Raw genomic sequence first — 288,358 nt, 5'->3', positions numbered from 1 at the left:
TGTCCAACACGGATCTGTGTTCGAACCTCATTCGAGAGGTCAGGGTTCGGCCTCCGCTCTGGAACGAGAAAGACGAGAACTGGAAAAACAGAGATCTCCTTTGCAAACTGTGGAACGAAGTCGGGACCGTCGTCGGCATTCCAGGTTCGAAAAGTTATTTTTAATGATATTTTAAAAAAATGGAACACATGTATTATAGAAATGAGAAAACAGCCTTCCCCATTCAATGCCTGATAAATTTTAAACTAACTAGATTGTTAATTAATTTTATTATTTTTTTGGAACATGGATTTTGTTGGCAATGTTTGAGACACAAATTCTTCCTATTTATGATAATACTACATGTAACAAGTTTTAGTCGTTACCAAACCAATGGATTGATCAAAAATATCGAAAAAAGACTTAGGTCGTTTAAAACTACTACTGCGTTTCATTACTGCAGAGATTTTTTCCTAGATTATACAGTAAGAAACGCGTCTTGAAGGAAATAGATCATTTCTCTCACAGGAAATAACTAGTAATGAAGTTTCCTCTAGCTCTTAAGCCCAAAATCCTACCAAAACTAACATAGAGGGTTCATTTACTATTCTCGTTGTCGGTGTTCATTATAATAATAACCTCATGTCGATTAACGTGTGTGGTATACCGAAAAAGGCTGATTTATCCAAATATCATTAAATGAGAAACCACACCTTTCCGGATTTTTTCCACCAAACGTTGAAATTATCCTCAACCATTTTCATCTCGGGGAATGGAAGTTCCCTTTTATTAGATTATAGTAGCAGTTAGCATATAAAATCATCTTTAAAATGCATGGCTATCAAACATATTTTAAACAAATTAAATATGTTTTATTTTATTCCATCCAAGGTAAAAATTCACTACACAATGCTGGTGTATGTTTTCAAGGATAAATGGGTCCTTCAGAAGTTAAATAACACCAATGACATAAAACAAAAAACATAAGTAACAAAAATGACGTCCAATTATCAAGTGCAGAATGATCTGACATTCTATAATATTCGGAATATTATTCCGAACTATAAATTTAAAAAAATTAACTAAAGAAAACATTGATAAGAAAAATAAACTAACTTAAGTGTTAATCCCAGAGTAGGTTTTATTATTTCTACATTGCAAAAAATCGAAAATTGAACTACTGTTCCGAATTCGCATAGCATAAATTGAAGTAACAGACATAACTAGAATAAAATTTTTATCAGTCCAGCTTTAAATTAAAGATGTTGAAATATAGCGTTAAATTTATTATAATTTTGCATACTTAAGAAAATTATTTATTGCATATTACATTATTACAAGGGGGTTTTGGTATAAAAAAAGACTAAACAAAATGATGATTCTTAAATTATATTTGAAGTGGGGGTTGCAATTTGCAACATCAGAATGATAGAGATGTTGAGAGATAAAAATAAGGAAATGAGAGAAAAGCGAGATAGTAGAGATGTATAGAAATAGGCTAAGGGACAGAGTGCAAAAGAGATAATAAAAAGATGTGGAAACAAACGAAGAAAAAGAGAGAGAGAGGAGAAAGAATGAGGTAGATGGTGAGTGATAAGAAGATATAAAAATAAGAAAATAAGAGAGAAAAGAAATAATAAAGATATATGGAGATATAATAAGAAAAGAGAGAGAGAGAGAAAGAGAGAGAGAAAGAGAGAGAGAGAGACAGAGAGAGAGACAGAGAGAGAGAGAGACAGACAGAGAGACAGACAGAGACAGAGACATAGACATAGACATAGACATAGACAGAGACAGAGACTGAGAGAGAGAGAGAGAGAGAGAGAGAGAGAGAGAGGGAGAGGGAGAGGGAGAGGGAGAGGCAGAGGCAGAGGCAGAGGCAGAGGCAGAGGCAGAGGCAGAGACAGAGACAGAGACAGAGACAGAGACAGAGACAGAGACAGAGACAGAGACAGAGACAGAGACAGAGAGAGAGAGAGAGAGAGAGAGAGAGTGAGAGAGAGAGAAGGGAAAGAGAATGAGAGAGAGAGAGAGAGAGAGGAGGTGAATGTGTTAGTGCGAATGTAAAACTTTAAATATTTCCTCAATTCGGTTTTGTTTATGTACAACACATATATAATTAAATAAAGAACTTCAAATTTAACAATATATTAAAGCTTATCGTAATTGATTAAGAAATATAAAACAGAACACATTTTAGGTCCGGTGGCTTGTACAAAATGGAGCAACCTGAGGGAGAGATATAATAGCGAAATCAGTAAACAAATTGCTGCCATAGACAGCAACTGCGATTTCAAGTCAAAGTGGGCGTTTTTCGAATCGATGAAGTTCCTTGATTCGTCCATGAACTCGAATAGAGAGCCCTCTTCAGGTATGAAATTCGCGAATACAGATAAAAACGGTTACGATCCCCGGATGAATAAGCGATTCTTCAATCCAAACGCAGCGAACCTGGGACAGCTCAATGGAATTGTAGACCTCTGTGAAATTTGTAAGCATAGTATGCAGCAGCATGGATATCAGAACATGAACGGAAACTGTAACGAGCAGGGAAAGATCCACAACATAGATATGAAACGGCAAAAGCAGCACGTGTGTAAAGAGATGCGAGATTTGGAAGAGGAAAACAATGATAACCAAGACATTAAGATCTACGTTCAGAAAAAGATTAATAAAAACGCGTCATCCAGTTCGTCGGTTTGCCGACATCCGGACCTTGTTGTCGCATTGAGCCAGCCTACCAAGAGCGAATGTTTCAACGACGAACAGGCAATTGGCACCGACTCGTTGGATAACTGCAATGACCTACCATGTTCTGATAGCCGTCCTATAAAAGTCTCACATGGAAAAACGGACAAGTCGCACAATAAACAAAATGTTCAAAAAGCGGTAAAGAAGAATGAAAAGACTGATAAGTTTGGTAAAAAGGATAAGCGTGATGCTGAATGCCAAAACAACATTGCAATTGAAGCAAGCGATAAAAATGTTGGTCCCGTTTTTAAAGATATAATGAATGAATGCGATCGTAAGGAAAACCCAAATTGCCAGTTCCTGTTGAGCCTCGTACCGTACCTTGATCAGCTAAATCACGTAGATTGTTTAGAGGTAAGATCGCAAATTCAATGTCTCATTAATGATGCGTTTAGGCGTCGACAACACGGGTGTTCACATATGCGGAGGATGCGAGAATAGAGAATAAAAAAAGTTTCACTCTTTCTACCTTATTTATTTTATTATATAATACTAGTATATCTAAAGAAATGCAGTAAAAGGGAATATTCGGTTCATACTTGAATATATTTTGAGATAAATAATCAACAAAACACCAGAGGATGAAAACGAAAGAATTAAAAAACAGTGTAGGTTTTCTAAATAATTTTAATGTACGTTGTATTAATTTTACAATTAATGCTTTTAAATAATTATTTTATAATTAATGCTTATAAATAAACTAGGGTGATTGTGTGATTTCCTCCAGTGATTGGCGGGGTGATGAACGCATACGTTAATAGTTGCATATCAACTTGGTCTGAATTTTCAGTGACGCCAAAAAATGCTGAATCGGTCGGCCATTTTGTCTGACAGACATTACCAAGGAAAATCAGACAGAGATGCCAAGTAAATCAAATTATAATCTAGGCAAAGAGAAAATTATGTAAATTAAATTGTTCAAGCATTAATTTTACAGTACAGTATGTTATCACTGTTATAGATGAACATTTTAGCAGTACCAAAAGAAACCTTATTATCCACATCACTACCTCCAGACAAAGGTGGCCACCATCAAGGCACTAAAGACGGTGAAATGTCGAAACGCTGGCAGACTAATACTGCTAGAATAGGCATACCAGGATTAGCGACCAAATTATAGTTTCATCATCCTGCAAACCAACAAACAGACCCAAATTTATTTGAACATTTTTTAAAACTACTATAACCAAGTAATTTTGTTGTTACGCAAATCACTCTAAATCGCTATTAGTTATAATGATAACTTGTCCTGCTATCCATAGAAAATCTTTTCTACCTGGGATACTGTTAGAAGAAAAACGCAGATATTGCACTGAAAAATTTTTCGTTATTACGACTGTTGTTGACTTTTTCTGTAAAAGTTAAATAACATAACAGTATCGATCATCGGCGATCATGTTAGCCAATCTTTGGTTCTTTGCATTGTTGGTTCATTGTATGGTACGATTCTATAACCATATGGCATATCCATTACTCACATTCACTCTCACGCAAACGAACATATTATTTTTAAGATTACTTTTAAGAAGATTCTTGGTGTTTTGAAATGTAAATGGCTGAAAAAAGAGAAGCTGTCTCGAATTCCTGTCAACTTGCATCATTTATCTGTAGCATGAGTGTATTGCAACGGTGAAATGAAGACATAATTGCTTGGAACGGCAAACATAACTACGATTTTATCGAGCATTGATGTTTTCTAGTTTTAATCCTTAACCTTTGCGCTATTCCACTAGCATTTATTTTTACAACTGTAAAGGAAACTCGCAGGCATAAGTTATAAGATTAATATACCCGAAATTATCCTGACGAGCTGGACGAAAATCATTATATATACATTCACTCATGAAAAACCTGTGGAATCATGTTTGCATGAAATTCCAATAAATGAAAATAAAAGAATAGTCAACCGCAACTGCCAAGGATGTGCCAAACTGCCAAGTAAATGATACAATAAGTCTTTTCAGAGGATCTTCGGAAGAGGTCAAAACAGAAAAAACTTCCTTACGGTTTTCGCCGAGCTTTCGACAGTTTTATACTGTCATCTTCAGGGCCTGTTTTATTATCATATAAACAAACAATTAAAACATGAAAAAATTTAGATGCTGAGCCGAAAAAAACATAATGTACTTCTGTGCCCAAAACACCATGTTGTTTAATTTCCTATTAAGGTTTTAAAGTAAGATATCCAATTATTGTTGTAATTATTGTTTTTTCATGTTTTAATTGTTTGTTTATATGATAATAAAACAGGCCCTGAAGATGACAGTATAAAACTGTCGAAAGCTCGGCGAAAACCGTAAGGAAGTTTTCTCTGTTTTGACGTCTTCCGAAGATCCTCTGAAAAGACTTCTTGTATCCAGCAGGTCGATAATCTAGTTCATCGTTAAATGATACAATGATCAGTAATCAATGCAGTCAACAAGGTCTAAATATTGCTTTGTGTTATTTTGGACATACCGAAGCGCTACTACACTTTATTGGCACAAACTGTAGCATTGAATATTTTACCCAGAGGGTACAATAAAATCGAAGATCTCGAAGCTCCCTTTCTTGAGAAACTATGGTGTAGCCACTAATTGGGTAACCATTACGTACATTTGAAAATATAATCGCTTTCATGATTTGCAATGATTCTTCTTCATCCATCGACAAACAATTTCTCGGGTTTTGAACAACGATTCAGCAGACTTCGATAGTTTGGCATAACAAATCATTAAGATTGAATCTTGGCCGTCTATTCCAGACACCAGATTTTCTATGAGTATTTGTCAAATTTATAGCCGCAATTGTGGCGGATAAACCGCTATTGGTAACAGACAAATCCTTGAACGAATTGAACGTCAAACAGCCAAAACGCTGCCGTTATTGCAATGTTTTACCTTTCACCTTCCATTGCACAGATTCGTTCAGCTGCCGTCATCACTCTTATTCCATTTTTTCACATGTAGAGTCTACCAAGACCGCGAAGCACGATTTTATCTTAGGAAATATTCATGTAATGTTATAATTGCCAATGGGCTGTTGGGTGCGTTGTTTAAAGGATAAGTTAATGTAAACGAAATAACGTTAGTTATCCACATACACAAAAGTTTCTAAAGTTGTATGCACAAGGACTTTTGTAAAGTCTAATATTTATTAATCCGTATATGTTTAGCAATCTGACCTATTCAACTATTTCACTTAATTATACTTTTTATCTAATGTCTTGGTTGGGTTGAAAAAATTAGTGTCACGAACGATATTCGAAGCCACGAGCTTCGTCTTATAGGCTCGTGACACTAATTTTTTCATCTCAACCAAGACTTTAGATAAAAAGTGCAATTAATTGATCTAATAATTATGTTAAAAAATCTTGCATCGTTTCACATACAAAACTAATACTTTGTGATCTATTTTCCTCAACAATTTTTTTCTATTAGGGATAAAAAGGCTTAAAGATAAGTAGGTCTGAGAAAAATAACAATTGGAGAATGTATCCGTAGAGCTTTCTCCTGCATGTCGCCCCTGAATCACGTTCTTGCAGAAAAAGAAGAGGCGGACGATTAAGTACCGAATTATTTAAAACTTTTGTTCAAAATAAAAATTTTAATTATTACAAAATTAATTTATTGTTTATAAATTTCATGAAACACCTTATTCGGGCTTATATTGATAAGTATCGTAATAGGTGAAGGTCCCGGGTTCGAATCCAGCGACCCTGCTTCCAACCGGACATACTTACAAATGGGCTTTTTTTTCAAAAACACCTCCATAACTACAAACATGTAACATGTAGGTTGAATGAAGGCCATAAAAATTATTATTGTAATATGAAATTTAAATTTTGATCACTTCAATTGTTTCTTGAGGAAAAAAATATTTCTTTGATTTTTAGCTATATTTCTTCTTGAAATATTTGTTTTTATTTTGTCAATTTTTCGTTTTATATTCATTTTATTTATAAACTAGTAGGTTATTTGTTGTTTGTTTTTTAAATTATGTTTTTAGATTGATTTGGATTTTATAATAAATATTTACATATTACAATTTATGGTTTATTTAAGAGAACGAATTAAGTAAGTTTACAATGTTCCTTGTAAATACGAGAAAAACTAGAAGATTCTTCATGGCATTTGACGTTTTCATTTTTCTAGATGCGAACCGCGGAATGCGGCTCGCCCACTCTTCAGGTATTTGACCCGTGCACCAAGGTTTGCCATCTGCATCGCGTATTCTTTTTGCTATTCATCTAGGAAGGAAACTCTTTCCGTTTGTAGACCAAGGCCAATCGTAAAACTGGAAAAATGTTAGAAATGCAAGATGAGTGCGCCTTGTCAACTGTAGACGCGTTTAGCCGATATTTCTAATAATTGTGTTTAAAAAAAAGAAAAAATCAAGGATTTAAAAGTCAGTTTGGAATTTCGCTTTTGAAAGAGGTGGGAAAGGGAATTTTTGATTTAAACATAGCTGATGGCTTTCACCGCATCCTCGCTCTTGTTTACACTTTGGAAACGAAAGTTATTTGTTATAAACGAATTCTCCCGTTTTGGGCCACTGGAAAAACACCTCGAAAGTATATTTGTGGAAAAGAAAAAACAAAAAATCTCGCGTTCATATTGTCTCGACAATTGACATTGTAATCAGAAATAATTCTAATATAATAATCTCCCATAGATAACGCAGACAATCTTCAGTAAATAAATCATTAACAATAACAATAATTAGAAAATCGTCAATAATATTAATAACGTAATAACTCGGAATATTTTTTATCTAGTAGCACAAAAAAGTTTCGTTAAAATTGGTTATCCACTTTCTTTGTAAAAGAGAATCAAATTATTCTATTACTTATTAGTTTCCTAATAATTATTTTAAGTGATCTCTCCTTTCTCTTCAAAATTGGCTCTTATTGCTTTAATACAGGGCATTTTATAAATTATACGAAAGTTAAATTTTATCTTAATCCATATATGAATGTAGTAGTCATAATTGGCCGTATTAATTATAATAATTAATTATACTTTAACTAAGTCTTTAGAAGAAAAGTATAATTAATTAAAATTGAACTTTTGTTTAATCAGTCAACTTGAGATGTTAGCCTGAAATTTATCCAACAACATTTTCTTCTCATAAAAAAACATAATATTCAACATTGTAGTATTGTAATTTTGTAATGTGTATGTAATTTTTTATTCTATTTTTGCAATTTGATTGAAATCCAATTTTTCTATTATTTTTTTAAGGCAGTTAACCACCAAGGTTATATCTGTGTTGAAACAACATGATTACTTATTTATCTTTGATTTCTTTCATTGCCAGCCGTTTTGTATGCTACAATATATTGATCTAAAAATTGCATATAATAATATTTTAATAACAATTGAAATTTAACAGTTCTCTCCAAAATTGAGTTATTATTTCCCATGATGTCTCTACAATCGTGGAAAAGACCACACACTCTTGACTGAACATCCACAGCCTACAAAAATTGTCAAAATGGTTAAAAATCTAGGGTGGGTCACGAGCCATTAGATGTGTCATTCATCAGCGCAGTTTTATCTAGTCTGCATTCAGGAATTGAAGATTTACAACCTCGTCTATTTTTTTTTTCAGCATAACCACACGTTGTGATTAATTTCTGTCTCAAACTCTTCATAAACTTTATTATATTAATTTCCTTATAAGATGAGCTTTTGCTCGTTCTCTTTGTCAGGTATTTAATAATGACCTGGATAATGATGACACTGTGTTTCGCTGTGCATGACTTCTGAGGACATAGAAAAATCCTACATTAGTGAGTGAAGAAAGAAATTATATTGTTTAAATCAAATGTCAATTTTTAAATGAAATTCATTTAAACGTTTTGCTTGTACACGCAATGCTTTCACCATAAAATATGAATATTTATTACAAATATAGTCATATTTCAGGTATTAAAATTTTAGAAATGATAAAAAGTGGAAATTCAGTTAATTCAATAACAATTTAGAAAATAATAAGGCATCCAACTCGAAAGAACAGATTTTGGATTGACTGATACACTTCCCAATATTTCTTTGTTGTGAGTGTTTTTGTAATTTTATTAGGAATTAATTTTAAACCATCACTTTAGCAAAAACCCTGACGAAAGTATCAGTCCTTGAAAATGTAATAAATTTATAGATGAAGATTTCTTTTGTTTTAAGACCTAATATTTGTAGGGTTTTTTAAAATAAAAGTCACAATGTAACGACATTTGACAAAATTAAATCAATATTTTTAAAAATATTTTTGTAGTGTTAAAAATAAAATAAGATATAAAATATACGCTGGTGGTCATACTAGTTAAACACATGGAAACAATAACAACCTTTTAGACAAGGACTGTATGTACAAAAAAAACCTAAATAGACTAGCCACCAATTGAATGATTAACAGCTTAAGAAATACAGTAGAGATACAACTACAATCCAGTAAAAAAATATGTACTGGAAAATGGCACAGAATCGCCGAATCGTCGTTAAATGGCGAATTTTATTTTTTTAAACACCTTGATGATAAATAATAATAAAAAAATTCATTTATAAAAACCAATAAGAAGAACAACAATAACTAAGAAGATATGTAGGTAATAATAAATTTATTAAGCATAGTCTTATTTAAGGTATTATGGTCTAAAAATAAATGCTAAAAAAAGACGAGAATTCTGTTTAATTTAAAGAAAATTTAGAAAATAAGGTATCCGATGGGAAAGCATAAAATATCCAAAAATGGACTGATACATTTTTAATGATTTTTCTGTTATCTATTTTAAACTCATCATTAAAGGAAAGCCCCTGGATAAACGTATCGTTGCTTCAAAATGTAATAAATGTATTAAACATATAAGTTTGTTTCAGGTTTTACGGCTTTAGAAAGGTATAAAAAGGCAGAAATTCAATTTAGTTCAATAAAAATTGAGAAAATAATATATTTCACTGAACATAAACAAAACATATTTTTGTGAGATGTTATGTTAATATTTACCTGATTTGTTGGCTTTCGTTTTTAATCAATTTTATGAGAAAATGTTAAATGGTGGGGAGACGAAAGATCAAAAATTGTCATAACTTTTCAATTAATTAAGGTTTTGGTTGAGATAAAAAAGTCAGTGTCACAAGCGGGATTCGAACCCACGACCTTCGGCTAAATACGCAGCTGCTCTACGTAATAAAAAAATATAAAAAAATTGTCATAACAACAAATTTCAACTTACATAAATTTATGTTTGTCTTCATACAATAAATGGCATCTTTGAAATAAATTGGAATTTGCGCGTTTCTTGAAAAATCGAAAAAGTGGAAGATTTCAACTGCCTTAGTCAAAGGCCGCATCGACGCTTTTCAGATCCAAAAAGGTGTTAAAAAGATTTTTTCAAAGATTCCATCGTAATTTGTCGAAGCCGACCTTTGGGAGTTGGATGTCCCAAGACGGGGCAATGTCGTAATCCGCGGATGGATAAATTCATAAAGGTGTTTCCTCCGATTAGCATAGAGATCTTTGTTGGGCAACTTGTTACTTTGAGGAGAAAGCGAGAGTGACACAATCCGGCGAGATTTTGTGATAGCGGCTGGGGAAAGCACGGCGCCAAGTTCAATGCTAACAGATTGAAAGGATGAGATATACAAGGCGAATATTAATAAATTCCAGCCATTCGATTCTTGATCTCACTATAGTTTTATTTATAATGGGGTGAAATGAAAAATGAAAGTAAGTGTAGGTCTTGAAGGCATTTAACGAACAAGGGACGCTTTCTTCATCATTTATCATCCTTCACAACGTTCCAGCCTGCAGGATCATACCCTTCATAAAACTTTCTTTAATTTAAAAACGGAAACTTGAAATGTTCATATGAAGATCCCATATCACGATTACTTGTTATTAACTATAAAGAAAAAAAGATAAAGATAACCATGAATTCCATGTGGGAACAACTCTCACTAAATTTTTATAAGGTAAAAAAATAAAAATAAAAATTCTTTAGGAATGTGTAGAGATTAGTGACCGTTAATCGATAGTTATTCAGATATCGTGAGATGCGGTCGATGAGTGAGTAGAAATACTTTGTTTGAATATAAAATATATTTTGCATTGTATAAATTCACTTATCCACATCCTAAATGTATTTGTTAAATGTAAACATTGTTTGTAAATCCCAGGCCCTGAAGATGATCTCAATAAAAGATCGAAACGTTGGCACGATAAAGAAAATGTTTTTCTGAAACCTACATCACACCCGACCGCATCTCACGATATCTGAATAACTATTCTTTAGGAAAACGCTTTTAATTTAGAAGGATAAATTCCATCATTCGACACCCAGTTTAAGCCATATTCTTAAATCTATCTATAAAATGTAACTCTAATCATAACAATCCAAACATTTAGCTCTACTGATAGTTTTACAGATAAATTAAGAATAATTAAGTCGCTGCTTAAATGAATATTCATCAATTTCTGTAAATAGAAAAAAGAACAAAACTAAATTGATTGTATTTTTAACAAATTAAATCTTTTAATTTCCATTTTTATTACAATCTGCAATTTTTGTTACAATATGTAATCTGATAATACATCGATATATTTACAACTATTTACATACTTACATCGAGGAAAGTAATAAAAATAATAATCAATATTATTCCTCCACATTAGTTCACTGCCTACTCCTCAGAAAGGAGGTCGCGGGACCATTTCCTCTTGAGACGCCTAGGTCTTGGGTGGACTGTTAGGGTATTGGGAGAGATATTGTGGAACTCCGTAAATTTCTGGGGAATTCATTTTTGAATAAATGCGATTTTAAGGTTGCTGTGGAGTGTAGTATTGGAGACATAATAATGAGCATTTATAATTGATCTGTGGATTTTAGACTGAAAGGATTGTAGACGTTGATGGTAGGAGGATCCCCAGAGTTCTGTACATTGTATGTCCAAATCGGTTTTAGTAGCGTTTTGTAGGCTAAAAATTTGTTTTCGTCGATACCCTAAATTTTCGTCCTGTAAGTTTGTTGACATATAATGCCGATTATTTTAAAACCATCAGGAAGCTGAATGTATTCTCTAATTTTATCCATCATGGCCACCAAAACGCTTTGGGATACCACCAGGAATTTGACGCAAGTCATACATCAGTGTTCCCAGATCACATATATATATACCGATGGATGCAAAAGTGAAACTGGAGAAGGAGCGGCCTATCTTGAAACAACGAGCAAACAATATGCCCAATTCCATCTCAGCGAGATAGCCTCCGTATACAAGGCAGAGCTACTGGCAATAAAAGAGGCATGGCTATATGCCAAGCGTAAATGATGCCCAGGATAGTAGCCATCTCAGAGTGCAGTGCTAAGCATTAACGCACCTAGCTCCAAAAGCCCAAAAATGATATTCACTATCAGATCACTGATGTTTGAGTTGCAAGAACACGGCGCATATGTACTAAAGGGCACGCCGGAGTACACGGAAACGAAAAGGTGGACCGATTAGCCAAGGAGGCGACTTCAACGGGTGAAAACAGAGATCACGTGATTACGACTTTAGACATAGTAGCCCAAATAAAACAAATGTCTTCTCTTCGTGTATCGAAGATTATGGCGCATCCCACAGGAGAAAGGAAAGTATTATGGAACCCTAGTCCCTCGTGTCCCTGTAAGAGCATGGTACCATCCATTCAAAGCGAAAACGAAATTCTACATCACATTGATCCGTCTGCGACTCAACCATCATCGACCGGCGTCACACCTACACCCCATAGGAGTAAAAGAGTCACCTCACTGTGGGCGGTGTCAGAGAGCAGCAATCGAAGATTCAAGCCATGTCTTCCTGGAATGCCCCCTGCTAGATCATGCACGTCAGGACATCTGGAAGAAGGTCGAGGAGGAAAAAATCCCCTTACCTACCAATCTACATGGGATCCTCAAAAACACGAAGATTTACAAATGTATATATAGATTTATAGTGTCCAATAAAATTGACATATTATAGTGTGCGAATGAGTGAAATATACTTAATCAAAACGTGTAATTGGCTAATGCAAAGTAATATAAAAATATATTATACGATAAATACAGCTCAAAACAAAAAGTTTGTTGAGTAGACCTTGTCGTTTCAGTGGTGTATGCTGATTCCATGTTGAGCATGAGTCTAGATGGAATCAAAAGTAACGAATTCAGTCGGATTTGGGGGTAGGAACTTAGTTGAAGAATATTGTGGGAGGAGATTTGCTACGGATTAAATGTGACATGGACACGCTTGCTTTCATTTATCTTCATTTTCCAGTCTCTACACCAATCTGCTATACATGTGATGTTCTAACCCAACCGCAGGATCGGAGTGAGAGGATAATACAGCTGTATAATCGGCAAAAAATGCATGTAGGGTGTGAGTATAAGCGCAGTATAAGCGATTTAGAGGGTTGTTTCGAGTTCACTACCCTGCTGCACTTCCGTTTTGATTAGGCTGAAAAACGTTTAAAAAACTACAATATCAAAATATAAGATTGTGACTTCGAAATTAAATATTCTAAATTACTAATACAATCTTTAATGGCTCTTAAGATAAATTGTTATTAACGAAAATAAAAACAAAATTATTTCAATTACAATCAAATTTTATGTTTGGTAAAATGGCAATCCTTGAAAGGTCGTCAGTAGAGTATCTGTACCCATCCTAGCATGTTTGTTTTTACTTCATATTCATAGCTATATAAGCTGAAGAGAGTTTATATCTACAAAAAAATATTTTTCGATTGTAAATTCCATCATTTGAAATACATGTTATAGTTTAGATAGCTAAGTTTAACATATAATTAATTTAAATGATTAAATTATGACTTCAAAATTTAATTTAAAGCATTTTTAACTAGATGTTACCCAAAATATATTTCATACGAGAGCGGTCCAGGATCGTTAAAGAATAGACAATCCAAATTTTTTATTTTTAAATTGATTCCTACGTGTAATTTGCACTTTTACTCCACAAATATTTTGACATGCTACGATTTGCTACAGATATCAAATCACGTAGCCACATCCGGAAAGATTTTTCTTAAGCAACACTCTAGCCCCAGGGGCAGCAATTAGACTTTCACTCGTGTTTTATTTCCATGTAAACACGGAAATTATCGTAATCCAACATGAATAATCTGAAAACACTTAAATAAAAAAGTCACAGAAAGTCTTTCTTCCTGAGGAACTGTTGCCCAACACTCGGGTTAAAATAGTTGCAAGAGTTCACCATTAACCCGGTTATGGTAGGCTAAGAAAGAAGCATAATAAGCTCGTGGGAATCGAAAAAGTTCATTCACACGTTTTGAACGATAGCGCCCTTACGTGCCGCACCAAAATGTTACGCTGAAATCGGCCGGTCACGATATTGCGGAAAGATGTCTTTTTACGCAATTGTGCGGGTCAAGGACTTCTTGAATTAATGTTACACACTAATATATTGACGAACCAAACTGATTTACGCCCCATTATGAAAATCATCATTGCGTATTTTCATGTGTCAACCTGATAGTGAATTACCAACATACGACACAACCATACAGGAGTTAATGTTCGTCAGCGATTTCACGTATAAACGTGAAGAAATATTCAACTGACATTGTTGCAGCCGTTTAACACCCCAGAAACCACTCTGACACACTCATTCCTATTACAAAACGATGCTTTCTAACTTGGAAAAACATTTTGACCGTGTTCCAAATAGAAACGTTTATATAAAATTGCTATAAACTCAAAAACTTTTTAAAAAAATATAATCCAAATCAGTTTCCTATGTTGAAATATTAATAAACCTATGCAGTAGAACCACAATTGTAACACTCACATCGAATTCCTTGAAGTTATTTATGCCTACACAATACATGCTAAAATGTATTCACATTTCAGACAATGTACTTCCCTTTGATTGTACATTTATCACCAATGAACTGTACTTATTACCATGAAAATCTATCTTTTTCGTTATGTTTATATAAGTAGCATTCATATAATCAGCAATTTGTAATAACCAAAAATGAATGAAAGTTCAAAATTTTTTCACAATGTAAATCATGTAATAAATGAATGGTCAAACTTGTACATTTTAGCTATCACTGCAATGTTTTAAGTAGAATGCTTTTAATATCTTGCTGTAACAGTTTTTTTAAATTAACCTGACCTAAAAAAGAGTTAAGTTTAAGCATTACACAAAATGAGGCTATCTGTCATAAAAATATCGGAAATGCCGAGACAAATCATTACTGATAGTTACTTTATATGGATATTTGTAAAGAATTAAGCCGAAAAAATATTCAAATGTACGAAAAACAATTTTATTCATCAACAACGAATTGACTCCCTTGGTCAATTTTTCTGTCTCTGTTTAAATGAAGGTACAAAACACAACTAAAGTCACTAGTTTTTATTAAAAAGGTACACAAGTTAAAAAGCAACAAAGCTGAGTTGTAATGTATGAATTAGTAAATACACGTTTCAAATTTTATTCGTTGGTCCTTTGTAATTTATAATAACGTATATTTAAACAATATTTCTTGATTGTGTGTATTTTTAATACTGTTTATCACCATGAAACCAACAACATACACACTGTGCATACAAATTACACATTTATTTCTGAGTGTACCTTCGTGTTGCAGACTTACAAGGGGAATCAACGGACGCGGGATCGCCATTTTTAATTAGTAGGTCGAAACATATTAAACACATATCCAAGCATTTTTGTTGTATGTTGATTTGCTGTTTTATGTACGATAAAAAATAATGCTTTTTATATAGATAGATTTTATTTATTTTTCCAAAATTTATAGACATATATAACACTAATTTTTCTATCTGCAGGGGAATAAAGCTTAGTTAGATCTCAAGGATTTCACAGAAATTTATGAATAATAGAATGTGGAAAATTATACTTAAAGAAACCACAAAGAAAATAATGAACAAAATTGACTTCAGGTGCACACAATACAGTACTTTCTTAGAGTGATTCCCAGTTTGTAACTAATTATAATAAATAATATAGGAATGTTGACAACCTTATACAAATCTAGTAACAACGACATAAGCCAAATTTAGAGTAACAAGTTGAATTAATGAATTAATTAATTGAATCAATGAATTAAATAAACTATTGTATATAAACATAACTGTTTAAATTTATAGCATTTGTTTAATTCTCTTATGTTTCCATAATGTATTCATAGAGTAAATTCCAATTTCACAGCATGTAGGATTACTTTTATCCATCAGCGTATTAAAGAACTTCACAAAGATTCGCATAACTTCATCTTTTATATAAGCCCAATCCCGTGCTATTTCCCCGGAGTAGGCAAAAATAATATGTAATTATATATTATTGGCTGGAATATGCTGGCAAGGGGAAATTTTATTACCGCCGATGTCCGGTGCTCCGCTTTAAAATTGGTAACACGACTGGATTGTATCCATATTCATCGTTATGAGAATTGTTAGAAAGATTGATAGCTCTTCTTTTGACTAATGTATTGATCTTATGACAATTAAAGTGTAAAACAATAAGAATGATATTAACAGAAATTTCTCCAACTTTTATTGTTTACTTTATATCGACTTTTTCATCTTTGAAGTAGATGTGTAATGTAGCCATATAGTTCTTTTTTTGTTTTTATTTGTCTTTCCACGATTTGATTTTTAAAAAATAAAAAGGATTACTTTATACATACCTAAATTGCTGTGCCCATAAATACAATTGCGAGCCTCGTCGAATGGAAGAAAACTACTTTGAAGGTCCAGTATTTATTTTCTTTGCGAATTTAATGTTTCTTTGATTATTTTTAACATTGCAGTCTGATGTTTTTAAGATCCTCAATTAGTGTTATCAAGTCAATATTGAAACAATTAGTGTTGTAAAATTTTAAAATAAATGTCAGCACTTAATTTAGAAATTATGAGATTATAATGCACATAGTCTTATGTCATAAATGTCTACAAAATTTTCTACTTTCAACACCTTATTTCAAGAAATCGAGTAATTAATAATAAAAATATAAACAAAACATTGGGCCGTTTTTAAATAAGATGTTTTTAAAGAAAATTTAGTAGAAACCAGTTGTTCCATTATTCAAAAAAGGGTTTCTCAAGCTCCAATGGTCATCGAATTTATGCTGGACGTCGACGACGATTGACCCAATCGAATTTTTGACTGGTCCCAAAGACGATCATCACCATCGTTAAAGGCAATGGTTCATTCTCGACCGGTTTTTAATATTTAAATACAAAATGCTCCCGCTGGAAAAATTTGTGAGCCGGACTCGCTCCCGATGAGATCTTTTCACCTTCACTCTCTCCGGTGAGACCTTGAGAAAGCCTTGGTCTTCACTTTCTTCGCGTCTTTCTCCGGTTCCATGGGCGTTGTGGGCAGAAAGGGAGGCACGTGGGTGAGCGTCGGTAGCACGTGTCAATCCAACATAAATCAATGAGGAAGAGTGAAAACAGGAAAAAAAATAAAAAAGTTTTACGAAAACCCTGATTTTCACGACAATCCAGCATCATCTAATAATATAATAACAGTAAAAATCATTGGTTTAGAGCTACAAAATCAATATTAAATTTACATGTTAAATTTTTTTACGAGGGTTCGCAACAGCAGAGGTCATCTACCTAGGAGTGCCAGATTTTTTGCCTATGCCCATTTGTAAGTATGTCGGGTCCGAATGCAGGATCGATGGATTCGAACCCGGGGCCTTTACCTTACAGTGATGAGCGCCGTGTGCACGCCTAAACGTGCGACCACCGACGTGCCTTGTTACATTTATACGTATTGTACTTTCATAAAATTTAAAGAATAAGCTACTACACACTAAAGTTAAATTTAAAAAATAATAATAATTAAGAAGCCGACAAGACAGAAGAAAATTAGGCGCCCAATGCGTTAGCTAAGCCTGATGAAGGACGGGAAAAAATCAGGACCCAAAAGTGCACTTAACAATAAAAATAAAAATTAAAGCATTAACTAGTTGAAAGTTCTCTTAAAACCCCCAAAAACATGAAAGAAATTAGAAAATATTTAAAGAAGAGGAAAAGAAAAACAAAGAGGGAAATACGCGTAGGAATTAACAGTAGATAACAATAATGTAAATGAACACAGAACCTGATGAGGGAATCAGAAGAAAATTAGGACTCAGAAATGCATTCGCAAATAAAAGTTAATATAGTAATTGGTTGAATGTTCTCTAAAAAAAAAAGTCTAAAAACCAAAAGGACATTAGAAAATAACCAAAGAAAGGGAAAGAGAAAAGAAAAAGGCTGTACATAATAGACTCAAGCAGAAGAAATAAACAAGATAAAATTATCAAAGCGTGATGAGGAGACCGGAAGAAAATTAGAACCCGAAATGGCACTACTTAATGAAAATTAGATTAAAAGCATAGACTGGTTGAGAATTCTTTTTAAAACGCAAAAAAACATGAAGGAAATTAGAATACAACCAAAAAATGAAAGGGAGGGAGAGAGAAAGTCTGTAAAAAAAAGAGATGTAAGTAGGGATCACTAAAAAGTAGATAAGAAAGCGTATCTCTCTCTCTCTCTCTCTCTCTCTCTCTCTCTCTCTCTCTCTCTCTATATATATATATATATATATATACATATACATATATACTTATCTATCTATTTATCTCTCTATCTATCTCTATCTCTTCTTCTTTTTCTCTGGTAGATAGAGAGAGAGCGTCTGTTACAAAAAGAGGAACACGGCACAACACAAGACGATCATCATCATGTAAGACAAAATGCAATAAATATCAATTAGGTCCTCTAAAACGTTACACATAAAGCCATGTGTACACATTTACACACACCACACACACTCTCCCCAACATATACACACACACACACACACACACACACACACACACACACACACACATAATAGAGGCACGTAACACAGAGCAGCGTAAGTGAGATAGAAAAAGAGAGAGATTGTAATAAAAATATACTAAATTCAATAAAACATTCTTCTTCTTACCGATTATTATTTGGAAGTCGTGAGATGCCTCTCAACACGACAGACAAGAATGACACATCTACACAGAAAATAAACACTTTGAGCCCTGAAGATGATCTTAATAAAGATCGAAACATTGGCACGATAAAGAATATGTTTTTATAAAACCTACGTCACACCAGACCGCATCTCACGATCTAAAAATAATCATCAAGTAACGGTCACTAAACACCACACACTTCTTCTTACCGTTTTTTATTTGCTTACACAAATAACTACACTTTCTTTAGTGGATATATTTACTTATACATTTTTACATACACACCTATTTTAACACACCTAAATTTTGATTAGAAAAGAAAAGAAAATAACACAAATCTTCTACTTTTCCTTCTTAATACTATGGGGGGGTTCTTTCTTTATACTGTGGGTATAATTTATTAATTAATTATAACGTATTAATTTCTTATACAATAAGCTATGTAATGCAAATATCTCAGTTAAATACACAAAGAATGATAAGATAAGGTAAATTTAAAAAAATAGCAAAGGTATGAAATTTTAACGAAGCCAAAACAATTTTACAAAAAGGTATTTTTCATTATCAGGTAATTTAGTATATTTTAATCATTGAAATCATATACAAAAAATCTATTTTTTTATTCTTATTATGTTTGTTATAGCAAAAGCTCCATGATGATTATTAGTTTTACCTTTCAAAGACCTGGCACCACATATTTAAAACATTCAATTTTTATATTTTTAATAATGTTAATCCATTTATGTTTAGTGATTATTTACTTAAGTGGATTGATCAAATTACTTATTTCAATTAATTATTCTTTGTATGTAAGGTCTTGGTTGAGATGAAAAAGTGTCACGAACGGGATCCAAAGGTTGTGGGTTCGAATCCCGCTCGTAATACTAACTTTTCATCTCAACCAAGACTTTATATAAAAAGAATAATTAATTGAAATTTTTGGTAATGTTTTGTAGAACGAAGCTCAAATCTTATAAGCTATATAACGCAAATATCATAGTTCAATCTAAAGGTAATGTATAATTTGCTGTTATTTCTTTAGTTTTCTCATAGGTTTTTTGATATCTAAACCTTGATTACCAGTACGTAAATAACATTTTGTAATGTGTTAATATGTTGTAATTATTCTATGTTATACAGCTGAACGCTTTGTATAAATATGTATGAATTATACTATCTACCTTCCAGATTAGCTGAATTAAAAGAAAACATGATAACATCTTTAACAACCCGGCTCGGTGCTTTATAATGTAGATATTTATTTTTTTATATAGAACATTGTTCAATGCACATTGAAAGTTGAAAGCTTGCGATGATAATTTTATAAATATCAGATGGCCTAGTATAACACGTTAAGTCAGCAATGCGTAGGGGCTTGTTATGCACAATCCGCAGGATATTATCTCCTCCATTAATTTTGCAGACTCATATTGTTTATCATTTTATTAAGGATTAATAGCAAAATCGTACAGCTGACTAAGAATAATAATAGTATGAAACTAAATACAGTGAAATTTGTTCGATGTCTGCATTGTGAAGTTTACTTTTTTTGCCTAAATTTAACAACCGTATGATTAGTATTTGTAGTTTCTAAGAATTTGTGCAAACTTTTATAATTAGTTTTTTGTTGAAAAGAAACTACAATGAATATATAAATTTAAGAGTCCAAATAGTCGGTAGAATCTTACTTCGAACCCGTGCTTGCGTTTCACTACTTTCTAAGCCCTACTGGACGGACACGACTTGATCTTCCTATACTTTCTACGACGATGGTGAACTGAAGGCCGGATGGTGATAAAACCTACCTGAGATGATTAACACGGATGAATCCAGTCTTTCATCTGGTCAGCCCCATTGTACCAAATGAAAAGATGTGTCCTTCGGCCGTCCGGAAATCTTCAAGGAAACGTATTGAGATGTCAGATTGCCCAGCCGGAGGGGTTGATTAAACTAACGAGTAGAGCTTTGTCCACCTACGAACATTGATTCCAAGGCTTTGAATCTTGTCTTTTTGCCACATCACTCGCTGTGGCTGAGTTCAAAAAACTCGGGCGATTCTGTACCATTGAAAACGTACTTGGATGTTTTGGAAATATGCTGAAGATTTTTCTATATATCGGAAAATAAAACGAAAAATCTATTTAAAGAATATTTTCTGCTATGTTGATGCAGCAATAGCATTGTCTGAACGGAAAAAACACACATTTTTATAAACATGTTATGTATATGTGCTTCAATGAATACTTTTAAAAGAAGGTATTTTTTTAATGGTTTTAACAAATAATTTTTAGGTGATGTTATTTGAATTACATATAAAATTACATTGCTTTATTGTTGAACTGTTATGCATGTAGCTTCATCATATTGCATCATCCTTTAGCGATAAAATTACTAAATTACAGGTTTCAACACCCCCCACACCATACAGAGAACTTTTACAATCTGTCTTTTTTATGAATATTTCCTCGTACTCGCAGATTATATATACAGTGGGTTCGGTGAACACAGTCAATACTTAATGAGGTTAATCTACTAATCAAATTGGACCAAAACGTTTTTATTGTCCAATGTCTGATTCTCCAATGCAGTCGAGACATTCGCATTTCAGGTTACTTCAACATTTTACAACTTTTTTCCCTCAAGCCCCTGGAATGTCATAAAAAGTTAATACGAAAGTAAATCCGACTAGACAATAGAAAGAGCATTGAAAGACCTGACAGAATTTGTCTATTTTAAATTATTTCTGGCTCGCAGTGATAGCATTCTCATAGGGATTAATCCGTTTTTTATGTTTCTTAATATGTCATTTATCTTCAGCTTTCAGGAATTTAAAAGGTCATGAAAGATTGAGAGTTCTGTTCTTTTCTGGTAGTGTAAACATTTGTCAAACAATAGAATAAATTTTAACACAAACGAAGAATACGCTTACATGAATTTTATGTATGAGTTCACTAATTTCGTGGTACGCTTGACCAATTAATAACATTCAATTAATTAAGGTTATTAAGTTGAGATAAAAAAGTCAGTGGCACTAGCGGGATTCGAACCCACGACCTTCGACTTGATACGCCGCTACTCTACCACTTGAGCTACCGTGACTTCGATTCCCTCGGGCACTAACTTCCCATCTCAACCCCACCTTATGAGTTTTCCCTCCTTTTTGCCATTTTTCAATCCGATTACACGACATTTGAAAAATGGCAAAAAGGAGGGAATACTCATAAGGTGGGGTTGAGATGGGAAGTTGATGTCCGAGTGGATCGAGGTCACGATAGCCCAAGTGGTAGATCAGCGGCGTATCTAGCCGAAGATCGTGGGTTCGAATCCCGCTCGTGCCATTAACTTTTTTTCATCTCAACTAAAAACCGTAATTAATTGTAATTTATGTATGAGTTTCCTGAAAAAATGTCAAATTCTAATAACGAAATCTTCTTTCTCAGTCTCTCTTTCTCTCTCTCTCTCTTTCTCTCTCTCTCTCTCTCTCTCTCTCTCTCTCTCTCTCTCTCTGGTGCTCATTCTTTATCTATCAATAGAATGGGATATTTTATTTCACTATTGTAAAAGTTTCTCAGCTATTTGTCTGACACCCATTTCTGTAGAATCGCATTGATGAACAAACTGACTAATCCCAAAAGGCAAATTTTAACTATAAAATGAGGATGTTTTCACTGCGAGCCAAAAGTAATTTCAGTTCTACAACCGAATCTCAGTCCATTGAAATTGAATTTACTGTAGGATTAACATTTTTGAGATACGAGCGATTAAATAAAACACATCAAGAATGGTTGAAGTACCTATTTTGATGTGTTTGATATTACAATTAGTTATTAGACTTAATACAATGTGGGTAAACAATCCCCCTATCTTTAATATAAAGTTTGACGTAATCAGAAAAGTGAAATATCTCCAATATAATTGAGAATCAGACAGTATAATTTAAACTGTAGGATGACCTGAAGTATTGACATCTGGAAACTTAAAACACTGAATATTCGGTTATTTAGTTTACAGGAGTAGTCTTGCCAGTGTAACTCTTAAGGTCATCTTGTTGTTATTACAATATTTTAAAAGGAATTCTTTTTATAAATAGACTTACCGTGTCGCCTCGAAGAAATGTTCTTTTATGGCCATCCCAATCCAAATATGACGAAGGAGGTCAATACATCCCAAAAGGAGTGAACACGATACGTGGGCTTAGATTGTCCCAGGATAAATTTAAGCTTGAAGGCTCTTCTGGAATAACACGAAATCGATCCTCATTAGTAAAACGACAACGGTCACAATTTGGAGTGGTGACAGAACGCCCATCGGGATGCGTTCCACAGCCTATTGGCCGTTGACATCTTACAGAATGATCCTCCACAGGACATTAGAATCATATATTCCCAAAAGTTTCTGAGGTAAGAGTAAATTTGTTTTCTTGAAGATATTACAAATATTTTTTAATTTATTTACACACAAAAAAGCCGGTTTAAATCTTCTGATTTGACCCTTAACACCCTTTAAGATAAAATTCCCTATTCGGGATTGCTATTTTCTGATCCTCGATGAAATTTACTGTGTGTTGTCAAACGAAGAATAAATTTAGAACCGACTCTTTTCACTTTCAAAACACACTTTGGAAATTTCGATGAGAACGTTCAAAAATTTATAGCGGCAACATGTTGCCAAATAATAATTTTAACATTGACGCGTATTTAGGGTCTCCTATTATTTTCGATTCTAGTTAAAATGTATTTACAGACGCTTTGGGAAGCACAAGAAAAGGTAAATATGTTAAAAATATATTTTAACTAAAAGATTTTGACATACCTTCATTGTAACTAGGTACAAGGAGAAACCTCTAGATAGTACGATAAAAGTATAATAGATAATAGTAATACTTAAACATAAAAACTTACTATTATCAAATGGTAAGGACGAGCCATTTCATCGGAACTTTCTGTGCAACTTATACAAAAATGCACGTTTATTAAACCTGTCTTTTCCATAAATCTGACAATTTTTATATAATTTTAATAAGAAACATGGTCAACCATCATCCTTGAGATTTTTTTATTGTAATGGGATTCTGACAAACAATGGGGACGTTATTGACGTAAACAATCATTGTGATAGTTATATTGAAATGTTCATTGGTTTTTAACCTTCAATGACGATTATAGCAGGATTCGTAAGCTGTATGAGTAATCGCTGTAAATTTACACTGTTTCCTGTCTTGTTAGAAAGTGTTAGTTCTATATTACAATGTGTTCTTTTTGCGTCTTTTGCGTTTGTTTATTTATTGGGGGTCTTATCAGCAATTGTTTTCACTTTTATCTTTAGATTATCATAGAAATAAGTACAACTTTGCCTTTTGTACAGGCACACTGCATAAATCCATTTCTATAAATGTCTTGTAAGTTTTACCACTGAACTGGCCAAAAATCCATTAAAAACTTGCAAAAACTGCTAATTAATATACAGAGAAGTATGCTGCAAAAATGTAGAAAATGAAAATCACCAAGGTTTCAAAAGATAGAATTAGAGAGTTGCGCCTTGACCAACGTGAATCAATTTTATGACTTACACAAATGGGGAAAAAATTAAAACTACGAGTTGAGGAAATTCCTTTCTAGTCTCTCCTTGGATGGGGCGAAAAATTTTTCGTCGTCTAACAGGTTTTGTGCACCGGGCGACCTTTCCTTTGGTCGCGCTTAGCCGGAGTGATTCACGAGAATCGACCATGTTCCATCAAAATTCTAATTTATCGGCAATACTGGGCAAAAGACCTCATGAAGTGGACTTCCAGTTTTTAGCCTCTTTCATCTAGGGATTTATTTTGCCCAAAAACAATAAAAATTCCATATTGATGAAGTTATGGAATTTCGAGCAAGAAGAACTGTCGTCGAGTGGACTTCACATTGCAGCATGCTTTTTTTCTTTAATATTTGACTTTCATAAGTACGTGATATTTGACTAATTTTCAGTGAGATACAGTAAGCATAAATAGCGTGATTGGTCATTAAACTTTTCAGTTACAACAGAAAAATATGTACGTTGAAAAATACAAAGTTTTTTACTTGCTTTGCGACAACTTTAATGATTCCAGCTATATTTTGTCCTCAATCGACCGATATTTACGGTTTACATAAAATTCTTAAATGGTGCCGTTTTAGAAATCATCCATTTTACTGACACGAGTCGTAGATATGCAAACCGGTCGTGAAGTCGCTCGTTTTACATCCGTTGCATTTACAGGGTGTCGCAATCTGTCTCTCACGAACCTAAGAACCGTGCGGAAACTGGAAATCTCGCTAACCCCTTTGTAAAATGTGCCTCGGCCCCGTTTGCAACTCACACCGACTAATAGTGAGAACCGTCGGTTTGGCAGACCAGTGAAAAAGGATTTTCTGGGTCCCACAAGAATGCGAAATTTCCTGCCCAACCCGACACCTTTTTCCGTTTGTTACGATGAGTTGGACAATTTTCTACCACTTTTACTTTCGTTTTTAAGCAAGGGTCCGGATTAATTTAGTGAGAGATACTACGTCAGTACGTGTAGGAAGGCAGAGCTCAAGGGAAACCGGGGTCCCGTTCAAGCGTCCTCCAGAGACCACGACACGGAAACCATTCGTTAATAGGAAGTCTGTATTACGAATCAAATTAAAGCTATTACACCCGGTTCCAAAATCAAAAAAGTAAATTCTCGCATAAATTTTGTATTTTAAAACATGACTTTCATTTCCTTCTAGAGACTTATTCATACGACTTCATCGAAGCTCATTGATAATCCAATTGTCATAAGTCATTTACGGTCTAATGTTTTCGAGACAGCATTTAATAATGTTTGTAGCTCATGTACAATAATAGTTATATATATACAGGGTGTTTGGCTAGTCGTGTTACAAACTTTGCCAGTACATTCTACATTCAAAATGAGACCAAAAAGTCCTAATGAACTATGGTCCGAATCTCAACAGTTGCGGAGTTATTTCACTTTTTGTCATTTTTTAAGATTTCACGACCTTGCTTCAAATAAACAATGATAATTCCAAAACTAAGTTAAATAAGCGTTTTAGTAGCGAGAACTTTGAAAAAAAAAATTTTTTCAAACTTTAAAAACATACTATAGTGATTCTCAACTAGTATTTCCAATCCTCAAGATATCACAGTAATGATAATTCTTTACTTTTTATTAAGAGACGTAAAAATTACGTATCTCTATTGTCTTTGGCAAGAATAAAACACTTTTTTTATTAATTGTAGCATTATCATGTTGATATTACACGTTTTATGTTTTCCTATCTTTTAAAGTCAATAGATAATATATGCATATCTAATCAGTCATTTCAATAGATATAGTCCATCAATTAAAATAATAAATAAATAAATAATTCGTAGGTTGAAAAAGTAGGAGATTTCCTTTCGGAAAAACAATATTTGGAACAGGTTTTTCGAATAACTTGAGAAAGTTGCTTCAAATTAACAAAACAGTTTAAATGTTGAATTCAGGGTCAACAATGAGTGAGTATATAGAGTTTGCCTTTCCAAATCAAAGAATTTATTTATTCTTCACAACAAACAAACCAACTTTGCTCCAATCACAGAAACAAACATTTTTTTAATTGGCTCAAAATCTTACGCCTATACATTGTTGAAGTAATAAGGCTTAGATGAAATGAAATGCTTTTATTAAACTTTTATGTTACCAAAATGTTCATTTATTTCTTTGTTCAGAAGTCATTTGTTTTTGTTTTTTATCATGTCGGTAAATAGCGAGAAAAGGGTTGGTTTAATAAATAAAAGTTTTTGGTAGAAATTAAATACCAATACCGGGTAAAGTGTGAGTGGTTTAAAAGCGTACAAACAACCACCTTATTATTGCTGTCTGAGTGAGACGATTTGAAGGCTATGTGATTTCCCAAGTCGCCCGTGACAAAGGTTGAATAATATTTCTGTAAACCTGAGAATTTAAGAGAATGGAATTAATAACCACTATTATGTCCCTGAATTAGTTTAACCGAGTGGTTATCGGTTGATATTAAAATGACATGGGATCTCTAGTTGTTTAACTAACCGTGAACAGATTGTTGCATTAGATAGTTATAGATCTCAAGTAATAAAAGTTTCCTTTGGTGTTCCCCAAGGTGATCATCTCTCTCCACTCTTATTTAATATTTTGACGACCTTCCTTCCATTCTAAAATACTCATCTCCTCTTCCCTGCTGATGACTTAAAATTGTTACAGCCTATTGCATTACTGTTTTCTTCTTCAATTCGACTTGTATTGTTTGTACGACTAGTCTTTCGACAATCACTTATTTCTTAAAATAAAAAATGTTATGAGTTGACACTAGACTAAAACCTCTTATAACTTCACTTACTTTATTAATAATTTTCAATTAATTAATCTTAAAATTAAGGTTTTGGTTGAGATAAAAAAGTCAGTGTCACAAGCGGGATTCGAACCCACGACCTTCGGATAAATTACGCCGCTGCTCTACCACTTGAGCTATCGTGACTTCGATTCACTCGGACACTAACTTCACATTTCAACCCCACCTTTTGAATTTTACCTCCTTTTGCCTCAAAGGGTGGGGCTGAGATGGGAAGTTAGTGTCCGAGTGGATCGAAGTCACGATAGCTCAAGTGGTAGGGCAGCGGCGTATTTAGCCGAAGGTCGTGGGTTCGAATCCCGCTTGTGACACTGACTTTTTTATCTCAACCGAAACCTTAATTAAAAGATTAAATAATTGAAAAGAATTTATTTGGTCAAGCGGACCACGAAATCTAATAAATTTATTAATAATACTGATTTTGCATCGAAATTCACTTACTTTATTAATAGTACTGATTTTTCTTTGAAAACCTTTACTAATCAACCTAGGTTTTATTTCCAATCACAAATTAAACTTTACTGCCAACATTGGTCATAATAAATCGTCCAACCTAAAAATAGAAGGTTTTGTTACTCATCTGATAACGACCCTAAAGCCTTGAATACTCCTTACATATCGCTAATAAGATCAATGCTTGAACACTCGCCAGTTTGAAATCCCTACACTGCTAAATGTATTCAAAAATTCCAATCTGTACAATTTGGATGTCTCATAATCCTTGCTTAAAAAATAGGAGTAACGATTATTCGGAGATCGTGAGATCGGTCTGGTGTGACGTAGGTTTTAGATAAACATTTTCTTTATCGCGTCAACGTTTCGATCTTTATTGAGATCATCTTCAGGGCCTGGGATTTACAAACATTGTTTAAATTTAGCAAATACGTGTAGGATGTGGAAATAAAATGAATTTATACAATGCAAACAAAAAAATTTTTATTCAATCAAATTATTTGTACTCACTCAAAGTGAAGACGGGATAGAAAGAGACTTTTATATGAGGAGTCGGCTTCTTTGAGGTGAAAAGAGCCAAAACTGGGGAAAAACGTGGGTAATGGTTCGGCCTGATTATCCTTTCAGGATTATATAAACGGGGATAATTAGGGAAAGGAAGCAAATTGTTGAAGAATTAGACTATGTCGAAATGTTTGATGTTTGGAATGGGATGATTGTTTTATATGTTATATTATATGTTTTGTGTGATGGGATGATGTTATATGTATGCTATCGATATTGAATTTGATAAATGATATTAACGTAGCCGCGACTGAGTTTACATGGTCTGTTCTGTAATTGATGCTGTGTTTATCTCTGTTGAAGTAAATCATTTCTAAAAAGTTACGTTTATGTTTGTTTTGTTCTGTGTGTAATATTTTTGGATTGTTGAAGTCGAAATTGTGTTTGTGTTCAAAATGGTGGGTAGCGAGTGCTGTAGGATTTTGCTTGGTTTTTTGCAATCATAGATATGTTGCTTTACTGTCTTATCCAGATATTGGGATGTAAGAAGTAATGGATGCTGAGAGATAAACACAGCATCAATTACAGAACAGACACATGTAAACTCAGTCGCAGCTACGTTAATACCATTTATCAAATTCAATATCGATAGCATACACCATTACGCATTTTTTCCTATTGTCGGCTCGTTCCATCTCAAAAAGCCGACTCCTCATATAAAAATGTCTTTCTATCCCGACCCCTTTCCCACCCCTTCAAAATGCAACGTATATAAACATAAAACAGCTATATCTCACTGGCACTCTCAACACGACACACAAGAATGACACAATTACGCAGAAAAATACTTTGAGTGAGTACAAATACTTTGATTGAATAAAAAAATTTTGTTTCCATTGTATAAATTCATTTTTTTACACATCCTACATGTATTTGTTAAATGTAAACAATGTTTGTAAATCCCAGGCCCTGAAGATGATCTCAATAAAGATCGAAACGTTGGCACGATAAAGAAAATGTTTTTCTAAAACCTACGTCACACCAGACCGCATCTCACGATCTCCGAATAATCATTGACTAACGTTTACTAAACATCACACATTTCTACACGAAATAGGAGTAACATTACTCAATGTAGGCAATTTGAACAATTTCATCAAATTTACTTCATCAAGACACGTCTAGACTTCACTTTGAGTTTCTTTCGACAGTTCTGTACCGAGTTACTTGGCCATGCATAATACGCTATTTTATATTTCTTACCATTCTACTAACTTTAGTAAATATATTCCTCTGGACAGAATTATGCGTTTCGTCAATAATTTTCGTCATGTTCCTATACATAACTCTTCTCTTTCTACATTCCATTGATAGGTTCACAGGGTAAGTTATGTCTTGTATTATTGTGCTTATTTTAAGTTACATTTTTCATATGATTTCAAAACTATAAAATATAAATTACTTAATTTCACTTCGTTTACATTAGAGTTGTTGTTTTGGAATCTATATCTATATGAAATATAATGATTCAATCTGTGTACTATAAAAAGTTTAATTAATAAATAAAACATGCCACTTATATCAAAACGCATCCTCATCGGATGTGCCGTCAGGAGTGACACAAATCGCGTGAAAACAAAATACCGTTGATCTACCTTGAACTTCTCTAGACTGCCCAGAAATAATTATTAAAAAGGCAAGATGAAGATGTCTGCTCGAACAGCCCTGACCTTTCGAAAAAGAATGTATTCTAAAATACATAATCAATGGTATTCGGTACGAATAAAATTTCATCCTTAGGCAAGCAATGTTTTATCTGATAGTGGTACTGCATATCTAAGTATATGTATCTGACGTAATAATAAGTTACCATTATGGAAGTTATATATCAAGCTGACTTTTTCACCTGATTTATTTTTATCAGTCGTGGCTAAACGTATTGGTCGGCAATTAAAAGTATTTGTAACAAAATTTTTCGAAATGAGCATATGTTTTATTTGCCATATCATCTTATAAATAGCGCGCGCATACATTGGTTTTTCTTTTTATTAGAATCAAAAAAACCACCCCAATGGACAAAACGTCTTACTTCAGGTTTGTTGGGGACGCTGTGTTTCTACTGGTGGCGATTTTGCTGAGTATCACAGTGAGTTATTTAGTAAAGTTTCAACCAAGGGGGATAAATTGTGCTGACATGTCGATTCAGAAGAAATACAAGCCCCCAGTTATATCCGAATTGTATTTGAACTTAGCTTTTTGTTTATTTCCCTTCATTTTTCTTATTGTATGCGAATTCGCCGTGTTCCCATGGAGGGGTAAAAAAGATACAAAGTGGAAAGCCTTAATGAAAATATACACTACTATAACAGTTTTTACTTTCGGCATGTTTGCCCTATCAGCGTTTGTGACCTTTCTGCAGGTGTTTACGGGAGAACCTCGGCCTCATTTTTTAGAAGTGTGCAAACCAAATTTTAACTGTTCCTATACAGATTTTAATTACATCGCAAAATTCGAATGCACTGGGGATGCCAGTCTCGTTAAAACTGCAAGGCAGTCTTTTCCATCTTCGGTTGCTGCAAGATCCTCGTTGTCGATGGTATTTCTCAGCATTTATGTCAATTCAAAGTTCAACTGCGAAAGAACACCATATGGTAAATGGCTTCTACAAGCAATATTCTCAATGTCGTCGCTGGTAACGTCCATACAATGTGTTAGTGACAACATGAACCACTGGAGAGACGTTTATTCTGGATTAGCTATGGGAGCAGGTACTGCCACTTTCTTATCTTACTCCCTCAAATGGTTCAGGACTGAAAAATTAGAACCGTAGCGATTTTCTTCTATCGCATTATCAGTGATAAATTCAGCAGCATTCAAATTAAAACTGTGTTATTAAAATAAAAATTTAAATATCAAACTATGCATCACACGATTTTCAGTGGAAGAAATCTCAATATTTAAACTATTATGTAGAGTAACTTCAATACCTTTGTGTTAATTTTTATGTAATTTATAGTTTTAGTTTTTAATTAACCTGATGTATGAAAAATTGAGCACCTATGAAAAAATACATGAGTTAACGTATGTTGTTTTAAAATCAAACGTTGTCTAAACGAGGCAGGATAAAATGGAGATGACATTCAAAATGTTTGAATTTTTTCTTTAAAAACAGGTCTATTTGTATACACATGCAGTACAGTTGTGCTACCGGAGCAAAAATATTTATCTATCTAAAAAAATTGTCCAATGTTTGTAAAGTTGTCTCATATTCAATTAATTAATGTTTTTAAGTTGATATAAGAAAGTCAGTGTCACGACGGAATTCGAATTTTATCTCGACTTAAAAACCTTAATTAATTGAATGTTATTAATTAGTCAAGCGGACCACGAAAAATAGTGAATTTAATTGATTAAAATGAAGTACACTTTTCTAAAGCTGTCCGTGGCCATTTCATTTGTCGCCGAGAATCCAATCCGATTACACGACATTTGAAAAATGGCAAAAAGGAGGGAAAATTCAAAAGGTAGGGTTGAGATGGGAAGTTAGGGCCCGAGGGAATCAACAACAAGCCGAAGGTCGTGGGTTCGAATCCCGCTCATGCCACTGACTTTTTTATCTCAACTTAATAAACTTAATTAATTGAATACTATTAATTGGTCAAGCGGACCTCGAAAAATAGTGAATTGAGTTGTCTTTAGTTATATATATATANTATTTATATATACATTATATATAGTTTTTAAAAATGACATTTATTAAATATAAACTTACAAACTATATTATACATCAATACAACAATTCTATTAAAAAGTTCTTAGTACGGAGTCCCGAGTGGATCTGGATTTATTACTTTGACTCCAGGGATAACGACGATTTTTGTCCTACCACTAATTTAACAAAAATAAACGTTTATCAACAAACTAAACATTAGTCAAGATAAAGAATTGTAGTTGGTAATAAGGCTTTTCCAAGCATAATTTATTCTTCTACATGGAGAAATGGAGTGTTTTAAATTTTAAAAAGTAGTTTTGCGAAAACACGAGTGTTAACTTTTATTGCATATCTTTTACTTCGTCACTTGAGTTAATTTTTCATTCTATTTGTCCTAGCCACGATACAACAACAAAAAGTCAGTGAGAATAATTTAGTGGGGAAATGCCTACAATTCTTTCTTAGTTAAACACCGACCGGTGATGAATCAGTCGCTCGCAAATCCTACAACGAGACAGCACTCTGCTCAAATTTCAGCACCGATTTTCTATGATGACATAGCCCTTGAACGGACACTTCTGACTCAGCCTCGCAATTTAAACAAGTTGCTCTCCGTAAAAGAACATTTTAAGAAAACAACCAGAATCAATCACTAACACCCAAAAATAAAATGATTAAAAAGGACATCACGAAGATAGATAACGATCTGAACGTCGAATGCTCAATCCCTGAAACTACCTCCAATAATTTTAAAGAATATAAACAACTTTACTGATTTTTGCAGTAACATCGCTAGAATCATTGGATCTAATACATTCCATCGCCGCAATCGTGCCAACGACTAACTCACGACAGCTACAGTTACAGGAAGACAATACAATACCTAAACGAGAAACAATACGATTTTCATTGTTTCTAGTTCAAAGAAGACAAATGTTTCAGAATCGTCATACGAAGACTACAACCCATAACGCCAATCGACGAAATAAAGTCTGAAATAACAAAACTAAGATTTGGTGTCAAAAGGGTACACGTAGTACTGCACCCATCACCCGGACCTCCTTACCTCTGTTCTTCGTCGATTTTGTACAGAATAGAAAGAACTCGGAAATTTTTATACTACAAAATCTCATCTACACCAAAATAACTATAGAAGAAAAGAAACATCTCGCAGTGCACAAAATGCCAAAAATATGGCCATACCAGGGCATATTGATACCACCAGCCTAAATGAGACAAGTGTGCAGGACTTCACCTTTCTTCCGACTGCTTCAAACCACCGACCACTTGCGCTTTATGTGGCGGTGCACACACCGCCAACTACCAAGGATGTGCTACCCATAAAGAATTGCAGTGCATATAATGTATAGGCAGAACAACAAAGATCCCTTAGCCGTTCCTGCTCCACTAACCAGGACACCGCCAGCAGCATCCAGGAAAATAACAACCGAACCAAAACCATGAACCAAAAGCGGATACCACTAGACCTCATCTACAGCCCTCGACAGGAAGACCACCAATTATCAGCGAACCGCACTGGGTATTCAATCAGCAGTTCAGCTACGCCAAACTGGCCGGTAGATCTGTCAAACCACACTACCTACCCCCACTCCTGCTACAACTTCCACTGACAATATCATGACCCACCTCAGTTCCTTCTTAAACGACTTTAAATCCTTAATTACCCCACTCATATCCCTTCTTACAACCCTTGTCTCCGAATTACTTCCTAAACTTGCCCGATGATCCCTCCGAGGACCCTCACAGTTCTTGTCTGGAATTCAAATGGTTTACTAAAACACAATACTTTCACATAAACGGATACCCAACTTACAAAATGTCTCTGACAGGACAAAGAGTCCAAGTTGGCACGGCAATCCTAGTCAGAAACACTAATTCCAATCACCCTCACCTCTCTGATAGCACCGACTCCTAACAACACACCTCAATTTCTGTTCCTCTTCCTCAGTTCCCGATCATTTTGGTCAGCAGTTGTTCTGTACTCCCTCAGTCCCCATACATTATCCCCAATTTGATTTGATTTTCCGACAATTAGGTTCTCAATTAATCGCTGGGGCCGACTTCAACGCCAAACATCCTTCATGAGGCAGCAGAACCACAAATTTCCATGGCCGACTCCTAAACAACGTTCTCGCCCCTCTCAATTACACTTACTTATTTCCGGGCCAACCAACCTACTGGCCCACTGATCAAAACCGCAGGCATGACTTGTTGGATTTGTTCGTGTCATCTCGTACAGGTTCCTTCTTTCCCTCCATCCAATCTTTAATCGACCTGTCCTCAGACCACTCTCCTGTGCTCCTCACTCTCAACACAACTCCCATTCATATACCTTCCAGACCTTCTTTAACCAACAACCCAGTAAACTGGAAACTATTTCAACATATCCTTAATAATACCTTAAATCTAAACATTCCGTTTAAAACTAATAACCAAATAGAAAAAGCTGTCAGTCTTCTCACAAGTAAAATCCAACACACCTCTCAGCTCTCGTCGTCTCCTCCATGCCATCAAAAGTTCTCGCCGAATTCCCACCTTCCCAAATATATCCGTACAGTTATAACCTCCAAACGAACAGCAAGTTTGCGATGGCAACGCCATCGTTACCCTTCCGATAAAGTAACATTTAACCGTCTCATTTATGTTTTGAAACTCGAATTATCCAAATACTGTTCATCCCAGTTCCAGTCAAGCCTTGAATCCTATCCCAAGACAAGTCCCTTTGGCTAGCTACTAGGAAGGTTACCAAACACTACCAAGTGCCTTCTCCAATTAGAAGTCCCAACGGTACCTAGGCCAGGTCAAACGCAGAAAATTGTCAGCTACTTTCCGATCACTTTTCCAGTTTTTCCTCCCCATCCCGATATGAAAGTCACTTCACAATCAGATTATATTAATGAATCCTTGACTGTCCTCTCCATCTCGCTCTACCTTCTAAGCCCATCCACCCCGCAGACGTCATGTATCAGATTCTCCGCCTTTCCGAAAGAAAATCCTCCGAAATCTATCCAAAAAAGCAATAGTGTACATTACGTCTACTTACAATGCAATATTTCGCACAACCTATTTCCCCATCCAGTGGAAACTTGCTTTCATAACCCCAATAACAAAACCACACAAATCCCTCAGTGCCCCATCCTCTTATATAAGCCTCCTTCCTAATTTATCCAAAATCTTTCAACGTCTCCTAGTTAAAATACTAATTTTCATATTCGACTCGGAAATCTTAATTCCTTACCTTCTATTTGGGTTTCGACCTCCCCAATCCACTGTTCAGTAGTGCTTTAGAGTAGTCGACACGATATCCTCGGCTCTCGAAAATAAACAATACTGCTCAGCCATATTTCTGGACTTCATGGAAGCATTTGACGGAGTAGGACACCCCGGCCTCTTCTATAAGTTAAAACGTATCCTCCCTCATTCCTACTGTCTTATCGTGAAATCCTTTCTCTCGGATCGATGGCTTAAAGTAAGAATCAGCACCGATCTTTCACCTATCACGCCAATCAAAGCTGGGTTCCACAAGGAAGCATCCTGGGCCCAATCCTCTACGCCATCTGCACTGCTGACATACCCACACATCCAAACACACAACTTACAACCTACGAGGACGATACCTCAATCTTATCAACACACTCCGATCCTATCCTAGCAACAGAAGTATTCCAACAACACCTAAATCTCATTACCGACTTGTGCAATCTTTGGCGAGTCAGGTTTAACGAACAAAAAAGCCAACAAGTTACGTTTCCGCACAAACGTCAAACCTGTCCACCAATACACATTTACAACAAGATAATACCACCATCGAACCAAGTCGGCTACCTTGGGCTTTACTTAGATAGTAGACTTACATGGAACCCATAGACAAGATTAAAACTGTAAGAACAACAAAAGATATGGACTACTTAGACACCTACTTGGATCAAAATCAACACTAAGCATACATAACAAACTAACCGCTTACGCTCATCAGACCTATATAGACCTACGGAGTCGAGCTGTGGGGCTCGGACAAATCATCTAATATCCAACGAGTTCAATCTTTTCAATCTAAAGTTCTCCGCCTCAATGCTCCCTTCTATATCACCAATCAAACGATTCATAAAGATCTTAAAATCCCTTTCGTGAAAGAACACGCTTCTTCACTTTCCACTCTAAACTATCCCTCCACCCTAACCCACTAGCCCTAACTATTTTGTCAACGTTTCACCTTTACAACCCTCCGCGCCGTTTAAAACGACGATAGCCTCGTGACCTTCTATCTAACCACCCAATTAAATAAAAGAGAGTTCCAGCACTCGTTGGTTTCTCTCCGCACTGCCTCCTGGTCTGACAGGTCTGTCAGATTTGTTTATAACTAAACTATTTGCTCAATGTATATTTTGTACAGATAGCAATAAATAAAATAAAATACTTTTTTTAAAAATCTTTATGGAAGTTATACATCAAGCTGACTTTTTTACCTGATTTATTTTTATCAGTCGCGAATAAACGTATTGGTCAGGAATTATTTAATTTAATAACAATTTTTTTCGAAATAAGCATATGATTTATTTGTCATGTTATCTTATAATTAACGCGAGCGATACATTGGTTTTTATTTGTATTAGAATCAAAAAACCACCCCAATGGAAAAAGCGCTTTACTTAAGGTTTGCTGGAGACGCTGCGCTTCTACTGTTGACGATTATTCTGAGTTTCACAGTGAGTTATTTATTAAAGTGTCAACCAAAGGGGATAAATTGTGCTGACATTTCGATTCAAAAGAGGTACAAACCCCCGTTTATATCCGAATTTTATTTAAACTTAGCTTTTGGTTTATTTTCGTTTATTTTTCTGATGGCATGCGAATTATCCACGTTCCCATGGAAGGATACAATAGAACCAAAGAAGATAGCCATAATGAAAACATACACTATTGTGTCAGTTTTTACTTTCGGCATGTTTGCCCAATCAGCGTTTGTGACCTTTCTGCAGATATTTACGGGAGAACCTCGGCCTCATTTTTTATTCGTGTGTAAACCAAATGAATACTGCGCCTTGGTAGATTTTAATTACATCCCAAAATTCACATGCACTGGGGATGCCAGTCTCGTTAAAACTGCAAGGCAGTCTTTTCCATCTTCTGTTGCTGCAAGATCCTCGTTGTCGATGGTATTTCTAAGCATTTACGTCCATTCAAAGTTCAGCTGCGAAAGAACACCCTATGGTAAATGCCTTCTGCAAGCAATATTCACAACGTCCTCGCTGTTAGCGTCCATACAACTTGTTAGTGACAACATGAACCACTGGAGAGACATTTATTCTGGAATAGCAATGGGAACATGTTCTGCCACTTACTTAGCTTACTCCCTCAAATGGTTCAAGACTGAAAAATTAGATGTTAGCGATCTTCTTGTCGAGAGTGATCAGTGATAAATTCAGCAGCATTCACAATAAACTGTATTTACCAAGAAAAAAATTAAATAACAAATTATTTTGTTTAAAAATAGAATACTTTCCAAATTAACACAGCAAACATTTTTTTCAATTGCGGCAATCTAACAAATCTTCGACATCTTAATATGTGGTCGAGTGAAAGTAAATACAATTAATAAACAAAAACAAATACCAACAATATTGTGCATCACATGATTTTCAGAGGAAGAAATCTCAATATTTAAACTATTATGTAAACTTCAAACATTTGTGTTACTTTTTATATAATTTATAGTTTTAGCTTTTAATTCATCAGATGTATGAAAAATTGAGCACCTGTGAAAAAACACGAGTTATGTTATTTTAAAGCAAAACATTGTCTAAACTTGGCAGGGTGAAATGAATATGAAATTCAACATGTTTCTGTTTTTTCTCTAATAAGTAAGCTCTATTTGTATACACATACAGTACAGTTGTGCTATCGGCGCAAAAAAATGTATCTAAAAAAATTGTCTACTGTCTGTCAATTTGTCAACTACCTTTTTTTTTATTTCACTTTATAGAGAAAGGAAATGTGTTTTAGTTTAGTATATATAAGTTATAGTTTCGATGCAAGAAACCGAGTTTTTAAAAATAACATTTATTTAATATAAACTTACAAACTATATTATACATTCAATACAAGAATTCTATTAAAATGTTCATTCTTCGGGGTCCCGAGTGATTTGAAGTAAGAAGAGGGTCTTGATGCTTAGCTTGATTGTTTACATCAGCATTTATTAATTTGACTCCAGGAACAATGACGATGTATTTGTCCTGTGTGATGATAATGATAATGTTTAAGAGATTTAAATTTGAAAAAGTAGTTTTGTGAAAACACGAGTGTTAACTTTTATTACATATCTTTTACTTCGTTTCTTGTGTTAATTTTCATTCTACTTGTATTGTTGAACAATTTTTGCTACAGCACATTCCAACTGGATTTCTGACGGATGGGCATATCTAGGAAGTGAAGGAGGTGGTGCAAGAAGACAATGGCTCGCCCCCGAAATGCCAAGGATCCTTACAAGCGAGGAAAGGTCTGCATTGTGTGACCTATCCGGCGGATTACACCACGCTCAGAAAGTCAGAGATACAAAGTTCAGAAGAGATTAGCGCCGTCACCGCCTGGTGCACATCACTCAATACCTATTTAAAGATATCAATTTGGTTATAGTTCGTTTCCTTTCTTTGAGTTAGGGTTAAAATAAGAAAATATCATATTTCCATTTACCTTAGGCCTTAAAATACTTACTACTATCAGAACTGTCTAGTTTTGTAATATATTCAATGGAAACAATTTAATTCACAAAATATTCATAGTATTTGCTTTTTTGCGATACTATTGCACTTATTTGTATTAAATTTATAGAAAAGCACAACATGGTTTTTTAACCTAATAAATTACTTATTTTGTTTTAAATTTTCTGCAGTTTGATGATTGAAAACTAAATGCTTTGTTCAGTTTATTGTGTCTATTTTAATTTTCTTTTGTCACAATCAAATGTTCTACGCTTCCTTAGCGTGGTCGTGGTTTAGTAATCTTTGGTATGGAATAAAGTAAAATTAATTAATTATTTGTGTTAAGCAATGCCTGATCTGGGCGACCGGCTAATGAAATGTTACTACTTATAATTCGGCATACTCAACACTAAAAAAAATTGTCTACTAAAAATGTATTCTCCTTAATGTGGAGTTATTTTTAATATCTAATGTACATAAATAATACATATTATTGCTTTAGGAATCATGGTTTTGTAATTAGGTTTATTAATTGTGATATAATTACATATTTACAACAGTGCTGGGAGTCATATAGAAGGACGTGTACCGAAATAACATGAAATTTTATTACAAGTAGAGTTCAACAATTGTTCTAAGAGGATAGGATAGGATTACAATTATCACTTATTATCAATAATAACAACAAAAGTCTAGCAAAACAGCATAAAAATAGCACTCGATAGATCTGGTGACCTCTTCCTTTTCATGTGACAAGGGTGGAGGGTTTTGAGTAATCTGTCTCAATATCTGATTTGGGTGACATTCCATGCTACTTTTTATTTGTATGTAAGACCCTTTTATGACACTTATGATACCAAGATAACTATTTCGGAATGAACGTTTCTGAGTGATTTAGATGCATAGCATAGCAAGCTCCGATACGCTACGTCTGTATAGCATACTGCAGTTGACTTAGTTTATTCTCCGTCCACATCGTTCAGAAATCGGTGAAGATTGTCTTAAGCTATTTTTGGGTTCAGGTTTACGACGCATAAACATCGTCTGCGATTAGCGCCACACTGCCGCGACCAGGAAATCGCCTGTGTATGTCAAGTATAGAAGGGTCGCAGTATACCCCCCTGAAGTACCGCGGACGAGTTCACTATGGATATTGGGCTTGCATGAGAACACCTCACTTAAATGTGCAGGGTACTAGGTACAAACGCACCAATCTCACCAATAAGATAGCTTCATCTAAAGTAATCCACATTGGATTTTTCAAAAGCGTAGCTTAATATAAACCTTCGCTTTTGGAATTATTTACAAAAATAAAAAGTACAAATAAAATGAAATAGTAGTCAAAGTCGAATAGTACATATCGGGTTTTTTACACATATATTAAAATTACATTTTATCCTACTGCACAGAAATTTGTAAATATTACGCATTTTTTATATAAATCACAAATTTAAGATTAAAAAATAAAGATTGAAAGAAGATTATTTTATAACATCCGGAATCTCTTCAACCCATCTGGATATTTCAAATTCATTTGATTTTTCTTCTGATCATAGCCCAGTTCAATTAATTCTAAATTCTGCCCCTTCCATTGTACCAAATCATCCTTGCCTAATAACTGGACCTACAGATTGGAAAAATTTCCAAACAATAATAAACAAAAATGTTAACCTACACACATCTCTAAAAACTGCAGAAGAAATTGACAAAGCTGTAAACGATTTTACAAAATTAATACAGCATGCAGCATGGGTGTCAACCTCCATACCACCACCTCGAAATAATCAGCAGTTATTATTACCTTCACACACTCGGCTACTTCTAACTGAAAAGCGAAGGGCCAGGGCAATCTGGCAGCGTAACAGATATCCGAGTGATCATCGACGGATGAACCAACTCGCGAGAAAGCTGAAACAAGAACTGGCCAAACTTAGGGCTGAAATGTACAAACAATATACTACTTCGCTTTCCAAAACAGACATGTCTTTGTGGTACTGTACCCGTAAGATCCTGCGATATATGGACCACACGCCTCCTATACGTAGTAACAACGCTTGGGAAAAATCCAATTCCGACATTGCTAAATTGTTTTCAGAGCATCTTTCCACAGTTTTTACTGCACCATGACATACTTGATCATGACCATCAGCTTGACATTGAACACGACTTGAATGTCCCCTTGCAACTCTCTTATCCTCTTAAAGCATTTACTCCATCAGACATACGACACACTATTAAACAACTTCACGAAAAGCTCCAGGTTATGATCTAATTACAAAACAAATATTACAAAATTTGCCCCACAGAGGCTTACTATACTTAACATACTTATACAACGCTGTACTCAGGACCACATATTTTCCATTGCAATGGAAGTTCTCTATAATTAAAATGATTCATAAGCCAAATAAACCTTCTGTTCTTCCAAATTCCTATCGACCCATTAGTCTCCTTTCTATCCTTGTCAAAATACTAGAAAAACTACTTCTCCGACGATTACTGCCAATAATTGAAAATTCTAATATTATTCCAGATAATCAGTTTGGGTTCCGCACATTTCACTCGACAACTCATCAATTACATCGTGTTGCTGACAATATAGCCTCTTCCCTCGAACAAAAACAGCATTGCTTGGGTGTCTTTCTTGATTTGGAACAGGCCTTCGATCGAGTCTGGCACTCGGGCTTGCTTTGGAAACTGAGGAACATCCTCCGTCATACGTACTATCTTATACTGAGATCTTATCTGACGGATCGATTTTGTCGAGTCCGTCAGGGAACTGAATTCTCACCTTATATACGCATGAGGGCGGGTGTTCCTCAGGGAAGCATACTTGACCCTTTTCTATTTTCCATATACACACACATTCTCTGATGATACAGCGATTCTTACACGCAATTCGGACCCCTCAATTAACACTCAACACTTACAACAACACCTGAATGAATTAACAATAGGTTCACAAAGTGGAGAATAAAGGTAAACCTAACAAAAAGCACACAGATCAATTTTACCTTACGTAAAAATGTCTTTCCTGCGGTGAATATAAATGGAATTCCATTGCCTACAACTGACCTTGTGCGTTATCTTGGACTTTTCATGGATAAACGACTGACTTGGAATCCCCATACAAGACTGAAAAGACAGCAAACAAACCGACGTTATAAATTGTTAAAAAGACTACTCGACTCACGATCAAAATTAGACCTTGAAAATAAACTTTTAATTTACAAGACAATGATTAGACCTCTCTGGGCGTACGGTTGTGAAGTGTGGGGCTCAACCAAGGATTCCAATTCCCAGCGTCTCCAATCAATCCAATCTAAAATTCTCCGTCAAATTATAAATGCTCCTTTTTACGTTTCAAATTACACTATCCATAAAGACCTACACATCCCGTTTGTACACGAACTCATCAAACCTCGATATAAAAAATTTCATCAATCACTGAACACACACAGTCTATTCGTACGAAATTTATCACTTCCAACCCTACCTGAAAATCCTCCAAGACGATTGAAGCGAAAGTGGCCCCAAGACCTTCTCATTGTGTGAAGACTGAACAAGATATCAGTGTGAAGGAGTGTTACCACTGGGGAACTTCTCCTACAAGAACCTCAAATGATAATTCAACATATTTACTTAATACATCACTTGTAGTTGTAAATACCAAATAAATTTAATTAAAAAAAAGAAAGAAGAAATATTGTATACAATAGCCTAGCCTATAGTATTGCAAAATTGTTAGATTTCTATCATAAATGGACTATAATATCAAAATTAGTTGCTATCAATAGGAAATATTTTCAGAAAACTAGAACAAAAACGTTTAATTTTTAATTTTACATGTTTGGAAGCAAGAATCATTAAAGTCAAAACTTCCAGGATAACAAAGTAAATTTAATTTATTTCATATACTTTCTTTAGTATTTAAATTACCAATTTAATCATTTTCAATGGAGACTTGAGAACAAGAAATGAGAAAAAGACCTGCAAGTGAATTTTGTTGGTTTGGAATTTCTCACGGGCGTTGAAGTCCCTGACCGAGTGAGAGGATCCTTTGATAAATTGGCCATACTGCTACTCGTCTTGCGTTCCAGGAGCGGAGTGATCATCTTTCTGTCTGACTACCTAATTGCACAGTTTTCAATCAATTCCTAAAAGAAATGTTAACTACTTTCTTTGAGCAGATCCTTTGATTAGAAAGTCACTGTTTCGAAGATTCACACCTGCCGGTGAAAGGGTTATGAGGATGATGTTGAAAATCATTAACTCCAGTAAATGTATTTCACTATATAATGTCTGAAAAGGTAATAACAAACGAGATTTAAATGCTTATTTTTATTTCATTTTCATATTTTACTATAAAAAATAACCCATTTAAAACTAAAACCAAGTATTTTCTTCCAGGGCATGATTTCACTAACTGCTTTTACCCTTAACACCCCATAAAAATAAAAAAATTTCACTCTGAAATCAGCGCCTATTAAGCTCTTAAAAATAATAATAAAGAAGAATAACAAGCTTATCGAAGTTTTGGCTCGCCGGTTTTTTTATTGGCCTATTCTAGAAAGCGCAAGGAACAGATAAGCAATGTGCTTTCGACTTTCTCGTAACCCTGTTTGTTCTTTCCAACTCCTTGGAAATAGTAAATTTACAAATTGGAATTGCAAGGATTAATTGTATGAATTGAATTGTAAAAATTACATAGGCGGTATTTTTAAACAATGAATTTGAGAATTTATTTTAAAATATAAATGCACTTATTTTGAAAAATAAAAAAATATTTGTTAGAAAAGTTGTATTATTTCTCAATTAAAGCATATCAACATTCCCAAAAAGCTTTTTTAATATTTAATTATACACTCATATACGCATATAATAACGCAATGCCGAATCGCGACTGAAAAACTACTAACAAACAGGCAAACTAAACTAGCAAGAACAGACGGACCAGAATGATCAGAGGCAATCAGTTTACATAAAAAGAAATGTAACCTCTTTATAATCAACCATATTTCTTATCGTCATAAACCGTAATCTAAATGGTTATGCGTAGTGTTGTAAACTTCGTATATTGTGATCATACTTCCGTCCAATGATTGATTATCTTTTTACCTAATTTATTGATTTAATAGCGTTGTTCACAAGGATATATTCTTTAGCTTTCAATAATTATGAATTTATTTTGCATTTATAAATAAAAATGTTTGTTGTTGGGAAACGGAGAAGTAAACGGAAAAATAAAAAATCAACGTTGTTCATGTTGTATACTATCACGATTTTCAAAACTGCTGATTATAGTCATGTTGATAGTGATTGTAAGTTAAGTTTATAACTGAAGCAATATGCCTAGAAAGTAGGGATGTTTCGAAAGATTCAAACTTTTATAACGGGTGATGTGAATGACGCGGGTTTCCCAGCAGGCATGACGCACTGCAGCCTCGAAAATAGAAGAACGCGCTTAACTTTCTAGGTCATTTACCACCGTCTCATGGAAAATTAGCGAAAAGATCAGAACCGTCTGAACTTCCTAGTTTAAAACACCAGAGGGGAAAAGAGAAAAACGATAATTCCATTAGACGTTAGAGAGGCCCCAACAGCGGATTCCAGGTACGATCTCCCTCCTAATGTCAAGGGTGGGCGCTGTCGAGATTTCTCGGCAATTTCACGGCGGAACTCTCCGGGCCGGTCAACTCCTCCAATCCAAAGTCAACGTGACATAAAGTGGAATCGGGCTAAAGTAACACGGACATCGCATATTCCCCGGCGTTCAAATCACCTTGAACCGAGATGAAATCAGAAGGGAACATTGTTAATCATCAAGTCCCATGTCATGCGCCAAGATATAACTGTATTGTGTAATTCTTGCGACATTAACGAAATCGCCTATTTGAAATCATGGTTTATAATTTTTAAAGGTCTATTTTGCTTGCATAGGTGAAAACAAAATTGAGGTGCAGTTAGATTCTCCGCCTGCTAAAGGTTATGTCCCCAATAGTGAAAGTTTATCTATAAAAGTAAAAGGATTTGATGACACTTTATATGAGAAAGCTTCCATTTCTTTACCATGGAAAATCATGTAAAAACATTCATTTTTAAAATGAGATGATCTGACTTTTCAATCTGACTTTCGCTCTGTATTTTTTTAATTTCCATTGAATTATTTCATTGGAAAGATTTTTAAGGAGGCGTCGGTGGCGGCGGCGCTTTAGGCGTTGACCCTGCGCTCATCAAGGTTAAGTAAAGGAACCCGACGTACTTACAAAAGGGTTTTCAAATCACCAGCACCCCGAGGGTTACTATAATCTCGTATTTGATCGATACCCTCAAAAACAGCAAAAAAAAACAAAAGATTTTTAAAAATTAAAGTCTAAAATATCCCATTACCTTTCTCTCTACTAAATGTGTAATACATAATATGACGAAACACGCAAATAAATAATTTTTATTAATTTTGCATTTGTGAAAATCTATTTTTGAGGGCACAAGGGCCAGCCTTTCTTGTTGTTTTGTATTTAAGTTACAATCTGAATGTTATCACAGCTATTTTCTTTATACCAGTTTGACTGGTTTTGTCGAAAACCCTAAACGAAAAAAATACGTATTTGGGGGGCAGATAGGCAGGCAAGTGCCCAAAATTCGATTTTTCCCAATTAAAGGATAAAAAAACGTATTAATGTTCCTGAAAAGATTTAACAGCTATAAAGTTTATAAGGATAAAATATAGTACAAATTGATAAGTTTTAGCAGTAAAGTTTATTTCTTGTGAAATTTTCTGCAAGAGAAGTTGTCAGTATTTACCCCTTTATTCATCAATTCTAATCCTAAACTGTTTTCAACGTTAAAGCGATTAACAAAATTATTGAATATTACGTATTTCATAGATAGTTAGATAGACTTTTTTAAATATACATTGGAACCAGTGGTAAATCGATGTCAGAAGGTTGTTCACTTCTGTTTATCCCAGCCTTTTTGTCGTTGACACAATCTCAACTGAAAATGTCAATTCTAGTTAAGGACGAATAGTGAAAGTACACGGACGAAAGATATAAAAAAAATTAATAAAATGTACATGATATTGGTGTAATTTTTCAAAAACATTGATTAATATTAGTTTTATAACATTGGAAATAACATACCCAACTGGTTCAATTAACCGGGACGTCATCGAGTGACAGTCAAAACAAGTGTAACATTTGAATATGCTTCTAGTTGCTAGAATCTTAGAAGAAGAATCATAGAATCAAGAAAGATCAAGCTAGTTGATAGAAGTATTTATATAAATTATGATCATTTTTGTATTATTTCTTTTAAAATATGCACTTCTTTGCGATGGAATCTCATCATATTGTTTATGAAAATTCAAAATCTGCTTAAACTAAAACCATTTATATTTTTGGATAGTACGTTTGTATAGTAATTGGTATTTGCATAGCTTTTTATTTATTTATAATGCTTAATTGTTATTGTAATACACAAGGCTGATCTTGGCGATTTAATGTTTTTATAAGTTCAACACTTTCACACCAGGACTAGATTGTTTGAATATCGTATTTGTTTAATTAAATTTTTATTTGAGCACAATTTACACAAAGCACTGATGAAGGCGTGATATCCCTTGACGATAGAACATTTTGTTTCTAACTGAAAAGAAGAAAATACAATTTTACAAATTAATGCTGTTTTTACCCTTCAAAAACTACTAAAAGTACTGATAGCATATATGTAGTGTTTTTACAATTGATTTTAAATATACAATTATGAAAAAAGTCGTCATTTTTGATTATTGAAGTTTTTGTTTTCGTCTGTGAAAGTTCTTTATGATGATCACTTTAAAAAATTTGATAGTGGGAGGTGTGCTGTAGACTGAATAATGAGTCTTATTTTTCTACAATATATTTACTAATTACACGACGTCCGCTGTAAATAAATATAAACTATCAACGACTGCAATTTGAGGGCTAAAAATCATTTCTTGCATGCTTCATTGCATTCTGCATTAATTATTCTTAAAATTTATCTGAAGACTTACAAGTGACAATCTACGCATAATAAATAGAAAGGCATTATAAAACAAGGTCCTATTTAATATAATATTTAAAAGAAGAGTTGAAACGTCCACTTTCACCCTAACAAATAGGAGACTGATGGCATTTATCTCCACGGCTCTGCGTGACTGGCGCTGGCCGAGTACGAAATTGAAAGTCGAAGACGGATTAAAAGTCCCTTTAAAGCCGAAGGTTGGAGAAGCCGTTGATTATGGACTGTTAAATTGTCGGAGCAAGAGAAAGAGAAGGAGAAAGAGAGAGAGACGAGAAAGAAGGCGTGAGGGGCCTTGGGCCGGCGACCTTCGATCGGTTTCCAGGTAGTTTCTAGGGATCTGACATCATTCAGCCTCCTCGCTCTGTCCACGAGAAAGGAATTGTTTAATGGCCCTTTAAGTTAACGGAAATTAAATCCATCACTTAGCCGAAGGGGGTTTCTGTTACAAATCGTGTGCAACAACTTAAGATAATAACGCTTGGCCCATGTGGGTCTGATGTGTATGTGTGAGTGTGAGTGCCAATGCGTGTGCCTGTTACACATTCAGATAAATGTATTCTCGTTAATTAGATTCTCGCATAAATCCTGTTACATATTATGCTAGTTGATGGTTCCAAGGGTTTTTATAACTTTTAAGAACGTAAAATGCCTTATACAGATGTTGCCCTTTTCTTCAAGAAACTACAATATGAGAAGACATAAATACTCAAACACAGGTTGTATTTATTTAAATTTATTTAATTATCTGCCTCAATCCAACAATATATTCTACCACACTATATTTAAATGTTTAGTTTTTTGTTAACTACCAACCTACCTATTTATAAGCTATTAACTACCAAACTAACTCTTTATTAACTACCACTTTTCCACATAGCTAGGTGAATAGTGCCCATCTTTCCAGGTGGATAGAAAGATAGATAGATAGATGATAGAGAGAGAGAGAGAGAGAGAGAGAGAAGTAGCGAGAGAGAGAGTGAGATTTCTTTGAGCGATAGTACTTTTGTTTTTAAATTTAGAGAGAGAGAGAGAGAGAGAGAGAGAGAGAGAGAGAGAGAGAGTGAGAGAGAGAGAGAGATAAGAAAGCGATATTAAGAAAGATTAAAAGAGATAGAGAGATAAGTATAGAAAGTTGAGAGAGCGAGACAAACTGAGAGAAAAGAGAGAGCGAGAGAGAGAAAGAGATATGTAGAAAAAGATATATATAGAAAGAGTGAAAAAATAGAAATAAATAAGGATAGGGAGTGGAGTGAGAAAGAGAGAGAGAGAGAGAGAGAGAGAGAGAGAGAGAGAGAGAGACACACACACACACACACACACACAGAAAGAGTGATTGATTGATTAATCTGATTAATCGTTTTATTCAATCACGCATAGTTAGGTTTCTTCTTACACAAAGAGAAGGAGAGAGAGAAGAAAAAGAGAGAGAGTTAAAAAGAAAGATAGGAAAGAATAAATACATAGGTACAATGATATGTAGAGAGAGAGAGCAAGTTTGTAGGAAATAGGGAGAAATATAGCAATTCTGATATAGTGATAGAGCGATAAGAAGAAGGCAAAAATATAAATACAAACATCAAATTAAATTATATGTAAATTGGATGTGGGGTGATAGAAGAAGGAGAGCGAGAAAGAGAGTGAGCGTTTTTATTTATTGTTTTAAAAAATACCAAAAAACATTAAACGAAAACAAATTTTAAAATAACGATTTTTTTTACAGATTGTACAAGAACAATAGCTGATTCATACTTGCCAGCTCAAGGGAGGAGTTCCGGATATTTTCCTGAAAGGAGAACATGCTCTGGCCGTGTTCTTTGACCTCGAGAGAGCGTATGACACCACCTAAAGATTTGCGATATTGCGGAAATATCATGAAATCAGCCGCAAAAGCGAAATGCCACGGTTTAGTCGTTGGTTTCTGGAAAACCAGAAGATTCCGAGTCAGGCTTGGATCCGTGCTATCCAAGGATTACGTCCAGGTGAACGGAATTCCTTGGTAGGATGAGTGTCACGCTCTTTCCGGTCGCGGTGATCGTGATCGCTGAATCGGTCCCCTCGCAGATACGCAAAATCCTCTATGTACACGATCTCTTTTTCTACCATTCTGAAACCATTCCACCAATATCGAGCTGCATTCCTAGTACTCAAAACGGAATTCGCCTGTTTCCGGCGGGTATAATAGAGGATCGTCCGCTTCATGGTCGCTCCCTCAACACTACAACGATACTCGGCGGTACTCTATGCGATCTGGCACACGCTTGAGGTGATTTGAGATGTTCGAAGCTTTGCCTACCTCTTCTGTACCGACTCCCTAAGCGAGGTATCGATAATCTTGTACAGATTCTCGGTGGGCCCCTCTTGTGGTTGGAAAGATATGCTGAGTTGGGGCGTCTCGGAAAAACCATAGTCTGGGTACCCGGACCCGTCGGGCTGGAGGCCAACAAACGTGTAGACGATGCAGCGAAAGCTGGGAGGTGTTGCCGATCAGACTGGACTACCGCGATCAGGCTCCCTGACACTGTGCGAGCAGTAAAGCATGTGGTAAAAGATCGTTGGTCACTTCGCTCGAAAAGCTCTGGCGAATCAAGAGCGCGACTTAATGGTGGCCTCTGAGAACCTGGACCGAAAGGAAAGCATCATGCTAACCCGGTTGAGGATACGACACAGACACACGCTTACCTGCTTTGGGTTCAAAACGCGTGCAGGTGCCCTGTTTGTAAAAAAAGGTCGCTCTGTGAGACACATAGGATCGAAGGGTGCCATGACTTGGCCCCTTACAGGGAGCAAGCAGGCAGACCCTGACATAAAGATAGTACTCGGGCGGGGGGGGGAGGGTCAATTGTTGGGTCCCCTGTTCTATTTCTTAAGGGGTCTTATTTCCTCACATACTGAATTGTACATACTTTGTGCTGTATATAATAAATATATTTATATTAATTGTAATTGTGTAATTAATGAAAGAGCCGAAGGCAAAATATCGATAATCCCATCCGTATTACGGTAGTACGAGTGGGGGGCTGAAATGACTACAATTTAGTACCCAGGAGGTACAAAACAATAGATGATTAAAAATCATACTATTACATATATGATAAGAAGTTACCTAGAGTTGGAGGTAGATAGATAGATCGATATATAAATAATATGAGAAGAGAGAGTGTGTGTGTGTGTGTGAGAGAGAGAGAGAGAGAGAGAGAGAGAGAGAGTGAGAGAGAGAGAGCGAGAAAGAAAGAGAAAGTGAGAAAGAATAATTAATATAAATATAGTATGCGTATTTTTGAATTTATGTATTACATTTTTATAAATGTCCCCGCATGCAGACATACAAACGCACCCATTAATGCCACGTTAAAATATATGTTTAATAAATGTTGTAGATTGATTCATATGTTACATTATCTGAAGTATTTATTTCCCACGCTTTTAGGGCATAATTTATCATGTTTTATTATACACTTTATCATCTTGAACATTCGCAATATTTAAAACAAACGTTTATGGAAGATATTGGTGTATTTCATTTTTCATAACAAAGGACAAGACCTTTAGGGTCTCACAGGTCATGATCAGACAACGGTAAATTTTAAGTAGTAAGATTTTTCCGTTGAACTGAGAGTCGTCGAAAAAGTTGTCATACATGATCAAAGTAATTAATTTTAAATAAAAAATTCAAAGATATATTTTCAAACGAATTAGGCTGTCTTGCCATGTTTTATAGGCTTGTTTTATTAATGAAGAGTTGAGTGGGTAAAATCAATGTTAGTTTTTTTTTAGTTAATTCGCATTCTGGGATTTAACTCTTTAAAAAAATTAAAACAGTCAAAAATTTAACATTTCATTAAGTTGTTCGTAAGTAAGTAGAAAGTGTAAGCGTATTATATCACACAAACTATCATACTAAAATTTTTTAACAATTATCATCTCTCTGTATAGAATTATGATTTACGAACAATGTTCCATGTGGCTTTCCAGATAGTGTGGTTTAATTTGATTGATCATAATAACGTTAACTTTAATAACACTGATGTTGTAATAAATATAGTAGGACAATAACAGTCTGCAATATTAAGAAGGCTAATGTGTTACAAATCTGTTTTGCGGCTATGACTCCAGGGATCTGTTCAAGGTTCTATTAATTTTCTTGTCCTTGCATGAGTAAATAAAATTGAACCGAACAATATATAGAATATAAATCGAGCCGAGAATCGAGATTTTTCAAACAGCCCTGAAGTATTTATACACTTTTAGAAGACAACATGTTCTGATTCTACATCATGAGCCAAATTTCGACATCAAGACTGAACAAGAATGTTTAGAATCACGTGTTTTCCTCGGAGTCCGACCCAAACCTGTATTTTCTTCGCATCATCCACCGCCATTTGCTTTTAATTGAATAAAATTGCTCAGAATCTTTTTTAAAACTAGTCGTTTTTTGCCTTGGCACCCTGCTAATCATCATCCGAGATTGTTTAATAATGCTCAAACTAGTTTAAAAGTTATACATATAATTGTGCAAATGGCTGCTAAAAAAATTAATTCACATTCAAAAACCCAAACGCCATCCACGTCACACATTCCTGACTGGTTTTTGATTGAATAAAAAATCGTTTTTGTTTTTAATTTTATTATCTTCAACACAATTGCCTACAATTCAATAACTTACAAATTCATTTTAAAATACATCATAAATATACTGCTCGACATTTACTATCAATCAAGTTTAAAGCTTAGTTAATCCATATTGACCATATTAATTATTCCAATTAATTGTTCTTTTTATCCAAGGTTTTTGATTAAGACGAAAAAGAATACTTAATTTTAAAGCCTAGCTTAAATTATGCCATAACTTGTCAATGTTAGAATATACTTTGCCTGCAATGTCAGTCGTTTCATTGTTGCCATATGATACAAAATAAAGTATATTTTTGTTCGACGATATGCTATTAGTTGGTGAACGGTTGTGCGATAGGTTATTGTCCACATATAGAGGCAAAAAAAATTTCATATAAAAAAAAAATATCCAAGAAGGTCAACGTAGTCCAATTTTGGTTGTAATGAATAACAATCAACATTGCGTGAAGTTATCATCAATGGCACGTGGTTTTTCATGTGGAGAATTTTCCTTCTCTATCACTCCTCACTTGTAAAGCGGAATTTGAAAGATCAGATTTTCAAAATATTATATTTCTTACAGAATAACAGTTGGATTCAGTAATAAAAATTCGATTCAATTCAAAGCTAAACTAAAAGAAAACTAAAACAATTACCAATTCTCTGAGTGATCATCTAAGAAGAGACGTAATAATATATCATTTAAAATGTTGTTAAACTCAACCGATGTCACTGGGTTGTTAGTTTCGAATTTGAAAAATTTCGAGAACAGCATTGAAACACACACTTTAACCTGCCGTATATGCTTTGATTTAATATTCACGGGTTAGTTCTTCCCAAATAATTAAAAAACAATCAAATAACATTACTGAGTTTTCTCGTTTTTCCTTTCTTGTTGACATAAAGTTTACAAAAATATCTTTTGACAAAATTTCCTTAAAAACGGTATATGAATACAAACACATATAAAAAATATAAAAGAGATGAAAATTATATCGAGAAATATAAAAAAATTAATATTTTTTATAATGCGCTTCTTTGCGATAGAACCTAATCATTATTGTTTAGGTAGATTCAAAAAATCTTTTAGTTCTAGCAGATTTCTGAAGGGCAAGTAGAAATTTGCTGAAATTAAAAAATAAATTAAAAGAAAATTAAACACAGTTCCATTTGGTCCCTAATGAGATCATATTTGATGTAAATCCTGAAAGTCAAGTTTCTTTCTCAAGGCTTTTGAGTATTGGTTCAACCTAACTTAACTTTGTCCATCCTAATCCGTGCGCACTTCTTAAAATGATCACGCCAAAAATTTGTGAATCCATCTCATAAACAAATCCATGGTAAAATAATTGTTAGCTTCATTGAAAGTAAATGCAGAAGTCGGAATTCTGCACAAGTTCTACTTTGTTTTCTTCAAAAATTATCATTTTTTTATATTAAATTTATGTACTTGTGCAGAATACAAACATGCTGGATCTGACATGAGTTTTTTCTTTGTTCAAAACGAACGTCTGCATATTTAGATTGCATAGATACGTGTGTTCATGGGTCTAGTACGACTGAATGTAACTTATCATCTTATATTTTCTAGTAAGAGAAATAGAAAAACATTAAAAATTTTTATGTACCCCAATCAATGCAAAATATAAAAAAGCAAGAAATTCAATCGGCAATGTTAAATAAATAAACAAGCGATATTTTGAAAAAAAAAAAAAAAGGAAAATTATTGTAACATAATTAAATATTTAGACAAATTTAATGTTTTATACCACCAATACTGGTCGTTTTTAAAATTTAAAACGTTTAAATTTATTTTTAATGTAGCATTGTTTTCCCTTTGTACCAGTATTTATTGTATATTTGTATTTATATATTGTTTTCATTTCATAGGTTTCTTGATTTTTCTAAAACTTTTATAAATAACGATAAAAATCAATGAATGCAATTGTTCTTATTATTTCATAATTTGATTGCAAGACTAGCGTTATCATTCGCTGATGATTCAGTTGTCATTTTCTGTTCACCTTGTGACGTTAGATGACTGCAGGTTGTAAAGGAGACAATTGAAAAAGTGAATGTGTATCACCTGACGAATCGGCTAAACCGGATCTTGTTTCAATGGTCATATTAAAATGGCCGAATACAAGGCTCCGTAATCGCGTACTGTCAACCACGCCTTTTTTTGTAATTTTGTTTCTCCTGTGTATGTGTGCTTTGGCCTTAAGCTATGTCAACCCGGCTTGGCCTCCTTGAGACAATAATCCGCCGATCAAACATTAATGTTAAAACGCAAGGCTGGACAGTTGAATTAGTTCCGGAATTGTGTTTTATTACTTCTCTGTTTGGGTTTATTGAAAAATAATTTTTTCAATTATTGCCAAGTTGGAAAATATTTTTTTATGATATTCTCGTTGGGACGTCACATTCTCCAGTTATAAATTAAATAATAAAAATTTGTCTCAAAATTCTGGTTATAAAGCGGACTAAACTTCAAAAGTTCTCAAAATTTCGATATAATTTAACCAAATAAACAATGTAGTAATTGTACCAGAGATTTCTGTGGAATAAATCAAAGCCCGTCCTTGTTATCAAATAAAGAAGAAGAAACTTCATACTTTATTACAAGAATAACAGAAGAATACGTAAAATCATACTAATCGCCTTACAATAAAAAATAACTTTGTTTTCGTTAAAATGAAGCTGATTATAAATAAGAGGGTCGGCCATTCTTTAATTCAAAGTAATATAATTTTGTAAGTTAATGAATAAGTAAAAAGGCAACGTTTTTATTATATTGGATTTCCACGTATATCTGAACCTTTCCCAAGCCAAGTTAACCTTTTACAAATCAAATGTCGCACTTTCCAAGTCGCAAGCAACCCTTTCCAAGTCAAATGTAACTCTTTACAACTCAATTCTTACCCATTTTAAATAAATTTTAACCGTTTCCAATGCAATTTCTGTCATTGAAAATTTTACAGTACTGTGAAATGGGTAAAGAACGAAAACAACAGTTTCTAGATATAATAAAGGTGAGGGGGGATGTCGATTCAATTTTTTGTAAATTATGGTTCTACTCACGATATAAGATGAATAAAACTATTCAGATAATGATCACATGGAAATAGTGAACAGAACTATCAAAAAAGTGAACAAAAGTTCTTGTTAGTTCTTTACTAGGCGTTTTGCCTTTTAATTTTTTCCTTCATTTTTGTAAAAATGACAGTAATGTTTAATAATAAAATACATTGAGAGAAAATTTATTTAGTTTGTTTACTGTACATCTATGTAAATAAAAGTTTTTAAAAAAATATTGCAATAATTTCTTCCAGTGAATTCTGCGGCACCAATTTATCCATTACACAATACGTTAAATTTATGAACTTTATTTTTTCAAGGGTAACAATTGAAATGGAAAAGGAAATTGAATAAAACAGGTAAGGATTAAGTTGCAAAGAGTTACCTATGCTTTGGAAAGGATTTCAGATCAGATAGGGTGGAAAGGGTGAAATTTCATTTGTGTAAGGTAACACATTATTTGGGAAAAATTCAGACTTGGAAATGCTGTACATTTATGAACATTTTTTTATTTTAATTAGATTAAGTGTATTAAAGGAAATCATCAACACCCTCTCAGGAAACGATGAGTTTCATTACATTCTGCATATATACTAAAATTATTATGTTCATAACATAGAAAGGAAAATGGTAATTAAGTTGCCCAGCAAAACATTGCACAACGATCTTGTATAACGTAGATCATTAGATCGACAAACGGAATTGGGTCGGGACATTCGATATTGTATTAATGATTTCCGAAAAAAAATCCAGTTTTACTCCAATAATCCTTCGATTATAGTGTCGTAACGGATTTTGCAGTCAAGGTGGAAAATAGTAGCGTTTCAGACGGTATCAAGAATGATATTGGCACATGGGAAAGTCGACCTTTGCATCCTCACGACTCCAATCACAACTGGCTAAATGTTAAACAGGTGTCATCACATGATCCTTAAAGTCATTCTACCCTTTCTCGCCGCGTCTGGAATTTAAAAAATTGCCTCTTATTTTTTTTTCTTTATTTTTGTTTTGGTGCTTTTTAATATTTGGCAGGAGAAATCTAAGGGGTTTTCACTAGCATTCAATTTCTAATATAAGCAACTGGGTCGGGACTAGGACAGGCGAATCACGTAAACAGGGCTCTGTTCTGTACGCGAGCAATGTTCACCTTTCTTACATATTCTAATAACATGTTTGATGCTATTGATGTATTACTTTGGTCGGCCTCGTTTCGCATATCAATTCTTTTGTTTTTAATTAGAAAACAGAAAAACAGTTTGCCCATTTCAAAGATGATTTTCTTGAGATTGATGCTTCAGACATGCTTCAGTACTACCTCATCATAGTTATTCAAGATCATAAACCTCTTAAAATGACGAATTTTTAAAAAACTAACCTGATTTTTTGGCCAAAAGTAGATCATCAAAGTAGTTTTGATTTCTGAACAAATTTGACCCCAATATGCAAACGATTACAAAGATCAATCATGTAAAACTGAAGTTTTTTAAAAAATTCAAGTAATCATAAGTAGAAGGCACTCTAAGTCCTCAAAAAGTGATTTGCTAAAAGGAGGTGTTTCAGAATGTTTTTCACTATTTATTCCATTTACCTACTTTCATCTTCCAACCAGTTCTAACTTATTTTTCAACAAGCCTAGAAATAGAGTTTTATTAATAAAAAAATTCCGCTAAAAAATTAAATAAATAAAAAATAATAATAAAAAATAATAATAAAAAAAATAATAAAAAATAAAAATAATAAAAATAAAACAACGGTTCAAAACAAACCCTGCAGAACTTCGTTTGCTCTTAACACAGTCCATGTTTCCAGAATTTAATCTTGCCAAGCCCTACTTATATCCCGACATTCATTGTCCTTATTTTCGCCATGACTTATTTTCCAGACAAAAGCATTTTGTTCCAAAAGGCTATGTAACCAGGACGACTTATTTACTTAAAAACCGAAAGAATGAGAACAATTGTTGTCAATAGATTTGTGTAGTAAAATTTATATGAGTGTTTAATAATAAAATTGTATTGTTGCTATTTTTCATAACCAAATTGTTATCCCCAGTTTAAACAGATAAGCATAAATGTTATATATTTCTCTTGACTTGGCCCAATTTTATTGTTTACTTAACAGCCCAGTTATCATTATGAATTTCGGTTTGCCTAGTGTGAAAGGCAAACATCAAAATTTTAAGAAATTTTAAGAAATGTCTTAACAAAACGACTTGGGACTACCGTCTCAAACATCACTATATTATTGAAATTTTATAACTATCTTCTAGTGTGTTATCTTTTTCATTTACGTTTATCTTTTAAAGAATTGTCGTGCTATGCATAAGCTGTTAGTTAATAAAAAAAAATACATGTATATACTTTCAACGATATTTTATTATACAATAAGCTAAATCATAAAACCAAAATTATCTAATTTACTAAGTTTTGTAATATAACATATTTTTTTAAAATGCTGGGTTGTTTTTCATTATAATTGACGCGCTTCGTGAGACAACACGAGTCATCCATTAGCGTGCTTCTTCTTAAATTTTTTTTATTACACTATTACACCGCCCTTTTCGCCGGGTCACAGGATCATAAGATTCTCAGACAGCCAACAGCATTCTGCCAGCATTGCGGCACATCACCTGAATAAAGATCATCCATCAGATCTCGATGTGATGGGAATTACAAGATCGCAACAACAAGTGAAAGGTTCATGACTTCAGAAAGAAAAACACAAGTATTACTCAGCGCAAAACTATTCGCTATGTGCCAAGATGAGTCTGAGAAGTGATTTCAAATGTTAATTTTGTAATGATTTTTTCTGCTGTATATATTTAAAAAAATTTGATTTTGTTCTTGCCACCTTCATGTTGAGATCCTTGCTCTGGGCACAAGAAATATTCAAAAACATACTAAAAGTGGCACAAATATTATATTCTCTGACAGCCAAGCAGCACTGACACTCAATACTATGTCCTTCAACTCAAAATTGATCTGGGAATGCCTAACCTTAACGTCTGGGCCAGCTCTGATGTGATTGACAGTAGTATTGTCGGCAATGAACAGAGAAACTGGAGGAACCGCAAATTAGCACACGACAATGCATGCTAAAAGCGGAACTGAAAAAATGAATGGAGAAAGAAATGACCACACACTGGAGGAATCCATCAGGTTCTAAGCAACCAAAAAATTTTCTCAATATATCAACCTGGAAAACAAAAATGTTCCTCACACTCAGGAGATAGAAATTAAGGACAATAATAGGCTTTTATATTGGCCATTGCTCAGTTAATTACCAACGTAAAAAAATGAAAAAGAAAGTAACAAAACCTGCCAGCTGTACAAAAAAAACAGCAGAGACATTGGAACATGTCTGACAGAAAAACTTTAGCCCGAAAACGGAACCTCGGGAAGATGACACTAATGCCTAGAAAAATAAGCTAATTGTAAGAGGGGTATGGTTATAAAGAAAGGTCAATTCCGCAATAATTATTTTAGATTATTTTAGGTAGCATGAAAGGAAAGGGAGACTACCATCACTCGTGGCTGCAGAGGAAAATAAGCCTTAGTGCAGAGTTATCATATCAAATCTCATCAAACAAAAAAAAAATTTACCACATAATGAAATATGGTTGCAACCAACGGAAAATTAATATGAATAAGCATAATGAATTCAGGCATGAGAAAGTTGGAATATATTGAAATTTTTTGTATAATAAAAGTGATAATGAACTAAAGATCATATTAGTAACACATATTTGTTCACAAAAAAGCGCAATATTGTATATTACTGAAACACATTGTAATGATTCAGTGTTCAAAGTTAACTCTTTATATTTTAGAAATAAGCACCACAAATTTAAAACTTACAGAGTAAATTGAAAATTTGCAAATTTAAACTAATTTTGGGTTTATACTTTAACATATCCTGATTATTATATAATCAAGAAAAGGTTCATTCAAAAAAATGAATTAAATTATAAAAGGCTGCTCGAAGGAAAAGCCTTCTGGCTTACAATTGTTCATGAAATGAACGATCCGATCTCTTTGCGAAGAATGATCAAAGAATCGATAAATTATGATCAATTTGCTTAAAATGATGATATAAATCTTTCTCTTGGGCGATGTGCCGATTTGATATTGAAAGAATTTTAGTTACAAATAAATTTAAAAAAAAACAATCATTTCGATTTTGCATAACTGGTTCTTTATTTTTGTTAGTACACATCTAAAGATTTCGAAACGACTCTAGATCAAAAGAAAAAATACTTCTCTCGTACACAAACAAAAAATTGATTGTGATATACAAGTAAACAATCTTCCTTCTGTAATTTGGTCGTTAGCGATCATTTTCTGCTTATCCTAACTCGTTTGGCCTGTCAGAAAATGGCGAAACGCCCAAGCCCGTCAAGAAACCAGCGAGGATAGACAAATAAAAATGATCGGTAACGACCAAATTACAGGTTCATCACGATTTCATGGACAAATTTCACGGTTGTCTTTATTGAATAACTATTATGTTTTTTGTCTTGATCCACTCTATTACACAGAGTAGACAACCAATAACGCACTTTCATCACTCGTCTACGTCAGTGGAATAGAGTGGGTCAAGATAAAAAATCAATTTTAATAACAACCTACACAATAAAATAACACCAATAATATTATCAATATAGGATAACATAGTTTTTTATTATCTATGTTGATTTTTTTTTTTGGCAAAAGAAAATGCATTAAAAGATGTTTCTTGATCCCTGCCTGATTTTCTATAATAAGGGTGATATTACTAGTTTTGTGAGTTTTTTGGTAAAACTAGAGCTTCTCCATAAAAACAAGCATAACTTTTGAACCTACAGCCTTATAACAATCTAACACACCGCAAAACACTGATTAAATTTTCATAAACAAAAATACCCTACAACATTCTTGTAATTAAACAAAACTAATGCAAATATTAAGACATTTTAAAATTGCAAAATATAGACAAATTGAAATGCATGGCACGCTTTTTGTGTTTGGATAAAAGGAAGCAAATTTCGAAAAAAATTCACTACTAATACACTTCCAAACGGATTATTCAAGTATGCAATTGCGATTTAAATTGTGCGAGAAAATTGAGCAAGAATGGGAAAAAACAGCGGGGTATCAGGAAAAGGACGTGGACGGTTTGGATAAACCAGCAATCTGATAATCCACCATTCCCTCAAATCAGTTATTTATGATCTTTTAAAATTTGGATCCTTTGGACTAGTGTCAAATTTTAGCATTCGTTCAGACATTATGATTCATTCATGAAATTAGAAGAGAAACGAAACATCTACTCAGTTTCTGGAACATTGTCCCCAAGAATCACATATAATATCTATGTTCTCTCTAGACGCGCTGAAGATAGCGAAATACAAAACACATCTGACAGCGAGGGTAGGAAGACCAAAATGAGCGGTAATAGCCAAATTACAAAACCGAGAATATCAATCTTATTATTGGGAATCAGGCGGGGGGGGGGGTCAAGAGAAAGCTTTTTGGTTACATTTTGGATATAGAAACACCCCTTTAATTTTGATTTATTATTGTGAATCTCCTTGTTTACACATTTTTTCATACTTATTTTTAATTACAAATAGTCTTAGTTTTTAAGTCAAAAATTTCAGTTTTGCACAAAAACATTAATTTTATTTACAAGGCAACACCAGTTCTGACAATTTTGTACTAAAAACAAAAAGGCAAAAGAAAAATAAATAAAAAAATCTTTCCATTTAACGCTCTTATGATTTTATATTACAAGAATTTGAGTAGTAATGTATAAATATCGTTTTTACACAATTCATTCTTTTTATTGCATTATTCAAGGAGATATTATTAAAAATGCGTAATTATACCAATAATAAAGAATAAAACTTCTTTCTTTTCCCTTTTGAAAAAGAAAGAATTCACTATAGATACCATATGGACGAATCATGTATTGTTTTAATGTTTGAAATAATTTTTTTTTTTGTTCAAAAACAATGAAATCTAAATACAACTAATATTCTTTTTTCTTGAGGTTCTTATGAAAGTTCCCTCCTACACGTTTCACACGGCAAAAACGCGAACTGTCCAAACTAGAGCTTTATAAACTACACTTCAACATAAACTTTAGTATGTCAGGAGGATGTGGGAAGTGTATGCAGGAGGCAATGAACCTTGGGATACGGACACCCGGGGGTTGTTAAACCTTTCGCTCCTGCCTGCTTATTAAAATACAAAAGGCTTCTTCGTTTTCTTATTGTATTAAGAGCCCTAGAGAGCCGGCCTTAATGTTGAGAAGGATTTATTAGTTATTCATTCCAGGACCGTTCGTACAAAACTTGGATTTTCATGTCTCTCCTGTCCAAAATGAAATGATACCGTGTGATTTTAGAAAGTCGACATAGCGATAATCTTGTTTATGACAAAGTCTTATTTTAACGCCTTGAGAGGGTAATTAAAAAAAATGTAAACTTAAAATTTCCGCGTTTGTAATTTCTTTGGCAATGGCAAATATCGAGGAAATGCAAAATGGTCCAAGAGCCGCTATGTAATTATCCCTATTTTAAAATATATGCAAATTTCCTTGACTTTTCTTTGTATTTTAATAATTTATTTAAACAGTATTTTTTATTTTACTTTTTCTTTGAGTAGGTACGTTTAATGCATTCTCATTAGAATGCATACTAAAAGAGTTAGAGAAAGAAATTTTACGAGGTCACGTTAGCCATCTTGATTTAGTCTTCACAGAATTTTTTTTCTTTGCGGAACAAAGCGTTATAAAAGAGAACTTTAGCAAGCGAATAATTTACAACCAAAAACTAACCTCTATTCCAATTTTCACTGTTGTCAATAGCTTAAAACATTTTCATTCGTGTTAGAAGAAGAATGTTGAAATAAATCTGTGCAACTTCCTCTAAACGGGCAACCAGCAACACCCAACAAGGTTATATTATTAAGTTATATAAAACAGGACGCAGACCCAGAAAAGTGATGTACAGATCAGTCATAATCCATTCACTTGCAACCAACAACACTTTACAATCATTTTTTCGTACTTCATTTTTGTTTAAAATAGTGCAATTCATATCGTAGTTCAGTTTTGTATTGTTACACTGTTTGATTATACGAACATTGAATTATTCTGATTATTCCAAGTGGAACAGGGATACTTTCGTTTTCATTAAATATTTACCTCTGCTGGATATTATTTTCTTACTTAACATTTTAATAAATCAGTTAATAATTGATCAACTAGTATGAACTGAGAAAGTGAAATATGTAATTATCAACGATCATTTCTTGTTTAGTGCTGGTTGGACCAAATATAACCGCAAATCTGCTGACGAAATTACAAGGAAGAATGGGGGAATAGTGGAAAACCATCTGCAAGAGCCAGTCGCTACTTTGATTATATAACTAGTTCTAACGTACCTAATTTTAACAATAAACTGAAGAATCTGGCTATAAAAAGAAAAGAAAAGAATGCTACGATTTTGAGGAGATTAAAACTAATATCGATTTCACCTTTTCCCTGATGATTTGACTTTATTTCGAAATCGTTTACTACTATTAAAAATAGAAAATAATGTTGAAAAGTAGGTAACACCTTTCATCTAGAAACAATTCCGGCAAAGTGCTTGGCAATATACATGGTGAACGGAACGGCAAAAGAGCCCGGAAGACTCCAATCTCCTTGGTTCTTCTGGTTTCTGGAATCGGATGAAGACATCGTCTCGCACTCTTGTGGCAGAGGTGAAAGTGAGGATCAGCAGAAGAAGGGATAGTGCCACTCGACTGTCCCCACCCCCGGTATAAGTAGAGTTGAAAGTCGAGGCGACGAAGGCTAAGAAAGTCAGACTTAGTCGACCCACTGAACAGTCGACAGCATGACGAGGGGAGACTTCCTAGCAGCAGCTGGGCTACTCCTCATCCTACTATCAGGTAAGACATCCACATTCAAACCGCTATTCAGCCGTGTAATTAAATATTTTTTAAAAATTCGTCAATTAACATCATCGAGAGGGGGTGGCCTAATTCCCCCTCCCGAATTGCATAATGACACCACCACCCTCGGTACTGAATGTCCTGGTCTTTCACCACTTTCTCTCGGCCCAGGATCTCGCCGAGGGTGTACCGGTATCGGTTTCTCGTGGTGGGGAATGGATCGGAAGTGAAAAGATGAAATTCCCTAAGAACGGGTCGAAAAGAGAAATTATAAACCAGCTTCCCCACCCCCCTTGTCAAAATCAGAAGGTATATTTTTTCTCATTATTTTTCACCACGGCGTTTTAGCGATTGACCGGTTTCGAAAAGGTCTCTGTGCCGGTCTGGCTGAGTGTACTTACGCAACAATCTTTGGAAACTCGCGTGTCCTTTTTCTTAAGCACATTGCAAATTGTGCAAATCTTCCTCCTTGTCTCTTAAAAAAAATCGTTTTGAACATCGAAATCTCCCTCGTTTCAAAAATTCATTTTGCCACTGACTAAAACAGTTTTCTAACTATTTAAGACCTCGAGATTATGAACGTTAGATAAATCTTCAATTTTTTCCCCCAAATTTACCGTCCTTGGTCCAAAAACTCCCCACCACCCCGTGATCACACCGTGATCACACCGTTCTTCCCATATCCGTCCTACAAAAATATATAAAAAACATTACTAAAACCGGCTCGACAACTTCTTCGACATGAGCAGTCATCCTCAGCACAAAAATCAAAAAGTCTTTTTGTCCTTTTTATTTATGCCTAATGGTTTTACCGGTTACACAACCAGTTGGTCAAAGTCATTACTTATTCGACCAGGATGCAGAGAGAAGGACGTCTACTACGAATACCGTTTTAATGACCGATGTAGAAAGGGAATTTATTCCCACGTCCAATTTTTTTATGTAATTATAATTTTTAACATTTTTCTTCTATAACCGTTACAGTTTAATGTATTTTCTTCTTCAAAACCTATTATTATAAATATCCAATTCCTGAAAAGTACGGCTAATAAAAAAACAATCCTAATTCTCATAAACGATCAATATTGTATATGCATTTAGTAATAAATGGTATATTATTTAGTGTAATAAATAGTTGCAATAATTATTTACAATTATTTTCTTTTTTCTACAGTAACATTAATAACTATTTATCACTGTTTGTACTGTAAATTCTAGTGAAACGCTATGAAATTTTAATTAAAACTTAAAAAAATATAAGATTAGAGATGAACCCGAAATATCAGTCATAAGTAATAATAATATTAATACCGTTGATTTAAAAAGGTCACAAGTTTGGGGATTAGTTAGAAATTCCCAAAGAAGAAAATCCAATTTATTTGATCCGGTACAATTGACCTAAAGAAATTTTAAAGATTCTGATAGATGATATGATAATAAGAGGCTTCAGATTTAGATAATTTAAGATTTAAAAGTTAGCCTCTGAGGGAGAAAGTGAGTGAAAGACTTGTCAGAAAAAGAGTGGGGAATGAGAGTTTCAGCGCAGCATTAATTTATACTAGATAAAGACATTTTAAGCTAATTTAAAACCTTGAACCAACAAGAAAATCATTAATTTTAATGTGTTTAAGATATTTTTTATTGTTATGTCATAACGTTCTTACTTTTCCTTAACGTCAAAGCCAATTAATATTACTTTCACTAAAAAACATTTAAACTATATTTATAATATCTATACGGCCAGTGTCAGTTCTTAAGAAATCTTAACATTCTGGAGTAATTCAAGTTGTTACATGCGCCTGGTTTAATTTAATTCCCGTTGAAAATGATCAAAACCGGTAACTCTTTTATAATCTTTCATTTGAATTATGACATCGAAAATATTTAGCACAAACTGTTGGTTAATTGTATGTAATAAATTTGCTTATATAATCTCAATCAAGCTTTATTTTGCACAAACACAAAATTCATGTAACCCTTAGTGTTTTTTTGTTGTTTAAGACTATATAAATCTTTGATAATAATAGTCTTATAATATTCTTGATATTTGAAAACAATACAACTGGCACTACGTTTTTACTCTTCTTATTGCCAAATTGATGGTGTCATTCATCTGTAAAAAAAGGGTCGTCAAGCTTTCACGATGTTAGAAAGTACTTCCAACCGATATAAAACTGCTTCTTTGGAAAAAGCAATTTTCCCTGTCATTCAACTAAATCCACCAAATAATCTCTTGAAGAAAAAACCTTTAGTATAATCAAATCGTTACCAGTCGGATAGTTTTACTTTCTTTTTTTGAGCTTTGTTCTAAAACATGGTACCGTTTAGGCAAAAAGCTGTTTAAAGAATGTTAAGATTGGCGATATATTTCTGTTTTCCTATTCATTCGTTATACTAATTATTCAGAAGGTGAAGCCAAGATATTATCCGTGTACATTTTTATTTAAAAGTAATACTCTTTCAACAACAAAACAAAGTACATAAAGCAGTTTGTAATTAAAATTAATTTGTCTTTATAAGACTGTTTCTCTGACAAGAGCTTTCAGTTCTTATCAATATTGAAAACTTTTAAAAGATGCCTTTATAACTCTGCATGTAATGCCCTGACGCAACCCAATTTGTCACAAACTGACGCCCAGTCTCAATGGGCTTTCACCCTGTTATCTAACTTAGATGTTAAATATTTCGTCAAAAAGGAAACACTAGACAATGGCGTAGCCCACACTTGCCCACACTGACTGTAGCGTAAACAGCTTTCACTTGTAAACAATGGGTTAAAAATATTTACCCCACCCCGTAAATATTTTATTTGTTATTTGTTGTACCGATAAAAAATCTCTAATATGTGACTCTGCTCGCAGCCGGAGTGGAATGTGGAGCCAGAGTGAAACGGCAGGACGACGGCGATGGAGAAGACGAAGGACAGTCCATCGACGAACTCTGCAGGGACAGACCGCCGGACGAGTACTTCAGGCTCACCACGAGCGGAGACTGTAGGGATGTCGTAAGGTAAAAAACAAATGAAAAATTAAATAAAACCAATGAAAAATATCGACGAGAAATATATAAGAATTTCGTAGCTGGTTTTATAAAAACAAGAATGTCGCCATATCTGGTCTGGGTGTGGTTTTTTTTAGCGTTTCAGGGCAATAGGCCAGGTCACACCTTTATTTGAAAGGAATAATTTGTAATTCACTGAAACAATAACGTAAAATGGTCAATCTGGTTGAACTCAGACACAATACATTATAATAAATTTTATTTCTATGATCTGTGGAATTGTCTATTTATAAATAATTTAATAAATGACTTTTATAACTTAAAAACAAGTAGGTTTCTAAGTATAAATTTTCTTTAAATTCAAGGAAACATGTTTACACAACAGCAATACTAATTTAAATAAACATATTGAACATTGAAAATAAGATAAAGTTTCACCACCTTATTTTTTCTTTATAATAAATAACATGATTTAACAGACTAGGCAAAATATTTGTATTTATAATAATAGTAGAACCATTGATGTTATTTATAAAACAATAGAAATATGTATACATATAATATTACATTATATTTTACTTATATCTATCAATTCATTTATTTTACTTTCAGCAAATCTAAAAAGTGTTTCAAAAAAACTATTCAAACTCTTTCATAATTTATTTATTTAAAATATATACAAATTGAGTTGTTTGAAAAACAAATTGTAACTGTAAATAACTTTATGTAGCATTGCTTGTTAGCCTAGCGCTTGATAACATCAGGTATCAAATATTTGATCAAATCTTTTGATACCAACGTCGAAAAGTGTCTGAATTGTGCCGGAATTTCCCAAAACCAACCCGGCAAGAAGTGAGAATTGTTATTGTAAAAAAAAAGAACCGCAAGGTCCAGTTTGGAACCTAACAGGGATGAAAAGAAGCTCTTGCCTTTAGGTGTGACAAAGGGGCCGAGAACGGGAAGACGAGGTTGGCCGGGGTCAGGTGCCCCAACTCGCTCGCCTTCGACATCGATCGGCAGACGTGTGACTGGAAAACTAATGTTAAGAATTGTAACGATCTAGAAAGTAAGTAAAATTTAAGAGGAACGGTCAGTGAGAACAAATCTAACTAATATGCGTGTACAACTAACTCAAAACTACAAATATCCCCGTCTGAAAATTGTTTAATCGCGATAGACTTGAGTCAGCTGCGCCTTTCTCGGCCTAAATCTGATGCTTTTAGTGTGGTCTTTTTTTTCTTTTTTCATTTGAACATCATCGTTCAATCAATTCTTAGAGTCAAAGCCACTTACGCAACACGACTCGATTAATTTATGATCTTTATGTTCAAAAAATTAAAAAAAAAAACAGTACTTTATACCCAAAGTCAAGATTTATCATCTTTCTTCAGAGGTCACATTTATAAAACTGTATGCGATGTTTCTACAAAAATCTCAATATTTGACATTTTTCAAATTTTCAAATAAAGAATATGACTATCATTAGTTTTGTTCTATTTGAAGTTTGAACTTCTCAAAATTAAACTGTGTGAAATTATTATAAATTTTCCCTTTACACGTTTATAAGGGTTAAACCTGATTTTTGTTTGTTACGAAGTAACAAAATATCAAATTATTTGGATATTTTTACATCATCCACGTTTGATAATTCATTAAATTAACCTAAATTGTGTTGCTTAGTATTTGTCTTTTATTAATATGATCATGATGCCAAAAAAATTCAGTTTTGGCCTGATCGTCAGCATCAAGCATCAGGTGGCTTTAAAAAATGAAATGCTAAAAGGAAATTTCTGAACGAGAATCGCACAGTTGAACGAAATAGGCATTCTTCGACCACTTGGAGTATGCTAAACCGGCACGACGGCTCCGCCTGGCAGGTTTAGCATAAACAAAAGCGCCAGAAGGCGGAAACGGCTTGTTCTCGCACACCGCCCTCGCCTTTTCCTTTTTTATGCTTTTTATATTTAAGGATCAATTTTTTGTCCGATCAGGTGCACCAAGGCTGGTATGAAACAGATAAGTTGCCCCTCTGGCCTTGCCTTCGATATTGACAAACAGACATGCGACTGGCGCGGGAAGGTATCCAACTGTGACCGCCTCGATAGTAAGTCCTTGGGCACCGGAGAACAAAAAAATCACTCAAAATCCAGCCGTAAAATGGGAAAAATTGTAGTTGTTTGATCCGCGGTAGACTGCTTGTTGAAAACCCCTTATTACTATAGAATGACTGCGTAATGGTATTTTTTGAAGCCGAACAGTAGAATTGACGCACTACATGTCAATTCCTTTGTACACTTTATCCCCTTCCTTCCTCCTTACGCTTATTTGTGTGCTTTAACAGTATGAATTTTTTTATAACTAATATCTCTGGTCATGGGGTTATTAACAGTTGATTGATTTTTACTAATAACATTGCAACCGTAGTACCCACATATTTAGAATGCATGAAATAAATTATATAATTCACTTGAATTCTCTCTGGAACTCTTTTCCATTTAAAAAAAATACCCAAAGAAACAATTTGAACCTTTTCACCTTTTTAAATCAAATAAAAGAAGTTGATGAATGAGTTTCCTTTCTGTATTGGCATGAAGAATGATCTGGTAACGGTTAGTACGTAAGTCTATTTTTATTGTGATGTTTTTAACAAAGCATGTTTTGCAATACATGTTTTGTTCCCTTAACAATATGTGTTTCCATTTACGACTTAAAAGTTTCAACTATCTCAATGGCATGGGACTGTGAAGCCCTGTCTTCTTCTCTTCTTTTTCAATCTGTGTTTTAATGATATTAACTTCTATTTTTAACTCTGCACATTTTCCTCTTCTGTTTCGTTTGTACACGTTAACGAGTCTGTTAACAATGAACCCATTTCCTTGACTGGACTCGACATTATTCAGACGAGAAGTGTTCAATTTTAAAAGCTTAGAATATTAGTTTTTACGATTCTTTGTATTTTGTTATTCCCCTATTGTCTCGCTTATTAGAATTTTGTTATCAGAACCAAGGAAAGTCATGCCGATCCTTAAGACCGACGAGCCCGTCTGTCCCGAAGGCAAACTGTCGTGCGGAAACGGCGAATGTATTGAGAAAGAGCTTTTCTGCAATGACAAGCCTGACTGTAAAGACGAATCAGATGAAAACGCCTGCAGTAAGTACAAATCACGATTTAATATAAATTTAAAAAAGTAGAATCAAATTTTCTAATATTTCACTTTTCTCTTAATATGTAGTAACTAAATCCCAAATTTTCCGGATCCTATTTAATCATTCTCTTAACTATTTATATAATTCGATGGTTAGGTAATGTTTTATTTGTCTTGCAGCTGTTGAACTTGATCCTAACAGAGCACCCGATTGCGACCCTACCCAGTGCGCTCTTCCCGATTGCTTCTGTTCCGCAGACGGTACTCGTATTCCTGGAGCTATTGAGCCCAATCAAGTACCTCAAATGATCACGATCACATTCAACGGCGCCGTCAACGTAGACAACATCGATCTGTACGATGAAATCTTTAACGGTCAGAGGCAAAACCCCAACGGTTGCCAAGTCAGGGGAACGTTCTTCGTCTCCCACAAATACACCAACTACGCCGCCGTCCAGGAATTGCACAGAAAAGGACACGAGATTTCAGTATTTTCTCTCACCCACAAGGACGACCCGAAATACTGGACCGGTGGTTCCTACGACGATTGGCTAGCTGAAATGGCAGGCTCTAGGCTTATTGTTGAAAGGTTTGCCAATATCACCGACGGTTCCATCATCGGTGTGAGAGCACCTTACTTGAGAGTCGGAGGAAACAAACAATTCGAAATGATGGCTGACCAATACTTTGTCTATGATGCATCCATCACTGCTCCTCTTGGACGTGTGCCAATCTGGCCGTACACTCTCTACTTCAGAATGCCTCACAAGTGTAATGGTAATGCTCAGAACTGCCCTTCAAGGAGTCATCCCATCTGGGAAATGGTCATGAACGAACTCGACAGGAGAGACGACCCGACTTTTGATGAATCTCTACCCGGTTGTCACATGGTTGATTCTTGCTCAAACATTCAGACCGGAGAACAATTCGCAAGACTTCTGAGGCATAACTTCAACCGCCACTACTCTACCAACAGGGCTCCCCTCGGTCTTCACTTCCACGCATCTTGGCTAAAATCGAAGAAAGAATTCAAGGAAGAACTTATCAAATTCATTGAAGAAATGTTGGACAAGAATGATGTATATTTCGTCACTATGCTTCAGGTAATAATCCACTACAAATAATTCGATTTTTGAATTAAAATCAACATTTCATAAAAAGAATTTTTAACCGATAATTATCTTGTGTTATCAGGTAATCCAATGGATGCAGAATCCAACTGAACTGTCCTCCCTCCGAGATTTCCAAGAGTGGAAGGAAAAGTGTGATGTCAAAGGGCAACCCTACTGCTCGTTGCCCAACCCATGTCCTCTTACAACCAGAGAACTGCCAGGGCAGACCATCAGACTGTTCACATGCCTTGAATGTCCCAACAACTATCCATGGATTCTGGACCCTACAGGAGATGGATTCTCTTCCAAATAAATGCCCAAACCACCCTTTCCTTCTACCCCTTATTACTTGTTTTGGGGTTCCTAAAGCATCATAACCTAGAAATAGATATCTCCTGCATTGTAGTACCTTTAGAATTGTACACTCATTGAAATTTTCTGTTATCTACAAAGGGGTTTAAGACCTCATGACCTAATGGTGTGATTTGTTTAGTATATCGTTAAGGTGCTAAGTTAACAGTGCAGGTCGTTGCACTCAATTCGCCCTACCAATCAAAATTTTACAGGGCGTTCAACTCAATGAGTTCTCAAAGGCTGTATAAAGGATATATTTATAATATATTTAATGTAAATTTTTTATTTTTATGTTTTCTTCGGTCTAGCCAATTTGTAATGTGAAGTTGCATAATGAATTGTCAATAAAATCGATTTTTAAAAAACTTCTATTGTACTATTTAACGCCTTTTTTTTCCAACAAATTCAAAGTTGAACCATATGCACACAAATAAATATTAATTCAGATCAATTCATTCACTATACATCTAATTTGTAAATAAGAAATAAATAATTAATAATCACACATACACATAAATATACACTGCCCATCAAAAAAACCACCACCTTGTTTTTGCACGAAAAAAATGGCTAACTTTGGAAAAGCATATATTCAAAGACGTTTAAGTCACAGACCTGCACAACGTCTCATTTTTCAGAAAATTTTACTCTGAACAAGATGGCTTTTTTAAATGTTTTCCAAGCCCCATGACTAAATTCAAAAATTCTGGAATATGTCAATTTGTACACTTTTTACGAAAATTTCAAATTGAGCTGTGGAACCAGGAAATCATCCTGGAGCGATGCCCTTTAGCAATCAATAGGAAATTCACCTTCCATTTTGCCCGATTTCACAACCGTTTTCGAGTTATTTGCTAAAAGCAATGGTTGAGTCATGACTGTTTTTTAAATGGATGACTTGTCTTAATATCAAGGTGTTGGAATTATGTAAGGATTAATTCCAATTTCATCCAGATGGTTGATCACCAAATCTTGCCAAAAATGGAACATTACATTTAATTTTTTTAAGAGTGGAATTCTGATATTGATCAGTTTTACTATGCCTAATATACCTAAGGAATTTTCCTTCACCCTTTCTTCATTTGTAAAATTATTTCATTTAAAAATTATTTAGAAAGCTTACTCATTAAATACCAAATAAAAAAAATAAATTAAAAAAAAAACACCCTCAATGAAAAATTGATTTCATTTGGTGTCATTAGTCAAAATCATATTTTTCTCGGACACACAGTTCATCATCATCCTTCACCATCATTAATGTCGTACGAATCAACCTTTTTTTTATTTTGGATCTGCAAGTAATTGAAACAATGTATCACAATTTATTATAATTTTGTATCTCTCTTTTACCAGTTTGACCTAGCCTAGTATGCCACAGGTTCTTATATTCCCATCTTTCAAGATAGTTGGTTATCAATTACCACCTTCAAATACATCATTAGATATACACAATTCAATTTATTATTTTAATATTATTTACTTAATATCCTTGCTCTAACTAACCTTTCAATGATATACTACATTGATTGCTAGATCGATCCTTTTTCTTGCCTCCCACTTTGTAAACAGGTCAGTGGTATTCAGGTTTCTCCATACTTACTCTTACCCCGTACAGCCTCCCTAACTCTGACAGCTGCTTATGCCACAATATGCCTTTATTTCGGCTATACATTCGGCTATACATCAGTCAAAAACTGTATAAGTCTGTCACATGTGTGGTTCAGTACTTTTTTAATATATTTCAGATACAGGCTCAGAGTGTAGCTGGAGAGCAGTGTGACCGAGCTCTCAATATATAAGATGTAGTCTGGAGTGCTAATTGGCAGAGAAGTTTCTTAATAAATTATTTCTGAACTTTTTCTAATTCCTCCATAACCCCAGACCTGCACACTGTAACATACTGCAGGCCACAGGGTGCGGTTAAATATCACTGTCTTTTTCTCTGGTGTTTTTCTTCCTGTTTGTCATTATTTTGCATCACAGAATATTAACAGTGTACTTAGCGATGCTGGACTTCTCTCCGCACTGATGCTTCATCGTCAAGGAAGTAGTGAAGTTGATAACAAGGTTTTTGTAGTAATTCACGCAGTCCACTATTTTACCTTTTAAGAACATTTTCTTAAGTCTTCCACCACCCCACCAACAGACCATAGTTTTGGATTTTAGTAGAATTTTATCTGACAAACTATATTGGTATATAAAAACAAGGAATAATCATGTAATTGGAGTTTTTTTATAGAAATACTTTTGAAATAAATAGCAACATTGTAGTATGTGCAATTTGTAAGAAAACGAAAAGTTATTGCATATGTTTCTAAATGTCCAATATATATTGGAGTAAAGGATCATTACCTAAGCCGGCATCTCTCGAATTTAGTAGTATCCTTAAAAGATCAGCTATGCCTCTTACTAATTTTCTCATTCTCCAGAAACAAATCAGTAAAGGCTGTAATTTTTTTAAGGAAGCATTAAAATTAAGATCATGAGGATTAAGAGCATGTAAGTAGAAGGTATGTGGTAGTATGAATATAACATATGTGATGCATATACATTAGCATAGAAATGTAAAGAAACAGCTTAATCTTTCTTTTCTTTTTAGCAAAGGAATTGTTGATTTAATTTTTTAGTTACAGAGGCAATATACTAAAGTATAATGAACATAAGAACATAATAATTGCACTGATAGTTATTAAAAAAAGAAACACTGAATTGATAGCTGAACTTTAGTTTATTATGTTCTTTTACTTTTGATACTTGCTATATATATATAGAAGCAAAAGTTGGTATGTAAAGACAAAAGCTATTTAAGGCTAGACCTCCTGTAAATTGTACCAAAAATTACAATAAATAATAATAAAATAATAATTTGAATTTCATATGTACATCATTTCGATATCATACTGTATACCATATAAATATTTTGTATTAAATGTAATATATAACATCATGGTTATGTTGTATTTTTTCACAATATTAACATTATAATGAACAACATCTAATGACTAGATACAAGATAAAGACTCCCCATGATGAAAAAAAGAAAATAAAAGTAACATCACAACGTACATTATTATACATGAATCGAAAATATAACAAAACTTGTTATAAATGAAAAGATTTTAAGCATCTCCTAAGCCCTCCCCTCTACTAAGCAACTTATTATCTGAAACCTTCCCCACGTGGGCCACAGCAGAAAGAAAACAAAGTTGCAAATATGTCAAAAAACCATAAATATTGTCAAATCACTAAGACAAATTTATAAAATTTCAATAACCGAACAAGCTGATTATATAAAATGGAATCATTGGTAAGCAAATTGATTTAATGTTATAAATCAAATTTCATATTATATTTAGGTTCAAGGTACAAATGATTCGAGTATCGTCTCAAAACTTTCGATGGTGCAAAGGGGCTATTTTGAGGATGAATTCCTTCAATATTTTGTCATGAAACCGACAAGGAGAGCACCGTTGATCAACATTGGCTACTTTGTACGATCGCTTGTCGTCCAAACGGCTGTCAAGTATTACCTCGATTCAAATTACAAACAGGTTGTTAAAATCAATTTAAATATTACTCTCCTTCAATTCGTGAAATTTTCGATCTAGGTACTCTCCCTCGGAGCTGGTTTTGATACGACTTATTTCCGAATTGTTCATAACTACGAAGGCGTTACACATTTCGAGATTGATTTCGTCGATGTGGTAAAGAACAAAATATCCTGCGTTCAAGCATGTGATAAGTTGAAGCAAATGTTGACAAATATACAAGGTCAGTTGTCAATTTATGTAATTTAAATGATATTTCTTACATGTTGGTTATTTTTAAAAATTGTTACAGAAATCGCAGATCCTGTAGGTGTTACAAGTGATCGGTATAACATTTTTGCCCAGGATCTTAGTGATGTTCAAATGGTTGAGAGACATTTGATGAAATGCGGTTTTGATTTTGAAAAGCCGACTATAATATTTTCAGAATGTGCTATTACTTACATGGAAGAAAACAGGTTTTTTAAATTTAATTTATACTAGTAAAATAATTAATATTATGAAGTAAATCAATTTTGTTTCAGGTCGACAGAACTGATCAGATGGTCAGCACATAAATTTAAAAACGTTGTCTTTCTAAACTATGAGCAGATAAATCCTGATGATGGCTTTGGGCAGGTGATGAAGAGGCATTTCATAAAAATTCAAAACCCTCTTAAATCCCTAGACACTTATAAAACTCCTGAAAGCCAAGAAGAACGTTATTTGAAATGTGTTGGTAATTATGTTTTACTTTTCATTTTTTCAGTTAACTGTATAATGTAAATTTAAAGGGTTGGGAGCACTCTAGAAGCGTCACTGCAATGGTCATTTTCAACAGACTACTACATCATGAAAAACAAAGGCAAATTTTTAACTTGGAGCCTTTTGATGAATGGGAAGAATGGCACCTGAAGTGTTCTCACTATACGTTATCAATTGCGATCAACGGATGCTGTAATTATCCTCAATTTTTAACAAAATCGCAGACAAAAAGTGAGTTAATAAATACCAAAAAATACCAAATTTAATGGTGTGACTCATTGTTATAGAAGGAGCAGAGAAACATTTAAATGTAGAAACTTCGACAAAAATACAAATTAACAGATTTGCACATTGTTCTTTTGTAAACAAAAAAAAACTTTTTGTACTGGGAGGATTCGGCTGTCAAGAAACTCGTCATGGGAGAATAAAAGAACTGCTAATTATAAACTTAGAAACAGAAACATATCAAAATGTTACACTTGAGTGCACAGCAGTAACGGATTCATTATTTTCAACATGTACTGTAATTAATAATGACTGTGTAGTGTTTTATGGAGGAAGAACTTCACCATTGAAGTAAACTGGGCATAAACTAACTCATCTAAAAATAATCCTAATGCATGACTAATTTCTAGGGCCATTAATGAAAAACCACATTTAATATTTTTCCAAGGCGATGAAGTAAAAATAAAGGAATTAAATGTTAAGCATAATTCACCAAGAGCAAGATGGAGGCATTCTGGCTCCAGCCTTAATGGCTCATTAATTGTATTCGGGGGAAGAACGTCAGATCTTCAGGTACTTAAAATAATTGAAATTTTCAAAGCATGCATGGTTGAGACATTTTTGTTTATTAATCCATTCGCCATGTCTGGGCAGAATTTACTACCTTTCTAACTTCATTAAGGGCCGGGTACAGGCAAAAAATGTGGTGTGTCTTCCTCAGCATCCGTGCTGCATCTCGAGCACTTTGCCTGCATGTCTATCTTCATCATAGGGTTTGATGTTAAGATTTAGGGATAGGCTGTTCTCAAACCAATGATCCACCTGGCCACATTGAGATCCTCTCCTACATCATTTTCTAGGTTTGTACACCTAATAGTCATCCTCCATTACAGCTTAAATTTGTTCGTCTGTTGGGCTCATATCTTGAAATTTGTTAGTTTTTCATTGGCAAATTTTTTAAATAATTGTTACATCTTTTTCAAGTACCGAGGAAGGTGAACCAGGATATCATACTATAAGAAACTGCCTTCCCAAAACTCATCTTCTTTTATGCATTCTACTGCCAACATTTTTTAGAAGGCATTTGCCAGGCCACATTTACTAGGTAAGGTAGAGTCCAACATGTAGGTTGATATGGCACTCTAATGTGGCATGTAACTTGGCAAAAAAAAAATTTCTAACAAACATATACAACACACGTTCCACTGGCACAGACTCCTCATAATCTCACACCTAAGCTACATGAGGTAAAATAGCTCGAATGACTGCCTTTAATATGATCATCTTGGTACTTCAAGGTACAACTCCCAAATGCCAATTCTGCTCGTTTTTTTGTGTTCTTAGCAAAACTGTCCCTCAGAGTGAGCAATTCATTGATAATTTCTATTTCCTCATTATTTTTGATTTAGCAAGGTCCCCATTTTTGCATTAACAAAATAAATGCAGCTTCACATATTTGATACAGAGATGATAGTCATTGAGCAGGTGGATAACCTTGGTTTGTTGAGCATCTATTTGATTTTTTCCTTATCGAGATATATGTGGAGAGTATTTGACTATGTTCCAATTTTCGGTCTGTTGTGAAACTTGATCCTAAATCCTAAGTGTAAATTATGTATTTCATTAGTGTAATTAATTCGGGGTTCGAATCCCGCTCGTGACACTGACTTTTTTATCTCAACTAAAAACCTTAATTAATTGAAAGATATTAATTGGTCAAGTGGACCACGAAACTAGTGAATTTAATGAGTGTAATTAAAGTTTACAGAACATAAATTGTTTAAGGTTCTTGGAGACTGCTGGAAATTAAATATTGTAGGCACAGATGAAGGTTTATGGGAGGAATTGCTTCCGATTGACATCCAACCAGCCGATCGGTTTTCACATGCAACAGCATCAAACAACAATTGCATGTACTTAAGCGGTGGTTTAAGCAATGAATTCAAACCTCTTGGAGATGTCTGGAAAATGGAATTAAAGGTTATTTTGTTTTTTTATAATATATTTAAAGGTTATTTTGTTTATTATATAAAGCACTTTTTTTTTCCAATTAATAAACTTTTAGGCATTGCAAGAGGGAACATTTGCTCATTGGTCTAAGCTCACAGTGGAAATCAAACCAAGATACGGTCACACTATGCATTTGGTTTCAAATACCCTGCTCTTTTTCGGAGGTGTTAGTACAACTGTTGCACAACCGGTTTGCACATTGCTCCATTTGGAAACTTTAATCTTTCAGGAAATATCGCTATGTGTATGTAAGCCCAAATAATTTTAGTTTTGAAGTGACGATTAATTTTCTTTTGTAACAGGTCGATTTTGACAAACCTTACATGTTTCATAATCACACAAGTGAGCTACATGAGGACAACACAATTTATATATTGGGCGGTGGAGGAAATTGCTTTTCATTTGGCACATTCTTCAACTTGGTTACATTAAAAATAAATCTAGTAAATCTATTGCCAGGCCTGGAAATGTGATGTAGATTGTTGATTTGTTAACGTTTAATAAATGTACATTTATCTTTTTTACCCCAATCACAAATAATTTTTTGCTTCTTTTTCAACCTAAAAAGTGAGGCACCCTTAGGGGGCAAATATCATCCCCATTGATCTCAAGGACCAGCAGCTCACCAAAAGCAATTCTGATACATGGAATCAGATTCAAGAGATTATCTATGTAGAATATGATAGACCGATGTATTGATTCTCGGCTGGAAGGCAAAAATGTTATTCGTGTATATACTGATAGAAGTAAGCGGGATGAAAATCCAGTAAACATTTCTTTTTTTCTCGAATGACAAGGCTGAGGAAATTGCAATTTCAAGGGCATCTTGGATATACATGGTCAGCTGGAATTTGGCTGGCATCCAAAAAAGTTATTTATATGAACAGCAAGGTAGCGATTAAGACAATTAAAAATCATGGACAATCGACTTTGTGTAGGATGAAGGGCTTGTCGGCATCCAAAATAATGATGAAAATCAACTGACTAAAGAGGCTGCAAAAGTAATCCAGCTACTTGTGGATTACTACAAATATCCCTCATCTCTAATTAAGAAATGCCTTGCAGCCACCGATGCCCCATCAGCTGTATTCCAGATCAGGATCCTCTGGCTTTCACCTCATCTATACAGATGGGTCCAGAACTGATGTGGTTGTGTATAGCAAAGTTCAGAGGACCATACTGATCTGGCACGTGCAAAAAAGATTGCTACATAAATTATTTTATTTATTTTAACTAACCGAGTTAATACTTACAATAATTAATCTTTCTGTCTGTACGTGTTCAAATTCTTACTACTGTATTTGCATATAAGATGATTGGTGTGAAAAGAAACAGAAGTGTGTGTTTGTATTATGTAAAATCTAACACTACTATAATACTGTAGCAGATGCAGGAATCTAGTTTCTATTATCTTAAACAAGAATATTTGCATTTTCCCCTTCACAAACAAGGCCTTGAGAGTTTATAATAACAGCATACATACCTAATCAAAGTCCATTTTGAAAAAGAATCATTTTAAAACGTTTTTCACTATCTTACTAAATGATGTTAAGGTCTGTATTTTGTGGTTTAGATTGAAATCAATTTCCAATCAAGTTAAAATATTCATAGAAAATTCAATTTATTATATGTATATCATCAAAATGAAAACTGTGTCATAGGCAGAATTCAAACATGGTTCATTTTGCAAAACCAAGTATAATAAATTGAAGATGTTTAATAAAAATAATCATAAAATGCAAGTTGGTAAAATATTGCAAACTTTTAAAAAATCATTTTTTATGATTTAATGTATTAAGAATATTTTGTGACAGATCACTGTATTGACAATTTGTCTGAATCCCCGCTTTGAACGGGGAGGAACTTGAGATTTTCTGATTCTTCAAAAACCACTGAACTTTACCTAATGAGGAAAGTACAAAGCTAATAAAGATAAAATGCAAATAAATTTGGTAGAATGATTACGGTGAAATGTACTGATGCAGAGAAAAAAACAATATATGCTGTGATTATTAAAAAAAAACAGTTAATCAGTTGAATCACATACATTTCAAAGTAGTTGATTTCACGGTAGAAAAACGCCAATTCTATCCAAACAAAAAGTGCAAAAGACTAATTAATTTCGTCTATTTCATTTCGATCTGATTAAATTATTAAACAGGTCAGGAACTGAAAAATCGGAAGAGAGGGGAGCCAGGAACTGCCTGTGGCGTGTTCATACTTCATTGTTCGGCCGACCGTCTTCCAGGAAACAGGCCAGCCATGTCGCGGGTCCTCTTCGTCCTGCTCTCCTTTGCGGTCATCACAGTACCTGCAACATCTTCCCAAATTCCGTGAGTTAAAAGCCTGTAAAAAAAATTAGATTGGAAAAATATTTTGTCTTATCCTTCGTAAAGGGATGAAAAAGTTTATAAGGGTGGCAAATACCCCCTTAAGATCTTAAGGAATGAGATCATCAGGAGAAGATATTTTGCTTCTCTTGAAATTGTTCTTTAATTTGTTGTTTCATGACCAAACTCATCTTCTCTGGTTGATCATATTTCATCAGTTTTGTATTTAATCTTAATTTTATGGCTTTATAAACTTTCATTCAGATTCTAAAAAACAATATAGCCAAAAAAAGTCTTAAGATGAGAGAGTCAATTGCCAAATACGTGATGGAAATTAAAGCTCAAAAGGTTTGCCTTTTAAAACGATTTTTGGGCATTTCTGCAACCCGCAATCGAAGGCAAAAAAGTATTCATTCAATAACTACTACTATAACGATCACGTAAATTAATTACTTCGTTAATTACTTTTACGTAAATGCAGGTATAAAAAATTAAATATTGCTGAAATAATAGAATTAAACTGAAATGTACCGACCAATCTGACGAAAAAACCTATTTTTGTCTAAATTCATGACAGATATCAAGGTAATCGCTCTGAATAAAATTTTTGAGGTAGGACGATTGACTACCAAGGGATAAATTGTTTCATACATTTATATTGCAGAGTGCAGAATTATTAGCTTAATATTATTGTACAGAGTATATCACGAAATATGTCCACTCTATAACATCCTTAATTTTGGTCCGATTTTGATTTATTTCTTTTCGTTGTGAAGTCGTTTTTAGATATTCCATTGGTTCCAAAAATAAGTTTTTGGTTCATTCTTTTTGACATAAAATATGTCCTGCTTAACTATTTTCAAATGAGACCCCTTGTTTTATTTCGGATTTCAAAAGAACCATTTTTAAAAATTTCCGTTGCCCGGGGTCGATATCTTAATTTTTGTAGAAGTTAATTGAAATGAGATTTTTACTAGGTATTAACACACACACACATCGGCCAATTACAATAAAAACCACTACAGGAAACTTGAGTTACCTATTTAGTGAAGAATGACAATTTTCTGCCTAGCAAATCATGGATGTGGATAAAAGCAAGAAAAAAAATGTACTGTCATTGTTGAGTTTACTCCTTTATTTTATCCACATCCAGGATTTTTCATTCCACTCTTTCTTTTGGGGTCATTTAAAAACTGTAGTGTACAAAACTCCTTTAGGTGCCATCGATCATCTTAAGGAGAGACTTATCATTACAATGGAAGTTTAAATCAATCAATTGGTTCCTTCATCAAGCTTTCGAGAAAAAAACTGTATTTTCTTTCAATTTGGCTTTATCCTTGAGTTTCAGTATAAAATTATAATATTGAAAGCTGATATTATCATTCCCAATTTAGTTTTCTATTTTTCACATGGCCATTTTGTTGCATATTATTTTACTTTTTTTTATACTCGATCAATCATAGAAATGATGAATGATGGAGTGAGTGCGGTGTTCAATCCTTTTTTAAAAAAGGATCGATCAATCATGCAAATGTTTGTGAGTCCAATTTTGAAAGTAGAGGTATAATCACTTACTTTCGCATATAAATTCAAATCTAAATTTTCAATAACGGAACCGTTACACAAATAGCTTATAATTGGGAAAGCTCAGTTCCATAAACGGGTATGGAAAACCCCCAATAAATGAGACGTTGTTGGACATTTGAATATTAAACAGAACGGGTGCCTTTGTCCTGTACATAAAGGCGTCCTCCTCAAAGTTCAAACTTAATTTGGAAAAAGTACTAGGTACGCTAAAATGAATACGGACATGAAACATATTCCGAAAGAGACATTAGTTACGTAAGTTTATCACAATAGAAATATTACTTGGTACCATTTGGAAGAATAAATTAAACATCTGGTATATTTATTCAATTAGCAAAAATAGTAACGATTTCTTTCAATTTTAAATTGCAATCTGGTCGTTCAAAATTTCTTAATTAGTCAAATTCTAATGGTACATATATACCCCACAATTTCTGACTAGACATTTTTATAATACTTATTATAGTAGAGCGTGTATGTTTAAAAAAATAATATTGACTAAAAACGTTAGTTTGCTTACAATGTTTCACAGTACTGAGTATTCGGTATACAAGGCATACCAATGTATGGAAAATGCTAAAACTAAACCCCTTTTTAATATAATTTGCAATAAATCGTAACGAGAATCAATAATTTTACAAAAATAACAGTCGCAACATAGTAATCAATCTTGTATAGATTTTTTCCTTCAGATCCAAGACTGCTTAGCATAACATAATCAAGCTTACTATAGTTCATTTTTTATTTCCTCGGATTTGTGTTTTCCATTTTTGTTACTTTTTCTTCGAGAGTCAGCCATGGATGGCTAGGTCGTTTGCTAGAACGTTCCATTCAAATATGCCTTTTTTTTTTCTTTTGTGCTAAAACTACATTTTCATTTTTTTATTTAATTTATTTATTAAAACTGGTCTTAGAATTAACGAGCAATTAGAATTAATTACAAAATATAAAAATATAGCTGTAAAAAAAATTTAAAATACAATGAGCGCAGGTTTAAATTTATAGTTAAGTAATTATTCAGAAATCGTGAGATGCGGTCTGGTGTGATTTAGGTTTCAGAAAACCATTTTCTTTATCGTGCCAACGTTTCGATCTTTATTGAAATCATCTTCAGGGCCTGGGATTTACAAACATTGTTTACATTTAACAAATACATGTAGGATTTGGAAAAAAGTGAATTTATACAATGCAAAATATATTTTTTTTATATTCAAAGTATTTCTACTCACTCAAAGTGTTTGTCTTCTGGGTAATTGTGCCATTCTTGCGTGTCGTGTTGAGAGTGCCAGCGAGATATTGCTGTTTTATATTTATATAAGTTGGATTTTGATTTTTATTCTATACCGACTTCCTTCCCCACCCCTTCAAAATCCAACATATATAAACATAAAACCGCAAAATCCCACTGGCACTCTCAACACGACACGCAAGAATGGCACAATTACACAGAAGACAAACACTTTGAGTGAGTAGAAATACTTTGATTGAATATTAAAAAATATATATATTTTGCAATGTATAAATTCACTTTTTTCCTCATCCTACATGTATTTGTTAAATGTAAACACTGTTTGTAAATCCCAGGCCCTGAAGATGATTTCAATAAAGATCGAAACGTTGGCACGATAAAGAAAATGGTTTCTTGAAAAATCGACTAACGCTCACTAATCACCACAAATTTCTTAGATAACAATACAAACAAGTCACCAATTTCTATAATACCCTTAAAAAAAGTTATTTGTTTCACCAAAGGGTTGTTCGATATGGGATACAAATAAATTGTGCGATATTAGACTGTGAACCAGACCGCATCTCACGATTTCTGAATAATTATCGATTAACGGTCACTAATCACCACACATTTTTACAGTTAAGTCTAATAGTACTTTTAATTAAAGTCTAATTAAATATAATTAAAGTCTAATGTCACACCTCGCCTTAGAAATGTTTGGGTTTTTACTGGCCATTTACCATAAATCGCTCAAAACGGCAATTTGTCCGTTTTGAGGCGAGCACGCTGTACTGGTGTAATCGAGAGGTCATCACAATTGTCAGACCACCTGTCAAGAATTAGTGGAACAAAGGCTGACAGGCTTCACTTTAAACTGTCAGCCTTTGAATTGGGCCAACCGATTCGCGGTTTTTTAAGTTTTGCGTTAAAAAATCCGCCGTAGATTAATTTTTATTCCATCATCTAAGCACGCCAAGTTAAAGTACCTATTGTGCTTCTAAAAAGATATTTCCTCGCTTTCTCATTGTAATGTAAAGCATTTGTGATTTATTGGGATTAAACACGCATTTGTTTTGCTAAGACCACGTCTTTATCCTCTCATTGCTTCGTTTTGAAGTTGCAGTTTACAGGAGGTCGAGACGATAACCGGTAAATCATCTGTACAAGCTACGAATTTTATTTCACTATTTAGCGAAAATTAGCTCGATTAATGAGTCGTATAGCACATTTTCGAAACTAGGGTCACAGAGTGACCCTTGGGCACACCCTTTTTTGACTTGCCGTGAATACTTTAGGTGAACTAAGCAGCTTTACGGCCATTGAAGTAGTTTTCGGTTAAATTATAAAGATTCATTTATTTATTTATTTACGGATCAAAATCCACTATAAAAAAAGACATTTTACAATAACAAAAAATATAAATAATGTGTAGAGATTAGTGACCGTTAATCGATAGTTATTCAGATATCGTGAGATGCGGTCGGGAGTGATGTAGGTTTCAGAAAAACATTTTCTTTNGGTACATATTTAATGAAAATAATGCTCTTTGTAAATATATAATAAGACTAGAGTGCGAGAATTAGTTGAACCAGTAAATGAAATAAATTGTAATAATTTTGTACAGTATGAAATATAAAAGCATTCAACTAAGGTTGTAGGATAAGGTTTTTCATAGATTGCACAGAACTATTGAGATTCATTGAATATTTTTTGTTTTTAAGCTAGTAAAGTATTGCTGGACACGAAGCTGTGTCAAGCGCACCTTGTACATCTAGGGAAATTAGGAACACTTTTCTTTTCTTTTAAATCAGATTCTACTTTGGTACCTAATAAGAGCGTCGACAGCCTTTTGTCACCCAAAGCGAAAAGCAATTTGTTATTATTTGGAAAGTAGCTATCTTGAGATAATATTTTTCAAGGACCATCATTTCCATCATAGTGTACATACAAAGCAGGATTGCTGCTTGACAATGATCATCGGCATATCGTTAAGGAATGACTCTCATTCTTTATTTGATGAGCACGTGCTCCTTGAAACTCTTTTACCCATACCAAAATATTCCCCTTTAACTTTTTTCTGTCGTTACGGCGAAGTGGTAGGGGATCGAAAAGTAATTTAGGATGGATGGAAAGCTTGGTATGGCACTTTTAGATAGGATCAATTCATGTACAAAAGGAATGTTAAGGACGTTGTGGATAGTGAGGTAACATGGTAAGGATTTTCGGATGACTTTTGATTGGAGGATGCGCTGGATTTTGGATGACTTGTCGGAACCACACAGTTCAATTCCTTAAGTCCAAAGTGAACGCAGTAAAGTCTTGAATAAAGTTAGTTTAGTGTAGGCGGTACTGGACATCTTTGTAGATGTCCAAGTATTCTGTTGTTTTCTCTTGTGTTTCATGTCAGTATGTTGTGTAGGTATAGTCCTGAGTATTTGTCTGAAGGCTTTTGATTGGAAAGAATGAATTGAATTTTTGAAAACAGTCCAACCCTAAAGTATACCATAAAACGCAGTTTTCCAATATACGTGTAAAAAACGAAAAACGTTTACACAATACCCATTATGTTTATAAATCGCAAGTCCGTCTTAAATAAAACAAACTTCACTCGGCAGTAATTCAGTTCAATTCCCTGCCATTAACAAATAAGCACTTGGCTTTTTTAAAAATAGCATCTGCTAAATTGAGCATGTGTGAGTTGCATCCGTAATTAAAATCGTTTCCCCCTTCCTCTAGTATGGACACTTCCCTTTTCGTAACGGCTTAATGAGGACATCACGATTCGTAACTGAAGCCGGGCCCGATTAATACAAGGACGGGCCACATGGAAAGAATCTATTAGCATGATAGGTCCATCTGTAATACGCTAGAGTCGGCCGATGTCAAAACTTCAAACCGAAGGATAAATTACCTAATCGGCCTTTCAAGAAAAACCCAAACTGTACAGGAAGCAAGAATGGAATAAGCAACCTTGCAGACGGATTGACCAAATTTAACATTGTCAAATGTACAAACTTGTTAAACCTAAAACAATAGATTTAAGGGTTGTAAATGAAAAACACATTTCGATTGTATGGGTGAGTCTCTCTCTAGAAATGGCAGACAAAAGCGATATTTTTGTCAACACGCTTAATTAAAATTAAAACTTTACAGAACTCGAAATGTCACTGTCCTATTATTAGTGACAATACATCGATCGATTATTTACAATGATTCATCCTGGAGGACTTCTCCATATTTAAGAGTTGGTGGTTAAATAAAATGGTTAATTTCACCGAGACCAATATTTTGATTGTGAATAAAGGTGAAATAATAATAAATTTTTAAATCAAAGTCAGTGGTATAAGTAAACAATATGTAGGGATTTTTTTTTTAATTTCAAAAATCAGATATATCTTGAAGAATGTCAAAGAAATATGGCCGATTTTCAGTAAAAACTTATACTTTCCTACTGTTTGTTTATAAATCTTTTTTTGATTTCTTTGTTTATAATTTCGTTGTTCACATGTATATGTTGTTTTATCTTGATTTTAAGAATATATTTAATCTTAAAACTCTCTTATTTTCTCGTGGTAAACTTATTTTTTTAAGAAACCTTCTAGGATTAAATAAAAAGTCTCATTCTTTCAAAGTACATTAGTAATAGTTTAAAACAATTAAATAACCGTTTATGTACCATTTTGCAAACGCAGACGGTGAACTCATTACCTCTGCTATTCATTGTTATTCAATTCAACTGTGTTTTTCCTATTAAAACGTTGAATAAGCGATACTTTTTGTTGTTTGATAATTATCATCTAATTGGTTGGGGTTTAATTGTCGGTTTTCACGCTTTTCCGATACGTCTATGATCAAAGAGAACTGCAGTAACTTTGCCCTCCTGAATTTTCAACAATTTATGTTAATTATTAATTTGATAGCACGTTCAAATATCCGTGATTAAGGCCCGGTGCCAGCAGAGTACAATTCTTCACCACGCAGTATTAATTAGTTACTACTGACAAAAAAATTGCTTTAGAAATAATTAAAAGCCCACTCACTTGATTTACATATTGGGAAAAGTATGAATTACCATTCAATATTATCATTATTCAATATGCAAAATTAGTCTCTTTTGATTATTTAGTTAACTATTGTTTCACTCTTGCAAATTAGAGTTAAGTTAATTGCAGCAACCAACAAAACTATTTCACTAATAATAATAATGATTAGATGTAATTCTGATGAAGGCTTTGTCAGTTTTTGATAATTTCATAAAATACCTTTCTAAAACTGTTGACAATTAAATTCCAGAGTTTGAAGTTTGATCATCTTCATACTGATCAGCATATTCTTCATACATTCTTTCGTGTCTGACAAACTGGAATGATCGAAGATGGTCAAGCTTCATAACTATTCATCACCTCGAAGACCTCAACACATCTGATTACACATCACACTGTTACTTTTTTTTTCCAGGTGTCATATAATAACAGCCAGCAGGACCATACGGCCAGACCAGATATACACAATCGGAGTACACATTTGCTCAGAAGAAGACGTGACTGTATCGTGTAGCATTCATAAAGAGACAGAATTAATTGCATCGGCTAAAATTACAATATATCCTGGCGGTGTGCAAACAATACCACTGAAGGTATGTCCAATTGTCATAATAATAAATGTGTTCATTTGAAAAAGGAAGTCACACAAAGAAAAATTCTTAATAGTTTACAGCTTGAGTTGTTCTATTGAAATTTGAACTATGAAGGCTCATGAACTTTCACAGATGGACTTTCATCTACTTAAATCCAAGAAATAAAAGTAGAAACTGCCATGTGAATTTAATTTTGTAATGTTGTAATTGGAATTTAAGTTTGAAAAAGATTATAAAATATTGGTAGATAAAATAACAAAGTTAAACAAAATCAAGTTTAACCAAATTAAAGCCATTAGTTAACATAAGGAAGAACAATAGAGAAAATAACTCGGTTGACACATGGGCACCTGCTTTTGGGCCAAAGCCCGCGCAGGTGCCCTTTATGCAGAGAAAGGTTGCTCGATGTGTCCCACATAATAGAGGCGTGTCATGCCTTGGCTCCATACAGAGAGCGTGTAGGCATGCCGCCAGATTTAAGAAGAGTCCTCGAGCACGGTAGCGAGTTTCAGAGTCCCCTGTTCCGCTTTTTAGGGGAAATTGGAGTTTTTCTATTGTATATAGTATGTCTTATGTGTTATGTGTCTATATGTTTTGTCTGTGTGCATCTATTTATTAGCGTGAATGGCGAGGGGTGTGGGTGAATATAACGTCATCATCACCCCTCGAACGATGAAAGCGAGTGAGTGTGTGTTCGGGGTCGATGGCGGAATATTTATAAAAGTACCCCATCGACCCCAATTTAGTTTTGTTTATGTGTAGGTCGGTGGAGGAATATCAAGTACTCCACCGACCAAACGGAATGAGTGTGCTGTATGGATGTATTTAAGTGTATGAATGTATTTATTTGTATGAATGTTGTGTTTGAACAGGTATAGAATATAGAATATAGACTTAGTGGGGGGCTGAAATGACCTAGATGTCGGTAGCCCCCCCCCCAAAAAAAAAAATAGTGAAAATATGGCCCACCCTCCCGACCTTATAAATGCAATCCAACTCATTGATGCTAAATGAGCAATAAAGAACATGGCAAAGAAAATGTGGCAGCATCAGTGGACTGGGTGGACCAAGAAAAAATTAGGTAAATATGGCCCCAAGAGAGACTAAACCACAGAAGAAGAATTATCCTAACTCAACTCAGCATCACGGTTGACACTTGGACACTTTTTTGGGCCAAAGCCTGCATATGTGTCTGGCATACAGAGAAAGGTTGCTCAATGTATCTCTAAATGGAGCGTGTCACTCCTTTGCTCTATACAGCAGTACTCTCGAAGGTTTATGCTCAAATACAGAAGTAAAAATTTAAGTCCTCTAAGGTGATATTTTTGTAAATGTAGATTTTTTCTACTGTGCTTATTGTATATGTTGCAGGCAGATAGTCAAGTTTAGTTATTTGATGAAATGACTAGGCAGATAGTTAAAATACAATAATTTGTCTATATAACTAAACACTTGCTCAAACGCCTTTGATTAAATATCAGACCCTGTTTAGTCAGTTGGTCAAACAACACAACATAGCTGTTTTCTTTTGACTCCCCCCAATGTCGAAACAACCAACACTTCAAATTCCCAGGTTTCTGTTGCACACGTTCTGTCTGATAGAGGTTGGTGGGAAATTGAGTGTGATTATAAGCCGGAACTTGAATCTGATGATATTACTTAAATGGTGCTGTATAAAATGTTGTTTGATAAATTGGCCGAAGTACACAGTGCCATTGGCCATAAAGTCAGGCAGGGACAATTTCATTTTTATTTTTTCATTTTGACTAACTGCCAAATGCCAAATTGAAACTTAGTGAAGTGCCTAGACTCTTGATGAAAACTTAATAAAGGGTCTACTCATACCAGTAATTTAAAATTTAAATAAATTACCAGGCATTTGACTGATTGACTGCAACATATATATAAAAAGTTGGGTGATAGATGTGTTAACACATATGATTATGTGTTAAATATTTTGTGATAATGTATTTATAAGCATGAATATGGATATAGCACAACAGCATCGATGGTAGAATATTAACTACTTCATCGACCCCCAATTAGTTTATATGTGTAATATCGGAGGAATATGGAATCATCTTACTTGAAAGAAAGTATGTAAATAAGAATAAATGAAAGAGTGTGTTTAGGTTAAAACTACATGTTAGGGACTGAAATGATCTTGTTGTCAGCCCCTACAGACTAAATTTCATGGTGGTACAGATAAGATCAAGTTGTCTCTGGACCAAAAACTGAAGTGGGTGATTGATGTGAAATAGCTTGCTCTAAGAAGGCAAAGGTTTGATTCCTCATGTATGCTACATGTATACACATATGTGCAATTGAATTTATATAATCAAACAATCAATAGTGACAATAAAATTAATGTGTTGATGTTGTTGTTTTTTGTCTATAGATTCCAGCTAGTATATCAAAAGGCAATTACAAGTTGGTGATATCTGGAATGGTTCATCATTCACACCGAGTTTTCCATAATATAACAGAACTTGACTTTAGCCCTGATCACGTTTCTTTGGTGATCCAGACAAGTCGTCCAATATATACTTGTTTACAAACAGGTATGTATCCATGTAACAATTGTATTGCCTGTTTCATTGTAATCTGACTCAATACTTTTAATTCAATAGTCCGTTTTCGTGTAATTGCTCTTGACACTGAATTGTCAGCATTTGACGATGCTTTGGAAATTACAATTCTTGTGAGTAATTTAACATGCTTTTATATATTGTATTCCTTTATTATATATGTTTTCAATGGTTAAAACATAGGACCCTGATGGTTTTGTGATGAAAAGATGGCTATCTGTGTTCACAAATAATGGTATTAGATATGCAAATATTCAAAAGTTGTTGAAATAGAGATAATTTTATTTTTATTTTTATTTTTAGGCATTGCAAGTTTAGAATTTGACCTACCAGTTTTGGCCAAGGAAGGATTTTGGAAAATTAGAACTAAAGTACATGAACAAATAGAAGATCAATTGATTAAAGTAATCAATTACTTTCCTCCCTTCTTTGAGGTAAGATGATAATTTTAAATAAACAATTAAAGAACATTCTGTGTTGATTCAGCTGGCTTGATTTACATCATAAAATAAATCTACTTAAAGATTGTTTGTAGGTATTTGTTGATACACCTAAATATATTTCCCTAAACGATGGAGAGTTCAGTGCTGATATTTACGGGATGTTTCCGACTCAAGAGTATATAAAGGGGAATGCGACATTGCGTCTTTCTCGAAGGATGCATAACTCAAAACATGAAGAACTCGTCTGGTCGCAGAAAATATTTATTGTATGATTTCAAATGATTATTTCTTTTTCTTCAAATATAAATGTAAAAATACATTAAATTGTAGAAACATAAAACTTTCAAACTCAATTTGCCAATAAAAGATTACATTAATCATTGGGCTAAAGATGGAGGAGAATTGAAATTAGATGTAGAAATGACTGATTTCCTCTACGGCTCAACCTCATCAGGATATTCTGTTTCGAAAATCGTACCTTTAGATGTTAAAATGAGATTTTTGTCAAAAGGAGCAGTGTTATTCAAAGCCCCTTTTCCTTTTATGCTTTATGTAAGTACAAGGAAGACATAAAATAAAAAGTCATACTTTTTATCAATTATTTTTTTTAGCTTTCTATCGAATACAGTGACGGAAGTTTGATCGAGCCTGAAACATTAAATGAATCAGAGATCAAAATAACCATCCAGTTTCAAAATGAGGAAAGGCCACTTAGTAACATCAAATTGCAATTATATCCTTTTGATTTTATCAGCACTTCCGATTACCTCATCCCAGATATTGATTCTTTGGAAACTTTCACCCAAAAGGGAGTCTTGGGCATGAAAGTGATACCAGAACCTGAAACTGAAACAATAAAAATCCAAGCTAGTTTTTCCAGGAATGAAAGTTCCATAGCAGAAGCAGTAGTTTTTTGTAAATCCAACAGAGAAAAACACGGAAATATAAAGGTGTCAACAACTACTACCACACCCGTGGTAGGCGAATATTCAGTTTTCCATGTCAGTACAGATGTCGTTATTCACAGTTTCCAGTACTTAGTGAGTGAGTTCAGACTTTTTTTATTGCTTATCTGTTAACATTTGTTTCCTAACTGTTTGAGTGGTGGTTTCATAATTGGTGGAACGTTGTCAAAATCTTGTTTATTCTAATTTTAATTTGTAGACACTTTAGAAATTAATTCTTTTTCTGCTGAACATAAAGCATAGATAAACAGACAGAATTTGATATGCCAACAATTGTTCATTGTGAAAAATCTAAAAATAAATCTTTGTGCAGCAATAATAAATAAAATATCTGATGATCAGGTTAAAAATTACCTGTTTTTCTTTTTACAAATATTTAAAGGAGATATGAGTGACAAAATAACACATACTCCAACCACTGAATCTGCACATTTGTTTGGCAGATGAAATCATAGAAAATCAGCATGTGAAAATCTAAGAATAGATCTTCGTGGCTCAACAATAAACAAACTATCTGATGATCGGGTTAAAAATTTACCGGTTTTTCTTTTTACAAATATTTAAAAGAGACATGAGTGACAAAATAGCACATATACTAGCCACTGGATATGCACATGTTTGGCAGATGAAATCATAAAACATAGGGAGTCAGGATGTTCTTGACACAATATTACACTAAGAGACACAGAATGTGTAACTTCATTGTTTTTTTGCTTTTGATGGTTTATTATTATATCGGGTTGTCCGGAAAATAATGCAGGATTTTAAGTTTTCATTAAAAAAAATCTATATAAAATATTCTGTTTACGTTTACAGGATTACTTATTTGTATGAATGTCAACACTTATTAATCCTCTTCCAAATGATATTGTTTGTTTACCTCTGTAGCATTCCGCTACTTGGAAATAATTCAGTCATCCTTATAATGTCAAAGCGAGAATTTCGTACGATTTTCTTTTACGAGTTTAAACTCGGCCGAAGCGGAGCCCAAACGGCTAGAAACATTAACCAAGTCTGGGGCGAGGGTTGTGTTAGTGAGTGCACTGTGCAAAGGTGGTTTAAAAAATTTCGGGAGGGAGATTTCAGCCTTGAAGATGAAGAAGGTCGTGGAAGGCCTTCCTCTCTTAATGATGATGTTCTGCGATCAGTGGTGGAAGAAAACCCCAAAACAACTGTTCGAGAACTTGCAGAGCAACTCAAAGTCAGTAAAACGACCGTCGCTGACCACCTCAAGGCGATTGGAAAAGTGAAAAAACTCGAAAATTGGGTTCCACACTCATTAAACGATCGCCAAAAAATCAGCGCTTTGATGTTTGTGCATCACTTCTTTGTCGAAACAAAAATGACCCATTTCTGGCCAGAATTGTTACATGTGACGAAAAGTGGATTCTCTACGATAACACTAGACGTTCTGGACAGTGGCTCGACAAAGGAGAAGCTCCAAAGCCCCCAACTCATCAAAAAAAGGTAATGGTTACGGTATGGTGGGCTTCATTTGGTTTAATACACTACAGCTTCTTAAATCCTGGCGAAACCATCAATGCTGAATCATACTGTAACCAAATTAATACCATGCATCAGAAATTGGCAGTAATGAAGCCCTCTTTGGTCAATCGGAAAGGGCCCATTTTGTTGCATGACAACGCTCGACCACATGTGTCACGTGTAACGTCACAAAAATTATTGGAGCTTGGCTATGAAACTTTGCCTCACCCACCCTACTCTCCGGACCTCTCGCCTACTGACTACCATTTTTTTAGACACCTGGACCACTACTTACAACACATAATATTCAAAAATCAAACGGAACTGGAAAATGCATTTATTGACTTTATCAATTCTAAAAATTCTGAATTCTACTCAGACGGAATTAATAAGTTACCAACACGTTGGGAGAAATGTATTGAGAGTATGGGAAATTATTTTGATTAAAGAACATTGCTTTAAAGTAACTAGTTTCTTTTTTTTTGTTTAATACCAAAATCCTGCATTATTTTCCGGACAACCCAATAGTATTTCATAATTCAATTTGAGTTGTGCTCATTTTTCTTAATAAACTCAGCCCTATTGTCACTTCAGCATGTTTAGTGACTTAGTTAATTATTATTATGATTATTTAAGATTGTGAGATGCGGTCTAGTGTGACGTAGGTTTAAGAAAAACATTTTATTTATCGTGCCAACGTTTTGATCTTTATTGAGATCATCTTCAGGGCCTGGGATTTATAAACATTGTTTAAATTTTACAAATACACGGAGGATGTGAAAAAAATGAATTTATACAATGCTAGAAATTTTAGACTCATTCAAAGAACGCAGAAAACAAACTTTGAGTGAGTACAAATACTTTGACTGAATCTAAAATTTCTAGCATTGTATAAATTCTTTTTTTTTTCCTCATCCTCCTTGTATTTGTAAAATTTAAACAATGTTTATAAATCCCAGGCTCTGAAGATGATCTCAATAAAGATCAAAATGTTGACAAGATAAAGAAAATGTTTTTCTAAAACCGACATCACGCCAGACTGCATCTCACGATCTTCAAATAATCAAAAACAACATTATTGGTTCTCTTTTTTGAATTAGCAATTGGCTTGCTACAGACAATCAGTAACACCCTCTGTAGTACTTTATAATATAAGTTATTGTACTTGGCACACAGATTCACTCACCCTTATTAAAAAACAAAATTATTACTTTATAGTGTATCAGAGCAGTTGTTTCTCAAGGAAGCATCCTCCGCCCATTTCTTTGCACAATATACCCATTTAATTTATCAAATCAGTATGATAGCTACTTTTGCAGCTTGTATTCCTTCCCATTTATTCATGGTTTCAAGCCTTTCTCTTCAAAATTCTTCATATATTATATACACCTGGAGAAACAGTTTTTTATATCTGCATTTTAATGTTTTATTTCAAGGGAAAAATTAAGTTGAATATTTATTTTTTATAGATTGTATCCAAAAACAGCATATTATTAGCTGGTGAAAAAATTGTTAATGATGTATTGCCCACAATCACATCATTCAGCATACCAATGAGTGCTAATATGGCACCGGGTTTCAGAATTATTGTATTTTCAAGGCTTGGCCAGATTTTAATTTCTGACAGCCTTTACCTACCTATGAATGGATTCAATCGTTATCAGGTACCAATTTTATAAAAGGTTTTATAATTATCAAAAATGCCAAAAAATTTTGTTTTACTTATATAAAAGATGGACCTCGTCCTCAACCAAGGCAAAGACCATAAAGGAGACATTGTGGAGATAATTGTAAGCGGAGATGAAGGTGCTTACATATCAGTGAATTCAGTGAGGGCTATTGCCTACAAACTACAAGCAGGAAATGAGCTTTCTATGTCAAGAATGACAGAAAGCCTGATGGCTTTTGAAAGATTCAAAAGGTAGTATAAGCTACAATATTCAATATTGTTTTTATGTCTTGTTTTAATTTTCAGTCATTTGAACAAGGTTGAGAGAAATTCAAGAAATGGTGAAAGCCCAAAAGAGATCACTTATTATCAAACTTGGGACTACGGAATAAACACCACACACACTTTCACTTTAGCGGGACTCGTTTTATTTTCAAATTTAGTACAAAATGATAAAGGTCGTGAAATAGAATGTATTGGTATTTTCCAATGCTATAGAGGAGGATGCTTCAATGAGACTCAACTTTGTGATGGGAAAAAGGATTGTCGTGATGGATCTGATGAGCTAAACTGTAAGTTTTTAAATTAGTTCATTAAGCCATGCTAATAAATATTTCTATAGGCAATCCAAAATTGGTGTATGATGACTATTTATTTTCTATAACAAGGCTAAGCCCATCACAAGTAAGTGGTGCTAACATTTTGAAAACAAGTTGGAAATTTATATTGTGCTTTGTACAGTTTCTATTCGATTCTGACTACGGAGACTGGGGTTGGAGAGAGATAAAAAAAAACGACCATGAAGGTGATGAATACGAACTTGTAAATGCACCTGTAGTTGCAGACGATTGGTACATCAACGCATTCAGCATCAGTTCCCGACTAGGGTTTAGTATTATAGAAAGCCCAGTCAAAGTATGCCACAGAATCGTAAATATTGTGAATTGTAATGTAAAAACATGTTCCTGCTTCTAGTATTCCTCAACTCGAAAATTCTCAGCTCATCTAACTGGGCCGAGTGAGTGCAGGAGGGGTGAGCAAGTTGGACTCAGGCTTCTTCTTTACAATCATGAAAACTTAAGAACTCTTGCATTTGTTAGATTAATTCATTCCTCAAGCTATAAGTTTGTATATGTACCTAATGGAGGAATTGTAACAAGTTATAACGCCCAGCTACTTGGTGGCGATCACCATATTCTCATTTATGTAAGAACATGTTTTATTACCTCCTATCGTCATGCTTTGCCTATTCTCGCTGTTTTGTCTATCAGGCATAAATAAAATGTAGAATTATTCTACAATAAATTAAAGGCATTGATAACAAATCACTGAAAATAGCCCAATTGTATATGACTGAAAAAAACCAGAAAGAACAGGCAGATCTGATGATCAAAGAGATCATCTCACAGACCAGAAAACCAAATCGTATGATGATTATGTTATTTATTTTTTTCAAGATTCCTGCATCAGAGCAAGTGAGAATTGATGTTCCGATATCACCGACAATCGAAATTGGTGAAATTGAAGTGCAAATAACTGCAACTGCCCATGCCACTCTAAGTTCAGTTTCACATACAATAAAAGTACTCGTAAGTTTAAAAAAATTATTTGTTTAAAATGATTTTAATGTCATTTGTTTTTATGATCAAAGTACTAAAGTATCAAACTTGGAAATAAAACAGTGAAATGTACTCCTCTAATAGAAATGATGAATGATGAGTGAGTGCAGTTCATTCCTTTTTAAAATGAAAGTTCCTACTCACAGTAAGTTGTTTTGCAAAGATCCAGATTTTGAGCCCTTAGCTCATCAGGTTGAAGGATTTCTATTAGGAAATTAAAAAACATAGGAAATCCTTCAACCTGATGATGAACTAAGGGCTTGAAATCCGGATCGTTGCAAAACAACTTACTGTGAGTAGGAACTATCTTTTTAAAAAGGAAGCTCCTCTAATTTTTTGTTCTAATTTATTTTATTAAAATCATTATATGAACTTGTGTCTGCATTCCCAACTATATTTCTTAACTTGCTTACTATTTTAATACAAAAACATCTTTATGCATAATTCTTGTTTTATTGATGATGGTTGTTCTGTAAAATAAATATAATTGAAAATTGTTTTTTGCAGCCTGAAGGAGCTCGTATTAGAAGGCATACTTCCAATGTAATTGATCTAAAAAACAGAGCTCTTGTTAAAACATACTTCGACATTCCTGTAGAAGAGACTCCAATCATTCCTTATTCTGAGTGGAGAAGATTTATTTATGGGAGTCCCCAGGGCCATGTTTCTGTTACTGGCAAGTATATTGTTTGATTAAAGCATAATGATTGTTATAAAATGCCGTTTTTAGGAGATATCATAGGCCCTATGAAAGAAGTGGAAAGTCTGAATACATTTTCATTACTGGGACATCACGGGAAAGGAACAGAAGCACTTGCGTTTGAGTTTGCATTCAGCATCCTCACTGTCCACTATTTCAGATTGACCAACCTACAACTTGAGCTAGACGAATTTAAAAAGCGGTTAAATCATGCAACCGTGCTTTATGCCGGAATAATGAAAAGATTCCATCCGGATGGCTACTTTACAAATTGGGATTCTGGGCAGTCGAACGTATGGTAAACATTAATTTTATCCCTTTAAATTTCTATACACAAACATCGGAAAGGGTTCAGGGTTCAGACTCAGACAAACCACTTATATTTTCTCCCATCAGAAAATTTATTTTATTTTAGCGTGGCCCGTGTTAAAGGTTAACAGCTTGGGTCGTGAGGATACTTCAGAGCGCTATATACGCAGATTGGGAAAATATCCTATACATCGACAGGAACATATTTATGCTCTCCTTACAATGGCTTGCCCGTATGCAGTCCCCAAATGGAAGCTATTCTGATATTGCTTACTACAACCAATTGCACAATAAGAAAACAGTCAGTTAAATCACACCTATAATAATTCTAACATTTTTTGTTTGTTTTCTGTTTTTTTTTAATTTTAGCAAAGTGATGTAGCTTTAACAGCTCATGTATTAATTTCCTTGAACAAATGTTCACAATTCGTTGATGGACCTGTAAGAAGGGATGTAATCAAGGCGATAAACAATGCTGTTACTTATCTTGATATCGCAGTGTTGGAAGAAAATGATCCTTATAGTTTAACTATTGCTTGCTATGCATTAACATTAGCCCAAAGCGATACATCACTTCTTTTTATAAGAATATTAAATCTAACACTTTACGATAATGGTAAAATTTAATATTTTTCAATAAATAATTAATGTCTGTCAAAATTATTTATTATTTTAAGACAACAACCCATACTGGGCACGTCAGCCAGTTATGGGGAATCCAGTAAAAATAGAAAACCAGAGGCCGTTCATCCAGCCAAGGCTGTATTCAGAAGGTGACTCCATTGCTGTAGAAACTACAGCGTATTTTTTGCTGATACTCATCAGCTTGGAAGGTATAACGCCTATGGTAGACAAAACTGTGTTATGGTTGAACACGATGAGGATGTCGGACAATAGTTTCATTTCCAAAACAGTAAGTTTAAAACAGACAAATGTATTTTTTTAAATAATTTATATCTCCTTTCAGGATACGATAATCGCTTTAGAAGCACTGACTGAGTATGCGAACAGAGCAAGGCTCATGGATATAACTAAAATGGCCATTTCAATTGACAGCTCTGCCGATTCAGAGTTGACACATATTCTACACATTGGAAATAAATCTCTAATGAATAAAGAAATAGAAGTATGTATACTTTTCTAAATCTAAATTATATATGTATATTACAACAGTTTGTAATTTTTACAGCTTAGAAGTATCTGGGGTCATTTAAACATCCTGGGCCAAGGTGCTGGATTGGCTCTTGTACAAATGGATCTGTCGTACGGTGTTGACGTTGACACTTTTCTTGACAAACCTACCATAGACAGCTTCAGTCTTAGCATAAATGAATATTATATGGAAGAAAGGAACAAGTCTGCAATAATAATTGAAGCCTGCACTAGGTAAATACATTTCTTTAATATACAATATATTACAATTTAAAAAATGTACAATAAAAATTATTAATGTAGATGGCTCCGCGCATGGCCTAACTCTTCTGGAGCAGCTGTTTTAGAGATTGACATCCCATCGGGCTATCAATTAGTCGAGTCTGAAGCAGAACGGCTAGCCCTGTACAGTTCTCATCCTACACTGAAGGATGCTCGGATTCTTCCCTCAAAAACAATATGGTTTTTTGATTATGTTAGTACCTAAAAAAATCAGGATACGATAAAGTATAATTAACTGTTTGTTTATTTAGAAATCGTGAGATGTGGTCTGGTGTGATGTAGGTTTCAGAACATTTTCTTTATCGTGCCAACGTTTCGATCTTTATTGAGATCATCTTCAGGGCTCAAAGTGTTTGTCTTCTGTGTAATTGTGCCATTCTTGCGTGTCGTGTCGGGAGTGCCACACTGCATCAGACCAGACCGCATCTCACGATTTCTAAATAAATATCGATTAACGGTCACTAATCACCACACATTTTTACACGAGATTAACTGTTTGTGTTGACCTTCCTTTAAAAACTTATTTTGAAACATCTCAAATATTATTGATCCTTTTTAGATACCAAAAGAGAAATATTGTTTTAACCACACGGTAAGGCGGTGGTTCCCAGTTGCCAATATGACACTTCACAGACAAGCCTTATTATTTGAAGAGAATAAAAGAGGTATTGTCCACTTTGCTTAGTTTAAAATTTGAAAAATAATAATTTGTTATTTAATTACAGAAAATTTCGTCCAAGTTTTGTTTAACTCGACACCCCTTTACACGCTGAGCATCTGTGAAGTCTGCGGCTCTTATCAATGCCCATATTGCCCATACTATAATTCAGTAAGCATTCTAGCACCAAGGCCAGTAGATTTTGCAATTTTAATTCTGATTATTTTCACATACGAAAACTTGCTATAAATCAAGCCAATTTTGATTGGTTGAATAATTAGGTTATTATTCTAGCTCAAAGTTACATTTATTATTTAAGGGTGAACAAGCTATGATGTTTTATGACCTCACTTGTTAATAATACACCTCACAAATTACCCTCCAAAAAACTAAATTAAATATGTATTTGAATAAATGTTTATATTATAAATAAATACTTAAGTTATTTTTATAATAAACCTCCCTAATTATTTATAAATTATGAACAAGCATAAATAAAAATATTGAACTAAAAGAAATTTTTACATTACCTCCGTGCAAAGTTCTTATCCATGGCAAAACCTGATCTTTGTATGTTGTTGATGTTGGCTTTAATCCTTTGCTCCACTGATGCGTCAGAAGTAGCCAGACTCATTTGTTTCCTAAATTAAAAATATATTAAAAATATCTTCTTTTATACCTTAAATTATTTGTTATAATCGATTTACTTGTGGCAAAGACAGATTTCTTCCTGATCTAAACTTACTTCATAAATTCTGTGTCATATTCTTTATCATTCTTCTTGCTCTCTCGTTTTTCCACTTCTTTGTAAATCTGAACATTCTTCTTTCTTGCTTCTTCTCTCCACTTGGCGTTGATCATCATTTCTCTTAGCTTGTCTTCTTTTTCCTTCTCGCTCAACTTGACGGGTTTGTGGATCGGTTTTTGCGGAAGTTTGGCTTGAGGTTTTTTCCCATGGTCACCTGCATGTTTTTGTTCTTGTTTTTTTACAGGAACTGACTTGCCTCCTGGCATCTATAAAAAAAATTTCCTTTCAATAAAAAAATTAAATGGGGCAGAAACAAAATCACTTACGACTAAACCGTAGCTTTTCTTTAATCTTGGTCTATCATCATCTGAAGAGTCATATCTTTCTTTTCTTTGTTCAGGAGATTTCGATTTGGCCCTCTTATTTTTTTCAGGTGTCCTGCCTCTATATGATTTTTCCCTTTTAACTTCGTTTGGAGAGGTCTTTCTATGCCTGCTATATCGTTCTGGTGTACTTCGTTTTTCTTTTTTCTTATACCTATCTCTATCTTGGGATAGTTCTCTTCTTCTGCTAGAATAACGGTCGTTACTATGTTTATGTCTATCAGGTGATCTTTCATAGGAAGAACGCTTTTTCCTTCTCACCGTTTCCTTTTTATCTTTAGGGTCGTCATCATCAGAACTGTCAGAATCTGAACTGGAGACTTGTTTTTTCTTCTTTTTCAGTGTGGTATCATCAGAACTATCTGAATCGCTTTTTCTTTTGTTTTTACGTTTACCTTTATCATCACTGTCTTCACCATCATCGTCCAATTTCTCAACAAGCTCTTCCAATGTTTTGACGCCATATTTCTTCAACATTTTTGAATATTTCTCTGTGATCAGATCGTCGATGTTTTCTCTCTTGTGCTTTTTCTTCTTCTTTTTCTGCTTTCTCATAGTAGCTTCTTGACGAGCTTTTAACTGCAAATTTCAAACAATCAATGATATAAAAAAAAAAATTGCTTCGTTAAATAATAACCTACCAAATTTTGCAACTTCTTCAACTTGACGGGATTCTTCAAAAGCTGCCTCCTCATCTCAAGTTCTTTTTGCTTTATTTGCTCAAGTGGATCTTCTTTCACCTTTCTTATAACATCCACTTGAATATTGCTATTAGCATTGGCAAAAATTGATACTGGGAGAATATCTGAAAAACAAAAACCTCACATATTAAACTGAAACACTACCAATTGTGAAAGCTACAAATTTGAATAAAAAAGAACAATGATTGTGACTGACAGGTAAAGGCACAAATGAAATAAGTAGAATAATATCGAATAGCTCACAAAAGACTCAGCTAAAGGCATATTTGTAAATGGTAAGTGAAGGGGCCAAAATCAAAACCTTGAAGTTAAGGAAATACAAATGGTCTACAAAATCAAATGCCAGAGATGGTTGCAAGCTTAATGTGGTCGTAATGGCTGAAATAACTGTCAGATATATATTTAAGTTAGAAATTCCATAGTTTGTATTCCCGAACATACAAGTTGAATTGGACAAAGGCAACAATGGGATAATAACTAAAAGAAAATGATATGTTCATTGAAATATACCCCATTGCTTTCAACATCTTTCTAAAGAGAACCAAAGTCAAAAATATATCTTTTTGAAAAATCAAGCTATGTCAACAGCTCTGAAAATGCCAATTGGTGACATGTCGGTAGAGTATGGAGAATGAGGCAAAGTCTGTCATCCAAGATCCATTAATTTTGCTCCTTTATTTTTTTTAGGTTGTGCAGGCAAGCATTGCCTGAAGTTGTAATAGGCCTATTTGATTAATTAAACATTAATCAAAGTTTCTACTTTTTCAATAGCACTGGTCCCGTAATCATAGTACATCTCTCTCTAGTGATGGTTTGGCAAAGCAGCTCTTAGTGCATAATACCTTTGGCAGTGCAAAAAACATTGAACGAAGCTTTTTTCAGATGAAGGTAAGGTTTAGGAAATATTCTAGATTATTCATCTTGGGAAAACATTGATTCGACCACATAAAATTTTCCCCCCTTGGGGCCCATTTTCCATCATGAGTGACATTTCCTATTGAAAAAAATCGATCTGTTTTTAGGGGCTACATGTAAAGCTTGATGGCATCAGTTAAACTTGCAGTAGAAAATTGTCTAGCTTTATTTTTCCCATTGCTGCAGATAATACTGGACGGTTAATTAAGAGAATTTGAGGTGGAAAGCTATCTCAGCATGTTTCATAGGAATTCCGAATTATGTTTTATTTTGATGTTTAGTGTTTTTAATATAATGTTGTGTGTATATCATTTACTTTTGGGTTGTCAAAAGGCATTCGATAAACCCCCCTAGAGATAGGCAGACCAAAATGATCAGAAACTACAGATTCATCATCCTGCAGACCTCAAAAGGAAATCTCACAGCTAACTAATTAGAGTTTAATACAACAAAGTGTAAAAAAACATTGGTGTTTACCTTAGAAAAGATTGCATTACAATCACACCTATATTAAAAATCCTGATCGTCAATCACACAGGATTTTTTAAATTATTTTATTTGTACCCTATACATATTCATACATATTACAAATGTGATTAGAATTTTTTTCACACGGTCACAACACTAATACTAATGCAAGCACTGCACCAGGAGGATACATGCCCTGAGAAACCAGCCAATAATGGCACTTAGTGTGACGGATTAAGGGGCAAGGAGGTCGCGAGGCCACTGTCGATTAAGGTGACATGGAGGGTTCTCGGGATGGAAATTTGAAGAGATAGTTTGGGCAGTAAGGTTAGGATGAATCATGAGGTTGATACTGCGCCATTTAAGAGCTATTGTAGCCCCCATTCTATGTCTATAGCACATCGAAGTCCTACTTCATCAAGGAACTTGATTAGTATGCCTGGTTTTTAGTGGTTGAATCTCTTCTATGGTCACATTGTACATCCCAAAGCACTTCCTCCTGCACCACAGTTTGTAGTAGGTATGTCTCCTCTGCCTCTTTGCAGAATCTGCATGTGCCATCTTGTATTATTCCAATTTTCTTTAAGTGTCCATTTAGCAGTGTCCTGGATTTGCGGTTTAATCCAGCTTCCTTTGGCACATTCTGTAACTGCTATCCTTCCGAAATTTGTTAAGAGATTCTTGGATTGTCTGTGTCCAATGAGTGAATTCCTTCATTTTCTTTTGGCCCTTCTGTCTGAGGTACTCATTGATAGTGTGGGTTCCTATCAGCAGTATAGCAGCCCCTCTCCTTGCGAGGGTGTCTGCTTTCTCGTTGCCTTCTACTCCCATGTGCCCTGGGACTCAACAGAAGCTGGCTTTGTTCTTCGTAACTAATAAGTTTAATTTGGTTTTGTAGTTCAACACCATCTTTGAACTAATGATATTAGAACTTAGTGCTTTGATGGCTGTTTAGCTATCAGACATTGTAGCTATGTTCTTGTTTTTGTAGTCAAGTTGAATTGAGTACATCTCTCGATTGCATGAACCTCAGCTTGGAAGATATTGGTGTATTTACTCATGGGTTCTGAGGTTGGTTATCACATGATAATGGGATTATTTTAATTGCACTTTACCCTAACACTGCCCACTTACTTCAACCCTTGGCCTTTTTCGTCCATTTATTTTGCTTATTTAACTCATTGCCTGTCATCCCTAGGAACATTCGCGAACTTACAGTGTCAGCTTTTGGAGCAATGGAATTAATGTCGAAATTTCCAATTATTTTTACTTTACGTAGAGGTTTCTTAGATTTTAAGGCTAGCTGGCAAGAAGGAAATTTGGGCTATAAAATGAACACAAGCAAATTGCAATAATACCACTACTAAAGTTTATACACCTCAAAATTCAGTGAATTTTTTTTTTCAGTATGTCAGTTACTGGTTCGTTTACCCTATACAGTTAGGTACACTAGGTATACAAATCACTTCGTAGGGACATCAGTAATTTTATTAATGATAGTAAAGCTTTGTATCTATATTCAAAAAGACTCGTGGTATCAAATAATAGCTAAAAGATGAGTTCACCTTTATCCACATCGTTAAATCCGTTTTGGTTTTCGAAAGCTTTGTCGATCTTCTTTCCCAGAAGGTACTCCTCGGTGTCGACGTTATTGGCGTTGTTTTTATACATCCATTCCAGTTTTGGAGTTTCTTCGTCCATCTCGTAAGTCGTAAGGGAAGAAAAGACAAGAAAACACTCAAGTCGTAAATTTACGAGCGTGTAATATTTACAAGAGGTTTCTTGACAGTTACCATCGTTGACCGTATCGATTTGACACGGCAACTTTCAAATACGATTTTTTTCCTTTCAAAAAATCAAACAGTTGAAAATTCGCATAAAGTAAAAATGTAATGTGCAGAAACGGAAAATTTTCCGAATAGTGATTTGTTGAATTGAAGAACATCAATCGATTACTTTCTACGGAACGGATAGGGTTACTTGACCCTGGTCAGTTGCGTGAATTGTAACCGGGCCGTAAACAGCGTAGTAAACGATTTGATCTACGCCGGCATCCGCGTCGAGGAAATTGTATTTTAAAATATTGTAACTTTTATTATCTGTCAGGAGATGGTCGTCGTCACGAATTGCACGCCGCCGACCGAGGGCGTTCGACACGAGCAGCCGGCGACGGTTGCCGTCATGAACAAAAAAGATCTCGGAAAAGGGACGATCTACATTGCAGAAAGGTGATCAATTTATCCAATAGGCCCGACATCCGTAAATTCTACGGATGTCGTCTTAGCTAGCTGTCAGTGCGTCAAACACGCAAAAATGGCCAAAAATGCCGGCTATTATTTACACACAAAATTATATAATTTTTATTTAAAATTAACATCACATATCAAACATTTATAAACCCTTTATTATACTAATTAGCGTAAACCGTTATTTGTTTTCCATCCTGTTGTTTAGATCAAATACATAATACTACACTATCCAGCATTAAACATTTTTCAGATTTTTTTGTAGGAATCCTTAGTCCTTAACAACCTTGTCCCTAACCAGATATGTGTAATTTATCGTGAAATTTCCTGTTGAGGTCTGTGAGTGATCAAGTACACTGATGGACAAATTACCACACCACTCATTTATTTCATTTAAAACTAAAATCATCTTTCCACATAAATTACAGTAATTAGGAGCTATCGTAGTATTCCCATTTGCACAAAAAGTAGCATTATGCCCTACCATTCTTTTCTGCCTAATGATGGCTTTCAGTTAATATTTTTCCTTCATTGATTTCATTTGACAGTAGGGCAGTGACAAGGTCTTAACATTATTAGAGAATGAACACAGCCAGCACGAAGTCACCAGAAGACAGTGTAAATCACTATACAAGGAAGAGTTCTTCAGCGTTTCAGAGAATCAGGGCTTCACACTAGAAGGCCAAGATAGGGTCAGTGTAAGTCTACGATGAGAGAGACGATAGATTCATCCGTCATCAGGCTTTACGAAACTGCAGCATTATGAGAAATTAGATAAGACAAGTCCGAAATGTTTCAATTTCCTCCAGGGCTTTAAGTAGAAGACTCAATGAAAAGCAGCAAATGGCCTGACATCATTTCGCAAGGGAACATGCGAATTGGACATTGGAAAATTAGGAACGTATTATCTTTACTGATGAGGTGAGAGTTGACCTCAAATCTTCAGATGTGCATAATTTTGTATCAAGAAAGGTATTCCCCATGCTGTATGGCTCCTCAGGTGGCCACAGTGGGGATGTTCTGGGGTGCCATTTCCTTGGACGCCCACACAGACTTAGCTGTTATGCGAGGAAGATTTCTAACTTTACAGGGGTACTTACAAGACCTAATATATATAGAAGAGTATAGTAAGTAGTACCATTTAGAAGTACAGATTTGAGCTCAATCACGCACATTTGGAACCAACTTAAGTGATGGGTACGACAACAAATCCTAGGTCCTAACCCCTAGAAGAGTTAGATCAGAACATCAGGATTTTATCAGAAATCTTTTCCATGGAATGCAAAGATGTTGAGAACGGACATGATTGGTGCCAGAGATGGAAATGCTCAATATTAAAGGGGACAAAAAAGGTGGTGTGTAAATTTTGTCTATCAGCGTATTTTTTCTTTGGTACTAGGGCCCATTGGCAAGAATGCTCGGACATGTGCCTAATGCTTTTCTACCTAGTATCACCAAAAAAGTTTCGTTAAAATCTGTGATCCCAAGTCCATAATTTCTTCTTCTCAGTTGTAATATGGCTATTTTGGTTGTATAAGCTAGCGAGTTGATCATTGTTGTTGACAACAATCACTGTCCTTCTTACAGTCATCATTTATTCTGGCTCTACAAAATGCAGTGTTACAAGAAGTTATATAAGAAATCTAATGATAAGACAAGTCCAAAATGTTTTGATTTCCTCCAGAACTGTTGTAAGAAGAAGGCTGAATGAAAATAACCTCAGCACCCAGCTCGTGGACCTCTTCTTACCACTGCTCAGAAAATGGCCAGGCTTCAGCAGGATAGCACCTTGGTAATAAGGATGCCTCTTATGAAAGGCGATAATCGGCCAAACAAACCTGCATGTCACTAAACACACTAGTCATCAACCTCGTAGTTTTCATGCCAAATTTCATAAGATTTGTACCCAATGACATGTGTACAAAAGACTTATAATGAAGTCTGCAATGTGCTCAATGTAAAAATCAAATATGTACATAAATAATGAGTTTTAAAGAGATGTACTTCTTAATTTTAATAGTTTTTATGTCTGTACTTTTATGAAGATTCTCCCTGCCATGTACTTTATAATAATAATAACAAGTAACAGCAGTGCCAAAACGCGTTTGTATAATTCAAGAAATCTGTGACTGGAGACAGACCCAGTATGACCCTGTACCAGTTCAGCATAATAATAAATAAGTCCAACCACTGAAGATGATGAAGTACTGGAAGGAGTATGACGGTGAAAGTCAGGAGGCTAGATCAAAGTTCATTACTTTATTAAATCTCATCGGCCTAGATACACACTGTTCCCTCACTGGTTGTGCCTGTCAGACACCATTCAGCATTTTTTTTTTAAATACACACAAACACTAGGTAAAGCCAAAAATAATAATTCACACAAACACTAGGTAAACCCAAAATTAATAATTCACACAAACACTAAGTAAACCCAAAAATAATAATGCACACAAACACTATGTAAAGCCAAAAATAATAATTCACACAAACACTGTGGAAAGCCAAAAGTAACAATACACACAAACACTATGTAAAGCCAAAAATAATAATTCTCACAAACACTGTGTAAAGCCAAAAGTAACAATACACACAAACACTATGTAAAACCACAATGAACAATACACACAAACACTAGGTAAAGCCAAAATGAACAATACACACAAACACAGGTAAAGCCAAAAATAATAATTCACACACACACTAGGTAAAGCCAAAAATAATAATACCCACAAACACTAGGTAAGGCAAAAAATAATAATACCCACAAACACTAGGTAAGGCCAAAAATAATAATACCCACAAACACTAGGTAAGGCCAAAAATAATAATTCACACAGAGACTAGGTAAACACAAAATTAATAATTCACACAAACATTAGGTAAAGCCAAAAATAATAATACCCAAACACTAGGTAAATGCAAAATTAATAATTCACACAGACACTAGGTAAACGCAAAAATAATAATTCACACAAACATTGTGAAGCCAAAAATAATAATACCCACAAACACTAGGTAAAGCCAAAAATAATAATTCACACAAACACTAGGTAAACCCAAAAATAATAATTCACACAAACATTGTGAAGCCAAAAATAATAATTCGCACAGACACTAGGTAAACACAAAATTAATAATTCACACAAACATTAGGTAAAGCCAAAAATACCCACAAACACTAGGTAAACGCAAAATTAATAATTCACATAGATACTAGGTAAACGCAAAATTAATAATTCACACAAACACTAGGTAAACCCAAAAATAAAATTCACACAAACACTAGGTAAACCCAAAAATAATAATTCATACAAACACTGTGTAAAGCCAAAATTAACAATACACACAAACTCTATGTAAAGCCAAAAGTAACAATACACACAAACACTATGTAAAGCCAAAAGTAACAATACACACAAACACTATGTAAAGCCAAAAATAATAATTCTCACAAACACTGTGTAAAGCCAAAAGTAACAGTACACACAAACACAATGTAAAGCCAAAAATAACAATACACACAAACACTAGGTAAAGCCAAAAATATAATTCACACAAACGCTAGCTAAAGTCAAAAGAAATATTGTCAAAACACTTCAACAATATTTTAATAATTCAACTTTTTCTGACATATTGACAAAGCATGCAAGGGTTAGCAAGTGGTTTCGTGTCCTGTATAATTTAATCAATATGTATAATACTTCACAATGCAATATTACCAACAAAAACAATGTAAATTTTTAGACTTGTTGTTTTCATAGTGCTCCCAAATCTTTAGTTTTAAAAACATCCAGTAGTGCATAAATTGATAGTCGTTTTTCCTCTTTCTAACATAATCTGCAGATAATTTCATTCTTGCATATCCCTACTGTTGCTGCAGTGCTCTGTAAACAGGCCTGTCAGTCTGGCAGTAGAGCTCCTCTTCTGATGTTTTCTAGTATTTAGATGTTTAGTAGTATTATATTAATTAACACGTCTGCTGATTTCAACCCTGATAGTAATTTTATTTAAAATGTATGGCTCAAATAAAAGTAGAAATGTGGGTATGTTTTCCTACATCTGCTTGCATTTGTATTAATTCTGTGATGGCTGTAAAATCTTGTCTTGATTTTTAAAACAGTCAGTTCATGCTGTTATTAAATAAAGTTGACTTGTTTTAATTTTCCCAAAAGAATTAGTATTGTTATCCGAACGAAACAAGTTGATTGTTGTGGAAAAAAGAAAGGCTTGTACAGAGATTATATAATTTATATACTTTAACTTTGCTTTTAATAAGCCCTTTTCTGTGATTTGTTTCTTTTTAATAGCCTTTAGCAAAAACACACGAAACATAAGTATTTTGTAGGTATTGTTATTAATCCACCATGGGTATTGTCAGGAGCAGGCTGCCCAAACTGGATTCTGTACATGACATCCCAATCAATGTCCTGTTACATGATAATACCCTTTTAAAAAACTAGAAACATGAATGTTTTTTTATAATCTATTGGTCAATTTTGATTGAAAAAATGTCTTAGATGTCGATATGTTGTTCATAGAAATGATGAATGGTGGAGAGAGTATGGTTGTCAATTCTTTTAAAAAGATAGTTCCTACTCACAGCAAGTTGTTTTCAACGACCGGATTTCGAGCTTAAAGTTCATTATCAGATTGTAGAACTCTTTCAACCTGATGATGAGCTATAAGCTTGAAATCCGGTCATTGAAAACAATTTATGGTGAATAGGAACTGTCTTTTTACAAGGATATGTTGTTCAACCTGATTTTGGTGGGAAGAGTTAATCTAAATATATTGTTTAATTCTTATATAATTTTTATGTTGTTTTAACTACCATCTGAAATAAGGGTAGAAGTTTTATTTGTAATAATCAAATTATAGTTTGATCATCTGTGATCATCCTGGTCTGCTTGCTGCTGGTTTTGTCTGGCAGGAACAGTTCACCTTCTTTAGAAGCTGGTCTATTAATTTTTTGTTCAGAATACAGGCTTCACATTTATATATGATTGAGAATATTTCATTTATTTTGGTCTATGTCAAACTCGTTAAACTGGAAATTTTGTTGATTGCAGTTGTTTATCTTGGGTGAATGAAGCAACTGGAAGAGGTTTTAGCCTCCAGTATCCGCACATATGCGTCCATGCTGTGTCCAGAGACACCAGCACTTATCCAAAAGAATGCCTTTACCTCATGATCGATGCAAACATTGACTTTTCTGGTGAGTTGTTCAGTTTAAAAAAATAATATTAATTTTTGATATTTGCCCATTCAGGTTAATGTTTTTATAACTCAAAAAATTTTCTTTAGAATATGTTTTTTTAAATTTTCAAGCTTTGATTACAATTGACTGAGTGAAAAATTAAGATTTCCTAACAGAGAATTGTCAGAAAGACAATCTTTGTAAATCCTAAAAGGCTGATGCAATAAAAATTATATCATTACATTATTTCATAAAAATATTTGGTAAATTAATAGGTAATAATCTTACATCGGTTGAAAAGGAACAGTCATGTTGACGAGGGGTCAAATCACTTTACAACACTTTTTTTTACCATCACTATATTAAAAAGTTATATGCAGAGATTCAAACCCAGAACTGTTAATGTGGCAAATATGAATTGCACAGTCTAACTACTCAGTCACCGCGGTCTCAAAAAAAAAAAAATAATAATAAAGTGTCCATTCTTTTAGAGCAAGGGATTTTAAATGGTACTGTTCAAAAAATATAAATTACAAAAATATATATATTATTAGGAGAGGAACAGGGTTCAGATGAAGAAGAAGAAGACGCTGAAGATAAAATGACAGAGATAAGATTTATTCCCGACGATAAGACTTCCCTCGACAGTATGTATTCAGCAATGAATGTCTGCCAGGCCCTTCACCCAGACCCGCAACAGGACAGCCTATCTGGTCAGTTGACATTTTTTTATTATATATGATTAAAAAAATAACCATATGTAATACAATTTCAGAGGAAGAAGCAGGTGGTCCTGTAGGTCCAGGTGGCGATAATAATGAAGATGATGATGATGATGATGAAGCATTTATGGACGCCGATGATGGTAGGTTTATTTATTAATTTGAAAATTAGATGTTAAGTTACTCAATGTGAGAATCTTTTGTTTTAGAGTGTCTTAACAGAGCAAATGGTGCAAGAAATCTTGAGATGGAAGTAGAAGGGCAGTTCGACAACGCTGATGAGGTCGATGCCGGTTATGAGGAAAATTAAACCTACCGATTCCATTTCCTCCACAACTCACCAAAAATTGTCAAACCCATAAACAAACAAAAAGAATAATATATATTTAATCAACATATTTTTTGTGATTTATTAAAAATTGCATTACTTTTTTTAATATAAAACAGTATTTTCTTGCACTTTTAAGACAGTTGTAAATATTCTTCACAAGAAAAAAATACATTTTGTTTTTAATTAAATACAAACGAACTTCTTTCTTTCGGAAACCCAGTTTTTATTTCAATGTCTCACACAATTTATCCATCTCTGATAACTTTGCCATGGATTTTTTTAATGATTCAATACCACCTCTTAATTTGACAATATGTGATTTGAGGCTGTTCCACAAGGTTTCTTCATCGAAAATATTCTTCAGACACTGTTTCAACTTGCTATCTAATATCACCAGCTGGGCCCGCGGTAGCTGAGTGGTTAAGGCGTCAGACTGTCAGCTAGTAGATCCCATGGCCATGGGTTCGATCCCCACCGTCGCCTCTGGACTTTTTCTGACGCCTAAGGGGACCGGTGACCGTAATTGAAAGAAATTGACACGGCACTCATCAATGGAAGGGGCGGGATCGGATCTCAGCGACCCTGAATTTGGTCCTTCTCTCAGCGACCCTTCAAAAATGAGTTTCTTCGGTGGAAGAACACCGGCACAACGGGGGCGGCTCAAGTACACATTTGTGTTGTGAGCCCCCCCCCCCCAAAAAAAAAATATGGAGCCAGGGATAAAGTACAATAAGCTGTACAGCTCAGCTGCAGTGCTCAGGAGGGAACTCCTCCAGTCCCTGGTATTCATTGTAAAAAAAAAATCAGCTAGAAAAACAAAGATAATTTTTCTCTAATTTGAAAATGTATTGTATAAAAGTATTAAAAGGAACACCCACAGCCCTCAACTGGCATTGTTGTTCTCAATTTCTTGTTCAACCTGTTTCTCATATTCCGGGGTGTATTGGACTGACTAGCACTTGCCTTATTCTAACAGAACATTACTTTTTATGCCCAAGTACTTCTTGACGATCAACTGTAATGATAACATAACCATGAATTAATGTACAATGTAAGCGGATTTTGATCTAAAACTCGCGTAAGATGACTTTTAAATGACTTTATATCGGCTTCCCAAAGTCCGCCGAAATGAGGTGCATGTGGGGGAGTAAATGACCATTGGATTTCTCTTTTGTTGAGATGGTTGACGCAGCGATCCTAGTCTTGTTGACTATTCCACCATGTATGAAGTTCTTTAAGTTGTCGGTGGGCACCCACGAAGTTGGTTCCGTTATCCGAAAAAAGACGTTTTGGTGGACCGCGTCGTGCAAGGAAACAATCTAAGCAAGCCAAGGAAGCGTCGCTGGACAACCGGGGCCGATTGATTTTCTCTTAGCAGATCTTTTCCCGCACATTCTTCTTTCTGGATCCAAAACGAACTGCGTTACTTGGCCAGCAGCGATTAATTCCTAGTGGTTCTAAAGGAATTCTAATAAAACTGTCATAATTACAAACATAAAATTGTTTTACAGTTATTATGATACCCATAAAGGCAACGAATGAGCCATTCACCAGATAAAAGAAGCATATGCACATACTTTACCTCCAGAAAAACATTTAGCGATGGATTAAAATTTAACTAACAATTCATTACTTGATTTTGCTTTTAATAATGCATGTTACCTCCTATGGGCTTGTGGAGGGCTTTAAGTCTCCTAGGTGCCTTCCTCCTGGTACATGAGCAACCAGATTTTATCTTATGAAACAGAAACCCTTCTATAAGAGTGGTTTGAAGCTGCTCAATGCTCATTGTGGCAAACAATGTCAACCCATCTCTTTATCGTGTTCTATAAGATTCATGTCAGGAGAAAGTGCTGACCAATTCATTATTGTAATCCCTACATTCTCAGAGTGATGACCAACTACTTGAGCTACATGCGGTCGAGCATAATTATGCATTAACCCAAAGTTATCCTCAATAAATGTAGCAAATAGGATCACAGCTTCCAGAAGAACTACTTAACTGTACCTTTACGCTCGTAGGTGTAGGCTGAGCTCGATAGGAGGCGGTACTCCTCTAGGGGGTGGTTAGAAATTCCACTTTAAACAAAACCGCGGCCAGAGTGGATCCAGAAGTTTTGACGCAAGAGAAGCCCCAATACTTTGGGAGATAGAGTCGCCTTCTCTACCTAGGGAGTGCGCGGTAGACCAGGCTGATGTATTTTGGCTTAGGTAGCCCTATGCACGCGGCATACGGTCTGATGCTTAATGTGGACCCGACCACTCGGAATGGGCAAGCGGGGAGCGAGGTTGTCTTGACCCCTAGAGGCTGAGCTGCCTCTACACCAATGTTGCGGCAGTAACACCATTCTGTTGTATGTGGAGGTGCATCAGCTCTCATCTTGAGAATCAAAACATCCAATAAGGGCGAATAGGCTAGGTGTGGATGTTAAAGATCCTCATTGTCCTTTTTAGGATGACCGAGTAAACCTTAGTGTAATCAAAGATCCATTATAATCATTTCAGCATGGTCAAGGATGTTGATTCAACCCCATGCCATAACTGACTTGAAATGGCAGTGACTCATGTGGCACATGAAACAAAGTGTTTTCCATATCTTGACACATGGTTCCGGTGATCTGCCTGCCACCAACTGCAACTAAACCGGCACTCATCTGCAAAGATAACAGCCCTAAAAAATGTCCAAGCGAGTTGATTTGCGAAGTCGCCTTTCTACTCGATCATTTTCCAGTAATAGAAAACCTGATGCGGGACATCTAGAGACTAGGCTACTCCCACAAAGAATTCTGATGACCATTTTAAAGCATTATAGTCAGTTTTGACTACCTATCAAGGAAGGTGTTAAATGACGGTGACGTAGTGCAGTAAGAGCAGTAAAATGATCATCTAGCTATCATCTAATGTGATCAACCACTATTCTCTTCGATCAAGCCTCCCAGTGGCTTTAAACTGCTATAGACCATCATGGATGACTGAGTGCAACACACTTAGGACTTGGGCTATGTAACAAAGCATCTGCCCAGGGAAGATCTCAGTTTAAGACTATGCCTTTAAAAAAAAACCTTTTTCCTCAAATTTATTGTTTCGTCAAAGAAAGCGATTTGAAAAACCACTCAACTCTGATAAGGATGAAATTGAACTGATTTTCTTTATTTTTAATGTAAAGAGTGTAAAAGGATTAGTAACCCTCAATAAAGGGAAACAACAAGTTATTAATGCTGTGTTTATGTTTTAAGTCAATTATTAATTTTCATGCCTAGTTATTAGGACAAATAAACAAATAAATACAAGTTTCTTTTTTTTAAGGTGGAAATTATATTGCAAAAATATTTTTTGACGTTATTGAAATTCCAAGAGAAAGTATGATAAGGAAAGAGTAGCAACCAAATGCAAAAAAAATTTTTTTTTTAATTTTACAAAATGCATTGCACACGCTCACCCTGAGTTGGGACTGGTGCTGTACGAGCGATTCATTTATGATGCAAGAAATGTTATCTCGGCGATTTCAATTTCCTCCCGTTTCAGGATATTGGTCACTTGTTCGAAATGCTCTTCATAAGTTCTATCCTGATAGACTTTGTAACTAAAGACAAATGTACTCATAACATAAAATAAATAAAGTATAAATTTAAAAAGAAAAAAAGTAGCTTACTTAATAAGACTACATCGCTTGTTGAAAAACAATAAAACTGACATTCGTACTCTTCTTCCCTGTAATCAAGATCCATTACCATGAAGTTATTAAAGAATAAGAGATTTTGAATCGTTAGGTTTATTAAGCCTAAAGTATCTTATAATACACAAAATAAATATGGTTAAGATCCAGTTTTTCCATAAAAAATCAAAAAACTATTATAAGAAACATTGGATTTTCTGTTGTAATTAGAAGAGTGGAAACTCATAAATTCAATATTCAGAATTTCAGATTTCATGTTTTTCCCGCATTTAAAAGAAGCCTGCTGTTGCCAACCAATGCTTAACAATTTCCTTTTTAAACCAATAAACATTTATTTATTTTTAGGTAAACCATTGACACTTGATCTGATGAAAACTGGACCAATTTATTTTAGCATATTCCAGCATTTCATCTCACTATTGCCAAATTTTTAGAAATACTTTTTTAAACTTTACAATTTGTGAAAGGGCTTAAACTAAACATACAGTCCATTCTTGCAAGAAAACTAAACATTTTCTTAATATCATGAGATTATTGCTGCTAAGTATAATTCTGATTAATAAAAATTATTTCCTATATATAGATAGAAGGCATCCTTTCTTTTCTACAAAACTGTCAAAGTATCTTAATAAAAACAAAAACATTACAAAAACAAACTCATATGTCAATTTTTAAACAGTTTCTCTAAATAAAAACTTTTCCAACTTATTCACCAGCAATACACTTTACACAACATACCTTCCTACAATGAAGAGTTTCAAAATTCCCAAGTACGAAACTGAAACAGAGAAGGAGTTTGTAGACGAGAACTCACCAATAAATGTATTAATGGAGGATGTCATACCTGTCAACATGGGAATTATTCAGTCTGAGAGAATGTACCGAAGGTCTTGCACATCCATTGAGAATGATGGGAAAAGAGGAGGTGAATAAAGTTATGGGAGAAATATTTTATTCAATTTATGTGATCCAAACTAGTTTCATTTAAATGTTATCGTTCCAGTCTCACTGACTTTACAGAGGCCAGGTACAGTCACAAACGGCCCACTTGGAGAGAGTTACAGATTTAAAGAATTGCACTTTCATTGGAATCATGAGGATGATGAAGGAAGTGAGCACTCGATTAATAACAACTTGTAATGACTTGGTTTATATAGAATCATATATAGTTTTTCTAATCAATGTTTATCAATTTACAGTGGTTGCTTGGAAGCACATTTTGTCTTTAGACGGAGGTACACAATTTTCACCGAAGAGGAATGGTTGGAAACAGCCAAAAAATATGATGAGAGAATAGCTGAAAGAGGACCGGATAAATTGCACAAACCGATAAAAAAAGCATCTCAAAATCGTTTAAAGTCCTCATCATCTATAAGAATGATAGTAAACAAGGTAGAAGAAATTGAGGAGCAAATGATACATGACCGATGGCAGAAAGAAAAGTCCAAGAAAGCTGTACATAGTAGGAGACCGACAAGGTTTGAGTTTGGCACACTTCCGGACAACAAAGAAATAGATCATTCCGTTGACATAGGCTATAAGGACGAAGAAGAGGAGAGAAAGCATGAGATGAATCAAGAAGACTACTCAAAATACAAAGACATGCTTAAAATGCAACAAGCTGCGAGAAAATGTGCTGAAAGACAGGCGCACAACAATGCTAAAAAGGAATATATTAAATGGAAAGCCAAAGAGGAAGAACTTGATGCAAAAATAAAAAAAGAAAGAGAAGCCGAAGAGGAAAAGGATAAGGCAAATGAAATTGAATTGGGAAAGATGAACAATATGGACGTATCGGAGAAGAGAAAAAGAAAAGAGAAAGTTGCTGATCTTTACAGGGAACAAATGAAAAGAGATGAGGCCAATAAGAATTTCGATGAAAATTTAGTGAAAAGAAGAAAGAGTGAACTACAAAAAATACAGAAAAGAGGGATAGAGCTGTTATGCAACATTGCTGTTTTATTTCATGTAACATATTTAATGTTTTTTACTAAAATTATTATTTTTAAATATGACCAATAACAGCCCGCTCGTAATTTAATGAAACTGTCATTACAATAATTGATACTGTTTTAAAATATTTTAAAGAATTGAAGGTAATATTAATTTTAGTACCACTGTAAGATGGTAAATGGATCTGTCAGTATACTAAAAAATATCATCATGATCTTGTATAAATTTTATTAGAAAACAGAGAGGATTCCTAAAATATGCTAAATTTACTGAACTATTTGGAAAATTTTTAATATTTTGGAGTAATGATTTTTTTATTTTAACCTGATTTCCTTGTAAAAATCTACTTTTTCTTTACAGTTTCATATATTACAATTATTGGCATTGCTTTTTCAGATCGATGAACAAGCTCCATTTTACAGGACTTTTTCAACTCTTTCCTTGGTCGAGGAACCATTTTCAGAAGTAATTGTGGATACCAATTTGCTCACTGAGTTTAAAAGTGTCCTGGTATCACCAAATTATTTTGCGTACCACAGCATCCAACCCCAGAGTGAAAACCCAGGCATACTCTGGATCGTGATGAAGGATACACTACCCATACGAAAACACCAAGTAATCTATAAAGAAAATATTAAATACAAATGCATACAATTATTTTATCATTTGGCTTCTTTTGTTTTTCTTTTTTTTTTAGCTTGATCTGTTCAGACAGTTAAAGACAATTCACGGTGAACAATTACTGTCGTGTAGGAGGGAAACAAAGAACTTAAACAGGAAAGTTTATATGAATTGGCGTCCACCAGTGGAAAAACCTTTTATGTGCCCTGGAAAAGACTTATGCCACTGCGAAAGGGTGGCTGAAGACAATGGCTGGGAAAAATACAAAAACTTGTAAACACATGAATCTTGTTAAATTTTTATCTCAGGCTTAAATTAATACAATTTTCCTGAAGTTCTTTTATTAGCCCAAACAATAGAAACATAAAGACTAACAATTCCAACTAGAATTAAAATACAGCTGCAATTATTTTTGTAAAATATGGTGTTATTCGCTGAATGGCAACCCAGTGTGACTATCATCACAGGAGTTGTCATATATGCATTACTTGCAATTATGGTCTTAATTATTTTATGTCCATTTATTTATGTTTATTTTACATTCTTTTTATTGCATCATTTTTTGGCATACGTTTGTGAGGAGTAGGGATTTTTAATATAATTAAATTGTAATATTAAAAAATTACTTTATTATCTTAATTTCTACATGAATTTGTTTGGGTGATTATAATGATTTTACCACATCTGTCAAACATTTGTAAATTAACAGTTTGCATGAAATACTGCTGTTTTATTTAAAGCATAGAATTATTAAGATTAATCCGTATTATTCAAATTTGTTGGTTACTTTCAGATAACATTTCTATGCAGGATTTTTTTTAAATAAGTTTGTACGAAGGCATGAATTAGTCATCTGCCAGTTTTCTCTTGCATATTTATACTATAAATATAATTTACATATAAATTATAAATTTAATGTAAAATTATCTCCATACACTAGTGCATCTACAATATATCTATACAAAATAAACCAACTTTTCCCATGTAAAAACTCCATTGCCATATAACATTTACGAAACCCAATTTCCATTTTTAACTTATATTATTTCTAATTAAAATATTTACTGAATATAATTCCTTTAAATGTGCACAAAATACTCTCATTTTTATTTAATTAATTTACATAATTGTAGGTGATTGTTTTCTAATATTATTTATATAATATTTTAAAAAATGTTATATTATTTTACAATGTTACGTTATTTTACAATTTAAAATAACAATAATAAATGCGATCTTTTTTAGGTGTATTTATATGAAACATTCTTTTAAGCTGTTTTCTTACTTTGCATACCGTTTAATGCTTAAGTAATTTTTTCCTTTATTTTCTTATTTTTTTCTTTTATATTGTTATATTTTTATATCGTATATTTCTATATTTAAACATTTTTTGTAAATTAGATTAATTCCATAAAATATATTGTTATTATTACAACATAATTGTTTTCTAATGTTATTTATATAATATTTTAAAATATATTATTTTACAGTGAGAATTTAAAAATTTACAATTGCAATGATAAATATGATTTTTTTAGGTATATTTATATGAAACATTCTTTTAAGCAATTTTCTTACTTTACATACTATTTAATACTTAATATACATATTTTTTAGTGTTAGGGCCGGCAAACTATATTGGTCATTGGAAGCCCTCTCTTCCTTAGCTTTCCATTTCTTTTTTTATCTTTCTCACTTATTAATACTACTAATTTCTTTTTCTGTTTCTCCAGCTGAGTTTCCTTATTTTATGGAACAACCCTCTGACTTTCCTTTGTCCTATTGCTAACCTCTTTGTACCTCAGGACCTTGCCTGTGAATAACATAGGACAAATAACAAACACAAATACACAGAAACAAGCTAAAAACATGATAATCTGGTTAGCTATTTACTTTGGTGATTGATCAGCCTTCTCAGTTTAAACATTTCTCTTTTCATTAGTTAGATTGGGGATGAGTCCAGGAAGACACAAACAACATTTTCTTGTTGAGCTTTAGGCAGAATATATCGCCTTCATCAGGACTTTGAAAAAATTGTTTTACTTTATAAACATGGCACATGTGTGGAAAACGGAGAACCAGGAGAACCCGATTTTTTCAGAGTTCTGATGAAGGCGTGTATATTCTGCCAAAAGCTCGACAAGAAAATAAATGTTTTTTCTGTCTTCCTGTATTAATTTAAACATTAAACATTTTTTGTAAATGGGATTAATTTTGTAAAATACATTATTATTATAAATATGTACAAAATTCTCTTATTTTCACTTACTTAATCAACATCAACAGTGACAATTTAAAAATTTACAATAGCAATGATAAGAATGATGTTTTTTAGGTATATTTATATGAACAATTCTTTTAAACTATTTTCTTACTTTACATACTGTTTAATACTTAAGCAATTTTTTCCTTTGGTTTGCTTTTATATTGTTATATTATATATTTCAATAGTTAAACGTTTTTATAAATTGGATTAATTGCATAAAATATATTATGCTTAAAAAGTATAATGAATATTATTATTAAAAACTTTTGGGCCATTCCTTTTTCTTTCTTAATTTTGTCTACTTCTTATTAGAATTATTACTAAAAATTGGATAAATATGAATGTAATAGGTTTTTTCATCTGATGCTTCTAACATGAACTTTTGGATGTATTTATGGATGCGGAAACCATGGAAGTCAAGGTCGAAATTGGCGCGCAATGGTAAACGGCCTCCAAGCACTTGCCGTTTTCTCCGTCAGAGGTACTGTCTTCTTTTTCCTGCGGAGGTTCTGGCTAAAAAGCCGTTTCGAAATTGGTTAAATAACATTGTGCCCGAAATAATAAATGCCTCGGAACCCCTGCATGCCACCGCTGTAAGTAATTTTGTCAAACGTGCAATTATTTCCTCATTTTGGGCCGATTTCTTGTGACCTGTGGCCCGGCTGTCGTTTCTGAGACGATATTCTCTCCCTGGCTTTTGCCTTTGCGACGAGCATCGCTCGCCGTTTATTTACGTCATCGGTCCCGATTATAATTTTAACAAATAGCACAAAACCTCGCCGGTTTTTAATGCCGGCACGGCTGGTTTTTCGGCTCTTTACTGTCGAGTGTCAGTGCTTGGCAGAAAGGGCGAAATTCTGGGGCGGCAAAGGTTCGCGGCTAAACTTAGGTCAAACGACACAGACTTGACGTCCCTTCCTTATCACCGGGCTCCCTATTTACGTACTACATAAAATATCGACTAAAACTTAATAACAAAAGAAAAATGACAAGCTTGTTAATTATTTTATTAAAATTAAAACGAACTCGTTACCCTATAAAAAATGATCCTAGTGTCCACGATAGTAGTTTCACTATGGAAACCTTTTTTAAGATAAAGCACAAGTATTATCAGAAAATGTACTTTACAGCAAGTTTTGAAAATACCTATGTCTAAAGTACAAATTGATAAGTTTATTTTTGGTTTGTAACATAGAAACTTGTTTTTCTAATTAATTGTAAACTTTGTTACTCTTATATTATAAGTTATTATTAATTTTACATATAACTGAATATTAGTTAATTCTTGAAATCTAATATATGCAAGTTTGATGATTAGACATAGCCACTGGTTGGCATGATGGTAGATAAATAGACTGCAGTTTCACCTTCTATGACCATTCTGTTAAAACTGATTTTTTGTTTCTGGCAGACGTGCTTTGCCAACTCAACATTGTCATTTAGTCTAATTAATTATTCTTTTTATGTAAGGTTTTTGGTTGAGATGAAAAATTAGTGTCACGAGCGAGATTCGAACTCTCGACCTTTGGCTCAATGGCTCCACTGCTCTAACCACTTGAGATATCGTCAATGGTTAGAACAGCAGCACATTGAGCCGAAGATTATTTGGAGATCGTGATATGCGGTCTGGTGTGACATAGGTTTTAGAAAAACATTTTCTTTATTGTGCCAACGTTTCGAACTTTTTTGAGATCATCTTCAGGGTCTGGGATTTATAACCATTGTTTAAATTTTACAAATACATGTAGGATGTGAAAAATGAATTTATACAATGCTAGAAATTTTAGATTCAATCAAAGTATTTGTACTCACTTAAAGTGTTTTATTATGTGTGTCAGTTTTATAAATAGTTCCCTTTTATAAATTTTGTACGAAGTGTGTCAACAAATTTTTTTGTCATGTCAGTGAAACAGACCCACAAAATATTGAAAAAACCATTTTATCAGAAAATACAATTTTTGAAAATGCTTGAATGATGAAAGATTACTCATGAAGAAATGAACCTCAAATATGTACACGCATGAGTACGGGGTTGAACCTATCACTTCTCTCAGTCCACCAGGAATTCCAGCTTTCGTGTAATTTTCAATATCCTGCTTGAGAATCACCCGCCACGGATGTTGGCAGTCTGAGGTCAGATATCTGTCCAGCCACCTGAGTTACAGCTAGGTCATTTCAGCCTGTAACGCAATCAATCTCAATCCAAACTGATTCACTATTAAATATATTCTATCCCAGTGATTTCCAAACTGTGCGCTGCAGCTCCTTGGGCGCTGTGAAAATTTTCTGTAAAAAAAATTTTATTATTGTTTTCGTATTTATAAAAAAAACCCTAAAAACTAAGACCCTGGTGGCCATCCAGTTTCAATGTGAATGTTTACAAGAAAGCTGCAGTTGAGTATTTATATTATTGCCCAAAAAAAAGTACCCGCTTGTATATTTTAGCCATTAAGTGCGTTATTGCTTTTCAAAATGCAAGTTTTTAAATATCACAAGAAAGAGCAAGGTTTTTTATTGTTTAATAAATAATGTTGTAGACAAAATAAGAGGTTTAGATATATCAGTACTTTTCTGGATTAGAAATGAATTACTACTATTATCATAGTTCATGCTAGATAGACCCTTTTTTGACTTGGGGTGCTGCAGAAAAATTCTCATATATTAAGGGCACTGGCAAAGAAAAAGTGATGTAGTACTTAATATTTCTCCACATATATTATATAATTAATCTAATTGGGGGTCAAATGGTACTATAAAGAATTATGTACAGTAGAACAGCCACGTTTCTTTAAAAATCAAAACAAGGAACCCAGAAAGTTGTTGACGTGCTCTATCCCTCATATTGAGTGGCATTCCTACATGCTATCTATAAGGAATGACACCCTTCAATTAAGTGGGACACATTGAACCACCTTTCTCTTCATGTTGCACAGATTGTGGGCTTCGACTCAAAAGTGTCTGTCAACCTCATATGGCATATTCATAATCGGGTGAGATGACCCCTCATCTAGAATTCAGTTCCTGTGAGGGCCAGAGTCTTGAAACACGAGTGCTACTCTGCCTATCCGGCCCACTGATGTTGCCGATAATTAATTAATCATGTTTTTTAATGGATTTTTAGCATCAGAGAGCTGGATCATGGTGATCAGATCCAGAGGTTGGACCAAAGTGTGAATGACTTGGTTTGTTTCTAGTATTTAAAATAGAAAATTGTTTTCCTAATTAATTGTAAACTCAATATTCTTACAGTATTAGAATTTTGTACATAAATTACTTTTAATTAATTACTTAAAAGTTAATTGATGTTAGAGTACTAGACATGACCGTTAGTTACCTGTAATACTAAAAACAAAAAATTAACAATGGATGGTCAGATTTTGTGGGATGATCCCTAGCCATTTTCATCGTCTTCAATCAGTTTTGTTTTGGTTTTCTGTTAAACATATTTTGCCATCATCATTGATTGTTGTACTATTTTGTGAATCTTTTCTTTTAATAGTTTATAAATTTTGAATGGTGTGTGTTGACATTATTTTTGTTCTGGCACAAACCCACCAGTGAAGATAGTGAAATACCATTTTATCGGAAAATACAACCTTTATTTTATTTCTTTTAGTGTTTTGAGAATATTCAAGCACAAAGTGCATTTGCTTTTAGAAATTAAAATAATTTTCCTAAATAATTGTATTCACTGCACTAAAAAGTTATGCAGTTTGAGTTGCTAGATTAGCTGATAGGTATTGAGTATGTTGACAGCCATTATGTTTCTTGCATTGTGTTTAGACACCCAATCTAGTGTTATGCTTATTATTATGCTTTTCTGAAGTTGTTTGACATGATGATATTGTTTCTGTCACAGCTACAGAACTTGATATTATAAGTTCACATGGGCTTTGCACCGTTGGTGATAAATATTCAAGAACCTCTTCCTATTTTCTGGAACTTAAAGTAGTGTCCTTTCCTCTTTTGATAATACAAATGTATACAGAGGCCCCAATCGTTTCAGCCAAACTTCCAGATCTTATAGGAAATTGAACGCTGAGTAGAAAAGGTCCTATGAACCTGTGTCCGCAAACCCTTCAGTTCCAAGCTACAGGCAAAAAACCATGAAAAACTACGTTTTTTGACCTTATTCGTGAAATTGTTAGTAAACCGTTAGCCTGACTGTAAAACAGCAAGAAACAACATCTGTAGAGGATTAATTTCTGTGTCGAATGATATTAAAACCAGCCTGATGGCCGAAAATTTCATTTTTGATGATTTTTCGAAGTTAGGAGGTGAAGGGGTACACAAAATCCACCATTTCTGACATTTTTATCGAAAATTCACATCTTGAACACCCTATCAAAAAATTCCTGATATTCCTGATTGATAAAAATGAAATTTTCGGCCAATCAGGCTCGTTTTAATATCATTCGACACAGAAATTAATCCTCTACAGATGTTGTTTCTTGCTGTTTTATAGTCAGGCTAACGGTTTACTAACAATTTCACGAATAAGGTCAAAAAACGTGATTTTTCATGGTTTTTTGCCTGTAGCTCGGAACTGAAGGGTTTGCGGACACAGGTTCATAGGACCTTTTCTACTCAGCGTTCAATTTCCTATAAGATCTGGAAGTTTGGCTGAATCGATTGGGGCCACCCTGTATATAGGTACTTATGTAATATATTTAGATTTTTTTAATATGTAATTTTTTAAAAGTAAATTTTATTCTTTAATTTTTCGGTTTTTGCGTAAAAAAATTCCATGTGGTTTTTTTTAATAAAGTAAATTCATTACTTTTTTAAGCATTTATTTCGGGAATTTAATCCATCATCAGCATCTATATTTTTAAAGGACATAAGTTTAACAAAGGATTATTATTATTTTACATTTCATTATAAGGCTTACCTTTTTAGGGATGGTTAGGGTTAGTTATATTATATAATATAAATACATAATATACTTATGTAATATATATATTATATAAATATATATTATATATTTTTGTTATATATACTAAAGTATATAATAATAATATATTATGTGTTTATATAATAATATATAAGTATATTATATATAACATATTTATTACTTTTTGAATTTTTGTTATTAGGCAAAGTTAATTTGAATGTTTTTTTAACTTTATAAACGATATTTTTACTGTTTGCTTTCAATAAATATATCTCATTTATCTGTGTTATTGTATCTCTTTGACCAAATATACTGTAAAATATCAAATATTGAAACTTTTAATTGGCTTGTATAAACATTTCTGACAATATGTACTGTCAATAAATCTTTGTTTATTTCTATTGTCACAAGATAACAAGATGGTATTCTGCGCTGTTATTGGCTGTTCGAACAATTCGCAGAAAACTCGTGGCATTAGCTACTTTAGGTTTCCGTCATTGCGGAACCGTGGTACAAGCTACAACCATCCAAAATGCGCCAAGAGGCTTGCGATGTGGATAAAAGCGCTCAGGAGAGCTGATCTTACTATGAACAAGATTCAGCATGAACGGGTCTGTTCCAATCACTTTATTTCAGGTATTTATTTTTATTAAAAAAAAAAAAAAAATATATATTTTTGCATATGTTGTTTCAAGATTCTTTCTCTCAGGTGCTCCAGCTAGTTTCCATGATGAAAACAATCCAGATTGGGTCCCGACTCTAAACCTTGGCTACACCAAAGTCGACGGCAAATTTAAAAGGATCGTCCCAGAAAAAGAAGATGTTTATGAGTCCGAAGATGATGATGATGGAATAGAATATGATGATGAGGATGAAATGGAAGATGAAGAAAATGAAGATGAAGATTTTTCAAATGGACAGGTGAAACTTCAAAATTTTTCTTTTTAAACAAAAACTCTTCAACATAGAAGTTTTTTTAACTCTCATTTAAAAAATTTTATTTTAGAGCAAAGTTATGTTGGGAACAACATGTATAGTTGATAGTTGTAAAAATAATCTTTTGAAAACGCGGAAGAAAGGCCTCAACATTTCTTACTACAGATTTCCAGTAGAAGAAAAGCTATTATTGAAATGGAAAGACAGATGTAAACTCAACAGTAGCAATGTTTTAAAATCTGCAAGGATATGCTCAGAACATTTTAAAGATGATGATTTCCACTTGTCCTCTTTTCAAGGAAAGCGGCAATTAAAACCTGAAGGTATTTCGTTTAATTAAAAAGCAAATAACTATGTATATATGTATTACACGTCATGTTTTTCAGCTGTCCCCTCTTTGAATCTCGGTGGGAACAAATTATCTAAAACAAAGTTGAATAATAGTGTCAACAGAAAAAAAAGGATCAAAGGCAACTCTTCAAACAGTGAGGATGAAATTTCACAAGGTTCAGATTACGAAGAGGTGATTAAAGTTCGGATTGCTCCGATGGATGGCGAGTCGAGCTCAGATGAGAGCCAGCCGCGAAAAAGGTCAAGGAAGCGTAAAATCAGCTCAGCTTCTGATATCAAGGCGATTGATGTTTCCGATTCCAGCGGTGAGTTCTATTTGGGAGTTGATAACGATGGAAAGTGGATGCCATCAAGACCTTCGAAAATAAGTGCCAAAAAGGAAAAAATGAGTGAAATAGGTTCAGGTAGGAAACGAAAGGTGTATGATGATAGAGCTGAGGAAGATTTCGATCCGTTGGAATTGGAGGAATTGAATGAGAGAGTAGACGACACCCCGGCCATTGTCATGCCTCCTTCTTTGGGCTCAATGTTGAAAGAAGGAAAATTGGTCCCAGATGACAAAGAAGCTATTATCAAAATGCTCGAAGAAAGAATATTAGAGCATAGTAGGATTGTTGAAGATAAAAATGTAACACCATTTTCTTCCAAGTCAAAGAAAAAAGTTACCACACCTTTTAATAAAAGTGCTCTTTCAATTTCTACTGATAGTGGTTTTGAAAAGAACGACAAAGAAGAGGCTATAACATTCTCAATTCCCCTTTCTGCATTAGAAATAGAAGATAATTATAGTACAAAGGTTTCTCCAGAAAAATCTGTTGATAGTCTTAACAGGGACAACTTAAAATCTCCTAATGCTGATTTACTATTAGAGAATGGATCTAAACCTGACACCTTTGAAAGTTTAAAAAAGAAGTATGATATTCTTTTAACACAGAAAATTGAATTACAAAAAGAAAACAGTGAGTTGAAACAAAAGTTAAAAGCGTGTAATGAAGAGCTTAAAACAAAGTGTCAGGAACTTCAAGTCTCTACTGTGATGCATGACAACGTTGTGGCTAAACTGACAAAAATAGAAACGTGTTTGTCCAAAATGCTGACACCCAATCAGATAAAACTTTTGCTCAATGATGTTAAAAAGGTTTCTTGGACACCTCAAGAAATGCTGTCAGCTTTCACAATACGCTACCTGAGTAAACGCTGTTACTATTACCTGCGCCAGAAGCTCAATTATCCCTTACCAGGGATTTCATCAGTTCAGCGATGGGCTGCCGTTATGACAAAACAGCATGGTGGCAATCTCAAAGAAGTAGAGGAAGCTGTTTACATGATATCTGGTGATTGTGATGAAGAAGAGGAAGAAGTAATGTTTTTTCCAAATGCAACCGATGATGTGGTCATAGAAGGTTCTGATGAACCAAACCAAAATGATGGCCAGGAGTTGATCGAACACACTGAACTGTTAGAAGAAAAAGGCGACAATCAACAGGAAACTGAAAGCGGAAACATGGAAACTACAACTAATTTTACTGATGAACAAGAACAAATTGAACACGATGGAGAATTAAAGGAACATGTTATATACATTAAACGAGAAGAAAATTGGGAAGAAGCAAACCTAGTCAACGAAAATGTCATAGGCGAATATTCAGAAGATCCAGAATGTGTAACTTATCAAGAAGAAAGAACAGATGATGACAGAACTGATGGACCTTTGCTCAAAGCTCTTCTCATTGGAAAATTGGAGGATCAACAAGCAGGTGAGAGTGGGGAACAACAAGACCCATTATCAGCCATGCAAACAGTTGACACAAATGAAAATGCAGAAGAGTTCCCCCATAATGTCATTCTCGTGGAGGCCATAGATGGTGTAGATCCTGAAACCATCCAGTGGCAGGTTGAAAACGCAGAAGAAGGTGGTCACTATTACATAACAGACGAAAATGTATTAGCACGGTTTGAAGAAGGTGACAATATCCATGTTCTAACCGAAGAAGGTGTTATAGAAAATTGTAAGCAGGATGATCCGACAAATGCAGAAACTCCGACTTTCAGCATGACACCAGAAAACTTTGAACAAGGGGAAAACAACGATCGGATCCTCCACTACCTTTACAGAATAAACGAAGTCAGTCCTCTCACGACCAACAACTCAGCTGACCACAGTTATGCAATTGCAACAATCGACAAGTACATAAGGACTAAAGAAAGGCACAAAAACAGAAGACCTGCTAAAAGGCCATAAGCCTTCAGGTTGATAAGAAATGTGTAAATAGAAAATTTGAAACTGTATTATCGCAATTGTAAGATTTATATATGTAAATAGAATATTTTCAATAATTTTTGTATATATCAGTGTTTCATTTGTTTCATGTAAAATTTTAAATAAGAATCATAAATTATGTTTTGTACCCTTGTAAAATATGTTTTGAGTGTAATAAATTTATTTCATTTATTGTGGATTCAATCCATCGATTCCAAAAATAGTGTATGCAATTGATTTTAATTATTTGCAATAGGTGATGATGTTCAATGCTAAATTGTACATTAATAAAGTTAAACTATTAAAATAATTAATCTAGAACTTAAAACAGGTACAAAAAGTAAACAACTGTTTGTAAATAATGTTCAGACTTCAACAACTTATTCAGATATTAAAATATTATTAACAAATGACAAATAAAAACACTTTTACCAACAGAGCTCATTGCAATTAATAAAAGTCTAAATATTGTATACCCTATCATTATTTTAAAATAATATGCATGGATTCTTTGACTGTGTTGTTGGCTTTACTAACCAATTTACCAGTAATTCAATATTCATGTGGATATGTGTGGTTATTAGTGACCATTAATCGATATTTATTTAGAAATCGTGAGACGCGGTCTGGTGTGATGTAGGTTTCAGAAAAACATTTTCTTTATCGTGCCAACGTTTCAATCTTTACTGAGATCATCTTCAGGGCCTAGGATTTACAAACATTGTTTACATATAACAGTTACATTTTGGATGTGGAAAAGTGAATTTATACAATGCAAAATATATATATATATATATATTTTTTTTTCATTCATGTGGATACTGGGACATTTTGATCTTAGTTAATTAAAGAAACAACTGAATTAAAATTACAATTTAATAAGAAATAATTGGAAGTATGAATTATTAAATAAAACATCTGTAAATATAATGCAATTAACTTAAATGATACAATACAAAAGAAACAACTGAAAAATAATTATTAGTAATTAATTATTCTTTTTATATAATGTTTTGGTTGAAATGAAAAAGTTAGTGACACAAGCAGGATTCAAACCCATGACCTTCAACTGGGTTCGAATCTCGCTTGTGACACTAACTTTTTCATTTCAACCAAAACATTACATATAAAGAAGTAATTTGGTCAATTAGACCACTAAACATAATGGAATTATTAGTAAAGTCCAAGCTAACTAACCTAACATAGTAATATATAATTGTGAATATTAAACAGAGCGATGTGTTTAAAGAACGATAATGAGACATACATAAAATGAATATGAAAATAGTACATAAACTGATCAATATTCATATCTTGAGTGCAGAAATTAATTGATTTTTAAAAAGCTAATATTATCTTGGTATGAGTGGTGTGAATAAGAATTAGTTGTGTGCATTAACCTACTGATGGGGGTCTCTTTTATATAAATAGTCATATAGGAATATTTTATATTTCTGGGATGAGAGCTGGGGAACATTAAATTTTAATTTTGAAAGTAAATAAGGAGTTTGGATCTGATTTTGTCAAACGATGAATTAAGGAGACAGGAAGGGGCGTCCCATGTGCCGACTGGCGGGGAATTTCGTCGGCTGAAAACAAAAGACAACCCTGTCCGGCCTGCATTGGTTATGTCGGCTTTGCAGATCTTCAAAACACGACGTCCAGTTTGTTTTGCAGGAGACTCTCAGGTAAATTCGTTCCGACGAGCCGACAAAGCGGATAAGAGTTCGCCCGTGAGCGGAGCCCGAGGGGACCGCGGACGTTATGACCGTCAAGTGCTCCATCCCAAGTTGCCCGAATAAGCCTTATCTAAAGAGCGAAAGCCAGCTCGCACTCGAACAAACTACGAAAATCACATTTCACAGGTATTTCGTCTTATTTAAATGTTCGAATTCGTTTTGTTATGCTTTCGGGGTCAAGGTCGACCCGTTGAATTATGTTTTTGTTTAAAACCCAGTGGAAACGCTTCCCATGAAATGTCTTGCCGACTAGTCTAGGTTTTTCCTGTTTTGACAAAATTTTTTTGACGGATCAGAAAAGCCGACATGCTTTTTTTCCCCGAGGTCGTCTTTTGTCCACTGTCGGTTTCCCCAGCCGATTGTATAAACAATAAAAAAGTGATAAATTTTGATAGAGAATTCCCGCCTAAAAGAAGGACCCTTATCAAAATTATCATGTTACGCAATAACCTGCAAAATTGTGTCAATTCGCCGACAAAACAATTTCGCCGAACGATTCTCCCGACAAAACTGTTTTTTAATATTTCGTTTTTTCTTAAATGGTCTCGTACAAGCTGGACGTAATTAGTTTTCGTACGTTTTGATTCCCACTCGAAGGGTCTCAAGGTCCCAGAGCGTGTGCAATCGCCCTCATTGATTTGACTTGTTTTCTTTTTAATTTACGGCCAATTCATGTGCCCCTTCCTATTTGACGCGATTATTATTCAATTATACCAGTTGCAGACAATAAAAAAAAAACTTAAAAATTATACAATACGTCAGCCAAACTTGTTTTATTAAAATGTGGAAGATGACAGAAAAATGTCTTCCAGGAAATCCTGTCATTGAGTTTATAAACCTATTCTGGTCTGTTTTTGGACTGTACCAAAAAAAAAATTAAAAAAAAAAAAGTGGAAAAACAACATAGCCAACGTAGGCATAATGAATTTATGTGACCCGCGAACGATTTTTCAATATTAGCATTTTAACTTCTAGTAATTAATCGAATGAATTCTCGATACTTCTATATTTATTTTTTTTTAATATTGCGTTATAAAGAATTCTTGTATCAATTGTTTCTATGAAAGGCAGAACAAAGGGAGATCTTTTCCAAGAGATTGAAGTGTTTTTTTGTTTTTTTTAAGTACAATGTTGACTGGAAAAAAAATTGGTGAATGTTGCAACAGTGGATCATCAAACGCACTGAAAATAAAGTTTTCTAAATTGATCCAAATCATAAATTTATACCCATACAATTATTCATCAACAAGCACTGTGCAAGAGTATTTTAAAAATCGATCATGTTACAAATGTAGTTGTGAGATTAGTGAATTTCCTATGATCAAAAGGATTAAATGACATTGCAGTTATTGATATTTGTGAAGAACTAAATAGCAGTATTTTAGATAATAAAAAAACCAATAAAATTCTTTGGTTAAGTTTGGGGAAACGTTTTAAGACGTGTGTGGTACTTTAAAAAGAAAATAAAAATAGTTTTAATGTTAATCCATTTCTTTTTAGTGATCTAATTGACCATATTAATTATTCTTTTTATGTAAGGATGTGCGGTATTCGAACCTACGACCTTCGGCTCAATACCATCAGCTATTTCATTCATTAATGGATTAATATAATAAGTAAAGAAGTAATCACATCACTAACAGCTCGCCGTGGCCATTTTCATAAGTCGCTGTGAATTGAATCCGGATTACATGACATTTGAAAAATGGCATAAAGTGTTAAAATACGACAGGTTGTAGGTTGAGCTGGGGAGTTGGTGTCCGAGTAGGTCGAAGTCATAGCTCAAGTGGTTAGAGCAGCGGCGTATTGAGCCGAAGGTCGTGGGTTCGAAATCCGCTCGAGACCTAACTTTTTCATCTCAGCCAACATCTTACATAAAAATAATAATTAATATTTGTAATGCTTAAAGAAATTGAGGATCTTCCTGAATTATTAGATCCAAATTTGATTTGTGATTTAGCTTTTTCTTTAGATATTCTCACTCATTTGAATGAATTTAAAACATGTTTACAAGGGAAAAATTGATTTACTGATGATTTCAAACAGAAATTAAGAGCTTGTAAAATTAAGCTTAGCCTTTTTTCTATAAATCTGGCTGAATGCAAATTTTATCATTTTCCAGCATTACAGACCCTGCATCTTTTTGTATTTTAAAAGAAAAGATTCAAACATTTAATAAAAATATCCTTGCACTAATGACAGATTTCAAGCAGATTTCATTTATTCAAAAAAATTGTAAAATTTTATCTATTATCCGGAATCCACTTGCTGTACAAGTTGATGACGTTCCTGTTTATATATAATTATAAATAATTAATGTACATTATTACATGCATACATTGGTGAATTATTACATGAGAAATATCAAGAAGAGCAAGAAAATTTGTGTGCAATTTTTATAAGCAATTGAATAATGAAAAATATGGAAATTTAAAAAAATCTTGCCAAGACATATAGTAATCTTTAGCTCAGCTTATATTTGTGAACAAACCTTTTCTTTAATGAATTTAAATAAAAGTATAACAAAATCAAGATTGAATGATTTACATTTGGAGGCTGCGTTAAGAATAGCCTACTACAAGTATAGAACCAGATATTTAAAAAAATAATAAGCGATGCAAACCACCTCAACACATCTCATTAGTTATTACATTAATTTATTATATTGATTTACTTACAATTATTCATAAACAAATTCTATACTAAAATTTTGTTTCCTTAAAGAAATAAGTGTTTCGCTTAACATTTTTCAATTTTCATTGTCAAAACTTTTATTGTTTCGAAGCATCCCTTCACCCAGATCATGCCTCAGAAGCTTTTTTGCTCTACAGAGAACCAGTCAGAATTTTTGATACACAACAGAAGGTTGGTGATCAGCAAGGAAACTATTTGTTAGAGGATTAACCTATTAGCTTATAGACCAGGATAATCCTCGACATTAATATTTCGTCCAGCCCGTGATTTTTTTTTTCCTCAATCCAGCCCGGGGGCAAATACAGTTGGCCATGACTGCCCTAGCCAATATCTTAAAAATCGTTTAAGTCAGCTAAGATGACTGCTCTTTCCCACTCTCTCGTACACCGAGAGGCAAAAAAAGTGTCCGCCCTTAATATTTTTAATTATCTCTTAGACAATCCTCTATTGAATACATTATAAAAATATTTGGCCCGTTTTAAAGGATTAGTGGGAAATGAAACAGATAAAATCTCCCACTTGTGTTTACAATTGAATTTGGTATGTTGTAAGTTCTTTAGTGACACCGGCCCAGAATGTTTTTGTCCCTCGTGCTATGGTTTGGCTTGTAGGCAAAAGCTAGTAGTTCATAAATACCTTGGACACTAAAAAAAAAATAATAATAATAAAATATTATACCTTTCTACAAATTAACATAGGGCATAGTAAATTTCCTTGGTTCTTCTTTATGGAAAAACCATTGAAATAATTGCCTTAAATTATTGTACAAATTCATCACAATTAAAATCCAAATACTGTATTTTTGTCATTTCTGATCATGTCAGTTCCATTATTTCCATGATTCCAAATTTTCACCATCTTCAGTCTGTAATTTCTTTTATAAGTTAAAGCATTATGATTGATGCACTTAAACTGTAAATTAGTTTTTATTAGATTATTCCTTTCAACTTATGTTATCCTTTGTACACCAATTTTGACATTTAACACCAATCCCCTTAGTACACTCACACTTGCATAGACTGGATGAATTAACATCCTGCCTAGGTTAATGTCTGAACGTATAACAATCAAGGATGACCAAATTTCTAAATTTAATTTTAATTTTTATTGATGATGAAAAACTTCCATTTTCAAATTGTAAGTTCAGTGATTCAAAAAAGAAATTTTAGAAACACAAATATTTCTGATTTTTATGTACTGTACAACACATGTATAGTTACAAGTTGTAATTAAGTAGTTAGCTGTTACATTAAAAGGTCATTAAGGTGTGATAAAAATAATAAATTAGACAGATATTCAATTATAATTTAACAAAATTTTAATTTGTTGTTACTAATACACTCCCCATCAAAAGTATCGCAATACTTTGAAATATTTGAATTTTATGAAAACATCTGTTTTTCATAATAAAAAAAGGTTCTGAGTTTATAATAAACATTTTTAAACTTAACATAAACAAGTTTTATTAAAATAAATTACGATATTTCTACCAATAAACAAAAAAGTTAGAAAACTTACTGTTTAAAATTTTCTTTGTTTTTACAATTTTAACTTTTAAATTACAATTTAAATTTTTAATTTACGTTTAATAAGACGTATTGCCCCCTCTGGCTTAAATGACTGCTTCCACTTGTCTTGGCATACTTGTAAAAAGGTTTCGAAGAAAATCTTGAGGTATATTGTCCCACTCCTCCAATACAGCTGCCTTTAGCATTTCAAGGGTAGTAGGAGGTGGATCTCATGACCGAACCTTTCTTTTGAGATAATCCCCAACTTGCCCGATTGAGTAAGGTCAGGACTTCTTGCCGGCCAATCAATGGTTTGGATATCTGTTGTGTTCAGGTACTCAGAAACACATCTTGCCTTGTGAGGACAGGCATTATCATGCGTGAGCAACGATTCAGAGCCTATGAATGGCATAAAAGGTCCTTGAAACGGAATAATAATGAATCCCAAGGCGATGTAACGCAATGATTTGCCTTCTTCAGAGAGAGCGATGATTCTGATCGCTCGTGACTTAAACGATTCATTGTAAATAAAATTACTTATTGTAACTAGTCTGAGAGAAAAGACTTGAGGCAAACAACAAGGCAATGTGTGTATGCGTGCGTGTGTGGGTGTGCGTGCTTGCGATTGGATAGAATTTCTGATTGGAAATAATTTAGAACATAATCTTGAACATGATCTTGAAGAATCATTTCTACATACCTTAAAGCATTCAAGGCCCCTCCTTGGATTGACACTAACTCGGTATGTGCCTCCCAAGATATACCGCCCAGAACATGATAGAACCCCCTCCAAATGGCTGTTTCTAACATGCAGCAGAGACTATACCGTTCTCCAGGCCTTCTCCAAACTCTTTCACGGCTATCTGGACTGTACAGGGCCCCTCTCATCTCATCAGTGAATAAAACTTTTTTCCATTCCTCCACAATCCAAGATCGGTGTTCCCTTGCAAATCTCAATCTCTTCATGCGGTGTTCTGTGTGAGAAGGGGCCTTTCACTGGCCTTCTTGAGCTGAGGTTTGACTCTCTCAGTCTTCTAATAACCGTTGACTCCGAGATTGATATCCCTCGAACACCAGCGATTGAGTTTTTAATGGAAGAAGCTGTAGAATTATGCTTCCGAAGTTCTTGCATTTTAACGAAGCAGTCATCTATGGGATTAATAATTCTGGGACGCCCTGACGTTGGTCGCCTCGAATGACTCCCAGTCTCCCTGTACCTTTATATGGTCCTTGAAACAGAATAATAATGAATCCCAAGGCGATTAGCAATATAACGCAATGATTTGCCTTCTTCAGAGAGAGCGATGATTCTGACTGAATCATCGTGACTTAAATGATTCATTGTGAATAAAATTACTTGTTGTAACTAGTCTGAGAGAAAAGACTTGAGGCAAACAACAAGGCAATGTGTGTATGCGCGCGTGTGTGGGTGTGCGCGCGTGCGATTGGATGGAATTTCTGATTGGAAATAATTTAGAACGTCATCTTGAAAATTTAATTACACGCAAGTTTACTCAAAATACCAAGGTCAAATGATAACAGTACAAGTGAAGATAGACTATAAGTTTATTATTTATAATAATTCAATTGGCGGGAAAAGGTATTTCTCAAAGATTTGGTGATTGATCAATTTCTCAAGTAAAAGGTCACCTCCACTTAATATCACACCTATCATAAAGAAAATGATAACACATAACAGATTAAAGCAGTGAGGATAGGCAGACCAATGATGATCATAAACGACCAAAAAGTAGGTTCATCACTTCTCTCAACAATAAATCACATAATTTTTCCTCCTTTAAAAACAGATTTCCAAAGGATCCAGAAAGACACCAAGCGTGGGTGGATGTGATTGGAAACGACCAGGAAATCAACTCCAGAAGTGTCGTATGTTCTCTTCATTTTCAGGAGAACGAAATTGACAGGACATCAAGCTGGTGCACCAAATTGAAAGAGGGTGCAGTTCCTTGTCTTTTCATCAATGAATCATACATTGTGAGTTTATTGTTAAGAGTTTGTAGATTTTTTATGTGGATAGATTGGTCTGTTTCAGGTTGAAAGGGCAAAAATGAAGCAACCGAGACAGTGCGTTATCAAAAACTGTCCCAATTCAAAAGCAAATAAAGCTGCATTGGCAAAAATCAAATTTTACCGGTTTCCGACAGATGGGAAGCTCATGAAGAAGTGGAAAGAACGGAGTGGGCTGAAAGACAACCAATTGGTCAAATCGGCTAGAATATGTTCTAATCATTTTAAGGAAAAAGATTTTGACAGGATCATAATACCAGGAAAGAAGATATTGAAGGAAAATGGTAGTTATTATTTGTATGTATATAATATTTTTGTATATTTAAAGGAAATTTTAATACGGCACTCTAATTTCAGCCATTCCTTCAATTAATCTAAATATCCAGCCTTCATCTCCAACCAGAAAAGTTAAAAAGGCGAATTGGAAATCTGAAAATGGCAACACATCTCAAGGTGAAATCAGTTCTGATCAACTTAAAGATGACACAGACACTTATTCAGATGATGAAGGAAAAAACGGTATCGCTCCTTTGGATATATTTTCTGATGATCAAAGTGAAGATGTCAAACCAGAAGTGAATGACATCGACTTGACCAAAGAAGTCGAAACAGTGAAGTCAGAACCTTTGGAAAGACATTCCATAGCCGACAGCATATATGAAAAACTCATGCGCTGTGAAAACAAGGAGGTGATGACAAAAAAGAAAATAGAAGAAATTGTGGATTTTCTATTCCAGAAATATTGTGATAGATTAAAAATAACAGATTTGAATGATATTAGGCTTAAGATTGAGGAAGATTTAAAAATTATAACTACAAACAATGGCATCCACATTGAACTGCAAGAGATTTCAAATGAGAGTAAAGAAATCTCTGATGATCTCACAAAAGAAGACAAAAATGTTAAAGAAGTAAATGGAAATGAAATTAATGATGAAACATTGTCTCAAGAAGAAAATAAAGCAATAAAACAAGTGGCAGAGATCAAGCAAGAGTGGAACGCTGAAAAACAAGAATCAAATAATGAAGAATTAAAAATCAAAACTGGCAATGATCATACAACAATGATTTCAATGAACTTAGAAAACAAAGGAGAAAATGTCCATTCACCAGGAACAGTACAAATAAAGCCACAAGGAAAAGTAAACGTTGTCTCTCTTAGGGTTGTTAGAAAAAATGATGAATCCATTATACCAATAAAAAGGAGTCTTTCCCTTGATGAGCCATTAATAAAAAAGCAGAGGCTCACCGATACCATTAAACCTGTAATAAAATCGCCTGCAACTCGAGATCCATTCGAGAGAAAGAAAGTGTGTAATGGGACTAAAATGAACCCTGAAAACAACATTCTTGCAAAAGCAATGAGAGAAGACAACAGTTTGAAATCAAATGGGCTAGTCAAATCTACACCAAAACCTGCTACTCAGTCTCAGCAACAGCCTAATGTGGCACAACAGTCGTCAGGACAATCTGTGTCTCACTCTGACAAACCTCAAATATCTTCTGAACCAATTATATCTCTTTCAACCCAACTTCAACCTCAAAAACAATCATGTCACTCGCAAACTGTCACGCTTCACTCTACACCTCAGCCTAACGATTTATTTGTTCCAAAAGAAAAATATGATGCTCTTTTGAAGAAACATGAAAAACTCATGATTGAAAAGCGCAACTCAGAGATGTTCAATTCACAAATAATTGAGTCGATGAAGAGGACTATGGAGAAGAAAGAAAAAGAATACGAGTATATTCGAGCTTCTAGGGACGATCTGGAGATTGAATTAAGACGTGTTGAAGCAGGATTGCAAAAAATGCTAACACCGAACCAGATAAAGCTTCTCTTCGGTGATGAACATGTTTCTTGGACTACCAAGGAGTTGCTAATGGCGTTTGCAATAAGGTTTCAGAGTAGGAAATGTTATCACTTCTTACGTCACAAATTGAACTATCCTCTTCCAGGGATTTCGACCGTGCAAAACTGGGTCAGTTCTATTTCAAAAGACCAGTGTAGGCGATTGATAAACACTGTGGAAAATTCTGTACAAAGCAATGAGGACGCCGTCGAAGAAGCGAACTTTGATATCACCGTCAAGGAAGCCACAGATGAAACTCCAGAGGTTCCAAGGACGGAAAGTATCCTGTACCAACAACACAAACAAAAAGACCCTGACATAATTGTTTTAAATTCGATGCAGAATTACAGTACAGACAGGTTCACCAATATACTAGAAGGAGTTCAAGAGAGAAAGGAAAATAAAGAATACATGAGAATAGTACAAGAGGTGATAGGAGACGAACCCCAGGAGGTCAACTATACTTCAAACGTAGTGTTAGTTGATGAAGGACAAGCCAGCAACGTTTATAACGAGAATAAAAGTGGCCATTATTACATCACGCTCCCTGACCAGTCAAAAACCTACAACTGTGTCGAACAAGGAGAGTATCAACAATCTGACAATTTTATTAAAGGTATAATCGGACAGCCGTTCGATGGGAAAAATGCCATCGCTGTACCTAATTATACCATCAATGAAACTTATTCCTCTGATCAAACGGAAATGGATTATCAGATCGATGCCAAGCCGCCAATTTTTACAGGAAATAATGACGAACAACCACATTGCTAATGTGAAATTTATTGTTTTGACTTTACTGTTTGTTTTTTCTCTCATTTTATTTGATCAGTGATATAATTTAAACATTTGGAAGTTCTTAAAATAAGTTCTTTTCATAAATTGTAATTAAATTGGTTACATTTAAGTCTCTTAAAATATTAATTATTTTGTTTAATTCGCAATGTTAAGGTATAGTTTGTTAAGTTCTTTTTGTATACTTTTGCAAGTTTTGAAGATAATTATTCGTGAAATAGATGTATATAATGTACAATTTTTGTAATTAAGGAACTTCTCTTTTTTTAAAAGCTATGTAAATAATAACGTATAAATTGAAAAAGCCATTTGTTTGCATACTGTGCATGTTTTTCATGCAGGCAAAAATTTATGAAAGTTACCACCGTTTATTTCAAAGCAATCAGTACATGATGAGAAGGATGGATGTAAAGAAATAATTGTAAGTTTACTTTTAGCATTGTTTCACTTCTACTTTAGTCGATTGTTACACTGACATGAATGCATTGTTAGTGTAAGTCGTATATATATTTTTATTTTATTTTTTTATAGATAGATTCCTTAAAATGAGATTGTTGATGTGAAATCCCAGTTACATCATTTACAAATTGTGACTCGGTGTCTGGGGATTGTACATTTAAACCCTTATTTTAATTAAAAATGTATTTTTGTAGTAATTATTGTGGTATAATTTTAGTTATCCCCCTTTTCACCAATTTTATAATGAAAAAGAAATTATATACCACAGCTGTTGAAACTCAATCTGAGTTTTCTTTTCCAAGTTCAGTGGACTTATGTTAAATTTACTTGATTGAAAAACCTTTTTACAAGTTTACTGTAAAAGTGAGATTTTTGCTGATTCATTTATTATTTTAAATACAATTATTGTAATTTTTTTAACAACTTCAGCCATTTAAATACTTATATAAAAAACAAGCACAGGTCTAGTTTAAACTGTAAAAGGTTTATTTTTTGTTCATGTTTTATTACTTTTTGTTCCAACTTATTTTTTTCCATTGTTTGACAACTTGACCTTTCTAAATAAAAAAAAGTCTAGATTAGAAAATTTGTATTGGTTTTTCTGTTGCCAAAGCCTACGGCCACTTCTTTTACATTTATTATCCGTACATTGTGATATTTCTTGTTGGTGTCTGTTGGGGTGATAAAGCATTATTTTCACACTCATCGTCAGTGGGCTGTAAAAGGAGTCTACTGACACCATTTTTGTTCTGTCAGTATAAACTGATGACTAAACATGGTGAAATGCTGAAATGCAACTGAGAAACCAAACCGGTAAGTATATTGAGGAAATGATCAGAAATGACCAATCAGTATAAAAAAGCACACATGTGAATGGTACGTTTATTTGTGGATTTTAATTGTTTTGAATTATATTTTAAAAATGTTTTTCAAATTTGGACTTTCTAGTGGACCACAGTGGCCATGTGGTTAAAGAATTTTGTCTTGCTAGTAGTTCAGCCACTTTTTTTTCCAAATATTTTTATGATGTGCAACATTCTGTGTACTGCCTTATTGGAAAGCCATAGAAAAAGTTTATTTTTTCGGTGTTATGAAAAATAAAATTTTGTGTGTAGGGTTTAACAAAAACAACTGGCTTATTTATTCAATTTAATGCATTTTAAAAACTTTACAAGCCTTTTTTCAGAAATGTTATGGATCCAGAAATGATTTGAAGAACTAAAATAAATATAGAAGAAAATTTTGGTTTAATTGTAATAACAATATTTTTTTGGTAGTTAAGGGTTTAATGTAATGAATCAGGCACAGGTCTGGACTGCAAAAACTCATTTGTTGCATACAAGTTTTTCAAAAGTTTGGGCAAAATGAGTTCTTTGTTTGATCTCTCTTTGAAAAATTAGTATATTTTGGTAGTTTATCACGAACAAAAATAAGACAGGTCTACTGCAATGGTTATTTATTCAGCTGTGTCCAAGTTTTTTCAATGATTATTCTCTTTATGTAAGGTCTTGGTTGAGTTAAAAAAGTCAGTGCCACGAGCGGGATTTGAACCCATGACCTTCGGCTAAATACACCACTGCTCTACCATTGAGCTATCGTGACTTTGATCTTCTCGGACACCAACTCTCCATCTCAACCTTACAAATTTTTATATTTTGACCTCAACAGTTAATCTTATGATTCTTCCTTCAATTGAGATGACCTATTATCCCACCTTCAAGAAGGAAGAATCATAAGACTTACAAATTTTCCCTCTTTTTGCCATTTCCAACTTTACGAGACTGCGGCATGGCTACACATGGTTTATGGCTATAAAGCCAATACCAAAAAAAAAAAAAAAAATTCAATATTGAAAAAAATTTCAAATTTTGTAAATGTAGGCGACATCGTAAAATAATGAGAAGCAACCAAACTATAAGTTTATCCACAGACCCCAATAAGGAAATGTCAAAACTAATTAGATATAAAAATTGGGACAAAAGAGTTTTGTTGTTTGTTTTCTCTTTGTTCAGTATTTTCTATGTTGAACGATCTTGTAACTATCTTATTACTATTTAAGTCTTTTAACTGTAATCTTCGTTTTCTTATTATGTAAATATATGTCTTATGGTATAGGTTCTTTTTTATTAGGCCAAAAAGAAGTAAAATTTAATTATTTAGTCAATCTTCAATATAGGCTTAATCAACCAAAACTATGTTTTCATAAGATTTGGAAAACAAATTTTGGTTTATTAATTCAAAATCACAACTTTATATGGTTTTTACATCCAGTTATGTAAAACATAATGATTATATATTACATTATGTTAAATGCCTGGTAGACTCATACCCCATTAAACTAATAATGAGTTGATATACATAAGTTACAACATATATTTACGTAGCATAAATGTATGCTAAAAATCATTACATAATTAATTATAAATTACATATTTACACAATTATAGATGTAGAATTAGGGATGAAGTCAATAAAAAAAACATATATGTTTACCAAGCTTTTGGCATATTTATTTAAACTTCCTGAGGGCAATTACCAACTCAGTCCTTAAGTCCAAGGACTAACAATGAATGTTATTTACTGTTCCAAATAAATATTCTTTTTGTCTAAGGTTTTTGGCTGAGATGAAAAATTAGCGTTACAAGCAGGATTCGAACCCACGACCTTCGCTCAATTTGCTGCTGCTTTAACCACACGATCGATCTTCGATCCCCTCGGACACCAACTCATCTCAACCTACAACATTTCGGACTTTTCCTCTTTTTTCTGTATTTGCTGTAATCAGTCCTTGGCACCGTTGGGATGGAGTCAGTCTTCAATGAGACTTGCAACAGTCTATTAAAAACTTAATTGTCAACAAAGTGACACCCTTTAAGATGGTTTTCCTCTGATAATGACATTAATATAAGTCGAAAGCTTGGCAGTAACAATTGAATTTGTTTTTTCATACAGACTATACCAAAATCTAGATTGCATAACTATATGCTTTAACATTGTAAGTCGCCACATTAGAATTTTTATACTTATGGTTAGAAATTTCAGTGCTAGTAAAAAAAAAAGGCTTCATTCATAAGTTCTTGTATGCTACCAACATCCATTATTATTACTAATTTTTATGTAATTTAACAGTTTCAGACATAAATTTATATATTTCTTTGTTGTTGTTCAGACGTGAACTTTCTAAATTCAAAACGTCACAGTAATTAAGTTTTGTCTTTTGTCAATTTTTCCAAATTTGACCGCGCGGTCAGAGTGATCATTGATGATCAGCGGAAGGCTACGGCTTACGGAAAAATCCGTCCTGTTTGCCGCCGCCACCGCATCGAACGCTTCGTCCTTTGATTCGGGTCGAAACTCCAGCAAACTTGTCACCGGAACATCTGAATTTAAATCTCATCACGAATGCTCATGATAGACCAAGTAAAAGCGTTTTTAAATTTGAAACGTTATTTTGGATTAAATAGTTATAATTTTACTTTTTTAAGTTTTTTTTATTAATGGGAGGAAAAAATTGTTGTTTTGGTCGTACGTATTGGGCTCTGGTTTGTAGAAAGTTTGCGTTTGGAACTTAAAAGTATTTGTAAGTACTTAATATTTATGACGTCAATGTGAATTATAATTGGTACTCTAGAATCTACACCTTTCTTTATTGACGTCAGTAGTATTGATTTGCTATAGTTGAGATTTTCAGTGGCCTGTTTTATTTTTAAATTTGAAGTTTGATAATAGAATGGAAAAAGGGGCGGATTTGATGTGCGTCTCGCAATTGTGTCGTTTTTTCCATTTCCAACCCACTGTGGTTTCAGCGGACGCCGTTTACCGCCAACGGCGCCGGCGTCGAACGAAAGCCCGTCAACTTCGTTTTCGGCCCAGCTCGTGAATCGTGCCATCGTGAAAATTTGAAATTGAGTTTTCATGACAAAGTGAAAAGTGGCGAGACGGCGTGTTGAACCAGCCCGGCGACTTGGAGACGACCCGGCGGATTTCGGCACGAACGTAAGTAGGCAGGATTTGCACGGCCTTCGGCCCAACTCTCCCGATCTTTTCCAAATTTTGGGGTTATGTTTATCCACTTTTCTAACGCTGGCAAGATCGCAACTTATCGTGATAAAAACTTTTGACGTTATTCCTAGAAAAGAGCGGGGTCCTCGACTCGATCCGCGGATAACATTGGAAGTTCACGTTTTCCCGTCTATTTTCCTGATTTACCTATTCGAAACGACGCCCTGACCCTTTTTAGCCCGTTATTTTTATCAATATTTTCTATCGAAATTGGCTCTAATGCATTTTTTCGGAAAATTCAAATCCCATCGTGAAAATCAGACCAAAGACTTTAAATTGACTTTATTTTTCTTGGTTTCTTACTCTAAACGAGTCTGATTTGAGATAAGCCTCGTAATACGTTCTTAATATACGTACTTGAAATGCTTGGCTTCACTGGACAACAGAAGTTTAAAACAATTTTGAAAATTTCAACAATTTTAATTCATTTCCTATAAATTACAGTTTGCTTTTCAAAAGAAAATAAAAATCTTTCATCTTGCCAATATTTAAAATTATTTTTAAACTTCAAATATGAGAAAAAAATTATTCAAATCTATTATTTTAGGTTCAGTGCAATTAGTAAGGCAAAAATCAGTTTATCATGTATATATGCACTTTTTTTATATCAATAATGTAAATGTATACCCTATTTCTCGTAAAATCGACTATATAAACAAGAACTGCATTTGAGGGAGAAAAAAAATTATCGCAAGATTAATCTTCCTAATCACCGAATAAACCAGTTTCTCGTCAAATGTGTCACGGTCATATCCATATGAGAAGAGAGTCAAGATGTGCATCGTACGTTATACGACAGAATGTCCAGTCTAGCTTTTTTAAAGTTGCCAATAAAAAAATAATAAAATAAAATCACTAGAAAATATTTCATTCATTGGAATAATTTCTACTGCTAAGATCATCCTATCTTGAAAAAACTAGGTCAGAAATTATTATAAATATTTTTTATTACATATTTCTGGCACTGACTTTAACCCTTGAGGTGTGCATACTTGAAAAGTTTGACTCCTCTGGACAACAGAAATTCAAACAAATTTTCTTTATTTGTAACAATCCCAATTTATTATTATAAACAATGGTTGTTTATTATCAATAAAACAGTATATTTTTTATCACAGTTGATTAGCCTCTTTCTAATCTATATATAAAATAGTTCCGTGACTGACTGACAGCACAAACCAGTCCCCTGGATCTAAAGGTCTGAAATTTCGACAGTGCATTTATATACATATCATTTATATACATGGATAGCTGCTAAGAAAGGATTTGGTTGGAATTCCAACCCTGAGGGGATCCATGGACACTTTTACACACCATGTACAGACACGGAAGTGAACTGAAGAAGAGAAAATTTGAGAAAAGAGACATATTACTACAGTCATATTAGTACTCTGCGTCGCATTAGGAACGTACATTAAAACAGAGTCCTGCATGGATGAATTCGTGGTTGAAAGCTAGACACTGAATAAACCAATTTCTTGCTGAATACATTTTAAGTAACTGTCCTATGTTTATTTGCTGTCATATAAATATGAGAAGATAGCGCTGGGATGTGCATTCTACTATACATGACAGAAAGTAGTTGTTAGTTTTTTGAAGTGGCAAATCACAAAATATTAATAGAAAATGCTGTTTTATTCATAGACATAATCTCTGTTGGCTTTGATCATACTCTCTTGAGATATGGTAGGTTAAAAATACTTATTTTTATGTGCTATAAAATTAAATTTTGACTGTAAATGTGTCTGGCAGTATGTATAAGCCTCATAGTATGTTGTTAGTGTGTATACTTGAAAAGTTCGGCTTCACTGGGAAAGTGCAATTTAAACAAGTTTTCTAAATTTATAACAATCCCAATTCATTGTATATAAATAACAGTTTGCTCAATTGTTGAGGGAAAACTTATATTTATTTATAAATCATGAGTTGCGGTCTGGTGTGATGTAGGTTTCAGAAAAACATTTTCTTTATCGTGCCAGCTTTATTGAGATCATCTTCAGGGCTCAAAGTGTTTGTCTTCTGTGTAATTGTGCCATTCTTGCGTGCCGTGTCGAGAGTGCCCCTCACTAATCACCACATATATATATAATTTTTTTTTATCACACTTGACTTGCATCTTTCTAATCACTGAATAAACCATTTTTTTTTTTTTTTTTTGTTGTTGAATATGTTTTAATGTGCATTCTGCTAGATATGACAGAAAGTAGAGTTGTTATTTTGAAGTGGCAAATCACAAAATATTAGTAGAAAATGATATTTTATTCATAGAAATAATCTCTGTACGCTTTGACCATTCTCTTCTGAGATATACTAGGTCAAAAATACTTATTTTTATATGGTATACAATTAAATTTTGACTGTAAATGTGTCTGGCAGTGTGAATAAGCCTTGTAGTAAGTTGATAGTGTGAATACTTGAAAAGTTCGCTTCACTGGACAACTGAAATTTAAACAAATTTATTCTCATTTATTGTCTATAAGTTTTTTTTTCTTTGAAAAAAAATTAAAACAAATTTTTAAATTTGAAATCTGAAACAATTTAAAATCTGATACAATTTTAAGATGTTAAAAACAAGTTAATTATTCAAATATAAGATTTTTTTTTATAAACAAACGAGCTGTTGATCCAGATCTTGGCTCGCCAACAACCGGTCGTCTGCGATCTGTGCATTGTGGTCAGCCCCCTGCGAATCAGCGCCTCTCTGGAGTAGAAAGGCTCTATAATTCCTATTTCTCAGAAAATCAAATAGATTAATGAAAGGTGCATTTGTAGAAGAAAACTGAAAGAAAAATATATTTTTTAAATTACTCATGATTATCATCTTCCTAATCATTGAATATACCAATTTCTTGCTAAAATACTTTAAGTAATCGTTGCTTTGTATTTGCGGTCATATTCATAGCAATGAGCATCATTTTGGGTCATGATAGCTTGCCTATCTTTACTGTTTTGTTCTGTGAGGTTCATTTTGACATCTTTGGTGGTTTGTCTGCCAAATATATAGTTATCTCTAGATTGATAATATTGATCTTTACTAAAACAAAAATTCATTCTGCTTTGTTTAAAACAAGGTATCATTTACTAACATTTTGTTTTTCTTGTACAGGATCTTTGGTCGTTTGTGAATGCCGTATCACTCGTTCACAAGATCACCATTCCATCTATAGTTACAATAAGTCAAGGTTTGTTTTCTCTATTGATTTATTAATGATTTAGTGACTAATTTCTTCACAATTTTATTTAATTTTTTCTTTTTGTAGTTCAATAAATTGGAACATTAAATTACATTAGCGAATGTTCATAAATACAGTTACAACTAAAACTACTTCTTTATTCATGTTTCTTGTACAATAGACTTTGTTTAGGATTAATTATTATTTAACTTTTTGTTATTGCATTAGTTCATACATTTTCTTAAATATGCCGGTATTATATTGTTGTTTATTTTTAATTATTTATGTTGACCTCCTTTTTGTAAAATAGATAAATTGATAAAAAGAACTGCAGGTGTAAAGAGATCGTTAAATTATGCATAAATTGAATACTAATTGTAATTTTTCTGCACAAATATTATATAGCACCTTTTGGGCATTAAAAAATAGAGCTTGAAATTTGACTTTATTTTTTTTTTGCATTTTGTTCATTTAATTTTTCAATTGTGTAGTGTAATTTCTTGATGTTCTCTAGTTTTTTAAGGGCCGCCGAAGTTAAATCAGGACATATTTCTATTGTTTGCAGATGGAAGGAATTTAATTTTCACTTTATTGGTGACAGACATTCTTTGATTATATCTTAGGCAATGCCAAAAAAATGCTATGTCCCGTTTTGCAAATCCGGCTATGGTTCAGAGAACTTGCAAACGCAAAGCCTCGGATTGAACACTCCTTCTATGTTCCATCCTCCGGAGGTATTCCTATATCAATTTTAGTATTTGGGAATGTTTCCTTTTAATTCCCTTTTTTGCTAAGAAATTTAAGTGAAATCTATAATTACTTTGTTATAATTTTGTTTTTTGATTTCTTTTTCTTTTTCAGGATTTTCTTTTGGAATGGAATAAAAGGATTGGTAGGACAGACAGGAGACTGACGCTGAATGATACAGTCTGCTCGAAACACTTTGCAGAAGAAGATATTTTAACGCATTACGAGTTCACTTTGCCAAATGGCCAAAAGGAGAAGTTCAGAAGGGGGAAGACTTGCTTGAAGCGAGGAGCAGTCCCTACAATATTCCCCACTGAAAACCTGACAATGTCGTCTAGGTCAAGGCAGAAATCAAAGCCCAATTCCCAAAAGGGAAGCAATTCGGAGACAGATGAAGAACGTGATTCTTCGTCTGTGAAGTCTGGCAGCACGAGGGTTTCTGCCAGCGATCTTTCAGAAATGGATGACATGTTCACTATAGATAAGCTCCATGAAATTTCACAATCAGTCCAGCTCCCGGGCAGCATGTGGGGGGTTCACCAAAAGCCTGGTGGTAAGACGGCTTTTATACATATCAATGAAGAAATGGTCATTGATAAGACAGTTGAGTTTGTAAAATCTTGCGTTCCAAAAGTTAAAGTGAGAGGACATGACATTGATTTACCTGAAGTGAGAAGCAAATCGCACTTGGAGTGCCTTTTAAGAGGAATTGATGCCATAACCAAGTTGCCTAGAGGAAGAAAGAGAAAAAGGAGAGGACGGCCACCAAAATCCATTAAATTGGAATTCGATGATATTTCTGTCGATAATAAGAAGGTATTGAGGTCCACAAGGCTAAAAACATCGTCGAATGTGAAATTAACGAGCACGCACCAAAAATTGACAATGCCCGAGAAACGGGTGCTCAGGAACCGGGACAAAAAATCCGTCTCTCCTCCTAGAGCTCGTAGAAATCTGAGGTCGATGAGGCAGTCTGAGAAGAACACCAAAGTACAGAGGGATAAAACTCCCAGGACACCGCGGGTAAAGATCAAACAGGAAATTGAGGAAAAAGAAGAAAGTGAGGAAGAAGAGGAGGAGGAAGAAGAATCTGATGACAACGAAGAAGACAATTCAACTCATAACAAGGATGCTGATACACCAAAACAGTCCAAAACTGACAAACCAAAACCAATGCAGAAACAAGCAAAGCTTTTAAAAGAGAGTACAAAAAAAAATTCCATTTCTACTCCAACTGTTAGGAGAGAAGATTTCACGCCTAGATTTTCTAGGCAGAGGCCAAAATGGGAACGGGTAATTATTTTTAATTAATGCCTTACTTTTTTATACACTTTTAAAAATTATATCTTATTTTTATTTGACATTCACATTTTTCATTCATTATTTCTCATAACTTAAAAACAATAAATTGTTGTAATAGTCTTTCTTAAAATTTTCTCATATCTTTTTCTAAATAAAAGTTAAAAGATCACAATAAAAATGCCAATTTGTGATTGAGTCTTAAATTATCAATTAATTTCAGGAAGAATCGCTGACTTCATTTGGTGTGCGATGTGTTGTCGAGTGCTGCCAGAACTCAATGCTTGATACGAGAAGATCAAATCTGAATATATACTACTACAGGTTCCCTATGGACGATCGGCTTGCTGAAAAATGGAAGGAGAAGTGCAAGATCGAAGGGCGTATGCCGAAGTCGGCTAGGGTCTGCTCGGATCATTTTAAAAGGGAGGATTTCGAAGGGGCTGAGACTCCAGGTGTGCACATGGCACAGCCAAAAAGGAACCTAAAGTCTAATGGTAATTATCCAATTTATGATAATACAATTCTTACTCGAAAAAATTTGTTTTAATTATTAAAAAAAGGGCAATTTGTCATTTTTTATTGGGCATTTTGTTAAATTAAAATACAACAAACTAATCTTTTTGAGAAAGTTTTTATCATAGTAATAGTTATAATTATTAGTTACGTTTTTTATTTATTTATTTATTTAATTAAAAATATTTTTTTCCAGCTATTCCTACCTTGTACCTTTCTTCCAAGAGAGAACACAAACCACCACCACAGAAAAAGAGAAAACCGAGGAAGCCTAGGAATTCTGTAAAAAACGATCTAGATATTAAAATAGTTGAAACTAAGTCAATTAAAAGATTGACACCTGAGCCAGCAGATGAGAATTCTGATATTTCCCCACCAAGGACACCTCTATCTGTGAGCTCTTCGGAGCTTGACAACACAAACGTTATAAACGACTCTCCAGAAATTGTCAACACACCTGTTGTAACAGTCGAGCTGTCTGATGAGAGTTCGGAGGAGTCGGACGCGTATGAAGAGGTCATTCAAGTGAGAATAACAAACTTGAGTGCAACATCGAGTGCTGAGGACAGCGAGAGTGACGAAGTGATGAGGAGAAGACGGAAAGTCTTAAAAAGGAAGCAACCTCAAATAGAGGAAACTAAAGATTATGAAATAGAAACTTTAGAAATAGAGTTGAACTCTGATGATTCTGACGCTGATGTGAGGGAAATGAAAAAAACGCTCGACCTGCATTTGAATAATTCCAAGTCTTTTACACCCCGTCCACCCACTAAAATCGCGAAAGTCAATCAAAACGGTTTGCACGAATTGAAGACCAGCCAGAACAACATAAAGATCAATCAAAGCACACCCACAGGTCTTAAATCTGTCCATTTGAATATCACTCCAAAAGAACAAAATGAAAATTCAGTTGTGTTTGAAGTCAAAGAAGCTGAAAAATCGGTGACACCCCCACCAAGTAGTTCTGCCCCAACTCAGTCTCTGGCCAAATTACTTCAAGCTAAAAGCAAGCCTGACAGGGAAACAATTATTAAAATAATTGAACAGAAGATTTGTGAAAATTACGAGATTCTCAACAACCGCATTGTCCCGAATCTTTCTTTTAAAACACCTGAAATGAAAAATGACAATGTGGTGCAATATATAGTGAAAAATGGAAAAGCCGACTCATTGTCTTTACCCAAAGGTATTATCAAACATATTGATAAGAAAGAAAATCGGCCTCTTCCTGAAATTCTAGTACCTCAAGCTGAAGAAAAGAGAAAAGATATGGCATCACCTACTATTAAAATCACAGCGCCCATCAGATCACGAAACACCATATTGAATGAGACTAAAGAGAATATGACCATGGTGAAGCCTGATATTGTAGAACACCAGCCGAAGAAATCAATACTCGTCGAAACTGATGTCTCAAATCCTCATTTAGAAATGCCCACTACTGATGCTATTAAAAAGGATTCAATAGAATTTGTTTCATCCGAAGATATAATTATAGAGGAGGCGAGTGCTGAAGAGAAGGAAAAATCTGAACTATCCTTCATGGAAGAGATGGACGATGACAACCAAATATTAATAGTTTGTAGGGATGAAGATGATGAAGAAAAAGACAAAAGCTTGCACTATGAGCCTCCCATTCACGAGTCTTTACAGCCAAGTGAACGACGGAAGGACTTGGAGCATAGACCTCAAACGATAAGCATACAGAGGAAACGTGCCAATGAAATAATACCGAACAAGATCAAGATCCCTGCAACAGAGCATAGCAGTTCAAGGACCGAAAAGGGCATTCTTGATTCTTTCTTTTTAAATAATTCTTCATCTGACAACATTTTTGGTACTAACGATGAAATCGAGAAGCCGAGTGAGATACAGGATCTGCTTAACATGGTCCCCCAAAATGAAGTCGACTACTCCAAGGTCATTGTTTTGAACCATCTTGAAGATCCTCATAACGTCCAGTGGGGCGAGCTTTCGAACGATTCAAAAGAGCATGTCCAAAACAGCGATTTGTACTTTATCCAACAAGAGGATGATGTTGGGCACACGTCGCATTCTGTACGCGATCAATCGAGCTCGTTTGACGAAAGTCAATATCTCAACATGGAATGCCTTGAAGTTGAAGTCGTACCTCCAGAAGAGACCGCCGACTACAAGAAGTGAACCTGACATTTTAAATTTTCTAAATATTTTATTTCAATCATTGTAAATAAATAAGAAAAGTGTTGTACAGCTGTTAATTTAAGACATAAAAGTTGTATATATTGTATATACTCCTGTATTATTGTTTTGGTTTTCAAACTGTGTTCAATTTTTTACTTTACACATCATACATTATTTTTCATGTTTGTAAAAAAAAGGCACAAGATTGTAAACTTGGTATTCATATAATTGAAAGAAAAATGTAGAAAAAATAACTCACTACCATAGATTTTAAAAGGACAAACTTTATATTTTTATTGCAGATTTGTTTTTTTAGTTTCTGAAAAATATTCAAATTTTCCTTGTTTAGAGAAAAGTTTGAAATACATTTTTAAAATGTAGCAATTTCTTATTTTTGTACACCTAATCCCTTAGAAATTTGTTTTTACATTCCTATTTAAAAAATAAATATTCTGTTAAGAGGGTGTTATTTAGCGACTGGTTGTTCGAAAATTTTTGTAGTTGAAGGTCAGGAATGAAGAAAGATGTCTTCATTTTTTTTTGTCCAGCATTTTTGAGCTAAAAATGAAAAAAGTATTTTTCTAAAAGACTTCATTTCCTGATGCTCCTTCATCAACAAATTGTAGTTAAAAGTTTTTTTCGATAGTTTGGACACAGAAAACAAATTGCCATCATGTCCGCATGAAGTACCTAAGATGGCCAGTGAGAATTAATAATTAGTGCAAAATATTGAAAAGTACTTTCAATTAAAAACAATTCTAAAAAGAACAATTAAAAAACTAAACAAAAACCACTACACACCTCAGAAAGACAGACTACTCTACTTAATAAATTATCATTAAATCGCATTAAATACACGCCATACAGTAGTTAAACATACAAAACAATATCAATTTGATAAAATGTGTGCAATAACTTTCAAATTAACGGAAAAGTACATAGAATTTGAGCTAAAAATGAAAAAGGTATTTTTCTAAAATACTTCATTCCTGATGCTTCTTGCTATAAAACTTATGCAACAACTTTGCAATTGCAACTTTCTACAATAAAGAATTGTAGAAAATTTAGATTCAAAGAGGAAGGACTGATTAGGGACAATAATGGAAAATCAAACTATACAATGAAAACAGCTTTTAAAAAAATAGAAGTAGAACAGCTAAGAGTATGTGCTTGTAATTTGCATTTACAACATCCATCAATCATTACAACCATCCCTAACCGTCAGTAAAAGTCCAGAGGCGACGGTGGGGATCGAACCCATGACCGCGGGATCTACTAGCCGAGAGTCTGACGCCTTAACCACTCGGCTACCATGGCCCCCCAGGAGGGGGGTTAGTGCATCGTTCTAGAAGTAGTAATGGATCTGTGACGTACACATCTTGTCTTTCAATTTATATTTAAAAGAAAGAATGAGAATGCTATATTATTCAAAATTACAAATCATGTTTTGATTTGAACTGTACACTTTTTATAAAAATTTACAATTGACACCATATTTACAATACTTATTCACAAATTATTCAATTTTATTCCATACTTAAAATTAGAAAAAAATAAATAAAATAAAAAACATCTCTATTGCACATTTTTGCCGTTAGTGATGTAATAGAGAATTTATGTACAATTATACACATCTACAATTAAAAGTTCAAAACAGAAATCACTTCCTTTTGATTTTCTTTGGCCTCGCTTCTGAGTGTGAAATTCTTTTTGATGGTAGCCCGTTCGACGAAGTCGCCTGCAAATTAGCATCAAGCTCTTCGTGGTGTCGGGTCTTGGTTATTAGCCTCATTTCTAAACAGTCAGATGCCAGTTCAGAAGGGTCTGAATTCCTGATTTCTAAGCTGTACGTGTTCGCCTTGATAGATAACAAACATGATTAAAATAATGGACTAGAAAGATGTAAAATTTCAAAAGTTTACCAGCAATAGAGTTGAAAGGAAGTATCGGCAGATTTCTTCCTTGGGCTGCCCGGCAACTATTTCACCGAATGGCCTAAATGATGTCACATCCTCATCTGGAAACCTTTCCAAAATCTTTGTACCGTACTCGTTCATATCGAAATGGCTCCTCCTCTCTGAAGCTTCTAAGGCAGGCATTATTGATTCATGCCACTCGGCCACTCTCTTTGCGACTTCTGTCGCCCTCAACGCCTGGACAAAAATAAATATGAACACAAATATTACACAAAAATAAAGCAGTTCACCTACATATTCCTTTTTGGCTTTGGTGAATTTGGATAGGATAGCGTTATTTGCAGATCTGTACCCGTCTTCTATTGCCTGTTCGAGCATATCATGCCTTTCCGCCAGTGACAGCACATCTCTATTGGGCCCTTCATTGTCATCGACATAATGATCATCATCTACTTCGAACCCATTAACCTCACAGTCTTGCATATCTCCACTTTCATTTAAGGGGCCCATAGCTATGAAAGGAACAACACAATTACAGAATGAACTCTTTAATTTAAAAAAAATGTTATTCTCATGTCTTAAAAAAAATGTTATTCTCTTATTAACGAATAAATTAATTTTTTTAAATAGCAATAACAAAATAAAATCAATTCAATTTTATCCTTTCCAGCCAACTTGTCATGAGTGAGTTAATTGTTTTCTTTGATGAAAAAATAAATTTCAGAAAAAATGAATTATTAATTTTTTTTTTCATAAAAGCATGGTTTTAAGTCAAGATCATGCATGGGCCGATGCTTAGACCAATGATTGATGTAGTGTCTGTTGCATAGAACAATTGTTGGAATTTGAAAGAAATTTAACAGTGAAACTTTTTTCACCACTCTGCGACAATCCATGTAAATATGTGTATATGTACAAATCTTACCATCTGACTCTAATTTTTCAGCTTCCTTAGCTAGAAAAAAAAAAATTAAATTAGAATTAAGCATTTCATAAATAAGATCAATAAAATTACCATTATTGAGTCGGTTCTTTAGTTTAAGCAGTTTTCTTTTCTTTTTTTCTTCATTTATATTATATAAATTAGTAACCAAATTGTCGACATTGCCATTGACTAGAAGACAGTGGTAGGATATGCAGGGTACTGAAAAATCATTGATTTTTTTCCTCCTGATCTAAACAAAGAACTATGAAAAGAAATGTTTCCGGTTATAAGGAATTTAGCTTTACCTCTTGACCTTCTACTATTAAATCTTTAGGCAATTTGAAGACCTTCCTCAACTTTATCTTATAAATGGGGCATAAAGATGGGCTGACAATTGTAGCCCAGGCATCCTTGATCGGCGATCTCCTCTCTCTCAAAGTCATTGTATGTCTTAGAAAGAAAAACAACAATAAATCTTCTGAAATGATTAAAAATCATTCAGTCTTACATTGCTTCAGGTAAAGGCACTGGCGAAATTATGCGTTCTGGCTGTTGAGGAAGGTTTAACGTCGGCTCGCACGAAGGCGGGATTTCAGGTAATTCTGGCTCTGGATGAATGTCCATTTCTGAAGCGTCCCTCACCTCATTATCAAAATCATTATCGTCATGGGAAGCATCTACAATTTAAAGTTTAAAAAAGATGTGCATTTTATTCAACATTATAAACTTACTGAATCCATCATCAGCAGAACTGAATGTAACTTTGGTTTGACTTTCAAAGGCAAAGTCTTCATTCAAAGTCCCATCAGAAAATAAATACCACTGCAATCTGCAAATTTCAACCAGGTTTTATTAAAATAATTTTTAAAAATTATAAAACAAAAATAACATACCTGAATTCATTCTTAAGCCCAAGCTCGGTACCGTTAATCTGATAAATCATAGTTGACGTGTTAGACTTAGTAGGGACTTTAATTGTGTTATTGAGAAATGAACATTTCAAGTCATCTTCCGTGTGAAGTTTCACCTTGTTCCAGTTCATGTTTATGTTGTAATCTAAACAACATTGATTGACTCACACAAACTAATGTAAATATTTTAAAATATAAACCTACTTGTACAAACAAAGTCAAGAACCTCAAGATCTTCTGACTCCAAGGATTTTACTTTTTTTCTCTCTTTTCTATTTAGCTGAGCATGCTCCTCATCGTTTTCTTCTTGAGCATTGGCTTTGCTGCAATTTATTAAAAACAATTTATTCTAAATATCTAATTAAATTATTCACAACTACAATATAATGAAAACTCAACATGATTCTCTGTAAACATATAAAATGTTCATAAAGAAGTTTTCAAACCACAAATTCTTTTCTATTAATTTGTTAATATTTGATTAGTGAGTTTACATACTTATTTCTTATCATCAGAACAAGTTGTTCGATTTGTTTGAAGAGCATGTCAACACGCTTGCAATAGAAGTGTGTAGAATTTTGCAGGAGGAGAGCCGCTTGTGGAAAGTTCAATATAACGCCATTGTTGTGCAAGTAGTTTATGTATTTATCAAGAAACTAAAAAAAGATAGATAATCATTGTGTAAAATATGCAATTGTGTTAAATAACAAGTTTTATAAACGTACGGGTGCGAGTAGGACACCCCAGTTTGTAGTTGTTAGGTCATTAATGGGTTTGAGGAGCAGCCCAAATTCGCTGGAGTTTAAATCCATGGTTTTGTATTCCAGGAAACAGCTACAAAAACATAATGTGCATAATGCATGTAATTTTAGTACAGAGAAAATTAAATTTTTTTGTGTAATTGACAATTATCAAAATTGCCTACATAAATATTTTCCAGGCAGACAAAACCAACATTATTATTCACATCTGAATATAAATAATGGCAATAAATTAAAATTACAGTGTGACACAATAAAAAGTTTTCATTTTATTACAAAATGATTCTCACTTAATTAATGATCTTTAGCATTTTTTTAAAAACAAATATTGCCGAAAGGAGTTGTGCATAAATGGCACATGGTCCCTTCTGCCAACCATCTATACCAAATTCTTCTGCAGACCTTTTTCCTTTTCAAATTCTTATTTGTTCATACAGCTCATTAAATAGATTAAATTGTACTACGCTGGGTGGGGTGGCCAATCTTTCAAGAACAAACAAAGTATCCATCGGCAAAATACAACTGATGCTGACATGATAAATTACTTTTATATAAAAACTTCGCAATAAAATTATTAACGATTGTGAAAGATATTCATCATTAAGGTCATATCATTATCCTTATGCATATACCTGGATCCTTGAGGCAAAACCGATGCGTAATCCAGTAGGTAGGTCTTTAAGCTTGGCGGAACTTAAAACAGATAATATTGAGAAGAAATCCACTTACTTTTAAACGCAATGTGCCTTTTTAGACAACTCAAAAAATTATGTTAACATTTCAATAAGTATATTTGTAAACTCAAATACTCATATTTATGAAATGAATATTTGCCTAGGTGTGACTTGAGAGGTTTTTCCTGTTGGGTAACAAATGAATTTGTGCAGTTATTTCACCTGTAAAAACACAATGGGCTTTTGATGATAAATAGTAAAAGCTAGGAGATCAGGCATGAATCATGGCCTTTTCCTTGATCTACCAGATTTTACTAAGTATACATGAATGAATAACTGCAGAAGTAATAGTAGGATAATCAGGCCTTAAATTTCTGATAAAAACTTGATACATATTCGTGAATAAAGTAATTAGTTCCAAAATCCCCAAATATAATTACATAAATAAATTTAAAAACTAATGACTAAGGATACTACTATTTTCTCACTAAAATATTATTATTACTTATTCCAATTAATTATTATTTTTACCTAAGGTTTTTGGTTGAGATGAAAAATGCGTCATGAGCGGGACATGCTAATAATATGTTAATTAGTATATNTATATATATATTAATAATATGGTCAATTATGGTCACTAAACAAATATGGATTAATTATTACTAATGAGTAACAGTTTTGAAATAAATTCATTGCTAAGGTCGTATCTTTATCCTTAAGCAAAATTAATCAGTAGTTTATAACAGAAACATCGGAATCACAAATTCATACATGAGAAATAAAATTTTGCATGAAACATCGGTAAACTAAATTTGGAATGACCATACAATTTTGAGAGATCATAGTTAAGCCAATTTGATGAAATTGTGAGGAGTAGCCAAGACTCTTGATTGCTCCTCATGACTTAAGCTGTTAAGCAAATTTTTCAAACACAACCAATGTATCCATGGGCAAAATTAACCCAGCAATATTTAAAACAAATGTCGGAACGCCAATATTGTCATGATAAATAAATTTTTATATAAAACACTGCACAATATGAGACATAAGTAAATAATTTTGAGAGATCATAGTTAATACAATTTGTTGAAGTCGTGAGAAGTAGCCAAGACTTGACTGCTCCTCACAACTTAAACAAATTATGAATCTACAGGGTACAAACACACGTCAACCCAATTTTTCAAACACAACCGATGTATCAAAATTCAAAATTCACCCAGCAATATGTAAAACAAACGTTGGAATCACCAATATTGTCATGATAAATATATCATGGGCAAAATTCACACAGTGATCTAATCAGAATATTACTGATGCTGATATGATAAATGAATTTTTGTACAAAATAGAACACAATTATTTAGAAATATATCTGGAAAGTATTTCTCGATTGTTTGTTTTCTCGTTTTCCCTCCATTAAGTTCTTGCTGTCTATAAAATTTTAAACTTGCTTTTATAACAGAATTTACATTTTTTGTTAACAAAGAGTTATCAAACCATCGGTAATAAGCACAAAAGAGTTATTTTACAATGTCACTGAGTCAAATGAGGTGTTTGTGTACTTTATCACTTTGTTTACGTCAACGATAACGAACTCTGCTATTATTTTGGAATGTTTACTGTTGCAATATATATGAAAAAGAGCTTTTAATTTCGGCGAAAAGTAATTTTCTTTCAGTTTTAAACACGTTTGTTTATCCAGATCTAGGCGATAAGAATTCACGTCGGCCTCCAAGCCGGACTTGCTGGTTTTTTAAAATCGGCCTCGTTTCAATAACCCAGGCGCGCCTAGCCATTATAATTGTAAAGGATTCATTTAAGGCTGACATCAGAGGATGAACAGGCAAGGACATCAGAATAAATCTACTTACGATGGATAAACGGACGGAGGCGTCGAACGGTACAGTAAACAGAAAATGGAACTTAAGGTTATCCAACGTATTCTCCCGCCAAACGGGCAACCAGCCGAGAGATCCAGACGAGCGGATTGCAGAACCCGGACTCGGTCGTCCGTCCAAACTCCAAACCGGCGGTCGAAACTCGAAAAGATAAACAAACAGCCGTCCCTCCGGCGATTAACAGATCGACATCGATCTCCGCCTGAAAGTCGGCGCCGTTCGATTCGAAGGACAAGCTGTAGCGGCAAGAAGACGCAACCTTGAAATAAATGACCGTTACAAAAATCCGGTTTTATTTGAATTTTCGAAAACTTTCCCACCTCAAATTGTATTTAGTGTTAGTGAGATTCTTCGTCTTACTGCGATAAAAGAATAATGGTTTTTGATAAGAGAAAAAATATTTGACATGCGAAGATTGCTATGAGTGTATCATTGTTCACATAAGAAAAGGCAATGTGCACAACTAAAAATACTTTTCATTCATACAGCCATTTCTTGTTTTCAGACTTGTTGTTTTACCATCACTAGAGTATAGTGTAGCTGTATGATTTTACAAAGAATTTGTTTCCAAATATGTTGTACGTGTACAACAATATACATGTCAAACAGACAAGAAAACATACATTCTAAGTAATGTATTAAAACCACTTGCATCAAGATTTAATGCTGATTTTTCCTTGGTTCTTAAGTTGTACTCCAATTTGCCATATCTCGATAAACCCAAGACAATATTATTTATAAAGTTTAATATAGTCACTAGTTTTGTGTTATGACCATGACTAATTTGAACGTGTCATGTTTAATCGTAGTTTATCTAAATTTATTTGATAGCTTAAAGTGTAATAATAATGAAATGAATGAAAATCACATGATTTAAACAAATTGGAATAATTACTAGTTCTTTTTTGACCCTTTGTACTTGGAAAGTAAGATATGGCATTGGAGAACAGGACGCACATACCACTTCTGGTTGAGAGGATTATTAATAAGATAAGAGATCTGAAAGCTCAAAATGAGCTGAAAAAGAGGGAACAAAACAAAGCTGCAATTAAGATACAGAAATATGTGAGAGGGTTCATCACAAGACGGCATCTCCAATTTTTGCACGAGTGTGCCATAGTCATCCAAAAATATTTTCGAGGGTACAAAACAAGAAAAGTGGTTGCAGTTGTGGCAAAATTTAAGTGCGTACATGTTCGCTTGTTTCTGGCCTGCTTTTAAACGTTTTTCTTTGGCAGGTATGATCTCATGGTGGAACAGTACCATCACATGTGTGCGACAAAGATCCAGTCTTTGTGGCGAGGTTACAATGCAAGGAAGAATTTCAATTACTATAAATTCAAAAAGTGGTTGGATGAAATAATCATGAAGAACAAGAGTGTGACAGTCGATATGATAATGTTCAAATCAAATGAGATGGCAAGAAAAGAAAAAGAAATGATTCAAGATTATAATGTAATACTCAGAGGATTTTTAAGGTCAAACATTCTTCTCATCTAATTTTTGTTTTACAGGATTGGATAGAGTTCATGGCGACAAAACTGCACCACCTCTTAAGAACGAAAGTCACTCCCGGCATATATTCAAAGAAGGGAAGCTCAGAACTGTCTGAAATCGAAAAGTACTTGAAAAAGTTTAAATATTCTCAGTTTATGGAAGAACTCAGAGATGAAAGAGTGAAAGTAGCCCTAGAAGACATTTTGAAAACAAACAAAACTTGTGCTAGGACAAAAGTACATGAAAAGTGCCTTGAAAGTTATAGGGCTAAATACACAATATCAAATCCAGCTTTGTAATAAAAATCATGTGGTTAAATATTCACACATTTGAATAATTTAAATTATTATGTTTGTGTTTTATTTTAAACCTGAAATTTTTAGGACTCATTTATAATATTGAAATTTTTGTTTTCTAACATAATCCAAAAAATTATTTTATTATTCTACAAGATTACAAATTAGATTATTATTTATTTTATATTTCATCATATGTTTTCTTTTAACTTTACTTACTCAAACTTATTTATGGGTTGGACTTAACCTTTAACTCCATCAAAATCTTTCATCATGATTAATAATTAACATCATTTAAATAAAATGTTTCTTTTCTAGTGTATATTTTTAAAACTAAATATACAATCTGACAAAGTTAAAATCTTGCCTTCTAATTGGTACTCCAATATTTAGTTATTTTACTGATGGTACATTGGGCTGGAAGTTTTAAAAATGGAAAATTTCTTTTTTGTCAATTTTATTAATTGCAGTTAAAAAATATATGAAAAAATAAAATCACAACTATTTGCAAAGATTTTAGTTTTAAAATAAAATGATAAATATAATTATTAATTCTATACTATGGGCATTACCTGAATTAGGTTCACATCCATCAATATTCTTCATAAATTGAACATTTATAGTTAGTTAAAAAAAGAAAAACTCCTGCAAAATTAAAGAAGAACTTTTCATATACCTATACTCAAACAAAAATCAAACTGTATGTATTTTTATTGTTATATTCATTACAAGATACTTATTTTAATGTAAACCAAATTAATCAGAAATTCACGAGTTTTAATAAAAATAATTTAATTATGATAGTTTGAAAGAAAATTCACCAAAATACCAAATATAATAATATTTTATTACTATTATAATATGCATATATTTTTAAACAGCTTTGATGTTGACTTATTTATTATATTATTTTATATAAATAATTTATATATACCTTATTTTTATGTCAACAAGTTAAAAAATATTTTTACTATCAGTATACTATATTTTTGTGTTTTATGCTACATTGATTTTATTCTCAAGTTAGCAAACAAGTTTATCTTATCAAACAGTATTTACAAAGTTTTCATACTCTTGGCATATATTAAACTCATACAACAGTTCAAAATTCACTTTTCAATTGTATTGTGATTATAAAATTGCAAGTTATTGATTACTGAAGATTGTGTGACATGCAGGACAAAAGGTTGTTTTTAAATATAGGATAAAACCGATAATTCCTTTCTATTGTAAAAGTGATAATAATTATAATGACAATTGTGTTAACTTTCTATTTATTTTAAGGCCGGCTTAACACTATAAAAATTTGTTCTGAACACAAGGCACAGCATAAATTTATGTATGTTCGTAGTAATTTGAACAGTGTACGCAGGATTTTAAAGACTGATTAAGGATTAAACTCACAGGGACCAGAATGAGTCGGTTGTTTAATGAAAATCAAATGGATCAGTGGCACACTAAGTTCTCACTGTGGATGCTTCTGCTAAGTTCACCCATAGTTCAGTTAGTTTTTTTTTTTTTTTTAAAATCTTCTCCCCCCTTGACAATTAATATTAGACATTTTCATGTTGCTAAGCACTATATGTATAAGGAAGAGCATTTTCTAATTCTATAATCCTATTTACTAACTTTGAGTAGGTATTTACAAATTTAAATATTTTAATTTGGAGAAACGCCTTTGTGGTAAAAACAAAAAATAATAAACAGATAAATCAGATTGAGCAGTGATCCAAAAAGGAATCTTAAACAGATTTATTTAGAAATTAAATTAATTGTAAATATTAAAATAGGAGGTATGAATTTTTCAGCTAATTGTTGGGGAAGCGTATTGTGTAAGAGAGGGCAATTGGAAGTGCCCTGGAATCCTGGGAGCTGACCTAGTCTTTCATGAAAACCCCAGACACAGCTAAATAAAGCTGGTGAAATGATAACAGCTGGATTTTTTCGATTGAGAAATATGGGTCTATCCTGGGCAATTGCCCCAGAAATAGTTACTGTGTGCTGACAAGTGGCCTTATTTTTCAACCCCTAGGATTAGCTAATGCCCAGATTCACTCAGAAAAGCTCAACGACCTGAGGAGGAAAAAGGGGCAATCACCAGGAAGCATATCAGTATTTCCTAAGCTTAACAAGCTGATTGGCTTAAATACTATCCCTAAAGAACAGGGGGTCAGTTAGGAGTTAAGAAGGCCAGCATAGATAAAGGAGGTCGGAGATCTTTCGCAATCAGGCCATTGCAGGCAATAGGAGCAGGCCAGGAGTCAAGAAGAGCAAGTGAAGAAAAATAAGTTAAGAAAAAGAGTAAGTAAAGAAGGCCGGCGAAGAGAGGAGGCAGTTGGAGTAGAGCTGTTTTGTCCATCGTGGGCAGCAAGAGTCGGTGAGAAGTCAGTAGGAGTCGACAGGGAGTTGGTCTGGAGTCAATGAGGAGTCGAAGTCGGCCGGGAGTTGGCTAGAAGTCAGGAGTCAGGATGAGTCGACAATCAGCAGGCCAAGAATCTTCCAGGAGTATCAGGAGTCAGTAGGACCAATGCCAGCATTCTAGTACTGTAAGTACCAGATTTTCAATCAGATGGCAGGAGAGTTAGTGATCACTTGGGGTGATTTTGAGGCTGCAGCCAAATCTTGAATAATACGTTCCTCAATAATTAAGCCGATTTGTTGGAAAGCTTGGAGATATCTATTTGTATATAGAAGTATTTATTTAATTTATAAGTAGTTTTGGTTAATTATTTAGAATTAAGTTGTGAATTGTGTAATAGGAATAGAGAATTGTTAGTTATAAGTAGGGTAGGGATTCATTCAGGAATTAATTTGTATTAGTCAGGGATTGTTCAGCCTTGTTAATTAAAGGGACTTGGATGTTCTACCCGAATAGTTACACTTCTTCTAAACCTCACTCTACAGAGTTAAAAAGTGGTGGGTGCTTACCCGTCAGGCCGAGCAACCTGACATACCTTAGACAAAGGCTTGATGAGCCTAGAGTAGTTTTGTGCTCACTACTCACTCTGAGTACCCTCAAATTGCCCTTATGCTCGTTCTCGGTACAGGCCACAGGGTCCAAATTTACTATGTCCGAATAAAAGAGAAAATAAAGTCTGAAAAGAAAAGTAACGTATGGTTTTACACCAGCTTCCAGGGTGTAGGTTTGGAATCATCAAGGTTTCTATCCATGTTTGATGTTAATGTCATTTTTGCAGCAATGAAATTGTCATCATAGATACTGATGCTGGGGCTGATGATGCAATTGCTGTGTACCTTGCTTTGAAATCAAAACTTGCACAAAATGTAAAAGCTTTAACTGCTGTAACAGGAAATGCACAGGTGGACGATGTGGTGGTTAATTTGATAAAAACATTAGGCACTGCTGGTTTTGAGGTAAAACAATTAGAAAAATATTACAATTGAGAAACATAACTTGCTGACTCTTTTAGGTTCCTATTTATAAGGGGATGAGAACTCCTTGGAGTGGCCACATTTACTCAGATGGTTATTTTGGTAATGACGGTTTTGGGGATTTTGATTATGATGGTCCACTGAATAAATCATTGATTCAAAAAGTTCATGCCGTTGACTTTATGATTGACCTCGTCAAAAAGCACCCAAGTAATTATAAGTAAATTTGGTGGAGATCTGTTTTGGTATGATTGGTGTCTGTTTCAGAACAAGTGACAATAATTTGCATAGCTCCTCTCACAAATATAGCAGAAGCAGGGAAAAGGTTCAGTGACTTTTATAATCTTGTTAATAAATTGATCATACTAGGTGGAAATAGTAGTAAGTTAAATTAACTACTGTACTAAATAAATAATAAGTAAGTTTTGTGCAACATTTTTGAATCACAGTTTATATTTTTTACAGGTCCAGAATCTAGCATTGAATTCAATATGAAAGCAGATACAAAAGCAGCGAATTTCGTCTTTGACCATTTAAATGATAATTGTTCTGCAGTTGTAATCCCATATGAGCTGTTTACTGGCAAAAACACCTTCCCTTTGGTACTTTATCATAATGCCCCACTGCTTGGCTTCTAATTTAACAGATTTCTTTTTTAGGAATATAGGAAAAATGTATTGGGAAAGATTGACAATAAAATCGTTCAACTGTTCAACAATGCTGAACGAATATCTTTCACAAAAACCAATGAGTGGAGGACTCCTGATGAATTGGCGGCTGCCTATTGGTTTCAGCCAGACATCGTAACCTCGTCTACAATAGGAAAGCCGTTTGTAGATCCTGACACGGGAAGAATGATCATATTAGAAGGAAAAACTGCAAATATTATTTTATCGGTCGATATGAAGAAAATGAAAAATATCATTTTCAATTCATTTGAACGATTTTGAAACAAATTAATTTTTGAAATAGTTATTTGTTAGTATGAATTAAACAATTGTATCATTTTTCTTTACTATGTATTACTAATATTCATCACTCAAAATTAAGCTATCAGTGTGTATTATAATTAATTATAATAAACAATATAATAGAAACAGAACAATAGAAAATAAAATGTAGTTTTCATTTTTATCGTCACTTCTGCAACAATTTTTAGTCACTCACTTCCCAAATTTTGAGTCTCATATCCATTTAGTCTTCCTGTCTGAGTATATCATACAAATTTAATTAAGTTAATATTTAATTATGATCAATCATCACCATTACCATCATGAGAAAAGCAAAGTTGTAATTTCTCAACTAACTAAGGTTAATACATTTATTAGGTTTCGTGGTCCGCTTAACCAAATAAATTCTTTTCACTTAATTATTCTTTAATTAAGGTTTTGGTTGAGATAAAAAAGCCAGCCTCAATAAGTGAAGTCACGATAGCTCAAGTGGTAGAGCAGCAGCATATTTAGCTGAAGGTCATGGGTTTGAATCCCGGTTGTGACACTGACTTTTTTATCTCAACCAAAACCTTAATTAAAGATTAATTAATGGAAACTAAGGTTAATGTGGAATGTAACGTCCGTACATAAGGGGGCTGAGGGTTTCTCATGAGAGAGGGGTTAAATATCTGTAGATAGATTAGCATGCATAGTGTTCAATCTGGCTTTAGAGGAAGCCTTTTGTGATTCAGATATTCAAACCCCCAGGAAATATATGTAATATAGTTTAGGTTCTTTGTGGGCAGACTTAAGGGGATTTAAAAACGATTAAATTCTTAAAGGTATGAAAGTAACAGATCCCATTTCCTGGGATGTGAATAAAAACTGTTTACAATGCTACGGAAAAATTCACATCACATGAGATACAGGACACACATGCCCAAGCTACCCACAGCACTGATCTCGAGGAATCGACACAACTCAGACTAACCTCCAGGTCATCCTGGGCCAGAGAAAGTATTTTCTTTTTATTATTAATTTGGTTGTCACACCAAAAATTAGGTAGGTTAGATAGGTATATCGTTTTACCAACAGTCAATGTAAGAGTTGCAAAGCTGAAATATTTTTTGTACCCGACATTATACTTTGAATATTGTATTCCTCAGTTATATTAGGTTGGAGTACAAATATTTAGCTGTCTACTATGTTTCTAGGGCATGCCCTAAGATGCCGTGTCCAGGTCAGCACATACTGTTGCATTACACTAACAATTAGGGTGGTTTATAGTACCAATTTTTGGCCAGATGAAAGAGTTACAGTTGAACTGAAGTCAAAAAATGGAGGTGAAAAATTGTCTTGGCCTATAAATCTTTATGATAGGACTGCCTTTGTATTGTTGGCTGAAGCATCCCGTAGTGCCGACCCCTCGACCGTTTGGAGGTGTCATACACTTTTTACCAATTTGTTCTGGCCATTTTTTTCCGATGAGCATTGGTATCGCCGGTTTCCCCGATTTTATGTAACTGCCCATTTATTGTGGTTTCTTTCGTGTATAAATTGGTGTCACAATTAAATTTATTCTAGCGATGGGCTTTGACCCAAATAAAACATATCAATATCTGAGTGCACGGCCAAGTTTCAGCAAGCTGCTATGTGTATCTTTTCTTGAACCAATTCACCTGGTTTTTCTAACACTCATATCTACGCTTCCTCAATCTTAAGTTGGGCTTTTGGTATTTGAAACGTAAATTAAGATTAGGTCGCTTAGGACATTATAAATATTTGAGCACTCAGCAGCCTTTTCGAAAAGGGAGAATTTCAAGATTTGAATTTTTGTTACTGACTCACTGATCTTATGTCTTCCTTCTTGAAGAATCATAAGATTAACTGTTGAGGTCAAAATATAAGAAAACATCGTGACTCACTGATCATCAAAATTATAAGATACTTCCCGAATAGCTAGAAAGTGAAATTCGATTAAAAAAACAGATAGGTTTTATTTTGTAAAAAAAGGTAAAAATCTGAAAATTGCAATTTTCCCAATAATAGTGTCGTTTTAGGAGGGAGGGAAATCAAAATTATAAGGCACTTTCCGTTAGAAACGTGAAACTTAGTGCAAAGGTAGGTCTTAGTCTTACACTAAAACCAAGACGACGTCCACGGAAAACGGACATCTCAAATTCTCAACAATAATCTAAGCGTGAAAAAAGGGCCATGTTCCAGACCCCTTCCAAAAAATTAGCCTATCAATGACCTGTGGCAAGTCGGTCAGCAGACCGGGCACTTTATGACGTCCCAGTGGTAGTTCCTGGTATTATGGTCTGGGATAGGCCAAAAGGGACAGGGATGGCCGGGAATTTGGGATCACTAGTTGGGCGATGCCCCTACCTGCAACTTCCGTTCTCCTAACATAAAAAGAAGTGACCATATTTACTTTACATTGGTGGGGGTTGATCTCATTGCCTACAAGCAACATCTTGAAGATCTCAATTGCTTTAAGACCAATCTTTTTAATTGGTTTTTTGCTGCGCCACCATAGAAAAACTTCCATAATATCTAATTGATCGAATAAGGGATTTATATACTATAGTAAATATGCTGGGATGGGCGCCATATTTTATTTTCGCAATACATCTTAAAGACATTTAGGCTTAGCTGAGGCTACTTAAGTATGGGTCCCAGGCTTGGTCAATTTTTAAAGTAAACGAAGAATCTCTTCATCATTGAAATTGCATTCTTCGTCGTGTATTTGAGTCTCTGAAAGCGAACGACCAATCGTGGCAGAGGTACTCTATTCTCTTCGATGAAAAGATCCTCAAAAAAATTCTAAATGAAAATTTACATGATACTTATCCATTAGGGCGTCAAAAGCTGGACGGCAGAAGGGAAGATGCCAAGAAATTGCTGACTATGAGGAACTGGAGAGCAGCTGGAATGGATCGGGAGAACTGGCGGAAGCATCTTGAGTCTCGATGTTGATGATGATGATTATGTACAAATATAATACAAATTAATGTTTAATTATCATGGCACGGGCAGTACAGCCTAGTACTATAGGACAGCATAGTTGTAATTTCTCCCTCTTGTCTCTGAAAGGGAATCAGCACGTATTTTTTCATTCTTACACAGTATTCTTTGTAAAATATTTAAGCAATAAACACCTAATGTTCTGCGAATAAATATTTTTAAACTGATAAAGTTAAATTTTTAGAAAGGAATTTTCATTTCAGCCTATGATAATTTATATGATGACGACCATTTTGACTAGAATGGCCCTTTGTTGCTGAAAGTTCAAAACCTTTGAATATGCATAGAATGAACTGTGGCTGTATTACTTATTGGCTGTATTCCATCAGTACTTAGGGGGGTGCAAAGGGTTTTTAAAATGAAAAAGAGCAAATAACAAAAACAGATTCTTATTTACTGTATAACAATTAAATTAATGGTAACATAATGACTAGAATATTGTACTAAAATAAACTTACAACAATAATAATATTGAACACATTAATAATTTAAAGTGTTAACTAAAACATTAATAATATAACAATTTAGTATCAATAAAAAATAACAATTTTTTGGTTTTGGTTTTGAAATGATTGAAACATATAAAATCTAGTAACTTCAGTCATTTCTCTTTGAAGAATTTTTAAACGAATTAATTTTATCTCCGGAGGGTCTGCCCAATCCAGTTGACGTAGTCGGAAATACGAGTGTACAATCCAGGAAGCTTGGGTCTCGCACAGCCTATTCCAGTTGATACAATTCCGACAACCATGGTGCCATCACCGTCGCCAATCATCAACGGGCCGCCGCTGTCAGCCTAAAAGTGGTAAAGGATAAGCACTTGACATTTGTACAAATTCAACACTACGCTTACCCAGCACGAGTCTTTTCCACCGTCTTCGAACCCAGCGCACATCTGTGAATCCAAAATGTTCACCTTTTTCCCCTGGGACCTGTACCAGTCCCTGCACCTCTCGTTGTCGACGACTGTCAGTGCAACTTTTTGCAATACATTAGCACGTCCTCCTTTTGAATTTACATATTAAAAACAGTTGTAATTTGTATTTTAAATTAAGTCATTTACCACTTCCTGTGACTTCACTAGTCCAACCCCATCCTGCAACGACTGCACCGTAATTTGTAAAAGTATCTGTTGTCTGCGTTGGAAAACAAGCAGGACGCACTGCGTCAGACCATGACAGTGGAGCTGACAGCTCGATCAAAGCTATATCATTGACATATCTAGAATTTAAAAAAAAATTAAATATTTTTTATTGTTAAGGTGGGTAAGTGTAGCTCATACCTAGAACATTCATATTTTGGATGTAAGAGTAGCTTTGAAACAGGCAGATGGGCACCAGTTTGTTCCCTTAAATCGTGGCCACCGACTGTTACTTTCAATTCAACAGCGCTCAAAATGCGACTTCCGCTGAAAAAAAAATGATATTGTAAAATTATTAGTTTAAACAAAAATGTAATGTATCTGTGAAGTGGTTTTGATCATTGGGTTTTGTGCACATCTACTTTCCAAGATGTACTGCGATAGTGAGTTTTGAAAACTGACCAGTTCAGAGATGATCAAGGTACAGGTCATTATTACTAAATTTTAAAATTTAATATTTTAGTGTTGATACAAAATACACGCGTAAGCACAGGTCGGTTGAACGCAAAATGACAAAAAGCCACATAAATTCTTCCAGACATATTACAGAGAACATATTTTCATGAATATCAAATTCTTCGGAATTGCACAATTTTAGTTTGTGTGACCTGGGTCAGGAATGTGCTTGAGAAAGAAATGCAGAGGAGTGGCTACAGCGTCTGCTACAAGGCTAGTGGAGCGAGGGGCTCGCCATTGAACCTTGAAATAAGGGGATCAACAGGTGCCATGTACTGGCATTGCCCCAGATACGCGACTGTCAGTTTATGCTCTCGTGTGTAATGTTTAATCGACGAATTCTATAACCAACTGGCTTATGCAACGCTGTAAATCGGCGAATCATGCATGGAAAAAGACTAGCTAGATTTACAGAAAACTCGTAATGCTGCCACGACAATCAATAATGTCTCAATTGAAAATACAAAAATGAAAACTTATAAATTGTTATAAATGTAAACTTTGTAACATTGCAATTTTTACCCCGATTATACAGGCAAAAGCTCCAAAGTGTAACAATGTAACACATTTTTCTAGCTCAATCAATTTTGACAAAACTATCTTCAATATTTCCATACAAAATTTAACTTTATTTATAATGAATTAATGTATAACGTGGACAAAGGTTCATTTAAATGAACCTTTCGTACTTCTGGTTGAAAATTGAAATTGTTAGATTAGATCCATTAGATCAAAAGTTGATTAAAATCTTTCAGAAATTGGAGATCTAAATACCACACAGATCTTTCAGAATGATTTAAATATTGAATTGCGTGAACTGTTTTTAAGAGCCTGAAATGGAAATTTCATAGGAGAACTCGCTAAAATAAATCTTTGGGAATCATTTACATTATATTCTTGTTTTAACTCATTTATTCCTCAACTGTTCTTTCTTTAGACTTAATGAAGTTCGTTGATTAGTAAGGTGTCTTGAGGGTCAAAATAAATGCATCCACATTGAAAAAAAGAGAACTTGAATGAATGAGACAATTAAGAAACCTTGAATAAAAGAATGTGTAGCGTTTAGTATGCGAAATGTGTGAAGACGAGGCGATCCTTGGATCTGACACAGTTTCCCATTGTTCGGAGGGAAAACGGGTCAAGTTCCAGCGGTCTCCCAGTGTTCTCGTCATTGCCACGTCCTGCCCTTTGACCTTAGATTTATTTTTAAACGCACCAGATCAGATCTTCGACTTCCTGTCGAATCGTGTCGGTTGAGATGGCAATCGGTACTTTTGTTTTTATCGTTGGAAAAAAATTACCTGCAGAGACAGTGGGCGGCGGTGAGGACCCATCTGTTGTTTATCAGAGTCCCACCGCAGAAGTGGCCTCCTCTCCTCGTGATAGACACGATCCATGGGAATTCACCGGGAGACGCGTCGCTTCCTCCGACGATCCGACCTGAACGTCTGCTCCTTCCACATGCAATGTCCGCAACTGTCGACATACAGATATTCTCTTAAAATATCTGAATGAACACTAAATTACAAAAGAAAACAAACAAAAAAAATCTACTGAGTACACAAATGATGCACTCAGCGATGTTAACATAGTTTTGATATTTTAATTTCCAATCGGAGTGTAAACAAACACAGACATAAATCGTTAACAGTAAAGCAACCAACTTTCCTGACCTATACAATTCTGATATGAATAAATATAAAAATTAAATTCTGATATATTCTGATGTAACTGTAATGTTCTTTGCACATAAAGAATCATCAATGTTAACAAAGTCAACCAACGAAACATGGAGGATAGCCAGACCAAAATGATCGGAAACGACCAAAATACTGGTACTTCATACCGCAGATACCAAAAGGAAATCTCTCAAAGATTAATGCTTCTCTAAGAGTGCATCCACTACATTTGGCTACAAAAATTGTCAGTAAATAATTTTAAACCTGTTTAATATTTTTATTTTTAAAAATCCGATCATTACTTACATCAGTATTGTCTTATTTTAAATAATTCCTTGGAAAGTGTGAATAATGGCGACGATCTTCAAGGTTTTTTTATTTTACGTTCGTTAAAATTGCAATTTGTAAAAGTGCAACGGAAAAAGCGCAAAGAGGCTGTAATATTCGTTTCACGTAGAAAAATAGTAAACAATTTAGGGATGGTCAAAGCTAGTTAAGGATGGTAAAGAAATAAATAAATCAAAACAGGCAGAGATAGGGTAATTTTCCATTTTCACGAGTTAAAAAAATGTTTTTAAATTGGCTTTTTTTAGTAATAAATTAATAAAATATTGTATTTGAGGATGGCACGAGATTGTCAAAATGATGTACATTCGAACAATTTTTTTTAAACACCTAGAAAAGGCCTAAAAATAACAAAATTTAATTATACATAATCAGTTTAATTAATAATTATTAAATTAAATTTCTAAGTACATAACGTTTTCAAGAATCTCCTGTGCTAATGAAGCCACAGCTTCTTTACGGAATCATCTATTTTTTCGACTGCCAAATTCGTCTAGTTTTAAACCTATTGAGATGTACTTATGTGATGATTTATTATTATGAAAAGTATGTAGTTATAAAAAAATACCTGGTATACGAAAATAATACCTCCAAAAGGCCAGGGTTTTATGATTTTTATTTCACTAAACTTGCACTTTTTGTGTACTTCCTTAAGACAAAAAGAATTTAATGTTATTACCACGTAGAATGTCTTTTTAAACAGTTGTATTAATAAATGTGAAATTAAATCGTTAATTATATCACGCTTTAATGAATCAACTCCGCAGTCACAAATCTCTACAAATCAACTATTCGTTTGACTATAAACGTTTTCTAGTAAAAAAAAGCAATAATTGTATTGTCGTTGTTTTAAATAATTAGCATGTGCGAAAGATAAAAAAATTCATTTTATATAAATATTCGGAGTGTGCAAATATATTACCGCAACTAGACTCCACGATTTTCGGATTTTTGGTTCACTAAAACTGCAATTTAGTCAGTTCTCAAAAAGAAAAAATAACCGAATTCAATGATCATCAATTACTGATCAATTTTTGTACATGGGACGTACGCATTGATCTATAAACCTCGCTGAACTTTTCTCCGTTCATTACTGAAACATCGACAAAGCTTACATAATAACGCAGCGCGCTTTTACTGACCACGTTCAATACGCAAAGGATTGTAAACAAAAACACGTCTATAAATACTTTCGTTTTGACGATTTCTCGTACTGGAGGACGAAAACTTGCGTCGATTGACCCAGTTCTATATCGGCCGGGATGCAGCCACAGTTGAAGGACGGCTGCTCTTGTTACACGAATTAAACATTCTGACTTCTTGTCAGACATTAAATCGCTCCGACTGTAACACAAAAACACTGCTTTGATCTTGTAAAATTGAAAAATTCGAGAAATTTTCCAAAGGACAAAATTTATCTTCTTACAAAATATGCTCAAAAACAAAATAGAAAAGTACGCGGATTGTTACATTTTTCATTCAGAGATCATTAATAATCCGTAAATTTTTTTTTTTATGAATGTATTTAAACTATGAGGTTATATGAACTCTCGAGGAGCTGGTGGTTTTGAACAAAAAGCCCATTTGTATGTTGGTTTCGAATGCATAGCCGCTGGATTCGAACCCGGGACCTTTACCTTACAGCGATGAGCGCCGTGTAACGCTGTTCCGGCCACCGACGCCTTTAACCGTAAAGATTTAAAAAAATGAACGAAATTTTTTTGGTGAGAAACGTTGTAATGAAATGTTAACTAAATCTGGCATTACTTAGGCATTAAAGTCTCTTTCTGGAGATATTTTTATAACTGATTACTACTAACTAACTGATAATTTTATGTTGAAAATAAAGAACCAAGCTTCTCATATCAACAATTTTTTTATATAATACTCTAATCTATAATTTGTGAATATTAAAACTTACGTTTTAAAAATTCAAAATTTACTGGCAGTCCCTGAAGTCATGCAAATAAAAATAATCATTAAGCTCACCTTGTTGTCGCAGAGATCAATCCAAAATAATAACAATATAATAATAATGATTTATAAATAAAAAGAAAATCTGAGTGCACACCATTGTAAGGTTAAATAAGCACGGAAAGAAAATTCACAAAAACTCTTACAGTGGTACAAAAATACAAATAATAAACCAAGAAGTACTATTTGTGTTTTGGTCTTTCTTTTTTTGGGCAATTGTAAAAATTGGAAGTTTGAACTCACAGTTAGTGACACGTGCTTGAGCGGTAATGAGGAGCGAAGTTACGAGGAGTAGGGTTGAGACTAGACTGGACATTTTTAGTTTGGTTGCAATAAGGGTGCCACTCTACAGATATATAGCTGGGCAACTTCAAGGGCAGTTCTCAGGAAGTAACACCCCCACTACGCGTGCAAAGATTGTTATTTTTCCACCCTGCAATCCGCTACACGGTTTCCAGTCGATTCGAACTTTTTTTAACCTTTAAAAGTGTTAAAATCGGACAGTTTTTAGGTCGAAATAGCTAAGAACTTCCGATCTCTTGCAGTTAATCAAATTTTGTTTGCACTTACTGATCAGTACTTTTATGAAAATTCGAATATTTATACTATTCTAGGAAAATTTTATTTTTCAGTCAATAGTTTGTATTAATTAATTCTTATGCTCTTTGTTTTATTGTCGTTCATCTTCGTTTAAAAAAAGAAAAAGTCAAGCCCAAAGTCGAGTAGGCTAAAATTAAGCCCAAATAACATTAATTAACCCCTTTTGAAAGCAGATTGGCTTTAAAAAAAATCAGTAATAATTACCTGTTGTATTTTGGTTCTATTCAATAAAATTAATAATAGAGAAGGAAATTCATTGAAAGTGATGGAACTGAACTAGTAAAGCCAAAATAAATCGCATTTCAAAGCAGACTTCTTAAAAAAATCAACAATGATATTCATTGAATTTAGATACGATTTAAATTTGAAAAATTCAAAGTATTTTATCAAAAATAATTTTAACATCCTTCTACATCAGGAATACGAGAGGTAGTGAGACAAAAATACAGTAGAAAATTCTTCGGAAAAGTAGAATGACTAGGAAGGCTAAATAACAAATTTCCAAAGCAGAATTCTTTTTAAAAAAAGTCAATTATAATTCTTAACTATTATTAACAAAAAGAATCGATCTCTAGATCAGAAAAGTCAGAAGTAGTTTGACAAAAATATAAGAGACAAAATAATTAAGAATGACAACATTACATTAATTAACTTAAGCTGAATTCCTTAAAATTTTAAAAATTAATTAAAAAATCCTAGCAATCATCTATTGTATTCATATAAAGCGGCTTGTTTGTTGCGAATATAATGCCTATAGGAATAAAGATAACTCAACTTAAAAAATTACACGAAATAGTGAATAATGGTAATGATGAGCTTCAAGGCACAACATATGATAGACCATTGCAATATAAAGAGTGGAAACACCCGGCAGATGCTATTGACATCCAGTATCTACATACTACCGAAATGGCCGATGGTGATTATATATCTATATATCCTGACGGAAGCAAATCAGAGGTTGGCGTAGGTAGTGCTTTTGTTTGTTTCCAGAATGGTTCAAAAATTTATGAAGCAAAATACAGACTGCATCAGGCATGTTCCAATAATCAAGCCGAACTTTTGGCCATTCTGAAGAGCTTGCAATGGGCTTAGAATAAAAAATCAGAAGGGAATATTGCCAAATTTATCATTTTAAGTGACAGTCAAGTGTCCTTAGAATCAATTATTAATTATGATAATCATGGCTTTTTGCCTGAGCAAATAAGGAAAATTATTCAAACTCTAGTGAAACAGAATGTTAATGTACAACTGGGCTGGGTTAAGGATCATTGCGGAATATAGGGAAATGAAGAAGCTGACGGACTGGCCAAATTAGCATCTACTGACGAGAGTTTGAACTTGGCATACACCAAACTTCCAAAGTCATCAATTATAAATAAACTTTTCGATGAGAGTCTGGAAAAATGGGAAAATGCTTGGTCAAGTACAAATAATGGAAGGCAGACAAGAAAGTTCTTTCCCAAAGTTGCCGATAGATTCCAGCCGCACATCCAACTATCCGCACCACTAACCCACATCTTAACCGAACACGGCCCAAACAACACCTATTTTTTCCGCTTTCATCTAAAAGAATCTTCATCATGCTCATGCCTGCCTAATTTCCCAGTAGAACAAAGCATTAAACACCTAATATATGAGTGCCCACTAATAGAACCACTGCGTAGTGTTTGGATACGAAAGTGCCTACTGCAAGACAAGAAGTGGCCACCTGATGAGAAGGAGCTCATGAAGATAGAATATTATGAACATTTTGACACATTCATTAAAGCAATAGATTTGTGTAATTTAGTTAAATGTTATGTTATTTGTTTATTTAGTTTTTAATTATTTTCTACTTATTAACGTTATTTATTATTATTTAACAGTTTCAGTAATTGTCTTTTCGCCATAATATGAATCTGATATCCCAGTATATATATACATTTTATATATTTTATATTTATGGTTATTGTATTACATGTAATATTTTGTATGAAGCATTAGAATAAATATAAAAAAAATTTAAAAAAGGTGAAAATATGAATATAATGTAACGGCTGAATGTGCTAGAGCTAGAACTCCATTTTTGTTCAAATAAATTAAATAACAATATACTCAAAATTTGGATATGATTATCAAATTTGGAATATCATAATTTGTAAAATGTTATTTAGCAAGGAATTCAGGAAATTTGGTCAATGTAAGGTTTGAGATGGGTTCCTATAAGACGATAGCTGAGAAAACACGTACGTAACACATAAAAATGTTCAAACGTATGCGTTCCACATTAGAAATAAAAGAAGTGAAGTCCAAACAACACTGAGCAATAGCCCTCATGTTGCGTACACCTACGGCATCGGCGGATTTCTAAGGTGCCAAACATCCTCGACTTTAAAATAAATGGTCGTGTCCATCTTTTCACATCTGAAGGAATCGTGGTACCATGGTGGGATTGGATTACTCTCATAGAGATTTAACAAAAGTCTTTGAGGAACATTATTTGAAACACACATTAGTTGAATGTCGCATGATTGTAAACTTAGCTGCAGATTATAATGCTGCCGATCATAAAATATATAATATTGTTGAACGATTGACTTTCGCTTTACATTAGTGAATGAAGATTTTTTCACTAGTGAAGCAACTTCATGTTTTGTTTGTGACTTGCAAAAATGGTTTGCTAATATCACACCCACCACAATGTACAAACCGCACCAACGATAGCTGTCAGATTTGGCAGAACGTCTGGTTTTTCTCTGGGGAATACCTCCTAGAAGATTTTTGAACAAACTCCCAACTAAACTACGACTACTACATAGAACTAAACTACTAACTAAATAGAAATTCTTTTCTAGTGTGTAGCGCATACAATCACACAAACACACAGACACACACGCGCGCGCTGTGCACGTATTTCTTTAATGATGTCTAAATTCCTGAACATGTGGAGACAAGTCTGAAGAATAAGAGGTGGGTTGGAGACAATTCTGGAGGCGGGGAGGCCTCTTCCGATTTAGCAATGCAGGTTTTTGCAAGTTTTTGATGTATTTGGTCAATTTCAATGCAGTATATTGTAGAGGTGATGGTCTCACCTTAGGCGCTCCAGCCATAGACTTATAGACCTATACATAGTCTATATATACGGTACCATCAGTTTTTCTTTGCGTTAATTTGTTTTTTGAACGTGAGACATTTAACCATACTGACCTGTCAGACCCTGATTGTCATACTCAATACAGTTTTTGTTGCAACTTATTATTCCTGAAAAGGGTCGATATTTTTGCCAAGCATGACAAAACGAACTTCTGCGGTTCTATTGCTGCTGCTTACCGCATGAGGTATTCGTAAATGACGCTTTTTGAGTTTTCCAATGTGCATAAGTGCTTTGATTCTGTGGATGTACTTGTATTTGGTTGTGCTGAGAGTCTTCTAACAGTTTGATAACGTTTTTCTTCCACAACAAGCTTGAGAACCTCAACGTCTATTGATGAGGTCTTTCTCGGAGAAAGTTTTCAATTACAAATGTTTCAATTACAATTACAAAATTCAATGCAAATGGTCAGTTTATTAACACTCCTTTCCCCAAACGACAAAGGGATGTTTCTTGCACATGACGGAGTTTAAACTCATAAAATAATATAGAACGAAAATAGCATGTCTCCATGTTCTTATTTGAAGAACAGAAGAGTTTAGTTTAGAGAATGATTCAATATAAGAAAAATCATAGTATCAATAACAGCTTATTATAATCTGTAAACATGTTGGTAATGAACAGCAGGAAAATGTTTCAATTTCTAAAATAATAAAAACAACCCAATACATTCTGAAATACCAAGAAAAGATCAAAAAAAGGTTTAGGACCATCAAGGCTGAACTGTCCTGCTGGTTAAATCTACCTAGTTCGTCCTAACAACCTTAGGAACAAATTATTGCTTAAAATATTGTACAACTTTGGTTTTTCTCTTGTAAGATATTTTAATTTTTAAGCTTTTTGCAACTTCTGTGCTTTACTTCAATTTAAAACTTAAATATTGATTATTGATAACGAGTTCTCATTCTGAATTTCAGACCCTCAGCATTTCACACAATTTGTAGTTATGTTTTAAATGTTAACATAATAAAACTGTATAGTAATTTAACATTGAATATTTTTCTTTGTGCTGAGACCTTATCTATCAATCGTAGAGGATAATGGTATTTTATTATTTAAAATTCTTCTTAGCTGTTTTAGTTTTTTCACGTGTCTCGTTTCGCCACTTTACCAAAGTGTCCTCTTCAGCTCAAAAGCGTTATATAATACAAAAATAAAAAGTAAAACAGCTGAGAAGAGCAAACAAAATATCAAGGTCCCCTACTATTAATAGTAATGTAACGTTTGTAATATATGTATTTTAATCATTTTAAAATTTAACCAAAAAAATACATTCGCAAAATTGGTTTACCAGGTTGCAGATTCATAACTGTTCCCAGTCAGATCTAGATGAATCGTGCTCAATTGTTTCACTTTTGTGTATTAAAAAAATTGTAAAATCTTTTTAAAAAAGTAAATAAATTTGTGTAAATATGGGACAGTTTTGTCAGAAAGCAGTTCGTCTCAAGGTCTGTGCCACTATGCCTATCCAAGTTTAAGGCCGCTCAAAATACAAAAGAGACTTTTTTCCCGACAAACGACAATAATTGTAAATTAAATTTAAAAGGTTAAATTGATAGGAGTGAATAAATTTCATAGTACAGCTGTAAAGGCTGAAAACCAATGTTTAGAAATATTTTTAAGTGCAATACAACGTACGAAATAATTGAAGGGCTCTCTGTCATATTACACTCAATTAATTTATTATCTTATCTTATTACAATATCTTGGTAATTTTGAATTATATTCAATCTTAAATTCAAACGAATATAACAAATTACAATCTTCGTTTTCGTACAGTAACAAAATTTGAATACAAATTTCTGTCGATTCTGATAGCCAATTTCATCTGTGTTCTTAGGTCAGATCAGCTTTTTGGCATTTGGCAATTTCTTAATAGACGAATATGAACGAATACTGCTCTATCTGTACAAAAACTATTTGTACCTAGTTTATTTTATAGGTCTTTAATTATTGACATTGAAAATTTTGTGTCTTGTAGACAAAAAACTATTATTTATTTTTGAATTTTATTTCTGTTTACATTACTTTTGCAGTATAAATTTACGCAACTTGATCGTACCGTTAGGACTGGATTTTTCTGTTTCACGAGTTTTGGTAAAACCAGCGAGACTAAGCGAACCAGGTGCTCAATCGCGGATCTCAACACAATGTTTGACAATATAAAATAGTCTACTTAAATATTCAATTTCATTGTTTTTATTATATTAAAAAATTTTAAAATGTTTAAAAACCTATTTCATTGTTTAAAATATTAACCACTGATTTTAAATCGGCATCGGTTTGTAAGATTTATTCAATATTCGGTGCGTATTCGAACAGTCCTTCATCAATTCCAAAGCGTTCTCGGTTACATTTTTGTTTGCAAAATCAAGAGCAAATATTGTGAAACCGTTTAGACGATGGAAAAAAATCGCTTTTGTTAGAAAACGAACTGATTCGGGCCAAGGTGCTTTCAAAATTCTCCTGTTCCATATTTAGTTTTGAGAGATGAATTTAATATTATAATTCGAGAAGTACTTGAACTGGAACATTTCCATTAATAGGGTCATTGTTAGTGGGACAGGGATCGCAGACCATAACAATGGGACCACACGTTTCCTCGGATTTCTCACGCTTGAGTATTATTTAACGATATGAATTTTTGGATGATCTATAGACGGTCATACACAACATACTTTTTAAATGCCGCAATTCAAATGCCTGGTGATTTTTTTAATATATACGTTTAGAATAACTTTATCAGATTTCAGATGTTGCTGCTGTGCAGATGTGCTTTATACTTCGTTTTTGACGTGACAAAGATTGCTGTACTTGGCGGACTTTCCGCCCACCATATTTTCTATGTCGCTTTTGACCAAACTTCTTTACTTGTAATAAAAAAAAATTATATGCACATAGTGAGATATAGATAGATAGATATAAAAAAGGAAATAGGAAGAGAAAGAGAGAGAGAGGGAGAGAGAGAGAGAGAGAGAGAGAGAGAGTGTGCTTTATACTTCGTTTTTGACGTGGCAAAGATTGCTGCATTTGGCCGGCGGGCTTCCCTCCCACCATATTTTCTATGTCGATTTTGACCAAACTTCTTTACTTGTAATTTAAAAAAAACACATGCACGTAGTGAGAGATAGATAGATAGATAGATAGATAGATAGAAAAAACGAAAGAGAAAGTGAGAGAGAGAGAGAGAGTCATAGAATCACAGTTTTTATAAATAGTAAATGACTAGGCTACCTGTTGTAGTGATTTTCGTCATACTTTGCTTCCGTTAGTACATTTTCAAAGTTGGCATTTAAATGCAGAATATATGAAAATGTATAAAATTGTATATATTTGTTTTTAATAGCACTAATGGAAGAATCGATGCAAAATATTTTTCGATCGAGCCGTCTGGTTATGCCTGAAATCGGGCAGAAAGTTCGTGATGTGTCTTCCGCAAAATATAATTAAAGAACATTTTTTCTTAAAATGATTTATCAACAAAATATAAATACTTCAGTACACTACACAAGAAATAATGTGTTGATAAATTAAAGAGAATTAATAAAAATTAAGTTTGATATGATTTAACTGAGAAAAATTAAAGTCAGTTTAAACATTTTATCTGTAGTTTATGTGCTGTTAGTGCAATTTCTCTGCTTGTCTTGTTCTTTAACTCGTATTTGACGCAACTTCATTCGACAGTTGACGAATGTTTTTAGTAAGATAAATTTGTAGTTCGATATTTTCTTATTATTTTGGCCGGTTAATAATCGCTAATAGTTAGACATCTTGGTTGCCCTCTTTAGGTGTCGACCGGACCGGGCCCTTTAACAAAATTATCAAACGGTATTGATGAAATAACACATATACCTTCTACTAAAAACGGCGAGAAGCCGGAATCTGGCACACCAGTAAAATTCGATTGGAAACGACCAAAATACAGATTCATCACTTTTGTTGGACTTGTATTGCTATTGACCATGACAACATTTGTAAAGTAGTGAATAAACAAAAACTTTATTTTCCAATTTTTTAATACATATGCAGAAATTGTCGTGAAAACGATGATATTTACAGGTTGTTTCCTCTCGTTGTTTTGGACAAGTTTAACGATTGCTTCAAAACCGTTTTTAAAAATTGTTTCCTCTCCCCAAAATAAGTTTACGGTTTTTATACAGGACATAATTTATTGATAAATAAAAAAGAAATAATAAAAACACTAGTTTTCGTGGTCCGCTTGACCAAATAATATCATCGTTCAATTAATTAATATGTATTGAAGGTATTGGTTGAGATAAAAAAGTCAGTGTAACAAGCGGGATTCGAACCCACGACTTTCGGCTAAATACGCCGCTGCTCTACCACTTGAGCTATCGTGACTTCCATCCACTCGGACACTAACTTCCCATCTCAACTTCACCTTTTGAATTTTCCCTCCTTTAAAAAGAGTGTCCGAGTGGATCGAAGTCACGATAGCTCAACTAGTAGAGCAGCGGCGTATTTAGCCGAAAGTCGTGGGTTCGAATCCCGCTCGTGACACTGACTTTTTTAACTCAACCAATACCTTCAATACAGATTAATTCATTGAATAAAAACTAGGTTTGACTAAGAAAAATCCATGTCAGAATTAAGATTTTAGAGTTGATTTTTATTGTTTTTGTGTTATTATAATTTTTGCAGTAGGAAATTAACAAAATTCCTTCTTTTTTTGTTTTAAAATATAAGTATTTCAATCCAGTCTGAAAAGGACTTAATATTTACATCTTCACTCGCCATTTGGGTCAAGTTTACCAGATTGTTTCAAAACAGTTTCCATATTTTTCAAGATTGAGATCTATTGTGTTCACGGCGACACGAGCTGCTTGCTAATAAGTGTTTTGGTTTAATTGAAAGTGGGTACCTCGGGCCGAGAGACGGCAATGGCATAAATACACGGCCGGCTCAAGGGTAGAGTCCGACTGACTTATCCGCAGATACGCCTTTCATCATCCCTCCAACCTGTTTGTTATGATTATGAAGCTTGACACAATTAGACACCGGGCTTAATGTGCAGTTGTGGAAGTTCTAGGTAATAATTAAACTAATAGGGTACCCATGAGAAAAGGAATGCTTTGAACAATTACATAAACATCTAGTCTGTTTTGTTGAATGAGTAATTAATTGTTATACTGATCTGCTTTAATGAATAACAACACTGCAAGCGTACATCTCGAATAAAATGGAAAAATAAAAATAAATATGAACAGTGTAAGAATATGTACAATTTGAGCAGAAAGATGCTGAGATACTGTAGGTCAAAATATGACTAATAAAAAGTAAAAATTAATAGATTTTTAAACTGATAAACTTCAAATCCACAGAAAGTTATATACTAGTTCATTGGACTAAAAATAATTAAAATGGTAAGTGGTTTCGGTTTGGAGGGGATAACATTTTCCCAATGTTATTACATACAAGAAGTCATATTAAGCCATAATATTACAAACAAGGATTGTTTTCATACCGAAAGGAGAGGGTCGCGCCTCAGATTCGGCAAACGCAGTACAACCCACAGGTCTAACTACTTTTATCCAAAAGGCAATGGAGAAAATTGTAGGCCAAGAAATTAAAGGTGATCTCCTCCATGGACACCATGTATACCAAAAAGGGAAAATCCATAGATCCATAGCCCTAAATAAATTAATTAGAGCATATAAACTAATCGTTGGAAAAAAAAGACCTAGCACTCTGCTAGCTTCATGGACATGGGGAGAGCTTTTGATAACACCTCGTACAAAGCCATGGAAAAGGCAGTGCAAAGAAAAGGTAGAGACCTCCCCCCCCCCCGACACAACAACTGGATATTAGCAATACGAATAGAAATTCAGATAAAGTGAGATGCGGTCGGGTGTGATGTAGTTTTCAGAAAAACATTTTCTTTATCGTGCCAACGTTTCGATCTTTTATTGAGATCATCTTCAGGGCTCAAAGTGTTTGTCTTCTGTGTACTTGTGCCATCCTTGCGTGTCGAATAGAACCTATCCAAGATTCCTCTAAGGAGAGGTACAATGGAGATTCTTTGGTTGATAGTAGGTGATGATCTAATTAAATTGCTTAACAACTTAGGACATCATACCATAGGTTACGCAGTTGACCTGGTAGTAATCATAAAAGAAAAATTGAGGACACTGTCAAACTAAACAACGCTCTAATTGTTGTAGGAAGTATTGTATCTAGCCGAAGATCGTGGGTTCGAATCCCGCTCGTGACACTGACTTTTTTATCTCAACTAAAAACCTTAATTAATTGAAAGATATTAATTGGTCAAGCGGACTTTTTAAAAAGATTAAACAATATGCTCGTTCACCATTTATCATTTTTATTACACGGGTCTAGTTCTCCTTGATATGGAAAAAGTCTTCGACACAGTATGGCATGATGGAATTATTTACAGAATGATTGAGTTAATTTTCCAAAGTATGTAATCAAGACTGTGCATTCTTATCTAAAATTGAGGTCGTTAAGTGTCGCCCTTCGTAACTCCCTGTCTTCGCATTTCACTATTAAATCCTGCGTCCCTCAAGGATCAATTCTCGATCTGACACTTTTTGTATTTTACATGACCTTCCTAAAGCTAAATGCCGTCAACTGGCACTATACGCTGATGATATTGCGCGATGATGATATGATATCCTGATTATATCCTGGAGGATTGTGATTTAAAAAAATATTATACGGAGCTCGAAAGAGTTAAGTGTTTTCGCACTAGATGGAAGCTAAAAATAAGTACATCTAAAACTATCTCTCCCTATAACGATTAAGGACAAAGGTATAAATGTGTGGGGTTATTTGTTGGAAGAATGTTTCTCACACCGACATCTTGTACATCGGTTTCGCAAGAACTAAATCAATTAATAAAGTTTATAAACAAATAACAAATTTGCTATTAATTATCCAAATTCATACTACCCGAGCGAAGCTGAGGTGACAGCTAGTGTTTTCATAAAAGTTTAACAGAAGCTAATTAAGTTTTTCGTACGTATCCCTTGCTGGCAGTCGAACCTTGGCTTAAATTGAAATTTCCTGAAGTGGCTGGCATTGTAAGCCGAGTCGTAAGAATCGGACAATCGATTGGGGGCAATATGACATGTAAATCGTTTCGGAGGAACCGCGGTCGTGGGTGGTGGCGGAGGAACGTCGGCCTCGTTCTCCAAGTCTAAGATCATTGGAGCAAGGTCGAATGTCTCAAACTTCGCAATGATGCAAACCTGCACCGACCTGCACTCGCCCTTACTCAACTTTACAACAGAGTTGTGTCACATGTACGAGATTCTCGATACCGCTTTTGATTCGTGGATCAACTCTCGAGCTTATACAACCCAAATAGCTGTAATACAACTGACAAGAAGCTACGGACTTGGGGTCACAGATTTTAACGAAACCCATTTTGGTGATATTAGGTCGAAATAGTTACACATGTGTCCGAGCGAGGAGCCGAGAAAAAAAAACTGATGAACAGAATTAACGCACCACCCTTTTCGACCTCTTTAATACTGGCAAGGGGATGACCAGGTTGGTGACACGGATTTGGACTAAACTTTTTGGATGAGTCTACACTCCAAAATAAATTAGAGGAGATGTAAACTAAAACGTTTGAGGTGTTTTTGTTGGTTTCATTCTCGTTTATTTCATTTACAAAGACATCGTTTAAACGTTGACATAGAGTTGAAGATAATCTATCTATCCAACGGATGTAATAACGTTAAGTATGGATAAAATCCACAGGAGTTATTGATTTTTAATGGAACGCCGGTGGCCGCAACGTTTAAGGCGTTGACAGGACGCTCATCACTGTATGCGTAAAGGTCTCGGGTTCGAATCCAGCGCCTCTGGTTCGAGCCCGACATTGTAAATGGGATTTTTACAAAAACACCGGCATCCCGGGGATCTCTGCCGACATTGAATACAATCTTGCTTATAATTTTCTTATCTAATTGTAATATTTTTTCTTGGTTCATGGTGCCCATTGGCAAAATCGCTGGTACATGTGTCTAATATTTTTCGACCTAGCATCACCAAAAAAGTCATTAAAATCGATGATTCCACGTCCATATCTTCCCTTCATGAGGATAAAAAGGTCTGTTTGCAATCTTTCTATATGAATTACTACTGCTAGAAACTAACTGCATTTTGTGCAGGAACTTTTTACTAAATTTATGCTATTCGATATGACTTAAAGGATCTACCAAAACCTACCTCAGTCTGTAATGTTTCGGAGTCCGTGAGCTAACAGGGATAGTCACCATTTTGTTAAGAAAAACTAGTGGTTTTTTTACTTGATTATCGAACTTATTGAGTTGAATGCAATTATTGCTCGAAACCAACTGCAAATGTCTACATAGAAACAGAAAGAACTGCGAGAAAAATGTTCTACATTTTATTATTAAGACCTTTTGTGAAAATTGGGTGAATTAGTCAATTGTATGTCAAATGTATTGATTGATTTGCTAATTTGAGCAAGATTTACTTTGTAGTCAGTTGGTCAGTGTCATTGAACTCGTTCCAATATACAGATTGGTGGTCCTTTGACCATCCTGGTCCGCTTGTCCTCGCCGTACCTTCGAGTTAACAAGCAGGTAATTAACAATTGGTATATTGTTTATCGCGTTCAGCCTTGTACAAATCTACCATTGGATTCGGATAATCGATTTTCCACTCTGTCTGGGACCGAGGACTGCCGTCAAATCCCGAGGGCGCCGTCGATTTCCTGGAAGTGCTCTTCCCGTGTACAGATTCCCCTGCGGAAGACGCCGACTTGGCCTTGGCACTGCCTGCGGGCACCACCACGCCCGTCTATTTCCAGTTCCTCGAACGATGGAGTCGATTAAATTTTTGTCTGATTTTTTAAAGTTAAAATTAAACAACCCTAGGTCCATCTATGACAAGAAGTAATTAGAAAATTTAAAAATAAATATCAACGATTTTTCAATATTGGGAGCCATCTTTCTTACAATCATTTATAGCATATAATTAATTCACGTCCAAATCAGTTCAGAATTTTTTCATATCCTCCCCTGTTGTTAATTGTGCCTCATTTATTTTCTTTTTAAGTCAAGGATGAAATAATATCCAATGGAGTGATTTTTGTAAAAGAGTGAACACAAAAAAATCTCAGATAAATTGTTTTTCTATTTGGTGATAAAACTTGCAAAAAATTTGATTGAGCTGTGTGCTTTTAAGTTTTAATTTTAAAAACACCATCATCCAGACATTGGAAGACAGTACATAACCAAAACACAAACAAAAACGATATTTAATTAATTTATTGCGTTTAGTAAAGTTTAGCTGGCAAAAATTTGATATTTTGATATCAATATAATAATTTTTGATATTCTGCCACTGGGTTACTTATTGGGGTCCGACTGCAAATTGCCATCTTCAGTGAGGAACTGTCTGGGAGCCCTGGATAGTGGGATGATGTGGACTTTTTCATAGCACTTTAAGCTATGTAATTTTTTCAATATCCCCTAATACATCTGTAATAAGAAAGACGACTTCACCTCTTAAGTAGGATGAGTGCATGGTTTCTGCCCAGAGCTCGGTGGCAGCATGAGCAAAGCTGCAAGCCGCTGGTTGGGTAGGTCAATGAAATCAAGTTAAGGCAATGAAATGATGACTTACAACAAAAATTTGTATTTTGGCTAATATCAAATCGATAAAACCAGGCCATAAAGAAAAAAAAAACATTGGTTTTATATTTGTTATTATATTAGAGTTTTTAAATAAATAAAAATAAATTAAATTTCTAATATAATTATTATATTAGAAATTTAATAACTGGCTTACTCCCATGACATTTAGAATCAATAAATTTTAAGAGACTAAATTTCAAAAAAGTGACTAAGTTTTTTACTTTTCCTTTCTCTTTCTTATTTTCAATTCATAAGAATGATTAAATCATGGATTAATTTGTAAACAAAGACTAGGTTTGAAATAACAAATAGGCAAAAATATTTATTGTGTTTTGTTTTTTACAAAACAAGAAAATAAAAACAAATGTTGACTAACAGAACATTTTACCATTGAGTTCAGGTACTTCAATGTAATAAACGAATACATACTAGTTGTTATTTAAGAAAACCACAAAGCACTTTTTTAACAATTAAAAACAAATTTGTACATTGAATCACCATTTTTATTGCTTTACAACAGAGGAACTATTCTTTATTATATACAAATATCTATCAAAATGTCTTATATTGCTAATTTCATTAATACATTATTTAAAACAGTAAAATAACATATTGTAAATAATTCACAAGTGTAAACTTAATTAAGAAATTATTTTTCCTGTAACTTTACTCATCAATGGAATGGTTTTCAGCATTGGTCCATGATTTCAAAAGTACAGTTTAATAATATATAGTCACAAAACAAACAAAACATAATTAAGTTATTATTATCTTATTGCAGTGTTATTTCCAAAACAAATGGTTTTGTTTAAGTCAATGATGTCTAAAATATTGTGCTGCACATATTCACTTTTACAGATTGAATAATTATTTCATAAACTTCCTATAGATAAACATTTTTCCTGTGGTTATGTCATTGTGCATTTTTATAAACTTAAATTATATTTATTCAGTCATATAATATTTTTTTACTATTAAAAATATAAGAGAGAATGAAAGATTTTTTTATATCAAACAAATAAAATATGTAAATTCATAAATCAAACCAAAAAAATATGATTTCTTTTGTTTAAATAATGTATCTGATTCCCAACCCCCTTGTTAACAAATTTTTATTTTTAATACAAATATCTTTAAATTACCATCTAAAATATCACAATAATTTTAAAGTTGGTAACATTATGATGATCTCATACAGGATGAAATTCTTATATGAAACACATCGAATGGTAATTTCTTTTTAAACAATTATAATTTTTTTAATAGATAAAATTTCAGTTCAAACACTATGTTTCAGAGAGTAGTCTGTGGTAGTGAGGTAGAACTTGATAAGTAGGCACATGCAGACCAAAGTCGAGTGCAACTAAAACAGCGAACTCTGATGACAAAAGGTCCCTTTTATTTAGACGGAGGACGGCTTCAGTTTTCTATTCGATTAATTGATTAGATACACTTCCAAAAAACATTAGTTCAATTAAATTTAAAATTTTTGTAAACATACCTCAATTAACTGTTTTAAACAATCTCCTTTTGAATCATTGAGTTTGGCAGCCAGTATTAAAGAAGCACCAGCACAGAGCTTCCTATTTTGTTTGTTGATTAAATTTTTAAAAATAAGCTTTTCAAAATAAACATAGGAATAGGCTATTGTGAGGAAGTCCGGCGAGGCGATTTTCCGCATTTCCCTCTTCAGGCTCCTAAGTTTGCTGAGCGTGAGACCTATGTGTGGAAATTTTTCTTTGAACTTATCGTTGAGCTCTTTCTTCAAATCAGCAGCCCTCACATAAAGAATCACTGAAGTCTGAAAAGAAACACATTAGGTGATAACCATCTCGCTGAACATTTTAATGATTATATTTTTTATCAATGTTATCAAACAAAAACAAAAAACAGGAAAAATTCTATGGGACTCTACAAACCGTATAAGAAGAAAATGGTAAAAGCCTTTTATGCTTTCCAGCAATTAATTCTGGATCGTCCAAAACATTGGGTTCATATTCTGAAACATCGAGACCTGAAAACAAATTTTTAAAAGTACGGCTAGGAGCTTTGCCAATATCAGCCTTTCAAAACAAAATCAAAAGGACTTGAAAATTATTTCCTCGTCCCAGAATCTTTATAAAAACACCTACAATTGATTTTTTCCAAACCTTTTAATCAGTAAATTAATTCTAACTCACCTCCTTGTGATGACTTATCACTACAGACAGGTGGTGAGCCCGGAAAGAGTCTAAGTGCTGAAGAATCATTTGAGTAACATCTAAAATAATTATAAATAATAGTTACAAATATGATAAAAATGACATTTGTATGCAAAGACAAACCTTGCTAAAGGATGGTGAATTTTTATGTCCCCAGCTTCCAAATTTCTTATATGTTTAGATGGGGCTAACAGTTGTCCATAAGAAATTTCCTATTTACACAAAAATACAAATATATTAGACCCCTGATTAATTAGAATGTGTAAAGAAAATAATATATAATTGTGTATACGTGTATTAAATATAATACAAAAAGCCTTTATATTGATGATGATGAAAATCTAGGAAGTGGAGTTTTTATGTCCCCGAGCACTGCATCCTTCTGAGTTATTGTACCTTTCCTAGTTTTTTAGTTCAGTTCAAATGACTCGATCTTTCTCTTAAAAAGTCATTGACATCGTTGCAACAATTCCTTTACCTAATTTGATTTTTTTACATGTTAATGTGTTAATGTCTGCTTGGCCCCTCTGATTTTATGAGGATTGTTTTGGTCAGTATAATCTCTGCTAAAATTTTCAAAGCCACACGCATTGATGTTATATATTTTAGCTTGAAAGACTGAAGTGTACTTTCCTAATAAGTTCGATTGCTCAAATTCTATGCTTGTACAAAAAATGCCTGATCCCCTTAATTTGTTTTAAAGCTAATCTATATACCTATCATAGTATCTGAATTTTTCTCCTTTGTAGTCTGTTGAGACTTTACAGTATGTTGTACATGTTTCTGGGATCATGTAGTCAGTTCCCATTTTTATGATTGGGTGTCTGATTTTATTAATTATTATTGTGTGCCTGTAATATTTAATCCCCATCCAAATTTATTTTTGGTGCCTAAATGATCTTCTCCTTGCTTCTCTTTGTATAAATACTTCCAATGTAGGTTTGCTAATAAGTGTAGCAGTGTTTCTAATGTATTTCATGGGATTGTTTTTATTGCCCCTATAATACATAGGTTTGCCAGTCTATGCTGCCTAATGAAGGACAAGTTCAAGATATAACCTCATCTGTCTGTAACTCCCAAGTACGTAGTTAGCACATCTTGCCCTATTCCATTAGTAGAGTTTGATTTTAATAAATCTTGTATATTTTATCTGTATATATTTTTTAAATTAATATTCCTTCAAGCAAGATGGCTCAACATCTATCTACTTAATAGATGTCATAGATGAGTCATAAAAAAACTTAATGGGCAAGGTTGAGGTAGGGAATTGAACCCATGACCGTGTGGTTTATATCTGTCTGAGAGGCTGACCATGACTAGATTTTTTTTAATGCCGTTAAACTTGAAATTTGAACTTCCAAACTTACTTGTCCATCAGAAGCTTTTTCTATGCCCAAAAGAGCCCATGGGTCCGCAGCGTCATTAATTGCAGAGAGGGGTCTTGGCCCGGATGTGTTACGTCTTCTCACTCCCAGTTGATTCTTTATGTCACCCCTGGATGAAAATTAAACTTTCATTAGAAGAAAAAATTACACTTTTTGTTTAATATACCTACCGAAAACGGTGGTAAGGAACGACAGAGAAAATGGCAATAGGGATCTTCAGGGAAGGCGACACAATAACCAAACGCTGCCCCTTGAACTTATGACCTTTAGTGACCTTCAAGAACGAGACCTCCTTCGGTTTGCCTGAAATTTAATTAAACTGGAATTTTACGCCTTTCCATATTAATTTTATCACGTATGATAAACTCCTACCCCCAGCAGAAACCATGCTTTCAGAGCTGCTGAAAATCCCTTGCAGTTTGTCGTCCGGGATTTGCTGCAGAAGGCGTTTCCTATAGTGTATCCCGCTGTAGTGTATCTCACTTCCGTATTCGCTTCCAATCGTGCTAGTCCTAAAACGAAACATTCTTAACAATAAAACAACCGATTAAACCGGGTTTGAACTACCTTTCTCGAAACGGTAAAGCAAAGAAGTTGGTCTGCCCTTCCGATTCGAGGAACTTGGACATGAGGATGTGACTCTCATTGTAAGAGTTGAGATAGCTGTCCTGGTTGTACTTGACCGTCGGTGAGACGCTTTTACAGGATTTAAGCCCGTTTTGGTTGTTCTCTATCAAAGGCGAAGCGTCCAAATTGTCCTCGTAACGAACCTCCTCCTCCTGCGGCTTGGCCAGGAAGGCGGCGATCGTCCTCGGAGTTCCATCCAGCGAGATGCTGCTTAGGAATGAGATCGCCGCCAGCCTCCTTTTGTACCGGCTTGTCTTCATCCGCCGATCATTCGACAACTGTGATTTTTATTTTTTGTACACCTGTACCAAGATTACAAGATAAGAAAGGCATAACCTTGTCTTGCAGAAGATGGTACCTCAACCTCAACGGTGAGGTTACATTATATTACTCAACGATCTCTTTATTTAAAAGTAAAACAGACTTTTGATCAATTTAAACAATCCCTGTTACCAGTTATACAGATTTAAAAATCCTAAAGCTAGCTTAATCGGCTTGATTCTTGAAAACAAAAGTTGAAAAGCAATTATCCACATTTAAAAACTTAAGGTTGCTTATTAAATCAAAGTGACAAAAAATTGTATTTGCACTTTAAATATTCTTAATATCACAAAAATAATCTGGTGCATTCCCATTTTTCTCTACCTTCGTCCGTTTTCAAATGATTTTTTTTAAATTGCAGTCAGAAGTCGCAAATATACATTTTTTAAAATTAAAGTTGTAAAGATATAATTGATTATTGCTATTATATTTGGATTATTAATTATTAGTTAATCTGTAGCAGAAAATAGTTGATATTTGTAGATATTAAGAAATCATAAGGGAAAGATTTATAATTCCAAATTTTTATATGTTTAATTAATAACACGTTTGATAAATAGTAGATAAACAAACAGTTTTTAACAAAACAATTAGTTCAAAAATGGAATGCCTGTTGAAATTGTCAAAAGTGACAGATTTGCTTCTTTTTCTTTAAGTTAATTTCAACTTTTATGCATATAACTTATAATTGCTATGACATTTTAGATGAATAATAAATAAATAAACAGTTTTTAACAAAACAATTAGTTCAAAAATGGAATGCCTGTTGAAATAGTCAAAGGTGACAGATTTTTATATATGTAATTGTTATGACACTTTTGATGAATAGTAGGTAAATAAAGAGTTTTTAACAAAACAATTAGTTGAGAAATTGAATAAATTGTGAACTTCATAAAAGTGATAGATTTGCCCCTTTTGGTTGTTAATTTCAATTTTTATTTACATTCTTAGTAATTACTATGGCAGTTTTGATAACTGACAGATAAACAGTTTTTCACAAAACAATTAATTGATAAATGGAAAATTGTCGAAATATGCACACAGATATTAAGAAATAGGAAGTGGACAATTTTTCTCTTCTTTTTTATTCCAAATTTAGAACAGATTTTTAGGTAGATAAACAGTTTCAAAAACAGCTAGTTGAAAAATGGAATAATTGTTGAAATTGCCAAATGTGACAAATTTGACCCTTCTTGTTTATATGTACATAATTATTAATTATTATTATTATATTATTGCTTATTATACCATCAATTAACAACTTCTAAACTGTTAGTTGAAAAATGAAATACTAGTTGTAGTTGGCATTGGTAGATATTAAAAAGTCAAGTGACAGATTTGTCCCTTATTAAATTAATTTCAATTATATGCATATAATTTGTAATTGCTTTGATATTTTTGTTTATTGTAGGATCAGGTTGACAAATACAATAATAGTTGTAGTTAAAATTTTCTTATATTAGAAATCAAAATCTCCTATTGCTTTCACTTACATAATTTATAATTGTTATAATATTTTGTTATTAAAAATTTTAAGTTTTTCTTTTATAAGAAATTTGATTGCCTTGTGTGGTAGAGTAGTTTTGCTCATTAGGTTACTTAGTTGTTGTAATCAAAAGAGATAAAGGTTATGATTGGCCAGGTTAGGGTCGGATGGTAGTCGGGTCGATGAATCCTCGGTATGATTAGGTAGGAACGGAAATCAAAATTACAAAATACGACTTTTCTCGGACGATCTCCGTTTAGACGCCACGACCCAAAGTGCGCCGACAAAATTTTGCCGGAAATACCAAAAATACTCTCTCTTGATTTTATATTCTGCAGCGGTTGATGGACGTGGGTCCACAGCCCATGGAGATCGCCGAGCAGGTGGAGCCTGATACGAGCTCCACCCAGTCGACCTCCCAGGAAGGTCCCCCGGTCACCAAGAAGCCTAGAAAGAAGAAGTCCCAGACGGTAGATCACGAACTCAAGATGTTCTGCAAGCGTAGCGTCTACCTAACAGGCTCCAGGATCGGCATACCTTCCCTCAGCGAGGAAGTATGCGATCTCATATCCAACGAGTTGTTCTGCAAGACGAGGGAGCTTATGTTCGTAAGTCGCTTCCATCCCCTGGCCAAAACCGACAGCCATTGGTGATCGTTATGATTTTCAGGTTGCAAAGATTATACTTCATCAGAACAAAAGGGACATGTTAACTACACATGATGTCGACAAGGCGATAAAACTTTTAGGCGGTGTTCAACTCTATGGGCATCATAATGCAGGAGAGACATCATACACATTAGACACTAAAAAGAACGTCTTTGTAGAAAATGATGAGGAAATTGATGTTTATGAGGAATCCCTACAACAGTTTAGAGCCTTTCATAGAGGAGAGCCTTATATCCAGGGTACGTTTTTATTCAATCTTTTTATTTTCATAATTATGTAAGACCAAGTAATAGACATTGTATTATATGACTTGATAAAACAAAGTGGATTGTACTGTTTGTGGAATTATACTGCTGGTTGTAAATGTTAACAAAACTCCAGCTATTCTAGTTATAAGACTTGTAGCATAGTTGTCATCATCGTGGGTGATCATGAAGTTATTTGTTTTGAACTAATTGGCCAATGTTTCAATTTGATCAGTTTTTCTAAAAAAACAAAAGAAAAAAAAGGCTTTTCTCATTGATCACAGATTTAATAATTAATTGGAACATCTTTATTGTGAAAGGTTTTTAGGTAGGCCGTCCACTGGAACCGTTTTCGGCAGAACTTGCTTGGCCGAATAGGGCCGGATGATCAAAAAGCGAAGAAACGAATGAGCACGCGTCTATTACAACCAGTTCGTTCGGTCGTGTTGGGCTGTGCACAGCCGAAGCACTTTCTGATCCAAATAAAGTTGGATTTTCCCGTCCTATTCAGCCGAATTGTTACTTCGAATTCAGCTGTCAGCCACGTGACATCAAACGCTCACCATTGTTTAATGGCGTTCTTTACTTTTTGTTTACGTTTTCATTTAGATGGATTGCGAAAAATTGACAAGTGCTGTTGAGGAGAACCAGACTCTTTGGAACATGCGTGATCCGCTCTATCGTTGGAGGGATGTCCAGAGTAAGCTGTGGTCAAGGATAGCTTTATAAATGGAACTTCCAATATTTTTGTTTATTTCTTTCCCTCCATTTGTATGTAAACTAAGAATTTCGAGCAGAAACAAGTCTGCTACATCCATTTGCACTATGTCGTGAACTGACGAAAATCGGCTACAGTGGACGACAGCGTTCAGTCACATTGCCGGTCGTCTGTTTGGTCATATAGTTCGGCTGTTGAACGGCCGTCCTAGTTCGGTTCCAATGACGAGCAGCCTTATGCAAGTTAGTAAAATTTTGATAGTCTCTGATCATCCTTGTCTGCCTATTCTGTTGTTTTTTAAACCCTGGGTTTTTGACTAACTCAGTGTGCAGTAATAAATATATAAAAGTAGATTTAGAAAACAAGAAAAATAAGTAAAGTAATTCCTGTCATACCGGAGGGCGTAACATCTATCCATCGGGTATCATGGATGAGGGGTGGGACTACTTTACAATATATTTTAATACCATTATCGATTAAAAAGTCATGGACTCTGCTGGAATTCGAACCCAGAACTGCAATCAATCTTGTTGATTGATTCAGACACATAATAATAACAAACTACTTCAACCGATTTATTTATTGATACCTAATATGCATATAATGACATACAGTTGTGAACCTGTAATGTACTATTTTATTATTTTTTATTTATTAATTGTTTAATTTTTTTAAATTAATTATTTATTTATCTATTTTTAACTGTCATGATTTGACTCTAACAACAAATTTGATTTACTTTACAAAAAAGCAAAACTGAAATAGTAATTTCTTGTGTTTAGAACTTTTTTTTCGTTTCTTGAAAACAACCAATTTTTTTTGGTTAGGGGATGGTTTGGGAAGGTTGAGATATGTCTAATGCAGAGATAATGCTTAAGTTGCTTCTGATTTTTGCTGATTTATAACTGTCTGTGGTAAAGTCTGATCTTCGTTATTTTCATCTTGGTTTTGAAAAGTTCCTGATTCTATTGAATTGGGCATTATAATTTTAAAAAATGTCTTCACTTTTTACATTAAAAAAATTGAGTTTTAAGAAAAAGAAACTCTACAGTTGTTTACAATAAATATAAATTGTGTTACTTTTAAGTAAAGAGATGGTACATGCTCTGCAACCATAATTTTTGTAATGAACTCTTTTTGATTAATTTTTATTTTATTTATTAATAGTTTAATTTTTGAAATTAATTTATTTTTAACTAGAATGATTTATACGGCTTTGGAAAAAAAAGAAAAAAAAGGATTTTGACAAAAATTTTAATTATTTTACTTACTTTACAAAAAAGCATAACGAAAAAGTAACTTCTCATGTTATAAAAGAAAATTTGTTTCTTAAAAATAATTTTGAAGAATCCTTATTTATTTTAATTTTATTTATTAATAGGTACATTTTTAAAATAATATTTTTATGGGAATAATTTATAGTTCTAATAAAAAAAGGATTTTACAAAAAATTCAATTATTTGACTTACTTAATAACAAAGCAACTTCATGTTTTTAGAAAAATAAAAAAGTTTTTTGTCTGTTTCTTAAAAAGAATATTTAAGTCATTATAGTCTTAATTATTAATATAAATACAAAATAGTTGATTATATGTGTCATTTTTTTAAACAAATTAATATCCATCTTGATAAAAGTAAAACCGGTTTATTGCATTACTGGAAAAAAAATTGAAGAACACATACAGCTCTTTTCTTTCAAAAACTGCAAATCACTGTCCTCATCAAAGAATACCAAAATCCAGCCCAAATTGCCTTTTAGAAAATATCGAAACAATAATGTCTATTCTTCAAGCTACAGTGTGCAAATCCCTCTTTTTTTTGTTTGAGAAGGGATAAGGTTTAATCTGGTGTGTTGAAAAAAAAAATTACATACCTACATTCCTGGAATGTACAAAAATTCTAACAATTATTGCTTGTATATTAAAGAATTAATTAGGAAACTTGTTCGTATTCATATACAATTGATATTATGGTTATAATAGTTATATTAATAAGATTTATTATTGTCTATTAAAGTTTTTAATATAAATTCTTTTTACAAATTACAAAATTCAAAGGTACGACAAGACTGAAACTATTGGGGTTTGTATTTATTATATTTCCCCATTTTGCTCCTTATGGGGAGAAATGTATTTTTGCTTTCCATAAATTTTTATTTGCTACTAACATGTAGTTTAAAAATATATTAGTTTTGGAGATTGATGATAGAAATATCTTTTGAAGATCAATTCTATTTATGATTTATAAAATCATTCAAATAATAAAATGAAATTCATTCATCATTTAATTTTTTTTTTTTTTTCAATAAATCAACACCATGTCCATATATGATTATTTTTCTAAGTTAAAATAAGATGATTTTTGTTTGTTTTTAAGGTGCTTGGGTCATGCCTGAGGAGAGCACGGACAATGGGAACAACGCAGGCCATGAAGAAAGCTCTTACTATGTACAAATATGCAAAACCCTTATGCTTGGTAGTTTAGCGCATAAAAGGGTAATTGCGAAAATTTTCTCTTGTTTCTCTTTCAAAAACTAAAAAAAACAAAAATTGCAATTCTAGGTTGCACTTCTGGACCTGAAGTCAAACCCTAAAATCGGCCCGTATTGTCCATATTTTCTCAATCTCGTAGCGCTCACCGTTAAAAAAGGACCACAACACGGCCTGATAACAACGACTATGATAGACACCGTCAGCTGCATTGCTGAAAACCGATTTGTTGATCCAAGTCCATTTTTGGCTGTATGCAATTTTTTTTGTATTGTTTAATCCCCTTAGGAAAATTGCATTTGTTAAATGTGTAATTGGAATTTTCATTTTTAGGTGAACAGAGCTGTGAATTCTTTACTTAAAATAGTTATTGAGAAAAATATTGAAAGCAGTAATTGTGATGATTTGGGTATCAGGTTGAGGGCAGGACTTCTATTATCTAAGGTATTTATATTTTAACTTTACAATAAATAAAATATTTAATATAACTCTGGTTCATTAATAAGGTAGAAAATGTTTAAATAAACTAAAACTACAGTAGTGTCAGTGAACAGTGCACACATTGACCCTGATTCTTATTTAATTAATTATTAAACCTACTACATATTTAAAAAAAATAGAATTTCTTATTAGAACAGTTTATTAAAAAAATTCATAAATGAATAATTTTATTTCAAATGACCTCTGAGGAAGTCAATTCCATGAATATTTATAATCAATATGAATATCTAAATATTGTAGAAGTTATAAAAGATGAAAGGAAGCTGTATGTTGATTTGTTGTTATTATAATTAAAATAGAATGTTCAAGACAATTGTAAAAACAAAATTTCATTATTTTGTGTTATTTTTTATATTTTCAAACATTAATTAATATACATATATTATTAATCACTAAATTACATGGATGTGGCAGAAATTATCCCATTCCAAACCATTAGGGTGCCTCGATGGAATGCAAATATATTTTCCGAAGGGTCCAATTTCTTATTTACGGATGGTGCAACATATCTGTGACCCTAACATACTGTAGTACATGTGGATCTCAATATACAGTAATACAACTGGAAACAGGAAGAAGTGGTATATGAACACTGGCACGCTTACCAGGTTGCATAAAGCTACATAAAAAAATATCTACCTGATAATTAAAATTGAAATGTATGAAGTAGGTTAATTAAGTAGGTAAATTGTATGAAGTAGGTCAAAAATATATTATTTTATATGGGAACAGTTTTGGCTCAGAGCATGGAAACCCTTCCTCACTCATTGGTAAAAACAGAACCCTAGGCAAGAGTAGAGTTGTTAGTTGTCTGGCTGAGGACTGTCAAGTTGTGAAGGCAATACAAAGTAGGCAGTACATTCAAGAGGTTTTTAAAGGTATCATACGAAGGACGATCCTGCTAAGGACTGTAAAACAAATTGGCAGTATAGAGTTGAGGCGAGGGCAGTTGCACCAGTGATTGTTGTGCTGAAGAGTTGATTACTGTGAAACTGGAGGGATGAAACTCGAGGACAGTTTCACTAATCACTGTTGCGTGAAGAGTTAAAGCACTTGCCAAGCTGAAAACCATTGAAATAGATTAATGTGATGACAGTCGAACCAATGATTAAACTAATAATTAGAATAGACTTGTTGTTGATATGGCACGTATAAACTAAGTATGCTCTGATTGTGCGATTTTTTCATGAGGTCAGGGGGATGGTGAACATGTAGCTTGATTTTTCTGATCCTGTTTGATCTCTATCCTAGCTGTTTGGCACATTTTTGCTTTTAGGTCCCTTTTATGTTTGCCATGAAAAGTGAAAGGAGTGTAATTTTTGTTTTAACCTATTGGCATCATGGATGTCAAGTGTTATTTGATTTGTTCTATTCAGTTATGATTGTTCCTCTTTTTCCTTTTGATTTATGTTTTAAATTATGTAAATGATGTGAGGGAATCACTGATTTGTGTTTTCCTTTTGAATATATGGTGTTTGTATATTTCAAGATTTCCTTGTTTGGTTTCGCTTTTGAATGTGCTCATGCAAAAAAGTCATTTCTAGAGTTAGTGGCTATTAAATTATGCTAGATTATAATTAATATAATCTTGTACATATCACATAAAATATATTATACATCATACCCTCAAACTGAACTATAGTGTTTTTTAATAAATAGGTGGATTTACAGATAGTAAGGTAGCAATGTCACCACAAGACCCAATGCTTTGCTGCCTTAACTTTTGTGTTAATAAATAAATCTTTATTATAGACAGTTAATTATCTCATGTACTATTTAGGTTATGATTCTTTGGAGCATTGAGCTGAAACAACAGATGGACATTGTGAGACACCTCCTTCAACACTTGCTGGACAACACTGCCCCATTTCAAACGCAATACGGTAATTGGTTTCTTTCTCATCTGTTAATACAAATTAACTCACTGAGTTGTTTCAGGTGTAATTGTCACATTGACTGCGTTGAGGCAGAGAACGCTGGATTTCTATTATTGGCCAGTGATTGAACGCTACCTTCCACAGTTGGAAATAAAATCCAGTGCAAAACGAGGGGATTCGTTAATGGTCTACTCACAGTACATAATGGGAGTAATTCTTGTAAGTAAGTTCCTAGTGAAAGAAATGAAAAAGTTATCTTTTATATTTGATTTTTTAAAACTTTTAATTCAATATAAAGTTATATCGATTAAGTATTGAAGTTAATAGGGGTAAATAATAATAAACATTTTCATTTGTACAATCATAATTATATGTTGAAAATTGAATTAACTCAGAAAATAATAATAAATATAAATAACAATTAAATACATTTAATTCAAATTATAAGTACCTGAATTATTGCAAAAATAGAATTATATTCTTGATTTCATCATATTTTTTTGGCCAGGGTTTAATTATTTTCCCCACATTTAGGCTGATGTCTGCAATATGTCACCTGGAAACTATGATACACACTTCATAAAAGTTGAATTGCTTTAAAATTAAAAAGTTTAAAAAAAAATTCATAACATTATCAATTAAAAAGCCAATGACTCTGCTGGGATTTGAACCCAAAACCTCCAGCATGGCAATTTAAGTCAGATGCCCTAGCCACTTGGCCATTGTGGTCTTCAAATTAAAATTTATATATTGTCACCTCTGAAACTAGTCAGAGTAAGCAAGGGGGTGATAAGTAAAACAAAGAAACTAAATAAACACTAATTTTGAATAAATTTCCTTTCACCTTTTATTTAAACTATAAATACACAAGTCCCGTTCAAATTCAATCTTAGGACAAATGTTATACTTACGGACAGGGTTTTCAAAGATGGGGTCACGGCAAGATCCAGTCGAGCACTCCTGCCTCGGCTTGCTCGTTACCCCCTCCTTGTAATCTTATTCGTGACAATATATATTATAAAAAATTTAATTAAATATAAATATATACATTTCTCTTAGTAATAAACTAACAATAATACAAACATTTTAGTGAAAAAGACACATGAAAATTTTATAAAAATTATTTAACTTTTATTTTAGATATCATTGAGTAATGCATTCAGGAAGTTATTCGCGAATTCAGGAGACTACATTATGCAGAACAGGGATGAAAAGTTAGAACCAAGGATACAGGTTGATGAAAGTGTTAGTTTGTTAATTCATTCTATTATTATCATATGTACAAATTATTTTATTAATTAACGCTAAAAACAATTAGGTGAATTCTTCTTATCGTAAGAACAGCACAAATACAGAACAGTTCAATACACTGCTGGCAATGGACAAGCGACTGTACACGATTTTCGGAGACAGCGTTACACCACTACGAATGCTCCGGCACACCAACATTCCACCTACGTACCTTCTCAAGCCGAAGAAACGCCCGCCCCTCTGGAGGTTGAGATTTGGCAAGCCTATAGAAAACAAAACTGTCAAGAAGTACAACGTGATGGAAATATTTGATATAAAACCAAAATCATCTTCTGACCAACCATTGGCACAAAGAAGCAACCGTACCATGTTCAAAATAAAGAGAAAGTTGCCAACAGCCATTTACTACTCAGTCCCTTTAGAACAAAAACGTTACCATTGGTTCATTCAGAGGAAAACAAAATCTTTACAACTCTATAGGACTTGTTGTTCAGGGAATCTACTAGCCAATTTGTAAATAAGAACTTTTATTTTATTTTTTGTAATATGTGAATGTTTTGTGCATAATGTACAGTTTTTAATGTAATTTAGATTGTTTTATATTAAATGCTTAATTTTATTACACTATTGTGTGAAAGTTAATTTATAGACTTCCTCAGATGATGTTAACTCCAAAGAAGTACAATATAAGATGTAATACAAAATGTGAAGTACAATGTAAATAGCAACTCAGAACACAATTCACTCAATTCTTGTTGAGTTGAGATTAAACAGTTTTGTTTTTATTGTGATAATTTTTTAATCCTACTGATTTCCAATTCATTTTCCTCCAGTAAAATATTCATGAAAGTAGTTATGTATTAACAAAAAGTTACCAAATAAAAAAAAGAAAAAAGAAAAATCATTGTGAACTTCTTCAGTGGTGGTCTGTTATTTTGTCGATAATTAGTTATATAGAGTCTGGATTTATATGCATTTATATTAACAAAAAAATTTAAACAGTGGATTAATGTGTAAAAAACAAAATTCTCTTAACCAATGTGTATTTTATATTTTTATTATAAACTGGGCCATTTTAAGGAACTATTTTAAAATTGTGTCAAATACATTTGACGAAGTTTTTTACATAATGGGACAAAATTTGCTTAAGTTAAGGCAAGTTTTATGTTTGTTGCCTAGAAATGATATTCAATTTTTCTTTATGCATTTGAGGGACTCAGCATAATTTCATATAAATTTGAATTTATATAGAACATTTTGTGAGCTATTTCAGTAATTGTCGTGTTTAATTGGGGTAATTTATTCGATGCGTCTAACAAACGGAGACCAGGTTGGAGTGTTTGACCTCTTAAATAATGAAAAGGGGACGACCAAGTTGGTGCGTCATGGATTGGGCCACTTTTTTGGTGATTCTACACTCTAAAATATCTGTCATGTATCTGCCATTTCTTGTGAATAGGCTCTGGTTTTGCAAAAAAATTGAAACTTGAAATTTACTGTTTTTTAATATTTTTATTTTGCTGTTCTACTTGCTCAAATCAACTATGTGAATATATCATTTTACAGCAATTTTTAGGTAGATTGTAATAAAAATATAGTAAAATCAGTCAAAGTGTATCAATAACCAAAATATTGTTATTTATTTCAAGTAAATTAAGTTATACATTGTTTTTTCTTAAAACTAATATGAAATTTCGTTTTAGCAGCTCTAGAGGTCCCTAAATGTAATTTTTTAAAAATTTAAATTTATTGATTTTTCGATCCTTAAAATATTTCCAATTTTTAAGAAGTCAATATCAGAATATCTGACTGAAATGGTATAATTCAAAAATGGCTAATAGGTTTTTAACGTCAAACATAACATTTGAAAGAACAGGAACATAACGTTTTAATGACGATGATGTACCATAAAAATATATAAAAAAATGTCTATAAGAAAATTGGTATGTAAGGTTTTTATAACACAAGAATCATGGCAAATCCAAGTTTTGATCACTTTTTGACCTACTTTCCGTACAGAATATTTATTATAATAATCAAAAAAAGCAGTATTTTGAAGATTTATCTCTTTAATTCATACCAAAATATAATATTCTGCATCATAGAGCATTTTGGTTTTTATGTTAACCAACAATGAAATTATACAAAAAAACTATATTTTTAAAATGTATAAATAACAATTTATGCTCATTTAATTAAATTTACTTTATACATATAATTTTTCTTAATATTTTAATTTATACAATATAAATAAATAAATTCATTCTATCAGAATTATATTTGGTCCCTCCTGTTTCAAAGTAAATGAATTTGAATTTTGTGGAGAATGTTGAGAATTTTGCTGATCAACATCCATTATAATGAATTTGTAAATCTAAATTTATTACTATTTACTTGGCATTAATCAAGTTTTTCTGGCAGTGTAAAATGCTTTCACAGATCGCATGTTCGATTTGAAGCTGATCTGTGGAAAAAACATGCGTTGCAGTAGTTTCCTCCTGCAAAATGGGTGAACATGCAGAAGGCCTGTCATGTTTCCTTTTTTACCCATTTTTTCCTAATTATTTGTCTAATATGTGTGACAAAATGTACTGATAATGTCCCATGTGTGGATAGCCAGTGGTGTTCACTCAAAATCAAAGGAATTTGTTTGGGAAGTAAAATCACAAAATATGAGTAGAGATTCGCTTCTATGTTTCAATAAAATAAATAAAAAAAGTATCAAGACATTCTCTGTCATAAAAACAAAACAAATAAACCATAAACCTTTGCTTACAAGCAAATGAATAACAATAATGCGAAGTTTAAAATATTAACAATTTGTACCTTAAGGGCAACTTAAAAGTATAAACTTTGATTGTAAAATACAAAAAAAAAAAAATAAATAAATAAATAAAAATAAAAATAGGTCTCTCAACAGAAATGAGTTTTTGTAACAAATAAAATAAAAATCCGATTGCTTGAGCTTTCAGATGGATTTTTTCAGTTTCCCTTCTCAACACCAAGTCAAGACTGAACAGTAGTCTTGAATACAAATATTTTGATTGAGTTTAAATTTCTAGCATTGTATAAATTCACTTTTTTCACATCCTACACGTATTTTGTATAATTTAAACAATGTTTACAAAATCCCAGGCCCTGAAGATGATCTCAATAAAGATCAAAACGTTGGCATGATAAAGAAAATGTTTTTCTAAAACCTACGCCACACTAGACCGCATCTCACGATCTCCAAATAATCTAGACTGAACTCTATCCACACATTTCTTTTTTTCTACCAAACACAACTACATAACATGGAGTAAGGGCCTGGTCATCATTTTGTTGGTAATAACAAACTAAGCAGGCAAAACGAATCACAAATTCATCAGCAATTAATACAAAGGGAGGAATCATAAGAGTGAAAGAAAAATACTTCATTTATTACAAAACAAATTTATATATACATAGATCTGTACAGTGTTTAAATAAAAAAAAATATATATATCAAAATCCCTGACAGCCTTTCTCCTTCTTGTGTTACGAGTGCTCCTTCGATGCCATATGCCGCATTAGATTGTTTATGAATTTTTCTATTTTCTTCACTTCGGGTTGGTTTTCTGTTTTATACTGAAAACACTGAAATATCGAAATAGTTAGTTTCTTTAAATGAAGTATAAGACGTGACAGAACAGGAAAAAACTTACGACTGCGTTGTCTGTTAGTTTGACTTTCAGCAAGTTTTTGCTGTGGGTGTATTTCATCGAATAGCGGACCTAAAGTTAAATTTGTAATAAAATAAACAACAGTCTTCAATATGTGATAGTTTTACAATCTTAACAATTAATTAACCTTCATTGGGTTCTGCAAGTACAAATTCTGAGCTGCCTTCTCAAATTCATCCCAGCTATTTAAATACATAATTAGCGAAATAGATTGGAAATCGGAGGACCGTCAGTCTTCCTCTCGGCTGTCAAAAGGAGGCGATGAGTGGCGAGACGAAACCAAAAAATAAAAAGTCAGGTCAAAAGCTACGTCCAGACCATGAGTTTAGAGAAATCAACTAAACGTGGCCGGTCGGACGAAGCTTACAACAAAATTCTGGTGGATTAAATTACTAATCGATCTAGAACTTGAAACGAGAAGGTTCAACGAGGATGAGACGCGGCGTTGCGGATTTTTCAAACTATAACACGTCAAAAAATTACTAACAACGGAAGAAAAAGTAGAATTTTCTTATACTAAAACTTACAATTCAAGCTTCATTCAGGGTGTAATCGTACCCCGTACTTTATTAGTAATCATGTCCCAATTGCAATACCTACAGGACTGTTGTGATACCTAAATTTTAAGTTTTCCCCTCGGTACATCGAATGTCGTAAATTACACTCTATTTCATCTCAATCTGTCATTGGATCTAGTTTCAAATTAAATTGAGATCCCATTTTCAATCTACAAATGTTAACCATCCTAAATAATAATTTCCTTTTTGTCTTGAACTTAGTAGCTCCATTAATGAAGATTAAAATTTTTCACCCCTGCTATGCCTTTGTTTTCTCACACAATTAAACTTGCTTTTAAATCTCTTGATTCAGCCTACAACAAATGGAAATTCACCAGGGCTCCTATCTGGGTTTAAAATTCTAAGAAATAAAGCGAGAAATCTAGCCCACAAATCGTAGAAAATGACTTTTCATCAACTGCTTGGTCATAATTTACCACCTAAGTAGGAACATCATTAGAAAACTTGGTCTTAAAAACAAAGTCGACAGTTCTCATTCATGTCATGTGAATAATATAATAATTATGAATTAATCTTGTTTTTTGCTTCCATGTCCTCTTCCCTACAAACTAAAACTCCTTTTCCAGCTTATCTAGATCACCGTAAATTGTCCTTTAGTTTTCAAATATAACTCATGAAAATGTTTTAGAAGCCATTCTTTTGACTAAATCTAATGCTACAGGTTCCTGCTATTACTTTGGATGCATCAGCTAGGGAAAGGCTATGAACTGCACCTAGAAAGCAGATCCGGGAGATCCTTACAGTTTGGATAGACAACTTGTGGCAGGAAAAATGGGACAGAAGCACCAAGGGAAGGTTAACCCACGAGTTTCTACCCAGTATTGAGGACCGAGCAAGAGCAAAGTGGTTTCAACCAGATTTCTGGGTCACACAAATAATGACAGGTCATGGAAATTTCAACGCTTACTTGCACCGATTCCATAGAGCTAACAGTCCACTGTGTCCCGACTGCGGAGTTGATGACAGTGTCAAACACAGACTATTCAACTGCCCCCTCCTTGAGAGTGTGAGGGAACCACTAAAGCTCCTCTTCCGCCACACTTGACCACCGACCCTCAACGAACTGGTTAAAGAAAAGAGGACGTTTGAGGTCCTCAAGCCTGTTAGCCGAGCTATATAGTGGATAAAGTACCTGATTAATTTTTCTTTCTTTCTTTTTTCTTCTTTTTCTTCCTATGATAAGTTACTTGTTAGATCTTAGCGTTTCCCTGAACTTTTAATTCCGTGCTGGTTACTCCTTGTACCCATCATTGTTATTTATTTCTTAAAATATTGTATTTATTAGAAAGTGTATTCAAAAGGATTAACCAGCAAGGGGGAGACCTATTAGATTAGATAAATTAATAATAAGAAAAATATTTCCCTTCTTCTTTGGGTCTTCCCTTTCAGGGCAAGGTCGAAGGAAGACGTTAAGCACAATAAGATCCCCTAAACTTGCATCCCATTTGAATTAGTTTAGTGGTCATGGTCTGCCGGTATGGGGTCTCCCTTAGGTACGGTGGGGAGGTGGATGGGGAAAAAAAGAAGGTTCCTGCTATTAAACTCATACTTTTTCCCCTTCTTGTTACTTTAAAATGCATAATCCACATTTTGAACTTCTCTCTCCCTCATCCTGTTTTCCTTCAGCCTGGAAGAAAGCTCTAATACTTGCATTACCCAAGAAACCTAAACCTACCTTTACTAGTGACTATCGTGCTATTAATCTTCCATCACTTTCATTTGAGAAGATTTTATTTAAGCAAATATCCTTATTTATTGACACCCATGCCCTCGTATCCCCTTTTCAATCTAGCTTCTGTTAATTTCATAGTTGTGAAACAGCAATTTTCAAAATCTCAGATGATATTTGCAAAGGCATTGATTATAATAAGTGTACTATTATTGTTCTATTTGATTTTTCCAATGCATTTGGTTCCATAAATCATAATTTGTTTATTTGGAAACTGATGCACCTTTTTGGTTTTTCTTCTACTGCTACTAACCTCATTTCCTCCTATCTGTCTGACAGAACTCGGAGAGTCAAAGCTTCAAATTCTATCTCCTCTTCTCGCTCATTTTCAACTGGTGTACTCTAAGGCTCTATTCTTGGTCCTTTTCTGTTTTCCATGTTTCTAAATGATCTTCCATTAGCTCTTAATTTCTCCTACTTTTATCTCTATGCTGATGACACTCAGCTTTACATTCAATGTCCTATATGCAACATCTCTGAAACTATCTCTCTGCTCAACCGTGATCTTCATTCTCTCAACCAATGGTCAAGAAATAACGGCATTCTTTTAAACCCTAACAAATCGGGATCCTTATTAATTTCCTATAAACCATTAGTTCAGATTGCTTATCCCTTCCTCATATCAATGACTTCTCCATTAATTTTTGTTCTAAAGTGAAAAATCTTGGCGTTACTTTTAACTCCAAGCTTACATGGCATGACCTGATGAGCTCTATTATTAAAAACGTCTACTCAAGCCTTCATTCTCTCCAATGCCTTTTTTTCACTCCACAGAAAGCTAGAGTTCTTATTCAATCTCTAATAATTCCTTTATTCTTTTACTGTAATGCTATTTTTTTTCACTTTTCTTAGACTCTCAATCTCCTCATTGCTTTCAAATTGCTTATCATTCCTCCATTAGATACTGTTATGATCTTAAACCAAGAGATTATATTTCATCCTACATTAACGCCTTCAGCAACCATAACATTCTAAACATTTAAACTTAGAGTTTTAATATATTTTTAAAATAAAATAATTGGCGTCAATATCTATCCAAACACACCGATCATATCCCAAGCCTTCAACACTCTTCTAAACCATTAGCCTTATCCTTCAGAATTGAGGGTCAAGATTATGAAATTTACTTCCCCGGATAGCACTAGTACGTTCTGCTTCCTTGCCGGCTTGTTTTGGGTCCACCTCTAATTTCTAGGCTTTGAAGCATTTTCTTCTATTTGCACACCAATCAAATACTTTCTGTATCCTATGTGCATATTGTCAATGATATATGAACTTCAATAAGGAACATATATATATAAAGTTTATTCCACACAGGAAAACAACATGTTCATATGTGTATATACGTCAAACATATGAACCTATGCACGATATTAAAAAAAATTGAAAAAAGTTATTAAGGGTCTAAAAAATATATAACTCTAATAGGTGAAGCAACCATGGATGAGTTAAAGTCTGGATAACAAAAGCACTGAAAACTAGAGTCTACTGAATACCATTTATTATTTTAGGGAAATTTTAAAATTTTAGTATCAGTGATGTTTTAATCATCTAATTGTAGTAATGCAGAATTAAAAATGGATATATTTAAAAAAATGTATTTTATACTATTATTTGAAATTTTTTAAGACGAATGTTTTTGAACTTTTGTTTTAAGTGATTTCTGTTAAGTAGCTTAGATTTTCATAGTATATTCTGATTAAACTCTTTTCCATTCATGAGATTGGGATATATTTTTGAAAAAAGTTGGTCAAAAGTGCATCCATTAGTTTTGGTGTTGGTGATTGAAGCGCTGGTTGTCGGCGTGGTGAAAAAACACTGTGGCACTGGAACACGAGTGACGACTGTTGAAGTTAATTCCAGTCGGTTTTCAACGGAGTATTGCCCGACCTCCTCAGTAATATTTAAATAATAGTTTAACTCTTTGAACCAGACGTCCGGAAACTCCGAGTGTTGTGTATTTTTTCAGTTCATCGTCGGTATTCGGCCCAATGTAGGGCTGACCCCTGCGAATTTGCAGGCAGGACACCTTCAATCTTACTTTTATTTTCGACGGCGTGTCGCGAGAAGAGAGCGCACGTGGTGCGTCACGAGATCCAGGGTTAGAAATAAATCCGAGAAAAAGGGTGATAAAGTTTAATGTTAAAAGTTTAATGCCCCCTTCGGACGGAAAACAATGGTTAAAGACATTTATTCGTTTTCTGACTGCGGGCAGTATTTCGCCTATTCCGGACCGGACGGCAAGCTCAAACTCTGGGAGACGTCTGCCGGCACTCTGAAGCAGGAGTACGTGCCCAATCTCCACTTAAGTTCTCCATGCACAGCACTCATATGGATATCCATTCCGATCAGCAGTGTAAGTACTTAAGCGTGGCCCTGTCGTGTATATTTCTATATATCTAACGAAACTAGCTGATTTAGTTTGTTTTTTTAAACATTCCTGACAAAATTTATGATATTAACATACAATCTGTGATATATGCATGATATATTGTGTTTGTGTACCTCTTGTGTACCTGTTTTACTTTTTGACAGTGCTGATTTGAAAGAATAGATCATGATCAATAGTGTAAGTACTTAAGCACTACCCGTCAATGCGTGGATCTGTCATTTGAACGTTAATGTATATCTAATGAAACTAGTCAATTTATTTTTTTTTTTGCAACAATTCCTGACAAAATTAATGTGATATAAAGTTGAATATATAATCTCTGATGAACATATTAACCCAAATATAGCTAAACACTCTTCAACGCAATTTCTTCATCCCTTAATAGTTTTTGGTTAGTGCTGAGCTCCAGGTATTTGAAAGAATAGATCATGGTTGATCAACAGCGTAAGTACTTAAGCACTTATCATCATCGCGTGGATTTGTCATTTTAACATTAATGTATATCTAACGAAACTAGTCGATTTATTTATTTTTTGTGTAGCCATTCCTGACAAAATTAATATGATATAAAGTTGAATATTTAATCCCTGATGTACATATTAGCTCGGATATAGCTAAACACATTTCAGCGCCATTTCTGAATCATCCCTAAATATTTTTCATCAATCCCTGCAAATATAATATACTTTTGGATTTCCTTTAGCTTTCCATTTAGGGGAAATTAGGTACGGCATTTTAGCATTGCCTTCTTTTTTTATTATGAAATAGCACCTAATTTTTATCATCAATGTACGTACAAATTTGTCATCTTTTGAGCACCTGTTTACTTTATGATAGTGCTGAGCTCCATGTATTTGAAAGAATAGTTCACGGTTGATCAACAGTGCAGGTATTTAAGCACTACTCGTCATTACATGGATCGGTCATTTGAACATGTATGTATATCTAACGAAATTAGTCCGTTTAGTTTTTTTTGTACCCATTCCTTACAAAATTAATACGATATAGTTTTAAAAAAAAATTTATTTATTTATTATTTATTTATTTATTTACTCTTGTGCATGATAAACAGTGTAAGTACTTAAGCTCTGTCTGTCAGTGAATCAACCATCTTATAACATATTCCTGACTAAAATAGTATTATGTATAAAATGAGTTCTAAATTAGTTGAATGATTAAAAAGCAGTTGTTTTAATCAGTTATTAATGAAAAGAGGTTTAATGTATATTTAAAGTTTACCAAGTGTAAACACATTGTAATGCTATTTTGTGATCAGTTTTATCAGTTTTAAATCTAATAATTTGTACATTTTGGGTTTTTATTAAATGAACTTGCCTAGTCAAAGAAAAGGGCTACAAATTTGTATTTATGTATTTTCAAATGTGTCATCGCTTGTGTACTTCATCTATTGTATGATATTGGTTAAGTTCCATGTATATGAAAAAAATAGATTATAATTGATAACAGCATCATAAATACTTGAGTTGAGCACTATCTGTTGGTTTGTCAGGCTGTCATATTCCTGACAAAATAAATATTTATAAAATGGGTTCTAAATTAATTGAATTGTGGGGGGGATTTCTTTCGTTCAGTTATTTATGGGAAGCGTTTTAATGTATGATTAGATTGTACAGCAATTCTAATTAAAAATAATTTTGATGCTATTTCTGGATCAGCTCTTAATAATTTTCATCAATCCATATCGACTTGCCTAGTTAAAGTAGAAAAAAGTTCCCTATGCTTCGACTTATCTGTCTTCCCTTGCGGGTTTGTCGAATTATCCAGATGTGCCATCTTCAGTGAGGAACTGTGCACTTAAGCACTCTTTTCTGCTGTTGTCTGTGAGTCACAAGTATATCGTTTCCGCCTATATCACCATTGCTCTAGTTTTACTGCTGAACTCCTAGCTATACTCTAAGCAATTAACATCATTAATGTGTCCCGTACCACCCTAATTATCTGTTCTGACTCTTTTAGCACTCACCACACTAAAAAACACATTCTCCCTAAACCCAGACATCTACAATATTCTTGCAAAGGTAAAGCAATAGACATAGGTGTAGAAGTATTATTCAAATGGATCCCAGGCCACGCTGGAATAACTGAAAATGAGAAGGACTGTATGGCGAGAGAGGCAGCCTTAAATGGTATTCTTCACGGAGGGGTCCCCTTCAGTGACCTCTGCTGTCACTTTAGGCGGCTCATCTGTAAGTGTGAATGTGGTGCCTGCACAGGAAACAAGCTCCTCGCAATAAAGAAAGATGTAAAGAAATGGGAATCCTCTTCCAGATCCTGAAAAGAAGAAACCCTCCTAACCCTTCGAATTGGCCACTCCCGACTCACCCATAGATTCCACCTTGAAAGAACTCCTAAACCTATATGTCCACTCTGTAAAACTACCATCACAATATCCCACATCCTAATAGATTGTCCTTTATACACCTCTACAAGAACCCTCCATCAGATTCCCAAAGACCTCCAATCCATACTAAGCAACAAATCAACATCAATAAACAAAATTTTTAACTTCTTAACAGACGTCCAACTAATTGATAAAATCTAATATCCCATCCCCTCAACTCTTGTTTCCTTCGCTGGTTCCCCGTGTTGGCGGTGTGGTGCGGCTGACTTCTGGCGACGCCCGTGCGGGGCCTCGGGTGCTGGTCGGTCTTGGGCTGGATTGAGGGGTGCCTCCCCGGACTCTGAGGTCAAGGACCAGCGAGCTTAGAGGTGTCGATGGTGACTAGACACCGACCCCTCCTCGATAAAGTCCTGCGCGCAATATTAAGACTAAAAGCATCAGTTGCGAGAGATCCGTGGGGTTCCGTTCTTTCTAGGCCTGGGGCTGCCACTGCGCCGGGGTCTGCGGGGGCCTCGCTCTGAGGGGGCCGGGCTGCGCCGTTGACTTGCACAGATTCAAAGCTTAATGACCAATAAGGTTTCAGCCTTTAAATTATTTAAAAAAAACAACAACACTCTTTTAGTGTGTCATATTCCTAATCAAATTAATGTTGAGTATAAAACATTTTGTAAATTAGTTGAGTTATAAAAAAGAGCAATCCTTTCATTCAGAATTTATGAAAAAAGTTTTGAAAATATAAGATTAGATTGTCCACTGATTGTAGTTTAAACTCATTTCAACACTATTTCTTGATCAGCTCTTCATGTTTTTCATAAATCCATGTTGTCAAAATTGTATGCATCTATATTTTATTTAGTTCTGAATCTAATTGTTTACTTGTTTTGGATTTGAATTTCACAAACTTGTCTAGTTGAAATGCCAAAAATGTTAGCGCAACTTCAATTTTTTTTTCTGTATGAAACCAACAAATTTTTACGTGTGAATTTTGCTTGATTGGGCAGATCTCTGTATTTAGCTAAAGATTAATTTTTTTTTTAATTACAATTAATTAAAGTTTTTAGTTGAGATAAAAAAGTCAATGGCATGAGCAGGATTCGAACCCACGATCTTCAGCTAGATACGCCGCTGCTCTACTACTTGAGCTATCGTGACCTCGATCCACTCGGACACTAACTTACCATCTCAACCCCACCTTTTGAATTTTCCCTCCTTTTTGCCATTTTTCGAATCCCGCTCGTGCCATTGACTTTTTTATCTCAACTAAAAACCTTAATTAATTGTAATATATTAATTGGTCAAGAGGACCACGAAATTAGTGAATTTAATATTTTTTAATGTTTCGATTTATGGAAATTTTTCTCAGTTTGTGTCCATGAAGATTAATTGAGTGTTTTGTTGCAGGTATCATCGTCGTGGAAAAACAGAAAAAGGAAGCTAGATGGAAAGCAAACCAAGATCATAGTCATAGGTACGGGCAGTGGAGTCATAGCATTGTACAGTTTTTCTGAAGGCAAAGTGATCCAAACGTTAGAAGGTGGTCATAATACAACTGTCCATGCACTTTCATGGTCGAAGGAGCAGGGACTCTTTTCCATTGGTGACAACTTTGTTATCAACTGGGACTTAGCTAATGCTTGTATAAAGAGGTAAGAAAATACAATTTAAATATTTTAAAGGCCTAATTTACAATGTGACGAACCTTAATTTTGTGGTTATTACTAAAACAATTAATTGTAGCAAATGGAAATGCTCAAAAGGAAGACCTACGTGCTTGGCTGTCTCACCGAAAGGAGATCTCTGTGTCACTGGCAGCTATGATCTTAGCCTTTGGGATGTGGAAAAACAATCATTAATAAAAACATTTACTGGTCATAGTAGTGAAATAACACATATACAATTTGTCAACCAGCAATATTTTATTTCTGCTGCTTCCAATGACAGGCATATTTCCACATGGTAAGCCAATTTCTAGAATATAGAATATTTAGAATATGTAAAAATTTTTTTTCAAAATTTCAAATATCGATTTTTTTGTAGGAATGTGCATGGGGAATCAACTGATCCCATTGGAAGGTTTGCTCTCAGTGATTCCATAAATAGTGATATTAGTATATCTGAGAATATGGGTTCTCTACATTTAGGCGCTGCGACAAGAAACGGCTGCTTGCACTATTTTAATCATCAACTTAATGGGTTTGTCAATTTTTATGTTTAAATTAATATTAATACATTAAAAATATATTAATTATGTATTATAATTTTATATTTAGAAAAATTGGGAAATCTATTAAACCGAAGCAAACTGTAGAAATAGCGACAGATCCAAAAGAAAGTTCCAAAGTATCACCTCTTCCAATCCTCTCTGTAAAACTTACAACCCCTACTACAGCCCATATTGTTTATGGGTACTCCCCTCAGTTTAGTTTTGAAACTATCGTGAGTATTCAATTTATTTTATTATTTTTAATATAATGATTTTGGTTAATGAGAACTTGTTTTTAACAGAATATAACGGAAGGAAAGGAAAATAGAATATGCCTTATACGAACTGAAAATGTAAAACCAGTTTTAAACAACTCAGTCAAGGTAAAAATTAAAAAATATCATTCTTGTTTTCTTAACAGTGCTTAATGAAAATCATTTTCAGGTTGGTGGTGAGGCAACAGAAAACGTTGAATATGTAAGTGCTTCAACGGCTGTCAAAAGGAAATCTGTGGGCAAAAATGAAATCCCTATGGAAGAAAGGTTGGGCAATCTTTCAATTGATTACAAAGATCTGTCAGGAACGAACAAACAGAGTCCTTTTAATATGTCTCAACTACTTATTCAGGTATGTAAAACACAAGAATATCTAGGCTGAACATTTGGATTAAAGTAAACATTCGTATATATTTGAAGAAAATATATCTGAGTCAAAAGTATTGCAAAACTTAAAAAAAATTGACAATATTTTTGTATAATTAACAATTTTGGTTAGTTTTGTGGAAAGTCAGTGACTAATTTCTTAAAAAAATTACATGTTAAATGTCAATACAAATCTTACGCTCGAAATTCCATGCAGTAAAAATTTAAAAACTTGCAATAAAAACTTTGAAATGTGCAAAAACCAACGATTTCAGATTTTAGGTAAAAAGTATAGAAAAAAGTTTTTATTAAAAAATCAAACATTTTATTTCATAATATACATCCAAAGAAAAAAACTGGACATTTGTATTTATTTGTTTATTTTCCATAATAACTAGGTTTATTCTATAATAACTTCAAACGTAAACACAACAGTAACAACTTGTTTACTTTTATAAAGTATTACTAATTCTTTTACACTCTTTAGATTAAAAACAAGCAAATCAGTTCAATTCAACCTTATCAAAGCCAACTTATAGAGTGGTTTTTAAATTGTTTTCTTTGATGAAACAATAAATTTGAATAAAAAATTAATTATTAATTTTTTCCTTAAAAGCATGGTTTTAAGTTGAGATCTCACCTGGGTAGATGCCTAAGTCCTGAGTGTGCTGTGGTCTACCACACACGATGGCCTGCAGTGGTTTAGGGCCACTAAAAATCTCGCTCAAAGAGATGGTGTGGTCGACCTACAATGTACAAGGGTTAGAGATGTTAGTTTGCACTACTGGCACTAGGGAACGTCAAACTGTTTCTTTGATAGGTAGTCAACTGTTAAAGTCTGAGATGTAAGCTCTAAAACAGTCTTAAAAGGTTTCGTGAGAATAGTTGCCTTACATGAGGTAATCTACTACTGGAGAGGCATTGAGTAGAAAGGTGGTGACTATTCGCATATGACATGAGAAAGAGAAGAGCTAGGCATCGTTTGCTGCCTCCAACAAGCGTCAAACTACTTCAAACCGCTCCTGTTGAAGAATGGAATTCTGTTTCACAAGACAAACTGTGATAGCTTATTTACTACATGCCAAGGAGTCTTAAGGCACTCCTTGAGTCCAGAGGAGGTAATATGCGTTATGAAGAAGGGAAACCAGGTCAAAACTGTCCTAATTAAATAATTTCTATTAAAAATCATGTATTACTGATCTCATTTAGTATGGTTTACATTAAAATAAGTATGTTGTAATTAATATAATGATCAAAATACAAATCGTTTGAAATAAACAGCAAAATATGAGTGTCCGGTTCTTTTTTCTGAGTGTATGTTTTCTCCTGATTTTATTTGATATAAAATACAATTTAGATTTTCTTCTATGTTCTGAGAAAAAAATAAAATAAATAAATAAAAATGGTAATAAATAAAAATTTATAGGTCAAACGCTTGTTTTTTCACTTTAAATTTTTGTTTTGGATGTGGCACACATTTTATTTTCTACTTGTTTTATTTAGAAGTTTTTTTTGTTAATATTTTAAACATTTACAATTTAATTAAAGGTAATAGTTTGTGAAGAGTTGTGTTTTTGTTTATTTGTACATTTTTGAAAGATTAATTATTTTCATCTTTTTAGGGGTTGGAAAGTAAAGATAAAACAATATTAGACTCAGTATTAATGAGAAGAGATCCTGAAGTAATTCAAGAGACAGTGTCGAGGTTACCTATCCAGGTACTTACACCTCTTTTGCAAGAACTTAAAAACAAACTTCAAGGAAAGACTCTTTGGTGAGTAAATTCAATTGCTCCAAAAAATTGTATATGTAAATTCATTTTTGTGCAGAACAATAATTTTTTTTTTTTAAGTTGTGTTCTTGGCTCGGCTTGGCTCAAAGCTATCATGAGGGTCCATGCTTCGCAGTTAATAGCAGATTCGTCCGCCTGCGAACTCCTTGCGTCTGTTCAATCGCATTTAGAAACCAGGCTATCATTGCTGGGCCCTTTGAGCAGTCTGCAAGGTAGGCTCGGACAGGTACTACATCAAATTGAAGCGCCCCAATCAAATTTTCTTGCGAATATGGATCCAGTTGTACTATACCAGGATGAAGGTAGGTTATTTTTGAGTAAATACTGTATTGTTTTTTTTCCTAATTTCTTTCCTTCTGTTTAGAATCATCAGAGGATGGCGAGTCACTAATGAACGATGTCGATGCCGATGATTCGGAGGAAAGATGGGATGAACTATCTGATCAGGAAATAGATAGTGGAGATGAATCATGAACAATAATGTTCAAGCAATTTATTTTTAAAGCAGAACTTGTTAAATTATGACTTTTATATACTTTTAATTATTGAATTCCGAACATGACTTTTACTGGCCTCCTGCCTTTTACATTTTTAAAATTAATTTGTACAGTCAACTGATTTTTATTTTTTCCCCCTCTGTTAAGTCACACTTGTTATAGATTTTTATCAGAAGAATACTTAATTTTGCTAACATTGTAAATTGTACATTTTGTTGTTAGTGATGATCATTTTGTTTATAAAATAGAAATATAACATGTTTTATATTTTTACTCGTTTTATTAAATGTGGTACCTCTTGTATCTTTTGACGGAATGTTATTAAAGATTATAGACATAATTTGTCTCTTATTTTGCAGGTTTTGTTGATTTAGTTTTTTTAGATTTTCCTAATTTGATTATGAATATTTTTTGTATCAAAATAAAAGCAAAAATGGCAAGAAATACAAGTAACAACTAAACTTGTTGATTAGTTTCTTATCCCTTCCATAGAATGTGATACGTTAACTATTTTGCAAATATATTCTCTTGAGTGTTTCTATAATTTTTTAAATGTAAATCCCATTGAAATTTTACAATATTAGAGAATTTGTGCTACTTGGTATTTTAAAAATTTACATGAAAAAATCTACAGTTGTACTGAGAAAATGGAGGCAAAGCATACAAGTTATACGATAAAATCGTTTAAGCTGCAGCACTTAATAATCGACAGTCTAGATGTGTTTTGCTGTTATAAGAGGTTGGGTCTTGGCAATGTTAGATTTCTTATTGAGGACTGTGGGGTGACAAAACTTTTCATTTGGTTGTCTCCAATCATCAGTCAATCTGGCTTCTCTGAACTTCGTTCAAATTGTGAACGACGTTCCAGTGAACCCGGCTTGAACCGTGACTGGTGCAACGGGGCCTTAGACTGTCGGAAAATAACTATTTTATCTTTTTGTATAAACCTAATAATAATGCTTTATTGAAATAAGAAAGGAAAAAATACAATTTTGATTTCAAAGCATTTAAGGACGGATCTTGGATCCGCCTGCCAGAGGTCGTTGATTAAACAATCAGAAACGAAAAAAATAATAAAATAAGATAAAAGTTATAGCCTAGGCAATAAAATGAAAAAAAAAGGAGAAATAACTGTTAAAATCTGAAAAAGAGAATAGAAAAACAGGTTATACAATACAAATCAAAAATTAAACTCCTTAATTAACTCATATCTGTAGTTCCATGCATGCCTAGCGTAACAAATCGAGGGCCGCGAATTTGAGCCCCTCAAAAACCGTAGCAGGTCATAGGTATAAAACTATCACCGATGAATGGCAGAAATACATGTCACATAAATATTCAATTTTTCTTTTTCATCATAATGCAGGTTGTTGAACAGAAGAAAACAACAGAATGCAACAAAAACATAATGCAGAAGAAACCATGAAGAGATTCAATTTCAGACTTTGGTCCTACACTCCACCAAATAGTGTCAGACCAACAAATTCAACAGAAATCTGATTATATTTTATGTTGTTAATGATTTATCTAAGCTCATATCTGTACATGTATGTACAAATATACCATGTGTGTTCAGAACCCAAATACTGCTGTGCTTAAGCACAATTCTCATAGCATGGCATTCCTGCACCCTCACTATATGAAGCCAAGGAATTGCACCCTTCAATTAGGTAGGACACATTGAGCAACCTTTCTTTACAAGCCAGACAGATACACAGGCTTTAGTCCAAAACTAAGTGTTTCTTTCAACCTCGCATGGCCAATCTTTAATTGGTGAGGATGACTATTTTTCTACACATCAGATCCTCTGAAGGTCAAATATTGACTCTTGAAACTTGAGAGCTCTGCCAATCCTATTCACTGACACTGCCACTTTCTTCTAATAATGTTTTTTTTAATGTGTTTTTTTTTTTTCATCAGATGGCTGGATCGTGGTGATAAAGTGTGGAGGTTTGGTTGTCCCAGCCTTAGGCACCTCGTGGTTAGTTGTGTTGTTCTCCATCATCCTGATCTGATTAAACTTGCTGGTTAGATATGACATAAGCGTTTCAGAATTTTTAAATCTTAAGTGGTTACTTGTGTCATGTCTAGTGGTGTTAAATTGTAAGATTTCTTGTTGAGGTCTGTGAAGTGATGGAATTGTAGTTTAGTTATCTCAGATTATCCTGATCTGTCTAATCACTGGCTTTGTCAATCATTTTTGGCACTGAAGTTGGCAAAATACCGCAACTCGTCTGAATATAAGAAAAATATTTAGGCAGACAATACTAATTGTGGGATGTATTATTGAGGTCTGCAGGGTGATGAATGTAGTTTGATCGTTTTTGATCTAGGTCTTCCTATCGGTTGGTTTGGTCAGAAATGTTTTGGCATTTCACCATCAGTGGTTAGTTAATCAATCGTGCCCTTTTATATGGTTGTAGACTGAAACAGTGTAATTATCTTTGTTCTGCTGGCGTTTTTTTAATTAATTGTAGAGCATATCTGCGTTTTTCCTGTTAGTCCTAACACTAGAAATATCGAAACTGATTAATGTAGCAAAAATTGGCAGAGCAGGATCATCTGGTATTATCAAGTTGCATTATAATTATGAGGTAGATCTACGCTTGTTTGGTTTGCGTAATGCGCTTCCAGTGAGGTTTTGACTATAAAATTGAAATTTTTCTTATTGAAGTTTGGTCGACTCTATTATTAGCGATTATTCTGAATCGCTGGTTTTGCCTGGTTTTTTGGTATTTTTTTAATCTTCAGTTGGGTTGTGTAACTAACGGAGATCGAGATATGTTTTTCAGCTCAGATCATAATCGTTATGTTAGCTATATTATTAACTAATTATTCAGAAATCGTGAGATGCGGTCTAGTGTGATGTAGGTTTCAGAAAAACATTTTCTTTATCGTGCCAACGTTTCGATCTTTATTGAGATCATCTTCAGGGCCTGGGATTTACAAACATTGTTTACATTTAACAAATACATTTAGAGTGTGGAAAAGTGAATTTATACAATGCAAAATATATTTTTTATATTCAATCAAAGTATTTCTACTCACTCAAAGTGTTTGTCTTCTGTGTAATTGTGCCATTCTTGCGTGTCGTGTTGAGAGTGCCAGTGAAGTATTGATGTATTATGTTTATGTATGCTGGATTTTGAAGGGGTGGGAAATTATTAACAGAATAATCAACAGCAATACTAGATTGGAAGAATGAGTGAATACTGGCACTACTGAATTTTGTTTTTAATTAGGATATTTATGATGAGCAATTTATTAGATGATCTAAGCAATTTTGATTGAAAGATTTTTAATTCAAATTAGGTAAGTGAATAGATGAAAAGTATTGAGATGTTTCCTTTAACCTGAAGAGACTCTCTTGGATCGGCCATTAACAATTTAAATTTACGGTTTTAAAAGGGTTCGGCAAAGGGCTGATGAAATTTATCCCGTGAATTGTAAATAGTGGCGAGGGGTTCGTGTATAAAAGGGGAATCTTCAAAATGAGTTTTCTCCCAGTGGTGCTCGGGCCCACTAAAAATATGTAGCTTCTTGCAAAGCCGCATGTAACATGGCAATCTTGTTAACCGGCGATGCTTGTGGGCGACTAAGCTTTTTGGCTTTACACCGGCCAGTCGCTTTGCCCCTTCGCCCTTTTCATATCTCCGTGTTCACCTTTTTGACCTACAGCACCCCAGGTCTTTTCCCTTCCCAATATTACGACTGAGAGAAGTAAAAGGCCTAAAATATCGGTATATTAAGTTAAATGTACAATTTATGACGGTCAAGTAGCATATGGGATTATTTGATAATTAACAGCATATAAATTCTACAGGGCTTTTAGGGTATCAGGTGGCCTCCGGGACTGACCGTACGATTCGAGGGTAATTGAGTTAAATTATCAACTTAACTCCCTGCTTCCTTATGGAACTAAAGGGCGACACTAATTAATATAATATACTGAATGTAAACATTATGGCCGAACGAATTAGAATGCGACTGACTGAATTCACGGGAACAAAATGGCATCAATCATCATCAGGCATTTTTCATTTAAAAAAAAATCTGTTCACTTTTTATAATTTATTCAATCTTACACACTAAAGTACTAAAAGAGTGGAAGATCAAATACAGAAATAAAATATGTTAGTAACTTGATCGACTTTGATAATCGTGGTCCGCTATCGTTATAGCTTATCACACCTCTCAAACATTACAATTTAATTAATTAATCTTTTTATGTAAGTTTTTGGTTAAAATGAAAAAGCTAGTGCCACGAGCGGGATTCGAACCCACGACCTTCGGCTAAATACGCCGCTGCTCTACCACTTCCATCCGAGCGGATCGAAGAACCGGCGTATTTAGCCGATTGTGGGTTCGAATCCCGCTCATGGCACTAGCGTTTTCATTTCAACCAAAACCTTACATAAACAGAGTAATTAATTGAAAGAAGTAATTTGGTCAATAGACCACGAAATGTAATGGATTACCATTTAAGTGTATTAACTTATTATTAATTAGCCTAATTATGTTATTGATCGGATGATATAGGAAGGATCTTATGATATGAACAGTTTTCTCTGATATATGATAACGTGAACTGTCGCCAATTGTATACAAGCGTTATCTCTCTGTGATAATGCTGGAATTGAATATTATATATATTATGCTGCTTATATTTTTTTCATACATTTAAATATACGAGAAAAACATGGTACAAACATAATAGATGGTGAGATCGGTTCATTAAGTATTCGGGGGGATGAACTTGTAGTTTGGTCTGTCAGGCGAGCTGCGGCTTCTCGACATCTTCGTTTACCAAACTACAAACTAATACATTGTGAAATGTTTCTGGAATCTGCGGAGTGATAAAGCTGTAGTTTGGCCGTCAGGGATGGGCTTTATTGTCTTGCATCACCCTGCTTATAAATCTGTACAAACATTGAAGATAGTGAGAAGCCGAAACGGGACAGACGACCAAAAAAGTCCAAAATGATCGGAAATGAGGAAACTACAGGTTTATCTTACAATTGGTGTTTTTGTCTTGCGTCACCTTGCTTATAACCCAGGCCGAACACTGAAGATGCCGAGTAGACGAAACGAGTATGACAGACCAAAATGAGCGGAAACGACCAAACTACAGGTTTATCACTCCGTAGGTAACAGAACTTTCACAATTTATTACTTTGAGGTTTGCTCATTAGGAGTAGATTTTGTTGTTGCTTACAACCCTGGTCGAACACTGAAGATGGCGAGACGCCGAAACGCGTCTGACAGACGAAAAAGCGAGGGTTTTTCTCACAATTTATTACTTTTTGTTTGGTCGTGAAGGGTAGGTTCTTTGTCTTGCCTCACCCTGCTTGTAACCCTAGCCAAACACTAAAGATGGTGTAACCATTGCTTCAAAAAGAGCGTTATCAAATGGTCCTTCAATATCCAAGAAGGTGTAGCCTGATTCAAAGGATTTTCCTTTTTACTAGGCATGTTAATATTTATGGAGGGGTTTTTCTTTTAGAAAGCTGTTCCTTACATGGTTTTTTTAGTCCTTTGACTCCTACGTCGTTTTGAGTAGAAAGGATGGTAGACTGATCGGCCTGTACGATTTTGCATCTGGGTAGTTTTTCGTGCGACCTTCGGAATAAAGACAACTTTTACAGTTCTCCATGTGCTTGGTTGTATCTGTTATATATTCTGTATATTTTGAAAATTAGAGGGATTAGTGTTATTTTCCCTTTTGTAGGAGTACTGGGTATATCCCGTCTGTTCTGGGGCTGAAGTTGTCAATGGCCCATTCAATTTTTTCATAGGTGATTTCTGTTTTGGCTATTTGACAATCTTCTCTGCTAACTTTGTAGCCTTTGACGGGTTCATAATTGTTTCTTATGTCCAGATTGGTAATAATTTTTGATTTCGAAAAGTGTGTACTTATTAGCATTTCTAATGTTTCCTTTCCGGTTTGTGAGGTTTTCCATCTGATTTTTTAGAGTTCCAATGGGTCTTTGGCAAGAATTTTGTGGAAAGTACTTGCTTCAGGGATGTTAATTCTTTGCAACTCATCTCCCTATTGTATTCTGTTAGGGTTTGACCGTATTCTTCAGTATTCCCCGTTTTTCTCTCTCTATTCCAAAGTTTACGAGTTTTCATACTTCTGCCACCAGATATAAAAAGTGATGGTCCGGCTGTTATTCCACTGTGATAAACATCAAAATTACATAGTCGTCTAAAATAAATCTTCTAAGGCGGAGGAATTGTCAAAGCGGCTTAAAATGTTTTGTGCTTTATGCTCGATGACTGTCTTCAATAGTTTAAATCAAATACAAAAATATTTATTTTGAAATAGATTGATTCAAAATATTTGTTTTGTTTTTTAATGTTCTTTGCTCTTTAAGACAAAATATTACCAAAATAAGAAACAATTATGAAAGAAATTATAATAAACTGAAAATAGACCTGACAAATATATCTTGCAAGTTAAAACTTATATGATGACTTTAGCACACTTTGCAACATATTTTCTTCCCTTACGAACTTTCCTATTATTATCATGTAAATATCGGGAGAGAATTAATACCGGAAGTTAACTTTTTCCCCTTCGATGATGGGAATTCCTATCGGCGAGAGCTTTGGGAAAAAGGGTTTACTACCCAAAATAAATCAGATTGAGTTTGACAAAATGCTGGCTCTCAGTCAACCGTCGTTTTTTGTAAACTTACTTAAACAAGGTTTGCTATATGTTGGACTCTGCTTGGCCATGGTTCCATATAACTTAATTCATTGAGAATATTTGGGAACGGGCCAATTGTACTCGTTCAAATATTCATTTCAATTAAAAGTAATAATTCAATGCATTAACTTTGAATAAATTAAATTTATCTTACGATTTGTACGTCCTTTACTTCGTAGCTTTAGTTAAGATATTGCTTAATTAAATATAAATAGAAAGGAAATTAATATTGCCTCATTTTCGAACTGTAAATTTTAAGGGAAAGTATTTTTTGTTTTAAACCAGCATCAATGAGAGTAATGATAGCGTGTTACACGACGATCATTTGATGTGATAACTTTTTCAATATAAGTTTGAGAGTCGAAAGGATTATCTAATGGATCTTATCTAATCTTGGGGAAACGAGTTTATCTCATATAGATGTTTATCCTGGTTTTACAATATTCAAATGAGATGTTATCAATCTTAAGGCTATCAAAAGAGATAAAGCCGACAGGACAAACGATCGACACTCGGGAATGCACAAAGTGGAGAAACAGAGAATTATAAAGCTATAAATCGTTACTAATTGGTTGAGCGAAGATTCAAATAAAATGAGCTCTACCTTATGATTCAATTTTTCTTTATAGTGAATCTTTGAATTAGGACAGACCGATGAAATTCAATCGTTTTAGTCATTATGGATTTGTAAGTGCTATTCAATGAAAAGTGCCGATTTCAAAACAATCGTTGTCTATATACCAGTGGGTACAAAAGAAGCTTCCTGGTTTCTCGTCATCTTACGATATATATGTACCTAAATGACGATTTGTTTGCTATTTTAAGCAATAAAATGTCTGAAATATTGCCTGTAAGGAGAAGATGTTCTAATGATGTCCTACGCCCCAGACTTCCATTACATCAGACAAAGCAACACTCGACAGAGACCACCTCAATCAGACTGAATAAGATTTGGGATAAAATCCTGTTTACCAAACAGTCTACTTTTGTTTGAGGGTTTCCGATTGGCTTAAGGATTTTCATCGGAAGGGTTCATGCGAGGTACTTCGAAGATATGTGGTATAAAACAGTTGTTATTTCTTTGCTTTTCAATATTTTAGACATGGAAAACTGTAGGTTTTTTCAGTATTTGAAAAAGTGTTTTCTTTCAATTGTCGTAATTGCCGGAATCCCGACCTAAACACCTGTGGGGCGAGCTGTCAAGGAGGGTAAAAAGACGCCTAATGATGCAATTAAAAATGGCTTTGCTCGACAAGTATGAAAACACCCTAAAATCAATTTCAGTTTATAATTGGCGAAGGCTGAATTGAGTGAATTTGTAGTTATTTTGGTAATAAAATGAAAAATAGCTAATTAAGATATGGAATTGTACAATTAACTCTTATTCTATATTTGTTTACAAAGATGGTTATTTTATGCTTCTCAAATTATGATAACTGGCCAATATATGAAACAGATTAAAAATTTTACAAGATAATTTGCAATCAATTACCATCTGGGGATACAAGGAAACGTTATAATATCAATGCAAGTGTAAGTTTTTGGTTGTCCTGGTCCTTATACACTTAAAAACTGGACTTTGTATTCTCGTTGTTTTGGACTGTCAGTCATTTTGCATATTTGGTGGGTTTGTGCGACATTTTTCTCAGTCGAGTTAATTGTCTATAGAATCCAATATACCACACAAATCGAACCCTGAGTGACTGAAGTTAGCGAAATACCACTTTTATAGATTTGACCTGTCAGAAAGTCGTAGAAGGATAATAATCGGAGACGACTAAACTACAGATTCATCACTCCGTATATGTCAACTAGAAATTTTGCATTTTAACTCGGCCAGTCAAAAACTCACCATTTAAGATTGAAAAGTACCAAAACGTTTCTGGCTGATCTAAACTTGAGATGGTCGGCGGTCGAGGATGGTCAAGACGACCAGTCAATAGGCTCATTAGAAAGAAGAAATCTCCAAAATTAACCCATTCAGTCAGAACATAAATGACAAAATATCACCACGAGATGAAAAAAAGTGAAATACTTCTAGTAGGTAGGCTAGACCAGACTTGCTAGGATAGATGGACTAGTATTATTTGCAACCTGCAGACCTCCAAAAAAATGTCAAAATTTAGTACAGCCAGCCTTGAATAAACTCGCCTTGAAGATTGAAAAATATCTTATGACCTGGAAGGATCTTTCCGACAGACCGGCTTTAAAGGCTCTCCAATCCTACGAGATCATTTGAAAACTTTTCTGGGACTGCCTGATATGTACATATATTTACAAAAAATTGGGATCTTCAAATAGCTAAACCGGATCCCAGGTCATGAGAGAATCACAGGTCACGAGGCAGCAGTACTTGTAAAAAAGGAGCGGTTGAACAACTCATAGGCCTAAATTTTGTGGCAAAAGTATAGCCACATTAAAAAAGAACTGGAAGCTTGGGTAACTAAAGAATACAAAAAATACTAGAACTGCTAAAGAGGAAATCTTACTTAACAGAAGGAAATCAAAAAAATACTAAAATCTCCAATAGGACATCTCCAGTAAAATACTACCTTAAACAAATGGGAATATTAACAGATGACCAATGTTGATTATATCTAGAAGAGACAAAGACAAAAGAACATGCCAAATTCAAATAGGAGCAATAGCTTGGAAAAGGTACCTAGGAGAACTGCTCTTGAGCCATACAGATCTTGATACCATACCACTGAGAAGAATTCTCCACAAGAAACAAAAATTTTCCATGAAATCCATTTGCATAGATTGGCTCAATCGATGAAAGTTTAAGGGCTAAAGGAAGAAACCCTTATAACTGTAAATTTGGGGGGGAGACAGCGAAGATAGTCCTACCACGAAGATCAGATGTGACTACTTAAAAGGTCCATCTCATTGCAGACATCAAGGATAAATCCTACAATTTAACCCACCGGACAGGACAAAGACCTAAATTTGAAGATGGCGAAATGTCAAAACGTCTGACAGACCAAACTATATATATGCAGACGAGGATGATAAAAAGACCAATCTGTACATTCATCACAAGTTACATGCCAACACCAAATATCTCACAAGAATTTAGATTTATTTTTTCAACACGTTAGTGCTTTATACTGCTATAAATTATCGTAAGTGCAGGTAGAAATTGGCAAACTTGAGGAGCCTTCCATTGTCCCGCGAGATGGTAGGGCGCGGACGTTCCTCCTTCAAAAGTAACCAGTTGGCTTGGCGGACATGTGGGAAGGTGCCACACCCCGGCCGATAATTCCGTTGAAATCATAAACCGACCTTCGACCCAAACTATAGTTTAGATTCGCCGGGGCTGATTTCCAACGAGTAGATGTTTTGCAGTCGGCCTGTGCCAGTGTGGAGCTAAGGGTCGATAGAGTGTTGTAGATAATGAGGGGGCTGTCGGGAAGGGGGAAGGGTTGCTATGGCACCCCCTTCCCCATCCGGCTTCCCCTACCAAAGACACCCTTCACTTGTGTCCGAGCAGGGCTGTTGGTAACTTCATCCGTGCCGACCAGCCCCGACTTACGAACTTCGCTACGGTCTTTGTCTGGGCGGTGTATTTTTTTGTGACATGTGATTTTGCTACGATATGCCGGCGGTATGGACACCGCGAGGTTTCTACTCACCGCCTTACTTATAGCAGCAGCACTCGCAAACAGTAAGGATCACCATTTTTACCTAAATACTTATGTGAAATTTAAATTGTTATTTTATATCCAAGTCCTATTTCAAATTGGCGAGAAATAAACTGAAAATCATCTCGCCCAAATGACACGGCCGGTCCACGTGTTGTCAAAAGGTTGTGTGCACTACGGGAATTATCGCGTAATTCGATAATATCACAGTTTATTCGTGATTACCTGCTTTCTAAGAGCCGGCATGCGAGCCATTCATTCATATTTTAACTTCAAATCATTCATAAATATGTACGCTACGTCTGAGTATTAATTTGACACTCTTCTTCATTGGAAATCTATAATTTAATCCCAATTGCATATCCTGCTATTCGTTCTGCGATGCAAAAATAAATCTATGAACTTTTCGCTATTCTTAACGATTAACAATAAATAAATTAACAATTAATAAATCTTACCTTGCTTGAAGTACTGAAATGACAATGTTTATACCAATTTCGTGACGCACAGAATACACACAATTAATAAACAATTTCGTTTAAATTTATTTTATATAAAAAAAACATATTGAAACATCAACGTCAATAAGAGATTATAATGATTTTTTTAGTTTGGGACAATATTCAAAACTAACTTGGCTAATTATTAATTGATACAAGCATCTTGAAAATAATTCATAGTTTTAATAGGGTTAACAATGTACTTGGACTTGTAATGCGTTTTTATTCCTTTAAATTAATTCACCTATGACAGTATATTTTATTTGTTAATTGAAACAAAAATAATAATTAAACTAGACACTAATAAACAAACCGACTATCAAAATTACGACAAAAACTGAGGTAAAAATCCAGTTTCGAATCGCAACATGGCAATTAAAAAACAAAAACAAAACATATTTGTCCTTTTCCAGAAGGCATTTTATATGTTTCAGATAAACAGTTTCTTAAGTTAATCCAGTAACACCAATTTGTTGTCCTCAGCAGTTGCAGGAGTGTACGTCTCGAGATTGTTTACTTATTTCTATATACACTATGGCTAATGGAAACTACGTCTAAGTGTTATACAAAATTGTTACAAAAAGGGAAAATATAATTTCTAAAAATATTTCAAGTATAATAATTTTAATAATTTCTTGGTATTCCGTGTGGAATGCTAATTAAAACTGTTTACCGTCAAATGTTACTGTGTAAAGTTCAAATAATCGTGTTGATTATTTCTAGATTAATTACTCAAAAACAAAAAATACGAACATTCGTATTTTAAGTTTATTTCAAACTATATATAGTTTGATCGTTATATTAATTACAACATATTTATTTTAATGCCACATTAAACGAGATCCAAAATTTGTCAGTTTTAATAAAAATTATTTAATTATGATGGCTTGAAAGAAAATTCAACGAAACAATGAAAAAATTATTTAATGTTACAATAAATTTATCTTTCAATTTATTATCTGGTTTTGCTCTTAATAACGCATTAGGAGCCAAATTAGGCAAAAAATAGGTTAAATTTAGTCCAACACTAAATAATTTTCCGGTGTTTTGTTGAATTTTCTTCCACCATTATATTTACCATCATTATTAAATAAGTTTTATAACTTATGAATTTCTGATCTCCTTTAATTTGGGTTTACATTAAAATGAGTATGATGTACTTAATACAACAAACAACAAAATACATCCGATTTCCGTTTTTTTTGTCTTCTCGTGTATAATTTATTCTGTTTCTGTTTTATAAAATCGATTGTTCAAAATTCAACTGGATCTCTTCTTAACTTAATTGCAATTTAAATTGTTGGGAAGATTTTTACGTTTAGGATATTTTCCTCATTAACGCACTTGGTGTTATTATTTTTTAATTGATACTAATGGGAAACTTTGATTTAAAATTTTAGCGGGGGGGATAAAATAATATGATTTTAATATGCAATAAATTCATAAATGAATTGAATTTTTACCAATAGATAAATTTAATGTGTTCGAAGGTGATCTATTTTTCGCAATCTTCTATCTATTTATGGAATCATGAAGAGATATTATTGTACTATCATTTAATTTAATTTTAATAGTCCATTGTGTCTAATTAGAATTATCAGGATCGTTTAAAATCTACATAATCAAACAATATCTATGGTTTAAGCTCGTTGAAGCATGTTTAAAAAGTATTAACCTTTTTGATAATTTCAATTATGACAGAGTAACGTTGGCTTGACACGAAATGACCTTTTTACATGCAGCCTTACGAAACTTCAGGTATAAAAAAGCACAAAATACGTGGGATGTCTTCTAACAAACTTTTGTCTGTAAACTCCCTATTTAATGTTGATAGTATCTACTAATTTTTAATTAAATCATAACTGTCAGCTACTACATTTATGATCCATTACTACTAAAGGAAGTTTATTAAGCAACAACTTTAAAAGAGGTTGTAGACGTTTTTTACTGTTTAAATAATAATTTTTCTTTTTTGCTTTTCCTCTTTTAAATAATCATTGTACAACGATTTTAGATAAGAAATGGATCAAAGACAAATTTTTTTTATTAATAAGTAATTTAATAATTATTAATAAAATAAAATAAAATAATAATAGTATTTTTTTTAATAAGTGCAACTCTTTGAAGGTGTGTTATTAAAAAACCATGTTTGCAATTTAACATTTTAATGCCAATATTGAAAATAAAAATTATGTATTCATTTATTCTATGAGATGTATGTTAAAAGGTAAAAGGAATTACAGTCTGAGGTTGAAAGAAGGGATAAGAAGAAACAAAATAGGAGAGAGTCGGCAAACTTCGAGTTCATCGTGTACAAAAAAAAACCTTAATCAACAAAACTTGTTATAAACCTTCTTATTTTCATTCATAACATGCCGCTTGAAGCATGTTAATTGTGGCTCTGAATACAAATGAATTGAACTGCCGTTTGTGCAGTCTTGTGAAATATTTATTGAAAATTCTAAAGTTTTTTCTCCCTTAATTATAAACCGTGATTAATTACATTTATTGTACTTGTCTTGTGCACATTTTAGTAGATGAGGGATGTTTTTGTTCAGGCGGTGTCAGTAGTCAAAGGGGTGGTTGGGGGGAGGGGTGATAATGGGTGTTTTAATAATATGTATGCAGGTTTGTAGGTAAACGCGGATGTACGCAAACTACCGGGCTTTTACACGATAAAAAAATGTTATTACTGCAGAACGTAAACGTTTCAACACTAATGCACTAATATATAATCTTTTTATGTAAGGTATTGGTTGAAATGAAAAAGTTAGTGCCACGAGCGGGATTTTTCATTTCAACCAATATCTTACATAAAAAGATTAATGATTGGTCAATCAGACCACGAAATATAATGGAACTAATATATAAATTTATCTCTATAAACGTTTTGTTGCAGGTGTTCAGTTGCAAATTATTTATTTCAATATCTACAATGTCGCTATGGCTAACTTCAAAATACAATTTTGACGTTGTGACCGAGCGACGTATCAAAGTACATAGTTTAAAATAAATTATTTTTCAAGAAAAAATTTCCAGTTCCTGGCAACTCGGCTGCCGATTCGCTGGAGATTGAAGTTGCCCAATTTCGGGTGATGTTTGATGACGGGGTTGATGAACTATCAACAGATGAACATATTATTTTGAAGAGAAAAGGTGAAAAACATCTTGTTTTATACAACTTTAGGCTTCTTGGATAATGGAAGAAAGTCGACACTGAAAAACCCTGGCTTGAAGTTGGAAAAATGCATGAACGCAAAATCTTCTCTTCTTTTGTAGTGACAGCTTCATCACTCGAATCATCTCCGGAATCATTACTGTAAATGAAGAAAGACATGGATGATGTACCTATCGTAATTTCACTGAGTAAACTTACGATGTTTGTAAGTAGCTTTGCGTGTGGATCTGAATCACTCCGACTGATATCAAATAACCTTGGTATACCTGGAAAACAAAGGAGGAAAAACATATTTAAAAAAATACTTACTGTTATTTTTGGCTCCAAGGGCTCATTGGCCAGAACACTCGGAAGGTGTCCAATATTTTCGATCTAGCATCACAAACAAAAACTTTAATTGAAATCGGTGATCTCATGGCTATAGATGTCCTCTCCTCGTTTGTTGTAAGAACAAATAAAACAATGAACGTCTATTGTTACTACTCATTTTTACTATCTGATAATCTCGTCTAAATGAGCTTAAAATAAGATTTTTAGGTGTGGTTGTTTTTATGTTAATTTATTTCTATAAATATAATTTTAATATAATTAAAAAATTTCATATTATAATGATTAATTAGTACATTAAAAAATTAAAATATTTATTGTTAATTTAACCCTTGAAGTTGTTGAGTTTAAAAAAGAAATTGTGAGTTGATTTCTGCGAAACGTGATATTATTGTTCTATTTTGATATTTTCCTTTATTTTATTTTATTCAAAGAAAGTTATTATTTATGTCAATGGTTCTTAATTTATAGCGATTCTACCTACTCATTAAAAACAACTGTGAAAAATAACCGATAATAGTATTCATGTATGAATGTTTGACGAGAATTTAAATTGTTTAATTTTTTAATTATTATTATTACTAATGTTAATATCATTACAAACAAAACTTTCAGCTATCTATGCGTAGTATTAAAACTGAAATAGTTTTTGATGCTTTAGTTAATATTCCCGTTAAATTTTTTTGTTTTTTTCCGATGTTATTTAATTAATTAGGTGTTATTTGTTTATAAATATTTGACAAGTATACTTTTTTTATTTATTGTCTTGGTTGAGATGAAAAAGGTAGTGTCAAGAGCGGGATTCGAACCCACGACCCAATACGCCGCTCCTCTAATCACTTGAGCTATAGTCACGATGGTTCAAGTGGTTAGAGGGCCAGCGTATTGAGCCGAAGGTCGTGGGTTCGAATCCCGTTTGTGACACTAGCTTTTTCGTCTAAAAAAGAATAATTAATTGAAAGAAGTAATTTGATCAATTAGACCACTAAAAATAAATGGATAAGTGATAAGTTTTAAGCTGTTTTATGATTTTCTTTATGTTTAATTGTAGTGGATATTTATATTTCTCAAGCTAAAGGTACCTTTTCATTTTCTAGATCTTAATGGAAGAGTTGTGATACTATATTTTAATGATTAATTTGTTACATTTTTGAAAATATGAAATGTTTCTTTTTGGTTTAACCCTTGAATTCTTTTGATGAGCTATAACAAAATTCTGCGTTGATTTCTGCGAAACGTGATATTATTGTTCTTTTTTGTCCTTTATTTCCTTTTCTTTGAAGAACATTATGTTTATGTCAGTGGTGCTTAATTTACACCGATGTTACTTACATTGATGATAGATAATCAATTGTGGTAATTTAGATAAAAATAAGTAATAGGTTTTCGGCTGTTTTACAACTTTCTTTATGTTTAATTGTTTAGGATATTTATATTTCTCAAGCTTTGGCCAAAGGTAACTCTACCTTTTCTAGATCTTAATGGATCAGTTGGAGTTTCATGAATACATTAGCAATACATCTCTCGAAATCTGACAGCTGAATATAGATTAGTCTTTAAGGAACGTTCTGAATTAAACAGTCGGCAGTCGGATTGTCAGTGCACTTTTGACACTTTCGAACAATAGAAAATAGTTTGAAGATGAATATTTCGAGGGCAAATTATAAAGTTGATACACCGTTTTTTAAATCTTCACGTTGAATTTCGAGCTGCTTCGCGCTTATCGCGGGGAATAGTGATAGACGTAAGATAAAGAAATTTATGATGTGGAGGGCAGATAAAACCACATTCCCCCTCCGAGGGCTCAAGATGAAACGAAGCCTAAATGAATTATGTGGCGGCAAATAATCAAGATTGTCTCGTCTTCGTTTTATCAAAACAATGGAAAAATAACTTTAGGAAGGCTAAAACATTGACTTTCAAGTTTATCTCTTGGAAAGTTCAGAAAATGACTTTATTTTTATTAAAAAATAAAAAACATCTTAATTCTATACAAATTTTGGCATATTTGCCTGGAAACCGTTAAATAATACATAAAAATAAACACTTTTAGAGTTTGGAGAATATGAGAAATTATAAATCGTCAATAAACGTCTTGATTGCACATTTATCGTTATTTACAGAACTGAATAACGACGTTTACACGAAAACGAGATAGCCCTACCGCACCATATGAATTCTATAACAAAGACAATTTATAAATAATAATTTAACACTCAATAAATAATAATATTCTTTATTTTAGCTTTGATGAAAGCACTTCGGATGAAATGCCGTGATGATTACGTGTCTTAGTTAATGTAGCAACTTCGTACAATCGATAGCTCACTCCATAGCCACTGATACAAACAAACACTATTTTCTCAGAACTCAACAAGTAGCCGGGGAAGTTGAATAATTTAAAATAAATTAGTTCTTGCTCTTCATTATTGTGAAAATTGGACTTTGACAAATCGAAATAAGTTTTTGTTTGACTCTTGTTTTAACTAGAACGGGTAAGAAGAAAAGGCCGATCGTATAACTTTGTTGTTCGCAAAACAAATAATCAAGATTTTGTTATCAGGTCATAGAGTTATGCTCTTCAGGATCGTGTTGGGTATGCAAATAATTAAATCATAACGTTTGTTGTGGCAATGATTGTATAGAGCACAAAACGAACCAACCAAATTCCAGATGCAGTAATTTTATCAGGGCACTTGAAATAACTAAATTAGAACGTTTAGTTGCCAAATGACTTTATACACCGCAAGTGCTGCTAATTATTTTCAAGCTATGCCTGTGGCGAACTAGGCGAACTATTATATAATTATTTATAAATTGTTTCCAGGGAAGATATTCAAACTAGAATGATTGGAAACCACCAACTATAAGTTCATGGAGTGATGTTAACAGGGTATCTCAGACAACTAAGTTATATTGCTTTCTGTAACAATGATTGTTCAGATCCTGGTCATTCTTTCATAATAATAATAACAATAACAAATGGTATCTTTTGTACAAAAGTTAACATGAACATATAAGTTCGTCTGGCGAGTTGACAAATACAAACAAATATGTGCATACATATATGTATTATGGTCTTACCAAAGTTTGGCGTGTCTCGGAGTACTGAATATTCTGCTGTGGACCCACCATCATTCACGCTAATAAACACATTCATACAATATGTACAGATAAAATTTGGGGACCCACTGGGGTATTTGATATTACACTAGTGCTTCCTTCTTTCACTCTATAATTTTACTTTAAAAAATTAACGTAATTATTTGTGTATATAAAGTATTCTTCTTCTACAACACACACGCACACAAACAAACACACACTCGTTCAACGGAGCAAATAATTCAGGACGATAAAAAGAACACTTGTGACAATAGAGCATGCGTGCTCTTCATTCTTTTACTTGAATCCATATATGAATTTATTAGTCATAATTGACCCTATTAATTATTTATACTTTTAATCTAAGATCTTGGTTGAGTTGTAAAAGCAAGTGTCATGAGTTGGATTCGACCCCATGTCCTTTGGCTTGTTTTCTGCAGTGGCTTGTTGAGATGGAGGTCGTAGGTTCGAATCCCGCTTGTTACACTTGCTTTTTCATCTCAACCAAGACCTTAGATTAAAAGTACTTTTAATTTAAGTTTTTTAATTTATGAATGTTGCCCATTAACAGTGACCTATTATGTATTTAAAAAAAGTTATAGAAACCAAGATTGACTACCAAACTAAAGTTCACGGCCTTACGCTCTTCAGGATCTTAACAAGGTCGTTCAAACATCTATGTTAGAACACTTATGTGTGTCATTCATGGTATATCGTTGATATATATATGTTTGTTGTGCGATCAACCAGCTTTCATACGATGTTGGGATTCGGGTTGTGGTCTTTTTTTTTTTTTTTTTTAGCTTTCGACAGGTAACTTTCAGTCACCTTCAACACAACAAAGATTTCAAAGAACCTTTTTTTTTTAGCTTTCGACAAGTTTTATTGCCTTCTTCAGGGGATCTACAGAGACATAGGGACATAATCATTTAGACAGTTATAAATTGTATAAATAGTTATAAAATATCAGTTTTTGTTATATACAGATACAAAGTCAAATCGTAAACACATTGCACATTCCACGATATGTATACAAACAAACTATATACATATATAATAAATAAATAAAAACCTCTTCTTAACAGCCTCTTACATATATAGGCATTTTTTAAAAACCAGTAACAATTACTTAATAAATAATATTCTTTTGGTACATAAATATCACAGGCGTTTTGACTAGAAAATTGTGTTTATCACGTTATCTGGTGTTTTTTTTTTAATACATTGGTAATTCTATGTTATCACAGCCTGTTATAATATATAAATAATAGATAAATAAATAAATATGTACGCAAGTATTGTTACGATCTTTTGGGAGAGACCTTATCTTTTTCTAGGATCCCACTGTACATCACACTTAAATTATTCAGATCTGTTTTTAAATTACAGGCCATGTTGTCCTGATGAATAGATATCATTTCCCTCAAAAGTCTACTACCTGTATTTTGTTCAGAAGCCACAATTTTGACTCCATCGAAGTCAAAATTATGTTTCGTAGCGTGTGTATGTTTGGATAGTGCTGTTCCCGGCCTTTCTTCATCATTGCAATCATACTTATGTTGCCGCACCCGTTCGGACCACAACCCGAATCCCAATCAACATATATATATAGTCTTTGGTTTATAGTGCGGCTTGAAGGTGATGAGCAATTTTTAATTTGGAGAATTCTCAATGTGGTCCGAGAGGTTGTGAGCCTGTTTTATAGTTTTTTAAACGTTTCTAGTTATAAAGCAGTGTAAGGTTTTGTGAGGCCCAAAAGAACAAAACAAAAAGGCATTTCAGCATAACCAATGGGTTTGTTTAAAAGCGCCGAAGTAATTCACATGTGGATGGAAGGCAATAAATAAATACTTGGAACAACTAAAAAAACCCGAGTCGGGCCGCTTGTTCTTAAATCAAACGAAATGCGAATCGATTTACCAAACGGTTTATAGGTGCTAGTGGATGGTGGAAGAATAGGACAGTCGTTTTCAATGGGTAAATTACCCAAAGCAATTAATCGACAATAGCGGTGTTCAATTGGCGGCTGGCAATCGAATTTCCTTGAGCAGCACCGGGTTTCCTCTATTGGTATTTCACTATTCAACCGTGTAAATCTATTTCCTTCCATGCGTTTTGTAATCGACTGGAAGGCGAAGGGAGAAAATGTGTAACAACATATCTCCTTTGGATTTTATTGCCTTTTGCTCGGGATCTTCACTTTTTCGGTCATATATCCCCAACACAATAAAGATCTCGTTCCGGATTCGCTTCAACGCTTAAATGCTGAAAAAAATGTTTAAAAACCTTGTTGGAGGCGAAATGAAGATAAATTCCATTTCGCCATATCCGTGAAATATGTGATATGGTTTTTTTACAATGTAGTATGCATTCAATGATATAGTATTACATAAATGAGGAAATAAGATAAAAACATCTAGGGACTCTTTCATATTTAATGCATAAAAAAAAGAGTTGAATCTTTGTAACAATACATTTCCCCAGGGACAATGGAGAGTCAAATTGATCATTTCGAAGGGGAATTTCACGCATATTTTATGATGTTTGCTAGGGAATCTTTACCAAAGGAAAACGGATAGAAATTTTAATGGAGATAAAGTCATTTTATATTTATAAAATTGTTGGGAACATGCTGGTACCCTGTATTTGGTCGCACTCACCCAGTGAATTGGCCGGAAATAACGATAGATTACCATCTGGTCCGGTCAATGCAAACTGGTATGAACAAAAAAAAAGTACGGCTCAGTGGGACAAAACCTTTTGGAAGTATAACGCAATTTCCTGAAACTGGACACAAGCGCTTAAAAAATAAATAATGCGGGAAACAACAAAGGATTAATCAATGAAGTCAGATTTCTAGTAAAAGTCCATGGGACAATGAACGCCTGGATTAGTTAAATCAAATGGTAATGGAGTTTTTGTTTGGTCATTTCCGATCTTCATGGTCCACCTATCCTTAGAATTTTGTTTGTCAGAAGGGTTCCACCATTTTTCCATCGTTTGTGGTACGTTTCGTCCTTGCTGGTCCGTGTTAAATAGAGGGGGTTCTTGTTGCTGTCTGAGCAATGATAATCCTACCGAACTGGTTGCGTCTATTTCTTCATGGTCCGCCTATTCTCGCCTGTGGGTAGGGTCTGTAGAAATATTTAAGTTTTTTTTTGCCCTGGCTAGTTGTGTTAATTTGTGCGATTTCCTGTTGAAGTCGAGGCACGATCGCTAGGTATCTCTATTAGACTTGATTCAGCATTTGCCTTCTTCAGGGTATATTATCCATATTTTACCTGAAGCCAACTGTCAACAAAAAATAAAAGACTTTTATTTTCCAATGTTTTTATTTATGTAACTTACATAAAGTGCAAAAACATTATAGGTTTGTATGTATAATACGACAAGTATGTTTAAAAATTAAACCAAAATAAAAATAAAAGTTTATCTACATGTAGTAGTACACATAGCTAAATGTTTCAATTGAAATAAGAATTTAACACTTTTTAACGCAGTACTTTCTGCCCTTACCACATTTTATTCCCAGCAGGTTGAAAGACACGGTTTATACCGTTTTAGTATTTTAGAGTAGAATCTTTAAAAAGTTGATGCTTTTAATTAAAAGCTCAAACCATTAGGCGACCCCCAGAGTTCAACGTTTTGTTTACTGAAACTTTGTCGTCACATAAAAGGATAAGTAAAGATTCGTAAGGTTTAATGACTTTTTTTCTTCGCTTCTTTTGGTTGTACAAAAATTCCCTTTATTTATATGTGTGCTGTAGTTCATGATCGTATATTTAATCTGCTGTATAAAAGCAAAAATGCAAAATTATTTCATAACATCCTTAGTATTAACATAATGTGATCGTTCCATTTAAATTTATTAGGGAAAACAACTCCAATATATTTTATTTTGTCTGTGATCGCCAATTTTTCAGCCCCCATATAGATGTGAGGAGTTTCACGCTCTCTTTTACGACTTATATGTAGTATTTGACATTTTTTCATGTTAAATGTTAGTTGCTTTTTTTTGCAATAGACCACTCGTAAATCATTCTTAAAGCCTCAGTTATATGTAAGCTGTAAGCAGTTGTCTCTGACAGACCAAACGAGTGAAGTTAGGTACACAGTGAAGAAGATAAGAAACGACCAAACTACAGGTGCATCAACTTTCAAACCTCAAGGAGACATCTGAACGTTATAAAATTGTTTGCAGGTTCTCTGGTGAATATTCCTGCCATTTTAGGAATATGTATCGCTTTTCGTATGAAACCGAATAATAGTTTAAAGCAAGAAAAAGGAAAATATTTATTTCCCTAACGAATGCAGGTTGCAGTCTGTTTAGCTTTTTTGTAAATCGAATAGGGTGAGAGTATAAAAGCTTAGGATTACATCTGGGAATTTTATAACTGGGCGGTTATAAATTGAGTTTTCTCCGCGGTGTGCTAAAAGGGGAAGGCTCGTAGTAGTAAGAATTCCCTATTGGGAGCTTGTATTGTTGACACTGTGCAAGGGCCCGTGTTATTGTGGCAGAGCCCCTGGTCGCTCCCTCTCGGCCCGGCGAATAACAATGAGACAAAAAGTAGGGGAAAAAATTCCCCTCGGCGAATCTTTTCCGACCACCGGATGGTAATTAATGTTTACTGAAGAGTACGGTGGACCACCTTTTGTACCTACGGTCAAGAAGCGGCGGGCGGACTGGATGAAAAGTGGCCCCTCAGTCGAGTCCTGGTCCTTTCTCTTCACGGTGATTTACTTAGGTGTCCTTTTGGAAGGAAAAAAGGAAGAAAAAAAAGGCCCCCTCCAAACTCCACAAATTACCTGCGAGACCACAGGAGATCCAACAACACTAATCACATTAATTGAGTTCCCTGCAGGCACCTTAATAAATTTTCTGGCGAATGGAAGAAATTGTCACTTCTCCGTTCCTCCACCCTCTTTGATAGATTAAATGGTAATTTTCCATTAGCCTTAATCGACGATTCATTGGGTTCGGATTATTCTTTTGAACTGAAACGAAGGCGAGGGAGAACGGAGAATTATAGAACATGTTTCATGAATGATAAAATCGCCGGCAACCTTTCCGCCTCTGTTTATAACAAAAACGTGAAATCTCTTTTGTAACAACACTTTTCTTGATAAAAAAGAAAAGACAGCTGTAAATTGACGGTATGAATTGACAAGCTTGAACTACTGATTGTCTCGAATCCACCAATTCTCGCAATGGGGATCAGTTGAAATCAACACCACCGTGAAATTTCTGTCGGTTCTTTTTACGGTGTCCTTTCGACAAAGATCGATGCTGATTTTATTACGTTGTATAGGCGATGCGTGAATATCAGAAGAATTTTTGTTATGGGGTAGTTATCCAGCATAAAATACTAGTATACACGATTTAATGATGAATGTACATGGACTTTGGTTGGTGATTTTTTGTCATAATGACAAACCGGTGGTTATTATTCCCACCGGATAAGATTATATTATATTTTATAATATAAAACCAAAATGTGAAGAGAGGCAGAGTATTATATTTAGAGTCAGAGATTTTAATATAAAACTGAAAATTGTGGTCTCTCAATAACTATTACGATTGTTAGGACGCAACGAGTTCTCATTCAGCAGTTAACTATTTTATTATAAAAACGTGCAGTATACCATTTCGGGTTTTTTAAAAACAATTTTGTTTATTAATAGCTATCTATCTCAAATTTCGTGTATGTAAACAATTAAGTATTGTATATTAAAAAAAAATTAAAATGGCAAAAAACATAAACTAACCATTTTATAACATGGTTCACGTTTTGAAATTATGATTGCCCCAATAGTTTTGTGTTTTTAAAGAATTAACTAAAAATATATTATTACTGTGTTTTTACAGGCCATTTTCAAACGATTTAGTTTTTTAAATTCTCGTATTTATTTTTCCTTAAGGATAATCTTTATTGTGTCATTTGGAGGCCAATTTCAGAAGGTTTAGTTTTTCATTCGCTATCCTGTTTTTCTTTGTGGATAAGCAATTTTTATTGTGTTTCTTGTTGGGCAATTTCTAAAGGTTTGGCTTGTTTAGGAGGGATAATATGAATTATCCCTATATTATATTATAAATTAATCTTTTCTGCGTTTTTTGCAGGCCGATTGCAGAAATATTAGTTTTTGTAATTCTCGTTCTTATTTTTCTTGGAGGATAATATTTATTGTGTTCTTGTTGATTATGTACCACAGTTGTATAACCGGCGTTGCAACATAACAATTGCCATTCAACCTACCCGCGCGAATTCCTTTTACTTCGGGTTTAGAGGTACAGTTTAAAAAGAGCTTTTACACTTTTCGAGTTTACTCAGAACGACTCTAGAAAGGTAGATAAACATACCGTGACATAACCGAATCCATTTTTCATGACACCGTTCCTTTGAAGGTTGGAAAACGTTTTAAAAAACACTTTACTGAAGAAGTTTTCTATTCTGTTTCTAATTTTAACAGCTTGTATACATAAACGGGGTGGCGAAAGTAAAAAAAAGTACTTTAAATGAAAATATTACAGAGGAACCCGTCAGAAATGAATCACCCGGATTATCATGCCAATATTGCAGCAGGAAGTTATTCTCCGGAACTTATCGATCTATCCCATGGGCATTGCCAATGGCTGTTACATCTTAGTACCCTTGCTGTTAACTAGCCATATGTCGGATTATATTTGTTCAAAGCGACGCGGCTTATTTTTTGGTCGGAATAAAACCTTCACTGGATCATGATTCACCGTCGGACATTACTTTGGGATTTGGCATCGTATTTTGCGATAATTTGTACTACGGCCCTATTGTGTTTGTCTGGAAAAACAAGACAGAATTTTGCATTCACGGTATTGAAAAGAGAAATATGATCCTCTGCCATTGGAACAATAATAATGCTAAAAAATAAATATTTTACTTGAACTGTGAAAAATTTGAGAATTACCGAAAAATGGTGTATTTTAAACTTCTTACTTAATCGTTAGTTTAAGAACGTTAACGTCTCATAACCTTAAGGAATAATTTAAAATGTTTCCATCTTTTACAATAATAAGCAAAATTTTTGAGGTAGTTAAGATATATCGTAAGATATAGTTGAAAAAAATTAAGTATAATAGTGGCATGTGTATTTGAGAAACAAGATATTTCAATTAACCAAACAATATTATTAATTAGAGGAAGGGTGGTTCTAAGGGTCTCTGGCAAGAAGTTAATCGAAAGTTTCCTTTCGTAATTATGTGTGTCGAAAGTAATCTTTGTCTACCTCACTCACTTTCTTTGGAGGATATTAAATTATTTTTATAAATGAAAACATCACCTAGATGGGAGGCTTTCTCTTGCTCGGCTATTTGGGTAATCGATAACTCGGAGTCTGTTTCCCATCCCAGGGCTGGATGATTACTCGTCCTGACAGCACCATCTGCTCTAATATGATAACACGCCTTGAAATTGCCAACTTTTCTAATTTACTTCCCGAGGTGAGAAACCCTCCAGCTTTTCTGCTCTTGAGCTCTTTGTTTTCCGAATTAGAAATTCACTTTTACGGATACTGGGAACTCCGGCCTGCTTTTCCATTTCAATCACTTAGCACAGTGATATTTATATTTCATCTTTTAAGGCTGGGAGTGAAATGTGTATATTCTAAAATAGTTACTCTTGACAAATAATGCCAATGACCGAACAACTCTTAATTTAATATTAATCCATTTATGTTTTAATGGTCAAAGGACCGAGTTCTTTCAATTAATTATTCTTTTTATGTAAGGTCTTGGTTGAGATAAAAAAGTCCGTGTCACGAGCGGGATTCGAACCCGCGACCTTCGGCTAAATACGCTGCTGCTCTACCACTTGAGCTATCGTGACTTCAACCTCTCTTCTTAATTTAATGCTAGGAACAGTTGCTAACCAGGATTGACTAAAAATCAATAAATCGAAAATCCAGTTTTTTAATTGGGTATGAAAAAGAAGTTAGATTGTCTTATTTTGGTTTTTATTAACACTCTATGTCGACTGTTGTTGGTTATTGAATCTTTTACGTTTGAGTGTATGCAATGTTTTTAGTGGTGTGAGAGAACACAAAACAGTAATCCTTACGCGTTGATTAGTTTTCTGCTATTTTAATTTTCTTTGATTTTTTATTTCATGTTCATTTTTATCCTTTCTGTAAATCATACAATAATCTAATCTCGTTGAAACTTTTCTGTATGTTGCATGTTTTTGATCCTATTATGATTATGTATTCAAAAGTAATGAATTCATTTTCGTAGTTGAGTATTCTAAGCTAACCTTTACCTTAAATTAATTATTTTTTTCTTTTTTGGCATATATTCTTAAATCTATAATGATTTAACGATATACTACTTTTTTGAGTACGTGCCCAGTTTTCTTTTGTCTGGTCCTGGTGGTTGGTATTGCTTCATTAACTTTTTATTTTTTCGCCTTATTTTTATTATATAATATTTTATTATATATTACTTTTTACATAATAATATTTGAATAATTATGTTTTCAAATATACGTCGATTTATGTCTTCTCTACTATGAAACAGATCACAAGGATTAATTTAAAAGTAATTTTTCCCATTGGGAATTATTTAATTACTGGGAATATATTGATTTATTTTTAAACTGTCTTCAGTCCTGTTCGTTGTTTGATTGTTCATCATTAATTTCATGTTTGGTTTTGCGGAAAATCATAATAATAAAAAGAAATTTACTTGTTTGTCTCGTTTTCTGCTATTTTGAATTTGTTATTTTATAATCTTACGATTTTGAATATGTGTTTTTATGTTCTTTCTACCATTTGTACGAGTTTTCATTCTACACAGTGATAATTTATGCATAAATGATTAATTAATTTTTGAATTGGTAGATAGAAATTTTGATACTTTTCGGCAGAGTAATCAAAGTTTACAGAATGTTGATAGGCATTAATTGTTCCTTTCGAAGATTTTCTGTTGTTCTCAATAAATCCAACATGTTCGATCGAATTTTCCTCTGGAATACATTAAGTTGGGTAAAATTAGATTTAGATTTAGTTAGATCAAGGATGCCACAATTTTGTCTAGAGACGCCTGCATTAGTGCTTTCCTAAACCCCTCAGAGATATTCTAAGTTGACGGTTTGGATTTGATGCTGTATAAAACGAGCTCTTATGGTTTGTGGCTGGGAAAATTATATTTACGCCTTGCTGCACTTTCTGCCTCACGGAAATGTGCAGAGGCACCACGTTTTGTAACACACGGACGGCTTCAGCAATAAATGACTGGGTACTCATTTCCACATTAATATAACGATAGTGACTTTACATTATACGGTATAAATAATGAGCTAAAAATAAACAGAGGCGAAAAAAGACCCGTTTAAAGTCTGCGTTGATTATATTAGTTTAATTTTAAATATATCAAACTGTTATGCTGATCATTTCATTCACTCGCTAGAAAAGTGTTTACCCCCAGGCAGTTTTGTTTATAACCTTTAGGTTTTTCACTATTATTTTTTCTATGCGGGCGATTTCTCTCGTTTGGTAGCTCATATGTTTATTTTTAGTTTAAAAATGCAAAATGTTACATTCATTATTGTTTAGAAACAGGAAATTTGAATTTAATCATAATTTAACCAACTTCAGCCAGGTTGGAAGCTGGAAAAGCTACAGACTGATCCAACTGTGACCTGGGTTCTATCCAATAATATGACTATGAGCTTAAGCGTACCATCAACAATCCACACGTATTTAGATTTATTTAATAGCAAAAGATGATCAACAGAGTCAGATGATATTTTTTATATCTAGGACGATTCTAAAAAAATAATTATCTCTATCATTTTCGGTAGAAATAAGATTAATCACATAATTCTCTAATTTCGTGGTCCGCTTGACCAATTAATACATTACAATTAATTAAGGTTTTTAGTTGAGATGAAAAAAAGTTAATGGCACTAGAGGGATTCGAACCCACGACCTTCGGCTAGATACGCCGCTGCTCTACCACCTGAGCTATCGTGACCTCGATCCACTCGGACATCAACTCCCCATCTCAACCCCACCTTATGAGTTTTCCCTCCTTTTGCCATCCCTCTCGTGCCATTAACTTTTTTTCATCTCAACTAAAAACCTTAATTAATTAGTCACATAAAACAAAGCTTGTTCACCTACCAGGCAGGCAACCTACTTGTTAGATAAAATTATCCTATTGGTGTTAAAAAATCCAATAATCTATTGATAATTAATTTGTCCAGAATTTTAGATAAAACATGTTATTAATCTCTAATTTTGAGCGTGATTTAAATAGAGTAATTATTAAAGATTTTTAAAAATAAAGGGGAATTGACCAAGTGAAAAAGCAAAATTAAAAATATGTTCCGGAGGGGTATAATAAATTTATAATTTTTTTTAGTTCGAAATTATTTAAAAACTTTTCAATAAAAGTTTTATTATTTTTCAGAGTGTTGAAAGGAGGTTCTAATTTAATTGAAGTAACTGGCTTTAAAGTAAAAGGTTCATAAACCTGGGATTCATTTTTTTTTTAAATTTCATTTTTAATACTCTTAACGAAAGAAAAAAATTTAAATGTATTTGCAATACCTAAATTGTCAGATGTAAGATCACCAGGGTCAGACTTTAGGTTAATCAATATTTACCTCTGGAACCATACCTTTTTTTGGTGAGCTACTACGAGATCAAGATTTGATGAACCAAACTCTAAAGTCTAGATAAAAGCTTTGTTTTTATACATTTAAATTATAATAATAAAGTCATTTTTAATAGTTTGTTTAAAGATTGTTAATTATTACACTAAAATCCTTTTTCATTCCTTTTCTTATAGGAAAACTACACTTATTTCAAAATGTTGTTTAAAGTTTTTAGTTAATACTTTATTTTACTACTTCATATTTACTCGTTTTTATTACATTTTTCGTTTATCTTTCTATATTCTAAACCAAATGAAGTTTTGACCTGAGTTCTGAACCAAGTGATGTATAGACCGGTAAGAATCGTATTAACGAACAGTGTAACCTACGAAAAAGCCCTTCACAGAGCTTTGGAAGTACATGAAGTGAAAACTGGCTATTGAATTATAAATAAAAGCAATCTCGATTTAACAATCCATCCAATCTATAAGTAGGGCTTGCTTCTCTTTATGAATTTTAAAACAAAATTCTTAGTAGCGTATATAAGCCAGGAAAAGTACTGTTTAACAAGCAAATTATAAGATATAAGTATCTAATTAGAAAATCGATACGTCACATCAAAATTACAAAATTATGTCTATTGATCTGCCTTTTGAGGGAACGGGTACGTCCGATTTTATCGACGTCAACGTCGACCCCGGTGAATTTCTTCCCGTTTCGAACTACCGGCCGCATCGGATTCTGTTGACTCGTCGACAAAGGTCGACAACTAGAGGCGACAAACTAGTTCGCTAGGACAGAAGACAAATAGAAATCCCGGGACCACCACACTTTGGATATTTGGACGAAGCGGGCTGGGCTACTGTCTCTTTTCCCTTTTCCCCCAAGGGCGTCGTAATCGTTATGGGCTGAGACCATTTCCTGTTGGTCCTCACTCTATCTCTTGGATAAAGGCTCATTGACAGATTTATTGGGTGGGTGTGTATATGTACTTGTATATAAGTCTAGAACCATGTAAATATATATTTTTTTAACAAAATACCAGTTCAGAGAAAAATGGTTAGGTTGTTGGTTGTATTATAATAAAATACCTCAAGGTTTGCAATCATAAGTTTATTTTTTTGTAAAAATAATTTTAATAACTACTTCAAATCTGTGAACTGTTGCTGTAAGGAAAAACATGATAAATCAACAATAAGCCTACCTATTAAAATTTTTTTAAAAATATAATTTGCTACATTTTATTTTTATGACATGTAATCAATTTGATAATTGATCTCTAACCAAATTATTGTATTATTTTTTCTATATTTCATTGTTCGAGACCTCATCCAATTAGATGATCTGATTGTAAAGATTTAAAATTCGAGTCTGCCATTATCATCAATCAATATAGTTATGGCTAATTTTCTTTTTACCTTTTTTTGTGAGAATTATAAAAGCGTTGTATGTGTACGTGACCGTAACCGGGGTGAGCTTAAGAAGCTTTTAAGGAAAAGCGGTAAATTATGTGCTGAGACAAAACAAAGAGAGGGGAGGAGCTAATAAAATTAGAGACAAGGACTGAATGAACTCTTTCTCCAAAAGTATAAGACAATAGCGGCAAAAAGCGTAATTGTTTCTTCAAAATGGCTATCAGGAAAATTTAGATTGGTTTTATTAAATTTCCCTTTAAAAGCAACTATAAGTTGTTGTTCTGTTTCTGAAAGTAGGGAATAAATTAGCCAATATTAAGATCCTTATTTAAAGGCGTTATATCGATCGTAGTTGTTTAAAAAATAAACCTACATACGCAGTTTATAATAACCAAATAAAGTTATACAACAATATTTAGGTTGCTTACTAATACTTTTTCCCACACAATACGAGTTTTAATTTGTTATTCTAAAAACTGCTAAAAAAAGACCATAATATTACAGCTGTTGTCCTGTGTAGTATATAATATCCAAAGAGTAAACAATATTTTCTGTATTTGTCATATAGATAAATGGTGTTCGAAGGGAGAATAGCATCCGCTGGAGTAAAGATAAGTGGACATGCTAATTCATGACAACCACTAAATAAAGTCAAATGGCTACCGTTCCGAACCGAACGATCCATGGTAGATGAAACCCAGTTGATATACGAACACTGTACAATGTGCCATTGTTGAATTTTGGTTCACGTTTATGTGGACAAAAACTACTTTGTCTTTTCTTTAAATTGTACTAAAAAAATTACAGGTCATTTTTAAAAGTTTTACAATTCGCCTGACTTTTTCTACTCCCTGTAAATCAGTTTGGCATCACCTTTATTTTTTTTTTGCAGGAAAATAAAATAATCCGGGAAGGACCTGTGGTTTGGATTTATTCGTTACCATTGTGCAACCACAGCATTGTCTGTCTATGGCTTTGTTTCCGGTTGGAAGCAGAGATTCCCACTGCTACTTAGTTATTACCCTTGAAAAAAGGAATTTTAATAGTAGGGATACTAATCCTAGATTGTTTCCAAATCACACCGTACAACAGCCTTTTGTTATTGAAATTGCGCTTTTCTAGTGGAAAAAACACAAAAACGGTTTGTTTTAACCGGTATAAATGTAATAAAATTTTTTCTTTAAAACCGTCTATCTTGCTATCACGATTATTGCTATATAAATAAATGATTAAATTATCAAAAAGTGCACGAGTAGTATCAATTTTTCTTGGAGAAGAAAACATACCAATATGTAATTAGTAACATTATAACATAATTTTTTTCTTTAACAAGGCTTTACCATAATACTACTTAAATGGTCCAATAATATTTAATCAAATTATAGCGTACAAATGGATTGATTTCTGAAAAGTTAGTAACAATAAAAATGGTTAATTACTTTTAAAAATTACTCATAACATTTGTGAGTTTTCTTGTTGAGATTTGCGATGTATGAACCTGCAGTTTGGTAATCTTCGATCATCCTGGTGCGTTATTACATACTTGCGTGGTCTAGTATAAAAATTTCAGTTCTTTTAGTTTTTCAGCGATGCGTTTTTGTCCTGTATGTTTGTATAATTTCTTGTTGAGGTCTGCGATGTGATGAACCTGAAGTTTGGTATCATCCTGGTGTGCTTGTCGTTTGGTCAATTACGAAATTTTTTGATTTTTGTCCTGGGTTTCTGTATAAATGATCGGTTGTTTTGTCGGGGATCTGAGGACGATGATGAGGATGAGGGGATCGGGGATGATCTTGTAGTATGGCCGTGTTTGATCATTCGGTAGATTTTCTTCGCTGGTCAGATCTGTCTGATGCATGCCGGTATTTTGCTATTTTCAGTTCATTTTGGTGAATATTAAAATTTTATATACAAGATTTTCATTAAGAAAAAATACAAACCAACCATTGAACATAGTGAAACGCCAGACCGACGAAATCCTTTCCGTTTATCAACTGCGACGCTATTAGAACGTGAATATATTTAAATAGATGAAAAGCTACTGAATAAAACCAAACATTTATTAGGTTTATCGTGGTTTATTTTTGACAAAGCATTAACTTATCTCCTGTTATCTTTCTGAGTATTCTTTGTCTTTTTTAAAAATCTGTAAACCCTTTCACAATAAACCGAGCAGATAAGAGATTTTCCTGTTAAAATAATGAAACCAACCGTTAAAACAACGTTTAAAATTGTAATATAATCAACTAAAAGATAATTATTCATACAAACAAATACTTACACTTTATTAGTCGCAGTGTCGGGTAAGGAATAATCCGGCATCTACCTTTCCTTATTTACTGATTGATTTATTGGGCCTTTTGGGGAGCGATTTCTGCAAAAACGAGAATCCGATGTTTACCAAAAATTTTCTAGAATCAACTGTACCTCTTTGCAATTAAAAACAGCAGGGGAAGCGTGTAGAAGTCAATATCGTTTGCATTTAGACAAAAATCATTATTTCTTTGATACTCATATTATAAATTTCATGATTATTAAACGGGAAAGGATGTTTGATTTTACCTTTTCTGTTTCTTTTATGTGGGGAAGTATGTTGAGCAGTGTACACCACGAGTAAAATAGTTCTGTCACTCTCAAAACCACGGTTTTTTTAGGCGTTGCTTAAAACAACCCATAAAGTCGATATTGTTTAACTTATTGGTTCGTCGTTGGTGCTATTTGTTGATGGGTTGCATTTTCTGCTTGGGGCAGAACCGCTTGAAATTTCGATAGAGAGGCTTCTCTTTTTGTTCAACATGTCTACTTTTTCATTGCCGCTATGTCCGGAAGTACCGCAAGTACCGCAAACTTGGAATTAAACTTTAAATCCAGATCATGCGTTTAATGGCGACATCCTCCGTCGGCGGATAATTGAGCGGATAGACCGATTTGATCATCCCGACAATTCAATTACACATCTCCTGTTTCCCTTAGTAATTTGTCCGGCAATATCCGGCATTCTTAATGAAATCACGAGCTGCTGCTTTAAACAATATAAATAGTTGATTGTAAAAACAATGCTTCTCATTAAAACAATTTCATTGCTTTTTTTTCATGACACGAAGCTACACTTTTCATTCAAACATTAGCAAACTCCAGGCCATACAAAGTCTTGCCATCACCTATATATACTAGACGTGCGTACATTCGTACTAAACTGGCACGAAATAGATGAGATACATTATTTCTGAGAGAACGAAACGGTATGTTGTGTGTATCTGTTGTAATCCAATCTACAATTTATCTACAAATTGGCAGTGTTTTAAATAATATATACGTAACACAATATAATTTTATTGTATTCTTTACAGCTCAAACGATACGAAGAAGACCAGGCCAGAGCAGTCAAAAAGATAAATTAAATACATACAAATCCTGAATAGATCTATTGTGCTCCTTATTTTTTTTACAACTCACTGGCCATCTTCAGGACGTTAGTCAACCTCCTAGTTGGAAACTAGTAAAATGTAGATATCCTAGAAGAGAGTCATAGAAGGGCCGTCCTGACCATAAAATATTTACCCCTGAAGTAAGCACATGCCGAATCAAATCGGAAAGGGGCACAATAGCAATCAGTTCACAGACCTCAACAAAAAATCACACAATTCAACACACCCAGCAAGGCTGTAATTAAAAAAAAAAGCTGAAATACTTATACAGGCCTACCTCAGGCGAGGATAAGCGGATCATGAAGATTAGAAACAACCAATCGATAGGATTATCATTATTCAGATATCAACAAGAACCCCCCTCACAATTTCACAATTTAACATGGTCAGCACAAGAACGAAAACTTATCACACACGATGGAAAAATGGTGGAACCCTTCTGACAAACAAAATTTTAAGGATAGGGATAAAAGAGACCGCCACAAGCCCTTCTGCACCTCGACCTGAGAAGATCTACTGCGCTCCATTGTTTTTTATAACTCACTGGCCAGCTTCAGGTTGTCAATTAACCTCCATAATCTTGCCAGCGGCTCCTTAGTATAGGATGTTGCTTGCAGCTTCTCCTCTACTACTAGTGCAAGAATCTAAACCTACATAGCCCCTCAGAAAAATATAGAACGTATTCGCGGTCTCCTCTTCTGGTAGTACCAGCACAGTGTTTCTTTTATCGATACTCCTATGCGGTGTATGTGCCTTCTTAGGCGGCAGTGCCCTGTAAGGGTCGAACCAGAACTCGGTTTCGTTGTGGTCACCTTCCGGTGATCCCTCTGTAAGTCTTGCGGATGGCACTTCTATGAATCTCTTCGCTTGCCTCATGCCTGGGGTTTCCATTTATTGTTCCACCAGGTCTCATTAAGAATCCAATTTAGGATGTATCCTTTTTTCGGGGCCTAGAGAATTCATACTGGCTTCTTTTTTTGCCCAACGTCTACTTTTTCATTGCCGCTATGTCCGGAATGCCCAAGGACCCATGCCAGGATCAGGCCATTGGTGTTACTGACTTATGCCCCCTCACATATTCGAATCATCTCCGTACGTTTTTGGCTTTACCTCGCATGAAGCCTTAAATGCCGCCTGACTGTCCAAGAAAATGGCTGGCTACATTGCTGGAAAAAAAGTGTGCTAAGTCAAAAATAATGAAAATCAGGGAAAAAGAACAAAACCGATTCAGGGTTCTATTCAAATGTTAAAAGAATCAGAAAACCATAATCCTTGGAAATTTTATCTGCCTCTCGATTTTGAGGACAAAATTAAACTTTTAAACGCCATTTCCAAAAAGTTTTGATTTTGGATTTAACCTACTTTTTCGTGTAACCACATATATAATATATGTAATTAGAAAAAAAAAACATTAAACTGAACTAACTGTAATGAATATACTTACCTAGGAATTTTCAAACTAATTTAGATGAAATCTTAACTGAATAATCTAATAAATTAACTAAATGTCAGAGTATATTTAGTCTATTTAGCTTATTCCATAAGCTGAGCGTGCTACAAAATTAAATTAATCGTAAAAAAAGTTGTTTCTTTAGTTTAGAAATTATATGTCATATTTATGTATACCCTATATACATAGCTGTTCGATAAACTAATTGATAAAAAATGTCAGGACGGAGAAAAACAATCTTAAAAGATGAAAGCAAGTTCAATGGATTGTCTTACAGTTGGAAGAAAATAAATCCGCACCCTGACTGGAAATTGATGAAAAATATTGAAACGGGATCTTTGCCCTCTTGGTTTATTTATCCAATATTATTCCGGTTTCCCTATTTGGGCCGAACCGTCCTCAAGACACAGTTATCTGATTAGAAGGGCGAAATAAAAGCGGTGGGAAAAATCGAGGGATCTCCCCCAAGAGAGTAATTCTAAACGAGCTTTTCCACGGAAAAGGGCATGGTATTTCCCAAGAAGACATTCAATGGATAATATTTTCCCTTTTTTAATACAAAAGGCCTGACGGCCTCTATGAATAGATAAAAGGTGGGCTTATAAACCGTTGGAATTAGTGATAACAAAAATATTATTTATTTTTATACAAAACATGCTAAATGTTGCTAAATATTTAATGAACATGTATTGCAATATAGAATTACATCTTTTATAGATGCCTGGTATTATAAGATGATTTGATTAAACGCTTGACTGGATGGGTAAATGAATTTGAAGCGATAAATCAACATCCCCGAGACTACTCTACGCAATACTTTACGAAATTGATACTTAGTTCAAAAATAAATAATTTTATTTTATGATAACAGCTGAATAATGAAGTGAAATCATACTTGAAAAATTTGCCTTTTGCGTTATTGGAGACAACCGATTCGATAGAAGCGAATGAATGATGTATATGAATGATTTCCTTCAATTTAGCTTCCTGAAACGACTCCATTAAATATTGAAACTTAACGATTTTCATTCACGGCCTGTTAAATTTTTGGAGAGTCTTAACACTAGTTTTTCTTTGTTTGACTAACTCTACATACAAACAAACAAACGGAATTGTTAGAATTATATATTTACGAATAATTGACACACTGAATGGCATTTTGTTAAGCTTTTCTCATCCGAGAAAGTCGAGCGATAACCCCGGAAGTTTGTAAGCCAAAGAGTTAGTTGACAAGCAACTTCTCAACTAACTTTGATTGAATACAAAGTCATTTATTGTATTACGCCTTACCTTTTATCTCTATGCCTCCTGCTAAATTGAGATAATGCATCAAACTAGTTCGTTAAGCGCTCGCAGCCTCCTCGCTTTTCGCTTTGTCCTTTTAACTCGTTACACTTTGTGTCAAGCTGTTGACAACTTTCTACCGAGCCAAGCGTAGAATCGATCTTTGCACACAATTTAGATTATTCTGTAATAAAAGCTTTAATAATTATTCGGAAATCGTGAGATGCGGTCTGGTGTGATGTAGGTTTCAGAAAAACATTTTCTTTATCGTGCCATCGTTTCGATCTTTATTGAAATCATCTTCAAGGCCTGGGATTTACAAACATTGTTTACATTTAACAAATACATTTAGGATGTGGAAAAGTGAATTTATACAATGCAAAACATATTTTTTATTTAATTATTCAGAAATCGTGAGATGCGGTCTGGTGTGATGTAGGTTTCAGAAAAACATTTTCTTTATCGTGCCAACGTTTCGATCTTTATTGAGATCATCTTCAGGGCCCAAAGTGTTTGTCTTCTGTGTAATTGTGCCATTCTTGCGTGTCGTGTTGAGAGATGGCACTCTCATTTTTCTGAAACCTACATCACACCAGACCGCATCTCACGATTTCTGAATAATTATTGTTTAACCGTCACTAACCATACATATATTTTTTTATATTCAATCAAAGTATTTCTACTCACTCAAAGTGTTTGTCTTCTGTGTAATTGTGCCATTCTTGCGTATCGTGTTGAGAGTGCCAGTATTACGTTTATATACGTTGGATTTTGAAGGAGTGGGGAAGGAAGTCGGTATAGAAAAAAGACATTTTTGAGGTGAAAAGAGCCGACGAAGGGAAACAATGTGTTGGTAATGGTTCGGCCAGATTATCTTTTCAGGATTATATAGAAATGGGTAAATAGGAAAAGGAAAGCTAAATTGTTGGACAATTAGACGATTTGAAAAATATTTGATGTGGGAATGTAATGTAAATGATACATGTATGTTATCTATATTGAATTTTATTAATGATATTGGTTGGCCGTTAGTCGATGATTATTCGGATATCATGAGATGCGGTCTGGTGTGGTGTAGGTTTCAGAAAAACATTTTCTTTATCGTGCCAACAAGACACACAAGAATGACACATCTACACAGAAAAGAAGCACTTTGAGCCTGAAGATGATCTCAATAAAGATTGAAACGTTGGCACGATAAAGAAAATGTTTTTCTGAAACCTACATGACACCAGGCCGCATCTCACGATTTCCGAATAATCATCGACTAACGGTCACTCATCACCACACAGTTTTAATAATGTTTATTAATAATTTTTTAATAAATAATACTCATTCAGCAGGATTCAGGTTTTTATGCATTAAAATGGATACGTGGTAGGGTGGAGTTTTTTGGACACTAAACGTTCATCAATAGATTTCCCACCGACGCGACGGCTTTCGAGCCGTTTCTAATTAAACCCACTGATATCGTAATTTATTCAGGTCCAGTTACAAGGCCATTTCATTAGTCTTCTAATCAATCAGTACGTCCAATCTTTTGTGAGCCCCTTTTTTATATGGGTATCTCCTGCATATTTAATCAGTAAGCCTTTTCCCAACAACAATTCTGTGAATAAACAAACAATCCTACCCGAACATCAAGTTTCAACAGTTCATGATTACGTTTGGTTCCATTTGGTATGTATATGGTAATATGGGTCAAATATATTCATCACATGTCTTTAAATTAGCCGGAATGACAGAGTTTTTAGGTTCCTATGCCTTTTCGTCGTTGCACTTTAATCTCGTAAGATTTAAAAAATTAATAATTAATTTAAATAATGGATATGATATTTGAGTTATTTAAACTTCGTAAATTTATCATCAATTATCTCTATGTACCTTAACGTAAATTAATAAATATTTGTAATACTGTTTTAATGATATGGGATTGTTGTTATAGAGACCTTAGGTATGTATTGTGTCATTAAATTGAAATTTTTGTAATTCTCACTTAACCGGTTTCTTTTTTTATTGATGACGTAGGAAGTCGTCATAAAGGGTATTATAACATTAGTTTTCATGCGAATAGAGGGTCTATATATANGAGAGTGAGAGAGGGTGGAGAGAGAGGGTGAGAGGGAGGGAGAGAGAGAGAGTGAGAGAGGGAGGGAAAGAGAGAGAGTGTGTAAGAAAGAGAGCGTGAGGAAAAAGACATTACCCAAAACTCAGGGGGTTCTATGGATAAAAATATAATCTCATGCTTGTAACATAATCTTGTTAAATTCTTATTTTTGGACTAATCCTTTTTTTTCGAAAACGGGACAGATTTGCAGATTTGAGTTAATTTAAATTTTATTTATTCGACTTTATATAGTCTTAACTTTTACGAGTTTCGTATTTTTGTAAAAAAACAGTTTTTTTTTCATTGATGATGTAGGGAGCGTCATAGGTCTGTGCGTTTGCTGGTTTTTGTTTTAATATGTTTGTTGAATTGCCATAGATCAGACTTTACAACTTTACAACACTTTGTATTCTACCTAGAAATATCTCTGCTCTTGAGTTATGGCATTGTCGATTTTGTCATGTTTGCTATTTTTTTACGAGTCAGTTGTAGACACTTATAAAAAGTGCTTCTAGAAACACACTACTTAACCGTGAAAATATCTAAAAGGATTTTTGTACTTTGTCAAATTTAATCTGGGAGGCCGCTGACTCAAGTAAAAAAGAAACATTTTGCGACTGAGAGGGATAAATGTAATGGAAAAAAAAGAGTGGTCCATCAAAGACATTTTCAAACAAGTGGATACAGTAGTTCGACATCGTTGGCTTCACAGCCCTCCGAGTTTAAATATAAAAAGGGCCACGGGTCGGGGTGTGGAGAAATGAGGTCGGCTAATGTCAGCGAAGAGCTATAGCACACAGCTCCGCCCTAATGTAATATTCATACAATGATTTAGTCTCCGTTTATGTGCCCATTAGTTCTTAGTCTTAATTAATCCTAGCTGGGGCTGAGGGTGGAGCGCGACTCTCTAAATCCCTTCTAATGGAAACAGAGTAATCATGGTCATCGACCGGCTGTCACACGTAACGGACGACGACAATATCTACTTTGTTAGTCACTAATTAAACCTTGTAACCTTGTTTTTTCCCCCGGCGTCCTTACCCTCCGTGGATACAGATTCAGGTAACACGGGTGGAAATTAATTGTTAAAAAAAGCATAAAAATCTCCCTCATTTTTTTGAACATTTGACGTACAGTTAATGGTTACAGGTTACATTTCGATGAGTCGCGTTACCTAACCTAATAATTGGAAATCACTCGAATCGTATTTTTTTTTTTAATTAAAAATTTGTTATGTAAACAGAAAATGCATTTCACTATGAGTCTGAATAACCACAACGAAATTAATATACCAAAACAAGCTTATAATTTTTTAAAATTTTTGTGTGAGACTGCTTTAAATAAAGCCCATGATCCAACTTATACAGAAAAACTATAACTCTAACTGAAGTTAAGATAGAAAAAAAACGTACTTTCGATATTCTAAGACATTAACTCAAACTATGTAGTATTAACTTAAATTTTACACAACATTGTAAATAAAACAGTAGAAATTATCTTAAAATTTTATTAACTTAATCATTTGGTTGAGAACAATCATATTTGATGGACATAAGGTATAAAGCTTTTTATCCAACTAAACATTAATTTAAACTAATATTAATAAATGATTATTTGTAGATCGTGAGATGCGGTCTGGTGTGACGTAGGTTTTAGAAAAACATTCTCTTTATCGTGCGAACGTTACGATCTTCATTGAGATCATCTTCAGGCTCAAAGTGCTTGTTTTCTAGTAGATGCGTCATTCTTGTGTGTCGTGTTGAGAGTGCCCAATAATAATAAAATTGAAGAAAACAAGTAAAACAGACAATTCGAGATAATAGAAGTGCATTTAAGCTGTGGGAATTTAAAGTCAAATTACTCCAGACTTATTTAAAGATTTAGTTACCAAGTTCATCTCACATTCCTTACTGATTCAAACTTAATAACCAAGTGAACCTTTATAAACCTTAAAGCGACATACATTACCACCAGTAACTTAAGATATTTGATTCGAGTATAAAATAATAATATTAACAGGTTAGAAGAGTTTTCAAATAAAAATATTAAAATTATAAACAATAATGCACATAGATTATTTACTGAAGATGACGAGACGCGTCAGACAGTCCAAAACCGGGAAGATAAGCAGACTAAAATTCTATACATATTTATATTTTAATACCTTTCTTTGTTCAAGTTTATCCTTGAATCCTTTACGTTGAAACTTTAATAATTAATCAATTGTTTTAAGAAATAATTTCTCAGGTTGAAAAATTGTCAATACTGATCAGCTATATAAGTCCATTTCTGGTCACGAGACGCCCATTCTCACCCCATTATTTTCCATATCTCTTGTGAATGTTTGATCAATTCCTTATCGATTTTTGTTTTGTCAGGGCTGATCATAAAATATTAATTGTATAAAAAAGTGTGATCATAATGGATTTATTTGTGCTTAGTACTGGAGGAGAATCAGTTGATACATGTTTTTCTGCATCTTCAAATTTTGAAAATGAGTACATTTAACTCGTCCCGAAATTGTATAATTGAGTAAATAAATGTATAATTTAGTAAGTCAAGAAACTCCACCCCAAGATATATTGTTACCACTAATGTAGTAAGCTTTTTGTAAAGATAAAATTTCTCCAGTCGGCCGCCCATTTCCGACCCAGCACCGTTTATATTGACATTTATTGAGTTTATAGCCCCTTACAGAATAAACTAGTTTTCTATTTTCTTGTAAAACTAATGACTCACCACAGTGAGGTGGCAAATTGGGCGTGAAACTGAATTATCACCGTCTGATTTGTTCTGGACAAATGCCCCTGTCCCCAGCTGGGTCTATTTTCACACATATTGGGTGAAATAAGTTGTGATCGTACATCATACGATAAAGAATTTTACCATTGTTTCTAAATTATATGTACTTAATACACTCACACTTGCGCGTGTTACGATTTTGATATATGTTAAAACAATTAACTTGCTTTGTTTCTAAATAAAATAAGTTTTAATACGACAACATCGTTTTGTCCTGATACAAAAATCGATGACAACATGATCACGTTTCATATCGTAAAAAGTTGTGATTTCGCGTGGAGAATGCCCGAAGAATACCATTCTGGTGAAAGAGCCTACTTTGTAGGCAAACCCGGGAAAGCGTGTTAAAAAATTCACCATCCAAAGCCTCTTTCGCGAGGTGTAAATTGGTAGATTTTCCACCCTGTAGATCCCAATTCTTTATTAATAAGTTAATACATACTTATCAGTGCGTTAAACGGATCAGTACTTTTGTTGATCCGCTTGATTTTCTCAAACAAATCTTTCTGATAATTACCAATTATCGCTCGAACGATGTTTCAAGCAGAGAATTCTAAAATACAAATCTGAATCAAACGAAACGATGCTAGATGAAAAGTATAATAAGAACGATTTATCTCTGGAATATTCACATTTATTTTCCGCTTAAAATGAGTTTAGAGTTTTGGATAATTAATCTTGCTCAGCTTTCTTTAAATTCAACATTAACTTATTTTTCGGTTGAATAAACGGAACGTTATTTCAACAATAATTTCAGAGATGTTTATTTATAGCGATGAATATCAATACTACCTAAGAATCAATTAGAATTTGAATTGTTCAATATATTAAGGTTTTACCCTACCTGCGATATCAGCTTAATCTATTATTCAATAATTTGAATTTAATTGACCCTATTATTACTTAATGAAAGTACCTTATAATTAAATTAAAAGAGTTAAAGGTTCGAATTTTTACGAAACGGTATTATTGAGATGTGGATATTGTTTTATAATAACTTGGGATTATACGCTCAACGAACAAAAACCGGATATTTGTATTTTGTTGTCTATTTCTAACTAAACTGCACAAAAATGAATAGGGATATTTGTAATTTATTCTTATTCTATTAATTTTAATTGTGTTAATCATGATATTATTGTTAGTTGTACAAAGCAAAATAGAAAATACAAAAAAAAAAAAAAATCATTTCTCATTTTTAATAACGGATTTACTTAATAGTAAAAATGAAGATTACTCATTTTGTAAACAAACACATTTTTTCGACTTTTCTTCATTTTAATCCAGTTGTATACTCTTTAACCATGGGGGGGGGGCATCATCTTCAGCACTATTATTGTGAGACTGGTCTTCTCGGTCACCGGAAAATGGATACCGCAGAGTCAGTTGGCGTTTCTCAGTGTTGTCTTCAAAGCTTTAGGGCTATGGCACACATATCGGTTTTTACAGAACCTCACGGACCCAACATGGGATATCTGCAAAGAATTGGCGCGGCAACGTCACCAGTGCGCGTTTGCTGCAATTAATCAATCAGGTGCAGGACTTGGATCATCTTTTGTTCTACTGCCCTGTAGATAAAAATTCATTTGTCGTCGAGAATCAAATAGATTACACGACATTTGAAAAATTGCAAAAAGGAGGGAAAATTCAAAAGGTGGGGTTGAGATGGGAAGTTAGTGTCCGAGTGGATCGAGGTCACGATAGCTCAAGTGGTACAGCAACGGCGTATCTAGCCGAAGATCGTGGGTTCGAATCCGGCCCGTGACACTGACTTTTTATCTCAACTAAAAACCTTAACTAATTTAAAGATATTAATTGGTCAAGCGGACCAAGAAAACTAGGGAATTAAAATTAAAACTAACAATTTGTTACCTGGTTGTGCTCTTATTGTGTTATTCCGACCAAAATCTGGAAATAAATTGTTAGATAAATTTATTCTACCACTAAATGATTTTTCGCCGTTTTGGTTAATTTTCTTTCAAACCTTTTTTTCGCAATGAGTGTATGCACTTTTTTGGTAGTGTTGGAGGCAGGCGGGTGGAATTGTGCTCGGTATATTAAACAAGGTGAATTTACATTTTGACCAATTGAATTGAATTATTAATTAATTAATCCCTCATTCAACATCGGTTTTAATTTTGTTTTTGTAACATTTTCAAAAAGAGGGTTTGACAAACTTTTAAATGACAAAAAATATATTGATTCTTCTATAATAAATTAAATAATGTTTAGTTAATAAACTTAATTAGTTCTAATTAAGTGATGTGCTTTAGTACATATTAAGCGTTTTGAGCTTTTAAAATTCCTTCAGTTCTTAAAATTAAACAATATTTTTATTAAATTCACTAATTCCGTGGTCCGCTTGACCAATTAATATATTACAATTAATTAAGGTTTTTAGTTGAGATGAAAAAAAGCTAATGGCACGAGCGGGATTCGAACCCACGATCTTCGGCTAGATACGCCGCTGCTACTTGAGCTATCGTGACCTCGATCCACTCGGACATCAACTTCCTATCTCAACCCCTCACTCATAAGGAACATAAGGAAAACTCATAAGGTGGGGTTGAGATAGGAAGTTGATGTCCGAGTGGATCGAGGTCATGATAGCTCACGTGGTAGAGCAGCGGCGTATCTAGCCGAAGATCGTGGGTTCGAATCCCGCTCGTGCCATTAGCTTTTTTTCATCTCAACTAAAAACCTTAATTAATTGTAATATTTTTATTGTTGATTTCCTGTAAAATTTTAGATTACATTCGATTTTCTCTTTTTTCATTTTCTTATATAATATATTATCCATAAATAAAATTGTGAAAATAATTTTAAAAGTGTTACTTCCAAAGATTCTTATTTTCATTTGATTTACATATTGCGTTGTTATATTGAAATAATACGATTCAACCGTATAATTCAGACCGTTATGATTGACGGTTATTATGATCAAAGAGGGTTCTTGTACTCAAATGATCACCACTAATTTTAGCATTCTTGTCTTTCGGTGGTTCCGAGTGAAGATGGAAGGTTCGTTTAATTAAGGCTAATGAATATTCACTCCGTAATAACAACAATTTTAAGATTCTTTAAATCAATGTTCATGAGTTCGGTTAATTTATATTATTTATAAATATGCAAATATCATTTGAATAATCTGTTAAATTTAATCAACTCTGTAACAAAAAAAATGAAGTGCGGTTAAGCCGGTGTGTTTTGCAATGTTCACCATAATGGAGAAATCGCTTATAAGAACATCCAAGGGACGTAGCATCTCTTTTAACCGATGGTTTTTATATCCGTTAGTTACCTGTAATATGTAGAACATGTACTTAACTACTACGGTCTTAGAAATGAAAATAATGTTTGGGTATTTTTTTTACGTAAGGTCTTGGTTGAAATGACAAAGCTAGTGTCAGGAGCGGGATTCGAACCCACGACCTTCGGCTAGCCGGTTTAGCCGAAGGTCGTGGCTTCAAATCCCACTCTTGACACTAGCTTTTTCATCTCAACCAAGACATTACATAAAAAATAATAATTAATTGAAAGAAGTAATTTGATAAATTAGACTCCTAAACATAATGGATTTAATAATGTTTAAGGTTTAAGAACAAAACCCTCTCAAACAAAAACACCTACATCCAATTTTTTCTTAGTATTGTATAAGATGGTATATATTGAAGACGGTGTACGTTAAATTATGATACAACAACACACTTCTCAAAAACTAATAATACATATTATAGCATCTTGAATTCATTGAGAATGTCTAAAACGTGCGAAATACGCCACCTACGCGGATAATAGTCTTGCCCTCTACTGTACATCAACAACAAAGAGATACCGACTACCATTAAGTCAAATTCCGGATTATTTCGAGACAGCAGACTGACGTGGATTCCCCTCACAAGACTTAAGAGAAAACAACTCAACAGAATACTTGGACACTACGAAGACTGCTAGTCCGAAATCGCTCCGTAAAATAGGCGGTCAAAACTAAACTAACACTATACAAGTCTTTACTGCGACCACTTTAGACTTATGGAGTCGAACTGTGGGGTTCTGCCAAGCCATCCAACATTCTTGGAATCAAAGTCCTCAGACATATCGTCAAAGTTCCTTAATAACTTAGTATCCATAACGACCTCAAAATTCTTTTGTCAACTGATCCGTTCCTGATAACAAAAGTTTCACACCAAATTCTCTTATCCATTCTCTACTGCTCATGCATCCCCATCCCGAGTACCCACCAAGACGCCTCAATCGGCGATGGCCTCGAGCCCTCGCCCCTTACACTGAGGGATACACATTAGCTGCTTTCTCATGTCAGTCTCCTCCGGGTGCAACTCTGGCATCAGTGTTAGTGCTGTGACTGCGTAAAAACAATCAGATCAAATCTTTAAATTAAAAAAAAACACTAAAGGCAATTTAACTACGTTTTTCTCTTATTTTGAGGTGTTTCATACTACTACTGTTGAATACTACATTCAGTATATTTTTTTAAAATTCACTACAAATTTACTAGAGCATTTTTTTAAATGTCTAGTTCCATTTATGGCAACAAAAAACAAAACATATCGGCCCTGAGGAGATGGCTCAAATTTATTTAGCGGATGGAAAAGGAAAAAGATTAGTGAAATCCCTAACGACATAAAAATTTAAAATGCAAATTACTTGCAGTTTTGTCAAGAGTTGTTCGTAAATACTTAAGCAGGGCTGTACTGTAATGAGGGGAAAAGGGAGCGTGTGTGGGATAGAGAGAGAGAAGGAGAAAAAGTGGATAGTTATGTAAACGAATGGCGAAAGCTTTCCAGTCGGGATTTGTGCCCCAAGTTATTTAACGTCGTGTTATTGCATAGGTTTGCGGGAAAGGGTTAGTTTGAGTAAAGAAAGGAAATACAATTGGCTGTCCGACAAATATAACGGAACGAGTTTAGCGTAGCTTGGGCAAACACAACTTATTTGTCCGGTGCCAGGCCAGAATTTTAAACGTGCGCTTGAGAAAAAGGTATGAAAACGGAAGTGGTTTAATACTCATAGACTCGTGTTATGCGGGATCCAAAGTTAGCGAGGTTGATCTCTTGAAATATAACTCCACCCCACCCCTTTATCTGCGATCTCAACAATTTTTGTCCTTTTATGAAACGTCGTCTGAAATATTGGGCCATATTTCAGGAGCCGGGGACCACAAATTCACCCTCGCCGTTCGTACGCCCCCGAACACCCACTTCGACTTGTCTTTAATACATTATAATATATCGGGTGCAGTTAAGGGAGGATATAAAATTTTATGGATGAGCTCGATAGAGATCCGCCTCTTTTCTCTGATTTAATGTTTATATTACGCAAATTGTTCTTTTGATGAAGAACCCTCCCGGGAAAATAATCTTTCCTTTAATAGCCTCTCCCACAAATAATCTTCTTCACCCCTATCAAATATATAGAAATAAATAAAGCTCTCAATTTTTACAGATAGTGCTACAACTAAAAAATACAGAACAACTTTTTTTTATTTAAAAAAATACTTACTAATGCTGATTAATTTGTAATTTAGTCTATCCCAAAAATCATGGTCGACCTATCTTCACTTGTTTGAAATGTAAAATGCAGCATTTTTTCATCTTAATTCATGCGTTTTTATCCTTACTGGCTGTTTGAAAATTTTGAAAGTTGAGGTGTGCGGACTGAGAGTCTTGGGCAAATTAAATTAAGTCAGACGCACAAGTACATAGTACATAGCGTAAACGGTTACGAAGAGACTAGTTAGTACGAGTTGAACTATAGACAATGATGAAGTGATACATTCTAGCACAAGTTGGACTATAGACGATGATTAAATGAGACGTGGTAGTACGAATTGAACAATAGGCGATGATGAAGTGTGTCGTGGTATGACGATGTAGTCGCAGACATGAGGCGTCTAGCACCAGTATACATCGTGTCAAGCTACTCGCGTCACAAATTTTGCCAATGAATTTCACACCTCCAGAGTGATAAAATAGTTCATATGAACCACGGTCCGATTCTCAACCTTTCCGTAGATATTCAACATTTTATGTTTTTTCAACCACCTATACTTTTCGTCATAAATATTACCCGTAGGTTCTGAACTATTTATTTTTGAGGTGATCCAAAAAAAAGCATTGAAAAGAGTATTAAGTTTCCTTCTAGAACTTTCAATTTAATTATTGGTCAAACAAAACCGCTAATTTTTTCACAACCAACTAAAAACCTAAATTTGAAGCCTCGTTGGAAAAAAATACAAAAGTTGTAAAACCAAACTTTAGCTTAATAATAAAGCAAAAACAGAGAAAAATCCAATTTCGTTTTCTGCTTGGTTGTTCACTATGTTTATTGACTATTTTTTATGTTTTGTTTGAGTTTTACGTTTAATTTTTTATTAACTTAAAATTGGATTTTACAACTGTACTGATTTTTTTCTTTGTTTTTGTTTTTTGTCCAATTTCTTCCTATTGGTAAAATAGTCATAGAAAAAGGTTAATAAGCTTCGTTTGTTATTGTGTAACGATACCCATGAGTAGAATATTAGTGTTTATTGATCCTAATATGCCCATCTACATGTCTCATTGTGCTTTTTGTTTAATATACCATATATAAGAAATAAATGTAGCAAGGGTTTAGAGACCATTGTCGGCTGACAACATTTCATTGTACCGTTAGAGTTAATGAGCAAAAACTGTTCGGAAGTATTATAACTATAAATTACAAACATTAACTTACCTAGGTTGAGTAATTCTCCCGTTCAATGTTTAGGGACTTGACAGAAACCTTATTTCCCGCTGTTAGCAAAATTTTAAGCGTTCTTAATAATCTAAATGTGTGGTGATTAGTGACCATTAATCGATAATTATTTATGGTTTATATCAACAGAGATGAACACAGCATCAATTACAGAACAGATACATGTAAACTCAGTCGCAGCTACGCCAATATCATTAATCAAATTCAATATAGATAACATACATGTATCATTTACATTACATTCCCACATCAAATATTTTTCAAATCGTCTAATTGTCCAACAATTTAGCTTTCCTTTTCCTATTTACCCATTTCTATATAATCCTGAAAGGATAATCTGGCCGAACCATTACCAACACATTGTTTCCCTTCGTCGGCTCTTTTCACCTCAAAAATGTCTTTTTTCTATACCGACTTCCTTCCCCACTCCTTCAAAATCCAACGTATATAAACATAAAAATGGCACTCTCAACACGATACGCAAGAATGGCACAATTTCACAGAAGACAAACACTTTGAGTGTGTAGAAATACTTTGATTGAATATAAAAAATATATGTGTGGTGATTAGTGACCGTTAAACGATAATTATTCAGAAATCGTGAGATGCGGTCTGGTGTGATGTAGGTTTCAGAAAAACGAGAGTGCCATCTCTCAACACGACACGCAAGAATGGCATTATTACACAGAAGACAAACACTTTGAGCCCTGAAGATGATCTCAATAAAGATCGAAACGTTGGCACGATAAAGAAAATGTTTTTCTGAAACCTACATCACACCAGACCGCATCTCACGATTTCTGAATAATTAATAATCTAACTTAAACCACATTATAATTATATTTGAACAACATTTTTATCTGTTATAGTTGATTCTATATTACACTGATAAAGAAATGCGGATATAGTGAACAAAATTGTTTGCCTAAATTAATCTTAAGTAGTTGGCCTGTGTGTTATTTATTTTCTTTAATAAGTTTTTAAAATTAAGTTTGAAAAATGGCAAAAAGGAGGGAAAATTCAAAAGGTGGGGTTGTGATGGGAAGTTAGTGTCCGAGTGGATGGAGGTCACGATAGCTCAAGTGTTTGAGCAGCGGAGTATCTAGCCGAAAATCGTGGGTTCGAATCCCGCTCGTGCCATTGACTTTTTTTCTCAACTAAAAACCTTAATTAATTGTATATTAATTGGTCAAGCGGACCACGAAATTAGTGAATTTAATGTGTGATTATGTTATATCTGTTGTTTTGAAAATGAAAATAACCTTAAAATAATCAGAACAAAAGCCATAACAAATATTTTAAAATTAGTTAATCATATATTTACAATTTAAAAAAAANATATATATATATATCACCTACAACAAAATTAAAAATTAAAATTTTATAGAAACTGATCAAACGTATCCAATACATGCTATAAAATCATATAATCCAGGTTTCATAGTTGGTCACATATTAAATCTTTAATTACAGTTTCTTGATCGATATGTAGGGATATATTTCTCAAAAGCAATGAAGGAATTGGTTGTTTAACCTTTGGCTTTATCCCCCCTGGTCGGTAATGAAGACTGATTACTAATAATATCAGAGATATGTCTTTATAATTATGAATATTGGCTTACTTTGTAGATGGCCCGGCTGTATTTCTCTTGAAGCAATGACGTTACAAAAAAAAATACGTGTAATATTTTTTAGTTGAATTTCAAATTTTTACCTTTTTTTGGAAAAAAAAATTATGCAAGGTACCTCAGGCCTAGTTCAACTGCAAAATTACAAATAAGATCCTACACATCCAGATACATCATTTTAAAGGATTTGTGAGCTGAAATCAATGGTAAAATCTGATTTTAAATTAGTCAAAGAATGACAAGGTTATGGCAAAAATTTTATAAAACGCATTTCGTTTGTTACGTTGTTCATTCCGATAGTATGTTTCTTCACTAAAGTAAACATTAATTTCCGTTATTGTTTACCTTCCACCAGATTGTCAAACTCGCATTTAGTTTTCTTCAGCCTTTCAAATCAACATTTGTGCAAGGAACGTTAGACGCCTGGTATAATCAGTCCCGAAGTCCCTGGACAAGATGGGAGCGATAAAAAATTTACAATTTTACTTTACAAAAATTACTATTTGACTTAAAATTGTAAGTCCGGAGACATCTCTAATTTTACTTTTTGAAAAACCTAAAACCCCTCCAAAATTTCGGAGGAATATATTCAGCTCCTTGTCGAAATTACGCTGCCGGTTTCTTGGTGATGGAACAGCAATTGATCCGTATCTCCTCATATTGCGAGCAACACAAAAACAATAAACGTTTTGTGGTTCACTCTGGGGCGATCAGGAAATTTCTGGAGTACAACACGACTGCACGACGCGCAGTACCACCAATGTCAATAAAACAGTCGTACACATCCACTCGCTGTTGATCGTAAAATGTGCTCGTCGGTTCATTCCTAATGGAATATTGAATGTGCCGAATAGGTACTATTGTAAAATTTATTTACTTCCAGGAATGAAGATTTGCTCTCATAATGAGTGTTTTACAAACATTGACAGAATGTAAACGATAAAGGCAATTAATGTGTACTTTAGTGAAGAAGCATATTGAAATTAACAATGCGTTTTTCCAAACTTTTTGCCATAACTTAATCGTTTTTGGACCAATTTAAAATCCGATTGCCTTATTATTTTCAGCGTAAAAGATCCTTTAAAATGATGTGTCAGGATGTATAGGGGAAGTTGAACTAGGCCTGAGGTACCCTTATAATTTTTCTCCAAAAAACTAACAAATTTTAAACCCGTAGTTTTTGTTTCTTCATAACGTTATTAGTTCAAGAGAATTTCAGCCGGGCCATCTACAAAGGAAACCCTGTATAATCGTTTTAAACTGTCACGAGCGAGATCGTACACGGTTTCACAATTTATGCACACTTATTATGGTAAGTAAAGTACTGTTGTAAAAGATCGAACTAGCGACGTCACGAAATTAGCGATGTACGACAGGACGATAATCCTTATAGATTTTCAACATAAGGACTTATCCCCAGTGCTTCCAGTTTGTCACGCATAACATCATATTTTAACGCGTCGAGAAATGCGACATAGATAAGGTTCCCGCATGTGAAAGGATAATTAAAAATCATCCGGTGAAACATCCTCAATATGAAGAACTCAACCGCGGTCCATTTGTATATTTATACTTGTACATCATAGGTGGCTATCCCTTTATAGGGGTTAGTTTTCCTTCAAGTGAGCCACTGGAAGAGTGTGATGAATATGGACGTCTAATATGGACTAATCCTTTAATCCTCTAAAAGGCACGTACAAGTGAAAAGGATAACCAGGAGGAAAATTTACAGGAAAAGCTGAAAGGCGCGTTTTAGCCTTTAGAATTGTTAGTCTGTTATTTACAAACATCCTTATTCAAAAATCATTCAAGCGGCGTTCATCAATTTTGTATTTTGTTTGATATATCTTAAAAATTGGTGTTCTACCTCTGTTCCTCTGTTAAACGATTGTTCTAACACGGTGGATTTCTTTTTTTTAAATGAAGCATTTAAAAACTTTTTCTGAATCTTTAACTGGATCTTAAACTAATCTTAAAACAACGATTTCGCTGGTTATTTGTGTTATCTTTAACGAGACTTTCTTGAATAGAAGTATATTCGTGCAAGATGGACTCACATTTTGTCTCAACTTTGAATTGAAAGCCTTTCGAGTATATATTATAAACTATATTACGTAAATATTGATGGGAAAATTAAATGAGTTTTGATAAATCTGCCGAAATATATAATTTTCTGCAATTTCTGAAAAATTGTACAAAATGAGGTGCCGTACCGCGCTTGTTATTGTGTTGAGAATAAAGTTGGTTGCTATTGTAAAAATTCTGTTTTCTTTAAGCTTAGTAATAGTCACCAAAGCATTAATATCAACTTTAAACGAGATATTCGAAAAAAAAAATCACAAAAAAAGACAGTTTCATGAATTTTTGGTCTCAGAATTTCTTGAGATTGAGGTCTTTAGAATTGAAAACTTCGGCTTTTTCCTATTGGCTTCATTATTACAAACGGGGGAATAACAAAGGAACATCCGACATGTTTTTAGAAAGAACTTTTTAAAAAAATATATTGACAGAATACTAATTTTTCGTCCAATTCGTCGACGTCTCGCTTTTTGGATTGGTTATCCAATATTTACAATTATTAAATAAATTTTTGAACGCCCTTAGATTGTTGAAACAAATAATCCTTCTGAAAACAATATAAATGTTGATGAAAGTAAAATTAAATTATTGTCTTTTTTCCTTTTTATTGGTCAAAGTTTATCTTTTTGGAGATTTTGTTGTTTTAAAAATACTTTGAAATATCATTAATCATCTATTAGGAATAATAGAACGTTCGATATTCCAATATAACTTTTATAATTTAAAAAAACTGTGTTAAATATTTTGTATGAGGGATTTGCGATTCCTGGCCCCTAGATGCCCAGAGGGATCCGGCGCACAATTCAATTTTATTTCTTTAAATCATAACCGCATTGCGGAATTCAATATGAGCCATATCATCGTTGGCTTTGATAGTTACGTTTTATTGATTAGTTTATGTTGTCTGTGTTAAATGGAAATAAAAATATACATGGGCGTTTTATGTGTTATAATAATACGATAAGGGTGCTGTTTCATTACTGAATATAATTTTTTTTTCAATTCTCAAACATGGGCAAAATTTTATATATTATGTTTTTATATTTATGTAATGTGAACAAGTTCTAGGTTGTTATTGTATACCCATATCGTTCCATCATAAATAGGTACGTTGGAATATTAAAAAAGAACACATATCAAAGAAAACGACTGCTTATCACATTTCGCCACTAAACCGGAAGGCTACAAAAAGTAAGTTTAGAAGTGGTTCTCGTGGGAATTCGCCTGAAACTGATACAGCAGAAACGTGACAAAGTGCAATTTCTCAACAAAGATGACGGTTGATTGATGATCCGCAGTAAGAAAAATCCTCGGCTAGTGTTTTGTCAAAAGGTGTTGCACATGCTTGGAAGAGTATTACTTCAGCTTTTTTTGCTTCAACAGAAAAACTGCCATTAACCGCATTGCTATTTATTCATACAGTTTGGGTAGAATAAGAGTGTACTTAAGGTTGACTTTATGCCTTGAATTTAGTTTAGTATTGCTTGATTACATTCAAATGTTTTCTAATAAAACATTATATTTGATCATATTTAACTCGATAAGACCGATAGTACCCCTTCACATAAGTAACTGTTTGATGTCTGCTCACATTTATTCTACGGATCAAATATAACCACGTGCGCTTCCTGGATGCAGGGCTTAGCAAATTTTGTTTAACTTCTAAGGATATAACGGTCGTCTAGTTTGTACAGGAAACTTGCTCCAACTGATCTGTTAGTTCTGCTCATACTAATTATCTACCTAACTGTTATGACTTGACCGCCCACCTACAACAAATTACTGCGGGACGACGCACAATCTTTGCTCCGGAAATTTATTTACCTTATATTTTCTTATTTTTTCGGAGTAGAAAGAATAATTTCCGTACTAAACCTTGTGAAATAATAAAACTTGAATATAATAAACCTTGTAAAATTAATAGAATATGTTCCAAGAATTTTGACTTTGGATTTATGCCCCTTTGATCGGTTAATGTCAGACCTATGAAGAGAAATACCGGGGCGAAGGCCTGTGACAGTGGGTCATTAGACTCTTTTCCATATTCTCCTTTTTGGAAAGGAAAAAAGGATAACCTCGTTCCCGCATTCATGAATGAATTCCCTTTAGGAAGTAATGGTTAAAAGGAATTGAATGACAGATGCTCAAAGAGAAGGGGCAGGTAGACCTTTGCACTGACCACCGCTTTGAACGGACAGTTACACGTCTCTTCTGATGAAGACTATCATAAAACATGTTTAAAAATAAAGAAGCAATGTTTGTTGTTACCAAAGGATGATAACGTGCAATAGGATTTTTTGTTAATGGAGAAATTAAAAACATTTTCTGATAATTTTCTTTATTTAAAAAAATTCTTCAAAACCTTAGTAATGTGCAGTCTATAATAAGTCGATAAGAACTAAAAAACAGTCGAGCAGAAGAAGAAGATATGTATATAGATATGTATATAAGAATATTAATGGTTTTTCTCATCCACCAGAAACCACTTCATAGATCTAATAATTAAAAGAAGAAAAAAAAAGGAACATCATTACTCGATAAAAATAGGTGATTGACCTACGAACCAATACATTTAGGTCAACTTCGTTTACATATCTTATATGTAAGGGCAGCTTTACCTGACATAATGGAAAGTGATGCATTGGGTATATATAGAGAGCGTGTTGGCCTGTAACTTAACAGAAAAAAAAAGTTCTTAAGCAAATGAAGCGACGTTCTCAGCTTCCTGCTTTTTTTCCTAAGAAAACATTCCGATCTAAATAATTTCTGAACAATATTAAGTCCCTTATAGTTTAGCCACGTTACCCCTTGATGAAAAAAAAATCCTATATGGGACAATTTATATCCTTTGAATTTATTCGAAAATAATATTTGTAGATGTTAGCTCAACAGGATGTTATTGAGCAAGCAAAAATTACTTTGAAAATTTATAAGCTAGTAAATGACAACAATGTATGTACAAGCTGATACAACAGGGAAATCACGTGTTGCTGTATTTATTATAAATGTATACTAAATTGTGCTGGTTCAATTTAGCTTCATGTTTAGAATATCAATAAATATGCAAAATTAAATCAGAATATAACAAATTTGGCTTTTCAAAAGTAACCCAACATCTTTTATAAATTGAACAAAATGTACGTACATGAATATTTTCGCTGGCTTTTATGTATTTAGATATAACATAATTAAACAATCTTAACCTAACTTTTCCTAATTTTTTTAGTTTAATTACTAATAAAGTAGATATAACATAAGTCAATTATATAATTTTCTTTAAAAGAAAGAGTAAATCTATCTCACTCTCACCCTTTAATATCCTCCTCCCTCTATTTGTTCTCACCCCTTCAATATTGTGATCTTAGTTAGTGTAAAGAGTTTTTATTATTGTTTATGTAGAACTTATTAATAAATGTGAATTGAAATAGAATAAATTGGCTTTTGGTAACATTTATTTTTTAAGGCGTTTTATTATGAATGGGGTACATAATAAAATATTGCCAACTTGCTTTATTCCTATTTTAGTTTCTTTTTTTAATAAATCGTTATTTACAGTTATTTTTGTTATGTTTCTTATATACTTAAAAGTAGTTCCGGTTTTTAAAAGTGGTAATAAAAGCAATATTTGTAATTATAGACCAATTTGTACACAACCTGCTGTAGGCAAAGTTTTTAAAACTATTATATTAAATTCTTTAAACCCAACAAACAAGTTGATGGTATTTACACTGACTTACCAAAAGCTTTTGGTAGTGGTGATCATACAATTCTACAATACTACAGAAATTACATGGTAACTTATTTCGTTGGTTTGCACCCTATTTAGAAGGTCGAATGCTTAAAGTAAAATTGAAATCGTTATTGTCGCATCTAGCAACTTATGAGTTCCTTAAGGGTCGCACTTAGGGTCTTTTCTTTTTAGAAACTACAAATGATATATAATGACGCCGATTTTCTTCCATCAGTTATGACCTTACTTTTTGCAGATGATTTAAAAATATTTATAAAAATTAATTCTATTTCTGACTGCTTACGCCTTAGTAAAACTTAAAAGTTGGTGATCAATTATTAATATTGTAATAATATCTGTATTCTGACAAGTTATGGCTTTCCATAATATAAAATATTCTATCAAATTTAACTACGCTATATCAGACGCGCTGCTTAGATGTGAAATTGTTAAAGATCTTGGCATAATTATTGACAGTCAGATAAACTTTCACACCCATATTAATAAAATTATTGCTAAAGCAAATAAAATTTAGGATTTATTACACGTCATATTAAACCTTTTCATGATTAGATTACTTTTCACCACTTTGGGCTCCACTTCAATCCACCCATATCAGTCGCAAAGAAACGGTTCAAAAAATACTTTTACGCCTAATACATTACAGAACAATCGGAGAAAACAGAGATACACCATACTCATAGTCATTGTCGGATCTGAAATTGATGACTGTTCTGAACAGAGGGAAATCTTTCGATTGAATATTATTGTATGAATTATTACATTTCTTAAATGATTGCCCATTACTGCTTAACCGAATTAAATTTCATGTACCATCTTATCATTCCAGATGTCAAATAACATTCTTCATCGATTGCCATAGAACTAATTATGCCAAATTCAGTTTTATACGGAGAAATATATCATGGAATTAATATTGCATTTGATTATAATTATGTATGATAATTATATAATCGATAATTATATAGTTTTAATACATATTTCAAATTGTTTAAATTAATTCTAAATTTTTTTAAAATTATTATAAATATTTCTAAGTGACCCTTGAATGTCTTTAACCTAAACAGGTTTTCATTTAGTTAAATGATATTTGGCTCAATCAGAAAATTTGAGCAAACCTCGAGCGCCTGTTTAACAAAATATGTGATACTGCACTCTGCCAACGCGGTCTCCAACAATAGTTCAATGCTTAAAAGTTTTGTACTGGTTCTATTTTCTTTTGTAAATAATATTACTGAAGAAATTCTTTTTTTTAATAGTAAAAAATAAGGCTAGATTTGAGAAATTTCTAAGCCGTACAAGGTCGGACTAAACTGTTTTTATACAGGCTAAACCCGCACGACCTTCGAGTCTTGCGAAAGCGTTGTTTTTGCGCCGTAATATAAACTTATATAGAAGTTTATTTTACTCTTTTGAAAATTGTATTAATTGATTTTTGTTTTTTATGTTAAATGGAGCAAACAGTAGTTGATTATGGGTGGAAAGGAAGCGTGAAAAAAAGCCCAGAAGCTACGGTGGGAATCGAAACCATGACCTGAGCTTATGAACCATCATAGCTATTTTCTGCTACTGCGGTCTCCAACAAAAGTTCACCCTTAAAAGTTTTGTACTTGTTCTATTTTCATTAGTTTATTCTTTATAATATTACTGAGGAAATTTGTTTTTCTTATGGTAAAAACTAAGTTTTGATTTGAGAAATTTTCAAGTCGTACAAATGAATATTTTTTAAGTAGGCTAAACCCGCATAATTTGCGAATCTTGTGAAAGCCTTGTTTTTGCGCCATAGTAAAAACTACAAAAGTTTATTTTTATTTTTTTTTCATTTTATTAAATTGTTTTATGTTTTTCATATTAGCTGGAGCAAACAATGCTTGATGATGTGTACTTTTTGGGGGAAGGGGTTGAGTGCAGGCTAAAACAATAGTGAAATGCTTAAAAATTTTATATTTGTTCCATTTATCTTGGACGCACTCTGTACATAATATTACTAACGCAATTTGCTATTGTAAGCAATGAGATTCGAATTTAAGAATCTGTATATCGTACCTTGTCCCGCGACAACGGTAAAAACTTATCTCCAAATTCAGAAAACTAAAATGAAACGTATTAATAATCTAAAATTAAACTCGACCATCCAATTAATACATTTTCATCAAGTGGCCGTGTGCAGTGTGGTGAGAGGCTCGATAAAGTTACAGCACCAGCAGTCATTTATCTTCCTGGCCTGCGGCGAGCACGCATTCGGTGCGATTTAAAGTTAAAGAATAATACATGGAAAGTTCAGTAGGATCATTACCCCCCCCACATATATGTTGGTATATGGGGCGTAAAGCGATTGTCTACGTATTAGATGATTGCATAAGCATAATCCGAAATCCTTCCTATAGAAAAGTGAATCGCATTAAGTAAGCTGTAAATCAACTGTACCCTCGAAAGCTTTGGGCTCTTGACATGTCGCCTCATCATAATATTAATGTGGATAATGAATGAGAAGGTTTCTTAACTGCATTACCGTTATGAGCATAATAGTGGTAAACAGATTTAACTAAAGCGCCTAAATAAATAACATAAAAACTACATTATAACCTAATAGCTAGAGCTTTAACATAAACCGTACCATTCAATTAATGTATGGTTAAAGGTAGAGCTCATAGTATGTGCTTACATAGATTTGTATGGAAAATCATTTATTAAATAAATTAACTAGCTACATGTGAGCTTTACATAATATCGAATGATTCCGAATTATAACGCTTTACGTGTCGGTAGTTGAATTGTTATTTACAACATTAAAAAAAAAAAAAAGAAAAAAAAAGGTTAGTTTTGTACAAACTACTGTACTCAGTTGGATCTGATAATTTCTTGTTTAATTTATAAATCACATTATCTGTATGTAATAGTGATAAACATATTGAACTCAAGTTCCTAAATAAATAACATAAAAACTACATTATAACCTAATAGGTACAACTTTAACATAAACCGTACCATTCAATATGTTTATATATAATATCCAACATTTTAACCAGTTTGAAAGCTATCCTGTTTCAAACAAAAAAGTGCGAAGTCAGAGCACATTGTTTTCATTTTAACATCAAAGGTCGAACATCTTTTGTTGAGACTCAACGGAAAAAAGTGTATGAAAAAGTTCTGATTGATAGACATCCGTGATTATAACGATAGATAAACGCGTCTGGCTGAAAAAGACTTGTAAGTCAGATAATTTTTATTATTTTAACAACGGACTTTTAGGGCATACTAAGAGTCTTAGTTTGTCACAAATTGACGTTATTTTCTGACCCGGCGTGCCCTTTTGGGTTGTGAAATTTCTGCCATTCTGTCTATAGAGGAAACTTTAACTGACTTCTGAGCGTTTCATGTTCTTAGAAACCTTTGATGTTCACCAGTCCATAGCATTCTAGGTTAAATCAAGGCCTTACCGTTCAATTGAACAACTGACACGTAAAATTTACAAATCTAAATTTCAACTAATGTAGCAAGAACCTCGCTGTAATTAACGGCGTTTAAAACAAGAAACATTGATAAATTCTATGTTGGATAAAGTTCAATAAATGGATGTTAAAGAAAATAAAAATTGGGAGTTCGTTTTTCGTATGTTTTGCTTCTTATTAATGCATTATGTTGTTTTATTTTTTTCAATTTAATTACAATTAAATTCATTATTGGTACCTAGAAAAGTCTGGTATTTTGGGCATTTCATGACTTGAAAGAGAGTGATTAATAAGGCATTCCAAGAATCGCTAATACTTTAGAAATGAAGCTGGGGATTTTGGAAAGATATGAAGTTTTTAATATCGCAGAGGCCTTAGAACCCCTAACGCCGGGGAGAAACATCCCTTTATAAATTGTCCTAAAAGGGCGGGGATTTGAAAGGGCATTAATTTGCGAGGATTAGCCGTCACACCAAATGATACACGGCGGGGATTATAAGAGGGAAATAAGTTTAATGTACTAGATGAAGATTGTTAGGGTCAAGGAGAAAAAAAGAAAAGGTCTTCGGGTCGGGATGTGAGTCAGCCGGCCTTCTGTTCACCAGCGAAGTCTGATTAGATTTAGTCCTCAGGCTGACAGTTTAACAAATACACCCCAACATCAAAACCCGGGCCCTTTCAAGCCAAGCCCAGTCATTCACATCGGAGGAAATTGCAGGGGCCAGGACCTATATCCGACTTAAATCGAATTCCCCCAGTGGTGGCATCGACAATGAGAGTTTTTTCCTGTAGATTACCATTCCTTTTCACCTCTTCCGATGTGTTTCCTTCCCAGAAATCCATTTCAGTCGCTGGGAGTGGTTCGTCTTTTGCTATAATGCTTCACCTCTGTAGATGACATCTTGATACTGCACTGTTACTTTTCCTATCATCAATCATTATCTGTTGTTAGTAACTCTAACATTAATTTCGTACCGTTTAATGTATTTTAAATAACAATAACAATAATCATAATAAAGCAATAGGTAAATAAAGAGATAACATATGTGTGTGTGTGTGTGTGTGTGTGTGTGTGTGTGTGTGTGTGTGTGTGTGTAAAAGTGAGTGTGTGTGTGTGAGAGAGAGAGAGAGAGAGAGTTAGTGNAACACTTTGAGCCCTGAAGATGATCTCAATAAAGATCGAAACGTTGGCACGATAAAGAAAATGTTTTTCTAAAACCTACGTCACACCAAACCGCATCTCACGGTCTCCAAATAATCATTAAATTAAACTGTTAAAGTGTATTTAGTTAATTCTAATATTTATTTTGCATGAAAACGTTTTCACTGTTAATCAATTTATATTATTTTTTCACCTTCTTATACCGTCACAGCATAATGTCCGCTCGGCCTCTGGAAATTAATATGTTTTTAACATGGTCTCATTAATAAATCTTTGTTGTGGGAAAATGATTAATGCTTTCCGTTTGATAATGAATGAATGCGGTTGTGGAAAATCTTTGGATAATTATGCGTTAATATTTGTTATGGACCATTTATTAAATTTAATTTTTTTAACCCCACATCCCACTCTGTCTAACTTGGTTGTATGAATATCTTTAAAATATGAACTTACTTAGCATTTTTTCCCATCTTATAGCAAAATTTATGCATACTACTTAAAAAATAAAAACGTTTTCCTGAATAATTAAGGTTGTAAACTTCATTTTTTTATACATTACAAACAAGCTTATGATTTCCGATTAGTTTTCAAGAAACTAAAACAGGAAAGAATTTTAACAAATTGTTTTGTTTAAATTAATTAAACTAATTAAATTAAATTAAACTAATTCGAGAAAATAAGTTTCGAAACAACCTTATAATTCTCGTTTTCAAGAATACCTCAGTTAGTAAGGATAAAATATCTACGCATATAATGCAAAAATTGTGACAAGAATTAAATTGCTCGTTGTAAAAATTAATATAGTTATCAATGAGATAATATATTTCAATAGTGTTTTCACAATTGACAGCAAAATTTTGATCCTGGTTTAAAAAAAAAAAAAGTTAAAAAATCTGAACAGTTGAAAAATTGTCTACCCTTTATTTACGAAATTCTCCACTTGAACTTTAATCATTTCAAATTTTTTATTCACATTTCGTTTAAGCCAAGGACAGTCGCGGAGTAAGTTGTATTTTACCGAGGGTCGGGAATTCAGAGAGATTTCAACCTCGTTACAATTTCATTGTTAAAAATCGAATAAAGAGGGGAAACGAAACTGCTCTCTCATCGTAGCTGGGAAAGCTAAAGTTAACACAATATACGGTTTTTCTTCGCTTCTTTTTCAAGTTATCCAACGGGCAGGTTGTAGATCCGTGTTAGGAAAGGCAATAAAGCAAGAGGGATAAAGAGGCAAGGGGTCATCAGTTTCCTGTAAGGCCGCCTGCTTTATGTATTTGCGGCTTTTATCAAAATGGCCTTGCTTTCTTCAAATCTCACGTCCTTTTCTCTCAGAACCCACTCTGGAGGTTGACGTGATTTTATTCTGTAATAGAGAGAGGCAACGCCTCGTTGTTTGTTTTTCTTATCTTAGGATACGTGTTCTCTTTAAATCTGGAGACTTGTTAATGCTATCATCGTATTTCGCCGGTCGGTCGTTGACGAGATAGCTTCCGTCCACAAGTGTGTTGAACTTGCTAATTTGGTCCATTCTTGGAGACACGTGGCCCTCGTGCGTCGTTGTACCACCGAGTTTATCCCGGCAAAGAATGTAACCTATTCACCAAAAGCATGCAATATTCAGAATCTTTATTCGGTGTAGTTATTTCCTATATCCCGTTGATACAGTACGGTTTTGTCTAGGCAAAAAGTCGTTGTAAATTCAAAAGTAGGGCGCATCGCCGCAGATATAAGATGGCTATTCCCTGCGGAAAAGCAAAGCCAGTCCTGATATTACAGACTGCATTAAAGAGCACTTTTTTCACAGAAAAAAGACGGCTCAGCGAGGTCAATTTGTATGCGGTGTAAGCCGCGTCCGATATGGCCGCTCGATTATTCCAGAGTATATTAAAGTGTTCAAGCTGTGAACGGCTGTACATTTTCCATTACCAATTCTCATAAAGCATAAATCGCGGAACCACAAAACACGAAAAAGTACCTGCAGGTGGCAAATTTATCTAATTGTCCCCTAGAGAGGGTAAATTGAAGGCTAGAAAAACTGGTAATATAGATTCTCATAGTGTTTGCTTTAATCTGCATTATTTATGCAAAATCAACATTACTAGGAAGTAGGTCGTTGGTGTTTTTATAAAGTGCTGATTTTACAAGGGAAATTGTTAGGTACATAGAAGCATAAAATTTTATGTGGCTTTGGATCTCAAAATCACAGTTTTGAATGTGTACGGCTCAAATGACTCGGCTTAAACAATTTATTTTAAATTTCAGCTTGGTCTTTACATATCATCTTGGTATATCTATCATCGCGGTTTCTGACAGATATACGAGACTGATAGACATACGCCATCATTATTGGTGGGGTAGTTTACAATACAACAAACGGTGATGGCGAATAGCTGAAACGCGCCTGACAGACCAAAACAGCGAAGACAAACAGATCGAATTGATCAGAAACGACCTATCCATAGGTTCATCACTCTCGCAGACCTCAAAAGGAAAAATCACAATTTTGATGTAGGTTATTTTTAGTTTTCCCTACTATATACAGGGTGAATTGCTACTCGTGCTACAAACTTCTCCAGTAGATTCTTCACCCTAAAATGAACAAAAAAGTTCATATTGTCCATGGTCCGATNAGAATCGGACCATGGACAATATGAACTTTTTTGTTCATTTTAGGGTGAAGAATCTACTGGAGAAGTTTGTAGCACGAGTAGCAATTCACCCTGTATATATAGCTTGTAGAAATTAGCCATAAAATTCAAATACAAATACAAATCCAAAAACGACATACAAGTCAAAGTGAATTTACGACAGTATAAATTCATCTAACAAATAAACAAGTTTTATTATCAACATCTACTATTTAAAAAAAAATTCTTAAAGAAAAATATTCTTATTAGTTGTACCTTTTAATATTATCTGGTAATTTATTAAAACACTTAACACCTAACACATTGGCTGAGAGTGCCACCTTTGTTATCTTTGACTTGGGTAATTGCAGCTAATCCTCCTTCTGGTGTTAGAGCTGTGAAAATCATCATTTGTTTTGTTAGTAGCCGAATAATGACAGGACAAGATGAAGATAAACACGGATGAGAAAGTAAGAATGACAGACATCTTAAAATAGTTTCTGCACGTTGTCCTCTGGTTGAGATTAAATACAGTCGTACGGCTCTTTTGAAGAGAAAACACCTCCTCCATTAGCCGACAGTCACAAGACCTGCTAGGGAGTAAATCACGCCTTTTCTAATGTGAGAAAATACAAATGCGAAAAGAGTTGGTGCTTGGAATCCAGAGGAATGTAGTCACGGAGTTTAATAGGAAGTAACATGAAGAGGCAAGTTTCTTACACAATATAGATATGTAAGTTGACCATTTTAAGTCCGGCTGAACATTAAGTATCAAAGTATTGGAATTTACCTCTTGAAGGAGACTTAATGTTGGAGCAATTGAAAAGGGGCATAAAGTGGAGGGAGATGAAACTGCATTAATTTTGTTAACATACTGTGCATGTAGTCTTTTTACAGCTTTTTTTTTCTTCTATTCATTATTGAACACAAGGGACAGCACAACTTTACAAGATATATTCCATCAAGTAATAACTGCTTTGATTGCGGCGTTATAAATTGCTGGGTAATAATTTTACTGCTGTTTCCATGGCTTACCTTTAGAGCTTTGACAATACTTTATTATTCTCATTATACCCTCATAAAAAAGTTGATTTGCTTCTGCAATCGAAAAAACTTTCAGTGATATGGAATCGTGTTTTAAAATACATGCAATACATTCAATGAGAGGCATTGAAACATTTGACGAAAAAATTGTTCCTTGATTTTTCACATAGTAGGGGAAAAACAAGTGGAAAATAAAAAGCGATTGTTAACCGTATAACAAGTTTTTGTAAAACACGTTATTTGCATGACGGGACAAATTGGTTTTATTGAATTGTTACAAAACAACGTAAATATTGCATACGTTGTGTTTAATTGATTAATAATATAAAAGTTTTCCGCCTTCGTATGTGCTTTCATTTGCAATCATTTTCAGACAAAAAACGGAATTATAAGTCGAAATGAGTTCCACATCGTTGGTGGCATTTATAATGAAAATGACATGACATTAAGCGTAATTATCGATATAATTCTATTCCGAACAGATTTGCTTAATTTTCATTGAAAATTATTTATGTTTACATTAAGCTGGAGTTTTTATATACTGGTGTTTTGAGCGAGGGGGATGAAGTCTTGAACCAAAGTCTTTTAGTAGATTGCTTAATTAAACTATAAATGATAATTGAACTAATTTCACTATGATCCTCGCCCACTCACTAAACCTAAATTGTCCTAATTGAAGTATACTTTTTACAGTAATTTAACACGTTTAATCAAGCGAATAATTACGAATGGTTTATTAAATTTACCTTTCTGCTCTTTGAAGAGACGAAAGCTTCAATGCTTCGATAATTATCAATTACTTAATTTTACTCGAGTAAAACAAAATTCCTCCCATGATTAAAATATTCCAGGGACTGGTATTATAAATAATTGATTGTATCGATTAAGCCATTTAATACTATTTAATTCATCCTCGTAAAAATATGGTTGGATATTTATAATCGATATGGTGTTGATAAGTACCAAATGCCACTCAATTATATTAATACACTTCCCATCGTAAGAACCCTCCAAGTCGTCTCAAACGACGATGGCCCCGAGACCTCGCCTTAACCCGATAACAAGCTGAGTGCTTCTCACAACACGTGCAAACTCAGGGTGGAGTACTGACCGTAGTGTTAGTGTTTTACTCTGGATTTTATATTGTTAAGAACAATTCGTGATGTGTATAATGCAAGAACAGGATGTAAATAAATATTATAAAAAAGTCTCGCCTTAGCAAATTACTTAACACAAATACTCCAGGCCACTTACCAACTTTGTATAGTTTGACATCCTGATGTTACACGAAATTGGAAGAAAGGTCTACTTATACTGAAATTTCGTGCTCCCTTGCACAGAAGAAAATCAATTAATCGGTTAAATAACCTCTAATAACGCGTAATCACGTAACCGAAGTTCATTAACCGTTACGGTTCTGGGAAATGAACCAACACCAGAATCATTTATCGTTAGTACGGGTTGATTTTGACCATTGTTTCATTAGTTATGTTTTAAGTCTCATTGTTGAAATCATTAGAAACTAGCAATAAGTTCAAAGTTTTTGCTTTTCAAGTCTTTGAAATAGTTTATCAAAACCGTAAAACTTTTGTTTTAAACGAGGGTGAAAACATTTTGTTATTGGTTCTCCCCTGCGTTTACCACCATATATATTAATCGATACCGCCTCGAATCGCCTTAATCTCGGGATATTAAAAGGGTAAGAATAAATAAAATATCTGAGGAAGTAGCCGACGCCCTCGTCTTATCGCCGGGGTTCAATACGAACTTTAATGAAACCGTTCTAAAATTGGATATCGGCAATTTGGGGTAAAATTACTTGGGAATGTCGGGGGGTTAGGTGGATGAAGAATGCCGGAGTGCGAAGGGCTTTTCCAGGATTGGAATGTTAGGTTCTTTTTGTCCTCAGCAATGTGGCTAATTTGATTAGAGGTGACGATCCAGCATCCTGACGAATTTGGGCTATTACGCATCTTCATTCAGTTTAATATTATATTTTCCAGTCAATTCGATTTCATTGATTTGAATTAATCGGTTGGAATAGGGCTTAGGAATATCTTTCCATCTAAACTTAGTAGTCAATGCTTGTGATGTTTAAAAAACAAATTGTAGACTGGTAAATACTTTATAAAACTCTTTTTTCCTTTAAATAAATGATAGAAATGTTTTAATAAAACCTTGTATTTATTATATTTAAAACTGTGTGCTGTGAAAACAGTTAAACGTAATCGATATCACAAACACTCACACTAACAAATATTTGATATGTACCGATTATCTCAAATGTCAGAAATATGTTAAAATAACTTGATTACAATAAAATTGTTTATTTTGTGAAAAGCGTATTTCTAGATTTATTAAACCTGTATTTGCACAAGTATATGATATATGAAGGTTTTACTGTTCTTATTCTAATAAACATTTATGTAAATAATATTTAAAACTGTATTTCCTGAAAAAGTGAAACATCTTTGATATAAAACCCACATTCACAGAATTTCACACACAGAGGTACAAATTATGTAACTCACAGTCATACTCATACAAATTATGAATTTCACAAGTTTACTTTCTTATTTTTATCTTACTGTTACTCTCTCTCTCACTCTCTCTCTCCCACTCTCTCTCTCTCTCTCACTCACTCTCTCTCTCTCCCCTCCTATATAACGATCTATTTATATATGTTTCTTTATTTCTCTCACTCACACTTTCTCTCTTTCTCTCTCTCTCTCTCTTTATCTCTCTTTCTCTCTCTCTTTCTCTTTATCTAACTATCTGTTTCTGTTTTCCTCTTTCTTTTTCTCTTCTCTCTCTATGTTTTTACCCCTCCTTGTCCATTTCTACCTATCAATCTGTATATCTGTTTATGTTTGGTTACCTTTCTCCTCTTTCTCGCCTTCTCTTTTCCTCCCTCTCTTTCTAGTTATCCACTTAAAACAATCATATATATATATATATATATATATATATATATATATATATAACAATCATGTAATACACACACACACACACACACACGTCATCAATATTTTGATATGGATTTAGTTGATCAATGTTTGGTTAACTTATATATAAATATATGTATAACTTGTGAAATATGAAATGTATTTCTGATTTTAGTAAAAATTCCAACAAACAAACAAATTGATGTTTACCAGACTCTGTTAATTGGTAATTAATAATTGACATTAAAAGTATTTTTACTTGACATTAAGCAAAATGCATTGGTACATTAATTATGTAATTGTAGTTCGTAGTGCATTGTGCAAATAAATACTTTTACTATATATGATTATGGTAAACTAAGAGTAGGTCATTTGGCAAACTTTTGGGTAAAATCTTCTTACCATTTCATAAATACATAACTGCCTTTATCGTCATTCTATGCATAATTTCATTTCATAACCAACGCTTTTTTAAAGGCAGCTGCCTTTCCCCCAGCATAAAAGATTTCAATTTTGTTGACCATCTGTCTTCATATGATCTGCTTTATACATATAACTACTATCGTTTATCCTTATTATTTATTAAATAGCACAATAGTTGTTTTCTGATGGTTTTATTTTTTGTGTGGTACTTTCTTTTTTTGATATTCTTGTTTAATATTGTATTGATTTATATAATTGTCCGGACTAAATTCATTTTACAAAGTCATCAGCGGGGGGAGGAAAATATGCTTACGAAATTATCACATATAAATTTTATGTATTCATCCAGAGAATCAAATAGAAATATATTACTATAGATTAGTTTTCAAATTAATTTTCATTAAAGGAAAGTTCGAAAAATCTATTTTTTATTAAGAAGAAATAGTTTCCCATTGAAAGTTGCTAACAGCGATTTATGCTAGGCAAAATACCGGGAAGCCGATTTGTAATTGTACCCTGCCAAATTAAACTTGCAACACCTAATAAATTATGAATAATTTATCGTTTTAGTTTACTTGTTCGATTCTGACTGTATAATTTTTAGTTGATATTAAATTATCTCTTTCAATAATAGATCCATCCATTTAGAAACGACAGTTTTTATTTCTGATTGAAATTTAGGGTAATCCGACGAATGAAAGGGTCGTATTTATTAAGACAAATTAATTGTGAAAATTAGGTATTTCCTGTTTTTAAGAGTTTGCGAGGATTGAAACATCACCTGGAGCACCTAGTGTTTTTAATTACTGATTAATGTTAATGGTTCTCAATAATTCACGCCATTCTAATTGGCTGACGAGTTATGGCCGGAAGCGTGAAATTACGCAGGTCCCTGATTGTAATTAAGTAAATTTTTTTTAAGGTAAAGGGAAAATAAATTCAGACCAAACGAGCTGTTTACTCAATGCTATTTGTCTAAACAATTTTATTTGCTTATATAATACGTTAAGACTTATGACTTACATTTACTTTTACTTTATTTTAATTAATCAGTGTATGTATTTAGTAGTCATCACTGGCCGCATTAATTGTTTTAATTAATTCTACTTTTTATAGAAGGCCTTGGTCGAGATGAAAAAGCTAATCTCACGAAAGGAATTTTGCTTGACCAATTAATATCTTTCAATTAATTAAGGTTTTTTAGTTGAGATAAAAAAGTCAGTGTCAACCTTTAGCCGAAGATGGTGAGTTCGAATCCCGCTTGCGACACTGACTTTTTTATCTCCCAACAAAAGCTTAATTAATTGAAAAGAATTTATTTGGTCAAGCGGACTACGAAACCTAATAAAATGTAATAAGCAAAATGAAGTATACTTCAGTAAAGCTCTCCGTAGCCATTTCATTTGTCGCCGAGAATCAAATAGATTACACGACATTTGAAAAATTGCAAAAAGGAGGGAAAATTCAAAAGGTGTGGTTGAGATGGGAAGTTAGGGTCCGAGTGGATCGAAATCACGATAACGCATGTGGTTAGAGCAGAGGCATATTGAGGCAAAGACCGTGGGTTCGAATCCCGCTCGTTACACTTGCTTTTTCATGTCAAATAAAACTTTAGATAAAAAGTATAATTTATTTATTTTAATTATTACATTTGTTACGTAAAACAAAAATATACGTTTTTTTCTTGGCAATGACAATAATTAAGCTGCAGACTAAATTAGAAATTCTAAGTTTTTAAAATAATGACTTTAAAATATTTTGTATTTAAAAACGGAGAGTAAATTTTTAATCTTTATTCAAATTAACATTAATTAGTCCTTTGTATTTTAAAATCTAGAAAGGCCAGAGCATCCATTGATAAATACAAACGAATCTGCTTGATGAGAAAGTAATGCTAGCTTTTTGAAACTCTTTATGCAAATATATTTACATAAAAAGAAAAGTTAATGCTAGTGTGCTGGATACATTTACTATATTTCGCCATGTTTTATAATATCTTCGTGAAAATTCTGTTGGCTGAACAGGCTCTGAACGGTATCAACAGCGAGGGTATGCGGATCCGAAATTAAAAGCTGATTTTATTTTAACTAGTAAACTATAAAAAAAATTTAATATGTTAAAAAAGCCATTCATGCTAAATTTTAGAAAATTGTATAGTTACAGCTGTTTGGTTTCATTTCAAATTATCGTCCAATAAATTAACAATACCAGCAGTTAACCGACAGCCTCCCTTCTTAGCTTAATTAAGAGCAGGCTGGAAAAAAGGGATCACAGTTAATGACGACGTATATCTTTTACTTGGAAGGGCTCTAAGACCTTGCTTGGGTCAGCAGCTAGTATCTATGGAAATAAAGCGAAGGACTTAGACCGTAGAGGGGCAATGTGCCACTGTCTTTCAGGTAGAGACTGCGGTTATTGTACACTATGCCAGGGAGATCAAAAGGCTAAACATTACCAACACAATAATAGCCAAACTAAAGCAACTACCTCAAATGATAGTAATATCCAGAGCCGATTTAGCTTTTAGGCACTTTTTTCAGCCAGCACTCTATCCCTGTCAAACATTGGGGTCAACAACAAAATTACCCTGGCGGCCCAGACATGCTGTTTTCGCCGAAAGCCGACTGCCGCCGAAAAATTCCCAAGTGTCTAGATACTCGTCTTGGCATTCACGAAATAGCGTGCCTACGTATATACACATGCGGGTTTGGTATAACCTCCTAGTTGTTGCGGAAACAGGGAATACGTATTTTCCAAATGCCGCGGAAATCCTCAACTTACTACAAATCGTGATGAACAACAAGGAAACTGTCATTGCTGCAGTTGCGATTACTATTTTGTGTAGTGACTACAAACTAATTGAAAAAATATATTTAATTATATTTTTATATTTTTAATTAATGCTTTATTTATAAAACAATTTATGATTTGTAAGACAAGCTTCTGTTCGTAACCATCGAGGAACTCAACTGTTGCATTGGGCCAATCCACTCCTAATAAGAAAAACAATTGTTATTCTGTAAATTAAAACATCTATACTAGTTAGCAATCGTTTATTAATGAAAAATAAATAGTATTAAATAGAAGTATATGCTTGCTGTTGATTTTGATAACAGTTGACAGTAGGTTAAACAGTTATAGTTGATTCTCGAATGTGTGGATGGTTTGAGAGTATTACTTCACTAATATTCGTGCCCTTTGAAGCGGACAAAAAACCATCTAAAAGCCGAGCACGGCGAGCACCGTATGTTGTTCAGCGAATAGCGGAGCGTCCAGCCACACTAGTCGGGATTTGGCGAAAATTTGCGCGGCATTCGGCGAAATCAGCATGTCTGGAGCCGCCTTTATAGTTACATAATTACATAACATTTTGGTCTACCTATCCTCGCTAATTTTTGTTAGTCAGACCCGTGTCGGGATTTCGCCATTTCAGTTTTGAGTTTAGGTGGGGTTAAGTTACCCTTGTTTGATGACTGGACATGCTAGCCAAAGGGGAAACAAATAGGCTGATAAATTGTCCAAGGAAAGTTCACCTATCGACCCTAAGGCGTCATAAAATAGAACGTCCTCGGTTCAATGAAAATATAGGACACTGACCAAAAAGTCAATGAAAGGACCATCTCAGAAACTAATGGCGGAATTACTAATCTGGGTGATAAACTAAAATGGTCGTAATACTGCTGACTGAACCTGCAGTCTCCAGAGGTATAGACTCGGAGCTGCAGAAACAAGCTTGTAAAAATATGGCCGGGAAGAAGCAGAAACACCGGAACTTGTTCTTTTTTGAAACAGCTGAAACGCCTGCTATAGGGAGAGAGAAAAGGCCACAGCCTGAAGGATACACATGGGGATAACAAAGCTTTGGAATCTGTTAAAAAGCTTAAAGTTTAATGAAAAGCTCTAGAGTCTAGACAATTGTAGAGATTACCGTAGAATAGACCAATATTGGCCGACTCCTTTTAACTTTTAATGTTTAACTCATTTGTGACAATGATATACAAGATTTTGTGTTTTAATTTAAATATTCATTTGTTTTGATTTTAACTATTTTTTTCACAGGTATTTCATTTCTAACAGAATTTCTAGTAATTTACATTTTGATTTCTTTTGTTGGTAGATTTTCATTTTATGTTTGTCATTATCATCACTTCTACCAGTAAGGTTGTATTGGGATTTTTGAAATTTGTCTTAAAAACAAGCACAATGTGTGACGGATATGGTTTTCTTAAATAAAAAAAGACAATTTGGCCTGGTTAGAATCGTGACAAACCACCAAAACAATTGTATTGTATGGAAGATAAAACTTCAAGGGGTGTTCGTGAATCATGACTCTTCATTAATTATATTCGTTAGTTCATTACTAGCACAAACAGGTGACTTGCATGGCAGTGTGATTTATGTCTGGTTCGCCCTTATTATCCGTAAGTGTTCCCGCAAAGATGGTGACAGCTCCCTCATAAACAAGAAGGAAAGGAAGCCGTTTGTCCCCCATGTCACAGCCACCCTGGTGTTTGCTGTACCCGTTTCATTTGTTTCCGAATTTTATTTATTTCGGTGAGGATAAAAACGAGAAAAAAACTATCCTTAGACTTATGGGGCAGGGGAATATGTCAGACATAGCCGAATGTTGAAGCCATACTGAAAATACAGTTTTATTATGAACAGTTTTGTGGGTGAACTTTTAAGATGAAACCACTTGACCTCAATAATCAAAGTTGCAGCATCGGGTTAAGATCTTTTGTGTTTTTATTGATCTTTTGCGCTTTCCATTTTATAGTTCAAGAATAAATTTATGGATTTCAACACAGGTTGACTATTTAAAAAATACAGACTTAAATTGTAAAGTAAGTGAAGTAATCTCATACAGGTGAGGTTAACGTCTCAGGTTGTTGAGATGTCGAGGACGAAGGATTGAACCACTTTTCAATAATTTTTTTGTATTATAATCAATTAAAAATCCATGGGCTATGCCGAGATTTGTACCCGGAACCGCTATCGAGACAAATACGAGTCTGACGCCCTAACCCCTCGGCCTCGCCGTTTCCAACAGACCTAAATTAATTAAATTATTATTTAAAGTTTAAATATATTTAGTGAAAACTTAATTTACTGTGAAATTCAATATGATAATGGGATAATCTTTTTTAATTTAATTTCGATAATATTAATATACATGCCCATTACTTAACGATTCTTAGCCAGCAATGTTGTCAACAAAATTTCTTTTTAGAAAGTAAAATTGAATTTGTTTGTTTATTTTATGTTAGAAACGTACATATCTATAGCCTTCGGAAGTATATTTTCAGTGTTGAAAAGAACAATAAAACAACGAACAGCCCTAGATTCAACATAAATGTTCATTACTTCAACGCGTTACTATTTATTTATTTAATTTTTTCGTTTTATTTGAAATAAATGACACACCGATATAAGTAAACTTGCAAGTAAAGTATATAAAGTAAGCAAAGTATACACTTGTCACTCGCTATCAGTCAAGCATAATATTTACAAACAGGAAAGTTTGTCGTGGTTAGAGAAACACGCTTGAGGTATATATATATATATAATATGAAGTTAATGTACATGCATTTATTGTTAATTATTTTTATCTTCCACTTCTTTGAAAAAAAGCAGCACCGTTTTTTTTTTTTTTTTTAAACTGTCGTTTCGTTTATCTGATGCCGTGTAGCCTATAATTCCTATAATATACACTTTCTCATAGACTTTATTTATTTATTATTTAATCACTTTTTATTCATTTCATTTATTTAGTCACTGGACTGTCTGATTCGCTGCCTATAAATTTGCATCAGCGTGTTGAGCAAATTTTAATAAAATTAATATGTGACGTTTGTACAAAGGATACCGAAAATGCGCATAGAGTTAATATTTCATCTATAATTTACCGATGTCAATCCTCGTTGTGTTGGTCTGTCAGACGCGTTTAATGTACGTGTTGTATCTGTGTGTTTTTGTGAAGTCTAGTCGCTTTTATAAGAGGGCTGGGGTCACATTCCATTGCGCCATCCAGTTCCAACTATACGGAATAGCATGAAACCGTTCCGCGACATACAAAATGTACGAAAAATGAACATACTTAAAAACTTGGAATGATACAAATCTAACAAATTTAACACTAAACAACTCATAAATTCACAAATTAATAACATTTTATTTACATTATTTACACCATTCAAAAGCTTATACTAATTGAAAAGTAGAAGGACCGATCAAAGATAGAGGTAGATCAAAATTACAGGTCTATCATCCCGCAGATCACATAGATAAATCTTACAATTTAACTTTTCATGTGCTGAATTTGGCCTACATCTCTACCTTATACAATGATAACTGATAGCTGTAGTCGGTCTGCTTGATCCGTATCTATTTAATTTTTTCTTTGATTTATATTTTATGAGCGTTAATCAGCGGGACTGATCCATGCTTTGATCAGGTTATCTTTGTTTCCCGAGATAAATGAATGGAATATCATGAAGATTGACCATTCCACTATTCCAGCAGACCATTTCTATATAGTTGGTGTTACATAGAGAAAGCTAATCCCGTTTTAATTTGCAAGATTACAACAATTTTTCACGCTTATCTAACGCTAGGCATTTGCATCTTTGTGTAAGCCTTGAGACAATTTTTTTAAAGTGATAAATAGGCAGGTTAACTAATAAATTGCCAACCAGTTTTGCACACCGCGCATACTTCGCTTCAACCATCTTAAATAGTGAGGATTCAAGTCGCAATTTGTAAAAGATTTCTTTTGATAGGTTTCAAGAAAAACGTCATTTATTGCGAAAGGCTAACAAGTTTATGTCCTTACAGGGTGGAGGTTCCCCGAGGAACGCCAGTACAGAGGATCACATGTGATTCCCGTTAAATAAGTTTCGTTTCTGTCCTTTGACAAATAGTTTCTATATCGGCAATACCATGTCAAGCGTGAAACAGAATCTGCAGTGGAGCAATTTTGTCGGAACGTAGGTAGTTTAGATCTAGCTATCTAAACGATCTACAGCACGGAGATCATTGTTTGAAAGGTAAAGGAATTTGTGATAAACCATATTTTATTCTCAGAGTTTATAGAATTATTGATAGAACTACGATCCGACGAAGGCCAATTGGATTTTTATCATTGCCGACGACAAAATTACGTATAGGTATTATTATCTGCGAGAAAATTAAACAAATACGGATTCAATGAAAAGGGTGGAAGCCCGTTTGTAATTCGTTCAGGTTCGTCTGTCCCTTTAACATTCAGATAAGCGTGTTTTCCTTTCACGTCGACCCCTGTGAAATATGTCAAGGCAGACGGAGAATACAAACCGCTTTTTCATAATTCA

At 33.7% G+C, this 288,358-nt stretch overlaps 22 protein-coding genes and 3 long non-coding RNA genes across 38 annotated transcripts in view; 16 read left to right on the top strand and 9 right to left on the bottom strand.

The window, feature by feature from the left end:
• LOC106670670 overlaps positions 1-3,198 on the top strand; it is a 3,538-nt gene extending 340 nt beyond the window's left edge. Inside the window, exons 1-2 of the mRNA XM_014401193.1 lie at positions 1-144; positions 2,180-3,198. The exon at positions 1-144 is cut by the window's left edge and continues 340 nt beyond it. Coding sequence (XP_014256679.1) covers positions 1-144; positions 2,180-3,171 — 1,136 coding nt within the window. The 3' untranslated portion in view covers positions 3,172-3,198. The remainder of the gene's footprint in view (positions 145-2,179) is intronic.
• Positions 3,199-26,502: 23,304 nt separating this feature from the next.
• Positions 26,503-29,564, bottom strand: LOC106670609. The gene is made up of 4 exons (XR_001341099.2): positions 29,358-29,564; positions 27,567-27,678; positions 26,807-27,053; positions 26,503-26,692 (listed from the first exon to the last, which is right to left on the bottom strand). It is a non-coding gene; the product is annotated as an uncharacterized LOC106670609 (long non-coding RNA).
• A 449-nt stretch (positions 29,565-30,013) lies between these two features.
• On the top strand, positions 30,014-31,019 carry LOC112126637 (phospholipid phosphatase-related protein type 5-like). The gene has a single exon (XM_024226042.1). The coding sequence runs from the start codon at positions 30,154-30,156 to the stop codon at positions 30,910-30,912; it is 759 nt and encodes a 252-aa protein (XP_024081810.1). The 5' UTR covers positions 30,014-30,153; the 3' UTR covers positions 30,913-31,019.
• Positions 31,020-36,334: 5,315 nt separating this feature from the next.
• LOC106670678 (phospholipid phosphatase-related protein type 5-like) lies at positions 36,335-37,546 on the top strand. The gene has a single exon (XM_014401201.2). It carries the CDS (start codon positions 36,447-36,449, stop codon positions 37,230-37,232), a length of 786 nt encoding a protein of 261 aa, XP_014256687.1. The 5' UTR covers positions 36,335-36,446; the 3' UTR covers positions 37,233-37,546.
• A 24,527-nt stretch (positions 37,547-62,073) lies between these two features.
• On the top strand, positions 62,074-70,096 carry LOC106670636. Of its 2 annotated transcripts, none has more exons than XM_014401153.1 (6): positions 62,074-62,188; positions 65,053-65,200; positions 67,183-67,295; positions 68,193-68,342; positions 68,518-69,440; positions 69,532-70,096. In XM_014401153.1, exons 1-6 carry the CDS (start codon positions 62,134-62,136, stop codon positions 69,760-69,762), a joined length of 1,620 nt encoding a protein of 539 aa, XP_014256639.1. In that variant the 5' UTR covers positions 62,074-62,133; the 3' UTR covers positions 69,763-70,096. The 2 variants fall into 2 exon arrangements, with proteins under 2 accessions (XP_014256639.1, XP_014256638.1); XM_014401152.1 differs by lacking the exon at positions 67,183-67,295 and adding an exon at positions 66,127-66,257 and having other exon boundaries at positions 62,075-62,188.
• Positions 70,097-72,958: 2,862 nt separating this feature from the next.
• On the top strand, positions 72,959-76,860 carry LOC106670676 (tRNA wybutosine-synthesizing protein 4-like). Its single transcript, XM_014401198.2, has 11 exons — positions 72,959-73,110; positions 73,160-73,354; positions 73,412-73,574; positions 73,644-73,809; positions 73,876-74,065; positions 74,125-74,326; positions 74,383-74,671; positions 74,731-74,893; positions 76,106-76,300; positions 76,386-76,574; positions 76,633-76,860. The coding sequence occupies exons 1-11, from the start codon at positions 73,099-73,101 to the stop codon at positions 76,801-76,803; spliced, it is 1,935 nt and encodes a 644-aa protein (XP_014256684.1). The 5' UTR covers positions 72,959-73,098; the 3' UTR covers positions 76,804-76,860.
• Positions 76,861-78,532: 1,672 nt separating this feature from the next.
• On the top strand, positions 78,533-98,442 carry LOC106670619 (CD109 antigen-like). The gene is made up of 26 exons (XM_014401117.2): positions 78,533-78,663; positions 85,937-86,114; positions 88,513-88,675; positions 88,745-88,815; positions 88,886-88,937; positions 89,006-89,136; positions 89,238-89,411; positions 89,476-89,697; positions 89,757-90,185; positions 93,065-93,259; positions 93,329-93,516; positions 93,571-93,836; positions 93,887-93,948; positions 94,006-94,179; positions 94,240-94,470; positions 94,722-94,853; positions 95,391-95,559; positions 95,614-95,881; positions 96,016-96,193; positions 96,262-96,508; positions 96,570-96,805; positions 96,860-97,018; positions 97,082-97,278; positions 97,348-97,519; positions 97,886-97,991; positions 98,052-98,442. Exons 1-26 carry the CDS (start codon positions 78,593-78,595, stop codon positions 98,231-98,233), a joined length of 4,653 nt encoding a protein of 1,550 aa, XP_014256603.1. The 5' UTR covers positions 78,533-78,592; the 3' UTR covers positions 98,234-98,442.
• Positions 97,439-103,002, bottom strand: LOC106670620 (pre-mRNA-splicing factor CWC25 homolog). Of its 2 annotated transcripts, XM_014401118.1 has the most exons (6): positions 102,765-103,002; positions 99,757-99,920; positions 99,059-99,694; positions 98,730-98,998; positions 98,515-98,625; positions 97,439-97,527 (listed from the first exon to the last, which is right to left on the bottom strand). In XM_014401118.1, the coding sequence occupies exons 1-6, from the start codon at positions 102,898-102,900 to the stop codon at positions 97,521-97,523; spliced, it is 1,323 nt and encodes a 440-aa protein (XP_014256604.1). In that variant the 5' UTR covers positions 102,901-103,002; the 3' UTR covers positions 97,439-97,520. The 2 variants fall into 2 exon arrangements, with proteins under 2 accessions (XP_014256604.1, XP_024081801.1); XM_024226033.1 differs by lacking the exon at positions 97,439-97,527 and having other exon boundaries at positions 98,511-98,625.
• Positions 103,003-103,064: 62 nt separating this feature from the next.
• LOC106670621 (methylosome subunit pICln) lies at positions 103,065-109,892 on the top strand. Its single transcript, XM_014401120.1, has 5 exons — positions 103,065-103,427; positions 108,518-108,663; positions 109,200-109,358; positions 109,421-109,510; positions 109,577-109,892. The coding sequence occupies exons 1-5, from the start codon at positions 103,309-103,311 to the stop codon at positions 109,675-109,677; spliced, it is 615 nt and encodes a 204-aa protein (XP_014256606.1). The 5' UTR covers positions 103,065-103,308; the 3' UTR covers positions 109,678-109,892.
• A 3,157-nt stretch (positions 109,893-113,049) lies between these two features.
• Positions 113,050-113,927, bottom strand: LOC106670673. Its single transcript, XR_001341108.2, has 3 exons — positions 113,860-113,927; positions 113,351-113,409; positions 113,050-113,281 (listed from the first exon to the last, which is right to left on the bottom strand). It is a non-coding gene; the product is annotated as an uncharacterized LOC106670673 (long non-coding RNA).
• Positions 113,928-114,014: 87 nt separating this feature from the next.
• On the top strand, positions 114,015-116,234 carry LOC106670672 (stress response protein nst1-like). Its single transcript, XM_014401194.1, has 5 exons — positions 114,015-114,299; positions 114,378-114,510; positions 114,574-115,342; positions 115,724-115,942; positions 116,025-116,234. Exons 1-5 carry the CDS (start codon positions 114,122-114,124, stop codon positions 116,223-116,225), a joined length of 1,500 nt encoding a protein of 499 aa, XP_014256680.1. The 5' UTR covers positions 114,015-114,121; the 3' UTR covers positions 116,226-116,234.
• A 2,353-nt stretch (positions 116,235-118,587) lies between these two features.
• LOC106670658 lies at positions 118,588-126,777 on the top strand. The gene is made up of 5 exons (XM_014401177.2): positions 118,588-118,807; positions 123,520-123,744; positions 123,818-124,029; positions 124,115-124,367; positions 124,431-126,777. Exons 2-5 carry the CDS (start codon positions 123,528-123,530, stop codon positions 126,635-126,637), a joined length of 2,889 nt encoding a protein of 962 aa, XP_014256663.1. The 5' UTR covers positions 118,588-118,807; positions 123,520-123,527; the 3' UTR covers positions 126,638-126,777.
• Positions 126,778-128,245: 1,468 nt separating this feature from the next.
• On the top strand, positions 128,246-137,928 carry LOC106670637. 3 transcript variants are annotated; one of them, XM_014401154.2, is made up of 4 exons: positions 128,246-128,520; positions 134,405-134,591; positions 134,635-134,908; positions 134,982-137,928. In XM_014401154.2, the coding sequence occupies exons 1-4, from the start codon at positions 128,420-128,422 to the stop codon at positions 137,249-137,251; spliced, it is 2,832 nt and encodes a 943-aa protein (XP_014256640.1). In that variant the 5' UTR covers positions 128,246-128,419; the 3' UTR covers positions 137,252-137,928. The 3 variants fall into 3 exon arrangements, with proteins under 3 accessions (XP_014256640.1, XP_014256641.1, XP_024081811.1); XM_014401155.2 differs by having other exon boundaries at positions 128,247-128,520; positions 134,650-134,908; XM_024226043.1 differs by lacking the exons at positions 128,246-128,520; positions 134,405-134,591 and having other exon boundaries at positions 134,830-134,921.
• On the bottom strand, positions 131,869-132,524 carry LOC106670638. The gene is made up of 2 exons (XR_001341101.2): positions 132,097-132,524; positions 131,869-132,000 (listed from the first exon to the last, which is right to left on the bottom strand). It is a non-coding gene; the product is annotated as an uncharacterized LOC106670638 (long non-coding RNA).
• Positions 137,929-141,422: 3,494 nt separating the features above from the next.
• Positions 141,423-150,012, top strand: LOC106670643 (histone acetyltransferase KAT6B-like). 2 transcript variants are annotated; one of them, XM_014401159.2, is made up of 6 exons: positions 141,423-141,727; positions 144,900-144,975; positions 145,532-145,700; positions 145,828-147,006; positions 147,236-147,509; positions 147,725-150,012. In XM_014401159.2, exons 3-6 carry the CDS (start codon positions 145,593-145,595, stop codon positions 149,689-149,691), a joined length of 3,528 nt encoding a protein of 1,175 aa, XP_014256645.1. In that variant the 5' UTR covers positions 141,423-141,727; positions 144,900-144,975; positions 145,532-145,592; the 3' UTR covers positions 149,692-150,012. The 2 variants fall into 2 exon arrangements, with proteins under 2 accessions (XP_014256645.1, XP_014256646.1); XM_014401160.2 differs by lacking the exon at positions 145,532-145,700 and having other exon boundaries at positions 141,477-141,727; positions 147,725-150,011.
• Positions 150,013-151,086: 1,074 nt separating this feature from the next.
• LOC106670629 (condensin-2 complex subunit H2) lies at positions 151,087-157,008 on the bottom strand. The gene is made up of 13 exons (XM_014401138.2): positions 156,750-157,008; positions 154,169-154,277; positions 153,942-154,099; positions 153,648-153,766; positions 153,426-153,588; positions 153,264-153,361; positions 153,041-153,209; positions 152,838-152,982; positions 152,623-152,782; positions 152,533-152,562; positions 151,902-152,119; positions 151,614-151,844; positions 151,087-151,549 (listed from the first exon to the last, which is right to left on the bottom strand). The coding sequence occupies exons 2-13, from the start codon at positions 154,253-154,255 to the stop codon at positions 151,352-151,354; spliced, it is 1,776 nt and encodes a 591-aa protein (XP_014256624.1). The 5' UTR covers positions 154,256-154,277; positions 156,750-157,008; the 3' UTR covers positions 151,087-151,351.
• A 610-nt stretch (positions 157,009-157,618) lies between these two features.
• Positions 157,619-158,591, top strand: LOC106670632 (spermatogenesis-associated protein 17-like). Its single transcript, XM_014401146.2, has 3 exons — positions 157,619-157,960; positions 158,015-158,231; positions 158,291-158,591. Exons 1-3 carry the CDS (start codon positions 157,710-157,712, stop codon positions 158,570-158,572), a joined length of 750 nt encoding a protein of 249 aa, XP_014256632.1. The 5' UTR covers positions 157,619-157,709; the 3' UTR covers positions 158,573-158,591.
• A 1,044-nt stretch (positions 158,592-159,635) lies between these two features.
• On the top strand, positions 159,636-163,048 carry LOC106670630 (uridine nucleosidase 1-like). 4 transcript variants are annotated; one of them, XM_014401141.2, is made up of 8 exons: positions 159,636-159,755; positions 159,854-159,908; positions 159,976-160,072; positions 161,767-161,944; positions 162,001-162,172; positions 162,230-162,343; positions 162,428-162,564; positions 162,622-163,048. In XM_014401141.2, exons 3-8 carry the CDS (start codon positions 159,984-159,986, stop codon positions 162,910-162,912), a joined length of 981 nt encoding a protein of 326 aa, XP_014256627.1. In that variant the 5' UTR covers positions 159,636-159,755; positions 159,854-159,908; positions 159,976-159,983; the 3' UTR covers positions 162,913-163,048. The 4 variants fall into 4 exon arrangements, with proteins under 4 accessions (XP_014256627.1, XP_014256625.1, XP_014256629.1 ...); XM_014401139.2 differs by having other exon boundaries at positions 159,854-160,072; XM_014401143.2 differs by lacking the exons at positions 159,854-159,908; positions 159,976-160,072 and having other exon boundaries at positions 159,648-159,755.
• A 3,425-nt stretch (positions 163,049-166,473) lies between these two features.
• On the bottom strand, positions 166,474-176,579 carry LOC106670631 (trypsin-1-like). Of its 2 annotated transcripts, none has more exons than XM_014401145.2 (6): positions 176,541-176,579; positions 168,820-168,994; positions 167,204-167,329; positions 166,985-167,142; positions 166,775-166,926; positions 166,474-166,717 (listed from the first exon to the last, which is right to left on the bottom strand). In XM_014401145.2, the coding sequence occupies exons 1-6, from the start codon at positions 176,554-176,556 to the stop codon at positions 166,559-166,561; spliced, it is 786 nt and encodes a 261-aa protein (XP_014256631.1). In that variant the 5' UTR covers positions 176,557-176,579; the 3' UTR covers positions 166,474-166,558. The 2 variants fall into 2 exon arrangements, with proteins under 2 accessions (XP_014256631.1, XP_014256630.1); XM_014401144.2 differs by lacking the exon at positions 176,541-176,579 and adding an exon at positions 171,760-171,937.
• An 8,618-nt stretch (positions 176,580-185,197) lies between these two features.
• Positions 185,198-189,531, bottom strand: LOC106670665 (CDK5 and ABL1 enzyme substrate 1). The gene is made up of 9 exons (XM_014401187.2): positions 189,056-189,531; positions 188,861-189,000; positions 188,659-188,791; positions 188,471-188,597; positions 187,227-187,315; positions 187,083-187,162; positions 186,822-186,916; positions 186,404-186,703; positions 185,198-186,329 (listed from the first exon to the last, which is right to left on the bottom strand). The coding sequence occupies exons 1-9, from the start codon at positions 189,373-189,375 to the stop codon at positions 186,189-186,191; spliced, it is 1,425 nt and encodes a 474-aa protein (XP_014256673.1). The 5' UTR covers positions 189,376-189,531; the 3' UTR covers positions 185,198-186,188.
• Positions 189,532-191,047: 1,516 nt separating this feature from the next.
• LOC106670667 (TAF6-like RNA polymerase II p300/CBP-associated factor-associated factor 65 kDa subunit 6L) lies at positions 191,048-199,455 on the top strand. Of its 2 annotated transcripts, XM_014401189.2 has the most exons (9): positions 191,048-191,530; positions 191,592-191,829; positions 194,929-195,047; positions 195,114-195,293; positions 195,375-195,485; positions 197,323-197,425; positions 197,481-197,638; positions 198,560-198,664; positions 198,738-199,455. In XM_014401189.2, the coding sequence occupies exons 1-9, from the start codon at positions 191,267-191,269 to the stop codon at positions 199,185-199,187; spliced, it is 1,728 nt and encodes a 575-aa protein (XP_014256675.1). In that variant the 5' UTR covers positions 191,048-191,266; the 3' UTR covers positions 199,188-199,455. The 2 variants fall into 2 exon arrangements, with proteins under 2 accessions (XP_014256675.1, XP_014256676.1); XM_014401190.2 differs by lacking the exon at positions 198,738-199,455 and having other exon boundaries at positions 197,481-197,642; positions 198,560-198,647.
• Positions 199,456-202,152: 2,697 nt separating this feature from the next.
• Positions 202,153-202,762, bottom strand: LOC106670605 (signal recognition particle 9 kDa protein). The gene is made up of 3 exons (XM_014401095.2): positions 202,502-202,762; positions 202,357-202,425; positions 202,153-202,288 (listed from the first exon to the last, which is right to left on the bottom strand). The coding sequence occupies exons 1-3, from the start codon at positions 202,568-202,570 to the stop codon at positions 202,190-202,192; spliced, it is 237 nt and encodes a 78-aa protein (XP_014256581.1). The 5' UTR covers positions 202,571-202,762; the 3' UTR covers positions 202,153-202,189.
• A 3,743-nt stretch (positions 202,763-206,505) lies between these two features.
• Positions 206,506-214,841, top strand: LOC106670659 (WD repeat-containing protein 43). The gene is made up of 10 exons (XM_014401178.2): positions 206,506-207,037; positions 210,837-211,081; positions 211,173-211,391; positions 211,473-211,628; positions 211,706-211,871; positions 211,941-212,021; positions 212,083-212,265; positions 213,902-214,053; positions 214,132-214,373; positions 214,436-214,841. Exons 1-10 carry the CDS (start codon positions 206,858-206,860, stop codon positions 214,543-214,545), a joined length of 1,734 nt encoding a protein of 577 aa, XP_014256664.1. The 5' UTR covers positions 206,506-206,857; the 3' UTR covers positions 214,546-214,841.
• A 9,802-nt stretch (positions 214,842-224,643) lies between these two features.
• LOC106670641 (nectin-3) overlaps positions 224,644-288,358 on the top strand; it is a 328,873-nt gene continuing 265,158 nt past the window's right edge. The window contains exon 1 of the mRNA XM_014401157.2: positions 224,644-224,947. Within this exon, the coding sequence (XP_014256643.1) occupies positions 224,890-224,947 (58 nt within the window). The 5' untranslated portion in view covers positions 224,644-224,889. The remainder of the gene's footprint in view (positions 224,948-288,358) is intronic.
• Positions 228,326-233,047, bottom strand: LOC112126632. 4 transcript variants are annotated; one of them, XM_024226028.1, is made up of 4 exons: positions 232,014-232,326; positions 228,801-228,868; positions 228,607-228,741; positions 228,326-228,543 (listed from the first exon to the last, which is right to left on the bottom strand). In XM_024226028.1, exons 1-4 carry the CDS (start codon positions 232,065-232,067, stop codon positions 228,429-228,431), a joined length of 372 nt encoding a protein of 123 aa, XP_024081796.1. In that variant the 5' UTR covers positions 232,068-232,326; the 3' UTR covers positions 228,326-228,428. The 4 variants fall into 4 exon arrangements, with proteins under 4 accessions (XP_024081796.1, XP_024081795.1, XP_024081793.1 ...); XM_024226027.1 differs by lacking the exon at positions 232,014-232,326 and adding an exon at positions 233,016-233,047 and having other exon boundaries at positions 228,326-228,741; XM_024226025.1 differs by having other exon boundaries at positions 228,607-228,868.

The sequence above is a fragment of the Cimex lectularius genome, unplaced genomic scaffold (assembly GCF_000648675.2).
Source record: "Cimex lectularius strain Harlan isolate CLEC.00 unplaced genomic scaffold, Clec_2.1 scaffold58, whole genome shotgun sequence".
Classification (NCBI taxonomy): domain Eukaryota; kingdom Metazoa; phylum Arthropoda; class Insecta; order Hemiptera; family Cimicidae; genus Cimex; species Cimex lectularius.
The sequence above is the reverse complement of the archived record's forward strand: the minus strand, read 5'-3'. Positions and strand labels throughout refer to the sequence as shown.

Coding starts and splice junctions, on each gene's coding strand:
- LOC106670636 (XM_014401152.1), top strand. CDS start 62,134: ATGACGAGGGGAGACTTCCTAGCAGCAGCTGGGCTACTCCTCATCCTA. Junction 62,189..65,052: donor ACTCCTCATCCTACTATCAG/GTAAGACATCCA, acceptor CTCTGCTCGCAG/CCGGAGTGGAATGTGGAGCC. Junction 68,343..68,517: donor ATCAGATGAAAACGCCTGCA/GTAAGTACAAAT, acceptor TTTGTCTTGCAG/CTGTTGAACTTGATCCTAAC.
- LOC106670619 (XM_014401117.2), top strand. CDS start 78,593: ATGTCGCGGGTCCTCTTCGTCCTGCTCTCCTTTGCGGTCATCACAGTA. Junction 90,186..93,064: donor TTCACAGTTTCCAGTACTTA/GTGAGTGAGTTC, acceptor TATTTTTTATAG/ATTGTATCCAAAAACAGCAT. Junction 93,517..93,570: donor GCTTTTGAAAGATTCAAAAG/GTAGTATAAGCT, acceptor TTTAATTTTCAG/TCATTTGAACAAGGTTGAGA.
- LOC106670667 (XM_014401189.2), top strand. CDS start 191,267: ATGGACGTGGGTCCACAGCCCATGGAGATCGCCGAGCAGGTGGAGCCT. Junction 191,531..191,591: donor AGACGAGGGAGCTTATGTTC/GTAAGTCGCTTC, acceptor TATGATTTTCAG/GTTGCAAAGATTATACTTCA. Junction 197,639..198,559: donor ACATAATGGGAGTAATTCTT/GTAAGTAAGTTC, acceptor CTTTTATTTTAG/ATATCATTGAGTAATGCATT.
- LOC106670678 (XM_014401201.2), top strand. CDS start 36,447: ATGGAAAAAGCGCTTTACTTAAGGTTTGCTGGAGACGCTGCGCTTCTA.
- LOC106670658 (XM_014401177.2), top strand. CDS start 123,528: ATGGTATTCTGCGCTGTTATTGGCTGTTCGAACAATTCGCAGAAAACT. Junction 124,030..124,114: donor AAGATTTTTCAAATGGACAG/GTGAAACTTCAA, acceptor ATTTTATTTTAG/AGCAAAGTTATGTTGGGAAC. Junction 124,368..124,430: donor GCGGCAATTAAAACCTGAAG/GTATTTCGTTTA, acceptor CATGTTTTTCAG/CTGTCCCCTCTTTGAATCTC.
- LOC106670637 (XM_014401154.2), top strand. CDS start 128,420: ATGACCGTCAAGTGCTCCATCCCAAGTTGCCCGAATAAGCCTTATCTA. Junction 128,521..134,404: donor ACGAAAATCACATTTCACAG/GTATTTCGTCTT, acceptor CTTTAAAAACAG/ATTTCCAAAGGATCCAGAAA. Junction 134,592..134,634: donor TCATCAATGAATCATACATT/GTGAGTTTATTG, acceptor TTATGTGGATAG/ATTGGTCTGTTTCAGGTTGA.
- LOC106670676 (XM_014401198.2), top strand. Junction 73,355..73,411: donor TCGATTCAAATTACAAACAG/GTTGTTAAAATC, acceptor TTTTCGATCTAG/GTACTCTCCCTCGGAGCTGG. Junction 76,301..76,385: donor TCTGGAAAATGGAATTAAAG/GTTATTTTGTTT, acceptor ATAAACTTTTAG/GCATTGCAAGAGGGAACATT.
- LOC106670659 (XM_014401178.2), top strand. CDS start 206,858: ATGGTTAAAGACATTTATTCGTTTTCTGACTGCGGGCAGTATTTCGCC. Junction 211,082..211,172: donor GCTAATGCTTGTATAAAGAG/GTAAGAAAATAC, acceptor AATTAATTGTAG/CAAATGGAAATGCTCAAAAG. Junction 211,629..211,705: donor TTTAATCATCAACTTAATGG/GTTTGTCAATTT, acceptor TTTTATATTTAG/AAAAATTGGGAAATCTATTA.
- LOC112126632 (XM_024226025.1), bottom strand. CDS start 232,089: ATGAATGTGTTTATTAGCGTGAATGATGGTGGGTCCACAGCAGAATAT. Junction 228,869..232,013: donor CCGAGACACGCCAAACTTTG/GTAAGACCATAA, acceptor TTTGTTTTCCAG/GTATACCAAGGTTATTTGAT. Junction 228,544..228,606: donor CATTATCCAAGAAGCCTAAA/GTTGTATAAAAC, acceptor ATCTGTTGATAG/TTCATCAACCCCGTCATCAA.
- LOC106670665 (XM_014401187.2), bottom strand. CDS start 189,375: ATGAAGACAAGCCGGTACAAAAGGAGGCTGGCGGCGATCTCATTCCTA. Junction 188,598..188,658: donor GTTCCTTACCACCGTTTTCG/GTAGGTATATTA, acceptor ATTTTCATCCAG/GGGTGACATAAAGAATCAAC. Junction 186,330..186,403: donor GTTTAAAACAGTTAATTGAG/GTATGTTTACAA, acceptor TTAATCGAATAG/AAAACTGAAGCCGTCCTCCG.
- LOC106670632 (XM_014401146.2), top strand. CDS start 157,710: ATGGCATTGGAGAACAGGACGCACATACCACTTCTGGTTGAGAGGATT. Junction 157,961..158,014: donor GCAGTTGTGGCAAAATTTAA/GTGCGTACATGT, acceptor TTTCTTTGGCAG/GTATGATCTCATGGTGGAAC. Junction 158,232..158,290: donor AAATGATTCAAGATTATAAT/GTAATACTCAGA, acceptor TTTGTTTTACAG/GATTGGATAGAGTTCATGGC.
- LOC106670643 (XM_014401159.2), top strand. CDS start 145,593: ATGCCAAAAAAATGCTATGTCCCGTTTTGCAAATCCGGCTATGGTTCA. Junction 147,007..147,235: donor AGAGGCCAAAATGGGAACGG/GTAATTATTTTT, acceptor AATTAATTTCAG/GAAGAATCGCTGACTTCATT. Junction 147,510..147,724: donor AAGGAACCTAAAGTCTAATG/GTAATTATCCAA, acceptor ATTTTTTTCCAG/CTATTCCTACCTTGTACCTT.
- LOC106670631 (XM_014401144.2), bottom strand. CDS start 171,832: ATGTCCAGTCTAGTCTCAACCCTACTCCTCGTAACTTCGCTCCTCATT. Junction 167,330..168,819: donor GCCGCCCACTGTCTCTGCAG/GTAATTTTTTTC, acceptor TTTTTTTTTCAG/CGGAAGTCGCATTTTGAGCG. Junction 166,718..166,774: donor GTGGAAAAGACTCGTGCTGG/GTAAGCGTAGTG, acceptor TACCACTTTTAG/GCTGACAGCGGCGGCCCGTT.
- LOC106670630 (XM_014401141.2), top strand. CDS start 159,984: ATGAGTCGGTTGTTTAATGAAAATCAAATGGATCAGTGGCACACTAAG. Junction 162,173..162,229: donor CCTCGTCAAAAAGCACCCAA/GTAATTATAAGT, acceptor TGTCTGTTTCAG/AACAAGTGACAATAATTTGC. Junction 162,344..162,427: donor CATACTAGGTGGAAATAGTA/GTAAGTTAAATT, acceptor TATTTTTTACAG/GTCCAGAATCTAGCATTGAA.
- LOC106670672 (XM_014401194.1), top strand. CDS start 114,122: ATGAAGAGTTTCAAAATTCCCAAGTACGAAACTGAAACAGAGAAGGAG. Junction 114,300..114,377: donor GAATGATGGGAAAAGAGGAG/GTGAATAAAGTT, acceptor TTATCGTTCCAG/TCTCACTGACTTTACAGAGG. Junction 115,343..115,723: donor ACATTGCTGTTTTATTTCAT/GTAACATATTTA, acceptor TTGCTTTTTCAG/ATCGATGAACAAGCTCCATT.
- LOC106670620 (XM_014401118.1), bottom strand. CDS start 102,900: ATGGACGAAGAAACTCCAAAACTGGAATGGATGTATAAAAACAACGCC. Junction 99,695..99,756: donor TGAAGAAGTTGCAAAATTTG/GTAGGTTATTAT, acceptor TGAAATTTGCAG/TTAAAAGCTCGTCAAGAAGC. Junction 98,999..99,058: donor AGAAAAGCTACGGTTTAGTC/GTAAGTGATTTT, acceptor TTTTTTTTATAG/ATGCCAGGAGGCAAGTCAGT.
- LOC106670629 (XM_014401138.2), bottom strand. CDS start 154,255: ATGGATTTAAACTCCAGCGAATTTGGGCTGCTCCTCAAACCCATTAAT. Junction 153,767..153,941: donor GTTCTGATGATAAGAAATAA/GTATGTAAACTC, acceptor AATAAATTGCAG/CAAAGCCAATGCTCAAGAAG. Junction 152,783..152,837: donor TAATAGTAGAAGGTCAAGAG/GTAAAGCTAAAT, acceptor TTCTTTGTTTAG/ATCAGGAGGAAAAAAATCAA.
- LOC106670621 (XM_014401120.1), top strand. CDS start 103,309: ATGGTCGTCGTCACGAATTGCACGCCGCCGACCGAGGGCGTTCGACAC. Junction 103,428..108,517: donor ACGATCTACATTGCAGAAAG/GTGATCAATTTA, acceptor TGTTGATTGCAG/TTGTTTATCTTGGGTGAATG. Junction 109,359..109,420: donor GCAACAGGACAGCCTATCTG/GTCAGTTGACAT, acceptor ATACAATTTCAG/AGGAAGAAGCAGGTGGTCCT.
- LOC112126637 (XM_024226042.1), top strand. CDS start 30,154: ATGGACAAAACGTCTTACTTCAGGTTTGTTGGGGACGCTGTGTTTCTA.
- LOC106670605 (XM_014401095.2), bottom strand. CDS start 202,570: ATGTATTTAAATAGCTGGGATGAATTTGAGAAGGCAGCTCAGAATTTG. Junction 202,426..202,501: donor ACTTGCAGAACCCAATGAAG/GTTAATTAATTG, acceptor ATTTAACTTTAG/GTCCGCTATTCGATGAAATA. Junction 202,289..202,356: donor AACTAACAGACAACGCAGTC/GTAAGTTTTTTC, acceptor TCGATATTTCAG/TGTTTTCAGTATAAAACAGA.